Below are 267,518 nucleotides of genomic sequence, written 5' to 3' on the forward strand. Positions count from 1 at the left end.
CCACTACCAGCCTGATGTATCCTAGGAAATAGGAAGCCACGAGAAGGTGGCTTCCCAAGGTGTTTATAGACCTGTGGTCTCCTCGCATGCAAGCAATGACCCGTTGCCCAAGCCCTCAGCATAATTAGCTTTTCTGCTTCAAGGCTGAGATTATGATAATGATAACTTAGAAAATCAGGGGAAATGTATAAAGTGGCTCTAGACTCTACCCTCTTCCAAATTGTGTCTTCCCAAACTATGTATAGGTTTGTAATTAATGTCATGTAATATGTGATATGTGTCTATTGAACCATGAAGAGCAGGCATTTGCAAGATAATTTATTTAAAGATTTATTTATTTATTTGAAAGAGTTACAGAGAGAGCAAGCGAGAGGTCTCCCATCCGGTGGTTCACTCCCCAGCTGGCCGCAACAGCCGGAGCTGCACCGATCCAAAGCCAGGAGCCAGGAGCCTCCTCTGGGTCTCCCACTTGAGTGCAGCGGCCCAAGGACTTGGGCCATCTTCCACTGCTTTCCCAGGCCATCGCAGAGAGCTGCACTGGAAGTGGAGCAGCCGGGACTTGTACCAGCACCCATATGGGATGCCGGCACTTCAGGCCAGGGCATTAACCCACTACGCCACCGTTTCTTAAGTATCTCAGGTATGCTCCCAACTAAAGGTGTTTGGCCCTACAATTCTTGCTACCTAAAATGTTCAGCATTTTACTATAGGTAACTTTCTTTCATTTACTATTCCAGAGTTACCCAAAGAACCCTGGAGGTAAAACAGTACCTCCTAGGCTCTGTGGCTCAGTGGATTAAGCTGCCACTTGAAATGCCTGCATCGCATATTGGAGTGTCAGTTCACTTCTAGCTCCTCCGCTTCCAGTCCAGCTTCCTGTTAATGCACCTGGGGAGGCAGCAGATAATGGCCCAAGTCATCCACTTGGAGACCTGGATGGATTTCCTGGCTCCTGACATTGGCCTGACTCAGGCCAGGTGTTGCAGCCATTTAGGGAATGAATCAGCAGATGGAAAAGTTCCCTCGTTACTGTGCTTTTCAAATAAATACTTAAGTCTTTAAAAAGAAACAGCACTCCATCAGATGTTGCACTTCTTTACAGCACATATCTTCAGAGCCAAGCATTTAATGTATCTTATTTCATCTCCAGATTTCTGCCAGAAATATTTGGTTTAAATCACCTATAACAAATTCTAAGATTCTCATGAACACTAAAATTTCTTATATTAAGAGATATTAACTGCAGCCGGCGCTGTGGCGTAATGGGTAAAGCCACCGTCTGCATTGCTGGCATCCCATATGGGCACCGGTTCAAGTCCTGGCTGCTCCAATTCCAATCCAGCTCTCTGCTATGGCCTAGGAAAGCAGTGGAAGATGGCCCAAGTCCTGGGGCCCCTGCATCCACATGGGAGACCTAGAAGAAGCTCCTGGCTCCTGGCTTCGGATCAACGCAGCTCCAGTCATTGCGGCCAATTGGGGAGTGAACCATCGGATGGAAGACCTCTCCTTTCCCTCTCTCTCTCTCTGCCTCTCCTCTCTGTGTAACTGTGACTTTCAAATAAATAAATAAATCTTTAAAAAGAGAGAGATTAGCTGTGACAGGCATTGTAGCATAGCTAATAAAGCCACTGTCTGCAGTGCTGGCATTCCATATGGGCGCCGATTCAAGTCCCGGCTGCTCCACTTCCGATCCAGCTCTCTGCTATGGCCTGGGAAAACAGTGGAAGATGGCCCAAGTCTTTGGGCCTCTGCATCCGCGTGGGGGACCTAGAGGAAGCTCCTGGCTCCTGCCTTCAGATTGCCTTAGCTCCGGCCGTTGCAGCCAAGTGGGGAGTGAACCAGCAGATAGAAGACCTCTGTCTCTCTTTCTGCTTCTCCTCTCTGTATATAACTGACTTTCAAATAAATAAATCTTAAAAATATTAGCTGCATTAAACTTTACAACCAAGTTATTAAATATTTAAGTCGAAGCAATACTACAGGGGCTGGCGCTGTGGCATTCTTGGGCCCCTACACGCACATGGGAGACAGAAGAAGCTCCTGGCTTTGGATTGTCTCAGCTCCGGCCCTTGGAGTCATTTGGGGAGTGAACCAGCAGATGGAGGATCTCTCTGCCTCTAACTCTGCCTTTAAATATTTTTTAAATGTAATACTACATAAATTGACCACCATTATACTATTCTACACGTTTCTACTTATTCCCTATCTTGATATATTGAAAGTTTCAGAGAATTCTAGGTGGTAGACAGCAATCTCATTCTAAACTAACCAGTATGTTCATATAGGAATCTGGCCTACCAGAACTACTAGCTTTCTATGCTATCCAAAGATTTAAAAAAAAAAAAAAAAAAAAAAAAAAAAAAAAAAAAAAACTCAATTCTGAGTCCTTTATCAAATCAGTACCTTAAAGAATTCACTTTTCTCTCCAAAACCACAGCTTTTCCTGCACCTATGTAGCCGATTTTTTTGTATATTGTCGTTTGTGAGATTCTTCTGTATGTCCTTACTAGTCTGAAGCAATCTTAGTAACACTTGGTTTAACTGCTTAAAGATTTATTAAAAAATATTTCTTAATCCAGCCAGATAGTTTACACTTGGGTAATAAATTAGGCCCAAAATTTCAGTGGCTTTATGTAGGAAGTGTGTATTTCTTCATAGGACATTAAGTGGGCAAGCAGATCTGTACCACAGAGTCACACAAGGCCCTAAAAATGGAGTTTCTACCTTCCTACAGTCTCTGGCTTAGCCACATAGCTGTTCAGCTTATGGTAGTTCAAACTACCTATGTGGAAGAGAATAATGGGTAGATCACTTACATAGATAGTGTCCAATAAGTGTGTTTGTCATATAGAATAAGGCATGCCCTAACAGCCATTTAATTATTATACTATATTTAACGTTTCTTTTAAGTTAATACATAAAGCTCGCTAAGAATCTGCTTTGAGAAGAAAATTCTGGGAGTTTTCTATTTCAAATATTGTGAAAAGTTTTGTTTTGTTTAAATCTGAGACAACAGTGTGGGCATTTGACCCAACAGTTAAATACCACTTGGGGAATACTAAATAATGTATATAATAGAGGCAATGTCTTTAGTGTTTGAATAAGATACATAATGGGGCCAGTGCTGTGGCATAATAGACCCATATGGATGCTGGTTTGTATCCCAGCTGTTCCTCCTGCAATCTAGCTCTTTGCTATGGCTTGTGAAGCCCTTGGCTCCTAGCTTTGGATCAGCTCAATTTCAGCCGTTGTGGCCATTTGGGGAGTGAACCAACAAACGGAAGACCTTTCTCTGTCTCTGTCTATAACTATACCTCTCAAATCTTTAAAAAAAATAAGTAAAATAGTGAAAACATGTCAACATAGTACTTAAGATTTTTTAAATGTTGATCAATAGATTTGAAAGGATTTTATATAGTGACCTAAGTTACTCATCTCTAAGTCTTTCTTCCCTATGTGATGGATTACTTATTAACCATATATTCTTCCCATTCTGATAGTTAAGTCCCCTCGCAATGGACTTCGTGCTATTCCCATGAGGCAATCATGATCCTATGACTTGGTTTTGACCAGCAGAATGTGGTGGTGACGTTGCGGGTGTTCTGGAACAGAAGGTTCACCCACCATCACAGCTTCTGCCGCCCCTCTCTTGGAATGCTGTTCTGCGACTGTCAAGTAACGAGGCCAACTGAACTATAAGGAGTTTGGGAGGATGAAAGAATAAGTACAGGAGAACGGAGGGCCCCAGTTGTCCAAAATGTTAGGCCGTCTTGGACCTTCCATCCCAACCAATACTCCAGCCAAATGCAGCCATTGCTTGAGCCTAGGTGAAAGCAGAAAAGCCCAACCAGCCCGAAAAATTATGAAAAATATAGACTGTTACAATTTTATGACACTTAGTATTAATTTATTATACTGAAACAGTTAGCTGAGAATTTCTTACAATTGCATAGTTGATGATCAGTAAACAAAAAATTTTTCTACTTTAATGTATCTCATAGTTATCTTTTTAAACAAAGATGGTATCAGTAATAACTCTGCCTTCTTCAGAAGATTACTACAGCTTAGGCATATTGCTCCTTAGTCCTCAGGCAGCTTCAGTCACTCCATTATCCTCGGACATGGTATAGGCAGGGATCTAATGTTGGGCATTTCCTATAAGAAAGAAAATAAAGGATAGATGAGTGAATTTTGTGTAATAATTGGGTTATCTGGTTGAAGCTTCTCATTAGGATAGAATTAAGGGTAAAAGTGATCTGTAGCTTTCAATTTTGTATGCGAATATTTTTCGCATCCAAGAACAAATACTATATATCAAAATTAAGGAAACCATTCTAAGTTCTTATAGGAAATCATTTTATCTCAAATTCTGCTTTTAAATGTAATCTCTACAACAAATCCATTTCCCTTCAGCAATTCTATGCCCCAAAAAGTCTTAACCCTCCAACAAATTTTCATAACTTTCCTTTCACTGCTCACTCAATGGGAAAATCTCATGAACCAGAAACCTATTTTCCTGCAGGTATTGTATTTTAAGGAAGAGAACTTTTCTCTAAGGAAATGTCAATTTCACATCTGCTTTGACTGCTTAGTAATCTTTGGCCTTGTGTTAACACTAAAGTAGTTCATTACTATGAATATCTCCATGAATATTGAAGATGACAACTAGTTCATATCATTGATACTAGTTTTGTCTATTATATGATGCCTGAGAAACCCCTAATAGCAAGCTCCACCCTGTGTCAGATGAGACGATACTATGAAGCCCAATTCACCAGTAAAGACAGAATTGCACAAACTTTCCATCCATGCATTGGGTGCAGCTAAGTGCATGCGGTATCAACATGTGCTTATGAAATTTCCTTTTCTAAAAGAAAAAACTTATTTCTGGTTTTCTACCACAGAACATACATGAATAGTATTAAAAACTGAATGTCTAAGTACCTCAACTTCAATCTTGACAGATACAGAAGAAAAATCCTTAAGCATTGGAGTATGAAGGACGCACATTTAAGCATTTCACATTCTCTTCATAATATTCTTGGTAAGTTGGAGAAGCCAACCATTGGGACTGCCTAAAAGGGAAATAAAACATAAAATGAACAAGAACTAAAACATGTATTGAAACATCTATTTGGGTCCTAGTGTTACTGTGCTGGAGGATACATATTATTGCCATTCTCTGTTTTAACACTAGACTTCTTCCAGTTTTTAAGTGAGGGGCCTCTATACCTTATTGCTAATCAGACACCAAAATGGGATTATAGATTCTCAGTATAGTATTTCAATATGAAAACTTTTATGAAAAAATGGCCCAACAACACTTTCCCAGACACAGGATGTATGTTATAAGGTGATTAAGTGGTACCTCATTTATGAAAGCTTGATATAAAGTTAGATCTATAGGGGCTGGCACTATGGTTTAAGCCTCTGCCTCCATATGGGAGCTGGTTCATGTCCTGGCTACTTCTCCTTGGATCCATCTCTCTGCTTATGGCTCGGAAAAGCAGTGGAAGATGGCCCAAGTGCTTGGGCTCCTGCACCCACGTGGGAGACCCGGAAGAAGCTCCTGGGTTTGCATTGGCCAGCTGTTGCTGCCATTTGGGGAGTGAACCAGTGGATGGAAAATCTTTATCTCTCCTTCTCTGTCTGTAAATTTGCCTCTCAAAAGAACCTTTTTAAAACATTAAATATGTAACAGTTAACAAAAGTACTAAGTATTCCAAGTGTTTCATCTTATGATCCTGAAATCATATGAAACAACTGTGTTCAGGAACTAGGATTCATTTTTTTTTTTGACAGGCAGAGTTAGTGAAAGAGACAGAGACAAAAGGTCTTCTCTTAAAAAGTTTTTCCTCCTTCTGTTGGCATAGTTGTGAACCTTAAAGTGCCCTTTGTAGTCTTTGCTATTGATAGCAAGATAGAGAAAATATGGAATATGTAGTTAATAGAACTGTGCTTGGACATGACATCAACAACATATTCAATGGATCAATGAGACATGGATAATAATCTTCCCACTTATCTAAGGATAGTAATTATCTCCTAGTATTTGCAGAGATACGTGTGCATACTCCTACACAACACAGGAAGTAAAAATCAAGACATCTAATCCAAGTGAGGGCTTGGCATGCAAGAAGAGACTCATTCACCCTTTCAAAGCTCTATTTGTAAAATGGATAGTTGAGATTCAATGGAAATATATGATGGCGTATTTTAAAACAGAAGTAAGGGTCCAGCACTATGGCACAGAGAGTTAAAGCCAAGCCTGCAGCGCCGGCATCCCATATGGCTGCCAGTTCAAGTCTCAGCTGCTCCACTTCTATGCAGCTTCCTGATAATGCACCTGGAAAGCAGTGGAAGATGCCCCAAGTGCTTGGGTCCCTAACACCCACATTGGGAGACCTATAAGAAGCTCCTGGCTCCAGCCTGCCAGCCCCAGCTGTTGCAGCCATTTGAGGAATGAACCAGCAGATGGAAGATGTCTCACTCTCCCTCTCCCTGTAACTTTGCCTTTAAAATAAATCTTAAAAAAAAAAAAAAATAGAAACCAGAGTCATTAAAGAGAGTCCCAGGATGACATTTGCAAGTAATCTCTGCACAATACCTTGGGTCAATAAATACAGTTCCAGGTGGTTGTGGCAAGGATTTGTCTTGATCAACAGTACATGAGATAGGTGCGAATCCTCTCATTGATGATGTTCTTGAGATAAATGTTAGTGAAGTCTTAAAAACGACTTTCCTTTTATAAACCTGCAGGTGCAAATTTTAAGTAACTATCAATTCCATGATACTCAAATTTTTACAGAAACCAGGAAATAATCCAAAGTCCATTAAAGGACTAAATTCTTCTCATTTTCACCTGAATTATCTATACACATGTAGAAAATGTTTTTAAAATGGATAATCTATTAAACGTGGGCACACCGCATAACACAGGAGCCCCTAGTAAGTTTTACTTGAATCTGAATTCATTGCTTATAAGATACAACATAATTCATCAAGGGCCATTATTGAAAAAGCAGTTAAACCATTTCTTTTACAATTTGTGTTATCTATGTTTAAATTCTGTGTTTTCCTTAAATATCTTACTATTACTGTCTTCCTAAAAGCCATGGTTTTCTTCATGGAAATAGGGCAATGCTAGACTCAAAGTATTATATTATGAAACAGCAAAATATTCATGACCATAGTGGTATATAAGTCAGTATAAATATTATGCAGACTGAAAGGACTTAAAGGTAGTTAATGGTCAAACGATTTTATAATCACATTCAATGAAATACTTTATTTTCCATTGAGTCCCAGAATTCCTTTGGCTAGTTGATGAATATATAAACTATAATGTATTTTTTAAATTGTGCTTTCTTCATGGGAGGCATACTCGTTCTGAAATGTAGGGGAAAGCAGCTTAGTAAGAAACTCTCCATAATATTACTTGAAGACAGGCTCAGTTTAATTTTTGTATATAGCATCTATGTATGTTCTCTCTTATTGCATAACTAAAAGGAAAATCCTTGAACTTCTAAAAACCTATACTTCTGCTCACATTTTATTCAGTATAAAAGCAAAACATTACATTTCAGTTCAGAGGGGAAAACTACTTTAACTCCTGATGTTTTCACGTGGAAAAAGATAATGGGGGAGAGTAGGATTTAAAAAAATGTTGACACCTTAATTGGGCTTAAAAGTTTGACAAGTCCGGGTATATACCTGGAGAATCCTATGTGTGGATCACATATGAATCTTGTCAGCTGTAATGCTTCACTCCAAACCCTAAGGAGTTTCACAAAAACTTAAAGAAAAGGTGAACTGAATAAAAGAGGCTATACTTTTTAGAAGGCCATGTATTGTCCCTTCTTCCTTCCCTTGTATAAAATACACTTGCCTTCTACAATTTTAAGAATCAAGTTGAATTTTAAAATACTTAATGAACTTTTTCTCTATAATAATATCCTCTTCAGAACTGTCAACATATTTAGAGAAATCTGTGTTCTGTTTAACTTTGCATCCTCGGGAGTGAGTTTCAGCAAACTATAGCCCACAGGTCAAATCTTAGCCCATTGCCTGTTTTGGTAAACACGGCTTATGGGAACACATAGTGATAACCATTTGTTTATTAACAGCATGCATCTGTTTTTATGTAACTACTCAGCTCTGTCCTTGTAGCAAAGTCCAAAATGTACACTACGAAGTCCTTTCTAGAAAAACTTTGGCAGCCTCCTGCCCTACAGTCCAATCTGTTTAAGTGTAATTCAATGACTGACACACAAGGAACTGTTCTATCATACATTGATCCTCATGTTCCCAAATAATAATATAATCAGATGAATCTTGCAACAGTGACCATCTTTGAAGAAGCCAATTCCTGGGCCTACTAAATTATGCCCATATCACTCAATCAAGTATAACAGTAGTTGCTCTTACCTGTGATTGGATGCCACAGTCACTAGTAGGATACCAAAATACATACACATCTTGGAACACGGTGCTTACAGGGCAACCATGTCCCAGAAACACCTCATCAGAAAGCAAATACCAATCACCAAATGTCGGTGCTTTAAGGTTGACTTGTAACCAAGTGAGATTACAATATATTTCAAGGGCTGAAAGATCCAAAAAGAATATGTCAATACAAATGTGCCCTGGAAACAACTCGGAATCTTACAAGGTAACTATAAATCACCTTCCTACCCTAGAGAGAAAACAAATGTATCTTATGCTTCAAAGAAATTTTAGAGAAAACCAAAATCAAGTTAACTAGATCAGGGGACCAAGGTCTGAGCAAATGGAAATTGAGAAAAAAGGGCACCACCAAGGGAGAGGCTCTAGGCCAAATTACTCACAAAAGTCCTGCATATAAACTAAAACTCATGTATCTTCTCTGGTTTGTGGTGATAGAGTACAAAAAAAAAAAAAAGAAAAAAAGAAAAGAAAAACACAGTGTATGAGTGAAATTGATGCCCTGAGATTTGGTTATAGTTTATAGCTCCTGTCTATACTCCTGAGGAACAGTGGTTTTTCTACTTACTGAATTCTTTATTTAATGGAGGATTATGCTTGTGATTATAAATTGTAAGTATGCTATCAAAAAATAAAAATAGGGGCCAACACTGTGGCACAGAAATTTAAGCTAATACCTGCAGCACTGGCATCCCATATGGGCACCAGTTGGAGTCCTGCTGCTCTACTTCCAAGCAAATTCCCTGCTAATGCACCTGGGAAAGCAGTGGAGGATGACCCAAGCCATTTGGCCCCTTCACCCACATGGGAGACCCAGAAGAAGCTCCTAGTTCCTGTCTCCTGGCTTTGGCCTGGCTCAGCCCTGGATTGTTGTGGCCATATGGGGAGTGGGCCAGCAAATAGACCTCTAACACTGTCTTTCAAATAAATGGATCGATCAATCAAAAAAAAAGGAAGGAAGAAAAAAGGAAGGAAGGAAGGAGGAGGAAAGGTGGGAGGGTGAAGTATCATTATGTTCTTAAAACTACATAAGAAATACATGACATCTGTTCCCTTTACATAAACAAACCAAAAATCCACTAAAAGTCATGGCAGCAGTCAGAGATGATGTATTTAGAACTGCTATTCTAAACCAGACCATCACCTACATTGTGGCACAGTGGGTTAAGCCACTGCCTGTGACACTGACACCCCATGAGTCCTGGTTCAAGTCCCAGCTGCTCTGCTTCCAATTCAAGTGCCTGCTAATGTGCCTAAGAAAGCAGCCAAAGATGGCCCAAGTGCTTGGGCTCCTGCTGCCTGGGAGGGAAGACCCAGATGGAGTCCCTGACTCCTGGCTTCGGCCTGGACAAGCCCAGCCATTTTATCTGTTTGGAAAGTGAACCAGCAGAGGGAGACCTCTCTTTCTCTCCCTCTCTCCCTCTGCCCTGCTCTCTGCAACTCTGCCTTTCAAATAAACCCTAAACAAAATCCAGACCATCAAGATGCTGACATAGTCCCTAAGCAGAAGGGAGTTTCCTAACTATCAGTTCTTAATAGGATGGAATTGGGGAACACATTACTGGGAATTTAAAGTAATTGAAATCCCTACACCTGAGATATCAGTCAATCGTAATTGCTGTGCCATGTTAACATTTTTACCATAGACACATCTGTCTCCATAAGACTAAACTAGCCACTAAACTAAGACTCATTTCAGTCAGTGGCCAGTTTTTTTCAATTAATACTTTAAATATTTTTCTTAGATGTGGTTTTAAATAACAATGTCTTCTAGAACTGGCTTTATATTTTAAACCTTTGCTATTGTTTACTTTTTTTACATTACTGTTTCTGATAATGAGGCACAAAGAACTTGTATTCACTGAGTTTCTAGAAAATTACTCCAGGTCTATTTCTGGTCCATTGCCTTAACCACTTAGCCACAACTACCGGGCTCCAGGTCTATTTCTATAATTAAGACTGTGACCTGAGGCCGGCGCTGTGGCATAGCAGGTAAAGCCGCTGCCTGCAGTGCCAGCATCCCATATGGACACCAGTTCAAGTCCCGGCTGCTCCACTTCCAATCCAGCTCTCTGCTAGGGCCTGGGAAAGCAGTAGAAGATGGCCCAAGTTCTTGGGCCCCTGCACTCACATGTGAGACCAGGAAGAAACTTCTGGCTCCAGATCGGCGCGGCTCCAGCCATTGCGGCCAATTGGGGAATAAACCAGCAGATAGAAGGCCTCTCTTACTCCCTCTGTGTAACTCTGACTTTCAAAAAAAAAAAAAGAAAGAAAGAAAGAAAGAAAACTGACTTCTTACCTAAGGATTTTTATAGTAAAATTATTATATGCTTTCAACAATTCTTAACCTTAGAGGTTTGAGGACTCTGGTCTTTAAACCATATTTGCATTATACTTTAACTGTAGGTGATACAACTGAGCCATTCAACTCTTAATTCCAAAATACCTCCAACCTCATCTTGATCAAAAATCATACCAACTGAATTCTTAAACAATGATAAAACATAGTAGTAACAACAAAGTCTTAGTCCTCAAAAAAAAAATCAAATCTTAAGTAACTGCCATTGAGGTTCTTCTGGAAATAACTAGTAACACCAAAGTCTAATTGCGCTGCTCCAAATTTAGTCACACCGATTTACTACAGATTGTCTTAGGACAATTGTTTGAAGAGTTCAAACCCACTGCCAAAACCCACTTTGCAGATAAATCTAAACAAGGTCAGAAATAAGACCACAAATCTCACTGCACCCCTCAAGACTTATTTAGATACCAGTCAACTTCCTAAAAGGTGTATGTAGAACCAGTATCATCTGACAATTACTCATTTCCAGTTCACCTGCTCACTGTCAAGTTCAATGTGTCATTTTCTGGTCTTCTATAGGGAGATGATGATGAAAAAGTAAGCTTCAATCAGTAAGCAACATAGGAAAACTGATGTAGGAAGATGTCATGGACAAGAATTAAGTGAGCCATGAGAGAGTTCATGAAGGCTATTCTGACATGAGGACTCAAGTGTGGAAGAGGCACATAGCAGAAGAGAAAAGACAGGTTTGGGGCCAGAGGAAAATATCTATGAGAGGTTGTTTCAGAAAAAGTAACATCAACTTGAAATAACTGATAAAAGTAATTAAGACAGTAATACTTATTTAGCATTGAGTCTAGTTAGAATCAGAAAATCCTTAGTTATTGCTAGTTAGTATCCAACAAAAACAATGAAAATCAGAAAATTAAGTGAGAATACAGTTCATTCAACACTCGAGTTGAACAAACACATCAATGTGCATGAGTATCTGCAAAAGTTATGAGAAAATTTTCAAATTTCTGTTTTATACCTTTTGGTGCCCCATACCCCAAAAAAGTCACAGCAGCAAGTAAAGCCAACTTGAAGAGAGTCTTCATGATACCAGTTCCAAGGCAACTGCCTCTCTGGTTGCAGAAAATAAAATGGAGGTGGGCGGCCAGCACGTGACCATAGGGCACACAGCGCACTCAGGTGTTGCACATATACACCACCTGAGGCCTTACCATATAGTCAACCCATTTCCTAAACTCAGATCCTTCACAGATCACACAGGTTCTAAATTCAAGAGAGAAGGTAAACATTAAATTTGTGTTCAGAGGTCAGTTTCTTCTTCAAATGTCTGATAATAACAGGGAGGAAAGTAATTTTGTTAATTTAAGGATTTCCACCATTGTGAGGGTAATTTGTGTGGCACAAGGAGACTCCATCTAACTTAAGGCTATGCCTGAATCTCCCTCTACAACTACCCAGCTGATTGTCAATCCATCTTATTCTGCCCACCTGTTCTCTAGTTTCCATCTGCACTTTCCCTTTTAAATACCCCATTTCTATTCTTCCCTTTACAACCATTCTCCTAGGGGAAGTTGTTTATACTCATTCTTCCAGGCTCCTTTTTTCTCATCCTCTCTTAAACCTTATCCAACAGGCTTTCACCCTCACCTCTCCACTGAAACTGGTTTTGTCAAAATCATCAGTACCCTCTGCATTGCTAAAGGTCAATTACGTTCACATACTACGGTCTCAGCAATGACTGATGTGGTGACAGCTCCTCCTACACGGCTTCCAGGGCCCCTGGCTTATCCTTGTTTTACAGTCTACCCTTTCTTTGGCTCATTTGAAGTTTCCCCCTCCTCTCAGCTACCTCTTAACACTGGAAATCACAAAACTCAAACCATGGGCTTTTTCCTCACATATTTGCTTTGAACTCATCCAGTCTTCTTGGTTTTAGATACTACTTTTCTATTTTAAAAACTGACAGAGATGAGGGGAGGGGCCTAAAGAAGGAAAGTGAGAGGGAGTGGGGCTGAGGGAAGATCTCATCCCAGAGCAGCATTCCCCAGATGCTTGCAATAGCAGGGGCTGAAGCCAGGAGCCAAGATCTCACCCTGGGTCTCCCACGTGGGTGGAAGGAATCCAGCTACCAGAGCCATCACCTGCCGCCCCCCAGGGAACACATTAACAGTAAATTTGAATCAGGAGTGGAGCTGGGACTCAAACCCAAGTGCTTCCATATGCGATAAAAGCATCCAAGTAGCATCTTATCCACTGTGCCAGAGTCACCTCTTCAATATTTTTGTGGATACATTCAGATTTTTATATCCACCTTCAATCTTCTTTCCCTTTTAATTCCAGGCCCATATATTCAACTACCCACTTGCTATCTCTTCTTATAGACCCAAAGAGCATCTTATAGGTGATATTTTCAAAATAGAGTTCCTGAACCAGCATGTTCCACATTCTTATCTGATTTAGTGGAATCTCCTCTCTTCCAGTAAATCACAAATCATGAACTTCCCTGGATTCCTCTTTCTTATGTTTCATATCTGCCTTGAAGTCCTTCTCAGATGGGGGGGAGGGATTTGGATTGGAGAGGTTGGGGGATTTGACCTCTTCTTATCAATTCCACTGCTGCATATAACCCAAGATTATCAATCTCAACATTATTGCCATTTGGGGCCAGATAACACTTTGTAGCCAGTGTCTGTCTTATACACTATAGAAACATCCTTAGCCCATAAACACTGGATGTTAGTAGCACACTGACACTCCACTGTGATAAGAGTACGCCCATGGGGCCGGCGCTGTGGCTCACTTGGTTAATCCTCCACCTTGCAGCGCCGGCATCCCATATGGGTACCGGGTTCTAGTCCCGGTTGCTCCTCTTCCAGTCCAGCTCTCTGCTGTGGCCTGGGAAGGCAGTGGAGGATGGTTCAAGTGCTTGGGCTCCTTCACCCACATGGGAGACCAGGAAGAAGCACCTGGCTCCTGGCTTCAGATCAGTGCAGCGCCGGCCGTGATGGCCATTTGGGGAGTGAACCAACGGAAGGAAGACCTTTCTCTCTGTCTCTCTCTCTCACTGTCTATAACTCTACCTGTCAAATGAAAAAAAAAAAAAAAAAAAAAAGAGTGTGCATAGATATGTCCCCTAGAGGTCAAAGTGGCCCCTGGTGAGGCCCATTAGCCCAATAGTCATCCTACCTTACTCCTCGAGCCCTGTTGATGTCTAATCTCCATTCATCAGCCAGGGTAATCCTGGTAAAAATTTAAGTCAGATCATGCCACCTCTTCATTTGAAACTTCCAGTGGCTCCACCCTATTTCAACTAAAAAACAAGCTTATTAGTCAGCTTTAGGAAACGGATGATTGACCTTACTCCTCTTACATTGTATTAGGGTTTATGTTAAACTTCATTTATTGTGACTTTCCCTCTCCAATTACACTGACCTTCTTGCTCTGTGAACATATTGGACATGCTCTCTCCTCTGGGACTTTATATCAGCTATTTAAAATCTTTTTCAATTTTATTTTAAGTGACAAATAATAACTAACTATATATATGTATATATATGCACACATATATAGGAGTACAATGTGATATTTAATGTATGTTTACAATGTGGAACTTTTAAAGCAGGCTGAATAATAAATTCATCACCTTACAAAAAAAACACTGTTTTAATAATGAAAACATTTAAAATCTATTAGCAATTTTCAAATAGTGCACTGTTTACTACAGACATCGATCTGTAAAATAAATCCCTAAGCAGATCCTGCCTATCTAACTGAAACTTTGTACCCTTAGAGCAACATCTCCCTTACACTGGTAGTCTCCATTCTACTGTACACTTCTATGAATTATGCTTTTAGATCCCACATACAAGTGAGATCATAGGACATTTGTCTGTGCCTGGCATATTTCATTTAACAAAATGTCCTCCGGAGTCTTAAATGACCTCCCCTCCAGGATCTACTTTGCTCTTTCTCCTGCTTTCTTCTTTTCTCCATCATTGTCTTCCAGTGAGGCCCCACCTGATGCTGTATTTGGAAGCCCAGTCTTCATCCATGTATTCCAGTCTCCCTTCTCCACTTCATTTTCCCTCAGGAGCATGCAACCTTTCTGAGAATCTATATTATAGACTTTTTGTTTTGTTTATACTTTGTCTTCTCCTCCTAAGATGTAAACTCCCTAAGTGCATGTTTATGGAATAAATGGATGAAGATGCACTATTACCAGGACCAACCATGACCAAGGGCTTGAATTAGCAACTAATTAGAGTTAGTCGTTTTAGCCTTAGAAACTTCTTTATAATGAGCCCTGAAGCTTAAAATGAAACATGTTATCCTTTCAATAATTAGAAACAACCATGTTCTAGAACAAACTTTAGTCATAAGTAAAATTCTATGTAGTTAAAAACAGGGCGAGCACCTTTTCTTAAAAGGGCATATAAAAAGGCAGTCTGCCATTTTATTTAAAATTGCATTTTATTTCCAATGGATGAGAGTTGAGATGTCATTAAGTTCATTGCAGTTTCTCACATTTCTATAAAATAGCACATAAATCCTCAGTCTGAACTCCAAATCGCCTCTCAATAGACAAGTGACCAATCCAGTTTCTTCTCTGGTGATAATCAACAGACAATATTGTTTAGACACTTACTGAAACGGAAGGAAGACAGTTAAGGAAACACAGGACCTCATACAGACATTATTTAGCTACTTTTAAGAGCCCATCATTTGTAAGCAGTGCATATATGTGGGAATAAATAGGGAGTTAGAAGGATTTGACAGACAAGATTCTAGAGACATATCTTTAAATGTATAATGATACAAGTACAATGCATTCATAAGTGAATAAGCATCCTTTTGATGATTTAAACTATGAAGTACATCCCACATGTTCTAGGATTGTCCTAATTACTCTTTCTAAAACATAACTCCATCCCCTCATTAATAGCTAAATATAACCTATTATGAGTTTTTATAGTGTATTTTCTTTTTTTTTTTCATTCAACACTTTTATTTTTTTTTTATCTTTTATTTAATGAATATAAATTTCCAAAGTACGACTCATGTGTTACAATGGCTTCCCCCCCCCATACCGTCCCTCCCACCCACAACCCTCCCCTTTCCCACTCCCTCTCCCCTTCCATTCACATCAAGATTCATTTTCGATTATCTTAATATACAGAAGATCAGCTTAGTATACCTTAAGTAAGTATTTCAACAGTTTGCTCCCACACCGAAACATAAAGTGAAAAATAATAGATGATTTTTTTTTAAATGATGATGAAATCAGATCAGACCTATTGTCATGTTTAATCCCAGTGAGAGTCAAGTTGGGAATTGATAATTTCTTTCTTTTTTTTTTTTTTTTTACAGAAGATCAGTTTAGTGTACATTAAGTAAAGATTTCAGTCGTTTGCACCCCCATAGAAACACAAAGTGAAATATACTGTTTGAGTACTCGTTATAGCATTAAGCCTCAGTGTACAGCACGTTAAGGACAGAGATCCTACATGAGGAGTAAGTGCACAGTGACTCCTGTTGTTGATTATAGTGTATTTTCATACAGGACTCAAGAATGAAGCATCCTTATAAATATTTAGTCCTTCTTGGAAAAAGTTGCAACCAAGATTGATGACACTTCTGAGTTCACTTCTCCAGAGATTACCAACATATCTATCTCAATATTAACACTCATTTTATGACTCAGAACTTTGTTGGTATCCAAATAATAGATATCTCATCTTCACCTTGATCACAGATACCATGCTCAAGATAAATGACTTTGATTTATATGAAGTCCTTACCAGTTAGTGATAGATTAACAAATCCTCCACGATCAATAACACCTTTGAGAAACACAACAGTGGAGGTGGGCATTTGGCCTGCCAATTAAGATACCCCTGTCCTGTATCAGAGTACCTGAGTTCAATACCCAGCTCTGCATCCTGACTCTAGCTCTAGTTCCTCACTCAAAGTTTCATATGATAATGTCTATCTCACTAAGTTGCCATGTTGAACAAACACACAAAAGTAAAATACTTCAAGTCATGCAGGCATATCTATGTGACTAGTAAATGTTAACTGCTAAAATAATGATCTGTGAGAAGAACACTATATAAGGAAGCTCTTAGAAGACAATGACTAGACAGAAAAAAAATGTTTGGTTCAAAATTTTAATCAGAAAAACATGAGGGGAAAATTGTGCAAATAAAGTCTTGCTAAGTATATAAGAGTCTTGCTAAGCCATGATCAGAGTTGTTATTGAAGATTGATTTTCTTAGTCTTTTTCCAAGGAGTCAATTAATCAGGTACAATAGAGATTGAATCTTAACCCCAGGTCCTATTCTAGTATATTCCATACATCTCCCACAACTTCAACCTTGCATGGTATGCTGATCCTGACTCTCTGATGAACTCATGTGTCTTTCAACCCATATTTTTTATTACTTTCAGGAATCTCAGATGGAGGCCCAAATTTAAAACTAAAATAAACTAGCTTGTTAGACGAATCTTCCAGGTTTTAATTGACGCTGAAAAGTGAATCATAACTTAGGAGAGTAGTTCAGTGAATTAAACCAATGCTTGGGACACATCCCACATCAGAATGCTGGTTCAAGTCCCAGGTACTCCACTTCTAACACAGCTCCTTGCAATGATGGTCCAGTATTTGAGTTCCTTCCACACATGTGGGAGACCCAGATGGAGTTTCTGGCTTGACTACAGCCTGCTGCTCTCTCTCGCTGGCTCTCTCACTCACTCTCTTTATCTCTCTCTCTCTTCATTCCATTTCTTAGTTTTCTCAGTATTTTCATTTTTCAGGGGACAATTATAATAACTTTTGAAGAAAACAGGACAAAGAATCAGAAGATTTATGTTCTCAGGGATGGCATTGTAATATGGAGAGCTAATTGGCTCCTGCAACATATTAGAGTGCCGGTTCAAATCCCAACTGCTCCTCCTCCATCCTCCTCCAGTCTAGCTCCCTGCTGATGCACCTGGGAAAGCAGTGGAGGATGGCTCAAGTACTTGGGCCCCTGCCACACTGGAGAGAGATCTGGGCTCCTGACTTCAGCCTGGACCAGCTCTGCTCTTGCAGCCATTTGGGGAGTGAATCAGTGCATGAAGGCTCTCTGTGTCTCTCCTCTAGAAATAAATGAGTAAATTTTTAAGAGAGACAGAGACAGATAGAAAGAGATAGAGAGAGATTTATGTTCTCATTAGGGTTTGGTGCGCCCTCCCCGCAACACATGCAAGCACCACCTGGCAATCCTTGTTACGCCATTTAACATTTCAGGTCTGGGTCTGTAATCTGGAAAGTGGAGATGAAGGGCAGCACTCAAACAGGTGTGCTCTCGTGCAGATAACACACAACAGAGGCTTTTCAGACCGGATGGTGGAGTTTCTTGAGATATACTTGATTCAAGTTATAAGCAGAGTAATTTCCTGGAGAGCCTAAGGGGACAAAAAAAAGCTCTTCAGCAGATGTTTCTCTCAAGTATATAAGGAAATTTCGAGGCATTTGAGTAGGAATTTATAGAACTTAAGCTGTCAAAAATGGGCACACTCCCAGCTGAACTATAAAGAACATCATTTCATGGGAAATTAGTTTAAAACCTGGCATAGTGCTTGCACTTAAAAGGCAAACAATCTTGTTAGTTGAAAGAGAAGTGGACCTTTGTGAAGCACCGTTGGAACTAGAATTTTACTTTTTCACAGAGAGCATGGGCTCTGAGATCAGTTTATCCTAGTTGGCATCTTGGAGCTGCTTCTACTCATCGTAAATCCTTGGGAAATTTTGTTTGAACAATTAAATCTGTTTCAATATTTCTACTGTTAAAAAACAAAAAGTTCTCCTCCTTAGGAACAATACTGATAAAGTCCTCAGGTTATAGTAATGTTGAACAGGTAGAATAGCTGTTTTCAGGGAGGAATGAAGGGTGTCAGTTAATAATAAGATCTTTTGGGGGTATACTGGGTTAAGCTGCTACCTGGAGTGTCCAGCATCCCAGGAGTGCTGGTTTGAGTCCCTGCTAATGAGCCTGGGAAGGCAGCAGAGAATAGCCCAAGTCCCTGGGCCTCTGCACCCATGTGGGAGACCCTAAAGAGCTCCTGGCCCCTGGCTTTGGGCTGGCCCAGTCCCAGCCATTGCAGCCATTTGGTGAGTGAATGAGCAAATAGAAGATTTCTCTTTCACTCTGTCTCACCCTCTCTAACTCTGCCTTTCAAATAAGATTTTTTTTAAAAAAAGGGATCATTTGTTTAAAAATATAAGATCTTGTCTATAAACATTTAGCACATAGTTTTCAATACAGGAGAAGACAGATGGACTCATTCATTTGATAATTTAAAACATAAAGTTTCTGTTTCCTTCCAATATATCATACTCCCCTTTTAGATAACTTAAAAATACAAGGATAATTAAATGAATTCACACACTATCACTACCCACAGATGCTTCAGTCAGTACATAGATAGCCCCCCTTGGTTTTTGTGCCTCCAGTCTGTATCAAGGTTGCTGGTGCTTCCTTCACCATTATAATGGTGGGCCTATAACGTGCTTCTCAAAGCCCCAAAGGGCTTGCTGCCCCAGTTGCCTTCCTCGGTTCCTCCAAGAACTGTCACACCTTGCCAGAGCTACTCACTCAAGCCACATCCCTTTCCCTGGTGGCCTGCTTCCAAACATCTATCCTGCAGGAATGTAAAGCTCTCCGCAGGAACCTGCATTGTGGGTCACCTTCTCCCTTTGCAATCTTCTTTCTCCCAAGGGCACTTCTTGATAAATATTTGCAAGCTCTACCCAGTCTCAAATTTTGCTTTTTGTGTCTGCAACATCCACTTGGAAAACAGACTATTAGGCATCTCACTTAAGAGGAGCTGCCTCTCAAACATAATGGATTTATGAAGGATAATGGAAAGCTGAACCCTGATAAGGCTTCCTTCCTATATCTCACACTCCAAAGATCCCCAAGTTCCTACCATTACCCATAGTAGTCAGTTATTTTCAGGCCACTCCACTCCTTATATTTAACACACTTCAAGTACAAGGAAAGTTCAAGAACTTTATGGAAATGGAATTTAAAAATAAGTTAATTTTGGGGGCTGGCGCTGTGGCACAGCAGGTTAACGCCCTGGCCTGAAGCACCGGCATCCCATATGGGCGCCAGTTCTAGTCCCGGCTGCTCCTCTTCCAATCCAGCTCTCTGCTATGGCCTGGGATAGCAATAGAAAATGGTCCAAGTCCTTGGGCCCCTGCACCCGCATGGGAGACCTGGAAGAAGCTCCTGGCTCCTGGCTTCGGATTGGCGCAGCTCCGGCCATTGCGGCTATCTGGGGAGTGAACCAGCGGATGGAAGACCTCTCTCTCTCTCTTTCTCTCTCTCTCTCTCTGCCTCTCCTCTTTCTGTGTAACTCTGACTTTCAAATAAAATAATAAATCTTTAAAAAAATAAAAAATAAGTTAATTTTGGCACCAAAAAATTTAAAAATTCACATACGATGTTTCTCATACTATGTGTACTTTTTTATGTCCAAATTTTTCCAACAACTTTTAGAAGACCCCTAGTAGTTGAGTTCCAAGAACATAAAACATGAAATGAAAAGCGTCAAAAGAAGGGAAGATGGAAAAAAGAAAAAGCTCTCAAGTTAGAACATAGTCTCACATTGGTGCTAGTATTCAAGAGGAAAAATATGACATCCCAAGTCATATACACTAAAAGAGACACACACACCCAATATATCCTTAGCTATCATTAGCTGTCATTAAGATTCAACTGGACCAAAACTGTAAAGAATCCAAAAGCCACATCTTTCAGCATTCATTACATGACTTCTATTCTCCAAGGCGTGTGTTATATTCCTGACCAGTCCCCAGCACACATACACATCAAGGAAAGGAGAAAGAGCCCTCCTAACCCCAGAGAAATCTTCCTTTATCTCGATTAGAAACTAAATTCTACTCAGGAAACAGGGAGTTTGGAGCAGTGGATGACTTTGTATGCCAAAGTAGCAGGATACACACTCAGGAGAGCGTAATTAGAGACCATTTTGGATAGCACACACATGTTGTAAATATATTATCAGCTCATTTTCTAGACTTTATTGCCTTTTATTCAGTTATCAAACAATGAAAGCAAACATAAAGTAAAATGTGCTATTTGAATGTTTCTATTAAATCCTCAGCCTAGAAAAGCCCCCCCCGCCCCCACAACTGCACAAAACTTTTAATAATGTCTATTGAAATATAGGAGACAGGTCTTTGGGAAGTGATTCAAAGATCAATAGAGGTCTCTACTTCATTTGTTTTAAGGTCTGTAACATCAAATACAGAGCAAGGTTTATGCACCAAGGTTTACTCTGTTAAAACTCTCTATCATCCTAAATCTATCTCCATAGCTGAACACTAAATAAATAACTAAGAATTTAACTGCCCTGTTTGCTCAGACAGCAAAGCCCTGAGAACCTGGGGAGTTAAAGACTGATTTCACCTACTTTCACCGTATTCTGCCAACCAACCTCTAAATAGTGGATTTCAAACTTAGCAGACATAAGAATCACCTGGGGAGTTCATTGAACCAGGTAGCTGAGTCTCACCCAGTTTTCTGATTTAGCAAGACTGGGGTGGAGCCTGAGAATTTATGTTTCTAACAAATTCCAAAGTGATCATTCAGGGACCACACTTTGAGAATCACTGTTCTAAAGGGTTTTGCCTTCAAAGCATACACTGTGTTGCATTTTAAATAATATACTAGATTGTTTTCCAGGTAGGTCATTAAGTACCTCTCTCAGTAGACTCACCAGGGAATTTCACCATATCCATCCATTATAGTTGATGTATTGTGATAGAGTGATAGCGTATTCTTAGGCTTGTACAAATCCCAGTGTGGAAAAAGCAACACTACCAGAGAAATTAACCAATATTATCATAGTCATCAATTTGGACAAAACTTAAGTTTCTCATAGATAGAAATTTTGAAAATTTTCACATTAAACAGACAACCCAGGAGATACCAATGCTCATCCAGGAACACCCATCAGTTCTAGTTTCACCACAACGTCTCCCTGAGGACAAATAAAACTTGGTAAGAAAAGAAAAAAAGAGGGAGATCAAATGGTTATGATCACATGAAGAAATTACCTGAAAGAATGGGTCTTTGTCAAGGCTGATTTCGAAAATGTGGGAGTCAAGGTTAGGCCTTCAAGGTTGAGACTTTCAAACAAGTTCTATAGCTACTGGTGCAGCTCCTACTAGCACTCCCAATAATTAGTTAATTAATATCACAAACTGACAGAGCAAAAGTTCCAACGTTGAATGACAAAGTACATCATCAGGTCAGAGCTCTGTAGTATCCCTAAATCAACTCATATCTTCTCAAAAATTGACCCAAAAATGACATCCATTCAAGCACTCTCTCTAAAAAAGAGGATTCATGGGCACTTGAGAATACTTTATTGTGCTCACTTTATATGACACTACGATTTCCCACACCCAAATGATCAAGAAAAAAATCAGGAGCTAGTAACACATTAATGGTTTTCCCTTGGTCTTTGAGTTGGGTTCATTGAGAACATCTGAGTGAGGCTTCTGGTATAAAAACGTTGCAGGTTTCCCAGCTCCTCTCCTCTCAACTTCCTGTTGCCTGGAAAGGCCTCAGCCCAAGACCTGGCATAATGAAACTCCTTATGGTGTTAGGAGAACTACTGCTGCTACTTGTTTCCTTGATGTGGACGTGTTCTGGGCAACAGCCAGGTATTAGGGTGAACTAATGCTGTCTTTGAGGGGTAGTTTTTTAATGACCATGAGTCATAGGGCTTTGGTTGCTAAAACTTTATTGTCTCATCCTAAAAGTTAAGTATTTAATAATTCTTGTTCATGTTTATTTTACTGTTGATCCAGTGAATATTATGGAGTGTTCCCCTCATGTTGTTGTTATTTTCTCTGAAGTTCTCATTACTCTTTCCCACATCTTCCCACTTGAGAGATACTGAAATTGCCCACTAAGTTGTGCCTGGACCCTCTGTTCTTCCACCCAACTCTGTCTTCTCATCACTGATATTTCATCTGTTCTTTCACCTCTTCACACTCAAGTTAGGCAAGCACATGTTCTTAGCTGGCCTTCCTTATCAATTTGCCTCTCTTCCTTTCAAGACCATCATGCATAACTATTTTTTGTCAGATACAGCTCTACCCAGACCACTTCTTAAACACTCCAGTGGTTCCCAGAAGCCACCTGGATGAAGTATAAACTCGTCCTCAGCATTCTATAATGATTCAGGATATTCTGAGACCCCATGTGTCTGTCCCTCAAAGTCTGCTTGTTTCTCCAAGGGTGTTGCATGGTTTCTCTACTGCAGAAGAGAATCGGGTGGGAACCCTCTACAATACCTTAAGCCCTTGAAGAAGCATGGATACTTGGTAACTTCAAGGGAGATAGATGTTAATTTTAAAATCTTGCAGATATATAACTGTTCTAACTGCTTAGAAGGAAAAATAAGATGGATTATAAAGGCATGCAATAAGTAAAATTAATGTCATTCTTCAGGGACAGGAGTGAATTCCTGGGGAAGTGGTATTTGAAGTAGATCTTGGGAGTAATATTTCCCTTAGCTAGGTGAAGATTTGAGTATTGTGGAGCAGAAAACACTGCTTCTGGTCTTCAGCCATAATGAAAAAAAAATGTTAAAAAGAAGTCTTTGTTTCAGAAATGATCATCTATGTCCAGATGCTGAAATATGGGCAAGATGAGTAGAATACAAAGAGGCTGATTAAAAAGTCATTTGAGGGCCGATGCCGGGGCTCACTAGGCTAATCCTCCACCTGCGGCACCAGCACCCTGGGTTCTAGTCCCAGTCGGCCCTCTTCCAGGCCAGCTCTCTGCTATGGCCCGGGAGTGCAGTGGAGGATGGCCCAAGTCCTTGGGCCCTGCACCCACATGGGAGAACAGGAGAAGCACCTGGTTCCTGGCTTCGGATCAGCGCGATGCGCCGGCCGCAGTGGCCATTGGAGGGTGAACCAACGGCAAAAAGCAAGACCTTTCTCTCTCTCTCTCTCTCTCTCTCACTCTCACTCTCTCACTATCCACTCTGCCTGTCAAAAAAGAAAAGTGATTTGAGAAGACTAAAGGGATAGGCAGGGCAATGGAGGATTTTGAAATAGTGGGGGATATTATACAAGAGGAATTTTGACCCTGCACATGGCATTCTCTAGAAACCTTTCTAATTCCCCCTGCACATTGCAATGAGCTATCATATTATGCTTATTATAGGGGGTTTACTGGCAGTTACTAGAAATGCAGTTGTGTGAAAGCTGGGAATGGAGTGAGACAGATAGAGAAGAAAATCAAAGGGGAGGGGCTGGTGCCCTGGCTCACTTGGCTAATCCTCTGCCTGCGGCGCAGGCATCCCATATGGGCATTGGGTTCTAGTCCCGGTTGCTCCTCTTCCAGGCCAGCTCTCTGCTGTGGCCCAGGAGGGCAGTGGAGGATGGCCCAAGTGCTTGGGTCCTGCACCCGCATGTGAGACCAGGAAGGAGCACCTGGCTCCTGGCTTCGGATCGGTGTAGCGCACCGGCTGTAGCAGCCATTTGAGGAGTGAACCAATGGAAGGAAGACCTTTCTCTCTGTCTCTCTCACTGTCTAACTCTGTCAAATAAAAAAAAAATCAAAGGGGACACAGTTATGTTGACACCCTCACCATGAATAGCCCAGGTCTCTACCCCATCCCATCAGGCCCTGACTTCAGGTTCTCTATCCCAAGTATCAGAGCCTGGCTTTCTGTCTGATACAGGTGCCTAACTGGAGAAAGTTGTGAATCACATGTTAAGAACATTTGTCTTTTTCCTACTCACAATGGGAACCCTAATCAGTAGAATAGTGTGCTGAGTGTCCATTGAATTGGGGTTGACTAAAGGTCTCAACCACCCTATTTTGACCATTTCCAAGCTTTGCCCAATGCCCTTCCAAAAACCACTTCACATAGATGAGGAATTATGGAAGACATAATTCTAAACAGACAATGCCTTGTGGACAACTTATCCAAGGTGGGTCCCTGACTCAACTGCCAGCATGATCCCTAACTAGACTGCAAATATGGCTACCTGAAGCCTTGAGCCCCTGAGCCCCTGTTTCCCTCATCTATGGAAGGTGGAAATTACTTACTCAATTTCACAAGGATATTGGAAAAAAGCTCACACTTGGTAATAGAAATGTAAAATTTCAAAAACTGAGAGTTACTTTGTAAATATAAATTTCTTTCAAGTTTAAGATGGTGGCATTGAAAAAACTGTGGGTTTTTTTTTTCATAGTAGGATATAGCTGGTGGCAAAAGAGGCCTATGAGACTGTTAGAGTTTATTGTCAAGTGTCCCTGAAGCTTTAGAATGGACATACAGAGTCACTTTATATTATTTGTATGGGGGGTGGGTGTGTACGTTCACCATAAATATTGAATCTTGCCCTGCTGAACTCAGGAAGCTTTATTTGGGCTGTTTCTGTTACTATCTATAGCAACAACACTAGAGCCTGACAAAGATCTTATTCCTTTTCTACAAGTAAGGTCCCTGTTATACTTCTGTTTCTGTCCTACTGGAATCATTTAGCATTGATGAGCATTGTCAGAATTCTCAATCTCCAGTTCCTAAGTTCTTTTTATTTATTTTCTTTGAAAAGCACAGAATTAGACAAAGAACTTCCACTGGCAGTTCCCTCCCTAAATGCCTGTAACAGCTGGGGCTGGGCCAGGCTGAAGCCAGTCTGAAACTCAGTCTGGGTGTTCCAAGTGGGTGGCAGGGACCCAACTATTTGGGCCACCATCTGCTGCTTCCCCAGGGTGGGTATTAGGAGGAAGCAGGAATCGGGCACAGAGCTGGGACTCAAACACAGGCACTCCAAAGTGGGATGCAGACATCCCAATCAGCATCTTACCTACCGTGTCTAACCCCCCCTCAATCTCCACTTGACATTTCTTTCCTTGTCTATTTGTCTGCCACATGTGTGATCTGCTGGCAGTAAAAATATATTGGTATACAACCTCTACATGTGAAACTTGTGAATTGTAGTTGGGGAGGAAATACTATAAATAAGGAAACAACTGATTCCAGATTATGATGAGGGTTCTATAGAAATAAATATGGTTATGTGAGATGGAAAAGAAAAGCCACATGAGTAAGATACTCAGTGTAAGGTTTTCTTCTGAGAAAGTGGCATTGAGTCAGAATGTGAAAGAAGAGTGAAAGGAAAAATCCAGAGGAAAAGCAGACTGGCTGAGTTACATGATACTGTAATAAAAGCTATTTCCTTTTGTTTATTTGATAATTGGTGAATAACAGTGATGTTTAAATATATATGTTATCTGTACATTTTATTTAGGAATAATAAGGGAGGCATTAAAATTGCAGCATTGGCTTAAGATATACTGGGCTAGGGATTAGCAAATCAAGGAGGGTTAGGTGGAAAGATTCACAGACTAGGGCAATACAGTTTTACAGGCCATTGGGGTTTCACATTTTATGCTAATTGTAACAGAAAGCAATTAGAAATCTGCAACCAAGTTTGCAGCTTATCTAGGAGAGTGAACCTGGAGGTAGGGAGCGCCTTCACAAGGCTCTTGCACCAGGGCATTGATCATGGTAAAGGGAATAGACGTGAGACAGATTTTGAAGGTAAAAGTAAGAAGACTTGGTGATAGACTGAATGTGGATATGAAGGGAAATAAGAAGTAGGGAATGAGTTCTAGAGGCTTTTTGGTTGGACATGGGATACTATGTGGTGCTATTGAAGGTAGCTAAATGCTAAATGATTCCAGTAGGACAGAAACAGAAGTATAACAGGGACCTTACTTGTAGAGGTTGTATACCAATATATTTTTACTGCCAGCAGATCACACATATGGCAGGCAAATAGACAAGGAAAGAAATGTCAAATGGAGATTGAGGGGTGGGGTTAGACATAGTAGATAAGATGCTGATTGGGATGTCTGCAATGTGGTGCTATTGACTGAAAATGTAGAGAAAATAAGTAGGAAGTGGAGTAAAAATCAGGAGTTCCATATTGATCATGTGTATGGTGAGAGGACTATTTTAAGTATCCTCTTGGGTATCCAATAGGCAATAGGAGAGATGGCCCCAAAACTCAGGAGAGAAGTCTAGGCCAGGTATAAATTGAATATTTTGATCTCCTTGAGGGAATCTGATGTAGTCCAAAAGCAAATGATCCAGATATGACTTCCAGTCCCACCTCTTCCTAGTGCTGTGAACCTGGAAGAGTCACTCCATGCTGTCCTGTGTGTATGTATACCAGCCACTGTGTGTCATACAGCCACTGGTAAAACATCAAAGCATGGGGTCTACCTTCAAAGGGCTCAAAGTTTTTCAAGGACACCAGTACTAGGGAGCTGAGTGCCTGGTATGAGTGCCCCGCTAAAGACGTGGACCTCTGTTCCTCTACCAGAGATGGCCACAGTGGCTCTTTCTCAGACAAACATTTTTCAGAAAAACAGGAATGCATGGAAGTTGATGCTGCTCATTTGGGAGGTATCAATGAGAAAAGGAGGGACAAGAAGGGAATTACATTGTGAAGGGAATCATTTTTACACAAATCTCTTCAGTTTCATTTGTTTTAACTAATGATGGTCATCCTTCATGTGACCCAAGCCTGTTCAAATTTCTCCGAGCTCTTCACTGAAACAGAATTACTGATTTTTTTCTCCTCTTTTAACAGTGTTGTTGGAATGCAGTCATTTTTATTTCCGTGCTACAGTTAAAAGAGCACTATTTTATGAGAATGAATTGGTAGGTCCTGATGAATTATTTTTAGGAACTGGCTGTCCAGCAACTCAAGTGCGACCATATGAATTAAAGTTTGATTATCCCCTTAATCTCTGTGGAATTGTAAAGCAGGTAAGAGAAGCAACCATTTCGCCTAGTGCCATCTGAAAACTTTTTGGAAGTGCTGCTCTGTTTGTTCTTTATGTAATGTATAGCTGGTATTGCCAATCAGTGCCATATATAGCTTAGGAGAAACATGAAGAAACTTCTCTATTTTCTTTTTTTTTTTTTTAACAGGCAGAGTGGACAGTGAGAGACAGAGAGCAAGGTCTTCCCTTTCCATTGGTTCACCTCCCAAATGGCAGCTATGGCTGGCGTGCTGCGCCGATCCGAAGCCAGGAGCCAGGTGCTTCCTCCTGGTCTCCCATGCGGGTGCAGGGCCCAAGTGCTTGGGCCATCCCCCACTGTACTCCCAGGCTACAGCAGAGAGCTGGACTGGAAGAGGAGCAACCGGGACAGAATCCGGCACCCCAACCGGGACTAGAACCTGGTATGCCGGCGCCACAGGCAGAGGATTAGCCTAGTGAGCCAAGGGGCCGGCCAAAACTTCTCTATTTTCATTCATTAACCTGAAACCTATGTATAGCATACTGAGAGCAAAAAAACTCAAAGACCTTCCTTTCAAAAGCTTACAGTCTATTAGGGTATAGAACCCATTACATGTACGGCATGATACAGCATCCATTTTCTAACCCTCATAATCCTAGGAGATTGATACCATCACCATTTATTTAGCTTAAGAAATTGAGGACTAAAGACAAGCAATGTAATCAAACTTATAAAGCTGAGTGTATATCAGAACCAAGGTCAGAAATCAGGCTTGCTGATGCCAATTTTGATAAGCTGCTTTAGTTTTCTTCTATGATTCTGGCATAAGCAGAATAGAATGTGTAACAATGGCTAAAAAATTACCAGAAGAACAGAGGAAAGAATGATCTAGGAAGTTCTTATAGTAGGAATTGAATTTACTTGTTCTTTAACAGACAACGTTATTGAAAACATAGTGCAGCATTTCAACATTAAAGTAAGGAAAGCTTGAGAGGTATAGAAGGTTTCTATAACACCTTAGTAAGCACAATAGAACCAACTCATCTTAAGTTGCACTACTTTAAACATAGAACTAAATATGTTCTATCATTAACTTGGCCTTGAAATCACAAACAAGGGGTTCCTTGCATATGTTGCTGTGAAGTTATTTCAATGAGTTCTCTTCACTGACCCGTAAGTATCATGGTATCCGAGTACAAGTTTATGTTTATCCAACACAGAGCTCCATTACATGAGCCCTGTGTCCACCGTAGCAGGATGCTTGTGACTCAGGTACATTCAACTACACTTACCATGAAGAAAATGTAAGGCATTTTGAGATACTTTCAGAAGTTACAAGCACCTATCGTTCCTAGAGACCTAGGCAAAAGCCAAACCCATATTATCACATAAGGATGATACTGCCACCCAGAGGACACTTGGCAATGTTTGAAGACAGTTTTGAGTTGTCATAACTGAAGACGGCTGGAATGATGAGTAGAAGCCAGAGATGCTGCCAAGCAACCTTCAAAGCGCAGGAGAGCTACCCACAACACATTATTGGAGTTAAAATGCCAATAATGTCAAGGTTGATAAATTCTGGTTTAAATAATCACACTCTCCATCTCTTCTGCTTCAACAATCTAAGGAGCCTTCCACTAAGGAGCTTATTTTTACAACATTTTTTTAAAATTTTATTTAAGGGGGGCCAGCACAGTGGTGCAGTAGGTTAATCCTCCACCTGTGGCACTTGCATCCCATATGGGGGCCAGTTCGAGTCCCGGCTGCTTCTCTTCCAATCCAGCTCTCTGCTGTGGCCTGGGAAAGCAGTAGAAGATGGCCCAAGTCCTTGGGCACCTGCACTCACATGGGAGACCAGGAAGAAGCACCTGGCTCCTGGCTTCAGATCAGTTTAGCTCCAGGCATCTGGGGAGTGAACCAATGGAAGGAAGACCTTTCTCTCTCTTTCCCTCTCACTGTCTGTTACTCTACCTCTCAAATAAAATCTTAAAAAAAATGTTTAAGGTATACAGATTTCATGTGTACAGATTTAGGAACATAGTGATGCTTCCAACCCTACCATCCCACCCATGCTCCCATCCTTTCTCCTCCTTCCTGAGCTATTCCACCCTTAATCCTTACAATGATCTACTTTCAGTTTATACTCATAAGATTAGCCCTATACTAAGTAAAGAATTGAGCAAATAGAAGTAGAAGAAGAAACTGTTCAGGGCTGCATACAACTGAAATAGCATAAATTCTGTCAATCCAGATGATGGCATTTCAAATTTTTTAAAATTGCCTCTCCTCCATCTTACCTCTTGATTAGAATAGCTGAGTGAGATAAATCATTTAGCTATTAGGAAGCACATAATTCAGCCATCTTACAGGATACTGTGCAGCTAATAAGTATACAATAAGTATAGCTTATTACAATAAGTAATGACATGGGAACCTTTCTGTTAATGTGGAAATAGAGAAGATAACCCCACATAAAATATAGAATGATCTCAGTAGCAGGAAGAATGGAGGGCAAAGGTAGGCATACATGCAAATAGTTAGACGTTTTATACAGGATATGATCATAGAAATTGTTGCTTCTTTGTTGCCCAACAAATGTATTTCAAATGTTCCCTATGGAGAGTATACAAGGAGATTTCAAAATGACCCTGGAAAATAGAACTAAAAGATAAGTTAGTTTGGTATAAAAATTTGAAATCTATGCATAGCTTTTTTATAATATGCATAAAGAGGACCCATTATGTTTTATAACCAGAAAACTCTCCTGGTTAGCATAATTACCTCACTTTTAATTAGCTATCTTCCATTTTGTCTAATACTTTCAGATATTTGGAAATCAGAAGTAAAGAGAATATATCACAATTTTGAGATATAAAGTATTTTAAGTTCTATGATAATTATCTACTCCTTTAAGTGTTCTTGTAGAATAACTTTTCTCCTAACTAGCCATGAAAATTTTTCTCTTCTAGAATTTTAATTTGAGAAGACTAATGGAAAGTCTCAGGGTCAACTGACCCACCCTCCCATGTTGCCAATTCTATTCAAAAATCATAGGAATGTATTTTTGTTTTCTGCTTAAGCTAAATGCTTCTGCTTTGCAAGAGAGAATTTAACCATCTTAATTAGGATAAATATTTAGATGTTTAGAGACCCTGAATTAGACAAGTTTTATAAAATATATTGTGACAAATGAATATGCATTTCTTTTCCCACCAGGTTTTCTTTGATAGAGTTGTCATCCATTCCTGGCTTACCTATACACCAAGGAATCGATCATTTTCTGCTGAACTCCATTTGCAGTGTATGGTTCCCAGGTCAGTTTAAAATATCTATTGATTCCTCCCACAAATATCAATGGCTTTTTGCCAAAATGTATCACAGCTTATTACTGAAAATCATGACAGTTTTTATATAACTTCTCAGGTATATATCTGTCCATCTTATCCATTTTTACAACCAATCCACCATTCAGAGGCCAAAATTCAGACCAAATGAGTTACACAAAATTACAAAGCCAAGAGTAGACCTTGCCTCTTTATTCTAGACCCTTGATTCTTTCTGTCTACTACATGGATCATGAAGACACACCATCAAATATAATTCATTATGCAAACAGTCGACCACATAATCTGCAGTGGTTTCTTAAGTATGCAAATTGACTGTGACTCCTGTACAATTCAGGAGGCTCTGAGTTGTGCAGAAGAGTTAGAAATCATATAAGAGGACTATGTTGTGATGTAGCAAATTAAGCCTCCACCAGTGATGCCAGCATCCCATATGGATGCGTTTAAGACTTGACTGCTCCACTTCCAATCCAGCTTCCTGTTAATGCAGGGAAAAGCAGCAGAAGATAACCCAAGCACTTGAGCTCTGCACCCATGTGGGAGACCCAGAAGTCCTGGGATCCTAGCTTGAAGGCCATTCTGGCCTTCGGAGAGTGAACTAGCAGGTGGAAGATCCTCTCTCCCTCCCCCCCTCCTCTCCCCCCCTTCTCTCCCCCCCTCCTCTCCCCCCCTGCTCTCCCCCCCTCCTCTCCCCCCCTGCTCTCCCCCCCTCCTCTCCCCCCTCCTCTCCCCCCTCCTCTCCCTCCCTCCTCTCCCCCCCTCCTCTCCCCCCTTCCTCTCCCCCTCCCCCTCTCCCCCTCCTCCTTTCCCCTTCCCCCTTTCCCCCCTTCCCCCCTCTCCTCCTCTCCCCCTCTCTCCCTCCCCCTCTCTCTCCCCTCTCCCCCCTCTCCCCCCCTCTCCTCCTCTCTCTATAACTCTTTCAACTAATTTTTTAAAAAATAAGAAATCAAATAAGTAGCAATGCATTTCCCCTCAGGAATTTGAAATTGCTTAAGCAATACATCATGTAGAAGATATAGTTTATTTATAACAAAGTCAGTTGGAAAATGAGGCTTTAGATCCACAACTAAGTGGTCTCCTGCAAGTTTACCCTAAAGTGAATCTGGTAATTAAAAAAAAAAAAAACTATCCAATAACCTGACCTCTTGTCCCACCCGTGAGCCAGAACTGACCCTTGAGAGACAATTCACCATGAGATAATGTTTTCCTGTTCCCTGGAACAGAAGAGATAAGCCAGGAAAAGATAACATCTTTCCTTCCATAATTTTCTCTGGGAGAGGGGATGGAAACCAAATATTTCTTCTCTGGAAACAAAAAAAAATTAAAATGAAAAAAAGTATCCAACATCCCATTAAACAAAATGAAAAAGAAAATTTTATCCTTTAAGCAGTAGATACTCAATTTCTCTTAAGCAAGCTGGATTAAACAGAAATTTTGCTAAGCACAGATTCTGCTAGAGAGCAGTTTTTGGTAAAAAAAAAAAAGTGTTGCATGTCACTTGCTAATAGCAAAAACTTCATTTACAGAACTATATGCCAACCACAAATTTCCAAGAACTTCTGGCATCTTAATCCTCACGACTGATCATTTACATGGGTCACTAATTCTGTCTCTGCTAAATGACTGAGAAACTTGGACATAGATATATTAAATGATTTGGTATTTTCATAGAACTAGAAAGCCCCAGATCTAATTACAGGAAAAATGACTCAAAACCATTGTTTTACATCACAATGCTCTGTCTTTATGGCTGGTTAGTAGGCTCTTGTCGCTCATCTTCCAACCTGTCTGAAGCCTGACTGTAATGTAATCACTAAAATAAAAGTAATAGAATTTCATTAGCTCCTGATAACCTATTAATTAACATCAAGAGGTTCTAGGAATATCTTGCCTTAGACCAACTGCTAGTTTCAGGCAAAAGTTACTATAAAACACTGACTGTCTTCTTGAAATAGTTTTTCCCAATTTAATAGAACAATTTCTTTGTCCATAATTTGTTATCAATGGAAGTTGTAGTGAGGATCTGAGGGTATTAACCAAGAATAATATGACAATATAATGAGTTGTAGCTGTTAAAATAAGACCTAATACCTTATGCTGAAATTCAATCCCAGAAACAACTCTTAACCTTTTATATTTTAATTCCTTTTTTTCTTTCTTTTGAAAGCACCTACGTTGTACGTGATAACAATGTAATGAGTATGCCTGATGAAAACTGGTTCTTGATACAGAACAGATACTGTGCAATGTGTCGCTCTGCCCACTTCAGAGATAACTGGGTAAGGTTACCTACAAGAGCCAAATTGTCGTGTTTGCAATCAAGTGTTTTATGACTAAAAAAAGGCACTGGAGACAAGTAAAAACAGGTAAGGTATAAACTCCCTACTGAAGTCTAAAAAGACATACAATTTGGTGGTAGAGGTATCCAAGCAGGGGTATATGAGATTTTCTCCCTTGAACTTTGCATCACACCATATTCAGTATTAACATGAGGAAGGCCCTATACTCAACAGTCCTATACTCTCCTCATCCTAAATGTTTATCCTTTGTCAGTAAAGATTTTATTTTATAAAATTCAGAACTGAGCACTTGAATACAAAATGATGACACAATGGAAGCAGGGGTTGATAGATTCAGGCACTCTCAATTATTTTTTTCTTACCTTTTACAAGGAGACCAAAATATCATTTTTTTAAGATTTATTTATTTATTTATTTGAAAGTCAGAGTTACACACAGAGAGAAGGAGAGCCAGTGAGAGAAAGAGAGGTCTTCCATCTGCTGGTTCACTCCCCAATTGGCCACAACAGCCAGAGCTGCGCCAAACCAAACCAGGAGATTCTTCCAGGTCTCTCACAAGGGTGCAGGGGCCCAAGGACTTGGACCATCTTCTACTGCTTTCCCAGGCCATAGCAGAGAGCTGGATAGGAAGTGGAGCAGCCAGGACTCAAACCAGCAACCATATGGGATGCCAGCACTACAGGTGGTGGTGGCTTTACCTGCTATGCCACAGCGCCGGCCCCCAAAATGTCTTAAGTTGGAAAGGGACCTCTGAAGGAAACATAAGTTAAATTACTTGGGTTCTATCACTGAATCCAGTTTAAACAAATTTTAAAGAGATTTTATACTTTCCTAAATTTTTTTTATGATCCTCAAGAGGTAAGATCTGTTGCCCCCACTTTTAAAATCTGGAGTATTTGTGATATAGTGCATATCTGCAAGTTTTTAAAAAGATCATAATCTGGGGCCGGCACTGTGGCACAGCGAGTTATGCCCCGGCCTGAAGCGCTGGCATCTGATATGGATGCTCTACTTCCTATCCAGCTTTCTGCTGTGGCCTGGGAAGGCAGTAGAAGATGGTCCAAGTCCTTGGGCCCCTGCACCCTTGTGAGAGACCTGAAAGAAGCTCCTGGCTCCTGGCTTCAGATCGGCATAGCTCCAGTCTTTGCAACCCATTGGGGAGTAAACCAGCAGATGGAAGACCTCTCTCTCTGCCTCTCCTCTCTAACTCTGACTTTCAAATAAATCTTTTGAAGAAAATAAAGATCATAATCTAGAGTTTGTATATTTCAGCTGGCTCCATTCCCATTGTTACAAGCTCAAAGACAGTCTGTCTCTTTTGAGCATTTTAAATTAAACTTGGGTCTTGTATCTACTAATTATCTGTTGCTTATGAAGGTTTTTTTCCCCACAGTCAACACCTTTTTATAGGCCACGCAACCACTCGCTCCAGAGACCTTTTAATCCACCTTCTCATCATCACAATTTTAGAAGCTTGTGCCCTTGGACACTCCCCAGCAACATTAAGTACCCACCTTCCTGATATGATGTGGCATTTTATTTTCATATATTTGCATGTTTTAAACTTATTTTAATCTCTTGTAATCCTTTTTATGATAACTTTGAGATGATATCAATGTTTTTAATATTTTATGGATCCACAAATCTATGAATAAAATGACATTTTATAGTATATCTGTTTTTATTACATTTCTAATTAAGCTAAGCTACATCAAGCTAGTTTCTAAGATGCTGGGCTGAGTTTCCAGGGACGTAGAGACTGCAAATAAATTTAATACCAATATTGTTTTCAATATCTATTGAATATTTAATAGTTGAAAACTAATCCTAGTCATATGTAATATGGCCAGTAAGCTCACATAGAAGATAGTCAATAGAAATTGAAACCCATAAGAAGCAGAGAGCACAGATGGGAGAATGAACAAAATGTCTATTGACATTCTTCTTACCAAATTATTCTACAAGTTTAAATGATTTGGCCTGAGCTCGGTTGACATGCTACTCCATCAATCATCTGGGCACCTTCTCCTGAGCAATGTCAGTAACCCCTCCCTTCATGAGTCTTAAAGATTCTGTGTTAACTGAGCTTGTTGAACACAGCACAACAAAAGTTGAGATCATGTCTGCATATAATGCATCAAGGTCATCATCTTAAATTCGAAGGGCTGCCACTGTGGTGTAGTAGGTTAAGCCTCTGCCTACAGCACTGTCACCCTATGTAGAGGCTGGTTCTTATCCTGTTTGCTCCACTTCTGATCCAGCTAATGGCCTGGGAAGGTAGTATAAGATGGCCCAAGTGCTTGGGCCCCTGCACCCATGTGGGAGACCCAAAAGAAGCTCCAGGCTCCTGGCTTCAGAACAGCAGAAATCACTGTTGCAGCCATCTGGGGAGTGAGCCAGCAGATGGAAGACCTCTGTCTCTGTCTCTCCCTCTCCCTGTAACTCAGCCTCTCAAATAAATAAATACATCTTTGAAAAAAAATCTGGAAACCATGGTACCACAGGGGGAATCTCAATTCTATCCTCTTTACTTTCTTTAAATATATATATATATATTTATTCAAAAGGAGGAGTCACAGAGAGCGGGGGGGGGGGGGTCTTCCATCTGATGGTTCACTCCCCAGATGGCCGCAACGGCCAGAGCTGTGCCAATTCTAAGTCAGGAGCTTCTTCCGGGTCCCCCATGCAAGTGCAGGGGCCCAAGGACTTGGGACATTCTCTTTGATAATGGTTCAAGCACGGTCACTTTCTTCTGTACAATAAGATTTCTAAGTACAGGACAGAGTTTTCCAAGTTCCAAACTGGCCATTGAGCTTGTCTTGATCCTAACTGGGTTCTCATTTACCTAAAGTTTAATTCACCTTTGCCCGTATAATTACTACATATTTTCTGCTCAGATACTAGAAAGATATTTTCTATTTGGATATCCAATTAGCCTGAATTCAAGCAAAGAAAACCTACTTTCTGAAGCCAAAGTTGTTCCCAAACCTCGTTCTTTCCATAAGGATCAGTTTTGTTTCTAGGTGAGCAAGTAGACACTTTTATCTCAGTCTTCCTAAGCCAAGTCCAAGACGTTCCAATCCTTAGTAGGGGCAGGTATTGAGAAATTGTCTGTTGGCATCTGGCATCTTATTTCTTGTGACCACCTTTTTTCCTTGCAGAGAAATAAAGCTAAGTACAATTCAAAAATGTTTTTTTCTGCTTTTCCTTCCTATGACCCATCATTCTGATTGCTTCTTCCAAACTATGTGTAAGGAATGGCAACCACAATGGCAGGCTTAGCTACTCTCCTGGGCTCTGAAACACAAGTTCCTGGTTTAAAGAGACCTCCTAGGGCCAGCACCATGGTGCACTAGGTTAATCCTCCGCCTGTAGCGCTGGCATCCTATATGGGCGCTGGGTTCTAGTCCCTTTTGCTCCTCTTCCAGTCCAGCTCTCTGCTGTGGCCTGGGAAGGCAGTGGAGGATGGCCCAAGTGCTTGGGTCCCCGCACCCACATGGGAGACCAGGAAGAGGCACCTGGCTCCTGACTTCAGATTGGCATAGCTCCGGCCATTGTGGCCATTTGGGGAGTGAACCAATGGAAGGAAGACCTTTCTCTCTCTGTCTCTTTCACTGTCTGTAACTCTGTCACATAAATAAAAAGAGAACTCCTTTGCAAAGCCCAAATTTATATTCCCAGTGACAGAGTTCTTGATATTTGACCCACTAATTTGAAAACTACCCTTCAAGGGATCTGTGTGGTATAACAGGTTAAGCCACTCCCTACAATGCCAGATTTCCATATGGACACCAGTTCAAATTCCAGCTGCTCCACTTCTGATCCAGCTCTCTGCTAATGCACCTCGGAAAAGCAGTGGATGATGGCTCAAGTCTTTGGGCCCCTGCACCCATGTGGGAAACTTGGATGAAATTCTTGGATCCTGGCCTCAGCCTGGCCCAGTCCTGCAGCCATTTGGGGAGTGAACCAGTGGATGGAAGAACTCTCACTCTCGCTCTGCCTTTCAAATAAAAAGTTTAGAAGTCCCTTTCCAGATGTATTTTCCCATTTCAAATAATACTTACCTGCCATCTGCCCACCATTACTACTTTTTCTTACAATGGTCATACAATGTTTATGGTTTTACCAGTGTTTTGATAAATGAGAGCTGTCAGGAAGCAATGCAAACTCCTTCAAAGCAGCAGAGGTTGTGAACCCAAGTTAAAATTCTAAAATAAATTTCCCCATACCAAAAAAAAAAAAAGCATAGATGGATAGGTGATGATGGGTAGGTACTACGTAGATACACAGACCTAGGTACAAAAACACAGATTTCTTTTTGGATTTGTAAATTTTTAAAAAGATTTGAAAGGCAAATTTACAGAGGAAGAGAGAGATTATCCATCTACTGGTTCAATCCCCAAATGTCCATAATGGCCAGAGCTGGGCCAGGCCAGAGCCAGAAGCCAGGAGCTTCATATGGGTCTCCCACAGGGGTGCAGGGGGCATCTTCCTCTACTCTCCCAGGCATATTAGCAGGGAGCTAGATCAGAAGCAGAGCAGCTATGACCCAACTGATGCCCATATGGGATGCCAGCCTTTCTGGCAGTAGCTTAATCCATTACATTTGTACATCTGAAGAGGTCCAGGCCATTACACAGCAGGAATATGCCATACCATCAGTTGGCATCAATCCAAGTAGTTTTTATTTTCCTGTACAAAATTTTACTTGAAATACCAACATAAGTGATTTAGCACTGCCGCAGTACCATTCATCCAGTTTACTATTGTATATTTAGAGATTACTAAAAACAAAATACTGTTTTATGCCTAAAAATACACTAATGAAAAACCCTCCCTTTCTTCATCTTACATTGTAAAGAATGAGAAAAGCAATAATAAGACAGATAAGTAAATGTATAGTAATGTTTAATGTTAGAGAGAAAATAAAGGAGATATAGAAATACTGATATGTGTGGAAGTGTAGATAATATAACAAGGAAATCACTCAAAGAGTAGATGATTTTAGTTTTTATGGAAAACTTATTTAATAAATATAAATTTCAAAAGTACAAATTTTGGGTTATAGCAGTTCTTCCCCCTATACCCGCCTCCCACCTGCAACCATCCCATCTCCTACTCCTTCTCCCATCCCATTCTTCATTAAGATTCATTTCTAATATCTTTATATACAGAAGATCAACTCTATACTAAGATTTCAACAGTTTGCACCCACACAGACACAAAGTATAAAGTACTGTTTGAAGACTAGTTTTACCGTTAATTTGCATAGCACAACACATTAAGGACAGAGATCCTACAAGGGGAGCAAGTGCACAGTGACTCCTGTTGTTGATTCAACAATTGGCACTCTTATTTATGTCTTAAGTAATCACCCGAGGCTCTTGTCATGAGCTGCCAAGGCTATGGAAGCCTCTTGAGTTCACCAACTCTGACCTTATTTAGACAAAGCCATAATCAAAGTGGAAGTTCTCTCCTCTCTTCAGAGAAAGGTACCTCCTTCTTTGATGGCCCCTAAATAGACAATTTTGAATAAAGTAATAGAGGAAGTTAATAGCCATGTGGACATCCAACATTAGTGTATGTACTGCTGAAGAATACACAACCTATGGATACCCAGAACAGTGAGGGTAGGGTCCCTTAGATAGAATGAGGTATCTAGAAACTTATCATTTAAAGTAAAATTAAAAACTCATACACACAAGTGGCTATGGGGAGTTTCTCAGGGTAAGATGATAGGGCAGGTGCATCTGCTAATAAGGCAGACTCTCAGTCTTGTGCAGCTGGTTCTGGTTGGCTGTCAGTTGCAGGCTTGATGTTTCTGGCTGGTACCCAAATGGGCTGTTCCGCATTCTCTGGAAAGACACAAGCATATCCTCAACCCTTGGTTAGCAGAAGCCTTTTTACAGGCGTTGGAATCCAGGGCCTGAATTCTGCGTCCGATCCTATATTAACGGCAAATATCATTAAATAAAAGTTAAAAAAAGAAATGCCAAAAAAAAAAACGGCAAATATATGGGTGGGATGGGGTCTAGCGGCTGCCCTGAGAGCCTGGGGTGCCTGGGGACTGCCATAAATGTGGGGATCCTCACTGGGTGCGGATGGGATGACCTCGCATGGGTTATTGCCTTGAGGTCGTCTAAGTTCATCCCACGGATAATTCTTAGGATGACATTTAGCATAAAGAACCCCATTAAGGGGTTAACTTCTGCTTGTTTCCTTGGTTTGGATGTGCGTTAGAAAAAAGAACAAGTTATAAGCAAAGAAAGGCTAATGGTAGTTTGAAGGGATATTCTTTAATGATTGTGAGTCATAGGCTTATTGCTTAGGTTTGATTATCCCTAAGAATGTGTGATTCCAGTGAGCCCTAGTGTGTGACCAGAACTCAGTTCTCACACAAGTAGATTCTGACAGGTGAGAGAACAACCAAGACCTGATTGCAGTTTTATACCTCCTTTACTCGCAGCGTCACAAAAACCACTGGCTGCGATGACAGGCCACAGGAGATAACTGCCGTTGTGTCTGTAGCAGCAGTGAGACACACACAGACATCTGCACACTCACATCTGCATACCCACATATCTGCATCCACCAGCATCTGCCTAACCTTGCCCACCTCCACACAGTTACGTATGTGGGCTTACAGGCAAAAGTGGCCCATTGCCAAGCTATTACATACAGAGTTGTAGGCAGCTAGCCAAGCAAGTGGGCCTGTTGGTTACCATGTTATGGAAGCACAGAAGAGGCATGGAAACTTGATAAACACCACCTTCCCAACACCTACATATTCTCCTTGGGTCCAGTTAATATCGCTGCATAACCAATGAGCTCATATCGTTATCTTCTCTCTCAAAAATGCAGGTTAAAGTTTATAAAATTCAGTCTCGTTTTGTTTTCCGTTTCTTCCCTGATGTCATCCTTGCTCCATCTGCTCCTCCACATGATCTTCTCCAGCCACTAATGATCTCATCCATTCTTTCACACTAAAATACACCACCACACACAATCAAGTCTTTTTCCTTATTTAATTGCCTCTCCTCCTCTCCAGGACCATGAAATGGTTTGAATAACCTGTCTCCAATACCTTATGGAGACTGCAGAGGTTCCAAAGACAAGATATTTGACCTCAGAGAGGATATCAATGCTATTGATATAATCAGGCAGCAAGATGAACTTTGTTACATGAAAGAAATGTAGTAGGAACTGTGTGTGCATATAGAAGAATTAGCATCATTTAAGAAAAACAAGACTACTCAGCTGTTAAAAAAAGAAAAAGAAGAAAAAAAATTCTCTTTTGCAACAAAATGGATGCAAATAAAAACCATTATACTCAGTGAAATAAGCCAGTCCCAAAAAGGCAGATAACATATGTTTTCCCTGATCCTAGTTGCTCGCTCCAGATCCCAGCTTCCTGCTAATACAGACTGTGATGTGGTGGTAATGACTCAATGGTTGGATTTTCTGCCACTAGTGTGGGAGACCAAGAATGAGTTCCTGCCTCTGGCCCAGCCTCAGCCATTGCAGGCATTTGAGCACTGAACCAGTGGATAAGAGCACTTTCTGTCTGTATCTTCCCTCCACCCCCTTCTTTCTGTCTCTCAAATAGATAATTTATATAGAAATCCCATTGACATGACTGAAGTTTAGAAAGTTTAGAAATAGCAATTTTAGATGATGTTGAAATTTCTAATGCAGACTAAATGAAGAGACAGAGAATAGAGGTGAAGGGACCAGCATTTACCCTACCATGCTCCATCCTGTTCTCTCTGGTGGGGGAAAAAAACTGTACAAGAAGCTGTGTGAGTGCAGGCATTGGCTCACTTAGTAAATCATTAGGTCGGTAGTGAGATGGAAAAGAATATCAGAAATCCTCTCTAAGGCTGGGACACCTCAATGGTAGATTCTCACCCTACCCTCCACACCCTGTGTAGTCTTACTCTCTAGGACAATATCCAACAGTAGAGACCTGATTTGTTTCTGAGGTAGGAGGAGGCTAATTTCCTGAGTCTTGCATTAAGGAAAACAGGAGAGTGAAAGGGGAGATGGTGAACCATGGGGACCTATCTCAGCTGAGTTTATTTGACGTCTCCATTTTTAATGCCAATAAGTCTACTTTCAAATCTTGCCTGGAATCTTCCATCCCACTGTCATTTCACACGGAAACTGTGAAAATGAGAAGGAAATCTAAAAGGAATAAATCTTGTGAACAAGACGGCTGCTATCGTAGCCTTAATATTCTCTCTCTCTCTCTCTCTCTCTCTCTCTCTCTCCTTACTCCATAATATGAAAAATAGGAAGTCTGCATCACTACATATCAAACACATTATAAAAATCAAACCACAATAAGTAGAAATGGAATGTTTAAAGGAGCGAATGGGTATGTAAGATCCTTGCAAATGTAAGCCACTCAAATGGAAAAAATGATTCTGCAGTAGTAGGAGAAATTCTGTACCACAAGTTTAAATGTGCTCTCAAAGGCTTTTGCTGATGTTCTACTTGCTGAGTACAAGTAATTTAAGGACACTCCGACATCCATTATTTACCCAGATCTCAAGTTCTGCAAACGCTCTCCCTCATAAAGAGACTACTTTTATCTGATTTTTTCTGTTATTGTTTCCCTAATACACTTCAAGAATAAGTAAAACAGTCTCTAAACTCCCCCTTTCAGGACTAGACCCTTGGACAAGATTCTCCCTGCTCTCTTCCCGAATGCAAAGTGCACATTTTCCTGGTTCCTAGTCCCTTCCCTTTTGACTTTTCCCAGTCCGGATCATGACAGAACTGTGAGCTGTTTACCTACCACATGCCTAGCAGTGAACAGAATACAGTGGTGAACAGTCTCTACCTTCACAGACCCTGCATTCCATTGGCAGGCAGAATTATTAAATACACAGTTCCTGAGTATGTTATCTGTTTAACCTAAGTGATTTAACAAAGAGAAAGGAATGATATGGAAAAGATATCAATTTTGGATAGGGTGCTCAATAACGCCATTCTGATCAGGTAGCATAAGCTGGAGCATAATAAAAGGGAGTCTTCAGTGAAAATATCATATGAAAAATAATAATACACTGCACATGGACCAAAATATGATTCCTTTGTTAGATGAGCTCTGAATTTTTTAAATTATCGCTTACTATTGCTAGCTGACAAAATAAAGGAATTCTGCTTTAGTGCCAAATATTTCCTAACATTACATTAGCCTTATGAGGAGTCCTTTGATAAATGTTACCCCTTGGTGATTCATGGAAGCTAGTAAAAAGGGATCATCCAGGTCTCAGCTGTTCTCAGAGCAAGGAATGTAATCTTCCTTGAAGCTGCTCACTTCAGTACCACCACCTCCACCTGGAAATAGAAAGTATGAGTACTCCTACTCATAAATGGAGACGTTAAGAGAAAAGAACAACCAGCAAGAACTCCTGTGTGGATTCAGAGTCATCAGGATCGAAGCCGGGTCTCTGCCTCCCAATCACCAGCAATGATTGTCAATGAACGCTCACCTGAAAATGATGCACTCACAAATATGTCCCGAGGCCCACTGATTACAGTTTCCATGGAAATGTTCAAATGATACATTTTAATCTACTTTACTGCTCTTAAGTACCTCTGATAACAAAATGTTACATTTTAGAAAACTTTGCTTTGTAATGAGTAACAGCTCCCTCCAAGCTATTCAAAGTAATAGGTTATTATAGACAGCTGATGGGTTCTAGCAACAACACAAGGAATTTGTTCTCACAACTTCCTGTTCCCTGAATGTATGTTGCCTTGAGCTCTGGCCTGATGAAGCGTTTCCTGATGTTCAGAAGGCTGCCTCTCTTTTTTTCTCTGATTTGGACTTGCTGTGGAGAACAGCCAGGTATTTACAAAGTAAAAGGAGAGATGGTAGTTAATTGGTGATCAATAATGAGGGTTCTTCAGCTTTGTAAATCTGAATGATTAATCTGTTGCTAAATTGCTAATAGCTAAAGATCTATGCTAAATGCTCTGCTTTGGGCAGTTGAAGTTGGAATACCTTCTGTCTTCATCTGGCTTCACAACTAGTAGCTTCCTCTGCCCTCCTCTATGCCCCTTCCTCCATAGGATAGCTTATCATGTTATAAGGAGAATGGGGTTTATTGTTGGCCAGCTTTAAGCTTTCCTGATCTTCCATGATATCACAGTATTATCTGGCTTTCTCTTTTCTCTCTATAGTGTATGTACGGTGCAACCCTTCTTTGTTCTTGGCTAGAATTAAATCAACTGCATTTAATAATAGTCTACCAGTGACCCCTGATGAAGCATTCCTGGGAGATGGTTGTCCTGTGACCTTGCTCCATCAAGGATTTTATGAGTTTCGATACCACCCCAGTGACTGTAACATCAGGATGGAGGTAATGAGACATTTTCCTAGTTGAATTTTCTTCTCCCTTCAGGCTTATAAAGTGGATGCCATAATTTGGGTGTGGTTTGTATTCTAGTAATAAGATAAACTTATTTTGCCGATTGTCACATCCAAGCCATGGACAGTCAGCAGTAAGAATGAACAAGTTGACAAGTGAAAGATTTTCCCTGTAAATCAATTGTACCCCCCTCTTGAGAATGCAAAACTGAATAAAGTGGGGAACTTGTCCTTTTAGAGAAAAATAGGCTGTATTTTTCTTCTATCAGGGGTCAGGAAACTACTATCCATGGGCATAATGTGGCCTGGCACCCATATTTACAGCTTATAAACTAAGAGTAGTTTTTGTATGTTTAAATGACTGAAAAAATAGCAAAAGAAGAATAATATTCTGTGATAGGTAAAAAAGTATATGAAATTTGTTTTCCAGTATCAATAGAGTAAAGCTATACTGGAACACAGATATGCTTATTCATGCATTTATTTGCTTTTTGTCTGCAGTTTCTTTCCTTTGAATAGCTGGGATAGAGACAACACAGTGACCGCAGAGCCAAAAGTATTTACTATCTGGTCCATTATAGAAGAAGTTTACCCATCCCTGTTCTGTAACATAGACGCCAACCAGGAGGTTTCATGTTTTTAGTCTTTGGAAGCAATAAGTCCTTCCTGGCCACTGGGAAATTAAGCAACAGCTTGAGTGCTTGTCAGACCTGAGACTTTCAGATGACTAATGCTGACTGCCTGACCCACTTTCTGATATTTCCTTTCCACTGGAAATCCTGGTGTCTCTTCCTGGTTTGGGGCTCAGGACGGGTATAATGAGGGCATCAACCCAAGAAGAGGATATTTCAAAAGCCTCATAGGTAACTTTGATGCATTCTTTCACACAAAGCCAGTCTCATTGCACCCAAACTCCTGTGAGAAGCCCTGAGAGAATAATTTCTTTTAACTTTTTCTCCATTGGAAATCCAAGAAATAGACTTTGACTTCTTTTAAAGTGGATTTGAACCAAAAAAAAAATTAGGACATTGATAAAGACTAACATGGTCAGACAAGCTAGTAGGGGAGTTTTGACATTAAATGAGTATTGAGAAAAAAGAGAATGTATGCAAATATTCGCTGTGGCAGTCCTTGGATGCTGATATTAACAAAAGCATTAAACTCTTCTATAGAACATTTTTCACATTTCCTAAAAGGAGCATCTTACAACTTAAACATGTAAATCTGCTTAAAGTATTCTTAATATTTTTTTTTTTTTTTTGACAGGCAGAGTGGACAGTGAGAGAGAGAGACAGAGAGAGAAAGGTCTTCCTTTTGCCGCTGGTTCACCCTCCAATGGCCGCCGCTGCAGCCGGCGCACCGCGCTGATCCTGGCAGGAGCCAGGAGCCAGGTGCTTTTCCTGGTCTCCCATGGGGTGCAGGGCCCAAGCACCTGGGCCATCCTCCACTGCACTCCCTGGCCATAGCAGAGAGCTGGCCTGGAAGAGGGGCAACCGGGACAGAATCCGGCGCCCCAACCGGGACTAGAACCCGGTGTGCCGGCGCCGCAAGGTGGAGGATTAGCCTATTGAGCCACGGCGCCGGCGAAAGTATTCTTAATAATTGGGCAAATCTCCTATTCTTCAAACCTTCAGAGGCCATGCTTGGTGTCTCAAGCTTTCATAGAATCCAGGGAAATTTTTCTCAAAAGAAACCATAAACCACTTTTGATAACAATAAATCATAGCTTGAAGATAATACTATTTAAACTCAAGTGGCAAGTACTCTTTCCTCCCATGAACCATACCCTATATCAGGTGTTAATTCTTCTTCCCACTTGGAAAATGGCTCTCTCATCCCATCGGAAAATAATTTCATAAGTGCCTGCAATTTCTTAAGAGATGTTTATTGAACCACTAATTCCTAACAAAATCTTTAAGTCAACTTAAATATTCCCTTTGTCTCTTCGGGTTCTCCAAGGGGGCTGGCTCCTTTTTATGTCTGAAATCATCTTTATATCACTATTCTCAGAACTTGAAGCTTCGATTCCTGTGTTCTGTGCTGTCCGCTGGTGAGTTTAGCAAGTCAGACTGGTGTCCTGTCCTCTGAGTCCTCCTTCACATCAGGGAAGAGGAAAGCACAGAAGCTACAAGGCTGTTGCTCATGGGGCTGACCAAGTGCTCACGAGAATCCACTTTTTTACTTTTTTTTTTTTTTTTTGACAGGCAGAGTGGACGGTGAGAAAGAGAGACAGAGAGAAAGGTCTTCCTTTTCCCATTGGTTCACCCTCTGATGGCCGCTGCAGCCAGAGCACTGTGGCCAGCGTACCACGCTGATCCGAAGCCAGGAGCCAGGTGCTTCTCCAGGTCTCCCATGCGGGTGCAGGGACCAAAGACTTGGGCCATCCTCCACTGCACTCCCGGGCCACAGCAGAGAGCTGGAATCCACTTTCTTGATGCTGTTTTATTCTGTATTCTTGGCCTCTTATTATTAGTGTGGCCTTGAGTAAGTTACTTAATAATTCTGTGCCTCAGTTTCTTCATCTTTAAAGTATAAATAATAATACCTATTTCTCAAATCTTTCATGAGGATTAAATGAGGTAATGCATGTAAAAACAGTATAACAAGTGTTGCGCTAAAAAAAATACATGCAGGACATAGTGCCATTAAATCAACAATTCTCCTTATCATGGTATAAAACTGTGTGTAAGACTATAATGACTAATATCACTACATATCTGACAGCACTTAGACTGAAAAATCAGCCTGTTCTAGTTACAATTAATGCTCATATTACAAATTTGATTTCTCATTTCTTAGCCCAGACCAAGCAGGACTATTAGAAGCATGGATTAAATCAACAAAGGAATGAGAGTAGACAGCTTTATTATTGTGAAGGTGTATGCTAGGGATAGAAAAAAAGATTACAAGAATACTTATTTTAACTAGTTAACTGTTAAGTGTTTTAACAGTCACCATGATCCATGGATTCCTATTGGCTTATTTAGACACTATCCATTACAAATGGTCTAAGGTGATCAAACTTAAGTCAATGACTTTTGCTAGTAGCAAAACTGGTGGTATATTTAGGAGGGCTTTAATTTATATAAAGCTTACTAGTTTCAATGAATAAGATTATGGGTCATTTCTCCAAAACAAGAAGAGGATGGCAACACTCCATAGTACTTCTCCCACAATCAGTGGTACAGTATGCTGGTGCAAAAGCAGACAAATCAAGGATTAGAGACTTGGCTTGAGGTCCTGAATCTCAAACTTCATAACCAGTTAATCTTAATTTCATTTCTATCCTTCTTAAAAAATCTTTTTCCCCCTGTTTTGTAGCTACCCAGCTCCTTTGAAAATCAAAGGATATAATGCAAAGAAAGAGTGTGGTCCTCTAAAAAGATCAGGAACTGCAAATTTATACATTGGAAATACAATCAACTGCAAGCATGAGGTGAATATATTTAAAGTACATAGACTAGGCCGGCACTGCGGATCACTTGGCTAATCCTCTGCCTGCGGCACTGGCACCCCAGGTTCTAGTCCCAGTTGGAGTGCTGGATTCTGTCCCAGTTGCTCCTCTTCCAGTCCAGCTCTCTGCTGTGGCCCAGAAAAGCAGTGGAGGATGGCCCAAGTCCTTGGGCCCTGTACCTGTATGGGAGACCAGAAGGAAGCACCTGGCTCCTGGCTTCGGATATGCATAGCTCCGGCTGTAGTGGCCATTTCGGGGGGGGGGGGGGGTGAACCAATGGAAGGAAGACCTTTCTCTCTGTCACTCTCTCTCACTGTCTAACTCTATCTGTCAAAAAAAAAAAAAAGCAGAAATATTTATAACCCTAGAAACATATAGTTCCTCCGTTTAGTCTCATTTTCTTTTCTTTTTTAGGACATGACCTCAGACATAACTGCTCTTCTTTCTGTTTTCTGTTCCACTCCTCATAACTTAAGAACACTAAGCGCTCTGGGGCAAAAATGTAGACAACTGTACTATAGCAGTTCCTGATCCTTCTTCTCCTTGCAGAATAACTGACTGCTTAAAAAACACACAGCTAATCTGAGAAATCAGAAGAAGATGCAGTTCACTGGAGCGGTGACTGTAGACGATAGCTTATCACAAGCAGGCATTTTGCCTAAAAACCCCATTTTTCTTATATTTTTAAATGTTTTAAATGATTTGGCTTTTAATGGAGTGGCCCTTTGCTATTTTAAGATTCCTTATTAAGAAGGGTTTGCTTTTGTTTAAAACTTCATAAGAAATTATAATAAAATAGATTTTCTTCTCATGGGTTATCTATTCTTTGTTAATGTGCTATTGTTACAGTCAGTGTTTGTGCCCTCCCTCAAAAAATATTTATTTGTTGAAACCAAATCCCCAGGGGCCAGTGTTGTGATGTGGTAGGTTAAGCTGCCATTTGTGACACTAGCACCTCATAACAGACTGCTGGTTTTGGTCCTGGCTACTCCACTTCCAATCCAAGATCCTCTTAACGCACACGGGAGGGTAGCAGATGATGGCCCAAGTACGTGGGCCACTGACAGCCGTTTGGGAGACCAGGATGGACTTCCTGGCTCCTGGGTTTGGTCTGCCCCAGACCTGGTGTTTTGGTCATCTGAGAAGTGAACCAGCAGGCGCACAATCTCTCTTGTTGCTCTCCATTCTAGATAAACCAATAAATCTTTAAAAAAAGAAAAGGAAAGGAAACCAAATTCCCAATGTGATAGCATTAAGAGAGAGAGCGCCTTTAGGAGATGAGTTCATGTAATTGGAACCTTCGTGAATGGGATTAGTGACCTTGTAATAGAGGCCCAAGAAGCCTGTTTGACCTTTCTACCATGTGATGACATAGCAAGAAGGTACTATTTATAAAGAGAGCAAGCCCTGACCAGACACAAAATCTTCCAATGCTTTGATCTTGAGGTTTCCAGAGTTCAGAATTATAAGCAATAAATTTCTGTTGTTCTCAAATTGCCTAATTTATGTTATTTTTCTCATAGCAACCCCAAAAGATTAAGACAACCGTATGCTGGTAGTTTGTCATATGTGAAACCTGTTACATGCAAGTGTACGTTTTCATAAGTCATTCAATGCCTGCAGTTAAAGGTTAGTTCTGGTTGGGCTGGATGGTATAACCTAGAAATCCCACTAATCTATTCAGAACTGGTTAAAGTGAACAACTGCTAGCCACAAATGGAGCACTGTGAGTGAAGTTTCCTATCCTTGCCTATGCAATTCAGGGCCAAAGAAAGAACAAAACTGAAGAGACTTTGTACTGGGGATTAGACCTCAACAGATAGATGGTGAGGTGATATAATTCAGCCTGTAACACATAGCTACTATCCCTCTGGGAAAGACTAACGGTGTCCTTCAGTGTTTCCTGGTGGCAATAATAGGCGGGGGTAAAAAAAAAAAAAGCAGAAACACCTTATTAAGACCAAGGTATCCATCTACCACTTAACAGTTATTTGCCTGTAGGGGTAGCAAAGCTTCTCCACTCTGTCTATACCGGATGCCATTCCCAAGGGAGGAGGAGTTTACTATCATGTTGCTTATTCTTAAGACACTCAATGGGCCATGTTTATAAGTCAGTGTGGCTGCTGCACTTCGGAGAACTTGAACTTCTGTATTTACCATAGTTATTGTACACCCTGCTTTTAGGAAATAAAGGAGGTTTAAGCAAAGTTTGCCCCTCAAGGAAAATGCCCTTGACCCAGTTTCATTCTTTTTTTTTTTTTTTTTTTTTTGACAAGCAGAGTGGACAGTGAGAGAGAGAGAGACAGAGAGAAAGGTCTTCCTTTTCCGTTGGTTCACCCCCCAAATGGCCGCTATAACTGGCGCACTGCCAGGTGCTTCCTCCTGGTCTCCCAGGTGGTTGCAGGGCCCAAGGACTTGGGCCATCCTCCACTGCCTTCCCGGGCCACAGCAGAGAGCTGGACTGGAAGAGGAGCAACTGGGACAGAATCTGGTGCCCCAACCGGGATTAGAACCCGGGGTGCTGGCACTGCAGGCGGAGGATTAGCCTAGTGAACTGTGGCGCCAGTCCCCAGTTTCATTCTTTGTGGCTTTATTAGGACCTCTTTTTCATCCTGGAATTTTGTTTAGCTGTTTCTCTATAGAGATATACCTATACCTATGATTATGGAGGGTAGAAGACCCTGGATTGGAATTTCAAATTACAGTCTTATTTGTCAAGACAGCTTCTATCAACAGAACTGTATGAAAGATACTTACTTTTATAAATAGTACAGTTTTATCTCCTTCAGTTTCTCCTACATACAGGATTCTTTTTTCCCATTCCAATAGCAAAGAAGGGATACTGATAAACCTAAAAGGAGGTATTTCCAGTTCTCTAACATAACATCATCAAATAATATCAAAATATCTCTTAACAGTATTTTAACAATATTAAAATATTCTCTTACACTATATTAGTTCATTTTCTTTTGCTATAATAACACAAAGCCACAGACTGGGAAATTTATTAAAAAGAAGTTTATTTTAGCTCATGGCCCTGTTCCAGGGTCAAGGAACCACAGCTGGTGATGGCATTCTTGCCAAGTCATGAAGCAATGTGTGAGAGACCTAGGCAGGCAGCACAGACAAATCCAAAGGGCAGAGCTCTAATCACCTCAAAGAGGTCCCAGCAGGGCCCCTCCTTAATACCTCAGAATGTGGATTAATTTCTACCTAAATTTCAGAGTGAACAAACCACAATCTAACCCTATTTCCTCATTGTAAAATATGCAGAATGTTACTTAGCCCCTGTGTTGTTTGGAGGATTGAAAGGGTAGAGTCCTGATTCACTAAAGCAAGTTCACCTCATTGCTTTGTCTCCAACCACTGAAACTTCCTCTTCTGATATCGAGATCGGCTGATCCTCAAATCATCCAGTAAAAGAGAACCTCTACAACTCATGAAGACTGAAAGACAATTTAACAGGCATCTTCAAATGTCCAGAGAAGACAGATGCTCTAAGGGACTCTCAAATAGCACAAGTCCCATTTATCAGCCTTATTTTCTTTAAGATTGTTTATTTGAAAGGCAGAGAAAGAGAGAGAGAGAGAGAGAAGTCTTCCATCCACTGTTCACTCTCCAATTGGCTGCAGTGGCTGGAGCTGTGCCGATGCAGAGCCAGGAGACAGGAGCTTCTTCTGGATCTCCCATGTGGGTGCAGGGGCACAAGGACTTGGCCATCTTCTACTGCTTTCCAGGCCATAGCAGACAGCTGGATCGGAAGTGGAGCATCCGGGACATGAACTGGTGCCCATATGGGATGCCAGCACTGCAGGCAGCGGCTTTATCCAGTATGCCACAGCACCAGCCCCTATCAGCCTTATTTAAGCATAAAATGTGAAGCTTTACAAGGTTGAGCTAATATGTCATTCTCTAATGAATTTCAAAATGCATGGTTTTTTTTAAGATTTATTTATTTATTTGAAAGACATGGCTACAGAGAGAGGGAGAGATTTTCTATCTGCTGGTTCACTCTCCAGGTGGCCACATGGCTAGGGCTGGGCAGGCTGAAACCAGAATCCAGGAGTTTCATCCATGTCTCCCACATGCATGGCAGGGTCCCAAACACCTGAGCCACCTTCCAAGGCCATTAGCTGGGAGCTGTATCAGAAGTGGAGCAGCTGGGACACAAACCAGTGCCCATATGGGATACCAATATCACAGATGGCAGCTTAACATGTTACACCACAATTCTGGCCCTTACTTAGCACTTTTTAAGAAAATGGGACTAATTATGTCATATTCTATATTCTACTTTAGAAAATAACCTTTTATTTTTAAGGATTTATGTATTTATTTTTAAAGGCAGAGTGGCAAGGAGAAAAAGAAGACAGAGGGACAGATACAGAAAGAGGGAAAGAGATCTTCCATATACTATTTCACTCCCCAAGTGCCTACAACACTCAGGGCTGGACCAGGCTTAGCCAGGAATTAGGAGTTTCATATAAGTCTCCCATGTGGGTAGTAGGAACTCAAGTACTTGGGCTATCATTTGCAAGACTTAATCCCCATCCCTGTAACTTACTTTTAAGTGCAATAACCAGAGACCTTCTCATAATCCCTTTTTAGTTGGCACTCTATTTTTAACTTTATGTGAAATAAAGTTTATGAATATAGCTCTATCATTATTGACTATAATTCAAAAAAGTTGGATGAAATGTCCAAGCTCTGGGGCTTTCCAATGTTAGGAGTCGGAAGATGAAGAGGAATCAGCAGAGAGCTACAGAGAAGCCCACAAGGTTGTAGTGGAGGAAGTCAGGAGAGTACAGTATGGCCTTGGAGTCAACATGGAGTACAAGGAGTGAAAATAGTCAAGTGCTGATGAAGACAAAGTAAGGTGAAGGCTGAAAAGCAAACATCAGACCTAGCAATGTAGACGGTAATACATGACCAACAAAAAGCAATTTTGGTGTAAGGTGGGAGTAAAATTCTAATTGGAGTTAGTTTGAGAGAGAATGGTAAAAAAAGGAATTTAAGAGTATTTGGCAACATTCTGGAGTAGCATAACTGATGGGAGGAAGGGAAATATTTTGACAGCTACAGAGAGAAGTGGGCGTAAGAACTGCAGATGACAAAGAACAAGAGGAAGTTAAAAATATTGATGTAACTTTGAAGCTTAGTGCTAATTACATGGGAGCTCAAAATACAAAAGCAGAAAAAAAGCCTATAATAAAAAACTAAAATGTAAGACTTCTTCATTTCAAAGTTACTGAAGGATTACATGCATTACATGAACCAGCAAAGACTGTAGTCAAGCCAGTTTCCAACTTAGAACTGACATGACCCTATAGCATTGGCAAGGCAGAACCCCTTGGAGTGTATTTACCAATATTTGGAGTCATAGGCTACCAACCTCAACCTCTGTCTTTAGTTCCTGCTTCTTTGTGTTATGGAAACTGAAGCGATCATCTTTTGGAACCCAAATAAGAACACTGTCTCTTAATCCCTCTCCCCAGTCTACTTCTACCTCTCCATGCAGATCTCTCTGGTATTGGCGAACATTTAGTTTAGATGGTGAAATAGAAATTTTCCATGCTCAAAAAACTTTTATCCAAAATATAGTCAAATAGAAGTAACAAGTTGTTGTGTTCCTACAGCACAATGGAGTGACTATAGTTCATATTAGTGTATTTTATTCTTATACTGTACCCCATAAAAGTGTACAAATATTACATGTTAATTAAAATTTTCATAAGTAACATAATTTTTTAAAACTTTTATGGGTTGGGCATTGTGGAACAGCAGGTTAAGCCACCACTCAGAATGCCCACATCCCATATTGGAGTGCCTGGTTTAAGTCCTAGCTATTTCACATTTCCCATCCAGTTCCCTGTTGATATACCTGGGAGGCATAGGGTGATGGTTCAAGTACTTGGGTTCCTGCCTTTTTTGTGGAGGCTCACATGGAGTTCCTGGTTCCTAGCTTCCATATGACCCAGCTCTGGATCAGTTCTGGATATTGTAGACATTAGCGGAGTGAACCAGCAAATGAAAGATCTCTCTTTCTCTCTCCCCCTCCCCCTCTCCTTCACCCTCCCTTTTCCTTCTCCTCTCCTCCCTCTTTCCCTCTCTCTCTCTCCCTTTCCTTCTCCTTCTCTCTCTGTCTGCCTTTCAAATAAAAACTTAAACCTTTAAAAAGATAACTTTTATCAGAAGACACTACACTGGATAGATTTTAATCACTCTGTCTGGTTCTTTTAAAGTCATACTTTTGTGACTTCTTTGCTGGGATTTCTCTTGCACTCAATTCCCATTGCTAAAGAAACATTAAACCCTTCTAGAACCTCAGCCCAAACAATATGAAACCTAAAGTCATTCTTAAAAGTGATCTTGTACATGTGAAAGTTAGAAATAACATTACCTGCACCATATATTGCAGCTGTTGCACTAGAGGTGTTGTCTTTGCTAAAGGACGTACCAAAGTCTCAAGGGCATAATATGTGGCTGATGAACTGGTTCTGGCAAATAGAAACTGGATTCACATGGAACGGGCAACAATATACATGAATAGTATTGCCCAAGAGTTTTTGCTAACACTCTTACTTCTTCTCATATTATACTCCAAAGAGACCTAGGCTACATGAATGCCTCAGAAAGTATCGCAGTGGCACACTCTACTGATGATATTGCTTACTGAACTGGATAGCAAGTAGCAGGTGAATAGGGTGAATTGGTAAGACACTTGAGTTCCGAAGAGCAAAGATAAACACTATGAATTTTTAGAGTCAACCTCATTGAAATTTTTGTGTTCAGTGATCTGGGATATTCTCACAAAGACCAAATAGTTCTATTACAGCATGAAGAGAGAAGCACAGTCCATAGTAGGTCTCTTCCCATTTTGGCGACAACAAATTCCCAGTTAGAAACACTTCTTGACATATTTACTGGGTAACAAAAACTTGCCAACTGATCCTGATGAATGGTCCATACAATTAATCAGACCCCATAGTATAGGAAAAAGTCACCTCCTAGATTTTATGGAAAGCCCCCAATATGTGTACAATAATGTAGCTCCCTAGAATTCCTCAAGAAGGTCATGCCATCTGAAGCAGAGCCTTACACACCTTTAATAAAACTGCTTTTGTGTGCCATTTGTCCTGATAGAAATAAGACATCTGACCATGAAATACCAAGTGACCATATGACCAGACCTGCACATCATGGGCTGGATTCTCTCAGATCCACAAATCATAATGGTACATATGTATCTTTTTTAAAACGAAAGTGGCATGGTCATGATTGGGCACCAAAAAAGGTCTTAAAGCACAGGCAGGAGGCTCAGGCATAAAAATTCATCAGTGTATCAGCAGCTCTCCTTCAGCTCACACTGCTGACCATCTTGGGGTCCCTTATCATCAGATGATGAATAAAAATGCTTAGCTTGGTTCACAAATGAGCTGGTACATATATGAGCCAAAATTATACTATGCTGCAGGAGTTCCAGGGTCTGATTTCTGCCTGGCCCATACCTGCCTGTTTCAAACATTTGGGGAGTAAGCAAGCAGATGGTCAGTTTTCAGATATTTGTGGCATAAATGGACCTCCACCTGCTTTAATTGCTATCTTAGTGTTCACCACCTCTCTCATTGGTTGCCTTGAAAGACAGTGGAGAAGGGGAAGCTTTCCCTTTGGGCATCTTGCTGTGGAAGAATGAATCTGAAATTTAGATAGAATGGACTGCTGGACAGAGCCAGATAGCTTAGCCACTTGTCCAGGAGCATGGAAAAATGATTTTTAAGATTTTTAAGATACATATTCCTAGAGTAAAGACATATGGAAGTAAAAGAATACAGGAATGAACCTACAGGAGTTGTACTAGGAGTAAAGATCTTTGCCTTACATGTTAACACCTGCCAGAGAGCATTCACCATGGAAGAAATACTTTAAAAATAGATATATAAAATGCTTTGTCCAGTGGAATCAGCCAGCTTCTGTCAGTAGTGATTCTATTGTTAGCACAAGAGAATCTCAACAGAGTAGTTAAGGTATTGTGGCACTGTGGGGTGAGCCACCACCTGAGACAGTAGCATTTCATTTGGGTGCTGATTCATGTCCCAGTTACTCCACTTCCAACCCAGCTCCCTGCTAATGTGCCTGGGAAAGCAGTGGAAGATGGCCCAAGTACTTGGACTCCTGCCATCCACATGGGAAACCCAGATGAAGCTCCTGGCTCCTGGCTTCAGCCCAGCCCAGCCCTAGCCAGCTGTTGCAGCCATTGGAGAGTGAACCAGAGGAAGATTCTCTCTCTCTCTCTCTCTCTCCCATCCTCCCTCCCTCTTCCTCTCTTTCTCTATAACTCTGTCTTTTTTTTAGTGAAATGTAACTTTTATTGAGATTGATGATAACCTATTTGCTACAATATTTGCTTTTAATAATTTAATTTTTCAAACACTGCAGAGTGAGCCATAAATATTTCATTATGAAGCTTCTAACAATTTATGTAATTTTGGTTTATACTGGTTCTTGCTGTCTATAACTCTGTCTTTCAAACAAAATTTTTAAAAATCTAAAAAAATAAAAGAGAGGGGCCAGAGCTGTGGTGTAGCAGGTAAGGATGCCACCTGCAGTGCCGGCATCCTATATGGGCACTGGTTTGAGACCTGGCTACTCCACTTCTGATCCAGTTCTCTGCTATGGCCTGGGAAAGCAGTGGTAGATGGCCCAAGTCCTTGGGCCCCTGCATCTACGTGGGAGACCTGGAGGAAGCTCCTGGCTCCTGACTTTGGATTGGTGCAGGTCTGGCCATTGTGGCCATCAGGGGAGGAAACCAGTGGATGGAAGACCTCTCTCTCTCTCTCTCTCTCTCTCTCTCTGCCTCTGCCTCTGCCTCTCTGTAACTCTACCTTTACATAAATAAATAAAACTTTAACAAAAATAAAAATTAAAAAATAAATAAAAGAGTGGAGACTATAGCTGGCCCTCCCTACTTGTGGGTTCTACATTTGGAGATTTTGCTAAAAATATTCAGAAAAAAAATTCTGCCTACACTGAATATATAAAGACTTCTTTTTCTTGTCATTACTCCCTAAACAATGAAACATCACCATTATTTACATAACATTTTGTCTTAGTCCACTTTCTTTGCTATAATAAAATACCTAGGGTTGGGCACATTATAAAGAAACTTGGTTTGCTTAGCTCACAGTTTTGGGGGCTCCAGGTCTAAGATGAGGTAACCCTACATGCCGGACCTCTGGTGAGGGCCACTTGGCAGATAGCATCACAATGGTGGGAGCACATGAGGAAGAGATCACAGAAAGATCAGGGGCTGTGGGGAGCAACTGGGACTAGACTGTTACTCGAATTAAGACTTATTTTATGCATCTGCTCTCCCACAATATGGCGCTGGGAGAGGAGGAAACAGCTTCTACACAGCTGCCTCCAGTTCAACCAATAAACTGTAGGACCTGCTCCTGATTGGAGGAGAGCAGCGTACTCGGCGTGTGGGTAGCAGAGTTGGGATTGGTAGAAGAGGACTATAAAGGAGGAGAGAGACAACATGCACCGGGAACATCCGAATAACATCTGAGCAGCCCCCGAGAGAGCCGGCCGGTGGTGTGCCACTCCCCCGCGGAAGTGGGGAAAGTGGCAGGGGGAACCGCCCTTCCACGGAGGTGGAAGGGACGGTAGCCAACCTGGGAAGAACCAGCAGCAAACCCGGGGAGGGCCGAGCAGACAAAAGAACAACGCAGGGTCCTGTGTCGTTCCTCCACAAAGAGGGGGAGCGACATAATGGTGCCGTGACTCGGATATGAAGCCTAGGCAGGGTCTAGTGTCGTTCTTCCATGAAGAGGGGGAGCGACATAATGGTGCCGTGACTCGGATAGGAAACCTAGGCAGGGTTCAGTGTTGCTCCTCCACGAAGAGGGGGAGCAACAAGGGGCTAGACTTGCTCTTCTTCAAACAACTTTCTTTTGCAAGAACAAACTCATCCCATGAGATAGGTAGTAGTTACTTCCAATAACCTCTATGACCTAATTAGTTCCCACTGGGCTCCACCTCTTAAAGGTACTATCACTCCTCAATATCACCGTACCAAGGCTAAGCCTCCAACATATGAACTTTGGGAGACACACTCAAACCATGTCCAAAACATATCACATTTTCATTGTATTAATTATAAATAATTAAAGATGACCTAAAATATATGAGAAGATATGCATAAATTATACACAAATACTATGGACTTGAGCATCTGCAGAGTATGGTATCTGCAGGGAGTCCTGGAACCAATGCCTTGAGGATACCAGGGATGACTCTATAGGTTTAAACAGCATGGGTTTCTACTTACCAAGGCAAATCTAGCTACCACTGCTATCAAATGTTCAATCTGAAAAACAACTCTGAGTCCCTGAGACTACGTATCATTGGTGACAATTTGCCCACACATTTGTCTACCAGATAAGGATTTTCCTGCAGGGCCCTCAACAATACCACTACCCACAGACAGAATATTTAATCTACCATCATCCTGGGATCCCGCTTAACATCCTACAAACTAATGGACTCATTTTATCATGAAAGGTTCAAGTATGGGTACACGATCAAGAGATCAACTGGTCATATGAGTATTTTAAATGACATATTGCAAGCCACGCTATCCAGAAGCTGCCAGCATGATGGAAAAATGCAACACTGTGGAAGACACCACTGAAGTGCCAGCACAAAGACAATGTCCTCTTGCAACAATAAATAAAATATAAAAGGATTCCACCACTAAAAATAAAAAGACATTACAAATGGAAGAGAAGGGGAGGCCGGCACCGAGGCTCAATAGGCTAATCCTCCACCTGCGGCACCGGCACAGCGGGTTCTAGTCCCAGTCAGGGTGCTGGATTCTGTCCCGGCTGCCCCTCTTCCAGGCCAGCTCTGCTGTGGCCCGGGAGTGCAGTGGAGGATGGCCCAAGTGCTTGGGCCCTGCAACCCATGGGAGACCAAGAGAAGCACCTGGCTCCTGGCTTCGGATCAGCGTGGTGCACTGGCCGCAGCGCGCCAGCCATGGTGGCCATTGGAGGGTGAACCAACGGCAAAGGAGGACCTTTCTCTCTGTCTCTCTCTCTCACTGTGCACTCTGCCTGTTAAAAAAAGAAAGAAAGAAAGAAAACAAATGGAAGAGAAGGGGAAATGACAATGAAGACATTGAAGGCTAAAACCATTAATCCAATTTTTACAATGATTAGACTAGCATTTCTCAAAAGAAGGCATACAAATGGCCAAGAAGTCTACAAAAATATTTAACTAATTATTGGGGAAATGTATTTCAGAGTAACAGTGAGATAAAGGTAAAATAGTATAATAGGTATAATCAAAAAGCAGAACAACAAAAACTTCTGTCTACAATGGGAAAAAAGAAAACTCCCATACATTGATGGTGGAATGTAAATTACTGCTCACTATGGGAAACAGTATGGAGGGTCCTCAAGAAACAAAAAATAGATCTACCATGTGATCCAGCTATCCCCCTGCTGGGTGTATACCCAAAGGCAGTAAAATCAGTATGTCAAAAAGATACCAGAACTCCCATGTTTATTGCAGCACTATACACAATAGCCAAGATATGTAATCAACCAATGTGCCCAATAATGGTCAAATAAAGAAAATATATGTATATGTATGTATATGTGCATGTGTGTGTCTCTGTGTGTGTGTATCCGTGTATCCTCATCAACTAAGGGATAAAGTTTCTACAACCATAGCATGAGCATTCAGACATCATATAGGCCTGAGATTCATCATCTATAGCAAAACTAGCACGCCTGATGATCCAGTTCACTGTTGTTCCAATATGACTGGAAGGCATATAAACACCTCTACTACAGAAGTTTTAGGCATTATACAGATTTTAGACAAGTTGAGATGCTATTGACCTAGAACTGACCTAGAGCCCAAGACACAATATCCATCTTTAATAGCAGCTGCTTTTTTCATGTATTCTGCCATAGCACATACAGAACTGCCATGCTCCCAACCACCTCCAATACCAGCCTCCTACACTGGGATAATGGATTATGGTAGAGACCCTGCTCTCTAGAGAACTGAATATGACCAGTGGAGGATCCAGGCCTCAAGATATAATCCTGCTGCATTATTATAATTTCTTGCTAGATAGAAGTGGACAACAAAAGCAGGATGATCTTAGACTTTTTCTAAAAGTTTAGTTACTAGAACACATGAAAGTAAATATTGATCTTTCTTGTTTCAGCTTTTCTTAGTAGATGTTAGCCAGGAAAACTATATGCTGGACGAGCATTTCAACTCTCTCTCTCTTATTTATCTATCTGAGAAGTCTACCCAGTCATGCCTAAAGAAAATAACTGCCCATATGATATCTTGTCATGAGTGAATCACAGTTTGCTAATTTAAGAGACACCCACAGACACTTGGATGGTTACATTGCCAGTCTTCTGATCTTTTTGTTATCATTCTTCTAGTGATTAAACAGGAATTTATAGCAGAACAAAAAGAATTCAAAGTTTGAGTGTCAACTTTTTTTGCATTCATTTCTTCTGAAAAACAGGCTTTTGTAAGTTTCAAAGGATAATGTCTGTAGAGATATTGTATAAAGCTGAAGAGTTCCATGATCTATGCTGCTGTTCAACACCTATCCAAACAAGGTGTCATAAGCTGCCTTCCCTGCAGATGGCACTGTTTAATGAGTTTAGAAGGAGCCATGTGTGCCCTTTACAGGAGGAAAAAAAAAAAAGTCCAAGGTGAACTTTTATTCACTTTTTCAACAAATATTCGAGCATCTGCTCCTGTTTTTCATTAAATCTAAGATGCCATCTGATTTCAGTATGTCATTATTTTTATACCAGGATTAAAGACATGTTAACCTTTTTAAGATTAAAGAAGCTGCTGATTCATCTGGCACAGAACCACTTAGTCTTTGAATAATTTTATAAAAATTGAAGAAAGCTCTAATGGACAGTTTTTAATCGCAACTTGTGCTGCACATATCTTGCACCACCTCACATACATCACTGCTCATGGCTTTGGCACATATTGTTCCCTCTGCCTGGAACTCACCTCCCGTCTACCCCCTGAACTTCAACCAGTTCAGTTTCTATTCATAATACTTGGTATCACTCTCCAAGGAGAACATTCCCTCTAGAATGGATCAAGCCTCCTTGTTGAAGTGTCTACAGCTCCAAGTACTTCAGTCCTCATCAGATTGTGTGTGTGTGTGTGTGTGTGAAAGAGAGAGAGAATCTCCCCCACTAAACTGAACTTTAACAAGACAGGTACTGTGCACTTCTGAATTCCAGACATTCAGCATGGTATCCAACAGGTCATAGTACTCAAAATATTTATGAGTAAGTGAGAGAATGAAGAATATAGGAATAAATCAATGAATCCTCCAGTTAGCTTAGGGCAGCCTGCAAGAAGATAAGTCTACAGGGTCAAAGGAAGATGTGAGAACATTTGGATGAAACCTGAGTCCTCTCATAAGCCACAGTTTCTTCAGGCACCTCCAGAGCTCTCCAGATCACAGAACCTTGGAGGAGCAGCCACAGCTTTAGTGTCAAAAGGGGGGTGTTTTGGGCCAGTGCCGTGGCTCAGTAGGTTGATCCTCCGCCTGCGGCGCCAGCATTCCATATGGGCACCCGTTCTAGTCCTGGCTGATCCTCTTCCAATTCAGCTCTCTTCTGTGCCCTGGAAAAGCTGTAGAAGATGGCCCAAGTCCTTGGGTCCCTGCACCCACATTGGAGACCGGGAAGAAGCTCCTGGCTCCTGGCTCCAGATCAGCGTAGCTCTGGCCATTGCAACAGTTTGGGGAGTGAACCAATGGATGGAAGATCTTTCTTTCTGTCTCTCCCTCTCACTGTCTGTAACTCTACCTCTCAAATAAATAAATAAAATATTTTTTTAAAAAGGGGGGGGGGTGTTTTAAAGCAGAAGTCTCATCAGAGAATTCTAATGGGAAACCAGACAAGGAAATTCGTTGAAAGGTAGCTCAAAGGAATTCAGGAATGTGTTAAAAAAAAAAAAAAAAAATGAGGCATGAAACAGTCATAAACCTGAAAATGCACTATTTCCTAAGACATTTTTAAAATGAGTTAGCTGGTCGGGTTGAGATCCATTGGCCTTTGATAAGAGCAGGAACTAGTCTTGTTGTAACCACCAGATTTAATTATTCATCAAACCACCAACAACCCAAGACTTCTTGCCTATCTGACAATAGCTCAGAACTGATAAGAATCAAGGAAACAGGAGAAGCAGCCCTCTTCCCCACACAGAAACCTTCTGCCAAAGCTCATGGCAAAGACTGGACAAGAAAGAGCAGGGGGTCGGCACCGTGGCTCACTTGGTTAATCCTCTGCCTGCGGCACCAGCATCCCATACAGGTGCCGAGTTCTAGTCCCGGTTGCTCCTCTTCCAGTCCAGCTCTCTTCTGTGGCCCGGAGTGCAGTGGAGGATGGCCCAAGTGCTTGGGCCCCTGCACCCGCATGGGAGACCAGGAGGAAGCACCTGGCTCCTGGCTTCGGATCAGTGTAGCTCTGGCCGTGGCGGCCATTTGGGGGTGAACCAATGGAAGCAAGACCTTTCTCTCTGTCTCTCTCTCTCTCTCTCTCTCTCACTGTCTAACTCTATCTGTCAGATAAATTTTAAAAATTAAAAAAAAAAAAAAAGAAAGAGCAGGAGTTGAAGGTTCGGGAAGCCTTACTGATGTGAGGCCAGTGGCTGTGTTCATGTACAAGCGACTTCACGTTGCAACACACCTAAAGAAAACGTGCACCACAACCACTGAACCTCTGGAAAACATCTTTATGACAACTCTGGAACCACAAAGTCCACGTGTCCCATACAATCAAAGAGCTGTTTTCGGTTTCCATGGACCCAAGTCTTCTTGGGGACCTTTAAAGTTCTGGAGGATAGCATTTACAGGTCACCACACATGAAAAGGTCACACCTACCAAAACGAGAAAGCATGTGAGTAAACCGCACAATTTAGATAAATTCCTGCAGATTGGACAACTGGGTGGGGGGGGGATCTTTTTTTTTTTTCTCTTCAGAACTTTAATGCTTTTCAAAAATGAAGTTTCTTGGCTTTGGGACACTGACTGGGCCACCGCTGTCGGCCTTTATCAGCCCTTGTTCCTGTTCCAGAGTTGATGAACCTTTAACAGAAGATATAAACAATAAGAAATAGTTTTGTATGAAAGTAAATTCAGGGGCTGGCATGGTGGTATAGTGGATACAACCACCACCTGCAGTGCCAGGATCTGGTATGCTTCCAATTCTACCTTCCTGATAATGCACAACCTGAAAAGCACAGGTGATGGTTCAAGAAATTGGGTCCCAGGGCTGGCGCTGTGTTGCGCCGGGTTAAAGCCCTTGCCTGAAGCACCAGCATCCCCTATGGGCCCCGGTTCTAGTCCCGGCTGCTCCTCTTCCAATCCAGCTTTCTGCTGTGGCCTGGGATAGCAGTAGAAGATGAAGACGGCCTAAGTCCTTTGGCTCCTGCACCCATGTGCAAGACCTGGAAAAGGCACCTGGCTCCTGGCTTTGAATTGGTGCAGTTCTGGCCATTGCGGCCATCTGATGAGTGAACCAGTGGATGGAAAACCTCTCTCTCTGTCTTTACCTCTCTCTGTAACTCTGTCTTTCAAATAAATAAAATAAATCTTAAAAAAAAAAAAAAGAAAAGAAATTGGGTCCCTGCCACCTCTAGGAGAGACAGTTCCTGGACCCAGGCTTCAGCTCTGACCCTGCCCAGAGTGTTGCAGGCATGTGGGGAATGAAGAAATAGAAGGAACTTCCCTGTCTCTCAAATAAACAAACATTTTAAAAGAAATAAATAAGTATGATCTACTTGTACTTATGCCTCCATAATCAGAAAAAATAATTGCTAACTTTATATCTGATAAGGAGTTTATATTCAGGGCCAGCACTGTGGCACAGTGGGGTAAAGCCCTGACCTGCAGCACCAGCGTCCCCTTTGGGTGCTGGTTTGAGTCCTAGCTGCTCCACTTCTGATCTAGCTCCCTGCTAATGTGTCTGGGAAATCAACAGAAGATGGCCCACGTCCTTGGACCCCTGTACCCACATGAAAGACCCAGAGGAAGCTCCTGGCTCCTGGCATCGGATCAGCTCAGCTCCACCATTGCGCCCATTTGGGGAATGAACAAGCAGATGGAAGACCTATCTCTCTCTCTGTCTCTACCTCTCCCTGTAACTCTGTATTTTAAATAAATAAAATAAATCTTAAAAAAAAGAAAAGACAAATAGCCTGAAACTGGAACCCTCAAACATTGCGTGAAAAATTTCAAAATCACTTTAAGAATCTCTGGCAATTCTTCAAAAATGTAATATTGAGTTAACATGTGATCCAGAAATTTTACTTCTCAGTATGTATCCAAATACAATTAAAAGTACATGTTTACACAAAAACATGTACACAAATGTTTGTAGCAGCACTATACATATGCAAAAACTGCAAATAACCAAAATGTAGTATATTTATAGGATGAAATGCTATCTGGCCATAAAAACTTGGCCGTTGCAGCCAAGTGGGGAGTGAACCATCGGACAGAAGATACCTCTCTCTCTTTCACTCTGCCTCTCCTCTCTCTGTGTAACTCTGACTTTCAAATAAATAAATAAATAAATCTTAAAAAAAAGAAATAAAGCCATTACAAAAGGCCCCATATTGTATGAAACAATTTATATGAAACATCCAGAAAATGCAGATTTATAGAAAGAGAGATTAGTGTTTGCCAAGGACTAGGAGGAAAGGACATTGTGGAGAGATTGCTAGTGGGTTCAGAGTGGCTTTCTTTGGTAATTAAAAGACCCTGGAATTAGTGGCAATGGTTGTGCAACTTTGTAAATATCCTAGAAATCACTGTGTTGTACCCTTAACAATGTTTAGATGAACTACACTTCTCTATTCCATGGCTGTTAGATAATGGAGTGCTACAGGCTTGCCTTTTGTTTCAATACTAGCTAGTGAAATTCTAGATCCTCCCCTTTAAATGGAAAGTCTTCATAATAAATTTAAAAACTAATAAGGAAATAAAGCTACAAGGGAGATATTCATTGTATGACAAAAATCATTCAACAAATCTGATTTGATAAGGTGTAGAAGCAAAATACTGATAAGAATATCAATGTTGCTTTTTGTGTGTTGTGGAAAATTGAGAATTTTTTAAACTCAAACAAACTATTCCATATACAACATGTCCTTGGAAGCATAATTTCCCAGGGATCTTGTAAGCCTTTATACTGTAATGTAAATTTAATATGTTATCTCAAAAACTAAAGAAAAGGAGAAGGAAGGAGGGTAGGAAGGTAGCAGGGAGAAGGTGAAGGATGGGAGGGAGAGAAGGGAGGAGGGTGGGAGTAACTTGTCTTGGAAGTCAGAGTAACTTGTCTTGGAAGATATCTCCTGAACCTCTTGGGAGGTCTTAGAGTCTAGTCTTGCTCTGCCAGTAAGCCTTGAATGACTTCTCCAGACATCTAGGTGCTTGGGTAACGCCTCAATTTTCACCTTCAGTAAGTCAAGCAAATAACCAGAATTACATAACTCTTACTTATCAGCAGGGAGAGAGGTAAAACAAAAGAAATATAGATGATCTCAAAGTGGATCTGCTCGATTAAATAAAGAAATGTTGCATAGAGGACTGTATTTTACATAACACTTGGACCACCTTAACTCCAACTCCAGGTGCCTAAATCACCAATTCCCTCTCAATCCTACACTTGATCTTAGCCAAAAGGTGGAGAAGCGATCCCTCTCAATCCTGATGGAAGCCACCTCCATCATTTATTCCTACATAAACAGCGATTATTTAGCTAATAAAATTATCTACCAATATGTATTATTCATTTATCATTTGGCTTAAGGATCTGAGGTTCCTTTCAGCAAATATTTGGCAACTCCTTAGGTAGTAGGCATTTTGCATGGTGCAGAGAGGGACACAATAGTGAACAAGGACTTTTTCATACATTTGTCTTTGAGGAACTCAGTCTTGCGGTGAAATAAATATTAAGCAAACAGTTAAGAAATGATTCTGCAAATAATTGCAATTCCCCTATGTACTACAAAGGAAAGTATAGATCATTAAAAAAGTGGCAAACACAGGCCAGTGCTGTGATGTAGTAGGCTCCAGCCATTGTAGTAGGCTCTGGCGTTGCAGCCATCTAGAGAGTGAACCAGTGAGTGGAAGATATCTCATATCTCTCTATCTCTCATATATACATATATATACACACACATATATATACACATATGTGTATAAACATATACATATATACATGTATATATACATATATACATCTATATATACACACATATATACACACACACACATATATATATACACACATATATATATATAAAACTCTGCCTTTCAAATAAATAAATAAATCTTCTTTTAAAAAAAAGTCATGAACAATGTGTTTCAAACTGTGCTCCTTAAGAATTTTTTTTCAAAAGTGATGTGCTTACTAACCAAATTTGGAGGATGCTATTTGATGAATTAGGTAGACAATGGCTAGGAGAAGTATAATTGAATGCTAAGACAAAACTTTGGAAGTTATTTCAATAGTGCAGGAAATTATAATGTTTCATAAAGAGAGTAGTGGCAGTTAAAGCACAGAGAAACAGAATGTTTCCACAAAGTAGAATATGTGAAATTGGTTATTGCTTACATAACAACCAGACTTTAGGCAGATATAACTGAGTTGGTGGTTATTAGTGAAATAATAATAATAGCTATCGGCCGGCGCCGCGGCTCACTAGGCTAATCCTCTGCCTAGCGGCGCCGGCACACCAGGTTCTAGTCCCGGTCGGGGCGCCGGATTCTGTCCCGGTTGCCCCTCTTCCAGGCCAGCTCTATGCTGTGGGCCGGGAGTGCAGTGGAGGATGGCCCAAGTGGTTGGGCCCTGCACCCCATGGGAGACCAGGAAAAACACCTGGCTCCTGGCTCCTGCCATCGGATCAGCGTGGTGCGCCGGCCGCAGCGCGCCGGCCTCGGCGGCCACTGGAGGGTGAACCAACGGCAATAAGGAAGACCTTTCTCTCTGTCTCTCTCTCTCACTGTCCACTCTGCCTGTCAAAAAAAATAATAATAATAGCTATCAATTATATACTGCTCAGAAGTAAGCTTATGAAGAGCTCTGGCAGCTCTGCCAGCCAAGAGTTGGGTCACTGGAAACAAAACTGTCCTGGAGTCAGAGGACTCCAGGTCCGAGCCATAGGCCTTGTTCGCTCTAAGCTGAAAAACCCTTCACTAACCAGTGCTGTTGAGGGGATGGCCAAACAGGATCAGCAACATCGCAGGCAGAATTGTAACTTAACCAAAAATATTTTCCTTTTAGAGATTCCACCTACCTTCTTTTCAAGCCAGCTCTCCTCCCACATCATCTGGGTAATGGAAGTCAACAGTATGCCTTCCCTAACGAGGTTCACACCTCCCTTATAATGTACCCCAGTGAAGAGATAGATAGGTATGGGCCTCAAAACTGGCAAGGCCTTAAAGCCCACCTGATTATTGTCAGGCCCCTTCTGTCAGTTCTATTGACCTCTCAATGGGAAAACTTGGTGGTGGTTTAGACAGCACCTTTCTTAGGTCCTTCCTGTCCTTCATTTTAGAATCTGTGAGTTTAAACTGCTTATTAGATTTGTTTTCTCCAGACCTGAAACAGTGAAATTCTAGGTTTCTGCAAACTGGCACTGCCATCCCCTCAAGAAACGAGAGGTCACCTCCAGCTGGAACCCTGTCGTGACTCCCATTCTCAATGATGCCCTTTTTCAGCGTGAAGCAGCCAGAGGCATCATCGCCCAGTTCCCCTAACAGAAGTTAGGGTCCATTCTTGTTGAAGGGGAAATGTGAGGAATCAAATGGGTTAATAGACAGTCTGGAAATTGAGGGTGGAAAATGTTCCTCCATAAAAATTTCTCTTTTGTAAGATCAAAAGTGTCAGTCCTCCTTCCTTAGGAATCTCCAAATTTACCATGACACTAGCAAGAGAGTGGTGATCCCATCCTCCTGGGCTCACAGTCCATTGTGAAAACAAGTTACCTATCCCACTTCTGGATGGATTTTTGTTTTATCATGAGCAAGCCAGATAGGATAAAGGATTGTAAATCAGATCTTTAGATGGGTTTTGTCCCCACCTTATAACTGAATGTCAATCAAAATTGTTCTTAAAAACTCTATTGGACCACTTTGGATTTTTTCCTCTCTTGGAAGCCCCCTTCCACGCCACTCTGGCTGGAGGTCTTTGACTCTAATAAATCTTGCTTTTAAATCTCAAAAAAAGTCATGTATTCTTTATTTGCACCAACTACTATTTTAAGCACCCTCTGTATATCAACTCACTGAATCCCTATGAAAGCCTAGTAGATAAGAACAATTATTTTAACTGATAAAAATATAGATTCCAGGAAACTGAAATTTGGAGAAGTTAAGTAGCTTACCTAAGGTCACATAGTTATTACAATGACAAAGACATAAGCACTGACAACAAAAGAAGTCTTCAATAGAAACTAAAGATTTGGTTTTGGATATGCCAATTTTGAAACTGCTATGAGATATCCAGGTAGAGGTGCAGAAAAGAAATTTGGCCATAGGTTAGCACTCAGAGTGGTACCTAAAGTAGAAGTAAAATTTTGGAAATATTCATATATTTGAAAGCATGAACATAGAAGAGAAAATTTAGAGAGAATAGATAGCATGAGAAATAATATCTAAGTCAATATCCCTGTTTCCTAAATATTTTCCAAACTTATATACGTGTGTGTGTCTGTGTTTACAGAATTTAAACAAAGAATCACATGACATCAAACAATTAAATTCACATTCTACAGTTTAAAAATGCAATCACTGAGTTTGAGTTCATTTGACCTCTGAAGCATAGGGAGAAGAAAGGATGAATGAGACAGAACAGAGTATAGGAGACAGATGATCTCCCAGTGTTTAAATACAAACAATGGAAGTCCCAGAAATAAGGAGAGAGTGTGAAGTAGAAGAAATAATCCAAGAGATAATGTGGAGAATTTCCCCAAACTGATGAACCAACCTACTGATAAAAACAAAACAAACCAAAACAAAAAAAACAACCTCATTGAACTTAAAAAAGAAAAGAGGGAGGAAAATATTCCAGAGGCACTATTATGAGCTGAATAATCCCCACACTGTAAATTCAGATGTTGAAGCCTCCAGTACCCCAACATATGACTATATTGGGAGACAATCTTTTTTTATTTTTGAGATATAGTCTTTAAAGAAGTAATTAAGGGGCTGGCGCTGCAGTGTAATAGGCTAAGCCCCCACTTGTGGTGCCAGCACCCCATATGGGTGTCCATTTATGTCCTGCCTACTCCTCTTCCAACTCAGCTTCCTGCTTATGGCCTGAGAAAGCAGTAGAAGATGGCCAAGTGCTTGGTCCCCTGCACCCTTATGGGAGACCCAGAGGAAGCTCCTGGCTCCTCCTGGCTTCAGATTGGCTCAGCTCTGGCAGCTGTGGCCATCTGGGGATAAACTAGCAGATGGAAGACCTTTTTGTCTATAACTCTCTCTCTCTCTCAAATAAATAAATAAAAGAAGTAATGAGATTATTAATTTGGGCCCTAATACCAAAAGATTATTGTCTGTATAAAAAGAGAAAATTGTTACACAAACATACATAAAGGAAAATCCATCAGAAGACAAGAAAGAAGATAGCCATCTGCAAGCCAAGACCTCAGAAGAAACCAACCTTGTCAATACCTTTGTATGTTGCTTCTAGCTTCCAGACATTGTGAGGAAAACAAAATCTGTTATTTCAGGCACTCTGTCTGTGGTGCTTTGTTATGGCAGCCCTATGAAACTAATACACAATGAGAACAAGGCAAAGGTCAGGAGAGGACCTTCCCTTTGCATAACAGAAGGCAGAATAGAGCATATGGACATAGATTTCCATATAGCAGCAGTGAGATCTTATAAAAATATCTTTTCTCATTTGTTTCAGTCCTCTCAGAAAAATAGACAACAAGGGCATCAAATAAGAGAGACGATGAGATAGCAGGCATTATCTGAGAAGAGAGTACATGGTACAATACCACTATATAGGTTAATAGGACTGGAGGAAACAAGAGTGCTGTGAAAGCATGGGTTAGAAAAAGAAAGCAAAGAAGTATGTGACCATGAAGAGAATGCTTTGTCTAAGAGATCAGATGCTTAACGGAAAGGCTGGACTAAAACCCACAAAGAGGAAAAGAAAGATCCCAGTGCACTGAAGGGCACAGAAGTCCCCAACACTCTTCCTGCTTATTCTTCCAATACAACACACAGCTGGGTCTACTTACAACATCCTGGTTGGCACCAACTTTCTCAACTTTTTCATTAAAGCCAAACTGGACTTAGAACAATCAATGATGTATTCCAGGTGCATCCCTTGTAATTGTGAAATGGCAGAAATTGAGAAACTGGGGCAGAAATATTGAGTGGCACTAGGAATGCCAGGAATCCAAGATTTGAATGATTACCATAAACATACAAAGAACCTATGCAGATGATAGCTTAGTACAGAGTGACTCAGTACAAGTCTTAAATCATGGTCACAGTTGATAACCACCTTAAAGAAGAATCCCAAGATCCCTAGGATTCCTATCATGTACATTTCTAACCATAGATGCAACATTGAGCAGATGCCAGGTGTTTATGGAGCTCCTTCGTTGTAATTCTTCCAAGACAAAGTCTCCCTGCCTTCTTCCAATAAACTTTATCTGTTGCCAATTCATTAAACATGCTATAATACGGGTTATTACTCTCTTCACACATTTACTCTATTTTGAATTCTGTATGATTAAGTACACTCACTTTTGATGTTTATTTGAAAATTATATATTGTCTTAAATAAGAAACAGCCACTCCAATCGTTGTTTACATTTAAAAAAAAAAAAGATAATAGGGGCTAGTGCTGTGGCAAAGTGGTTAAAGCTACTCCCTGCAGTGTTGGTGTCCCATATGGGTATACCAACTTGAGTCCAGCTGCTCCACTTCCAATCCAGCTACCTGTTGATGTGCCTGGGAAAGCAATGGAAGATGGCCCAAGACCTTGGGCCCCTACACCCATGTGGGAGACCCAGAAGTTCCAGGCTGCTGGCTTTGGAACTGACCGATGTGGCCATTTGAGGAGTAAGCCAGTGGATGGAAGATCTCTCTCTCTCTCTCTTTCTCTCTCTCTCTCTCTTTCTCTCTCCCCCTCTCTCTTTGCCTCTGCATCTCTGTAAATATGTTTTTCAAATAAATAAATCAATATTTTTTAAAAAGATAATAGGAAAGTTAATTGTGTTGGGAATATTTTAATTATCAGTCACCAATTCAGGTCCAATAGAGCTTAGTAAATATTAATTGAGGAGAGTAAGCCAAATTAACACAATTGTTTATTTTTGTTTAGCTTATATCTTAGTCTGTTTGGGCTTCTGTAACAAAATACCATAAATTACTTTGTGTGTCTGTGTGGGTGCAGTCTGTTGAAATCTTTCCTTAGTATATACTAAGTTGATCTTCTGTATATAAAGATAATTTAAAATGAATCTTATTGAAGAATGGGATGAGAGAGGGAGTAGGAGATGGGATGATTTGGGGGTTGGAGGGTGGTTATGGGGGAAAAAACTACTATAATCCAAAAGTTGTACTTAATTTATATTTAGTAAATAAAAGTTTTCTAAAAAATACCATAAATTAGATAGCTTTTAAATAATAAACACTTATTGCTCACAGTTCTGGAGGCAGGGAAGTCCAAGACCAAGGTGAGAGCAGATTTGGATCTGGTGAGGATCTGCTTCCTTATAGGTGAGGCTTTCTCACTGTGACTTCACATGGTAGAAGGAGCAAAGGGTTTCACTAGAGCCATTTTCGTAAGGGCACTAAATCCATTCATGAGGGCTCCACTTCCATGACCCAATCAGCTCCCAAAGGCCTCACTTCCTAATACCGTAGGGAACAAAGTTTCTGCAACAGCATTCTCAGTTTAGGACACACTCTTCCTGAACAGAGGCTGTGGCCACAGGAACTGATTAGAGATAATAAATGACCTATTAATCAAGAAGAGCACTGAGTTCTCATGGGAATGTTGGCTCCCATGAGGACATGCAGCTACTTTCCCAGACTTACTTATCCAGTAAACCAAGTCACAAGGTGCCCATCAGTGTCTTGAAATCATGTTCTGAAGGTGATCATGCAACGTTACAAGTAATGTTAGAGCACACACATGTGCTGTACATGGCTGATGCAATCCCTGTCAATAAAAGAGGTGCTCTGGGTTGGCTCTATGCATCCCAGCAGCATTCTTCAGAGGAAGAGTTCTCATGTCCTGACTCTCCATTCGCTTGCAATAAACACCCCCAACAAATACCATCACAGTTGGGATTAGGATATCAACATGTGAATTTGAGGGTAAGAGGGGAACACAAACATTAAGACTATAGCAGCCTCAATTAATTATGTAGGTTCAGAGAGAATAGACGAGTTTTATTTAACCAGAGTTAGTCCAAAAAAGTATTTGAAAGAAAATAGAGACCAAGGAATTCAGAGTATATGTGAAGTATCAATATAATGACAAATCCTGGAAAGTCATCTAAATATAGGCAAAGTGAGGACATGAGTGGGATAAAAGTCAGTACAAAAGAGGTAATATCATTGACTGTATAGTTGCTGGGGGTTAAATTAGATTGATTAATTTTGATATGTATGAGACAGGCGCTGTGACGTAGTGGGTAAAGCCACCACCTGCAGTGCTGGCATCCCCTATGAGCACCGGTTCACGTCCTGGCTGCTCTACTTCCATTCCAGCTCTCTGCTATGGCCTGGGAAATCAGTAGGAGATAGCCCAAGTCCTTAGGTGCCTGAACCCATGCAGGAGACCCAGAGGAAGCTCCTGGCTCCTGGCTTCAGCCTGGCCCAGCCTTGGCTGTTGTGGCCAGTTGGGGAGTGAACCAACAGGTAGAAGGCCTCTCTCTCTGCCTCTCCTTCTTTCTCTGTGTAATTCTGATTTTCGAATAAATAAAAAAATCTTTTAAAAAAATTTTGATATGTATGAGATTATTCCTACAAAAAAACTACTTAAAGACTAGAAAAGTGGTTTCAAACTGAGTTTGGGGCAATTTTATTCACAGGGAACTTGTGGGACCACCTAGAGTTTTTTTATTGTTGTAACTATTAGAAGGGTAGTGGACAACGACATTGCTAAACAGCATATAATGCCTAAGACACCTGCCCCGCCCCCATTCACACACACACACACACACACACATCCTAAAATCTGCCACAACAAGGAGTTGTCTGGTTCAAAATATTAGTAGTGTCACTTTTAAGAAACCTAGACTGGGGCCCACTGTGCCGGCTCTGTGGTATAGCAGGTGAAACTGCAGCCTGCAGTGCTGGTGTCGTTTAGAGGCTCCGATTTAAACCCCAGCTGCTTTGCTTCTGATCCAGCTCCCTGCTGTTGTGCCTGGGAAGGCAGAAGAGGATGGCCCAAACCCTTGGGCCCCTGCACCAATGACAAGGGGGACCCAGATAGGGCTCCTGGCTCCTGGCTTCAGCCTGGCCAACCATTGTGGCCATTTGGAGTGAATCAGCAGATGGAAGATTCTCTTTTTGCCTCTTCCTCTGCCTCTCCTTCTCTGTGACTCTTTGAAATAAATAAATACATCTTTAAGAAAGAAAAAAGGAAGGAAGGAAGGAAGGAAGGAAGGAAAGAAGGAAGGAAGGAAGGAAGGAAGCCTTTACCTAGAACCTTCACTGAATTTATCTTAATATCCCCTGGCTTCTATTATGATATTCTATGTTGAATATGTATTTCCTAAATGCCTTCTATGGACTGGATACGGTGCATGTAAGGAAGCTGTATTATGGTTTTCCAGAGAAACAGAATCAGAAACAGTGTGGGAGAGACCAAGAGAGACATATAGAGAGAGAGTTGCAGAGGAACACGTAGTTTTATTATGAGTAATTGATTCATCCAATTATGCAGGCTGTGAAGTCCCAGTCAGCTGTCTGCAAACCAGAAACATAGGTCAGTGGTGTGACTCAGTCTAAGTCTGAGGGCCTGAGAACCAGAGCAGCTGACGGTATAAATCCCAACCCAAGGGCTCAGGAATGAGATGCCCCACAGCTCAAGCAAGCTGGCAGGAAGCAAAAAGACGTGAATTCCTCAATCCTCTACCTTTTGTTCTGTTCAAACCCCCAGTAGATTGGTTGGCACTGAATTTACCTATTCAAATGTTAATCTCATCTGGGCACTTTATGGCCAGTCAAGCTGTCACCAGAAAGTAGCCATCACAGAGGAACAGTGCCTCACTAACCCATGCTCAAGTCCTCAACTAGGCTGCCAGGATTCTCTAGCAGTTCTTGGAAGAAACATGATAGCAACAACTCACATGCAGCATATTCTGGCAGGGCAGAAATCCACACTTGATGTATCTCTCTCTGGTTTTCCTCCTGGTCTAAGAAACTTTCAGGGCATCTAAGGAGAAAGAATCTCCCAAGTGCCAGGCTTCCCAACTGTGCCTGCTCCTTTTTCAGACTTAAAACTTCCCCCTCCATGTATATGTTGTATGCCTTTGTCCCATCAAATCTAATCTCTCATTAGACATAAATCAGACATAACCAAACTGGGATGAAAAAGAAGAAAACACCACCAAAAGCAGTCATTCAACTAATTTATGTCTATTGAACAGAAAGCAAATAATTAATATGAACTCTGAAGGTTTAGAACAGGAAACAAAGAAAATGGGTTTCCTCATTCTGCCTGATACCTTTCAAGTCTTCTTCCTGATTCATCATATTACTTGAACAAATATACTTGACCACACCTCCTGATATTGCTCAATATTTACTTGAGTGAAAGAAGTTGCAGCAACCTGAAAGAGAAGCTCTCATTACCCACTTCCCATCATCCAAGTAAAACTCTCAACACTGTTGGAACTGCAAAGCCCTCAACACTCCAGGGCACTGTTGGAGAGATGAGACAATACCACCAGCTACCCTTAGTGGGGTTCCTATTGTTTTCTCTCATTCCAAGCCAACTTTGCAAGACGTGTGGTAAGTACACTTTGAACTAAAGTTACTTTAGTGTGAAAGTCCCTTGAAGGTTTCTGACAGGAGACTCTGAGAAAAAAAAAATCTGATTTCAGCCCTCTGTGTGGTTGGACTGCATGAGTGATTGAAACAAGTCAGTAAATTGTGAGGAAGATCCCACAGTGCATATTGATTTGAGAGTGGTTGTAGATTCTCTGTTAACCTGCATAACTGTTCTTCCTCTGATCATACCCTCTCTACACAGCAGCTTCCCTACCAATTATCTCTCCATTTATTCAGCTCCAACTTCAGGAAACTCATAACCCTAGAAACTTTTTAAGATAATGCAATCTTTTTTCCAAAATTCAACCCATGGTTCTTGGGTTAGCCTCTTGTAACCATATGGTGGTGGTGGTGGGGTGATAATAATCCCTTCCAAATAATGAAGACTGCTCTCTTGTCATTAAGTTTAGAAGTTCCAAGCTACATATTTCCCTACCTTCAACTCTTCCCCATGGGCTGTGGCTAAAAGTCCCATCGTCTCTGCTCTCCTCTGAGTGCTGGCTCCAGAGATTGTGTGATCTGATTAAAGAATACTAAAGTAAGAGAAAGAAAATCTAGGATTGTGTCCAGTCCTGAGTAGCTGAAAGCCCAATGTTCCTGCATCCTTTATCCCCAGCCAGGAATGGACGATATGGAGGGGAGGATTTTGAAACAATTGATCTCCTGAAGTCTACTGTAGCTTTCAGCTGCATGGTTTCTCTTTCATGAGTCTATACCCTGGAACTGAGTTTCAAACCAGTTCAGCGAAGATAATATGGTGCCTTCTGTGGATACATCTTCCTGGCACTCTGTAACCAAGAAGAGATCAAACCTACAAAAAGCAGACTTGCATTTTTAAAAAAGCTTAAAGCACAGACTCTGCCAACCCAAACATTCTTCCTGGGTTGTCATTTCCCATTAGATCCTAAGAATAGGAGATCTCTATGGGGTCTTGGAAGTTCATTTAATAGTACAAAATAATTGATGGACCAGGAACTACAAAGTCTGCTTCGGTGCTGGAAAATCTGCTGAACTGGATGCTTCCACAACATCTCAGAGAAACAACTCACAATTGTCCTATTGTGCTGTACCAAACCACGACCTTTCTATGATCACTGCTCTTGATTTCCTTGACTCTTCCTTTTAACGTGAAGAAGGGTGGCAAGGGAAACCTTTCTTGGAATCTCTTAGTGACAGAAAGTTCATCTGGAAGCTATACTGTGTATAGCATTTTACAGTTAAGTGATGTATTGTCCAGTACCTGTGAGGTAGGTACTATTATCTATATTTTTAATGAGGAAACTGAGGGCCAGAAAGTTACATAATTTTTCCATGATTATAAGGTAAAGACAGTGAGTCCAGCCAAGGTCTGGCTTAGTCAGAGCTCATGTTTTTCTCATTCTCCCAATAACCCATCAATCCATGAATCATCTGGAGATGGGTAGGATTTGGGTGATTTCTCAAGATTATGATCAAAGTACATGGAAAATTTATCATATTTTATATAGTTGCTGACTCTTTTTATTCTCCTCTATTTCTTTGAAGGCTCTGAATTCTCTTTTTACTTCCACCATGTAATGTGATCTGGCTACATCCTCTGTTCTAGGATTTTAGAATGTTACAGGTTAAAGCTTGGTAGTTGGGGCTGGCACTGTGGCGTAGCAGGTAAAGCTGCTGCCTCCAGTGCTGGCATCCCATATGGGCACTGGTTCAAGTACCGGCTGCTCCACTTCTGATCCAGCTGTCTGCTATGGCCTGGGAAAGCAGTAGAAGATGGCCCAGGTCCTTGGGCCCCTGCACCCGCGTCAGAGACTCAGAAGAGACTCCTGGCTCCTGGTTTTGGATCAGTGCAGCTCCAGCCATTGAGGCCAACTGGAGAGTGAACCTCTCCTTCTCTCTTTCTGTAATCTGACTTTCAAATAAATAAATGAATCTTAAAAAAAAAAAAAAAACTAAGGAGTTTCCAAGGCGGGGGGGTGGGGAATATTGCTAAAAATGATCTTGATGCTTGACTAATTGGACAATCAGATAATGCAGTTGAAGTGTTAATCACTACTGTAACATAGAATTTTGCCTGTATTTCCTCTGTATTGACCCAATTGATTTAGAAGAAGATGGATAAGGTAAGAATTGAATCCAGGAAGTAGAAAGGTCTATGAGAGAATCAGAAGATGTGTGTTCTTGCTCTAAATAAGACCCAAACACTGATGTTTCTTGAAGGCTATGATCTCTAGGTTTCACATACAAAATTACAGAATAACACTAGATACACCAGGCAACACTGATATTCTGACAGTACATGATGGAAAGGCTGTACCAATGTTCAGGTATTGAAATGTTTCCACGCTGGTTGTTAAAGGAGGAGTGGATGGCATAAAGGGGACTCCAGACTCACATTTTTATTATTCCACCAGTGCAGCTGGTGGCTGCTGTATTGGTTTAGGTCTGTGCTGTAGTGGTTACTAAATATTTTAATGTAACCCTTGATCCATCCATCTTTGTATTTTCTGAGTGTGTGTTTCTTATTTCCTCCCTTTTGCCACAGAGGTAACTGAAGAAAATGATGTCCATCTAAACTCTCTGTTGAGCACAATGACCACTTCAAAATATACAAGTGGAACCCAATCTGCCAATGTTCTGTTGTCCCTCAGACTTGTTGGGATGCAGAACCAAACCCTAAAACAACAGCTGTCCCAACAAGTCAGATCCAGTGTGGAGATGAGAGGTGAGTGCCTGGGTTCTCTGGGAGGTTTAGCAAAACCTATGTTATAAATGATGGCCTCCTAACTCTAACAATTGTGTGTCCAGAGTAGCCCTACTATAACTTAGCTGTGTGAAATTTAACTTGACAGAAAGGTGTCTTGAAATACCAGTACCTGCCACTTGTTCCAGAGCTGGATCTTGTGTCTTTTAGTCCTGTAATACATTTTACTTCAAAGGGACACAAGAAAAAGCAAAAGAAAATGTAGGCTCTTAACCATTAATACTGTTACATAATCTTGCTGTGCTCACAAACACATAAGGGTACAAACCGCAACTAAGAAACCTTAATCATATAACAATAATACTGTACTCAGTATGAGTCAAGTTGACTTTGAGCCAGTCAGGTCAATACTGAGCCCTAATTTTCTAATAGGTACAAGGGGACAATGAGGCCACCTTTACCTGTCTCATAATACCATTGTAAGACTTATGAGGATGCCAGCACTGTGGCATGGTGGGATAAGCCTCCACCTGCAGCACTGGCATCCCATATGAGCACTTGTTCAAGTTCCGGCTGCTCCTCTTCTGATCCAGCTTTCTACTATTGCCTGGGAAAGCAGTGGAAGAGAGCCCAAGTCCTTGGGCCCCTACACCCAATGGGAGACCCAGAAAATGCTCCTGGCTCCTAGCTTCAAATTGGCTTAACTCCAGCTATTGCGGCCATTTTGGGGGGTGTACCAACAGTTGGAAGACCTAATTTTTTTTTTACTTTTATTTAATGAATATAAATTTCCAAAGTACAGCTTATGGATTACAATGGCTCCCCGCCCCCCATAACTTCCCTCCCACCCAGAACCCTTCCCATTCCTGCTCCCTCTCCCCTTCCATTCACATCAAGATTCATTTTTAATTCTCTTTATATACAGAAGATCAGTTTAGTATATATTAAGTAAAGATTTCAACAGTTTGCACCCACATAGAAACACAAAGTGAAAAATACTGTTTGAGTACTAGTTATATATTCTCTGTCTCTTCCTCACTCTGTCTGTAACTCTGTGTCTCACATAAAATAAATTTTTTTAAAAATCTGTAAGACTTATGAGAAGTTGAGAATTTTGATAAACTATAAGGCAGAATATAAAAATCAAATATTACTGTCCTAGCAAACTGGCATCACAGAGCGAAAATCCCAAGGTTTGTTATTTATCTGTTTTTCTTCTTTTTTTGTTTTTATAAGGATTTGTTATTGCTAAAAGATCTTATAATTTCATGAGAAAGACTAAAATTTGGCTTACATTTATATCATACTACCATAATAAGCCCTAATTTGGGGATTAAAAAAAAGAGAACAAAATATTACTGTAGAGTGGCACAGAGGAATGAAATGATAAGCAATACGAGTCACAAGGAAGATGGGAAGTCATAAGCATGTACCTTGTTAAATATTTTTATTTTCAGAGTCAAATTTAAGCTCAGGACAGCTTGCCATGATAATACTTGCTTTGGGAGCATGCCATACCCCTGATGAAACCTTTATATATGATCATCACCTCATCAGTCATCTACAAAATAAATTCCAAGCAGAAATTGAAAATATGGGTAAGCATAAAATGATCAGACCCATGATAGCCTTGACCTCTCCTCTATTGTTTAAGAACTGTATGAAGTTTCCCTCCACTCCTTCCTTATATTTATCCTGTTCACCTCACCATATCTTTGTGGGTCACTTTTTCTTCTTTCCTCTTTTAATGTGCTTCCTGAACTCTATTTTTAAATATGTTCAACTGGGCATTGATTCGACATCAAGCACTATGTATGATGGCAGATTCATACAGACACATAAGACACAGATCTCTAATCCTCCAGGAACTTGGCTTTTAGAAAAAAGAAAATGCACACTGTATTCTTTATTATGCCTGTGTCATGAGTACTGAAGCGTCCAATGCTAGTGAAATAGCCAGAGAGGGCCAAAGTACTTTAACACTGGGAAATATGTGTCGACCATGTTAGCTGTTAGTGAGGTATATTATTTTGTATTCCAACTCCCACTCAATATTTATCTTATTGATTAATTTTTAATTTTGAAAGTTTTTATTAGTACTTAATGCATATGCATTTTTATGGGCTGGAGTTCAAGTTTTCAGCACATGTTTGTAGCATAAACTGATCAAATCAAGGAATTAGCTCTTCTATCTCCTTTTCTTTGTGTTGGGGTCTAGTAGTTCCCTCTCTTCCAGTTCTTTATATGGTATATAATACCTTATTGTGAATTATAGCCATCCCACTGTGCTGTGCAACACTACTATGTAGTACTTCTCTCTAACTGTGTTTTGGTACCTGTCATGTAATCTCCCTCCATCCAACCCATCCCACCCTCCCCAGCCTCTAGCCATCACTATTCTAAGACCAACTTTTATTTAACTTCTACATATTAGAAAAAACACATAATATTCGTCTTTCTGTATCTGGCTTATTTTTCTTATGTTCCTCCAATCCCACATCCTTTGAGATTGCCTCTAATCATGATTCCGCTTAGTTTCCACCAATGCCTTACTATTGAAAGTGCAAGAGACTTGAGCATGGGAAACCTACATTCTAGTCCTAGCCTTGTAACTCCCCAAGTATCTGTATAGCATTTTAATAACTTTAATTCTGGATCTCCTCAATAATAAAAGGAAAAAAATTCAGTTGAATTTGGTAACCCTTAAGAGTTTTTAAATTTCTCAGGTTTGTGGGGCCAGTGCTGTGGCACAGCAGGTTGATCTTCCACCTGCGGCGCCAGCATCTCATATGGGCATGGGTTCTAGTCCCAGCTGCTCCTCTTCTGATCCAGCTCTCTGCTGTGGCCTGGGAAAGCAGTAGAATATGGCCCAAGCGCTTGGGCCCCTGCACCTGTGCAGGAGACCAGAAAGCCCCTGACTCCTGGCTTCAGATTGGCTCAGCTTTGTCCTTTGCAGCCAATTGGGGAGTGAGCCAGAGGATGGAAGACCTTTCTCTCTCTCCCTCTCATTGTCTGTAACTCTACCTCTCAGATAAATAAATAAAATCTTTTAAAAATTTTTCTTAGGTTTACTAATCCAGTAGACGATTTCCCCCCTTTTATTGTCTGCATCTTCTGTAAAAATAAAGAAAGGAGGATAAAGTACATTGGAATACATTGAAAATGTATTATCCCAGTATGAGCTCCATGAATAAGGCATTTCTTTTCTTCTCTCTGCCAGGAGCACATGATGGCAATCCACTGACTAATTACTACCAGGTCAGCCTGGATGTTTTGGTCTTGTGTCTATTTAATGGGAACTACTCAGTCACCAAAGTTGCTGACCTTTTCTCTCCTGAAAATAAAAACTATTATCTTCGTGGCCAGTTCTCAGTAGGTAAGTCATTAGCCACATTCCCTTGAAATAAGGGGCACTGGGACATGTAGGTCTTGCCCTTTGAGTTTTTCTGTCTTCTTTACCCTAAATCCTCTCAAAAAATAATGCTTTGTTTTTGGAAATAATGGATAATGGTTGGCATTTAATCCTATTTCTAGATGTCTGGTGTAAAAGAAAGACTTGGTTCCTACCTCAGTTCTTCTTTGAGTCATATAACTAATGCTCACTCTTGAATTTAATTTTGTCATCCATAAAATGAGGTTGGAGCATGAGAATATTTGTACAAAATGCTTTAGGAAGTACAATGTTAGAGAAATAAAATACAATTGAATTCATTTATCTTATCATTGCCTCTTTCTCTAATTTATTGAAACAACTTAGATACCTGGGTTGACTTGAACAGCATAACCTTCTAGGAACAAGGTTCATTCAATATTTTGACAATAAAGTGTGCATTCATAATGGAGAAGGCTCTGCTAGACAGCTAGTATTGACACTCACCCCCTATGGAGCCTGATACTTACTCTCATATTTCTTTAAGAACTTCAAAGCAAATTGCCATTCAGTATTTCTGGAAAGTAAAGAGAATGTGCTATCTCTATCCTACTTTCCCAATAAGAGAGGGAAGGCATCATACTAAAAGACACCCAAAAATAAAAGTTCTTATCCTTTCTTCTTCCAATGCCTTCCCTCATCTTCCACCTTAAAGGGATTTATTGAAGAATAATTCTGTTAAAATTTTTTTTCTAATCTGTCTACTTGATTGATTGGGAAAATACAAAGACAATGTCTTGGGTTTTCTCAGTCCCTTTGTCAGTGTGGCTGAAAGAGTGGAGCAAGATGGCCAAGATGGGGGCAACCAAGATATAAAAGCGGAATCCTGTCCAAAGGATTGCACCTGCAAATCTATATGTGTTTTATGGCCAAGATACAAAGTATTAAGAATGGCAACACAACATAAAGTATCTAGAATATTGGCTAGCACTGGAAAAAATTATTGCTATATCTTTAAAAACATTTCTCTTCTTTCATCAATTAGTTTGATTAACTATCCCAAGTTTTACAGATCTGTCACTCTTTTAGTACTGAAAGGTAAACATCTCAGTATAGGACAAACTAAGACAGTTGGTTGCCTTATCACCAATATTTTGTTTCTTGAAAGACACTGGAGCGATGGCAGTCTTGGCTCTGACCTGTATGAAGAGGAGTCTAATAAACGGAAATATCAAAGCAGGTGAAGAGGACTTAAAGGAGATCAATAATCACATAGCATCACTGGTAAAAAAAATTCTATCTCAGAAGAAAGAAAATGGTCTCATTGGAAACATATTTAGTACAGGAGAAGCTATGCAGGTAAGTCAGAAGCTAGAATAGGAGACAGAGAAGGGAGTTCTGGAGGAAAGAAGTATCATTATCCTTTCTTATTGATTTCCTAAGATCATATTATCTATTCTGCAGTTCCTATACTAACTTTGATTTTATTTATATGATTTCCCACCCCTACTCTTTTCAACTTCAACTTCAACTCCCCAGAACAAATAGTTCAATGAAGGTTTTCCTAACTGCAATTTCTTTAAAGAATTTTAGAATATACTACAACCTATCTTGTTCTTCTGTCATGTGCAATTTCACAATCATATACCAATGTTTTGTGCTTTCATTTTACCTCCCAAACTAAATTATCTCAATATAAGTAATAAGTGACAATGATAGTAACAAGAGCTAATATCTATTGAATACTATTAACTCGTTAATGACCACAGCAACTCAGTGAGTAACTATTACCTCCATTGTTTAGCATAAGTCATAAAGTTTAAGTCACTTACCTCTTATTACAAAACCAGAAAATGGTGAAAAAAGACAAAACTCACACTCAGTACCTATAGTGTAATATATTTATTTTGAATTCTTCTACATTATCCCTGCCTTAATTATTGATTTTCTCAACTTGAAGGGGTAGATACAAGGAGATAGCAAGGAAAGTTCATATCAAAAAATTTTCACACAGCCGGCGCCGTGGCTCAATAGGCTAATCCTCCACCTTGCGGCGCCGGCACACCGGGTTCTAGTCCCGGTCGGGGCGCCGGATTCTGTCCCGGTTGCCCCTCTTCCAGGCCAGCTCTCTGCTATGGCCAGGGAGTGCAGTGGAGGATGGCCCAGGTGCTTGGGCCCTGCACCCCATGGGAGACCAGGAAAAGCACCTGGATCCTGGCTCCTGCCATCGGATCAGCGCGGTGCGCCGGCTGCAGCGGCGGCCATTGGAGGGTGAACCAACGGCAAAGGAAGACCTTTCTCTCTGTCTCTCTCTCTCACTGTCCACTCTGCCTGTCAAAAAAAAAAAAAAAAAAAAAATTTCACTAAGGGGCCGGCTTTGCGGCATAGGGGTAAAGCCACAGCCTGTGCTGCCAGCATCGTATGTGGGTGCCAGTTTGAGTTTCAGCTGCTCCACTTATGATTCAGCTCCCTGCTAATAGCCTGGGAAAGGGAGCAGAAGATGACCCAAGTGCTTGGGCCCCTGCCCCCTACCTGGAAGGCCCAGACGAAGTTTCTTGCTACTGGCTCCTGGCTTTTGCCTGGCTCTTCCCTGGCTGTTGTGGCCATCTGGAAAGTGAACCAGGGGATGGTGGATTCTCTGTCTCTCTGTGTCTCTCCCTCTTCTTGGTAGCTCTGACTTTCAAATAAATAAATCGTTAAAAAACATTTTTTTTCAGTAAGTCAAGCTGCCTTGGAATGAGAGGATTCTCAAGGGAGAAAGGGCAGAGAGGCAAAAACCCAAGGCATGAAAGACCATTAGGCATTTTAGAAAGACCAAGGTGTTCAGCATGACGAGTACAGGGCCCTGGGGAAATAGCACATACTAAAGCTGGTGCTGTAAGCAAGAGTCCAGGGTTGGCTTTATTGCTGGTGTTGTCTGTCCTGCTAAGTGCCTTCTCATTTTGGCTATATTTTGAATCCCCTGAAAGAACTAACACTAACAACTAGACCCCACATTAGACAGTTAATACAGAAATTTAGTATGGAACTAGACTTTGGTCTTGTTTAAAATCACTGCATGTAATGCTAATGCATAGTAGAGTCAGGAGCTACTTGCTTACAAGATGGTTTTTAAGAGAAGATATAATTTAATTGGAATTCAACCACTTTTACTTTGATCTTAATATCCCACAACTGCTTGTTGATTACTTGATTGGCTTTGAGAGTGTCCCAAAAGAAAGATGATGAGGAGTATAGTTTCCATGTAGTAGAACAACATCTGCAAGTCCAGGCCTCCTAACTTTTAATAATAATTCACTGTTCTACTCCTTCAGATGAACTTACATTTTGCTGCTTGGATAGTTTCTATTCAACAAACTACCAGACTTTCTATTGTCAATCAAAGTTTGTCATATACCTCACCCTGAATTCCGTGTTCTTCCCTCTGAATACAAATCTCCCCTTCTCATTTCACCTACCAAAAGGCCATCATGACACCAAAGCCTACTGTGAGTGCCCCCCTGTCCAGTGAAGTCTATCCTCACCCTCATAGACATCTATGAGCTCGTTTCCTCTTTTGAAAGGCCATGCAACTGGGTGCTTCTCTTAGAACATTCACCTTAAGACCCCTTTCACATTAGTGTGCCTACTACAAATATTTATTGAGTGCTTTCTACATGCAGCAAGAATTTTTCTAGTGTTGGGATGCAGGAGTGAATTACAGCAAAGAAAGTCTGTTTTCACTGAAGCTGTTGTAGCTTGCGTTAAGCAATTCTTCACCTCCCCCGCTCAAACAAGTTTGCAAGCTCATTGTTGGCATGAAAGATGTCTTATTTATCTAATATGCCTCCTAAGAAGTCAGTGTCTAATAAATACCCACTAAATTAGTTGTATGTAGGTTTCCCCCTTATTTGAAGTGTCTCTCATTCTCTCTCCATCTCTCTCTCTCTCTCTCTCTCTCTCTCTCACTAGGCACTTTTTGTCTCATCAAACTATTATAAAGAAAGTGAATGGAATTGCCAACAAACTCTGGACACAGTACTTACAGAAATTTCTCAGGGAGCATTCAATATTCCAATTGCTGCAGCCCAGATCTTACCTGCCCTGATGGGAAAGACGTACTTGGATGTTAGCAAAGACTCCTCTTGTGTCAGTGGTTCAGGTACAACCACTAACGAATGTGAATATCTCACCTTTCAGAATAACAGTCAAACCATGTGAAATGTGGGGGTTCTCAGGAACCAAAAATGACCAGAGAAGTCCCTAAAGCTGCTAAATAGAATTCAGTTCCCACGACTTCATCAGGGACAACAGCCACCTAAGGACTTGTTCCTAATGGATTGATAGAAATCGTTATTTGTTGTTTCCAATGCTGATATGCAAGGTAGACTTGGTTAAATGACATCTATCTCCAAAGGGATGTTTTCCAGTTTTTTGATATAAGAAAGATCTGAAAATCACTCCTATCCTAAACAAAGTATAGAGAATCTGTATTGTGTCTCTGACTTTTCATTATCCACATTGAGTGATCCCTTAGGGAAATAAGACATTTGTTTGGAAGAAATATGGCAGTGTTCTAAAAAAATCATAGCATGAATTTATTCAAATAAATTTTTTGCAACAAAACAGAAATAAAGGAGACATTTCCTTCTACCTCTGTTCAGTCACTTACAGATTTAGAGGTTTTGAACGTATTATTTAACCTCAAAACTTCAGTTTTCTGATGTAAAAATTGGGAATATTAAGAATATTGAACATAGGTTTTTATAAGAATTGAATGAGAAAATTCATATAAATTAATTAATATGGCATCTAGCACTTAATGTATTTCTAGTAAATGCTAAGGAATAAGAGGAGAGGAGCGAAGACAAAAAATATTAGATTCTATACCAAAAGGAAAAAAATCAGGATCCTTGTGAGAAATGGAAATTAGGGGTGAACATTGTGGTATAGTGAGTAAATCTACTACCTACAAAGCCAGCATCCCATATTGGTGCTGGTTTGAGTCCCAGTTGTTCCTCTTCTGATCTTGCTCTCTGCTAATGAGCTTAGGAAAGTAGTCGAAAATGGTTCAAGTCCTTAGGCCCCTGCCAACCATGTGGGAGACCCGTAAGAAGCTCCTTGCTTCAGCCTGGTCTGGCCCTGGCTGTTGCAGCCATTTGGGGAATGAACCAGCAGATGGAGTATCTCTTTTTGCGTGTAACTCTACCCTTCAAATTAATAAATAAAATCTTTAAAGAATAAAAAAGAAAAGAAATGGGAGTTAGGGCAGCTGAATTACTTAAGTGCCTGGAAGTTAAGTCTACTGCCAGCATTCACAAGCCAATAAGTTTCTGGTTTTAGTTTCTGCTTTAGTTATATTCTAGATCTGCCCCTTGATTTCCCTGGAGCAAATCCACCTCTGCATTAAGAAAGTAGTCCTTGGATAAGGATGGGAGAGATGACCACATCCTAACATGATTTTAATTATCCTGAATCTTGCTGACTGCTTTTCTGTCTCTACCAGGTACCTTCAATATTTCCAGTCATGTGCCTAAATCTGTGACAACTCCTAACCCACCCTCAAATATATCGGTCAATTACTCTGTAGTAATCACCAAAACATATTCCACCACCGTCACTGTGCCAAGTGGTTCTGTCTTCCTAGATGTGATGGAGGAAGCTCAGAAAATAAATGAGACTGTATTTGGGTATGTCTGTCCATAACCTAAGGTCAACGTGTTCACTGTGATTTCAAAAGACTGAGTAAGGATACATCTAGACCTGAATAAAAAATGCATGTAAATCTCTTCTGATCAGTACTTTTGCTCTCCACATACATCTCACAGTAGGTGTTAAGGTGAAATATTTCAACTTCCAGGTATCCTGAGTGTTAAATTAATGTTCATTTAATGAATAAATGAATTCCAGATTCATTATCTCTCTTTTTTCAGAAAAACTTCAATAAATAAAATCTCTTGCTTCAGACATTTGGGGTCTAAAACAGTGGTTCTTAACTTTTTGAACCACTGATTCCTTTGAAAATTAGATGAATGCAATAAACGTTCACTCCAGAAAATGAATATAAAAAGTTTGACATTTACATTAGGAATTTTACAAGTGCCTATGAAATCAAATATTAAAATTAAGATATCGACTCTGCCTCTGAAAAGCATGATTTTTTTGTTTCCTTAAATCTAGTTTACAATTATTTATTGTGTCCAACAATATGATGTAGGATTCTATAGAAAAATCTGAATAATTTTACACATATATATATATAATTTATTATAAAAGCTTTCAAAGGTGACAGAAAGGTAGAGAACTATGTGTTAGGAATGAGAAATAAACATTGGCAATATAGCTTTTTATTTGTTCATTAGAGTTTTAAATCATTTTTAAAGAAAAATTTAAAAAATAAATTAAAATTGTAATATTTATGGGATATCCCCTGATGTTTTAATACATATATCAAACCAATGTCTCTTCTTACTCCTATCCAGATATAATTCAGTACCTATTAAGTAACCTTTTTCCATTCTTCCCTCCGTTTCTCCCAGCCCAGATTCTGGTAACCACCACTAAACCTTTTTAACTTCAAAGAGATCGTCCTTTTTTAAGACTTCACTTTCTAATAAACACATCATGAAATATCAAATTATTCTCTCTTGTTACTCTTTCCTAAGAGAAAATCCACTAACTTATGATGCCTCCAGGACCCAAAGTTAACACTCCTCTTCTGACTCAGTATCTTCAACAGTTACTTTCTTGGGTGAAAAGCTGAAGCTATTAACTGCAAGTGTCCACTATGACAGGAAAGGATTCAGGCAGAAACCATGGGCATGGAGTGCAGAAAGCCTGCATCAGAAACATCTAGAATTAATAAAACATGCATATTCCTGGTCCCTAGCCCAAACTTGAGAATCAAAGTATATAAGGCAAGGTCAAGGAAATCTGTATTCCTGTAGTATCACCAAGTGGGTTTGAGGCATAGTAAAGTTTGAGAGATGCCTGTGTAGGATTTCTCCTGAAAATCTAAGCTCTGTGACTTGTTCTCCATCCCTTACAGTTTCACAGTGGAGAAGAGCTCATGGGGCCCCTACATCACCTCTGTTCAGGGCCTAAAGGCCAACAATAATGAGAGAACCTTTTGGGAAATTCTGAGTGGAGGCAAACCACTGAGCCAAGGTAAGGGAGCGATATGCCCAAAAGACCCAGAGTGAAAAAGCCCAAAGTGTTCTCATGTGAGGATGTGAGCGTTTGTGGGAAATGAGTGGACGTATTGGAAGAGGTGGTGTGGTATTCATTATTCGATGATTCCGTGATCAAATCATTTGACTCAATTCTCTTTCTTCTCCTTTGCAGGAGTTGGTAATTATGTTGTCCACGATGGAGAAAGCTTAGAAATTCACTGGAGCAAATACTAACAAGTCCAAACTTGTTCAGCTGGACGGACTTAATGCAATGGGATTCCATGCAGAAAAATTGTCTTAATGCTTTCCTTTTCATTTTTTCCATTCCCATGAGGAGATTCACTAACCTTCCCTTCTTTTTATGCATATTCAATAAAAGATTAATATGATAACCAGACCAAAAGTACGTTTGAATCACTTTTAAAGGATCTTATAGTTCACAATAACCTTTATGTATTTTATGAGCAAATATAAGAAATATTTCCAAGGATGCAAAAACAAGGTAATGTCAAAGGAAGTGTCAGCTTGTTTACCCTCAGTTGGTCAGTACACATTGGGTACATGTATTGTAACATCACCATGTGCTCTATAAGTAGGTACAATTATTGTTCATTTTAAACTGTTTTAAGTTGTTAGAGGGGCGATCACCTTAGAAAGGAATGAAGTGAAAAGAGATTACACTACATTGCCTAATAAGCTAATTTCTACTCAAAGTGTCCACACCATTTGGATACCATGGGGTAACTTGGGAAAATGGACATTTAGCTCTAGATATAATTTTGCAGCAGTGACTAAGGATATCAACAGAAATTTTGTAGGAAAACTAAGCTCTCTGAGGTTCAGGTGCAAAGAAGAGACTCAATGGCTATACAGACTTCACACAGATAGTGTAGGATAGAGGGGGAAATGTTGCTTAGAAGGAGAAGTGTGAAGCTCACACATTAAAATACTAGTCCACAGTTTAAGGAATACCATTCCCTCCTTGAGCTGTCTCCCTTGGGTCCCACTTGTTCTTATCCCACATTTATTTTTCTTTTACTTCCCCATAAAATCACTCTGATATTCACATCATCAAAATATGCATGCAAAAAATCACCATCATTATTGATTTCTGCAGAATTCACATTGTAGATTGTTGAATCATGTCTAGGCAGCATAAGTTGGAATCCACTCCATACACTGGTAAGTCCCTGTGCTATAAGCAGATACAGTCAGGAACAGAAGTATTTTTAAGATGCCAAAGAGCTAAATACGCCTCACTTAAAGTATATAGTAACCCATTTAAAGTAGCCCCCGCTCCAAAAAAAAAAAAAAAAAAAAAAAAAAAAAAAAAAAAAAAACCACAATCAGGAGGAATTGTTTTAGCAATACTGAATACTCAATACTCCATGTGCTTTCTTCATGATAAACTTAACTTTCTCCCCTCTGCTTGTAACCACACTTCATAGTCAGAAATTGATTCTTCTTTCTAATGCTGCTTCTTTCTAATGCTTCTAATGTACTTCTTTCTAATGCTGATCCTTGATTCTCAAGTTCAGCTCATCCCAGGCTCTCATTAATTGGATGTGACAGATACCCTCACTTCTAGCCAGTGATGGGCTGTACCCTCTGAGGTCTTTGTCTCATCTTCAAAACTAAATTAGAGATATAGAAAAGCATGTAATCTTTCTGGACCACCGGGGTCCTGCTAGCACAGGGAAAAGTTGGCAGATCTTTCTGTAAAAGATACAATTTGTGTGAAATTGAAGATATTGACTTGAGGTAATAAATACATAAAATATTAAAACTGTTTTTTACTGTCCCTTGTGAGTCACGTGACCACTCATCATCCAATCAGGACACTGTTAAGAATGATGTGAGAGGCTAGTGCTGTGGTGTAGTGGGTAAAGCCGCCACCTGCAGTGCCGGTGACTCACATGGACCCCGGTTGGAGTCCCAGCTGCTCCACTTCTGATCCCACTCTCTGCTATGGCCTGGGAAAGCAGTAGAAGATGGCCCAGGTCCTTGGGCCCCTGCACCCACATGGGAGACCTGGAAGAAGCTCCTGGCTCCTGGCTTCGGATCTGCGCAGCTCTGGCCTTTGCAGCCAACTGGGGAGTGAACCAGCGGATGAAGACCTCTCTCTCTCTCTCTCCCTCTCCTTCTCTCTCTATGTAACTCTGACTTTCAAGTAAATAAATAAAACTTAAAAAATAATGTGAGCACTGTTGATAATTACGTGAACAATGGGTTGCTTTCATGCAGCTGACGACGTGGAATGATTAAATCAAGCTAGCTCACATACTCTTCACTCATTTATATTTTTGATAAATTTTTTTGCAGACACATAAAATTTTTTCATTTTTGTAGGATACCTGTGATTCTTTGGTACATTAATACATTAATACATTTGGTACATTAATAATGTGAAATAAAAGTAAACATTTATATCTCCTCAAGCATGTATCATTTCTTTGTGGTGAATACATCCAAAATCTCTTCTTCTAGGTTTTTTGGAAAAATATACAGTATATTATCATTATCTATAGTCATCTTACTATTCAATAGTGCACCAGACTTTCTCACTTCTATCTAACTATAACTCAGTACCCACTAAATAACCTTTCCTTATTCTTCCCTCTCCCCTACGCTCCCTAGCCTCTGATTACAACTATTATACTCTAAGCTTCTATGAGATCACCTTTTTTCAAGACCATGAGTGAAATCACACAGGACTTGTCTGTCTGTGCTGGGCTTATTTCATTTATCATAATATCCTTGAATTCCATCAATGTTAGTGAAAATGACAAGATTTCAGCATTTTTATGGCTGAATAGGATTTCACTGTGTGCTTTATTCATCAGTGGATGGACACTTAAGCTGTCTCTATTCTTGGCTATTGTGAATGGGGTTGCAACAAACACAGGAGTGCAGATGTCTCTTCAACAGACTGATTGCAACTTGCTTGGATACATACGCCCAGGAGTGGGGATATTGGATCATATGGTATTTATAATTTTACTTTTTTTTTTTTTTGACAGGCAGAGTGGACTGTGAGAAAGAGAGACAGAGAGGAAGGTCTTCCTTTTCCATTGGTTCACCCCCTCAATGGCCGCTGCGGCCAGCGCACTGCGCTGATCCGAAGCCAGGAGCCAGGTGCTTCTCCTGGTCTCCACACAGGTGCAGGGCCCAAGGACTTGGGCCATCCTCCACTCCACCCTCGGGCCACAGCAGAGAGCTGGCCTGGAAGAAGAGCAACCGGGACAGAATCCAGCACCCCAGCTGGGACTAGAACCCGGTATGCCAGTGCCACAGGCGGAGGATTAGCCTAGTGAGCCACGGCACCCGCCTGTAATTTTACTTTTTGAAGAATTTCTTATTTTTTGTGATGAGATATTAGAAATTTACTCTCTTAGCAATTTTGAAATTCACATTTTTATTAACAGTCACCCCACTATGCAAATTATGTCACAAAGTCATTCTTCCTAACAAACTGTGTATACTTTGACCAAATCTCCCTATCCCCCTCACCAACACCACATTGTACCCCATAAATATATACATTTATTATCTGTAAATTAAAATAACAATAATTTTAAAAAACATTTAAAACTTATACAATCCTTGGAAAACTAGTGCATATGACTGGTTTTAGCTGAAACGGAAACTAGGGAGGTTGTTGTGGTGCAGCAGATTAAGCAGCCACCTGGGGCACCCATCTTCACTAGTGGAGTGCCTCCACTTAGAATTCAGCTTCCTGCTGGTGAGCACTCCGGGAGGCAACAGGTGATGGCTCAAGTACTTGGGTCTCTGCCATCTACAAAGAAGACTCAGATGGATTTCCTGGCTACCAGCTGTTGTGGGCATTTGTGAAATTAACTAGCAAATGAAAGATCTCTCTCTCTCTCTCTCTCTCTCTCTCTCTCTCCCTCCTGCCCTCCCCCCTCTCCTCCCATTCTCTCTCCCTTACTCCCGCCTTTTCAAATCAATAAAATGAATAAATATTTATTTATTTTTGAAAATATGGAACCCAATGATAAATAATTAACACAAATAAATCCAAACAACAGAAATAACTGACCCTGCAAATGATCAATGATATTGAGTCTCAAAATAACATGGTTAGATAGGTTTCTTGGAGAGCTATGACACTCTCAATGATTTTAGCTCACTTTTGATAACATTGATTAAACACTAGTAAAGCACTAAATTTGTATTAGATCTATTTTCTCAAGTGTATCTGAGATATTATTCGAACTGGCATATGGACATGGAATAAAATAACATTAAATCACAACATTAAAAAATAATTTCCTATGCAGTTATTATTTAATTTATCAATGTCAGTCTATTAATTATTAACAAATGTATCTCTCTAGCATGGCCTTTGATAATAGGGGAAGCTGTGCACACGTGAGGACAATGCATGTATGGAAAATCTCTGTACCCTACTCCCAATTTTGCTGTGAAGGTAAAACTGCTCTGTGGAGTAACAGGCAAAGCCACTGCCTGCAGTGCTGGCATCCCATATGGATACCTGTTCAAGTCAACTGCTCGACTTCTGATCCAGCTCTCTGCTATGGCCTGGGAAATCAGTAGTAAATGCCCAAGTTCTTGGGTCCCTGCACCTGTGTGGAAGACTCAGAAGAAGCTCCTGGATCTTGGCTTTGGATCTGCACAGCTCCGGCCATTGCAGCCAATTGGGGAGTGAACCAGCGGATGGAAGACCTCTCTCTCTCTGCCTCTCTGTGTAACTCTGACTTTCAAATAAATAAATAAATCTTTTTTTTAAAGTGACATGAGTTATCTGTACCCCTTGTTTATCAGCTCAATTCACAATAAATAAGATGGAATCAACCCAGGTGTCCATAAACTGATGACTGGATAAAGAAATTGTGATATATACTCCATCCATGGAATACTACTAAGAGCTGTAAAAAAAAAAAAAAAAAAAAAAAAAAGGAATGAAATCCTGTCTTTTGCAATAAAATTATACTTAGTGAAATAAGCTAGTCCCAAAAAGGCAAATACCATGTTTTCCTGATCTGTGGTAACTAATAGATTACCAAAAAATGTAATGTATAGCAGTGAAATTGACATTTTTTGAGATTTGATGATTGTTTACAAACCTGTCTCTACTGTTGAATAACAGTGGTTTTTTTTTCTTATTACTATTTTTTGAACTCTTTACTTACTTAGGGTTAACCTTGTGAGTATAAAGTAAACTGAAAGTAGGTCATTGTAAAAATTAAGAGAGGGATTAAAAGAAGAAGCAGGAGGAAAGGTAGGGTGGGAAGTATCACTATGTTCCAAAATTTATATTTATGAAATACATGAAATTTGTTTCCCTTAAAAATTTTTAAATAAATAAATTTTAAAGTGATTTTGTTTGATGTTCTCATTTAAATCTTCTAATTGGCTTCAACAACCACTCTAATTTTGCATGTTTTTTAATGCCTTCTAGCACTTCTAACCTACATTTTTTTCCCCTAACCTCCATTTTTAACTGAAACAACTCAGTTTCTTCCAGGCAGAAGTCTCTTGCTAGAACACAGCACCACTGCAGGCTGACACAAACACCTTTTATATGAGAGATGTTGTGAAGATCAATGATATAACACTCCCTTAGCAACCCACCAACACTGGCTCGTGAAAACCTACTTCCGGTCACACCTTCTGAAAAGCTGCTAAGGCTTGAAACTAATACAGAACCTAGACTGAGTCCAAGGGGGAAAACTTCCATCTGCTATCACAGCAAAAATAATCACCATAAATAAACTCTATAGAGTTGTCCAGAGAGCATCAGGACAGTTTGAAATAAGAAAATAGGCACAGGACCACTGGGAACGGACGGAGCGGCGGGGCGGAGCGGTGTTTGCAATGGCTGCTACTGTGAACTTGGAACTTGACCCTATTTTTTTGAAAGCACTAGGTTTCTTACATTCAAAGAGTAAAGATTCTGCTGAGAAACTGAAAGCACTACTTGATGAGTCCTTGGCCCGGGGTGTTGATGCGAGTTACTGTCCATCTCAAAAGGATGTGGAGCCACCCAAAATTTCAAGCACAAAAGCTATTTCTATTAAGCAAGAGCCCAAAACATCATCCATCTTCCTTCAGGCAATAATAATGGCAAGGTCCTCACAACTGAAAAGGTAAAGAAGGAAGCTGAAAAGAGACCTGCTGATAAAATAAAATCAGATGTTACTGAAGGAGCTGATATTCCAAAGAAACCTAGACTAGAGAAATCCGAGACGCGGTCCTCTCCCATTACTGTCCAAACCAGCAAGGATTTAGCTATAGCTGACCTTTCCAGTTTTGAAGAGACCAGTGCTGATGATTTTGCTATGGAGATGGGACTGGCCTGTGTTGTTTGTAGGCAGATGACAGTAGCATCTGGTAATCAATTAGTCGAATGTCAAGAATGCCATAATCTGTACCACCAAGACTGCCATAAACCCCAGGTAACAGACAAGGAAGTGAATGACCCTCGCCTGGTGTGGTATTGTGCCCGATGTACCAGACAGATGAAAAGAATGGCTCAAAAAACTCAGAAACCACCACAGAAACCAGCTCCTACAGTTGTTTCTGTAGCTCCAGCTGTCAAAGATCCATTGGTTAAGAAACCAGAAACTAAACTCAAGCAAGAGACAACTTTCCAAGCATTCAAGAGAACAGAAGTCAAGACATCCACGGTTATTTCAGGACATTCTTCTAGTACCAGTGTTTCCTCTTCGGTAACTAGTGGCCTAACGGGGTGGGCAGTGTTTGCAGCCAAAACATCTTCTACTGGTCCCTCAACAGCAAAATTGAGTTCTACAACACAAAACAACAGTGGAAAACCTGCTGCCTCATCAGCCAGCCAGAAGCCTGTGGGTTTGACTGGTCTGGCAACATCTTCCAAAGGTGGAATAGGTTCTAAAATAGGTTCCAATAATAGTTCAACACCCACTGTACCACTGAAACCACCTCCACCTCTGACCTTAGGCAAAACTGGCCTTAGTCGCTCGGTTAGTTGTGATAATGTCAGCAAAGTAGGTCTTCCCAGTCCAAGTAGTTTAGTTCCAGGAAGCAGCAACCAACTAAGTGGGAATGGAAATAGTGGGACATCAGGCCCTGGTGGAAGTACCACTAGTAAAAGTACTTCAGAATCTAGTAGCCCTTCCTCAGCATCCCTTAAAGGTCCAACTTCACAAGAATCACAGCTCAATGCTATGAAGAGATTACAGATGGTTAAGAAGAAAGCCGCCCAAAAGAAACTCAAGAAATAGGGTGTCCAAACAGTTGTGATGTTATAGTACCCAAAAGGTAAAAACTTATTACTAGAACATATATTGTTAAATGTACTGTAATTTAATAAAAATATTCATAATCAAAAAAAAAAAGAAAATAGGCACAGGATAAGTCAATGAATAGTTAATCAAAAATTACCAAAATGCATTACTTAAGAGAAGCATAGACAGTGTGGGTTTTGTTCTGGAGGTTACGTGCTAACTGCAACAACTGTGTCACAATCAGTCTTGCAGCAATTCTGGCTGTACGTGATTTCTTAAAGGAAGTGCATGTGAAGGAGGTGGCCCACAAAGGGTGTGCAACCATCTCTGGATCGTCATGAGTCGGCGCTGGAACCCAAGATCAGTACCTGCCGAGTTCCTAATCCATATTAGATTCTTTCTGTTGCTGTAACAGGTTATCACAATTTAGTAAACATGAATGTATTATATGACAACTCTGGAGATCAGAAGTCCAAAATTGGTCTCACTGGGCTAAAACCAAGGAGTATAAAGGGCTGTGTTCTCTTTGGGTTCCAGGGGAGAGTCCACTTCCTAACCTTTCCAGCTTCTGGAGGCTGCCTACAATCCGTGACTCGTGGCCCCTTTCCATGCTCAGACCCAGCAACTGTGTCAGCCTGACCTCTGCTTGCATCCTCACATCTGCTTTTCTGACTGGCTCCTGCCTCCCGTTTCCACTTATAAGGACCCTTGTGATTATACTGGTCCCCCTCAGGTACTCCAAGCTAACATTTCCTTCTTTAGTTCAGCTCATTAGCAGCCTCAATTCTATGTGTGACTTCAATTCCCCTTTGCTATATAACCGAACTAACATGTGACAGATGCAAGCAATTAGGAATTAGACACCTGGTAGGGGAGTCAAAGTGGTATTGCTCCGCCTACTACTTCATGTACCATCCAAGGCCCTCTGCTGCATAGACTTGAACTATCTTTCTGGTCTTCTCTCCTACCATAACCATTTATTGGATATATATTGCTGCATACCAGATTACCCCATAAATTAGCCCAAAATAAAACATTTATTATCCCATAGTCCCTGTGGATCAAGATCCAGGGGTGGATTTGCTAAGTCCCCTGGCTCCAGGTCTATAAGGAGGCTGCCATCAAGACATCAGCTGGGGCTGCCTTTATCTCAAAATTCAGCTGTGGAAGGAGTTGCTTTCCACCTTGCTCGTATGGTTGTTGTCAGGATCACTCTTTTCCCTGGCTGTATGTTGGCTGAAGGGTACCCTCAGTTCTTTACCATAAGGATTTCTCCAGTAGGCAGCTCACACTTGGCAGCCAATTTCATCAAACCAAGGAGCAAGAATCATTAGAGGAGAAAAGCAAGCAAGAAGGGAGTCAGTCTTACTTCATCCCACCACTGTTTTTTATGGGAGCATGTTGTTCCAAGTGGCATATTTTTTAAAAGGTTTATTTATTTATTTAAAAGGAAGACTGATAGGGGATTCCAATTCAATCCCATCAAAGTGGCATGTACCAATGCCATCTCACTAGTCCCAGTGATCAATTTCTGTTCACAATTGATCATAATGAAAGGACTAAGAGTCAAAGGGAGCACATAAACAAGTCTAGTACCTGCTAATACTAACCAATAGAATAAATAAAGGGGAGAGCGATCCAACATGGGAAGCAAGATACACAGCAGACCCATAGAATGGCAGATGTCCTAAATAGCACTCTGGCCTCAGAATCAGCCCTTAAGGCATGCGGATCCGGCTGAAAAGCCCATGAGAGTATTTCAGGCATGGAAAGCCAAGACACTCTGGCAAAAAAAAAAAAAAAAAAATTTAAAAAAAAGGACCTAAATGAAAGATCTCTGTGAGTGAGATCCCAGTGGAAAGAACAGGTCTTTGAAGAAGGAGGTACCTTTCTCTGAAGGGAGGAGAGAACTTCCACGTTGACTATGACCTTGTCTAAATAAGATAAGAGTCGGAGAACTCAAAAGGCGACCATAGCATTGGAAACTCATGACTGGAGCATAGGGAGATTACTGATGGCATAAACAGGAGTGTCAGTTTGTAAAGTCAATAACAGGAGTCACTGTGCACTTACTCCTCATGTAGGATCTCTGTCCTTAATGTGCTGTACATTGAGATTTAATGCTATAACGAGTACTCAAACAGTATTTTTCACTTTGTGTTTATATGTGGGTGCAAGCTGTTGAAATCTTTACTTAATGTATACTAAACTGATCTTCTGCATATATAGAAAATTGAAAATGAATCTTGATATGAATGGAAGGGGAGAGAGAGCAGGAAAGGGGAGGGTTGCGGGTGGGAGGGAAGTCATGGGGGAGGGAAGCCAATGTAATCCATAAACTGTACTTTGGAAATCTATATTCATTAAATAAAAGTTAAAAAAAAGAATAGGGATAAATGGGTTAGTTAAGAAAGAAAAAAGGTTTTTGTGTGAACAAGAAATAAAAGACAAAAATTGATCTAAAAAAAAGGAAGACTGATAGAGATAGAGAAGGAGACAGGGAGAGAGTGTGTGTGTTGTGTATGTGTGTGGAGAGAGAGAGAGAGAAAATCAGAAAATCTTCTATCCACTGGCTTACTCCCCAAATGGTCACCACAGCTCCAGATCAGGACCACACTGAAGCCAGGAGTCAGGAACTCTATCCTGGTCTCCCACTCGGGTGGCAGAGGCCCAAGTACTTGGACCATCTTCTCTGCCTTCCCAGGAGCATTAGCAGGGAACTGGATGAGAAGCTATGTAGCCACTGATAGGGGATGCCAGCATTAGAAGCAGCAGCTTAACCCCACTGTGCCACAATGCCAGCCCCCTATACCACTTTTGTTGCATCCCACTCATTAGAAGTGAGGTTGCTTTAGAGACAGGGACTGTACAGGGTGCAAACACCAGGAGGTGGGGCCACCAAGAAAGAAAAGAATACCTTCTAATCCATGTCTCATACTTGCCTATTAATGCAGTCATTCAAAAAAAAAAAAAAAACAATAACCAACCACACACCTGGTATGACAGAAGATGATGGGCTGTTACAGGTAAGGGTCAGGATGGGTGTCAGTGGTGGGCAGACTCCCTTATATCATATGGTCCAGAAAGGTCTGTCTATGCACTTACCTCAGAGCAGTGATATGAAGGAAGTGAGGAGCCACCATGAGGATATATGGAAAAAGACTGCCCTGGATCTCTTGACATAGAATGCAAAGGCTACTGACACACTCAAGGAACACCAAGCAGTCCTGTGTGGCTGGAGCAGAGTAAGCAAGGGAAACACAGGTTGGAGGTGGGGTCAGAAAAGCCAAATCTTATAAAGCCTTGTAGGTCATTAAAAGGACTTTGACTTTCATTCCAAAATGGAAGCCATGGAAGGATTTCTTCCTAAAAAAGAACTGAAAATGCAGAAAAATAATCAGCCCTCTCTTCATAATTTCAGATATTATTTCTAGTTCTCTGCTGTAGTGAGATGTATTTGGCTTTAGGGGATAGCTACGTTGTTGAAAAAAACGTACTTAATATAAGTTGATGCCACATTTTCCAGTTACCTTAAAGATTATATTATTTAAAAGTACTGGGAGTTGGAAACTGCTTTTACCCCTAGATAAGGAAAGAAAAGTCAAAAACAATTTTGGGGCCATGGGATCCATTTCTTACCTAACGCCAAACAATTTCAAAAAGTGTAGGCTAGAACCCAGGTCCATGTCAGCTTAATCGATTGCATGAATTCCAACTTCACCTGGAAGATCCCCACCTGAGACTTTAAAAGGGTGTATTGTAAAGTAGGTGTATTGCACCATGAAATGAGCTGACACCTATGAATTGCCCAAACCTCAATGAAGTGGTTGCTAATAAAAAGCCAACAGATTTTCCTGGCCAGCTATCCTAAAAGAAGTCTTGTTTATATTTGCACATTAGCCAGACTTCCTGATGGAATGACCTAGGATTTTGGCAAAGGACAATTTCTTGTCACCTCCTTCACTGCATATCCAGCCTTATGTTTTTCACATGACTGTGCTGCCTAAGAGTCACCTTTAGACACACTGGAGTGTCTATAGTAGGTAATCTTAGATAAGCAAATGGAACTAGGTATATAAGAAAAGGAGAGGTGAAGGTAGGTAGAAGTGGCTGGGTCAGGAACCAACCATTTTACAAAGAGAAGCGCATATAAGAGAAAGTAGAGAAAGACTCTACTTGCAAATACTGGTATTTGACAGGAGTGCTGGTACAGGACGGAAAGAGTAAGATGGCCTGGTTCGCCCTCCACCTCCTGAACCTTCTCTGGGCTTTGGCTGGGACCAGTACTCAGACCCAAAGTTCATGCTGTGAGTATGGCATTTTCTCTGGGGAAGTCAGGGAAGCAGTCACCCTAGGGAGAGGCAGAGACCTCAGATACTGAGCTCTGCTGCTGAGAAAGTGGTTGAAAATCATGATCATAGCTGGAGATCCAATAAAGGTAAGTCAGGTGTATGTGTTTTTCATCTTTCCTGACTTGATGGCACAAGCTCTTTGAAAGGCAAGTCTATTCATTTTTAATTGAGAGGTTGAAGTTCTTTTGTGTGATTAATGATTGATGATTCAAAGATAAATAATGGCAACGTTGACCAAGTCCTAGTGGGAAATGTTGATACCTGCTGAGAATAGGTCATATCCAAAATATTTAATATTCTTCATGGAACAGTTGGGAAAAAGGGGATGCAAAGAAATCACTGATTCCTAGGAGGTTCTAGAAATCATGTGAAATGTGCATGAGCCATAGTCCTTGAAGTTATTCCATAAAAAACATATTTTCTATCTTAAAGATATGGATGGAGAAGTTGTAGGGACTAATAATTGTCTTCCAAAGAAAAATCTCAATGTTTTTTCCATCTCTCTCAAGTCACTTAGAATACCAACGTTAACTGAGTCATTTCCTAAAAGAAACAAAAGACATAGGAATCATGTTTCTAAGGGCAAAGAATAAGGGTTAGGGGTTTTCTCTTCCCAGCGGTTCCCGCATCAGAGCAGTCATTGGTTAATGGCATCCAAGTGCTCATGGAGGATTCGGTGACCTCATCAGCCCTCCCAAACCCCAGCATCCTTATTGCCATGAACCTGGCTGGAGCCTATGGCTTGGAGGCACAGAAGCTCCTGACTTATGAGCTCATGGCCAGTGACCCTGCAGGTAAGATCTCCACGCCCCTCTCATGCTCCCTGAATTTTGGATTAGTCCCATGAATACTTCTCCCTACCTGCTAAATACCTAGAAAGAAGTGTGTGTGAGGTCAGAGCACTCATGGAAGAGGGCAGAAAAGCACAAAGAGCTCTAGATCAGATGTTTAAAGATCCGGCTTCCAGGCTGGCTCTGCCTTTTATTAACTCTGGGACTTTGCACAGATCACTAATCCTGCTTAACCTCTCCCCAACTCTAATAACAATATCAATGATAATAATAGTAAAATCTCTGTTTGCTACCTCCCAGGAATTACCTTGAGGCTCAAGTTAGATAAAAGCTTTAAATTATTTTGTAACTCTGAATTGTCCTATGGAAATTTTCTCTGTAGCTTTTCTAACCAGATACCAGGGATTCTTGATGGAGTTCTCAAGTCACACAGAAACCAATTAATTAAATTAATTGAGGAGATTAAATATATCATCAAGTATTTTTTCCATATTCTTTCTTTATAAAGACAAAGCCTATCTACTCACTTTATTAAAAAGTCAACATGGTCTGGGTCAGCCCTGGTTGCTGGTGGTCTCTTCCCTGAGAATATCTTTGTGTAACTGTTTTGTTCTCTCCTCTGCAGACCTAACCACTGGGCAGCTTGCCCTCACCGTTATGGCCCTCACCTCCTCCTGCCGAGACCCTGGGAATAAAGTATCCATTCTGCAAAGTCAGATGCAGAAGTGGGCACCTTCAAGTGAGACATCATTGGGAGAGATGGCAGAGGGAGGCACGGTTCCTTTCTGGGCATTTAAAATCCAAGGAAGTTAGAGGTGGTAAAAATGGAAAGTTAGGGAAGAGACACTCTGATCCCTCTAATAATCCCACAAGTGAGAGATTAACTTCCAATCCAAAACGAAGTACCATTACCTCCAGGAACACGGCCTTGTCAGTCCATCACCTGTCTGATGAAATCATCATTCATTTTATTCTATTCAAATGTCAGATGGCATTCCCATTCTAGGAACCATTGAAGCTATCCTTTGCCCATACTGTGTCTTTCTTTGGGGGCAGGTTTTCTAGCAATTCTTATTTAAAAGTTTTGACTTTTCATTCTGCACAAATGTCTCCATAATAGTGATTGTTCACCTAATAATGACTCTCTGTCCCCTTCTGAGGTCCCAACGCTGACGCATCAGCCTTCTACAGCCCCAGTCTGGCCATCTTGGCCCTGTGCCAGAAGAACTCAGAGGCAACCTTACCAATAGCTGTACGTTTTGCCAAGACCCTGCTGGCCAGTTCTTCTCCCTTCAGTGTGGGTGAGTAGATCACCACTGTTTAAAACTGTCCTGAACTGGGAACATTCGAGGTGAGGCACAGTGCACAGAATGGTGGAGCTGGAGAGGGGAGTGGGAGAGGAGAGCTTTCCATAGGGAAAGAACCAAGGATGATGGAAAAGTGTGTAGATGGAAGATACTTAACAAAGCTTGTTGGATATGTGAATTAGGCATAAACAAATAAAGGGAAAATAGTGAGACACAGAAACCAAGGTAATACTTCATATATTCTAACAGTTGCAGAACCTCCACTGGGAACAATAAACATGTCACCCAAGTCAGAAGTCAATCCTAAGTTAAATTTTGAGGTCTTGCCTCTGTCCAACTCTGTTCCCTCTCTCTAATGAATACTGATGCTTCCACACTCTATTCTTCTCAATGATTATCATTGTTACATCTAAATATTCTCTTTCAATTAAACAGCTGCTACCTGAACCTTTAAACCCATGATTTCCTCATTCAAAGCAAAGCTGGGGCCATCTCATTCCTTTGTTCTGAAAACACGGTTGCTTACTAATGGCCTTCTTTTGGCCACCCTTTTGTATTAATTATCCCATCTCTCTGGGAGCCACTGTCATATTGCATGGTCCCTTTTGCCCTCTGTCATTCTCTAAATGTTACCTCGGGTTTTCACCTCCTTCCACATGCCTCATTAGTGACTTCTCATGTTTCTGTTTCTATCGGACAAGCAGGTACACGTTTGCTCTAGTAGCCCGTAGGTGGGTCAAACAACGGACAGATGTCCCTTTGCTATCTGGGACCTCACACGTTGCTGAGGTATCTCTGCCAGTTTTAGAGAGTTTGGACGTCTTTGCTCTGGGATTCAGTAACACAGTCACCCTCAGTGACATTATGCAACTCTCAGAGAATAGTGTGGAGAGCAAAGATCAGTGAAATAAAAGATGCGACCTGGCGAGCTTTTCATTTGGTCTGGTCTTTTCATCCCAGAACTGTTCCTTCAGTCTGCAAGTTTCTCACTCACAAATGATGAAAAAGTCCCTGTGCTGAGTGCTATGGGAGGATGCAAAGTTCACACCATCCAAGCATTCACTGAGCACAATTAACAACAACACATGAGGACATTTCAAAAAGTTCATTGAAAACTGAATTAAAAGATACATGTATTTTAGTGGGAAAAAAACTTTTGAAATCCACGCATAGTATTTTCACAATACACAATGTTTATGAACTTTTTGTAGACTCCTTGAATATCAGAGAGTGTCAAAATTGAAAACAGGTATAAACAACAAAAGCTAAAGGAGAGAGACTCTATCTGTTGGGCTGGGATGACCAAGAAGGCTTCATTGAGAGAACATGAAGACTGGCCTTCAAAACCTGGTGACATTTTGAAAGATAGACATTGGGACAAGAGAAGTAGGATTCAACATACTGCCAGTCTATACAAACACAAATCATGAGCCATTGAATTACACAGATCTGGGTTCAGGTCTGGTGTTTCTACTTGCTGGTTGTGTGACCTAGGAAACTTGTACATGAAAATAATTACAGATCCTAATTCACAGATTTCTCAGAGGATTACATGAGATCATGTAACTAGAAGTAGCGCACAACTAATGAGAGATGTTTATATTGTCGTGGTGGTGATCCTACCCCCGCTGTGATTCACAGACACAGGAGCAGTGGCGACCTTGGCTCTGACCTGTATGTACAACAAGATCCCTGTGGGGTCAGAAGAAAGTTACAGAGACCTGTTTGGTCAGGTACTAAAGAATATTGTAGAGAATATCAGCGCAAGGATCAAAGACAATGGCATCATAGGAGATATCTACAGTACTGGCCTTGCTATGCAGGTAAACACACCCTGGATACTTTTGACTGGGTCCATGCCAATAAGATAAAATTGTAGGATCAAGAAATCAGGCCTCTGCTAACATCTCTGGGTAAATCCTACTGGTGTACCTTGAGGTATATTTTTTGTAGTGACTGCATTAGTTTATCCATTGGTACAACGCAGGCTAAGTGTTATTTGCTCCTTACCTCATAGGTAAAATGTGATAACAAATCTATATGAATCTGTCTACCTTCTTTGGAGAATGAAGCAAACTAAATAAATCCAAGAACTTTATTGGTTTCTTAGTGAAAATAATCAGTTTATTAGTAATAGTTACAGACTATTGAAAGTTTGATGTATAAATAATAAAGATTATAAGGTAGGTCCTTTAAATATATTAAATTTTTTTAAAAAACTTTATTTATCTGAGAGGTAGAGTTATGGACAATGAAAGGGAGAGACAGAGAGAAAGGTCTTCCATCTGCTGGTTCACTCCCCAAATGGCTGTAACGGCTGGAGCTAGGTCAATCCAAAGCCAGGAGCTAGGAGCTTCTTGGTCTCCTACATGGGTGTAGGGGCCCAGGCACTTGGACCATCTTCCACTACTTTCCCAGGCCATAGCAAAGAGCTGGATTGAAAGTGGAGCAGCCAGGACTAGAACCAGTGCATCTATAGGATGCCAGCACCACAGGCAGAGGCTTAGCCCACTACACCACAGCTCTGATCCAAAATATTAAATTTTATTTTTTTTCTTTTTTTTTTATCTTTTATTTAATGAATATAAATTTCCAAAGTACGACTCATGGGTTACAATGGCTTCCCCCCCATACCGTCCCTCCCACCCACAACCCTCCCCTTTCCCACTCCCTCTCCCCTTCCATTCACATCAAGATTCATTTTTGATTATCTTAATATACAGAAGATCAGCTTAGTATACCTTAAGTAAGTATTTCAACAGTTTGCTCCCACACAGAAACATAAAGTGAAAAATAATAGATGATTTTTTTTAAATGATGATGAAATCAGATCAGACCTATTGTCATGTTTAACCCCAGTGCGAGTCAAGTTGGGAATTGATAATTTCTTTTTTTTTTTTTTTTTTTACAGAAGATCAGTTTAGTGTACATTAAGTAAAGATTTCAATCGTTTGCACCCCCATAGAAACACAAAGTGAAATATACTGTTTGAGTACTCGTTATAGCATTAAGCCTCAGTGTACAGCACATTAAGGACAGAGATCCTACATGAGGAGTAAGTGCACAGTGACTCCTGTTGTTGACTTTACAAATTGACACTCCTGTTTATGGCATCAGTAATCTCCCTATGCACCAGTTATGAGTTTCCAAGGCTATGGAAGCCCATTGAGTTCTCCGACTCTTATCTTGTTTAGACACGGTCATAGTCAAAGTGGAGGTTCTCTCCTCCCTTCAGAGAAAGGCACCTCCCTCTTTGAAGACCTGTTCTTTCCACTGGGATCTCACTCACAGAGATCTTTTTGCCAGAGTGTCTTGGCTTTCCATGCCTGAAATACTCTCATGGGCTTTTCAGCCAGATCCGAGTGCCTTTAGGGCTGATTCTGAGGCCAGAGTGCTCAAAATATTAAATTTTAACAATCAATCTTTTGGCCGGCGCAGCAGCTCAATAGCTAATCCTCCGCCTGCGGCGCCGGCACCCCAGGTTCTAGTCCTGGTCAGGGCGCCAGATTATCTGCTGTGTCCCAGGAGGGCAGTGGAGGATGGCCCATGTCCTTGGGTCCTGCACTGGCATGGGAGACCAGGAGAAGCACCTGGCTCCTGGCTTCGGATCAGCACGGTGCACTGGCTGTAGCGTGCCAGCCACGGCAGCCATTGGAGGGTGAACCAACAGCAAAAGGAAGACCTTTCTCTCTGTCTCTCTCTCTCACTGTCCACTCTGCGTGTCAAAAAAAAAAAATTGGCTCAAAAGATTAATTCTTTTTTTATTTATTTATTTATTTATTTATTTATTTTTTGACAGGCAGAGTGGATAGTGAGAGAGACAGAGAGAAAGGTCTTCCTTTCCTGTTGGTTCCCACCCCAATGTGAACCACGCACCACGCTGATCCGAAGGCAGGAGCCAGGTGCTTATCCTGGTCTCCCATGGGGTGCAGGGCCCAAGCACTTGGGCCATCCTCCACTGCACTTCCTGGCCACAGCACAGAGCTGGACTGGAAGAGGAGCAACCGGGACAGAATCCGGCACCCTGACCGGGACTAGAACCCGGTGTGCCAGCGCCGCAGGTGGAGGATTAGCCTAGTGAGCTGCGGCACCGGCCAATTGTTTTTTTTCTAAGTCCTTTATCTTAATCTCAAAAAGGCAGATTTTTGTTCAAAATGATTAGCAAAAATCATCTAAATTTGACTAAACTTTTCTAAAAGCCCCTGGTAGATGATAGAGCCACATCTGCCTAGAACCAAGTCCATACTCAGTCCTATGCTTCCCTAGTGTAACACTGAAGTTTGAATTCTGTAAGATGCTTCTTATAGCTCCAAGTCCAACTCCCTCTCCTTCTCCCTCTCTCCCTCCCTGCTCCTACTCAATCTCTTGCATAAAAAGTCCCCACTCCAACATACCATGCTTAAAAGTGATTAAATAAAAAAGATAGCTTGTATGTCGTGGTCAATGACATTTTGTCATAGAACAAAAGCCTAGTTTTGATCCACGTCTGGATCTAAAGAGTATTTTCAAGGGCCTACAAAGATTTGTAGAAGATAAAGAAAGTCTGTAACGGATTATAAGATCATTTGAGGAGTTACGTGTGTGTGTGTGTGTGTGTACCTCACATAAAATAACCTTGCTTCAACTTAGTGCCCCACAGAGAAACATTTACTTTAACTAAATTGACTTGTGGATTCTATTTGGAATTTTATCACCTGCTATGTACACTCTGATAAGCTGTACCTGGGAATGAAAGCTTTTCCTATCAAGGGCAAGACCTCATCCATATCTAAATGCCATAGCCCAGAGGGATTTCTTCGATTACTCAGGCAACCTGAAAACTGGAGTCACCAGGTCTCTAATATGTAAACTTTTCCATCTAAAATGTCCTTGCCTTGTCTCAGATCTGCCACCATCTCCAACAAATATTGAATTTCTCTAGATTTCATCTCCCCCATAATAACAAGGCTGCTGTTAGGTTAAATGAAATGTAGTCTGCAAAAAAAAAAAAAAAAAAAAAAAAAAATTTTCACAGTTCCAGCATTGTTCGTGTTTTCTCCCAGCAGAACAGTAGTGCTTCTAACCCTTCTTTGCAGGCTTTGCTCAACCTCTTCCAGGAGGCCAGTGCCCTTCCAGTGGCCTGGGAGATGCATATCGCTTGCTAACAGCATTCACAAGGCATTTCCTCTGTCACAGAACTTCCCCTCTTTCTTCCATCAGTGTTCTCAGGTACAAACTTACCTGGAAAATAGATCTAACACATGCCTTAATGGAGAGTTATTAATGACTTCTGACAGCGTAATGTGTTACTCTTCTCAAGATTGTTGGCAAGCTAAATTGTTGCCCTAATAGTGTTCCCCAAATCTGATTGTAACACAGCTATTTGTTCTGTGACTACTATGTGACAGACACCATGCTAAGTGATGACATCACATTAAAGAAGATAGATGTAGTTTAAACCTTTGGTAGCTTAAGTTTTAGATTCTAAGTGATCAAAAAGATTAGTGATCAAGTCTATTCCTTACAGGAACCACTCCATATATGCTTAGTTCCTTACTCTCACTCTCTCACCCTCTCTCTCTCTCTTTCACCCTATCTCTCCCAGGCTCTCTCTGTCACACCTGAGAAACCGAGAAAGGAGTGGAACTGCGAGATGACCATGAACACAATATTTGATGAGATTAAGCAGGGGAAATTCCAGAACCCCATGTCCATTGCGCAAATCCTCCCTTCTCTAAGAGGCAAGACGTACCTAGATGTGCCCCACGTGACTTGTAGCCCTGGTAAGAGCTCTTTTAACACCTGACTCTCAATTCTTACGTCACACATAGAAACTTAGGCCAGTAATGATGTGTCCATTGCTCCCCTGTGGATGAAGCCCCACCTGACTTTCAGTTCCCAAGAGTGTGTGCTACTGCATAAACACCTGCCCCCCAAAATTCAGACCCGTGTTTACTTCCTTCAGCATGCATTCACTGAGCACCTGGTATGTACAAAACATTTTGTAGGAGGGAAAATTCCATAATTCCATATAAAATAACTTCATTCATTCACTTGAAAATGTACTACCAAGCATTATGTATATCTTACGATGTCTGCTCTTCCAAAGTCATGAGACAGCTATGTAGACAAAAACTAGAATATTTGGAAGACTAGAATAAGTATTAAATAGAAATTGAATCCATATACAATGAAAATGCAAAAAAGAAGTAATGATTGATCCTTGATTTTGTTTAGGAGGCTTAGGAGGAGAACAGAGTTGATGTTTCAGTCAAGCTTTAAAAGTCCCAAATATGAAAGCTTGGTGCTAACAGCACACTGAAGGAATGGGGTGAAAACCTGCAATGCTGCTTTTTAAGTTGAAATATTCTTTATTCAATTACAAATATGATGCTGAGATACTTAAAATTCAAATACTGAAGTAATATGGATTTAAAAAGTAGAAATCTTTTGCAGAAATTTATCACCCCAGAACTAATCTGTGTTTGATATGGATTCCTCTAATTCTCCTTTTTATTCAAATATTAATATAAAGTATTGTTCCATTTAAATTGCATGCACTTCATTTTTTAATTTTTTTAGATTTTTTTCATTTATTTGAAAGATAGAGTTACACAGAAAGAGAGGGAGAGACAGAGAGAGACCTTCCATCCACTGGTTCACCCCCCACGTGGCTGCAACAGTCAGGGCCAGGCCTTGCCAAAGCCAGGAGCTGGGAGCTTCATCCAAGTCTCCCAAGTGCTTGGGTAATTTTCCTCTGCTTTCCTAAGTGCATTAGCAGGAGCTGGATCAGAAGTGGAGCAGCCAGGAATTGAACTGGCGCCTATATGTAATGCGTTCCAGGCGGCAGTTTAACCCATTATGCGACAATGCCAGCGTGCATGTATTTCCTAGGACAACAAGAGATCAGATATTCTTTGTCTGTCTCAAATGCAGAATTCATAGAGAACAAAGTCAAGCAAGTTGATCCCAGTTGTACCAAATACTGCTACGTTTACCTGACTCCTAAGACTCCTACTTCCCAATGATTTTCCAAGTTTAACAAATTGTCCATGGAGTCCTTGCCAGGATTCTACACTTGCTATCCAAGCACTTTGTTAAACTCTGTGACATGTATTACTTTTTAAAAATATTTTCTTGAATGAGTTGCTAGTGACAGAGATTTTGTACCTATAAAACAAATGCCAGAATCTTTGACAAATTTGGCCTCTTTGCTCTTCACAGGAGTTGAGACACAGCCAACTCTACCCAGCCAACTTACCCCTGCCCCCACTTCAGCATCCAACATCACTGTCACATACACAATAAACAACCAGCTGAGGGGGGTGGATCTGCTCTTCAATGTGACCATCAATGTCAGTGTGAAAAATGGATCAGTGCTACTCGTGGTCTTAGAAGAAGCAGAGCGCAAAAATCCTATGTTCAAGTAAGTGGCATTTGCCATTCTCCCCAGGCCTAACCCGAACCCAAATTCCTATTCTCTCTCTCTCTCTCTCTCTCTCTCTCTCTCTCTCTCTCTCGTTTTCTATTTCCTTCTGATAATTTATGGATTTTTAAATCTGATAACCCCATGAGGAGTTTGCAATGGAGTAATTAAGCAAGGATCTCATGAAAAATGAAATCCTACAGGTCAATACATCACAGAAATTTAAAAACAAGAATGCAGAGGAGAGAGAATCCATTGTGCATTAGAAAAGTCAAAGAAGGCTCTGTGGAATTGCAACAAGTAGAATAAATAATTTCTACTTAGGAAAATATGGGAAAGGGTCATTCTAGAGAGAAAGATTGTCTACAGCAAAACATTTTCAGTAGGGGGTAACTGAGTAGGCCCAGCTTGGCTAGAGAGAATAAGGACTGAACTGAATGATGTCTGAAATGATAGCTTGCGTGAAATTGTAAACAGCCTTAAATACAAGGTCAAGGAAATTAGTCTTCATATTTCAGAGAAGCATTGCAAATTTTTAAGAAAATCCGTGTTGTGAATGTTCCTTGGGTTACAAGAGTAGGAGACAAGGGGGAGAGTGAGGCCATGACTTAATAATGAAGCTGTGATGTGACAGAGACTTCATCTAGCATAAAGGACTCACCCAAGCAAGACTCTCTGGGGCTCTGTAGATGATTAAATGTGAAGGTCAAGAGAAAGGATCTACAAAATTATTGACAAAAATGTCAAGAAAGAAGAATATCTGCTTAGAATTGCTTAATTTGGGGTGTTCAAAATAGAAAATTCAGAAGGATTTTGAAGGTATATAGAGGGAGTCCTAGAAAAAAGAAACCAATGGGGCTGGCACCGTGGCTCACTTGGTTAATCCTCCACCTGCAGCACCGGCATCCCATATGGGCGCCAGGTTCTAGTCCTGGCTGCTCCTTTTCCAGCCCAGCTCTCTGATGTGGCCCAGAAGGGCAGTGGAGGATGGCCCAGGTGCTTGTGCCCTGCACCCACATGGGAGACCAGGAAGAAGCACCTGGCTCCTGGCTTTGGATTGGTGCAGCTCCAGCCATAGCAGCCATTGAGGGGGTGAACCAATGGAAAGATCTTCCTCTCTGTCTCTCCCTCTCACTGTCTATAACCCTACCTGTCAAATAAGAAATAAAAAATAAAGAAAAAAAAAAAAGAAGCCAGCGCAGGCAAAAAAAAAAAAAAAATTGGATAGTTATCTGATAGAATTGATGATTGTGCAGTAGGTAGCAAATATGTGCACCCAACAAACTGTGAGACCCATTTACTTTTAATCCCATTTATAATAACAAGGGTACTTGAAAATGTCCATGGAAATTGAATTGAAAGATCAGTTTATTTCGGAGCAAAAACATGTTGAACTCCATGCATACAAGGGGTCTTCACATTGTGAGGAATATGGACAAAGGTCAAGCAGTCAACAATTGAGTGAGACTGCATGGGGATCTAGCCACAGGGCTATATTAAGCACATGATATCTATTGCCCACTGCATGGCTCCTCACTGCACTGGCTTCTACAGACAGGTCAGGATAAAAGTTTCATGAGGAATATTTAATTTACAAACCCCTTGAATATACTTTCCTTCACTGAGATTTGCTTTTATTTTGCCTGATTTTTTCTTTTTCTGTTTGTAAATACAATAAATACAGATAGTAAAAATGTTGAGAGAAAAAGCATAAAGAAGACAACAAATTGGCTACATCCATCCAAAAAATGTATCCAATATTACTATCATTCATGATTCTGTAGGTGATTTTTCACATGCATATTACAAACAGTGTGATCCATCATTTACCTGGGGCAGATATTTTATGTAAAATTTGTATTCCACATTTTTAGTTAACATTTTTGCATAAGTATTTTCTCATGTTACTAAAACTGATTGAAAAATATAATTCTTTTCACAACCTTCAATTTTAGGCATTCATTCCATCATTCACTGAATTATTCACACTTTTTGGGGCATTTACATTTTTAAACATTTTCTTATTTAAAGATTTTTTTGAAAATCCACTCATTTTTATTTCATTTCAAGTGGGATAATTTCATATTAACTACTGCATTTCTCTTTTGGGCATGATTTTATCTGGTCTTTATGCAATTAGAATGCCTTTGTTACTTCTTATCTTCATATTGCCTGATCTCAAATGAGGTCTTAATCGTATATCATTTTATCCTTAGATTTGAAACCACCATGACATCTTGGGGCCCTATCGTCTCTTCTATCAACAATATTGCTGAAAATGCTAATCACAAGACATACTGGGAGTTCCTCAGTGGCAGTACACCCTTGAATCAAGGTGAGGAAAGAAAAGGAATGGGCATGTCTTCCATAATTTGAAGGCTACACTCCTTAATTACTTATTTTTTTCATACAATCAAAAAATAATTGTGAGATCACATGTGTATATACAATGATTATTTGTTATATTTATACGTACATATGCATATATTATTGTATACATACATTCAATAGAGATAGATGATAGATAGATAGACAGACAGTTCTTTAGTTATTAGTGACTCTCTTTACAGAGAAGAAAATTAAGTCTTAGAGACATTGAAGGCATTCCCACAAGACATGCCTCTAGCATTTGATAGAGTGAACAATCAAGCTCACATTTCCAAACTCTAGGATGAATGTGCTTTTTCCCATAGCTACATTCAAAACTTCATTCTTTGCCCTTTTTTTCTGTCATGGCTTTCTTAAAATCTCCAAACAAACGAATGTCTGTGCATGCATGTTTCTGTGGAGAAAGTGGGAAGAATAAGTCAGACGTTAGCAAAAATTTAGCATTCGTTCAATGTTTTTCACAAACACTAAAATATCCTCCAACTGGGAGTCCGCTGGTATATGGTTTTGACTAAAGATGATGTCACCTAGTGAATCTGTTGTTAATCGTCTTCAGACAGAGAGATGTAAAGCCAAATGAACTCACAGCATTGCCAAAGAGGCTTAATTACCCCATATTATAATGGCAGTGCTTTTTTTCTTAAAGTCTATCATATATTTAACAAAATCTGGCTGATCAGAATGTGTGGCGTTGCAACAAAGCCTGCAATAAAGACTGGGGTCACATAGGCCTTTTTTTTAATTTTTTTTTTACTTTCAAGTTAATTTTTTTAAAATATATTTAATTTATTTGAAAGTCAGAGTTACACAGAAAGAGGAGAGGCAGAGAGAGAAGTCTTCCATCTGATGGTTCATTCCCCAATTGACTGCAACGGCTGGAACTGCACCGATCTGAAGCCAGGAGCCAGGAGCTTCTTCCTGGTCTCCCACATGGAGGCAGGGGCTGAAGGGCTTGGCCATCTTCTACTGTTTTCCCAGGCCATAGCGGAGAGCTGGGTGGGAAGTGGAGCAGCCAGGTCTCCTTAACCCGCTGCCTCACAGCGCTGGGCCCCCCACACAGGCCTTGAATAGAAGTTCCTCTATTACTAATTTACATGGCTTCACTAAGCAAGTTACAGAGCTTTCATGAGACGCAGTTTCTACAACAATAAAATGGTAGTAGCATTAACCTTTTCTTGGGTATTTTGAGGATTCACAATGATGTGTTTAAAATGATTAGAAAGGGGGCCGGCGCTGTGGCTCAATAGGCCAGTCCTGACCACCTGTGGCGCCAGCACCCCAGGCTCTAGTCCCGGTCGGGGCGCAGGATTGTGTCCCGGTTGCTCCTCTTCCAGTCCAGCTCTCTGCTGTGGCCTGGCAGTGCAGTGGAGGATGGCCCAAGTGCTTGGGCCCTGCACCCACATGGGAGACCAGGAGAAGCACCTGGCTGCTAGCTTCGGATCAGCGTGGTGCGCCGGCCGCAGCGGCCATTGTGGGGTGAACCAACGGAAAAGGAAGACCTTTCTCTCTGTCTCTCTCTCACTGTCCACTCTGCCTGTCAAATAAATAAATAAATATAATTAATTAATTAATTAAATGATTACAAAGGGGCAGACATCTTACACAGTGGTGAAGATGTCACTTAAGATGCTGGGGCAGACATCTTACACAGTGGTGAAGATGTCATTTAAGATGCCCACATCCCATACTGGAGTGCCTGGGATCCAGTCCCGACTCTGTTCCTAATTCCAGTTTCCTGTTAACGCACACTCTGGAAAGCAGCACGTGATAGCCCAAGTACTTGGGTATCTGCCACCCATGTGGGATACCCGGATTGAGTACCAGGCTCCAGGCATCAGCCTGATGCAGTCCAGGCTTTGAGGACATTTGGGGAGTGAACCAGCAGATGGAAGATTTTTCTGTGTCTGTCTCTTTCCTTCTCTCTGTTTCTCTGCCTTTCAAATAAAATGAAAATAAATAATAAACAAAATTTAAAACAAAATTAAATAAATAAATAACTACAGGGCTTTTTGCATGGTCTGTAATCAAAAATGTTAATCATCATCATTATCATTCCTTCTACCACCTTCATCTCGAGAAATTGCCCTGGGAACTTATAGCAGGCTTATTCGCATGTCTCCTAGTTACTATTCTTTTCTAGGAGAAACGATGGTAAAGAAATACTCTCTGAGAACCAAAAAAGTTTGGGCCTGGAATTGCCATTCTTTTTGTTGCCTGACCACCTGAAAGATAACAGATATTGTCATTGTCTATCTTTCCAGTCCCAAAAGACAAGAATTCGCAGTCTGTTACTCTTGTTTATTTCATACAAAATTGTCAAAAATGAATATGAGATTCTCCCTAGAATATTTTAATCTTGGCCTAAATAACCTGTTTTAATAATAGCCACCATTTATTCCACAATTATTGCATGTCAGGTACTGTATTTGGCACCCAGCAATTATTGTTTCTAATCCTAAAAATAGCTCTTTGGAGTAAACATTAACAAAATTTTCCATGAAGAAAAGAAGCTCCCAGTTTTAAACCACTTACTGGGGACTGGTGCTGTGGTACAATGGGTTAAGCCACCACCCGCAACTCCAGCATCCCATATCAGAACACTGGTCCGGTTCAAGTCCCAGGTGTTCCGCTGCCAAGCCAGCTCCCTGCTACTGTGGCTAGGAAAGCAGCAGAAGGGACCCAAGTACTTGGACCCCTGCACCCTCATGAGAGACTTGGATGAAGCTCTGGCTGCTGACTTCAGCCTGGCGCCAGCCTGGCCCAACCCCAGCTGTTGTCGCAATCTAGGAACTTAACCAGCAGATGGGAAAATCTCTGTGTGTCTGTCTCTTCCTCTCCATCTCTCCGTCACTCTGCGTTTCAAATAAATACAATAAACTTAAAAAAAAAAAAAAAACACAGAAGAAAAACAGCTTATGGTGAGTTGGAGACTGGAATCACAAACTCTGTTGTTTCTGCCGTAATAATCAGCTGTCCAGTTCTCTCCAGGGTGATTTTACCTCGGTTTATGGCCTGATCCTTTGGGGTGGTTCCATGTACCATGGTGACCTCTTGCTGTTCTCTGCTTCTTTCCAGGGGTTGCTTACTATGTACCCTTCAACAAGGAGCACATCACAGCCAACTTCACACAGTACTAAGCAAGAGGTGGATTCAACTTCTACTGAGCATCTACAAACTTGGGTGGAATAGGTTTTGCTTCATTTCAAATCAATAAAAAAAAATAGATATCTGTAGTGCTATCATGTTCCTGGTAAAAACAGAAAGCTGCTATGTAAAACAAATAATTCAGAGCTCTCTGGAGTCTCAAAATCTATGACCTATGAAAATAAAATGCCCAGTTTCTCAGCACAAAGCTGTCATTTGTTACTTACACCTGCAGAGAGAGAACCCAGTTGGTATGTTGGGGTGACATAAAAAGATTTCCAAAAAAAGATCATTTTGATCTTCTTGATTAACTAAACAATACACTCCTTATTTCTATAAACTAAATTATATTTTTGGTTTTTACCAAGTACTCCTTTTTAAATCACCTAATGTAAACATATATGCATATGTCTGTACATATATATACATGAAATGACCAAAATCTTTTCTTACGAAATTCCCAGATGGTTCAGACTGAGAAAGTGACATAATATCATAACACTCTCCTTTTTTCCCTCAATGTTTGTACTAGTTAAAATCAAGTTGAGAGGCCAACATTGTGGCATAGTAGGTTAAACCTCTACCTACGGAGCCGGCATCTTATATGGGTGCTGGTTCATGTCCCGGCTGCTCCTCTTCCAGTCCAGCTCCCTGCTAATGTGCCTGGGAAAGCAGTGGAAGATGATGCAAGTGCTTGGGACCCTACATCTGCATTGGAGACCCAAAAGAAGCTCCTGACTCCTGGCTTTGAATCGGCCAGTTTCAGCTGTCGAGGCCATCTGGGGCATGAACCAGAGGATGGGATCCTCTGTCTCTCCCTTTTTGTCTGTAACTCAATTCTCAAATAACTAAATAAAATCTTTTAAAAATCAAATTTAAAACATATTTTATATACTGTATATATCAAAAATATCAACATAATCTATATTCAATATAAAATTGTATATATTTATATATGAGACAAATATAGATTTTTGAAAAATTTAAACTTTCAAAGAAATGTTTTTCAATTTTTAAGAAAATTTTAAATAGTTTTTACAAATTTTTTAAGTGCATACTTATTTATTTGAAACACAGAGTTACAGAGAAGGAGAGAGAGAGAATCTTCCATCCACTGCTTAACTCCCCAAATGATTGCAATAACCAGGGCTGGACCAGGTGAAGCCAGGAGCCACGAGCTTCTTCCAAGTCTCTTATGTGGGTGCAGGGGCCCAAACACTTGGGCCATCCTCTGCTGCTTTTCCAGGCACACTAGCAGCGAGCTGGGTAGGAAGTGGAGCAGCCAGGACTTGAATCAGAATCCATATGGAATGCTAGCATCGCAGGTGGCAACTTCACCGACTATGCCACAATGTCAGCCCCTACAAATGTTTCTAATTTAAATTTTCATAACTTTTTGCCATTAGTGGGAGTCAACACTGGTGCAAACTTTCTAGAGGATAATATGAAAAATATGCATCAAAAGCCTTTTAACCCAAAATATCTCAATTATGAAATTTATATAAAGGAAAGAATGGTCAGAGGACACATAGATACACAAGAATCAAAACGTCAGCTGTGCCTATCAGAGAACAGAGCGTAGGTGAACAGCCACAGTATACTTCCTAACGCTGAGTCCCAGAATTACACCAGCCTCCCATCCTAGTACCTCGGAGCAAGTGCCTGCTCTCTGATAACTCTGACTGCCGGAAGGAAAAGCTTTGAGCCACACAGGCCCCAGTTCTCATCCCAAACACACCTGTTAGGTGAGTCACTATGTCCCAGAAAAGGGGCAAGAATGCCACTGTAACGGAAGGAAACCTAGGAGTGAAGAATAAAATACTCTCTCCTAACATATAATGTTTATGGCATGGAAAAGGTAGAAACAACATATTTATCCAACAATAGGGCAATGGAAAAACAAACTCACGCATCCAGGTGATGGGATAGTTAAAAGTGCCTAAACTTCATGTGGAAGATAAAAACTTGTAGATGTGAAGACATGTTCATGGGAACAGCCAAGTGAATGAAGCAGCCTACACAGCATTGTAATAGCACCTATTCTAGAGTGTTTTAGAGGCTGTGTCTAGCACAGCACCTGGCATAAAATATACATTGAATTAATGAATTCCATTCATAAAAGACTATATCCAGTTGGAAAACACAATCTACAGATACAGTGTGAGAAAAAAAGATTTTGGGTAGGGATCGGTGTCGTGGTGCAGCAGGTTAAGCTACAGCCGATGTGGATATCCCATATGAACACCCGTTTGAATCCTAGCTGCTCCACTTCCAATCCAGCTCCTGTTAATGTGCCTGGGAAAGCTATGGAATATGGTCCAAGTGCTTGGGTCCCTGCATGTGGGAAACCCAGATGAAGTTCCTGGCTCCTGGCTTCAGGCTGTATCAGCCCTGGCCATTGCAATCATTTAAGGAGTGAACAAGTAGATGGAAGATCTCTCGATCTCTCTCCCTCTCTCTCTCTCTCTCAACTCTGCTTTTCAGATAAATAAAAACTAAATCTTTAAAAAATATTTTGGGTAGTTATTCTGTATTTGCTGAGTAACCCGAACAGGCAATTCCCCAGTTAACTCAAACTCATCCATAAATGAGGAGTTTGGCAGAGAGCCATCTCTAAAATTCTCTTCAATCTGGAAGCATCTTAAGAATTATATTCTTTGAGATTTGTTCATTTCTGTACTGACTGTGATAGAGAAGAATGAATTAAGGTGCAACTGTTCCCACCGATCATAACCAAATGCCTATGTTCCTTGCTACATGATACTCAACACTCAGGCAGGCATTTGGTTCGGATTGTAGTGGCTAGCACTTTTGTGACCTCTAGTGGCCACAGATGGTAAAGCCTAAACTTTCTTTAGGAGAGTAGTCAATTACACATAACTTGCAGAAATACAGGAGAGAAGGGAGGAAAATTGCTATCAAACACTTTTTTCTCCATTTAAGAATTGTTTGAAATTGTACTTGGCCTTGGAAGCTACATGACTGGCCCATAAGAAGACAACACATGATTGTAGACAACACAGAACTGGAATTAAGTGGATGAGATACTTCCAGTCCCTTTCAACTATTTTTTAAAATATTTATTTCTATTTATTTGAGAGTTACATAGAGAGGTGGAGACAGACAGAGAGAAAGGTCTTCCAACTGCTGGTTCACTCCCCAAATGGCAGCAAAGAAGAGCCGACCTGAAGCCAGGAACCAGGAGTTTCTTCCAAGTCTCCCACTTGGAGGCAGGGGCCCAGGGACTAGAGCTATCCTCTGCTGCTTTCCCAGGTGTATTAGTAGGGATCTGGATGGGAAGTGGAGCAGCTGGGGCTTTAATCCACTACGCCACAGCACCAGTCCCTCAACAAATTCTTTAAAATAGCAAAGACCTCAACTCTCACTCAGAAGTACGAATGGCTCTGAGATTAAAACAAAAGATAAAGAGAATTGTATCCAAGAAAATAAGAGAATATGAACTTAACAAAATAGTTCTAAATTTTATCTTAAAGAACAAATATACAAACCATAGCCAGGCTGGGGCCATTGTTGGAGCAATGGGTTAAGCCACTGCTCAGGATGCCTGCATCCCATATCAGAGTGCCAGCTGAATCCCAGCTCCTCCTCATCTGATTCAGCTTCCTGCTCGTGTATCCCGTGTATCCCGAGAGGCAGCAGATAACCATTCAAGTACTTGGGAATATGGGAGACCTGAATGACACAGCTCCTGGCTCATGGCTCCTGGATCAGCTTGGCCCAGCCCTGACTATTACAGCCATTAGGGGAATTGAGGAATGAATCAGAAGATGGAAGATATCTCTCTCTCTCTCTGTCTCTCTCTCTCTCTGTCTCTCTCTCTCTCTCAGAAGAGGAATATGAATATTTTAAAATTACTTAGCATTTTGTTTGAAAAGTGGAGTGCAAAAATGATGAAGTTGACCAAATGGTTGTAAAAATGTGTAATAAAGTGACAAAAATTAAAAATTGGGAGCACTGGTATTAGAAAATAAGAATGGAATAAAATATCACAGGGAATCAAAAAGGTTGTGATAATTTTGTACATCATAAAGTCACATACTAAATCAGACATTTTTAGATTTATTTATTTATTTGAAAGACAGAATTATGTTAGATTTCTACCTCTGACCCTAATAAGCTTATTATAAGTCAAAATTGTTACACAATGTATCCATGTGTAGAAACTTCACATTATATACCCAATAAGTGTGTGTAATTACTATGTGTCAGTAAAAATACTAAAACACAAAAACTCTTTAATTTACTGGCATATTTTACTGCAGAAAATTTATAAATGAACATACTTCAATAAAAAACTAATACACTGGGGCCGTTGCTGTGGCACAGTAGGTTAAAGCCAGCATCCCATATGGGCGCTGGTTCTAGTCCCTGCTGCTCCTCTTCTGATCCAGCTCTCTGCTATGGCCTGGGAAAGCAGTAGAAGATGGCTCAAGTCCTTGGGCCCCTGCACCCACATGGGAGACCCAGAAGAAGCTCCTGGCTCCTGGCTCCTGGCTCCTGGCTCCTGGCTCCTGGCTCCTGGCTCCTGGCTTCGGATCGGCACAGTTCCAGCCGTTGCAACCATCTTGGGAGTGAACCAGCGGATGGAAGACCTCTCTCTCTGTCTCGACCTCTCTCTGTAACTCTTTCAAATAAATCTTTTAAAAAAAAACTAATACAGTGTAGATTGAAAAGACTGTTTGAAATACAAATAACCAGAGGCCTGTGTTGTGCTGCTGCAACGCTGACATCCCACATTAGAGCTCTGGTTTGAGGCCTAGCTTTTCCACTTCTGATGTAGCTTCCTGCTAATGTGCCAATGAAGGCAACAGAAGATGACCCACATACTTGAGCCCCTGCCACACATGTGGGAGACCAGGATGGAGTTACAGGATCCTGGCTTCAGCCTGGCTCCACCCTGACTGTTGCAAACATTTGGGAAGTGAAACAGCAGATGGAAGATGTCTTTTTCTCTCTCTTTGTCATTCTACCTTTCAAATAAGTAAAATAAATCTTTAAATAGAAAGAGATACACTTATAACCAAGAGTTATAGATTAATATGCTTATGAGTGCATCTCTAGTACTGAAGATCAATGGTCTATCTCACACATACTTGATAGGTATTTTATTTATGCTCTCAAAGTGTATGCTTCCTTTCTTTAGTTATTCCATATCTTCAATAACCATCCTATTGATTTTTAATAAATTGATTTATTTACAAAAAAGAGTTAATATGCTTAATACATGGCAAGCAGTTTTGGATGGATAAGAAATAATTGATTAGTACATTGAAAATACACAGACAAAATATACAAGCAAGCAAATCACACATCTAGAAAACAGGTAGACAAAAATATCTAAAATCATAGAGATGAGAAAAAGTTCAATGTTACTCATCACTAAAGAAATGCAAACTAACCATAATTTGTATGTAAGGGCTTTTATGCATTTTCTCATTACTCTTGATTTTAAAAAATTACGAAGTTGTGTTATCACTTCTAGTGACCAAAAGCATTCTGATTTCAGTACCTAAAATGTCCAGTGCTAAGAATTAGTCACAACTCTGAGTTCCATTTAAAAGTTTTAAAGCTACTCATCTCCTGTAGCTTAGTCCCCCTCCAGGTAGAAAAAGAGTAGTGAAAACAAAACCGGGAGAGACACAAGATGTGCCTCTGTTTACTCACTTTCGTTTTTACCAATCGATTAGGATCTTCCCTGCCCCTGGTCTCTCACCACTCCTGAACCTCCCTGGGATAGCACCTGTTGAGGATAGAACTGGGTCTCACCGATGATTCATGTTTCAGTCCTAACCCCTGCTCTCCCAGAATCAGACCCTATTTGGAATTAGGGTCTCTATAAAGGTAATCAGGTTCAAATGAAGTCATTACTGTCGGCCCTAATCAAATATGACTGGGGTCTTTTTAGAAAGGGGGACTTTTCACCCACAGAAATAGATAGGCATAGAGGGCAGAGAATGAAAAAAGACAAAGGGAGAAGATGGCCATCTACAAGCCGAAGAGTGAGCCCTCAAGCAGATCCTCCAGCCCAACCCTCAGAAGGAACCAAGCTTGCAGAAGGAACGGGCTTGCAGGTTTGTGCCCTCCAGGATGGTGAGGCAATAAACTTTTGTGGTTTAAGCTGCAAGTTTGTAGTACTTTGTGGTGGAGGTTCTAGCAAACTAACACAGCACTCAAGAGTAGTTTCCTTAAACCTGGGTATAAGTTCAAATAGAGTCTTTCTCGGGACTGACGCTGCAGTGTAGCAGGTAAAACCACCACTTGCAGTGCCAGCATCCCATATGGACCCAGTTAGAGTCCCCGCTGCTCCTCTTCCTATCCAGCTCTCTGCTATGGCCTGGGAAAACAGTAGAGGATGGCCCAAGTACTTGAGCCACCTGCACCCATGTGGGAGACCCAGGAAAAAGCTCCTGGCTTCAGATCAGCTCAGTTCCCGCCATTGTAGCCATCTGAGGAGTGAACCAGCGGATGAAAGATCTCTTTCTCTCTTTCTCTACCTCTGCCTCTCTGTAGCTCTGCCTTTCAAATCAATCAATAAATCATATATATATATATAGTTGTCTCTTATGAATTTTTTTTTACTTTTTTTATTTATTTTTGACAGGCAGAGTGGACAGTGAGAGAGAGAGACAGAGAGAAAGGTCTTCCTTTTCTGTTGGTCCACCCCCCAGTGGCCGTTGCGGCCGGCGCACTGCAGCCGGCGCACAGCGCTGATCTGAAGCCAGGAGCCAGATGTTTCTCCTGGTCTCTCATGTGGGTGCAGGGCCCAAGCACTTGGGCCATCCTCCACTGCCCTCCTGGGCCACAGCAGAGAACCGGACTGGAAGAGGAGCAACCGGGACAGAATCCGGTGCCCCAACCGGGACTAGAACCCGGGGTGCCGGCGCCTCAGGCGGAGGATTAGCCTATTGAGCCACAGCGCTGGCCCCTCTTATGAATGTTTTATGAATTCTCCAGAGAACATGCACAGATACACACATCCTAAGTGTTGTGGATCTCTCACCTGCCATTCCCTTGATCCAAGTAAATTAATGTCTCCTCATGGTAGGCTAATGTTATGTGATCCTTCCCTTGCCCCTGGACATCCATCACTGTACCTACTCCAGCCTTTTTCTCCTTGCTGCTCGATGAAGCTCTGTTGGACAGGATACAAGAAAGCTCTAAATCAGGATGCAGCAGCCCTGGGGTCCACATCTAGTCAACAGGACATGCATAGTTTTGATCCACCATCACTGAAAATGGAGCTACTTCCCAATCACAGCCCCTAGTAGAGCATCACCACCAGCATCTACTAGTAGTCAAACAGAACTTTCTCACTACTACCTGTGCCTTCAAACCATAGCTCTCCGAATGGTCTTGAAAAGCCTCTTGATGGACTTGATGGAACACCTCCATCCTTCACCACTGGCATGGGTGAGAATTTGAAACTCACAGTACATCAAAAATTTTGTTGGAGAAAACTTTATTGCAATTTCCAGTCTCCACTTCCTTTCTTGACTTTTTCAGTGCTGGTTTTTAAAATTGTATTTATTCATTTGAAAGGCAGGCAGTGAGACTGAGAGATTTCTCATCTGTTGATTCACTCCCCAAGTGAAACCAGGAGCTGGGAACTCAATCCAGGTCTTCTGCACAGGTGGCAAGGATCCAAGTACTTGAGTCGTTGCCTGTTGCCTCCAAGTTTGCACATCGCCAAGAAGCTGGAATTGGGAGCTGAGCTGGAGCTTGAACCCAGGCACTTCGATAGAAGATGTGGGCATCCCAAAGGGCTTCTTGACTGCTGCACCAGACATCTACCCCTCCAGTGCTGTTTACAGGATGTACGTGAACGAGAAGTTCAGACTAGCAAAGTCATTCCTACCACCTCCTGCAGAAGCTCTGCAGAGAAGCCCAGAGTCTCACTTTGGAATGTAAAGATTGTCATAAATCTTGGATTCTCAGACATAACTGAACCAGAAGCAATCCCACTTAATGTCCTGTTATAAACATTGGGTATTGCTTTTTTTGAGTTTCATATAGGCAAAGCTCTAAAAAAATTATAAATATCCTTCCTTAGCAAGACTGTTGATTAAAAAACATTCTGATACATTGCTGATGGATGTCAATTTTGTACAATTGTATGAAACCAGAAGATTTAAAATGAACATCCAGTAATTTCTCATTTGGGAATTGCCCAAAAGAAATACTGAAACAGCACCGAATTGATATACAAGTATATTTGCATAAGAATGTTCATTGTGGCATAGTCTATCATAAAGGATTTGTAAGCAATTTAGGGGAGCAACAATAGAGAACTATGCATTATGGTGAACTCATTCCTAGGAATATCATGGATAGAGTCTGCCCATGCCAAGACAAAATCAAGAACACTAACTAGCATTGTTCCCTCTTCTTGATCAAACAATTAAGGAGTGGATCCCTTCTTTCAGCCTGATGACTTCATAGATGAGAACAGCTGGAAAAAACTCTCTTGTAAAACTTGAGTGACTCTTCAGATTGAGATTGAATCCAATATACTTTCAAAGCTCTGGGATATGCACAGACATGTTAGTTTTTCTCAAGGCTGGAAGGTAGATACTAAACATGTCTGTTGGATAAATGAACACTTGCATGAAAATTCCAGTTCTGTGCAACGATCTTAATATTTTTGGCATTTCCACCATTATCATCTATAAAGTAGGCCTCTAATAATCTATATGAAAATGTTTGTAAATAGGATTCTGTCCTGGTTGCCCCTCTTCCAGGCCAGCTCTCTGCTGTGGCCCAGGAGTGCAGTGGAGGATGGCCCAAGTGCTTGGGCCCTGCACCCGCATGGGAGACCAGGAGAAGCACCTGGCTCCTGGCTTCGGATCAGCGTGGTGCGCCGGCCGCAGCACGCCGTCCGCAGCGGCCATTGGGGGTGAACCAACAGAAAAGGAAGACCTTTCTCTCTGTCTCTCTCTCTCACTGTCCACTCTTCCTGTCAAAAAAAAAGAGAAAATATTGGTTCTTATGGTACCTTGATATTTTAGAAATGCTCTAAAAACCACTTGGAAACAAAATCGATGAAGAAGCTAATATTAAAAGTCTCATAGGGAATTCTATGAGCTTTCCAGGATGAGGACATTCCATGATGATTTATCACAATTTGACATTCTGATTAGAATCCTATAAACAAAAAATGTATTTATTTAAATAAGATAGTGTGCAAATCTATGTGTATGTGTGTGTGTGTGTGTGGAGAGAGAGAGAGAGAGAGAGAGAGAGATTTACATCAAGAACCAGACCTGGGACTAGGCAATTGGGTTTCTCTTATTTCTTGATTTTAAAATAAGAAATGAAATAAAATTATTAAAAACTGAAGATCCTAATAAGTGTTATGCAGGTGAGAAACATGTAAACTCCAGTGGATAAAGGCCTGAATAATGCAGAAATAATGTCCCATTGAAAAGTTTTTTTTCAAAATGCTCACAGAATGCTGACTCTCAATCTTTGTTAAGCTTTGGAACTAGATATGGGGTGAGTTAGAAATAGAAATGCCTCACTCTCATCTCCAAACATTCTGATTTAAGAGATAAAATTTTACGGTTTTTTTTTTTTTTTTTTGAACAAGAGCTTCAGGAGAGTCTAAGGCAGGTGCTGTCAAAATCTTTGGAGATTTCAGCAAATCCATTCCAGTAAAAATTAGAATATCAAGGTCCTGGCCCTATTTGGCATCACTCTAGCTGTGTGACTAGTGATTTTAATGTTTGAAGCTCAAATACCATAGAAATAACAGAAAATAAATGAAAAAAATAAGTGTAACTATCACTTGTAAGAAATAAAAAAAGATGGGTGGGCATTTGGTTGTGCAGTTAAGTTACTGCTTGGGATACTCACATCCCACGTTGGATGGTCTGCTTAGAGTCCCAGCTCTGCTTCAGAGTCCAGCTGTCCACTAATGGACACCCTAAGAGGCAGTAGGTGATTGCTCAAGTAGTTGGGTCCCTGTTATTCCATGAGAGACCCAGATAGAATTCTGGGCTCCTGATTCTGGCGTGGCCCAGGCTGTTGGGAGTATTTGACATTTATTTAGCTATTTTGAAAAATACATTATTATTGATTATAGTCAATAGTCAGTAGATCTCTTGTCTATCTGAAATCATGTACCCTTTGATAACTCCCCATTCCTTTCCCCCACCACCCCTACTCCTACCACTACCCTGCCTCTGGCAACCATCTCCTACTCTCTGCTTTTATGAGTACAATTTTCTTACATTATGCAGGCTTACTTCACTTAACTTATGTCCTCGAGATTCATCCATGTTGCCTCAAATGACAAGATTCCCCTGTCTCTTTAAAGCTTAGTAGTTGGGGCTGGTACTGGGGCATAGTGGGCTAAACCTCAGTATGACATCCCTTATGGGTGCTGGTTCATATCCTGGCTCCTCTTCCTCCTCTTCCAATCTGACTCTCTGCTATGGCCTAGGAAAGCAGTGGAGGGTGGCCCAGGGAAAGCTCCTGGCTCCTGGCTTCTGGCTTCATATCGGCTCAGCTCTGGCAGTTATAGCCATTTGGGGAGTGAACCAGTGGATGGAAGACCTTTCTCTCTGTTTCTTCCTCTCTCTGTAACTCTCTCTCTCTCTCAAACAAATAATAGAAAGCTTTAAAAATAAACTTAATAGTATTAAATTTTTAAATAAAGCTTAATAATATTCCATTTTGTGTATACAAAGGAGAATCAAAAAGTTTATGAAAAATGTTTACTCCCCAAATGCCCACAACAGACAGGTCTGGGTCAGGCTGAAGCCAGAAGCCAGGAACTCTGTCCAGGTCTCCAACATGGGTGGTAGGAACCAATATACTTGAGCCATCTTTTGCTGCCTCCCAGGATGCACACTAGCAGGAAGTGGATCAGAAGCAGTGTAGATTGAACTCAAACCAAGCACTTCTATATGGGATGTAGGAATCTCAAGAAGTGACTTAAGCACTGCACCAAACCCCTGCCCCTCCTTGTGGTGTTAATTTACATTTCCCTAATGATTGGCAGTGCTGAGCATTTTTTTCATGTACCTTTTGACTACTTATGTCTTCTTTTGGGAAATGTTTAGTTGGTTCCTTTGCCTACTTTTTAACTGGGCTATTTATTTTCTTGCTATTGAGTTGTTTGAGTCTTTATATATTTTGACTATTAATACTTTATCAGATGTTATGATTTGCAAATATTTTCCCTTATCCTGTGGATTGTCTATTCACTTTGTTAACTGTTTCCTTTGCTATGCAGGAGCTCTTTCTTCTTTAGGATTTATTTTATATATTTGAAAGGCAGAGTTACAGAGTGAGAGGGAGAGATACTGAGAGATCTTCCACTTGCTGGTTCACTCTCAGATGGCTACAACTGCCTGTGCTTGGGCCACTGCCACCCACGTGGGAGACTCAGATGGAATTCTAGACTTATGGCTTCAACCTGGCCCAGACTTGGCTGTTATGGTCATTTGGGAAATGAACCAGCAGATGGAACATCTTTTCCTCTGTTTCTCCATCTCTCTGTGTCATTCTGCCTTTCAAATAAGTAAATCTTTTTAAAGAAATAAAAATAAACAATGAAGTGGAAACTTTAGGGCACCAAAAGACTCAGAAACCGAAGACTGATTTTGTTACCACTCTGTTTTTCACCCAAAACATTTCTAGATGCCTGAGCACATTTAGAGGATAATATAGGAGGTGCCTGGAATCTTAGACTAGCTGTGGAGGAAGGCCAGGGGTGTGGAGATTTATCATTTGGCCTTTTAAGAACTCCTCTTAGGGCACAAACGATTGGCTATAATAAAGTCCAGTCATCCTTTTGAAGAAGATTCAGTGTGCAAATTAAACAGCGCATACAATTGTGATCAGAGTTCTCCAGGCAGCTTTGTAAGCATTACAGGTTTCATTTGTTGCCGTTTGTGAAGTTAATCGTGGGGGAAATTCATACAGAGATTTGGTATAATTTAACTACAACAGACATTAGCCTCAATTTGCTAATCCCATTTGAGTTCCAGAAGCTTGGGGGGATCACAATTATAAGAAGCTTGAGGCTCATAAAAATGGCTTTTTCAATATTCTACCAGAATAATTATACATCATTTCAGCTTAATAGCAACTTACGCTATTGTCCATTCACTGGAGTATGAGCGTATGTGCCCAAATTCTGACTGTACTGTTTTGCTATTCTGTGACACTGAGAAAGTCAATCCTCTGACCCTCAGGATGGAATCTGCAAAAGATAACCTACAATGACTTAACGTTCAAGAGGGATTTGTTCAGAGGGCTACAATGGGGTATTCAAGGTCTGATATACGGCAAGTGCTCAGTGAACGTTCACAAGTCAGAGACATTTTGCAAATCTGAGAGGCCCCCAGAAAAGGACTATAATGCATTTGCCCGGAACGTCAAATATCAGCTTGCGCTAACGGCGGGACGGAGGAAACTCCCCGCCCTGCTTCCCTGCTTTGGGGAAAGGTATTGGATAGGGCTGACAACCTCCAGGAGCTCCCGTGCTTTGTTGACTAGCAGACATCAGCCCCGGAACCCAAACTGCGAGCCTCGGATGTTTTCCGCTTCCGTCGGAATTCTCTGCGGAGTGGACCGGTGTGAACCCAACTTCCGGCCCGGCGCAGCTGTGTCCTGATCCGACTGCAGCGTGGTGGTCGAGCACAGCCAAGTAGCGGGGTGGCGGCCGGTCGCGTGTGACCATGTGGAGGCTGCTGGCCCGCGCCAGTGCGCCGCTCCTGCGGGTGCCCTTGTCAGGTCAGAAGTCCCTGCTGACCCCGAAAGAAGGCGGGTCCCGTGTCCTCCCCCACTCTCCCCTGCTGTCTCCCATGCTCTGCATGTACTTGGTGAAGCGCTGGTTGGGGGCTCCGCTTTCCCGCCGCCGCCTCCACCCTGGGGGTTTGCGCAGCAGGGGCACAGCCGAGTCTGGGAACCGGTCCCCAGAGACCCCATCCGGCTTCTTTGAGCCCGTGTAATGGAACTCGCGCCCCATGCCTCCGTACACCCCCGTCGGGAGTTAAGTACCTTTGGCCAACGTTGTACATTTATTGTATCATTTTAGATTCTTGGGCAGCCCCACCTGCCAGTGCTGGCCTGAAGACGCTGCTTCCGGTGCCATCGTTAGGAGGTGAGCGCTTGTCCGTCGTTTCCTGTGAGTCAGTCTTTGACGGGAGGGAACCCAGGAGAGAGAGGTCTGGTGTTTCCTGTGCTCCCTCACTGAGTAGGTGAGGCATTTGTATTGCCAAGCGTGTGCCAGGCACCAGAGATGAGCTGAAGGATGAAAGCCCCAAATGCTCCTGTACTTAAGCAGCAAATGTCTAACGCGCTAGCTCCTCTGCACCCTCCTCCGGCGTGGGCCACTCAGCCAGGGCCAACTGGCCTCAACTGTGGTTCCATATATGCAGTCACTTAATACTATCACATGACAAGCACCAGTTTGTTAAACGTAAACACTGAGGTAAGACACAGTCCTGTAAATCAACTTTTTGTTTTTCCCAGTGTACTAGGAATTTCAAAAAAAAATAAAATCACAGGGGCCTGGACATATGAGGGTCTTACCTTCTACAAATAATTATTAAACCACTGTGTTCTCTCGAAATACTGACTTGGAGCAAGAGAAAACATTGCTGAATTGCTCTGTAGTTGCACATATGGTGGGAGGGAGTGGCAGTTTCTCTAACTCTGAATAGTAATAACGTGCCAGTGCCCTTAAGTCTGTGTGATACAAGCCTCCATGCTTGATGACTACAGAAAAAGATTAGATGAATTATAAGGGGTTTTTTCCCCAAATTTGAGTAAGATGATGGCTGTCACATGTCTGGCCTACTGTTGTGTTCACCTGGCCACAGCCAGCACACGGTTGTACACTGTAGGAACTGCAGCTCTGCTTATGCGTTTTAAAGAGTCATGCTTCCCGGCTTAGCTGTTTTAACTAGCTGGCCTAGACCAAATTAAAAAGTTTCACTAGGCCTCAAGTTCCTCTTCTATCAAATTGAGATTAAAAACACTACCTAATGTTGTTCTTTACCTGGGTGATAGGGGTGTGTGTGTGTGTGTTCATGTATTAACATACCTGGTAATTCTCTTAGCTGTGTATTTTTTAATTTGGCCCTTTTATGTGTGTGAAATTTTGAAAAGTTAAGTTTAAAAAAGGAAACTCTAAAAGCATCCACAAGAAGGTAATGATATACCTTTGAAATTACTGTTCAGTGGTAACCTTTAGATTCTGACGTAATTGTTTTAAATCTGACTAGGAAAAATAGAGGATCCTGTAAGATACGTAGCTTTACTTAATCTTGGTTGTGTGTGCTTTCAGATGTTTCCATTCCTGAAAAGCCCAAACTAAGATTTGTTGAAAGGGTACCACTTGTGCCAAAAGTCAGAAGAGAACCTAAAAACTTGAATGACATACGCGGACCTTCCACTGAAGCTACTGAATTCACAGAAGGCAATTTTGCAATCTTGGTGAGTGAGTTCCGCATCAACCAACTATAGGAGGGAAGTTAGTAACATCTCACGTACTCTTTACTCTCTAATCTCTTCCACCACAGATTTTACGAGAACTGCCACCAGTTGCTCTTGAATATGTGTAGAGGCTACTGGGTACCAAGAACACATCTGAGTTATAATTTTTTTAATATAAAATGAGAATAATGTAAAGGTGGGAGAAAGAAATGGCTCCCTAATTTGCCCCATAACCAGACCGTAAGATCTTTTCAAGCCTCTGGTAAAAATAGAACTGTGACGTAGGATGCGGGAGAGGTGTTTCTTTCCTTGCTGAGTAGTTCTTACTTATGTCAGTACCTACAACATGGGCGTGCACCAGGATTTATTTTTCATCTGGCAGCCAGAGAACCTGAGTGTCCACTCTCCCCCTTCCTCACTCCACTCCAGACACACTGGCTTCCACCTGAACTCGCCCCTTGCAGGGTTAGGTCCTTCACATGAGCCATTCCTCTGACTGCAGCACTCCTGTCTTCCTTCAGCTATTTTCATTCTGGCCTCAACTTTAAATGTCACCTCCTGGAGTGGGCCTTGTGGTTAAGCTACTGCTTAGGATGCCCACACCCTATATAAGAGTGCTGATTTGAGTTCTAGCTACTCTACCTCTGATCCAGCTTCCTGCTAATGCATCTGGGAGGCAGCTGTTGATGGCCCAAGCACTTGGGAACCAGCCACCCACATGGGAGACCTGGATGGAGTTCCTGGATCCTGGCTTCAACTTGCCCTAGCCCTGGCAGTTGTAGCCTTCTGGGGAATGAACCTGCAGATGGAAGAGACTGATGTCTGTCTCTCTCTCCCTCTCTCCCTGTGTATGATTCACTTTGCCTTTTCTCCTTTACTATACTATACCCAAGATTTGGATTCCATGGCACTTAGTGCATATTTTAACTTTCGTTTCTATCACTGAATCCATGCTTATAAAAGAAGACATAATAATGGAGGCTATCAGATATCTAAGTCCCCTTGTGTTTCTAATTCTGCCATTCGTTTTTAGGCACTGGGTGGAGGTTACCTCCACTGGGGACATTTTGAAATGATGCGCCTGACAATCAACCGCTCTATGGACCCCAAGAACATGTTTGCCATCTGGCGGGTACCAGCCCCTTTCAAGCCCATCACCCGCAAGGGTATTGGGCAGCGCATGGGGGGTGGCAAAGGTGCCATTGATCACTATGTGACCCCTGTGAAGGCTGGCCGCCTTGTGGTAGAGATGGGTGGACGATGTGAATTCAAAGAAGTAGAAGGTTTCCTGAACCAGGTTGCACACAAGTTGCCCTTCCCGGCGAAGGCAGTGAGCCGTGAGACCCTAGAGAAGATGCGGAAAGACCAAGAGGAAAGAGAACAAAACAATCAAAACCCTTGGACCTTTGAACGCATAGCCACTGCCAACATGCTGGGGATACGCAAATACCTGAGCCCTTATGACTTAACCCAGAAAGGACGCTACTGGGGCAAGTTCTATCTGCCTGATCGTGTGTAATAAGAGCAAGAATAAATGTACATAGGCTACTGAGAGAAAGAAGCTATATTTTTATTCCCCTCGGCCTTCCCTTAAAGTCTTTGGGTAGCTCTTCTGTCATAACTAAGTAGTGGCATGTAAACAGATGATTTCTGAAAAACTTAAAGTACTTTATATTAAATAAAGTTTGAGCATCACCTCAATTCTCACTGGAATCTCTTAATCCCTTAAGAGATTAAGATACAGGTCTGGCTGACTGGTTCCATCTCCGCTCCCTCTTTGCCTTTAACAAGATTAATCTTTTTCACAGCTAGCCAGCAGTGGTCTTCTCTCCCCTATTCAAACTAAAGAGCTCTTAGGTCTCCTGAATTGTAAGAGGAGTGTCATCAGGACTCCAGCAAATGCTTGCATCCCACAGCTCTGATGCAATGCTTAGCATCTGTGCTGCCTTTTATGTGTACATGCTTCAGGAAGAGCTGGGTTCTTTGACATTTTCCTAGTTACAAATATAAAGCTTTTTGGAGTAACAAAAAAATGACAGTACATCAGTGAACTGATTGAACAGGTATTTATTGATGCCAAGGTACCCATCTTCTCTCAGGCTTGGAAAGAGGGATATTGACAATATGACAAGGATCACACCTTTTAGCAAGGGGAACTGATAACAAAAGTTGAAACTGTGTGGTGCTTGTTAGGTCTGAAATTCTCCACGAGGGAAAGTGTTTGGCTCTATCTTTGTGCCCCTGCAAGATCTAGAACAGTGCCATGCAACACACAGTTGCTTACTTCTGGATAAATGGGGATGCCCTGTGATTCAAACCCCCATGGTTCCAGCTCCCTGTGTTGAACAAGATTAATCTTTTTCAGATGCAGCCAGCAGCAGTCTTCTGTACCCTATTCAAACTAAAGGAAACACAAACTGACAGAAATATTAAACCAGTTTCTTTTCAAAGTAGGTAGGAAATGGCACACTGAGGAAATAAGTAATTATCTAATCCTACTTAAAAAAGAGATCTCCAGCAAAGAAAATAAGAATTTAATTTACTTTGAAAAACATTTATCTAAAAATTTGGGTGGTCCTCAAGAATTCTATATTATAATTTTTAATGTATTTTTAGTGACCCTCATTTAATTACTAAATAATTTATGTTCAAAGTTGTATTCACAGAGCTGGTTTAAAGCTGAATACAGTTGAACCTTGAATTGGGACAGTGTTTGGAACAGTTTCTTGCACATACATCACTGGCCAACAGTTTCAAATCAGGTGAGAAGTGAAGTAAGTGATGGCTGCATTTCACCTTTCTCACGTGACATCTGCACCTCTCCTTTGTTGTGGTTCACAGTGTGTGATGGCTGTTGGGAGTTCAATCATGGTGTAGTATAAACCAGTTTCTTCTGAGTGGTGTCTGTATTTAGTTACTGAATGCAGTTCTGGGGCTGGCCCTCTCTACAGGATGAGCAGCTGTTAATAGAACCCCTCTATCACCACACATAGAAAAAACCATCTTACATTGTACGCTGTGGAAAAGGGGGAGCCTGTTGTAGCACGTTTGCATGAATGGCTCAGCCCGTTGCCAGGCAGCTTCACACAGCCTCTGGCAGTAGCAAACTGTATGCACACTGATGCCTTAAAGGACTTGTCCGTGAGTGAAACCAGAGCTTACTTACAGGTAATTAAATCAGACATTTGAGCACCTCTGAGTGGCAGGCACTGTGCTAAGCAGTGGGCAATACAGGTGCAGTGCCCATCCTTAGATTACCTTTGCATTTAAGACTACTGTTGGGTCTGGGAGAGGGAAGCGTGTGGACTGGTCAAAGAACCTCAAGAGCAGAAATAAGAAACACCCCAATCTTCTCAAACAACTCAGAGCAGTTCAAATAAGAACCTATTGAACATGGTGTGCTACAGTAGCTTCCTCTTCTCTGCCAGATGGTGATGCAGGCTGTAAATTCCTTTTACAAACAAGTACCCATTATGCTTTGCTCTCTACCCTGCAGTCCCTTTATCTGCCTAAGAGCTGTATGTTGCTATGCTCCCTGTTCCTTCAACCCTTCCCCCCACCCAATTCCAGTTTTCATGTTCTCCTTTTGCACAACTTTTAATAAGTAGTTGAATGGTGCCCTGTGTCACAAGAAGTCTCGTAATGGAAGGAGGAGTAGTGGGTGAGGAGTCTGCGGTGGAGAAGTCATGGCACCACCAAGGTGGAGGGATTAGAAATGGCCAGCCAAGGGTCCAGCTGTGAGGGCTGAAGGAGATAAGAATGGAGGAAGAAAATCATAGATTATATAACACAATGTTCATGGTCAGGATCACCAAGTTTCTCTCCCACCAGGCGTAAGGGACTACGCACAAGGCTGCATTAACTTGTCCTAACCTTGGGAGGGAAGAAATTTTCTGAATTTAGGTTTATGTGTGGCCCTCTTCCAGAGCTCAGGTACATCTAATACAAAAACTGACTCCTTTCACCATTCCCAACACCAAGGCTCAAATTTTGCCACAGGAATCAACATCCTTAATTTATGCGAAGCACTCTGTGGGTCAGACTTCTGCCTTCCGTCTCCTTTACTCCTCCCCCCACATCCCACTACCTGCTACCAACTCATTCTTCACTCATTTTTCTATGAGATGTACACCTTTTTTTTAGTTTTCTAAGGTCCTGATCTGTGTCAATCCTACCACCTGGTGACAAAAAAATGCATGCTCCCAGACACAAGAGTTCAAGGAACGGCAGGCCTGACCCTCCCTCCAGATGGCTCACCTTGTTCAGGCAAATATGCCCCCAATGGTAGAAGCTAAGATGATCGCAAGGATAATACAGCAGATCATGATCATGATCTTCTTCTGCTCATCCAGACAAGGAAAGAAAAAGCACGTGAGAACCATTCCTGTGTAAGCACTGAGTTCTGGGAAGGGAGCCAAGTTCACCGGGATATGGACTAGGGTATGAAGGGAAAGGGAGTACCAGGAGGAGGGAGGTGATGGATCTGGCTTCTTGAACCCAGAATGTTAACAGGAAAGTTATTCCTGGTGAAACATCCAAGCTTCGATCAATAGGACTCTCAGAGGATGTTTAGTGTAAGGTGGTTCTGCCTTTCCGATGATATAGGAGAGATCTCCCCCATTTCCCCTAAAGCCAGATGCTCTCAGTAAAGAACGCAATTCTTCTGGAGGCAGCACTTTAAATCTGAAACTCAGGTACAGTTACATCACATGCTTTGGGAGTTAAATCTTTTACAAAAATCTGATCTTTTGAACCAGTGTGATTGAATAAAAAGATTTTAGCCCCATTCCAAAACCTGGACAAAAATCTACCACATGGTGGCACCAAGTCACCTTGTCTTGCAGGAAGGTAGAGCCAGACTATTTCACAATCAATACAAAGTCATTTATTTTTAAGTTAGCAATAAAATAATCATTTACATTTTTAAAAATTATAAACCAAAAAAAAAAAAGCCTTCACATGCTGTATCCCAGTCTGTGAGCCCGAGGCCTCACTCTCACTCTCAGTGGTCAGTAAAGGCCTGTGCGTAAAGTTTGTTCCCCTGTTGCTGGAGTCAGTCCACTAGTTGACATCATAACCACGGGCAAGGGGCAATCCGTTGGTTCTGTCTGATTGCTAGGTGATGACTCGGAGTGAGTAGCCTTTGCGAAGCAAGCTAATGAGCAGCCCCTGGATTAGGGTGCTGCTCACCCTACCCTGGAAAGCTTTAATGTCAAAGCTGAAATATAGCCGGTACCCCAAATCAGGGAGACTGGCCAAGACCAGCAGGGAATCTGAGGCACCTGCCACTGAGTTAACACAGACACTGGAAGATATCCTAGTGTTGCTTCCTGCATAATAAAAATTAGGGGACACAAGCGGTCTAGTTCATTAACCCAACAGGAAGATCTACTCTGTAGTCGCTGGTCTCTCCCAGCTGACTCAGTCCTGGAGACACAATATCCCATAGGTCATGTGATAACATCAAATTGCTGTGGGATATTCTTGGGATGAGCCTATCATAGGCAGCAGATAGGGAAGATGTCAAAACACTACACTTCTCTGCTATGCAGAAAAACTGAGTAGGGATCAACTAGATAGATCTTCACTCCAAAAATCTCATTTGATCATTTGATCCTCCCATTCCTCAACTAGAAAACAAGTTTCTTGGTGACATGGGAAGATCATATTCCTACAGTGATTCATTTGCAAGTAGGCAAGTGTCTGCAATTTTTAGCCTAACTTTTTCTTTTTGAGGTCATATCTTTCACTTCTAGTTTCTTACTTCCTGAGACACACACACATACATGTACATACATCTCACACACACAGTTATAAATATATATATCTGGAACACATGTGTGACCAAATACTCAAACTGTCTCTAATATTTCTGGAGTCTGAGACTCTAGCACCTTGTCCCTGGCCCAGTTTGACATCCCTGGTTATTTCTGACCTCAAAGCAATGGCTTCACAAAGCATCACTGTCTAATAGCAAAGTTTCCAAGCCTCAGACATGGAAACAGATATGCAGTACTCTCAGCCTTTGCAAATGACGGCCTCAGATGACCGCATCATCCTGGCCCCTCCTTAGTAAACATGAGAGAATACGACACAGATAAAGAGTCAAGCTGGCCCCAAGCTGAACATATGGAATTAAGAATTTCAAACAAGTCAGCCTCTCAGACCAAAATGGCATCTGCCAGTCTGTGTGTTTTTAGAACATGGGGACAACAAACTGAGCATTGGCATCAGGTAGAAGACTCAGATCCAAGCCTTATTGTTGCCAAACTAAGAATCCCTCTGCTTTGTTGAAGATACTCTCCTAAAAAGTACATTGAAGTTGCTAGGAGAATACCCCATGAGGTAGAACATACAGCTCCTTTGGGAGGGTCTCACGTGGGCTCTCCAAGGTGCAAGGCATAATTTGGCACACCCCAGGAGGAAAAAGAAGCCCACTGGTTCATATGGTCCAGGAGAATGGTACATCAGAGCTGGTGGGGCAGCAGGTGGTTCTGAGAACTCAGGGTTGCTTCGGGTAGGTTAGATTCCTCCAGGGTAGACTGTTTGCTGAGTCAGGTCCAAGGATGGTTTACAAGGAAACAAAGGAACAGGTCCCACGCACTCTCAGGAAGGCCATTCAAACTCCGTTCCCATCTGCAGACAAGGGTGGCCACGCCAGGCTGGAATGAAATCAGGTTCTAAGAGAGGCGGGGAAAGGAGCTGCTGACGGGTGTACAGGATGATGATGAAGGGCAACAGGAGGAATCAGCCTCAAGCCCAGGAGGTGGAGAGGAAAGATCAGAAATAGCTGCAAATAGAGAACAATGGAAAAGGCAGTACAACCTGAAAAATCCAACAAACCCAAGACAGGAGCTGTAACTAAATATTCCACTGCACAAAGAACAAAAAGCCCTATTATGAAGTTAAAAAAAAAAAGAAAGAAAAATCTCTAGACCGTTTATAAGCCTTCCCACAGGCTGTCAGGCTGTCACACTCGCCTGCGAGGACTTTCAGGGAGGCACAATCACTGGTCGGAAGTGCCTGTCTTCTGCGGCTTCAGAAGCTTTCTGGTACTCGAGTCTCTTCCATGAGCGCCCAGAACTCCTCCTTTTAGAAGGCAGAAGGACACGAAAGAATACTGCAGCCGCCCCAACTTAGAAGGCATATAGGCTTGGCAAATTTCTTAACCTCAGAGATTCAGAGAGCTTCCTAGTCTGTAAACTGAAGATAATGATTAAGGAATTTTAGCTTCCAGATGTGAGAGAGAATGTGTGGTTTTTGTCTTTGTGCCTAGTTTATTTTACTTAACATAATGTCTTCCAGTTCCATGTATCGAAGTGTCACACTGTGACCCATCAGTATGTACAATTATTAATAATTTTTTAGGGGCCAGTGTTGTGGTATAGCAGGTAAAATCGCCTCCTGCAGCACTGGCATCCCATATGGGCGCTGGTTCAAGTCCCAGCTGCTCCACTTCCAATCCGGCTCCCTGCTAATGCTCTCAGGAAGGCAGCAGAAGATGGCCCAAGTCTGTGGGCCCCTGCACCCACAAAGGAGACCAGAGGAAGCTCCTGGCTCCTGGCTTTGAACCAGACCATCTCTGGCCGTTGTGGCCATTTGATGAGTGAACTAGCAGATGGAAGATTTCAAGATCTCTCAATCAATCTTTCTCTCCCTCCTTCCCTCTCTTTCTCTCTTTCAAATAAATTTTAAAAAATTAAATTTTAAAAATAAATTTTAAAAAACAATAATTTTTTAAGTGGGGATAATAATACTATCCTAAAACTGTAGCTACACACAACTGAGGAGCGTAAACACTGGCTGCCTGCCTTCCTCCTGTTCAGAGACCGCTCTCTCCCTAAGGTGGAGAACAGATGGAAACAGAGAAAGAGGGTTGTCTGGGCCTAGGTGACAAACAGTCTTGACTTTATTAGGGATATGTAATATATCATGATGAGCATCTTAGTCACTCAGGAATCATTAATTTACACCCTGAATTCTTGAAACTAGGAATGGTAAAGGACACCATGAATTTCCAAGATGTCTTTCACCCGAGAGTATGGAAAGATAACTTACTATACCTTTTTAAAATGTTAATATCCTGTGTCAGAACAAGACTGAAATTTTACAAACAAAAATCCAAATGCCAGAAAAAAAAAAGGGAACTAATTAACTGCCTAAAAGGGTCACCTCATTGCTGCTTATCTCTCAAGATTAAGCTGAATGCTTAATGCTAAAATATCCTGATTTTCAGACCCTCTGTCATGTGGAAGGAAGAAGAAACACTAAATCAAATTAAATGAAGGGTCAGCTCTGGATATCCACATGGTAGTATAAATCAGATCTTTAAAATATGTGTATCTTTTACCTCAGTAATCCAACTTCTAGTTTCTCTTATAATGACAAGAAAATTAACATGGAAAAATATGTAAGGTTAGACACAGAGCAAAATAAAAACAGAAACCTTCAACAATAGGGAACTATTAAAAACTTGGGAGTATATCCACAGTCTCATGTTGAAAATTAGTTTTACATGGGGCCAGCATTGTGGCACAACAGGTTAAGCCACCAACTGTGACACTGGCATCCCATATCGGAGCACAGGTTCGAGTTCTGGATGCTTCACTTCCAATCCAGCTCCCTGCTAATATGCACGGGAAGAGCAGTTGTCTATACTCTTTAGGAACAGTGGTTTTTGTACTTATTACTTGTTTAATTCATTATTTAATAGAGGGTTAACCTTGTGATTATAAAATAAACTGAAAGTCACTGTAAAAATTAAAATAAAAAAATGAAGGAGGGGGAGGGGAGGGTGGAGAGTACCATTATGCCTTTAAATCTGTATATATGAAATTTGTTCATCCTATCAAATAAAAAATTTTTTAAAAAGAAAGAAAAGCAGTAAAAGATGGCCCAAGTACTTAGACACCTGCCACTCATGTGGCAGACTTGGATGGAGTTCCTGGCTTTGGCCTGGTCCAGATGTGACCATTGCGGCCATCTGAGGAGTGAACCAGCAGTTGGTAGCTCACTCACTCTCTCCATCCCCACCCTTAGAACTGCCTTTCAAATAAATAAACAACCTTTAAAAAAGTGAAAATTACTTTTACAAAGAGTTTAATGACATAGGCTGATGTTTATGATTTTATACCTGGATACAAAAATCACAAATATAGTTTGTACCATGTAAAACTATGAGTATATAACATGTCACAGGGTTATCAGCAATAATAGGAAAAGTTAATTTTCAGGGGCTGGTGCTGTGGTGTAGCAGGTAAAACCGCCGCCTGCAGTGCCAGCATCCAACATGGACACTGGTTCTTGTCATGGCTGCTCCACTTCCGCTCCAGCTCTCTGCTATTGCCTGGGAAAGCAGTAGAAGATGGCCCAAGTCCTTGGGCCCCTGCACCCAGGTGGGAGACCCGGAAGAAGCTCCTGGCTCCTGGCTTTGGATCAGCGCAGCTCTGGCCGTTGCAGCCAGTTGGGGAGTGCACCAGAGGATGGAAGACCTATCTCTCTATCTCTCTATCTCTCTCTCTCTCTGCCTCTCCTTCTCTTTCTGTGTAATTCTGACTTTCAAATAAATAAATAAATCTTTTAAAATAGTTAATTTTCATTCTTGCTGTATATTACAGGTTTTTTAATAATACATGCTTATTACAATAAAAGTATTTTCAAAAATTACAAAAGTCACTCTTGTACTAACTGCTGTTGAACTTGATTCAGCAGACCTATCCTTTTTTTTTTTTTTTTTTTTTTTTACAGGCAGAGTAGATAGTGAGAGAGAGAGAGACAGAGAGAAAGGTCTTCCTTTTTGCCGTTGGTTCAGCCTCCAATGGCCGCCACGGCCGGCACGCTGTGGCCAGTGCACCGCGCTGATCCGAAGCCAGGAGCCAGGTGCTTCTCCTGGTCTCCCATTGGGGTGCAAGGCCCAAGCACTTGGGCCATCCTCCACTGCACTCCCTGGCCACAGCAGAGAGCCTGCCTGGAAGAGGGGCAACCGGGACAGAATCCGGTGCCCCGACTGGGACTAGAACCTCGTGTGCCGGCCCCGCTAGGTGGAGGATTAGCCTAGTGAGCCGCGGCACCGGCCATAGACCTATCCTTTTTTTTAAAAAAAAATTTATGGCCGGTGCCGTGGCTCAATAAGCTAATCCTCCACCTAGCGGCGCTGGCACACTGGGTTCTAGTCCCGGTTGGGGCGCTGGATTCTGTCCCGGTTGCCCCTCTTCCAGGCCAGCTCTCTGCTGTGGCCCGGGAGTGCAGTGGAGGATGGCCCAAGTGCTTGGGCCCTGCACCCCATGGGAGACCAGGATAAGTACCTGGCTGCTGCCATTGGATCAGCGCGGTGCGTTGGCCGCGGCAGCCATTGGAGGGTGAACCAACGGCAAAGGAAGACCTTTCTCTCCTGTCTCTCTCTCTCTCACTGTCCACTCTGCCTGTCAAAAAAAAAAAAATTTTTTTTAAAGATAATCAATAGCCTAAATTTTAAAGCCACTATTCTCTAAGATCATCTACACTTTGTAGACAATGATAAATGGCTACCTTGTTTGACAAACAGAAGGTAATATGTAGTAAAAACCCTCCTAGGTCTACTGTCAGCTGTGTGCACTTGTCCCTGTTACTTCTCTTTAACACTGAATTTCTTTATCCATAAAGTGCATAATACTACTACTTATCACATAAGGCTGCTGTAAGCATTCAATAGCATGTATATAATGTGTTTAATACATTGTTTGGCACAACTCAGCACTCAGAATGTTCCCTATTATATCATTCAGGATCCAGCCAGCCATAAACAAAACTATACTCCCAAATCCCTATTCAAAGCTTCATTTACATTGAAAAGGATACAGAAAGCAAAGCTCAACACCCATGACAGCCAGTAAGAATTCAAAAGACAGACCACATCAAAACATAGATTGTACCTAATTATCTACCCATACTTCCTGCGTAAGTGGACTTAAAATGGGTGCTCAGGTATGCTAGGAGAGGTGGTGAAATACAGGACATGACAGGATAGATTTAAAGAATAGGGAGAAACAGCAGAGGCAGTACTGCAGCCAGAGTCAAGACAGAATTTTGGGGCTTAGCACTGTGGAAGAGCAGGTTAAGATGCCATCTGCAACACTGGCATCCCTTTTTGGGTGCCAGTTCATGCTGGATGCTCCAATTCCAATTCAGCTCCCTGTTAATGCTCCTGGGAAAGCGATGGAAGATGCCCCAAGTCTTTGAGCCCCTGTTACCCACAAGGGAGATTCCAATGGAGCTCCAGGGTCCCAGCTTCAGCCTGAGTGAGCCGCAGCCATTGCAGCCATTTAGGGAATGAACCAGCAGATGAAAGATTCTCTCTCTCTCTGCTTTTCAATTAAATCTTTCAAAAAAATAAAAAGAACAGCCTGTTAAAGAGATGAAAGAATCTACAAGATACTGAAAATTTTGAAAAAGTTTAGCATGTCCAAAGACAATCATAAGTGGAAAGAAACAGAATTTGAAATATGAGGCTAATTTCCTCAAAAAGGCAATCCACAGTCCCCGAGAGAATCATTCATTTACTTACATTTCACTGCAGCAGCCTTTTGGGGCACTCTTATTTCAGTGCAACAGAAAGTCCAATAATCAATGCTAAAATGCCCAGCAACACAACTACTATCACAATGATAATTATCAATTTCTGGAGAGAAGAACAAGACAAACAAAACCATATCATTAGTTTTCAAAAACAACGCATCCAAAAATCACCTCTCTCAACTCTACTAGAAAGCATCTTTTAGATCCAAATAAGCCTAACATCTCTCCATAAAGACATTCTTATAGGACATTTTACGTTTCTTAAGTGACTTCCTGGCTAGCAATGCCAGCAGATACAAATATGGAGCTTCCACACACTGTAATTTGCATATACCACCGATACAGTAAGAGCCACTATTATGGCACCTCTAAGCAGCAACTAGCCAATATAAAGGGACTGACTTTCCCTTTTCAAAAGGAAAAGTTAAAAACATTTTTTATATAGTCCTAATTTCCAGCTTCTGTCCATCTGTCTCCTTAAGTATATTTCTGTCTTTCAGATCCTGTATACTGAATGAATATCAGAAAGTTATGATCCAGCCTAAATTCCTAATATACAACAACTTTCCAGCTCCCTAAATCCCTGCATAAGCCATAAGTAAAGTTGGAAAAGAAACAAAGAACTGAAGAACAAAAACAGCAGAGCCCAAGAGAAACGATCAAAGAAGAGCCATTTAAAAAGCAGAAGCCTCCAGAGCTGGATACCCAGAGACCACTGGCAAAGAAGCTTAAAGTCCTCCAGCAACAGGGGCACCAAGAAGGGTGAGCAAATGCAACAGTGTGACAGAAAGAGCATGACTGGGATCTGATTTACAATCTCAGCCCCTCTACTTACTGGAAGCCTTGACCTCAGTTATTTAACCTCTGACCCTCAACTGTTCCATCTATAAGACAGAAAAAAATAGGTGCTCCATAAATATGAGCTAATGTTTACATAGCAATTAGCACAGTGCTGGGTTACAAGGTGGAGAAAAAGAGAGGTGGGGGGAGGGCTTGGGCTACTGCAGTGAAAAACAATGACATAAAGGTGTTTGATGAAGAGTCTAGTGTAATATCTGAAAGCTCCATTAGCTACATCCTGAAGATGAGTAGCAACACTTGGGCCATGCAACCATCCTACAGAACTGCCTTTCAAGTAAGTATGGGTTCTCGGGCGAAGTGCACATGAGCCAGATCCATGCAAGGCACACCTAGGAAGGAAGAGTAGGCAGCTAGTCTCTAGGAAAGACTAGGTAGAGGGTTGGAGAAGGCTAGGACAGAGAGAGAGGATATGGGCTCAAGGACACAGGTAGGAATGACCACAGAGAGGAGAAACAAGACCAGGCTGAGAGGAAAGGGCTCACCCTCCGGGCTTCACTCTGATACTTGACAGCCTTTTTGGTATCTGCCACGGCCCGCTCCACAAAGCCCACTGATTGGTCCATGTTGTTCTCAATACGGTCAATCATGGCTCCCTTTCCCCGGATGCGAGAAGCAGCAGTGGGAACAGAGATAGCGAAAGGGAAGAGAAACAGCAAGAGACGGCAAACCAAATGGACTCTCTTCTCTGGAAGCAGCAGGTGTATCTCACCTTCCGGGCCTGACTCTGGTATTTCACAGCTTTTTTAGTCTCATCTCGTGCCTTCTCCACATGGTCCACTGTGTGCATGACATTGAGCTCTATGTTATCTAACATCTCACCCTGCAAAGAACATTAGTCACATTCAATAAACCCACCCAGAATACAGTCCTACCTCATGTGGGGAAGGGTACTCTTATAATCTTCAGTGCTAACAGGAGCATTGCAAAAACCATGAGGCACAGCCTCCTGCAGGAACATTTCAAATTTCCCATGTGATTATCTGTGGCTTCCTAGTCCTTGGAGGTGGTCATTCATCCAAGAAACATTTACTGAATTACTTCTCTGTGACCAGTACCGTGCAGGGCACCAGGCACATACTATAGATGCTTGGTAAGTACACACACACACACACACACACAGGGAACCCCTCCCACTTTTTTTTTTTTTTTTTTTAACTTAAGCACATGGAGAGGAGCTCAAATAAGAATATCTCATGTTCTTAGGATATAATCGGCATGCTGGCCTCTTCTGGTCACCAGGAACTAAATCAACTATGCAGGCTGAACTGAGTTGGTTTACTACTGAAAACTAATACCTGGCATGCAGTAGGTGCTCTATAAATACATGAGGTTGGGAACTACTTCCTCTAAGAGATATTCCCAGGCTCCTTAAGTGGTAGTCACTGGGTTCACCCAAACTCCTGGGTTTTATCTGCCCCTCCAGACAGTGGTCTCAGAATAAGATGCCCACCCACTCCCAGCTGTTACTTCCTGACAGGGAAGTTTGGTCCCTCCACTTAATTCCTGAGCATCTTAGGACAGAAACTGCTCCCACCTACCCACACCTTCCCAACCCAACCCCATGGCTTTGTGGCAGTCTGTAAAGAGAGCAAGGCACTTACCATCACTTGAATCTCAATACCAGTTCCTCGGCAAGGCAGTGTGGGGGGAAAAAGAAGAGTGGGGACCAAGGGACTTTAGGAGTGGGTTCAAAGGCCTTAAGGGGGATGGGGGAAGGCACTCAGGCTCTGTACTGATTACAAACCAGTAGAGCAATATGTGGATTTCAACTAGGTTTTTACAACCTGTTTGCTAAGGAGAGTCCTCAATCCCATGCAGAAGGCACAGTGCTGAAGTTAATAGTGATCGTGGCACAGCACTATGACCCTGTGACCTAATCACTGGAAGCCATCTGACTGTGTGAAACTAACCCCATACACAGGCGATTAGAATTCCATCCCTGAGCAAGCATGCCTGGGACACAGCAAGCTGTCGAACTATGCACCAGGAGTGTTTCAAATATTTCTGTCAATATTTTATTAGTCCTCCACTTATGTTGTTGACTGTTCTTGTTCCTTAGCAAAAAGTGCCAAAATTCTTAGAGAAACACATATAAGTGAAAAATATAAAAACAGAAAACAGATAAAACCTGTTAGGTGGGGCCGGTGCTGTGGCATAGCAGGCTAAGACTCTGCCTGTGGTACTGGCAACCCATATGGGCACCAGTTCCTGTCCCAGATGCTCCTCTTCTGATCCAGTTCTCTGCTATGGCCTGAAAAAGCAGTAGAAGATACCCAACTGCGTGGACCCCTGCATCCACATGGGAGACCTGGAAAAAGCTGTTGGCTCCTGCCTTCGGATCGACCCAGCTCCAGTGGTTGCAGCCACTTGGGGAGTGAACCAGTGGATGGAAGACCTTTCTGTCTGTCCTTCTCTCTTTCTGTAACTCTACCTCTCAAATAAAAAAAATAAAAAATATATATATATATATTTTTGACAGGCAGAGTGGACAGTGAGAGAGAGAGACAGAGAGAAAGGTCTTCCTTTGCCATTGGTTCACCCTCCAATGGTCGCCGCGGCCGGCACGCTGTGGCCGGCGCACCGCGCTGATCCAAAGGCAGGAGCCAGGTGCTTCTCCTGGTCTCCCATGGGGTGCAGGGCCCAAGCACTTGGGCCATCCTCCACTGCACTCCCTGGCCACAGCAGAGAGCTGGCCTGGAAGAGGGGCAACCAGGACAGAATCCGGCGCCCCGACCAGAACTAGAACCCGGTGTGCCAGCGCCGCAGGCAGAGGATTAGCCTATTGAGCTGCGGCGCCAGCCAAAAAAGTAAAAAATATTTTTAAAAAACCTGTTAGGTGTTACCAGTGAACTGGAGAAAAGATCACAGATTCTCAGTGCCATCAGTGTAACAGGTCATATCAAGAGACTGCTTTAAGGCATCTTTATTAAGAACCCGTATCTCAAAGTTTAAAAAAAAGGATCCCAAGTCTGGGGCAACTAGGTACTTGGCAGAGCACATTAAACCCTGTACTGCCTAGACATGACTGAGGCCAAAGCAACAGGCAAGAAAGACAAGGCTGAGAGCCCCTGCAGGCCAGCATTTGATAAGAATTCCCCCGTCTCCCTGGAATACTGGAATTCTGTTACCCCACTGCACAAATCCCCAGTGAGTCTCCTCTCACACCTCAGCCAGCTTCCAGCATGCCCTTCCTCGCTGTTCTCCCGGGAGCCTGTACTCTCCTCTCTGCCCTCCCAACTCTGGGCCTCGCTGCGGTTACCTGATTCTCCACCAGCATGGCGATGTCCATAAACATGTCGTGAAGCTCCTTGATGCTGCTCTCCAGCCTCACGATGTCCTTGTGCCGACCCTCGATCTCACTGAGTGCTTGTTTGGAAATCTGGGAGTCGATGATCTACAAGAGGCCACACCCAGGCCATCAGTCACCCCCACAACACACACTCCAGATGAGCCTCTCACCTCCCCTGGCTGCCTGCAGCTGCCACTCACCCTTAACCTGCTAGACTGCGCGAAGCTCCACAGAGGCGGCTCGCGTCACAAGAAGGGTGTGCCATCCCCATACCCAAGGCACTCACCCCAGAGGTGAAGATGGCTGGGTTGCCACTCTCTAACATCTCCTCCAGTTCCTCATCTGTTGTCTTTTTGCCAGCTTTATAACAAAAGATCAAATATAAGATCAAAGCACTGAACACCATTTGTAAAGTTCCCTGAAGACTAGGAATGTGAGGACTTCCCTATAAAGACCATGGCCTCTACAACCCTCCCCCAATAGTATCCCAATGCACTTTGCTTCTGATTTGTCCCTTAACCTATCCACCCTTGACATTATCAGCAATTAACTTCCTAAAGCACATATCTGATCACATGATGTTCCACCAGCTTAGAACATTTACAGCTCCGTTCACTACAGCACAGTGTCCAAGGCCCTCATGACCGAGCTGGTGCAAGGGGAAGCCCTCCTTCAATCCATCTTAATCATTCATCGCCACACCTTCTTCCCAGACCCTGGACAGTGTGTAATTCTAAGCATACTTGCTTTTTCTTGATTACATCTTTATTCATACACTCCCTCCCACTTGGAGCATGTTCCACCCCACAGAGCCCTGCTTTCCACATTACTGAAGGGCATGGCTTTTGTCATTTCTTTATTCCTCAAAGCAACCAGCACCATACCATGTACTCCATAACTGTGCTTTGCTGTCAAATAGACAGGAAAAAGGAGGTATTGAAAGAAAACAATCATTTCGAAAAATTACTCATTGGGGCCAGCGCTGTGGCGTAGGGGGTAAAACCACCGCCTGCAGTGCCAGCATCCCATATGGGCGCCAGTTCGAGACCCGGCTGCTCCACTTCCATGGCAGAGCTACAACCTCTGTGCTGGGCCTGGATGAAAAACAAGGACACAGAAGCTCCCAGGAGAGCTGCTGCCTGGTCTCCCGAGGTCTCACAAGTGGAGATGGGAAACCATGCAGCAGGAAAAGGTGGAGGAGCACAGACCAAACTTCAAATACATACTGATTTCAAGCTGCCGCTGGATTCTCCCTTTGCTGCGTTCACGGAAGTCCACCTGAGCTTCGTTGTATTTGGTCATCACCTCCACAAACTTCCGGGAGAGGACAGAGTGCTGCAGGAGTAACGTTACGATAGAGTAAGCCCCCAGGAGGTGGGGGAGGGGAGGAGTCTATGACTATTGGAGAGCTCCCCCCAACACACACACAGCAGCATGGACCTGGAATCAAAAGACCAGGACTAAGAGCCAGCTCTTTGTTTCCTAGTTCTGTGCCGTTGCGAGAGTCTACTGCCTTCTCCAAAGCAGGGTTTCAGCACCACAGGGTAATGGTGTGACCAAAGGAGACAATCTCTAGAATGCTCAAAGCCCTTCAGCCTCTTGTCTTGCCATCCAAAGCTGCCACTCTTCCTTCCCATATGGAACACTTACAAAGATCCTTGCGTTCTTACCCTAACTGATCTCAACTTTTCTTGCTTATAAGTGGATGCATCAGCTCAACAGCTCTGGATGCCTAAGCACAAACCTTCATAATTTTTATATGCTTTGCCCATGTTTCAGCACTGAGCCCTACTAGTTTCTTCTCTGCAAAATCAAGCAGATTTTTATGCTTTTTTAAAAATTTAGTACTGCCATGGATTCAGATCAAAATCACGGCCAAAAACAAACAAAAAAAAATACCCTAACTGGGGCTGGTGTTGTGGCATAGCAGGTAAGGCCACCACCTGCAGTGCCAGCATCCCAGCACCAGTTTGAGTCCTGGCTGCTCCACTGCTGATCCAGCTCTCTGCTATGGCCTGGGAAGGCAGTAGAGAATGGCCCAAGTCCTTGGGCCCCTGCACCCACATGGGAGACCCAAAAGAAGCTCCTGGCTCCTGGCTTCGGATCGGCACAGCTCCAGCCATTGCAGTCAACTGGTGAGTGAGCCAGCAGATGGAAGACCTTTCTCCCTCTCTCTCTACCTCTCCGCCTTTCTACCTCTGCAACTCTGTCTTTCAAATACATAAATAAATCTTTAAAAAATAAAATGGAAAAAAAAAAAAAAAACCCTAACTACTAGCCTCTCACTTCTTCCACACAATACTGGACTAGATGATTGTCAGACCTAGAGAGACCTTACCTGAGATTTCCTAATCCGAAGGTCTGCAGATGACCGGACCTCATCTTCTTCAATGTGCCTCTCCATGCCTGGAAAGGAAAGGAAAGTTTTTCCAGCAACACATCTGCTCTTCCTTCCAAGAAACACTCTTTTCAATGTAAATCTCCTGGGTCACTCTCACATAGCAGGTGTAAAAATTGGCAGAAGTCGTCTCAAAAAGTCAGTTCAAATGTAAGCCCCAGCAGTTGGAGTCTGCACCCTTTACTATTACCAGGTCTCACCATAATAGTTAACAGTATAGATCTTGGTCACCATTAGGGTCGGGCTCATATATGCTGCCACTTACTAGCTGCATGGCTATAAGAAAACCACATAACCTCTCTTAATGTTCCTGTCCCCTCACCTGAGAAACAGAAAAAACGGCAGCATCTCCCTCCAGATCTGATGTGAACATTAAATGAGTTGAACATGGAGTGCTTAATAATGGCAGGCACACTATCATTGTTATTATTAGAAGCTGCAACGGCACCCCCACCCCAATGAAAACAGTTTTGGGGGGCTGGCATTGTGGCTTAGCAGGTAAAGCTGCTGCCTGCATTGCCAGCATCCCATATGGGAGCCAGTTTGAGACCCAGAAGCTCTACTTCCAATCTAGCTCTCTGCCATGGCCTGAGAAAGCAGTAGAAGATTCTTGGGGCCCTGCACCTGCATGGGAGACCTGGAAGAAGCTTCTGGCTCCTGGCTTCAGATCAGCCCAGTTCCGGCCATTGTGGCCATTTGGGGAGTGAACCAGTGGATGGGAGTCCTCTCTCTCTCTCTCTCTCTCCCTCCCCCCCCCCCCCCCCGCCTTTCAAATAAATAAATAAATCTTTTAAAAAATAGTTTGGGAGAATAAATGGTAAGTTGTGTTCCAACAGTATACATTAACAAATATATTGGGCAAGAATGAAGACTGTAACCATGGAGTGGAACTATGTAAACTTTTGGGCCCCTGGGAAAAGTGAATTCATGAACTATGCTCTAATGTGGTGGGAGTGGCAATGGGAGGACAATACCTTTAGAAACACTACTGTTCCAACTTATGTAGGCACTGGGAAGTGCAGACAGTAAAGAAAGTTGAGGGACTAAACTAGAGGACCAGGATGCACAACTACTCAGTAGCTGAGAGCACATTTTTATTCTCATTGACTAACTTCAATTCTGGACTCTTAACTACAGTCAAGATTCAAGAAGCAGTAAATTTCTGGGGCTACAATAGGTCACCGCAGGGATAAAGCCCAACCCATAAGCAAAGATGGACAAGTGGTGTCCTTCCCACCAAGATGAGTTTCAGTTCAGCAGAGCTGGACTCTGGGGAGCGGAGACAGATGGTGTTAGGGGCTGGCCGGTTCCTCTTTCCCCTTGCTTACTCTTCAGCTTGTTCCGGACGTTGTTGGCTCTTTTCTTGATCTCAGTTGTGAGCTGCTCTAGGTCATCCTTGGTTTCTAGGTACAAAGGCAGGCAGAATCAGTTAGAAAGGAAAGGACTAACCGCTTTGTGAGGTACATTGATCAACAGAGGCTGTGGGGCAGTTTGATGGGCACTTGTTACCCACAGCAGAACTGATCCCAGTATGCTCCCCACGATTTGTCATTAGAATCACAGAGAGCTTATTTTTAAAAGGCATTTCCTAGGCACTCTGTCCAAGACCTGCAGAATAAAAACACACCAGGTAGGGGGACGAGAATCTTCCTTCTTAACAAACTTTCCCAAGAAATTCTCCAGCACACAAAAACCTGAGAATCTTGCTTTTACAGAAAATAATTTGGCTTACCATGAAGACTATCTCAGAAGGTGTGAGACAGCTTTATGAGACTTCTAGGGAAGAGATTTCACCAAGTCTCATCAACTTAGAATGAACCAAATATTTACGATATATCTAATTCATGCCCCGAACTGCTCTTTTTTTTTTTTAATTTTTTTTTTTTTTTTGACAGGCAGAGTGGACAGTGAGAGAGAGAGAGAGAGAGAGAGACACAGAGAAAAAGTCTTCCTTTGCCGTTGGTTCACCCTCCAATGGCCACCACGGCCAGCGCGCTGTGGCCGGCGCATCACGCTGATCCGATGGCAGGAGCCAGGTACTTCTCCTGGTCTCCCATGGGGTGCAGGGCCCAAGGACTTGGGCCATCCTCCACTGCACTCCCTGGCCACAGCAGAGAGCTGGCTGGAAGAGGGGCAACCGGGACAGAATCTGGTGCCCCGACCGGGACTAGAACCCGGTGTGCTGGCGCTGCAAGGTGGAGGATTAGCCTAGTGAGCCGCGGCGCCGGCCCCCGAACTGCTCTTTGATGGTAACAACTAAGAGCACTGATTTAGAAACCATCTTTCAGGGGTAGGCAATTGGCATAGTGGTGAAGACACTGCTTAGGAGGCCCACAATCCTTAACTGAGTGCCTAGGTTTGACCACCAGCTCCACTCCCAATTCCAGATTCCTGCCACTGCATTCAGAGGCAACAGATTATGGCTTAAGTGGTTGGGTCCCAAATTCTCAGAGGGGAGATCCAGGGTTCCCAGCTACTGACTTCAGCCTGGCCCTCCCCTAGCCATCACAGGCATTTGGGGAGGAAATGAGCAGATGGAAGACATCTCTCTCTCTGCCTCCCTGCTTTTCAAATAAATGTATTTTAAAAATCCTTAAGCACCTACTACAAGCTTGGAACATATCCAGAAGATACAAAACCTGCCTACAAGGTGCTCAGAGTCCAGTAGAGCACAATGGAGAAATAAGTCAGCAATCCTAGTATGTGCTGTGGAGTAGAGTGTGATTTCTGGTCAAGGTGTGCACAAGGTAGTAGGAAGGGCTCTTTAGCATGGCTTCCACGGGCTGGGAAAACTTCTAAAGGTGGAGAGAGTAGGGCTGGCCTCAGTGGAGGACAGAGAGTTGACTACGTGGAGAAGGAGACTCAGAGTGGGAATGTCAACGAGAAGGAATAATACATAAAAGGTAAGAGGGAAAAGGAAGCATTTGGGAAACAGTCAGAGCTTAGTCTGACTAAAATGCAAGAATCATGAGGGGGAAGTGGCAGAAGAAAAGGGTGGGGAGGAAGCCACGGACATGACCAGGACAGTTTGGATATGCTCTGCTAGAACAGTTCAACTTTAATATTCAGGTTCTAGAGAGCCACTTAGAAAAGGGAAAGTGTGAATTCAAATTAAGGAACCAAAAATATAACCCTAAACCCTACTGTAAAAACACTTAAAAACTAGGAGGAGAGAGATGTTGTCCTCAACGGTGGTAACAAACAGGAGTTCAGGGATGGGAAGGATTCTTGTGAACGTGAACCATGCTGGAATACCTCATGAGGAAAAAATACACTTGACCTGGCAGGACTGAGAAAGGGAGTTGGGAATGTATCTCAAGCAGGAGAAATAGTGCAAGCCGAGGTGCAGAGGTGAGACAGAGCACGGGCATGTGAGAAGCAGCGAGATCATTGCTAGTCACATGAGGGACTAGCTGAGACAAGAGGAAGACCTGCCTCTTAGTGTGGCCATGAAAAGAGCTGACTGCAGCTGGATCCTGGAAGCCCAGAGAAGCTAAAGGAAACAGAAGGGTGATGTGTACATTGGTGCAGTGTGATGTGTACATTCCCCAGCTGTTCACAGAAAGAGAGGAGGGAAACAAGCCTGGCTCTACCCCAACACAAAGGGCCACTTCTAGGTGACTGGGCGTTGAGTACACACTCACTTGGCTCTGGAATTGGTGCAGAAAGAATGATACTGTAGAGTTTCTTGGCCTCCTCCACGTGCTCTGAGATCTTGTCAATGTTGAGCCGAGTTTCTTCAATCTATAACCAGAAGAAGAATGAGCTTCATCACCAGAGGAAGAACATGTCCACGGCAGAGAACACTTAGCAGAGCTCCCTGCTGAAAGCCAACCACCTTCTGGCTTGAGGAAGCAGAGGAATCCTGAAAGGCTCCAGCTGCCCACTGCGTGCCTGCTCCATAATCAGAAAAACTAATCCCAACAGAGCAGAGGTACTGCTTCCTCAGAGGAACACCCCGCCCACCTTGGATGGCAGGATTCAGGCCAGAGCCAAGAAGAGCCAGGAAAACCCAGGAAGACTAGCCAGAGGGAGGGCCAGAAAACCTCATCAGGCTTTTCCCACAGCCACAAAAAGTGACACCAGAAGAGAGTGAGGCTAGAGAGAGGAGGAACAAGAAAGGAGGGAAAGAAGGTGAGAATAAACCTAAAGAGTGGAAAACAAAGAAGAGAGAGAGAAACAAAGACGACAGAGATGGAGAGATCAAGCAGTGACCATCTGAAGAGCCAGCCCCAGCCTCCCCTGGACATACACCTGGGTGGAAGGGCTCTCACTAGGTGATTCCCACAGGTATTAGGAGGCAGAGGTCTGAGTCATGGTGCATATCTACACATTCCTAAGATTCCTGACTGTACAAGGTGGGTATCATAAAATACTTCCAGAAGCCCTTTCTGTCCATACAGGCAACACCACAAGACATTGCTCCATGAGTATCGTAAAGCTTTTTTTTTTTTTTTGACAGAGTGGACAGAGAGAGAGACAGAGAGAAGAGAAAGGTCTTCCTTTTGTCGTTGGTTCACCCTCCAATGGCTGCTGCGGCTGGCACACCGCGCTGATCCGATGGCAGGAGCCAGGTGCTTCTCCTGGTCTCCCATGGGGTATAGGGCCCAAGCACTTGGGCCATCCTCCTCTGCACTCCCTGGCCACAGCAGAGAGCTGGACTGGAAGAGGGGCAACCAGGACAGAATCCAGCGCCCCAACTGGGACTAGAACCCGGCGTGCTGCCGCAGCAAGGCGGAGGATTAGCCTAGTGAGCCACGGTGCCGGCTCCATGAGTATCAAAAGCAACCTTAGCTCCCCCTTCAAAGGCACCATGGCTCCTTCTGCAGTGGAAGCAAACATACAGGGAGCAGCAAAGCAAAGAGAGACCTCAGACCAGCAGCAGACCCTCAGTGCCCAAACCAGGTCATGTCAGCACTGCCACAATTAACCAACAGAAGTCTTGCAAAACACCTCACAGTGGGATCTTATCTGAAATGCAACAGAAATACAACTCCATGTACATGTTTCCTTCAAGGGGATGATTCATCACTTCTTAAAAAGCGGATTGTAGTTCTCCAAGTTGCACAGAAAATAGGAGAAATAAAACTTGAGCTCTCGGAGGAAGGGAATCTCATTTTTTTTTTTTTTTTTTTTGACAGGCAGAGTGGACATTGAGACACAGAGAGAAAGGTCTTCCTTTGCCGTTGGTTCACCCCCAAATGGCCGCTACAGCCAGCGTACCGCACTGATCCAAAGCCAGGAGCCAGGTACTTATCCTGGTCTCCCATGGGGTGCAGGGCCCAAGCACTTGGGCCATCCTCCACTGCACTCCTGGGCCACAGCAGAGAGCTGGCCTGGAAGAGGGGCAACCGGGATAGAATCCAGCGCCCTGACCGGGACTAGAACCCGGTGTGCCGGCGCCGCAAGGCGGAGGATTAGCCTAGTGAGTCGTGGCGCCGGCCTCATTATGTTCTTAGACCTATACATCATATTCAATGTTATTAAAATAAAAAAAAAAAAAACACCTTGAGCTCCCTAACCCTCAAATCTGTACTTCTGTCACGGGGATAAGGGATGTTCCCCTCTACATATACACTGGCTTAGATGTGCCACAGTTTGAGAGTACAATCACTTATTTAAAGATGGAGAATACAACTGGGAATACTGTTTCCATTAGAGCTAAAATTTTTTTCTTTAATTCTCCATGCTGTTTCTCTTTCAGCAGAATCCCAAGTCTACCCAACTATAAAAAGGGCCTGTGTCAGCGCTGTGGCACAGCGGGTTAAAGCCCTGGCCTCGAGCGCCTGCATCCCATATGGGCACCTGTTCTAGTCCCGGCTGCTCCTCTTCTGATCCCGCTCTCTGCTATATCCTGGGATAGCAGCAGAAGACGGCCCAAGTCCTTGGGCCTCTGCACTCACGTGGGAGACCCAGAAGAAGCTCCTGGTTCCTGACTTCAGATCAGCGCAGCTCCAGCCATTGTGGCCGTTTGGGGAGTGAACCAGCAGATGGAAGACTTTTCTCTCTGTCTCTATCTTTCTCTGTAACTCTTTCAAATAAATAAAATAGTCAATCTTAAAAGGGGGGGGGCCTGTGTCACCACCTGTGAACACTTGACAGTGTCTACTGCAGTCACCTCGGAATCTGGCCCTTGAGCAACCCAGAAATTACCACCTCCCCTCTCTTCCCCTTTCTCTGTCACATCAACTTGCAACAAGGGGATATCATTGCATCATGCCATGTTTCCACTTCCATCATATGTCCTGCCAAAGCAACTGTATGGTTTATAGGATTAAGAAAAAAGCCTTTTAAGAATAAAATGCACTAACCATTTAAAAAGTTTAATCAGGGTGGGCATTTGGCGTAGCAGTTAAGATACCAGTTAGGATACCTGTGTCCCATATTGGAGTGCCTGAGTTTATATCTAAATCCTGCTAACACAGATCCTGGGAGGCAGCAGGTGATGGCTCACAGGACTGGGTTCATACTACCAGCATGGGAGACCTAGGTTGAGTTCTTGGTTCCTGGCTTCAGTCCCAACTATGGCCGTTACAGGCATGTGAAGAGAGAACCAGCAGATGGGAGCCTGTTCATACTCACTAGCTCTGTGTGTGGGTGTGATGTGGGTGTCTGTGTCTGTCTATCTGTCTCTCAATAAACTTAGAAAAATCTTCTGGAAAAGTGATGAAATGAAGTGCATGCTGACCCAAAGTTTAGTCAATGGTAGAAAAACATGAGATAGGCCATTTCTAGGATGAAAGTGCAGCACCTGACCCTCAGTGCTGCCCCAGGCATTCTGGGACTGCAGAGTAGATGCTCCTCTGGTTTTTGCTTTGTTTTTTTAAGATTTATTTATTTTTATTTCAAAGACAGAGTTGCAGGGGCGGGGGGTGGGGAGAGAAAGGTCCTCCATCCATTGGCCCACTTCCTAGACGGCCGCAAGGGCTGTGCTGATCCGGAGCCAGGAGCTTCTTCCGGGTCTCCCACGTGGGTGCAGGGGCCCAAGAACCCGGACCACCCCCCCACTGCCCTCCTAGGCCACAGCAGAGAGCCAGAATGGAGGCGAAACAGCCGGGACCCAAACCAGCACCCACACAGGACGCCAGCACTGCAGGCGGCAGCCCCAACCGCTAAGCTACAGCACTGGCCCCGCATCTGGTATTAAGAAAAGCTGGGTGCTGGATGTTTACGACTTCAGGATGAGCAACTGCCTTTTTCTTTTTGAACTTCATGTCTTCTATTTTTCTTGGAAGTGTTGGTTTTCCTCAAAGGTTACTTTCTGAGTATCTCATGGAGGCAGCTACATGTGATTTCCTTGTGTGCATTTGCCAGACGAGCAAAAATTCACGTGGGGTGAAGGTGCAAGGAATCTAGAAGAAAACTGGCAAAGGCCAACCTCAAAGTCAAGCTATTTGTATGAGTCTGTGGTTAAGCACACTGACATTACCCTATACTAGCATATGTTTAAGAACTGATGTTGATTCAACATATATCTCTACCAGAAACGAGGCTAGGCCCCTCACAGAACTTTTGAGAGGTTCCCATCATTTTTTCCTTTTTACACATGAGAACACTAAGGCTCAAAAACTAGAGGAACTTAATCCAGTCCATACTGCAGAGAGGGGCAAAGCTTGAGGTCTGAACCCAGGCAGCTGCCTCCTGAGTCAGGTAAACATGGAAGAACCACCTACTCTGTCTTCTCTCCAAAGTTCACATGTGTGCAGCCTACACCAGGTTCACATTCAACATAGTGTTTCATAAGCGTGCTTCAGTCCTATTTCACAGAGATCATGAACCTCATTTCATTTTCCTCTAACCATGTCTCCCAGTAGAGGGCTTTTTTACACAATAAGCACCCAAGAAATACTGCTAAGAGAACCAATACAAACTCACTTTTTAACAAAGCACTAGTCTAAATCTGCAACAGATACATCTCCATTACTAAATGTTGCTTTTTAAAATGCAATTTTCAATAATGTGCCAATAATATAGGAATCAAGAAAATAAGGACTTAAGAAGGTACATTAGGATCAAGCAGGGTTCAGGTTTTGGCTCCACTCCTTAGTAGTTTTATGGTCTTGAAAAAGCCACTTATCATTCCTAACCGCCAATTTTCACATCCGTGAAATGAGGATTATCACCATTTCCACTTCATAGGTGTTGTGAAGATTAAAGCAGATCATACACATCAAATGCTTGACACAAACATGTGCTCAATAAATATGTGATGATGACAATCTTGAATACAACTGCCAGCAGTGGGACAGGCACTCAGCCTCGTGGTTAAGATTCCTGTCCCGTATCAGAGAACCTGGATTCCATGTCCAGCGACAGCTCCTGACTCCAGCTTCCTGCTAATGTGGCCCTTGTGAGGCATCAGTGATGGCTCAAGTGACAACAAGAGTTGACCACATGGGAAACCTGGATTGTGTTCCCAGGTCCCAGCTAAAGCCTGACTCAGTCCCATTCATTGTGGACACTGGAGGAGTAAACCATACCAGGAATAAACTCACTCTCATACTTGCTTGCTCACTCTCTCTCTTCCCACTGCTCAATTTAAAAAAATAAAAAAAAAAAACAGCAATTACTATATATTTATTACATGCTAGGCATTATGCTGTGCCTTTACAAGGATATCTCATTTAATCCTTATAGCGGTGCTAATGTTAACAACACACTCTGATGTCACTGGCAGCCACCCAAGGAAATCTAAGAACAGCAAGTCAACTACTCCTTATGCTGAGTTTTGCCATTTATAGTTATATTATACTAACCACCATCATCTAACTTTAAGGAGGTAGTTAAAGCCATTTCCCTCTGGATCTAACAGCCAGCAGAATTTAATTAGATGATGGAAAGCACAGAAAGTACTATTTTGGAAAACTGACAGGTTGTCATAAGGTAAGATGTGAGGCTAAGCAAAAAGCTTTGTTCAATCTCCCTAAGAATTAGTTTCAGCCTCCCTTAAACTCCCATGTGCCTGTGCCTCAAGCTGGTTATTAATTCCAGTGTTTACTGAAAACTTATTACATGCCATCCTTCCTGTTTTTAATTTTTATTTATTATTTATTTGAAAGGCAGAGAGACGAACACAGAGACAAGAGACTTCCACCAGTGAGACACACAAACAGCTCCTACCTGCTGGTTCATTCCTTAAATGACCACAACGCCCAGGGCTAGACTAGGCCAAAGCCAGGAGCCAGGAACCCAATACAGGTATTTCATGTGAGTGGCAGGGACCCAACCACTTCAGTCACTACTGCTGCCTCCCAGAGGGCACAACGGCAGGAAACTGGAATCAGTGGCTGCTGGAGCTGGGCTTGGAATGCGGGCACTCTAACGCAGAACATGGGTGTCTTAACTGCTAGCTTACATTCCTACCCCATGTGTCACCCTTCTAAGGTACAAAACTAATGTGGTCCTAAGAGTCAAATAAATTATTCCTCTTTTTCAAAATTCATATACCTTTACTTCCCCTCCCCCCAAAAATGGCATAATCTAAACCAGACCCTATACTAGAGCTTCTCGGTCCAGACCTTTTTGACTTGTGCGCTTCCTTGCTTTAGAAAACAATGGTAAGATCGGAGGGAAGGAGGAGGCATTTCAGTCAACCAAGCAAAAACTCCTAAGGGCTTTCGTCAAGACTAGGGTTTCAACTCTCCTTTTATAAATGAAAGCAAAATGGCCGGCGCCACAACTCACTAGGCTAATCCTCCACCTTGCGGCGCCGGCACACCGGGTTCTAGTCCCGGTCGGGGCGCCGGATTCTGTCCCGGTTGCCCCTCTTCCAGGCTAGCTCTCTGCTGTGGCCCGGGAGTGCAGTGGAGGATGGCCCAAGGACCCCATGGGAGACCAGGAGAAGCACCTGGCTCCTGCCATCAGATCAGCGCAGTGCGCTGGCCGCGGCGGCCATTGGAGGGTGAACCAACGGCAAAGGAAGACCTTTCTCTCTGTCTCTCTCTCCCACTGTCCACTCTGCCTGTCAAAAAAATAAATAAATAAAAATAAAAATAAATAAATGAAAGCAAAATAATGATCTAGTTATGCTACCCAGAAAAAACAAATATTCTCAGAAAATGATCTCAAATCAATGTATTTGGGCTCCTCATCACACAAAATTTAGTCTAGAAGACAAAAAAAAAAAAAACTATCCAGTTATATTAGTCTAAGTAACAAATAGAAGAAATTGTCTACAAATAGGAATGGGGGGCTGTGGAGTCAGAGGATGGTAAAGCACTCAAAATTAGCAACACAGAGTAGGCATTTGGTCTAGTGATTAAGATGCCAGTTAAGACACCTGCAGCCCGTATCAGAGTGCTTGTGTTCAAGTCCTGTCTCTGGCTCCTAACTTCAGCTTCCTGCTAATGCAAACCCTGGAGGAGGCAGGTGACGGCTCAATACTTGGGTCTCTGCCATCCACACAGGAGACCTGGATTTAGTTCCTGGCTCTTGGCTTCAGCCTGGCCCAGCCGTGGCTGTTATGGGCATTTTGGGAGTGAACTAGCAGATGGAAGATCTCCCTGTGTCTGCCTATATATGTCTGTCTCCCTCCCTCTCAAATAATAATAATAATAATAAAATAAATTAGCAACAGTAGGTTGGAAGGACAAAGAAAGAAGATAGGGTAGCCAGGGCCCACTGTGAGAGTCAGCCCATGCTGGAGTTGACCAGCAGAATTCCATGGGACCAAGGAGGCAGGGTCTACGGAGTAAAAGCTGAGGCCATAGAACAGACAAGTCTGAGGAACAGACGCAGAGGAGGATAACCAAGGCTCTTCCATTGCCTGAGTCACGTGCCAGTACCTCTTTGTCTTAGTCTGTTTTAGGCTCCTATAATAAAAACACCATGAACTGACTAGGTGACTTAAAAATAAGCATGTATTTCAACAGCTCTAGATGCCAGGAAGTCCAATATCTACAATGGGCTCCAACACATAAATTTAGGGGAGGATACAAACATGCAGTTCACAGCACTCCCCTTGGTCAAACACAGAATCCAGTCAGCAAGGGAACCCAGGAAAGGTTACCTGTAATACAGGGTAGAACACAGGCAGGGCAAGAAGTGGCCCTAACAGCAAACAGGAAAATGACTGGCAAGCGCTTCCTGCCTTCGCAATTGAAAGAACCCAGAAATTCACAATATACCAGTTTGCCTAGCAGGTCCCTGCACTGAAATATCCTGCTTAAAAAGTTTTAAAAAGTCTTTACTGCCAGATTTGGCTTAATGCCTACATTTCCAAATGACACTTACTTTGAGGTTCTTAATCCTAACCAAAAGGAAGCTACCTGGCAAGTCCCTATGCTTTAAGACTTCTACCTTTCAGTTCCTCTGACCAGGCACTGTTCTACCTCCACCATATCTACAACCCCACCCACTCCACCCAGGCCCCACAGAACTTCGCTCACAATCCTTCCACTCTCACTTCTCCCGGTCCTGGGGCCGCGTGTTGGCATCCATGATTCTATCAAGTACATGAGACCACTCATTAGACAACTGTCCAATGAATAAATGAAAACAAGTAACTTTAGGAGACAAGTATGCTTCATTCGCCACTGCAAAATGGTCTCAGATTGTTTTTAAGTGTGCCTGTTATGAACTGAATATTTTTGTCCCCTAAAATTTTGCGTGTGTGATACGAGGCCATTGGGCAGTAGACTGAGTTGCACATAAAACATTGCATCCCCAGCACCTTACACACTGTCTGAAAGACAGTAAGCACTCACATATTTAGATGAATAGATGTCCTATCAAATTAAACCCCTAAAGTTTCTGCCTCCAAAGACAGTACACTCTGAAACACTGTTCTGTCAGCTGAGCAAACACATCAAGGGAAAGACAGACAATTGCAAATTAGACAAAAGTCTGTGGTTTATCATTTACCAGGTTCTGGAGTGATCAGCCAAGATGGCCTGAAAACCCAAGGGCCAGTTCTTTAACAGCTGAGAAACTGGAGAAGACATTCAAGTTTTACAATGCAAATTACATCTGAAACCATCCCGGCCCTGTGACTTCATCTGTAGCTTGCAAATGCCCTGTGACCAAGCTGTGATTCACATTATCAGCTCTCAGCAAACAACCAATGGTGACCTACTGGAACCAGTCCAAAAAGCAAGTTTCATAAGAGTCCTTAGTGATATTCTGCAAGATGTGCTAAGCATGGTTCCCGGTCACACAGACAAGGAAACCTCTCCTTTCTCCAATACTGAAATGTACCTCATGCCAATTTCAAGGATGTTTACAGACCACACTCTATTAAAAATAAAAGTTTCTGGTCTACTTACACACAAGAACATTGGAAGACAGAATGGTGATATGAACTAAAATCTATTGCATCTAGATGTACCATATGTCAGGCACTGTGTTAGATGCATCCATATAATTTCTCATTATATACTCATAATAACTGGAAGGTGATAGTACCATTCCTATTTGAGAGGAAATGTGTTTGGGATTTAAACAGCTTTTTCCAAGTTATACCACTGATAATGGACAGGGCTGAGATTTAGGTCAGGGTCTGTGAGACAGCGCCTGAGGATTTCTTCCCATGATCTTTCCCTCTGTCTCTGTCCTCTCCCCCCATGTCTATCTCTCTATTCTGTCAGTTGAGAAATGAGGAAAGCAGCATTGCCTAACCCCATGCTAAATACTTTGTTAGCTCTCCTTAATTCCCAAGAAATTTTTGAGGTATTTTTCTTCCCATTACATCAATAAATCCACTGAGAACTGAAGTTAAGGATGCAACCAAAATTCCACATTTTGTAGAAGATAAAAAGTTTACTTTCAAAGACCATACTCTTTCTACATTACTTAGCTGTCCCCAATTCTATCCTAAATATAAAAGGATTTTTTTGTGTTGGGGGTTCTACCCAAATGACAGAAAACCATTTAACAGAGATAAACCAATAGAAGCAAAGCAGCTGGAAGGTCTTGTTCAGTCTGCAAAGGAACTCTTCAAAAACAGCAACCACCCATCCCATGCTATGTTGTCTAGAAAACGCTTTCCAGATGCATGAGCCCATGTGATCGTCACAAGAGCCTTGAAAGGTAAGTACTAACATCGCTGATTTCCAGAACAAGAACTTAAAGTTCAAATAGGATAATTAACTTATAATCACACTATTGTGAAATTCTTAAGGCTGGACCCAAAATATTGGTGGCCCAACTGCACCATCTTCCCCTCTCGCAAGGAATATTTCTTCTCAGGGACCTTCTTAATTGGAGACCACAGTTACTGGAAAAGATCCCTTATCTTAGGGAAGATGTTCAATGCATGTGGGTCTCCAGGGCAAGATTGCAGGGACAAGCTCTAATGACTTCAAACATCTCCATTAAGTCCACCCCCACCAGTGAACAGAAGAATATTTTCCTTCCACAATGCACACCAGGAATAAAACTGGAATCACAAAACCCAAGTATTCTTTGCTCTCACTATGACTCCTCAACCAGGAGGAGGAGGGTGGGGCACTGTGGAACATGCACAGCCAATCTCCCAGTCAGGTCTTCATCTGTTCTTCAAACCCTTTGTTGCTCTAATGGATAAAAAGGTATGAACCCTCATGCTCCTCTCCGCTCCATTTAGAGGAGCTGCAGGGCTACTTCTCCCTTCTCCACATCTGCAAATGCAGGATGGAAGTACTCATGATCTCCCTGTAAAAAGATTACGATGCCTCTTGTATTCCTACAAGGGAAATAAACCACAGTATGGTGCCAAGAACCTCAGTGATAACATGCTTTTGGGGTTTTTTTTTTTTTTTTTAAATCATTCATTGAACAAATACATACCTAATGCCACACTGAATGTTTTATAAGCATTATCCCATTTAATCTTTATAATAATCCCACGGGGAATTATATTATCGATCCCAATTTACAGATTAGGAAACCATGACTCACCATTTTACGGAACATTCACAAAATCAACAGCTGGTCAGAAGTGGAGCTGAGATTTATACCCAAGCTCCCCTGGCTCCAAAGCCTGTATTTCTGTCCAGGATAAACTCCTGATTCCACAAGCTTCCCACCACTTCCTATCTACTGCAGCACCAGCCCAACAAAGACCTCTGAGATTCAGGATTATGTGAGAATCTCCAAGCAGCTCATTTTTGCCCTGTTGAACTGGTAGTTTCTCAGTTCCTCAGTTACCACCAGAGTAAGTGAAAGGGACTATAAAAATTTTGGATTCAACAAATTTGATCTAACTGGTAACAGGCTTTTAAGATACAATGCTTTTTCACATGACCATATGGGGGATGCTATATTTAAATTATGGACTTGAGGCAAGAAAGGATGTCATTAAAATGCTGTTATATAACATAAGAATGAATCCAAAGGCATCTCTCCAGTTACAATTTACCCTCTGCTGACTTTCTTAATAAGATTAAAATCCAGATCCTCCCAAAGAAGTACTGAAAAGACAATCTCCTGGTAACATCTTCATGTAGGCATCCCACCCAGCAGAAGACTGCTGACCTCCTGCCGCTGCCCACGAAAGATGGGGGATTTTGTATGGTTACTATGGAAGCTGTGTTTTCTTATGGATGTTCAGAGTAAAATACAGGAAGGTCGCCTACCTCTGAGAAGAACTCATCCATGAAAGCTGTGTTGTCAATAGCGATCTCAACCTCATCAGTGTCATCATCTTGTGTCAGCTGCTTCTGCAAGACACGAAAAAGAGAAGAGGGGGGAATCAAAAAGCACAATGAATAGTCAACATTACTGAGGCTCACTAAGTACTGGAAGCTGGGCCCGGCGCTGTGGTGCAGTGGGTTAACACCCTGGCCTGCAGTGCCAGCATTCCATATGGGCACCGGTTCAAGACCCGGCTGCTCCGCTTCTGATCCAGCTCTAAGCTATGGCCTGGGAAAGCATCAGAAGATGGCCCAAGTCCTTGGGCCCCTGCACCCACATGAGAGACCAGGAAGAAGCTCCTGGCTTTGGATCAGCGCAGCTCTAGATGTTGTGGCCAAACGGGGAGTGAACCATCAGAAAGACCCCTCCCTCTCTCCCTCTCTCTCTCTCTCTGCCTCTCCTCTGTGTAACTCTGACTTTCAAATAAATAAATAAATCTTTAAAAAAAAAGTACTGGAAGCTTTATTAAGCGTTTTGTACATGAATTCCTTGAAAACTCATAATATCTCTATGACTTACCAAACTGGGGGGGGGGGGGGGCAGGTTACATTGCCTGAAATTAAATCCTTGCTCTATCACTTAATGATTTTTTTTTGCTGTGAGTAAAAGCAGATAAAGGGAGGGAGGTGCAAGTGACCAATCAATATTGCTGCCTCTAGTTTAAATGTCAATACAAGTAAGAGTACTACCCACTTCATAGGGTTGTTGAAGCAATTAACAAGATCATGAATATAAAATACTTTTGCACAGTATTTGGCACACTGAAGTACTCAATAAATGCTATTTACTGGTGGTGGCAGTCATGGTGGTAGTGGTAGTATTTCTGTAGGAGGTGGCTTCAAAAAATTCATGGAAAATAGAACTAAAACATAAATTTACTTTGGTGTAAATTATTTGAAATCCATACAAAGGAAAAGATGGAAAATACATATTATGGCAAAAAAAACTATACATGGATCCCAAAACATTTTTATAACAAGATAAACTTATTATCTTTCAATTCTAAGTAACCCCCTGGTCCCCACACTCACACAGTTGAGGTTAAATAACTCGTCCAAAATCACACAGCTAAAACTTGGGACAGGCAAACTCTATCCTGTCTATGAATCTGGGACCATTCTCAATTCTGTTCAAACAGGTCCAAGACACAATTCCTCTAAAGCACGAGCTTTAAATACTCTCAGCAGGAGTACAGACTTTCCTGTCTCCAGAACCACCTATTACAAAGGAAATCGCGCTGTGCTGCTCCCTGTCAGAGTTCATGTTTATAAGGAAAAGGAAGTTCTCTCCCATCGCCCAGCAACCTCTGGGGACCCAAGCCTTCTCATTCAACTTCCTCTGGAAGATCTTCAAAACGGCCTTCCAAAAGGGAGGCATTCCACTCCCTGCCCAGCTCAGGCGGCTCAGCTGTTTCTTCTTGAGTGCTCTCCCCAGACTGCTGCTGTACCACACACTGCCAATCTCTAAGCACACAGCGGGCACTGCTTGCTGAGGGAGGAAGGTGGGGGAACTTCCCAGTACTTGTTTCTTCAGTGGCCTGTGAGGCCCCAGACGTCCACAGGCAATGGAAATCACCAGGGGCCTCTGTTCTTCCCTTGCCACCATTCCCTGAATCTGCAGAAGGAGTTCTTACTGGGAATTCCCATCGATATCTGGAGCTCTCCAACCATCTGGGAGGTGTCTTGATTGCCTCTCCTGGTGTTTCATTCTCTGGATGGTTTAGAGCATGCCAAAATTTACAGCCACAATCAAGGGAGTCAAATTTGAGGTCCCTGCTACAGCCTGCATGATCATGTCCCTAAAACTAAGAACTGATCATGTCCTTTTACCACCTAAAATCATTCAAAGACCACTCAACTTCTAGGATTAAAAGTTTAATGTCTAACTCAGTTTACTGGCCCTTTAAGACCCATGCTCAGCCACATCTCTCCCACTACGATGCACCCCCTAGACCTAGCACTTGGAACTCCTTGCATTTCCTGGACACACCATTGTTTCATTATCACTGATGTCACATAAGGCCTTCTTCCTGAAAGGCACTTGTCCAACTGGCAAGTTTTTACCTAGCCTTTAACACTTGGCTCAGCCAACGCTCATGGAATGACACACGCCTAACACATGCCTTCCCCCATGCAAATATAAAACCTCCCTAAACTCCCAGTGCACTTAATTTGTACAAACTTTCCATAGCAACTATCACAGCCTTCTACTATTTATCCCTTAAATACCTATTTTCCCCCACAGGCTATAGACTCTGGGGTTCAGAGTTGACTCATGTATACATTAGAGTAAATTTGCGTGTGTGTTGGTGTTCCCAGAATACCTTCCTTTGCAGAGTTGTTCATCATGCTCCCCATCTATTCCTGGAGAGGCTATAAATCCAGCTCCCTGAGAAATCTTACGAAAGGAGTCTAAACCAAGTGGAGCTGAGTCAACCAACGGTAGCATCCAAAAAATGTTCACGAAACTCCCAGGACCGCCTTCGTACTTATCCTTCCTGAGGCCCCCATGGCTATGGAGAGGTTCTACAGATCTTCTCAAGTTTCCTTTCAATGAGCTTAACAGTATCCTAATAACATATTATTCTGCCAAAATAAGCTTTTGTCACTTGCAATTAAGCCTGAGCACTGCTTTTTGTCATTAATTTATTATACCTGACTGAATAACTCTTATCTGAAATGCTTGAAACTAGAAGTGCCTCAGAATTTGGATTTTTGGGGAATATTTGCATAATCTTGGCAATGAAACCCAGCTCGAAACACAAAATTCATTCATTTAATATACTTATACACACAGCAAAGGTAATTTTAGATAATATTTTTGGTGTATTTTTGACTGACTCATCACACAAGGTCAACTGTAGAATTTTTCATTTATGTATCATATTGGCAGCATTCAAAAAAATTTCAGATTTGGGGTACATTTCAAATTTTGGATTTTCTTGGCCAGCACCATGGCTTACTAGGCTAATCCTCTGCCTGCAGCGCCAGCACACTGGGTTCTAGTCCCGGTTGGGGCACCGGATTCTGTCCCAGTTGCTCCTCTTCCAGTCCAGCTCTCTGCTATGGCCCGGGAAAGCAGTGGAGGATGGCCCAAGTGCTTGGGCCCTGCACCCGCATGGGAGACCAGGAGAAGCACCTGGCTCCTGGCTTCAGATCGGCACAGCGCCGGCCATAGCAGCCTTTTGGGGGGTGAACCAATGGAAGGAAGACCTTTCTCTCTGTCTCTCTCCCTCACTGTCTAACTTTACCTATCAAAAAAAAAAAAAAAAAGCTTAAAAAAATTTTGGATTTTCAGACTAGGAATACTCAACCTATACTTAGTAATATACACACATTCACACACAATTAATTCAGGCCTCAACCACACATGCTGACTGGGAAGAGGGATAGACTAAGAGAAGTTTCCAGAGGCTGGGAACAATGGTGTCCTGGAGCACAGAGGGCTAGCTCTCCGTGGTGATACAAGCAGTTGAAAACCCTGGAATTTTCACAAGGAATCTCACATCCAAGATGGCCACCTCTTGGCTTTGTGCAGGCTGCAGATGGGCAGCCTTGTCCACTGACAGAAAATGCATAAACTGAGGACAGAGAAGCCACTGGTAAGCACGACACAGGTCTAAAATCTGCTATTACCAAATACTGGCTGAGAGCTCTCAGTCAGATCATAATCTGAGTCTGCTACATGTGGGTGTTAACACCACACACCTTATGAGGACTGGAAGAAATCACATATGGAAAGCTTCTAGCACAAGAGAAAGTACACACAAATGCCTAATAAATGTCAGTTTCCCTATCACCTAGCTTAAAGGTGTGGGTTTAAAGAACAGAACCTGGCACTAGCATTGTGGCACAGAGGCTAATGCCCATGCTGACATCCATATAGGCGCCAATTCATATCCCCAGCTGTTCCACTTCCGGTCCAGCTCTCTGCTAATGGCTTGGGGACAGCAGAAAATGACCCAAGTACTTGGGCCCCTGCCACCCACATGGAAGGCCAGGAAGAAGCTCCTGGCTCCTGGCTTCGGCTTGGACCAGCCCTGGTCACTACATCATTTGAGGAGTGAACCAGCAGTTGGAAGATTCTCTCTCTCTCTCTCTCCCTCCCCCCTCCCACACTTTCACATAAATATATATATTAAAAAGAAAAGAAAAATAACAGAATCCTGTATGAGAAGGAGAAGGGAGGGAGGGGTGAGAAAAGCAGAAGGGAGGGGGGTGGGGACAGAAAAGGGGAGGAGTGGGAGAAGCAGGGCAAACTTCACAACTTCCTCCACAGGAAATTCTCACACTAAAGGCAAAGTAAGCAGGACTGGTTCCACAGCATCATGACGACCAGGTTCTGTATCTGCCTCCATCACATGCTTGTCAGTGCGCATTAAACAGATGGCCCAACATCTCCAAGCCCTGATAGCCTCATCTGGACCCTGCTTCAGAGGCAAGCTCTGTACCACTGCAATCGCCCACAACCTACTTGATGATCTCTCTGTTCCAATCCCATCACTCCTCCCATTTCCCAGCATACACTGGCTCCCTATCACCTACTGTGCGAAGTCAAAGTCCTCAGCCTGTCTTTCAAGACCCTCTGCCAGTTGGTCATATGTACCCTTATCTGCTCATATTTTCTACTGCTCTCTGCAGGCACTGACTCTCAACTTCACTTCCTCACTATCTTCTGCAGCCATCACATTTATTCTTGCCCCTGGATTTCTATTAGCACTGTGCACCCTTATTCCGTAGCACCACCTACATACATGGTTGTCCCTTGGCATCTGGGGGAGGGAGGGGGTTCCAGAACACTCTGTGGACACTGAAACACTTGGATGTGCAACTCCCTTATGGAAAATGGCACAGTATTTTCATAACTTACACACATCCTCCTGCATACTTTAATTTTTTTAAAGATTTTATTTATTCATTTGAGAGGTACAGTTACAGACAGAGAGGAAAAGACAGAGAGAAACGTATTCCATCTGCTGGTTCATTCCCCAGATGGTTGTTACAGCTGGAGCTGGACTGATCCAAAGCCAGAAACCAGGAGCTTCTTCCCAGTTCCCCATGTGGGTGCAGGGGCCCAACCACTTGGGCCATCTTCTAATGCTTTCTCAGGCCATAGTAGAGAGATGGATTGGAAGACAAGCAGCCAGGACACAAACTGGCACACATATGGGATGCCAGCACCACAGGCAGAGGCTTAGCCTACTATACCACAACACCAGCTCCCCACCTGCATACTTTAAATCATCTCTAGTTACAATACTTAACACAATGTAAATGCCCTGTAAAAAATTGTTCTGCTGTATTGTTTCAGGACTGATGACAAGAAAAAAGAAGTCTCCACACATTCAGTACGAAGCAAAAGTTTTTCCCAATATTTTCAATCTGCAGTTGTTTGAATCTGTGGATGCAGAGCCCACAGATACTACAGAGGTCCAACAGTAACTAGAATGCCTTCCATCTTCCTCTGCTTTCTGGACTCAACCTTCATGGCCTAGCTCTGGTCCCACTTCCCCCCACTTCACTTTTATCTAATTATTTTGAGTTGCAATCACAAATTTCCAAGCTCAACTGTAAGCCACTTGAAGTCAGGAATAGTGTCTCCTAAGTCTTAGTCGCTCTGGAGCACCCTGGGACAGGGCTGAGCAAATGAAAAGTAGGCAGGAGTCAACTGGCTGAACTCGCTCACAAAGTGACTGCATGCCAACATTCACTCCCAGGCTGTACAGCAACAGACAGGAACCCTGCAAAAATCTACTCCCCGCCTTGCCTCCTTCCATATATTATACACATTACAGTGTTATATTATATATTATACACACACACAAGAGGTCTTCAAAAAGTTAATGGAAGGGGCCAGCATTGTGGCACAGCGGGTTAACTTGCCATTTGCAATGCCAGCATCCCATATTGGGTTGAATCCTGGCTGCTCTGCTTCTAATCCAGCTCTCTGCTAATACACCTGTGAAAGCGGCAGAGGATGACCCAAGTGCTTGGATTCCTGCCTCCCACTTAGGAGACCAGGACGGAGTTCAAGCTTCGGCCTGGCCCAGACCCAACCACTGTGGCCATCTGGGGAGTAAACCAGTGGATGGAAGATCTCTCTCTGTATCTCTGGCTTTCAAACAAATATTAAAAAAAAAAAAAAAAAAAAGTTAATGGGAACTAATAGCGTACCTAAAACACAAAGTATTGGAGTGAAATAGACATTTTAAGATTCAAGAATTATTTACAGCCCTTGTCTCTTCCATGGAGGAACAGTGTTGTTTTTTTTTTTTTTTCCTCTTCATACTATTTGTTGAACTCTTATTTAGTGTAAGGTTATATGATCATCAAATAAATTGAGAATAGATCTTTGTAAAAATTAAGAATGGGGCTGTGAGAGGAGGAGCCAGGGCTGGGGCATGGGCAGGAGGGAGGGTAGGGGGAGAAGTATCACTATGTTCCTAAAGCTGTATATGTGAAATACATGAAACTTGTATAACTTAAATAACATTTTTTTAAAAAAGTTAATGTGAAATAGTACTATGAAAAAAATCACATGGATTTAAAAATGTTTTTGTACTAAGTTTAATTCCATTTTTCCACATTTGTATATCTTCACACACCCACATAGAAGTAAAACGTGTGTGTTTATATATGTATTTGTATATACATAGAGAGATGGGTGGGGAGAATGGCAGGGTGGTTGCAAGGATTAAAAAACATTTGTAAATATCCTTTTGCAATGAATAGCACATAGTAAAAACTCAATAAAGTAACCATATCTAGCCAAGTCAACTTCTCTATAGCCTTATCTGGATCTAATTCAACATAAAGAGAAAAGGGCAAGGAAAAAAATAGGACTTTTAAAGTTGAACCAACTTTAATGAGTTCACCATCATATCCCCACACCTATAATGGGGAAACCAAGGCTCAAGAGTTAACTCAAATAATGAGTCACTGTCACAGACAGGGACAGAAACAAGCTTCTCGATTTTCATCTTTCCATGCAGTTCTTACCACTGTGGCACACCCCTCCCAAAATATGAAATAATAACAACAAAGTCAAGTCCACATCAGGAAATTCAAGGGAGGCCATCACAGACGTTATCTGGAGTTGGGTAAAAACGGACTGACCACCAGGCTGCCCTACGCAGTGGTCTCCGGCTGACCCCGGGGCAAGGGCTCCTCCCCTGCTCACCCAGGCGTACTCCTACAGAACAAAGGACGGCAGGGTCCCCAAGGGGAAGGAGAGCACAGGATGCCCTTATCTTCAGCCCACATTACTGTGTGCGGCCAGGAAGAGAGCTCCAGCATCTTTATCAGAGAATCAAGGCATGTGGCAACAGGAACGTTCCAGTGGCTGCAGTATCAGCCACAGTCAGACAAGCGCGAGCCCAGCCACCCACTGCCTTCCCTCCCCAGCCTCCTGATGCCTCTCAAGCCAGGAGACAGGAGATACCAGCGAGTGAAGCAGGCAACACTGACTTACAACCTGAGATCTCTCTGCCCCCAGACCCCACCCTCCAAACATGCCCTGAAACTGAGAGGACACCAGGGCCAGGACTTCCTCTCCCGAGGGAGCAGAAGTTCAGGGTCCTGCACTCAACCTCCAATGACCTCACCTGCAATTCCTCCCGCTCAGGGCTCACTGCCTGTTTCTCAAATATATTCTCTACTGTTCCAAGACTTTTGGGCCCTCTTTGTTAGCTCATCTAATGAATAAAAACATTTGTTTCTGAGAGAGCTCCTGCTAGGTGCTAGGTGACCACAGTCCTGTAGCTGCTCTATGAACACCATGCCAAAGCACCCCATCTACATATTCTCGTGGAGAACCTGCAAGTCAGGGAAGTTGGTACTCCAGGTGTCCTTGCTGCTGAAGAGCAGAGCAGGGCTCAGGCATAGCTCATCTGTCCTAAGCCCTTCTTACTGCTCTGCACCCTGCTCAAAGCAGCATGTGACAGACAGCAGCCAGGGGCCCAGGAGAGCAGCAGCCCAGTCATGCAGAAAGCACTCTTGGCAGGACACTTGTCTTGTTAAGCCACGCTTTTCTCACTAAGTAAGGAGCTCATCTTTCCAGTGTGGCTTTGAGGAAGCCCAGGACACCTCCAAGGCGCCTGAAAAGCATACATGGCAGGTCAACCATAAGGGAAGCCCACAGCTGGGGCTTCCGGGCCTTTCCCTCTCTCCAATCTGCATGACTTCACATTTACCTGGCTTTACACACTGGGACTGAATATAGCATGCTATTGTTTAAAAAAAAAAAAAAGTCTTGTCCAAAAAAAGAGGAAAGCAAGCTGGAAAACCAGCCAAGTAGGTAATGCGTGCCTTCTAAGAAAGGGGACACAAAGAAGGAAGTCCCTTTAGCCTAAGTTAAAGGCCAGCTGCAACAGAAATGTCAATCATCAGCATTTCCTTAAGGATTTTTACAAATCAGAACAGTGAGACAGGAACAGAGAAAGAAAAGGAAGTCATCTCAAATAAGGAGCACACTGTTCACCAGCTCTCTCTCTCCCTGCCTCACCTGCCAGACCCCAGGGAGATGGGAAGGTCTCAGGACAAGACAGGAGGCCCAGGAGCTTCCAGGAAAGAGCTTCTGGGTGAAGCAAAGGAGAAAGGACGTCGGTCCCTAAGGTTCCGCAGCAAGGTATTAAAGGATTGTGGCCTGGCTGAGGTGCAGCCAGGTGAGGACAAAGTGCTCTCAAGGCACAGTCTACTCTTTGTAAACCCAGATCATGCTCCAATAAATTTAATTCAAAGAGATACTCACATCTCACTTTTCTTTTTTAAGATTTACTTATTTATTTGAAAGGCAGAGTTAGAGAGAGAAACTTCCCTCTGCTGGTTCACTCTCCAAATGACCGCAACAGCCAGGGCTGGGCCAGACCAAAACCAGGAGCTTCTACCGGGTCTCCCACATGGGTGGCAGGGGCCCAAGGACTTGGACCATCCTCCACCGCTTTCCCAGGCACATTAGCAGGGAGCTGGATCAGAAGTGGAGCAGCCGGGACTTGAAGTGGTGCCCTTATGGGATGCCAGCTCTGCAGGCTGCAGCTTTAACCTGCTGAGCCACAGCGCAACCCTGACACATGTGGCTTTTCTGGTCCCTGCTTTGCTTCTCTCCCACCTTCCTCCTTCTAGGATGAGTGTGGATTCCCAAAGAGGAACACCACCACTAACAAGGATTCCAAACAGGCACAGACACACTCTCATGCACAGGCTGCCCAACATCTGGTTTTTCCAGTCCCTCTGAAAGAGCCAGAAATCCTGCCCAAGTGTGTCAGCTCTCAATAAACTCTCACCAGGCGCTCGGTGCTCTCCGTTCCCCATTTAGGCAGTCAGATGACCCTTCTCAGCCAGTTCTCCCTATTATGCGTCGTTTCCTCTTCCAGTGAAACTCTCCCTGAGGGTTCCCCTTCTTGCTGAATTATACCTTCCCCTTGTTGGATGAATCAGAGGAGCCCGTTGGACAAAGATACCCTATGTGAGTCCCTCATGCTTTTACTTTCGCAATGATCAGACTGAAGCCAGAATTCACCCCATTTGAAAGATGAAGGCCGGCGCCGTGGCTCAATAGGCTAATCCTCCACCTTGCGGCGCCGGCACACCGGGTTCTAGTCCCGGTCGGGGCGCCGGATTCTGTCCCGGTTGCCCCTCTTCCAGGCCAGCTCTCTGCTGTGGCCAGGGAGTGCAGTGGAGGATGGCCCAGGTGCTTGGGCCCTGCACCCCATGGGAGACCAGGAAAAGCACCTGGCTCCTGGCTCCTGCCATCGGATCAGCGCGGTGCGCCGGCTGCAGCGGCGGCCATTGGAGGGTGAACCAACGGCAAAGGAAGACCTTTCTATCTGTCTCTCTCTCTCACTGTCCACTCTGCCTGTCAAAAATAAAAAAAAAATAAAAAAATAAAAAAATAAAAAAATAAAAAAAAAAAAGAAAGATGAAGTCACTGAGAAATACACTCGTTATCAGACTGGCCCGTGGCCCACAGTCAGTGGACCACTGGATAAGAGCCAAAGACCCCAAGGACCACACTCCACGCATTCTGCCGAACAATAACAAGAGAAGGCAACGATGTATGTCTGCATTTTGTCACAGGCACTCTCGTGGTTTCAAGTATGTTATTAAATTCTCACAGCACACCCTGAGGGATAAGTATTACTGTCCCCACTTACAGATGCGGTAACTGCTTAATTAGGCTTAATTCACCCAACATGATTCAGCTAACAATTGGCAACTTTAGGACTCAAAGCAGGTCTGTGGAAGCCCAAGGCCCCTGCTCCTACCCTCTCCGTGCTACCTGAAGGCATTCTTCCCACCATGCCCCATACCACACCCTTGCTTCTTTCAGGGGATGCTGCAACACCCATAACTCAATTGGGTGAATCAATACCCATGAATGACAAGGATATAAGAGCATATAACCCTATGAATATGCACATACATGGAGAGAGATACTTCCTACTGCCTGAGTTGCAGACCTGGCTCGACCACAGTAGCTGTGCAATCTTTACAGGTTATAAACCTCTCTGTGCCACAGTTTCCTTGTTTGAAAGATGACCAGAATAATCTGATCCTAGAACTATTGGGTGGATTAAATCAGTTACTGCACGTGAAATATTTAGAGCAATGCTGAGCACATATTAAATGCTCACAACTACAGCATCTGTCTTATTGGGTCTTATTTGGGTCTTATTTCTTCTGACTACAGTTTCTGCTGGAGATGCAATGATAATGCCAGTTCTTAGAAGATGACAACAGGTGTCTCAGGGACAGAGAATTTCATGCCATTACTAGAACTTCCCTCTGACTTTCCTTCTCCATGCATTTTGAGAAAGAGGGCTCCCTCTGCATTCTGCTCCAGTGACATCCTCACAAATTGCTACTGACCACTCTTCTCACCATTCGTTTCTACATAGTTTGCCATTTCTGCTTTGATTTTAAGCCAAGAATTCTTTATAAAAGTGTTTTAAAATTTCCAAAGTGGGTAAGTCTGGGGACAACTATTATTGGATTGTTCGTTCCTCATTACGTCATTGTCAAAGGACATGGCCCTGACATATTTTATGGAATATCACTTTTTGTTTCTTAATAAAGGATCAATATTTCCTACAACCATCTATATGTGTCTCAAAAGCATAGGCATACTGTTTGCTGCAAACATTACTGAATTCCTTTCCCATGTGCCATGCTAATTCCTGCCTGCCTGCACTGCTTGGGGCCTGAGCCAGGTCCAGGGTAGAGGCCATGAAGTCTCAAGAAGAGAAACAGAAACAACAAAAACAAACAAATAAAAAGCCCTCTGGGAAGACGTTATCCATACAGATGAAGACTCTGTTCTTAGGAATGTCAATTCATCCAAAGCCACCCAGCTAATAAGGAACAAAGCCAAGACTAGAACCTGCCTAACGCAATCCAATGTTCAGGGCTACATTAACTTAGAGAGGGATGCTGGGGTTTCACAACCAGCCACCACACCATAATATTCTCCGCCTCACCACAAGATCCCATGCAGAGTCATGGATTCATTTCCCATTCATTCACTCAACAGTTTTTATGGAACATTTAACATCTGCCAAGTAATAGTACAGATGCTGGAGAGACAGACAAACAGCTCCTGGCTCCCCAGGACCACCCTGTCTCAGACCCACAGACAGATCATTACAACACCATGTGATGAGCGATAACAGGAATTATACACCTGGAGAAGCCAGGCTGCCCAACCTCGCCTAAATACAAGGTAGAGTCTAGGGAAGATGGAAGTCTGTTATAGAAGGTCTGCAGAGGTGACTTTTTGGGGAACTTTCAAAGACCAAGTGGATTTACCCAGAGGAAATATAGAGGAAGGCCATTTGGGTGAGAAAAGCTGTATTTTTCCCCTGCTTCATCTCTTATCCCAGGAGATTTTGTTCAAAGAGATTCAAAGAATGCCACCTTCTTCCTCCTGCAGAGTACAGGTCCCCTTTAGGTCCTCCTTCCTCTACCCTGAGCTTCTCTCTCTGTATCTCCCTCTTCCCTCCCATCCTGGCTCCTCAACACCACACCACTCAGTTCTCAAGGTCACAAAGAGGAAGCAGGAAGAAACTAACAATGTCTCACTCCCTCACCAGCCCTCACCTGCCCTCACCTCCACTCCTCCTTACAGCCTCGGTCCCACAACCCTCCTCCCCACTATGGTCCTTCCAGAATACGTAAACCACAGTGGTAACAGGTGAAACTCACTGAATACCTGGCAAGTGCTGAGGATTCATCTAAGACATGTGCCTTATTTATGCACCATGGCACGTAACCCCTGCAACAATCTTCCGCAGACACTCCTGAGCCTACAGCTGAGAAAACTCATGCATAAAAATGCTAAGTAACCTGCCCAAGGTGGTGAAGACAGGAAAGCCGGAGCTAAGAGCAAAGCCTGCACAAGTGGCTATGGAGCCTTTGTTCTCACCCACCATGGAATGAGACCTCTTAACACACCCACCCCAACTCCAGCTGTGGCACGCAGCACCAGCCACAGGAAGGGCAGTTCTAAAGCACTATAAAACAGACGGCACACCGACGAGGTCATGAAAAACAAGGAAAGACTGAGAGACAGTCATAGGCGGGAGAAAACAAAAGAGACAGGACAAATAAATGGATACGGTGTCCTGGATCGGATCCTAAAGCAGGAAAAAAAACAGTAGCGACATGCAAATAAAGTCTGCAGTTTAGTGAACAGTAATGCACCAATATCAGTTTCATAGTTGTGATAAGTGCACACTGTAATGTAAGCTGTTAACAATAGGGGAACCGGATGAGGGGTAGACAGGAACTTTATACTATCTTTGTAGCTTTTCTGTAAATCTAAAAGTAGTCTAAAATAAATGTTTGTTTGAAGAAAGAAAAAAAAAAAAACTGACAGCTGCCCTAACCCAGACAGTTGAACATAACCAGACAGCATATGCTCCACTAATCCCTTTAGGAGGGGGTTGAACTTCAGTCACTTTCCGCACAGAGTGGGGGACGTTGCCATGGAAATGGCCCCATGCCAGACAGCAGGCTGACCTTGGGGCAAGGGGAGGCAGTGCAGGAGGGCCACATATAAAAGTGGCTGGAGATAAGGCTCCTCAGGGAATACAGAAGCTTCAGGTAAATTCATTTATAGAAGAGCCCCATTCATCCACTGAGTGGCTTGGTTTACAGCTTTTGGGCATCAGGATGGTAGTGACACTACAGGAGAGAACGAGGCATGCATGGTGTGTGCTTTCTCCCAGGGTGGGCAGCTTCTGAAACCCTCACATCAATTTTGGCTGTTTTTATGTGCCAACAAAAATAAAGTATGTGTGAGAGTCCCCAGGAAAGGCCTGGTCAATGCCATCAGCCTGGGTCACCTCCCTGCAGCAACGTGACACTGTAACTGAGCCTGTAGGAGTGAGTAGGATGATGCGGGGGGCGAGGGGGAGTAGCCAGATACCCTCTACCATGTCTTGGGCTGCAGGGGGTTGGGTGTAGCTGGGAATGGGAATTCATGTGTCCCTGGGCATGGACCAGTGACCTCTGGCTTCATTAGCAAACTTAGGGATTCCCTGAGTTCCTGTCCCACTTCAGGCAGGTCAAGTTTCACCAACCCACAGGGAATGGAGCCAAGAACAGTAAGTCACAGTAATGAATATGGGGTATTCAAGGATGTGTAAGGGCCAAGTTGTTAACTGGCCAACAGATAATGCTTAATACAGGTCTACCTTTGGATCAGGCACTGTGGCACAGCAGATTAAAGTCACAGTCTGTAGCACTGGCATCCCATATGGGTGTTGGTTCAGGTCCTGGCTGTTTCACTTCTGATCTAGCTCCCTGCTAATGCGCCTGGGAAGGCAGAGAAGGATGGCCTAAGTCCTTGGGCCCCTGCACCCATGTGGGAGACCCAGAAGAAGCTCCTGGCTCCATTCTGGCCCAGCCCGTCCAGTTGTTGTGGCCATTTGGGGAGTGAACCAGTGGACAGAAGATCTCGGTCTCTCCTTCTTTCAGTAAATCTGCCTTTCAAATAAATAAATCTTTAAAAACAAAAATACAGGTCTACAATGCAGCATGCTGGCAGTGGGCCCCAAAGGAATATCATATTTGCCAATGCATCAAGGAATATACAGTGTAGTTGGGGAGATGACCAAATCAAGTGCAGGGTGGTAAGATGAGGTAAGACAGACATGTAACTCTTGATCCCACCAGAGATTCTCAATCCCCTTCCCTGTAAAATGTGAATAAAATATAACAGCACCTTGCTGGGAGGATTAGAGACCAAGTATATGAGGCAACTAACACAAGTCTGGTTCAATAGTAAGAAACTGCTCAACAATGTTATTGTAGTTGATATGGTGACAATAACATTGTATTAGAATCACTGAACTTCAACACAATAGGACAGAAGACAAAGAGTCCAACTTAAAATGAAAGAATGGAAGGTGGCTTCAAATCCACTCCAGGGTAACAAACAACCCCACTGACTTCACAGAAGAAATGTAGTTGATTGCAAAGCAACCTACAGCCAACACAGGCTGCAGGAATGAAGGCAGAATATGCTAGCTGCAATGAGGGAGTAATTACCTATAAAGAATGAGCACAGGAAGAGGGGTAGGAATTTTGACAAGACAGGGAGAAAGCACTCAAAGAGGGGACAACATGAACAAGCTTCTCTCACTTAGCTCCTGCCTGTCCCCCAGCCACCCCACACCCACAGGAATAAAAATAAAATTAATCCCCTTCTCTCATCCAAGCGTTTCTCTCTGGCCTCTGGCTGATGGGTCTCTAATCCCCACTCAATCCCCATTACTCTCATCTCAGCTCTGCTTCCCGTCTGCTCACAGCAAAACATCTCTCCCACAGAATGAATCCTTCTAGGCACAGAGAGTGGGGAAGGAAGGAATTCTGAGCTTAAAGGAGTCTTACTAAAGAAGGCTGGGATCTAATAAAGGGGCAAGTTGTTATGTGAAGATTTAGTTATGATCCAAAGCACCTGGCACACGGTAGAGGCTCAATCAGTGTTTTTTGAATGATTTAAGCTTTAAAGGGGGGAAGCACAGCTACCTATTTCTGATGGGATTATAGTACAGTGCCATCTGAGGGACTCCCATCCCACAGAGATCCCAGAACTTCCGCAGGGTAGGAGGTCAAGGACAGGTCTTTAGGAAGCAACATGACACAAAATAGAACAGAGAGAGGAAAAAGCTGCCCCTTGGAGCTTGCTGGTTGGTTTTGTTAGTGTGCTATTTTAACTGGCCTTGGAGGGACCACTATCTCCAAGTCAGTTCTCGTCTACTGTAGATCAGTCTTCAGGGGATCAAAGTCCTTGACCTCTATTCCACACATCACTGTCACCTACCTTTGATTTTTTTAATTGCTGTTCTCATGAAACAAATTTGTTCCCCTTCTAGGACTATTTATTCTCTAACACTAGGATCTTGCTTGCCTTTCTTAAGAAATTCTACATGCATCCAAAGAAACTCAATTAAAATGAGACCTGAGTTCAGGTACTACTTGTTCTAGGAATCCCCCACTCCCTGCCCATCTCCCAGAGGGTGTTCCTGTGGTCATTGAGATCACAGAGATGGTATCACCATGTTCATTTCTTGTATGTCTCCCTGATTGTGAACTTCCTGACAGCCAGGAAGATGGGTTAATCACCACACCCCAGCACCTACAGCAGGAACTGACACCCAGTAGGTTCTCGGTAAATGTTTGCAGAATGCAAAGAAAGCCAGAGAAAAAAAAGACCCCGGTCCAGAAGTCATCCAGACTCAGCAGAGTCAAAGTTCAGCTGCTGAGACATCTGTAAGAACCACCTTCTGAGATGGGCTGCAAGGAGGCGCCGCACATTCCCGGGCAAATCTTTCCTATGTCACTGAGGAACAGGAGAGCACCCTGAACGTGGCAGGGGAGGGTGAAGGGAACAGTCCAGGGAGAAGGTGAGTCAGGTCTTGGGATCAGAAAGGTATGCCTCTCAGTGAGAACACTGCTCGAAGCAGTTTGGAGAACTCTCATTGTCTGTGGTGGGTGAGTCTCACGGACTGCCTTGTTTCATCCTCACAAGGACGCTATGGGAAAAGGATGATGACCCAATTCACAGGTGCAACTCTGAGGCCTCAGTCTTCATGGACTGCAAAGCCTTAGGACAGGCTCACAAATAAAGCATCTCACAGAACCAGACAGACTCAAGACTGAAGGAGGCCCTAAATCAGCCAGCTCACCTTCCCTCCCTCAGAGAGGTGCCTCAATTCCTAGAGCCTTCAACACCTCAGCAAGCTGTCTGCCAGCCTCCCTCCCGTGCTGGAGGGCTCACTGCCTCCCCAACCACACTAACCCATCCCTGGGCAGCTCCAACAACCAGAAGTGCTTCCTTACAGACTCCCAATTGCCACCGTCATCCCCACATCTTCTAACATCTACACAGGGCAAAGCCAATCTCACCCACAAGACGGCCCTCCAGCTATCCATCATCACCTCCCCTCCCCCAGGGTTTAAAAAGACCTCTAGAGAAACAGACAGCACAGGCTGTTCCGCCAGAACTGTTTACTGCAGGTTAACAAACACGCTCAATCGGCTGATAACAGGAATCAGCGAGAGAGCATGGCACATCTTGTTGCAGGGATGGGATTTTCAGCGAGGGAAGGGGTACGGGAGGTAGAATCAACACCAAAAACCCACCTAACTCTTAAAGGTCTTCATAGAAACCAGTAACAATGTCAGAAAGGGGTTCTGAGATCAACCTAACCCCTGGTTTTGCAAAAGAGGAGGGCATAAAGGAACACAGCTACTAAGTGGCAATACCACAATTAGAAAGAAGCCTTTGAACTCGCAACCCTGTCCTCCTTACCCTGCACCCCCACGCTTCTCCAAAACGCTACAGTAACCACTCTGTGATTCCAGAACAATGCACCCATAATAACAGCACCGTCTATAGTCTTCACTTTCCCCGCGTCCCCAAGAGGTAAAGAGAGGAAGCGTATCATTAGCTTTGTTTTACAGACGGTAGCCATGAGAGAAAGGACTTGCTTGGGTGCCTCGGCGGGTTGAATTTATTCTTGGAATCGAAGGCTCAGTTAAGGCACTGTTGCTCTTTGTTGACAATGGGTTATTGAAAGGGGCTCTGGAGTATCCTCCGTTGGAAACACATTTCCTAACTAAAGGAAGAAAGCAGCCTCTGTCTGCGGTTCAGTTTTTTTGTGCTTGCTGGGTGTGCTCACACAGGAAGATCTTCGAAATCATGCTCTTCTTTTTTTTTTCCTGCCTCCCCCAGCGGTGTAACAGAAGGGAAAGGACACGGAGGAGAGGTCAGGAGCTTGCCTTCCTCTGAGGGCTGTGCCCTGACCAGTTTGTGATGGGACAACCGTCCTACCCAGGGCAAGCTCCAGGATCTCTGTCTATAAAACAGGGGCAATAAATTCTGCCCTTTGGGTCACCAGTATGATGCCAGGCTCCAGTGACAAAGAGCAAGTGTGGGGCAAGAGGGTTCCCTCCCACGATAAGCAACTGTCCCTTTGCTTCTTTCATATCCTGAGCTCCTTTGCCACTCTGCAGCCCTACAACCCAGAGCAGGTGGAAGAGCCACAAAAGAATCACCTAAGAATCACAGCCTCATCCCAATGGTCCCCAACAAGAATTTCCAAAGAGCATTTAGCTATTAGCATAAAATTTGCCATTTACTTAGTTTTACATGCTGTGCACCAAAGGATTCTTTTACATGCTTTCCTACTTTTAAGTTCTCACAACTACCATGTTACAGACGACAAAACAGAGTTGGAGTGTAAGGGAGAGCCAGTAAGCTGGTTCTGGTGTCTGAGTCCATGGTTCTACATGCGGCGGGTGGGGAAAGAGGGCTAACTTGCTACACTTCTGACAAGCTCCCGAGTAGAAAGACCACATCGTGAGTGGCAAGGGCCAGATTCTACCTTCTGTTACGGTACAGCCTGTGTTACCAGGATCGCTGAGGCTTAGCACTGGGTCTGCCTCATGGAAGGCACTCAATAACTATTTACTGTCTCTGTCAATAAATATCTGGCTCAAAAACCCGGGCTTTTTACACTTGTCTATATCATGTCTCATTATGTCACGTCATCCTTGGAACAAACCTCTCAAGCGGGTATAATCATTCTCACTTGACAGATAACCAGACACAGGCCCCACAAAGTAAGTAGCTTAAGGTGTTCCCGCTTCTGTGCCACAGGGCTGGAGGCGGCCCACCTTCCTGTCCTTTTGCCCTGACCACTCCCATCTCAAGGCAAGGCTGGGACTTGATAACAGACCACCGAATGGCCCCACCTCGTGACCAGCTCACAGCTGGAGAGGTCACCTGGGAACTCAGCTGCTCCTGGGGGAGAGGGGGGCGCTGGACCCCACGCAGTCCAGAAGGGAAACAGGAAGAGGGGTGGAGGAGGCCGATTCTGGACTGAGCGCCCGGCAGCAGCAGGCAGCAGGTGGTTAGGTGACCCCTTGAGCACCCGTAAGCCCCGCTGGGCATAAGGGCGCACGCACACCCCTGAACCCGGGTTCTGCTTGGGAGGTGGGGGGAGGAGATGGGAGCGCTGGAGGCGGTCAGGGAAGTCACGGCCCGGCGGTGAATCATGGGCACATGACCCCGCAGGGAGGGGAGGGTGCGGCACCCTCGCGGGATGCCGCGGGGCTTAAAGGACAACCCTTGCGCGCAGCCTCGATTTGGGCAGAAAAGGAGAAGCCCCTGTCCCCGGCATTGCACCTCCCGGCGGCTCCCGGCAGTCCCGCCCCGCCCGCCGGGGCCCCGGGAGCGGCTGGACTCACGGCCTTCAGCTGCTCCAGCCGGTCCTTCATCCTGCCGCCTGGGTGCCCGCGGCTGGGAGCGCGTCCCAGGTGAGCGCGCCCCAGGTGAGCGCCCGGAAGTGGCGGCCGGCCGGGCCCGGGCGAGGGAGCTAGGAGCGCAGGCGGAGGCGGGCGGCGGCCGCTCGCGAGCAGGTGCGTCCCACACCACTGAGGCTCCGCCGCACCGCCCCTCCAGCCCCCGCGGCGGCCGCGCGCTCCAAATCCGCCTCCCGGGCGGGCGCCGGCGCGCAGCGCTCATCCGCAGCCGGCCCGCCCCTTACCTGGGCCGCGCCCCGCGCTCCTCCTTAAAGGGCCCGCGTCTGACCGCGCTCGCTCCACCTCCCCGAACTCCAGGGCACCCGAAGGGTCGGAGGAGTAGAGGAACTGGCGCTGGCAGATCCCTCCGTCTGCTCGAGGACGAGCGGAGACGTCGTTTCGGCCTCAGGCCACCTTTCCTACTGGGATTCGCCGTCGGTGCCCTTGGCAGACTCACGGCCAGGCGGGGAGACAGTTCTCCCCCACACCCCGAAACAAACGCATCAGGTGTGCGTGGGGAAGGGGGAGGAATAAGGTCGCTCCGGGAGACCGGATCTGCGCACGCAAGGCCGAACCTAAAGGGGGTCGTGCTGGCAGTGGGAGGGGGCGGGCCGGAATGAGGACTTTGATGTTTTTGGCCATCGGGACCCTGGAGGGAAGGAGGGAGGGAGGAGGAAGGGAGGGAGGTAGAGAGAGAGAGAGATAGAGAGATAGAGAGAGATAGAGAGAGAGAGGCCTGTCCTTGTCGAGGTGTTTTGTGCAACTTTGGGAAAACGCACTTTCTCAGGAGGTAGCACCTGCTTGGGAGTTTGCTGTGAAACCTACGTGAGAGGAGTGATTGACTCGTAACCCACGGAACGGGGTTTAAGGTAAAAAGTGTTTGCCTTGGAAAGCCGAATCCTTCATTCCCTCTGTGGTGTGCAGATCCCAGCGGGGTGGAGCGCAGTAACGGGCCGAGAGAGACTTCTCCGGAGAATTTGCTCTTCACAGCCTCCGGTTGACCGGCTGTGAGTAGTTTTGCGGTTCGCACAGGACTTTGCCTTCTTCTGCGGCCCTGCCGCGTGCTGACTTCGGCTGCCATAAGGATACGGTCGGCAGAGCCGAGGCCTGGCTTCTGGACCTGGCCCTGCTTTTCTGCATGCTAATCCCCTCTGACGTCCTGCGCGCCGGGCTGAGTGGCGCGTCTGTAGCAGCGCCCCCTGCAGGTCATAAATGGAAAAACTGAGTTCATCGGAAATACTATTGGATCTGTTCACCTCCACAATCTTTGATGGTGAGGATAGGTACTTGCCCGCCCTGAGGGAAACAGGGCTGAGAACATCTCTTTACCTTTGAAGGTCTAAAAGGACCATAGCAATCAGGAGTCTTTTCAATTCTAGGAACCAACAAGTGACGGTTCATACTCTGAACACATGTCAAAAATTCGCTATTTTCAAAGGTTAAAATCATGATTCTCATACAAATATAAAGTGAATGTGAATCAGAGGTCTTATTTAATTCCTCAATTAATGAAGAAACTGGTAGGAAGCTAAAGCTATCCAGAGAAGAATCCAAACAGCAGGAGAGGGTGCTACAGGTAACAGAAATGCTGAATACTGGAAAGAATATGCTAAGAAATGCAAAACTCTTGTGGTGGGAGAGCAATTGCACTTCCATGGGACAAAATTCATTCACACCTCTCTAGACAAGAATCATTTGCATCAATATTAATTTTCTACAACTTACAGTTTTGGAAAACAACAACAAAATCATAAAAAAGGCATAGACCACCCTAAAACCAGATAACCCACATGCTAGAGTGGGGAACGTCTGGGCCATATAAGGCCTGTGAGATTATGTAGTCTGGCCCTGCCAAAGCAACAAGAGGTAGGACTCGAAATTTGATAAATCTGTAACGGGCTAATTGTTAAGTTGATAGTTTTGTATGGGCCACCAGTGCTGTTATAAATATCCAAATAGCCCTTGGTGGAAAATAGGTTCCCACCGGGCCGACGCTGTGGCCCAGTGGGTTAAAGCCCTGGCCTGATGCTCCAGCATCCCATATGGGCACCAGTTCTAGTCCAGGATGCTCCTCTTTCAATCCAGCTCTGTGTTACAGCCTGGGAAAGCAGTAGAGGATGGCCCAGGTCCTTGGGCCCCTGCACCCACTTGGGAGACCTAGAAGAAGCTCCTGGCTCCTGGCCTCAGATTGGGGCAGCTCCGGCCGTTGCGGCCAATTGGAGAGTGAACCAGCAGATGGAAGACCTCTCTCTCTCACTCTCTCTCTCTCTTTCAAATAAATAAAATAATTTTTAAATAAAAATAGGTTCCCCACCCCGTACCCTCCAGGAGTGAGTTAAGTGCTCCTTGAATGTGCTTCTGTGATACCCTAGACTTCTCCTTCATACCTTACCACGTCACATAATCACATGACCATGTCTGGTTCCTGTACCTTCTGTAAGCTCTGTGGGGGCAGTAGCTTTGCCACTCCTCACCAAAGCATAGGGCCAAAAACTACTAGGCTCTCAGCACATGCTTACTAACTTTATTAATGCATTTTCTGGTATTATGGCTCAATGCATCTTTATTCTGATTAAAACCCATCAATGGCTTCTCTTCACAAACGGAATCCAGACCCTTCTTAGAATAACATTCAAAGGGGCCATCAAAGAAGGGTGTACCTTTCTCTAAAGGGAGAAGAGAACTTCCACTTCAATTATGGCCCTGTCTAAATAATGTCAGAGTTGTGGACTCAAGAGGCTTTCATAGCCTTGGCAGCACATTACAAGAGCCTCAGATGATCACTAACGTCATAAATAAAAGTGTCAATTGTTAAATCAATAACAGGAGTCACTGTACACTTGCTCCCCATGTAGGACCTCCATCCTTAATGAGTTGTACTACGAGAATTAATAGTAAAACTTGTCTTCAAACAGTACTTTAAATTTTCTGTGTCTATGTGGGTGCAAACTCTTGAAATCTTTACTTAGTATAGAGTTGACATTCTGTATAGAAAGATAATTAAAAATGAATCTTAATGAAGAATGGGATAGGAGAGAGAGTAGGAGGTGGGACGGTTTGGGGGTGGGAGGGTTTGGGGGAAGAACCACTATAATCCAAAAGTTTTACCTATGAAATTTATATTTATTAAATAAAAGCTTTCTATAAAAAATAACATTCAAGGCCTTGCCCAATTTTGCCCCCCTCTCACCTACCATCACTACCTGATTCACAAAGCTCCTCCACCAACCTCATGAAACCACCCCTTCCCCAAACCTCACTCACCCTTTTGTGATCTCTCACCTCTGTCCACCTGGTTGGTGCTTTCTCCACGTCGTGTCTGGGAAATTTCTACACCTCCTTCAAGATTCATATTCATATTCACTCAGGTGGTCTCCAGTTAATTTCTCTGCACCTCCTCCAATAGTACTTGGTCATATCTCTTTCTAAAGCACATCCTATGTTTTGTGCCTAGTTGTTTACACAACTTTCGCCCTGGCTTGAGAGTAACCTCTGGAGCCATCAGCATGCAGAGCCACTACTGTGAAGAGGCTGGTAGGGACAATGGCAGCTCTCAGTGGGGAAGCTGCTTATATAGAAGTCTGTTGTGATTCTTGAGACACAGAAGATGTGATGTTTCCTATAGCTCCCTTGTAGAAATGTCAAGAGTAACAGGCTAATCATAATGGAGCAGATGCAATGCAATTGAATAAGTATGGATTTAAATGTTTTGTACTAAAAAAGCCATCTAGCGACCTGGCAGGTTATGCTGTCATTTGCAATGCCATCATTCCATATTTGAGCTCCACTTCAAGCCCCAGCCTCTCCACTTCCATTGCACCTTCTTGCTAATGCACCTGGGAAGGCAGAGGAGGCTGGCCCATGTGCTTGGGCCACTGCCATCCATGTAGAAGATGGAGTTCCTGGGATGTTGTGGCTATTTGGCGAGTTAACCAGTGGATGTAAGATCGATCTCTCCCTCCCTCCCTCTCTCTCTCCCTCTCCCCCCCCCCAACCTTTTCTGCTTTTCAAATAAATAAATCTTTTTTCAAAAAAAGCTATCTAGGGGCTGGTGCTATGGTGCAGTGGGTTAAAACCCTGGCCTGAAGCACCAGCATCCCATATGGGTGCCAATTCTAGTCCCGGCTGCTTCTCTTCCGATTCAGCTCTCTGCTATGGCCTGGGAAAGTAGTAGAAGATGGCCCAAGTCCTTGAGCCCCTGCACCCATGTGGGAGACCCAAAAGAAGCTCCTGGCTCCTGGCTTCAGATCAGCTCAGCTCTGGCTGATGTGGCCACCTGGGGAGTGAACCAGCAGATGGAAGACCTCTCTCTCTGTCTCTACCTCTCTCTGTAACTCTATCTTTCAAATAAATAAAATAACTATTTTTTAAAAAAAACTATCTAGTATTTCTCCATTTGCATGTTTGGATAATTATGCTGAATTATTTATTGTACTTTTATATTTTTCTTGAGCTTTGTTTTGCATTGCCATCTCATAATAACAGGGAGAGAGTTCCACATTACATATTATTGAGTAGATATTATTAGATGCTAAATATTATATTATTAGATAAGATATTATTGTCCCTATCTTATTATAAATTAAGTAGAGAGGAGAAATAAGGAGATTTGCCCAAGCTCACATGGAAAGGTATTAGTTGCATCTCCATGTTGTGGAACCAAAAAGCCTAGGTCAAATCTCAGTTGTATCATTATTTATTGTGTGGTCTTGGGCAGTTCATTTAATTTATTTAATCTGCCAATCTGCCTATGCCTCAGTTTAAGTAGAGATAATGATACCCATCTCATGGACTGTTGTGAAGACAAATGAGATAACCTTTGAAGATCATTAATTCTCTTCTGCTATCACCTGAAAAAAAGAACCCCTGCTATGATTTGGATAAAATTTTGCCCCCAAACTCAGGCAGGATGTTAAACTCCAAAGTCATAAGTTAGTAGTATTAACTGGAAACCTAATCCAATTATGGTGTTTAGGAGGTGGAACCTAAATATCACCTCCTAGGGATGGGAGGTCCCTAGGTAACTCGGGCATGCCCTTGGAAACTAGTTCTTAGCAGGGTTCTTGTAAAAGACTGAGTTTGGGGGCAGGCATGGTAGTATAGCATGTTAAGCCATCACCTGCAACACCGGCATATGTGCACCAGTTTGTGCACCAGCTGCTCCACTTCCAATTCAATTGCCTGCTGTTGTGCCTGGGAAAGCAGCAGATGATGGCACAAGTGCTTGGGCCCCTAACACCCTGGCTTTTTGGCCACCAAGCTGTTGCAACCATCTGGGGGAGTGAATCAATGGATGGAAGATATCCCTCTCTCTGTCTTTCCCTCTCTCTGTGTAACTCTACCTTTCAAGTAAATAAATAAATCTTAAAAAAAAAAAGATTGAGTTCAGGCCCAGCCTCTCTCTCTCTGCTTTATGGCTCACCATGTGATCCTTTCTTTGAATGTACATACCCAGCTACCTGCCATGGACCCCTCACCAGAACCAGAGTTTACATCATGCCACTTTGAATGTCCAAAACTATGAGCTAAGTAAATCTTTACTCAGCTACTTTCAATGTAGTAACAAAACAGCTGACTATTGAATTGATCTCAATTTTAATCATTACATAGTGTCATTCTTTGTCTCTTTTAACTGTTTTTGTGTTAAAGTCTATTTTGTCTGATATTAGGATGGCTACACCTGATCACTTTTGCTTTCTGTTAGCATGGAATATCCTTTCCCATCATTTCACTTTCAGTCTGCATATATCTTTGTTGGTGAGGTGTGTTTCTTGCAGGCAACAAATAGATAGGTCTGGTTTTTTAATACATTAAGCCAGTCTGTATATATTTTTTTGAAGATTTGTTTTGTTTATTTGAAAAGCAAGTTAGAATGGCCAGCACTATTGTGTAGGGGGTTAAGCCTCTGCCGATGGTGCCAGAATTCCATATGGGCACCAGTTCAAGTCCCAGCTACTCCTCTTCTGATCCAGTTCCCTACTGGTGGCCCAGGAGGGCAACCTAGGATGGTGCTTGGGCCTCTTCAACCACTCTCTGTGTCTCTGCCTTTCAAATAAATAAATAAGTAAATCTTTTAAAAAAGAAAGAAAGAAATTTTTAAAAAAAGAAAATTACAAAGAGAGAGGAGGAGAGACAGAGAGAGAAATCTTCCATCCACTGGTTCACTCCCTAGATGGCCACAACAGCCAGTGCTGGACTGATATGAAACCAGGAGATACAAGCTTCATTTGGATCTCCCACATCGGTGCAGGGGCCCAAGCACTTGGGCTATCCTCCACTTCCCTCCCAGGCACATTACCAGGAGCTGGATCAGAAGTGGAGGAGCCAGGAATCAAACTGTTGCCCATGTGGGATGCCAGCACCACAGGCAGCAGCTTTACCCACTATGCCACAGTGCCAAGCCCTGTCTGTATTTTTTTTAACTGGAGAATTTAAACCACTTGCATTCAAGGTTATTTATTGATAAGTCATGACTTGGTACTGCCCTTTTTCCATAAATATTCCTATTGTTTGTTTTGGATTTCATTTGTAGATTTATTAGGAGATTTTCTTCCTTCACATTCTTTCACGATGCTGACTATCTTTCTCTGTTTGTAGGTGTAGCACAGCCGTAAGTATCATTTGTTTGGCTGAATGAGTGGTGATAAATTCTTTCAATTTCTATCTTTGGGGGAAGGTCTTTATTTCACCTTTATTTGTAAATGAGAGCTTCAATATCTCTGTCTCCCAACAGAATTTCTCATCTATGTTTTCTGTGGATTTCTTTAACTCATGTATTTGCTTCTCTTTTGAGTAATCTTATGATCACTCTTTTTTCCCAAAGAAACCTTTCATTTAAGGAATACAAATTTCATAAGCACAACTTTAGGAATATAGTGATTCTTCCCACCATACCCACCTCCCACAAAGACTCCTATACCTACTCTTCCTCCCTCTCCTGTTCCCAGTCCCATTCTCCATTAAGATTCATTTTCAATAAACTTTATACACAGAAGACCAACTTATACTAAGTAAAAATTTCAATAATTTGCATACTCATACACACAAAAAAAAAACTGTTTGAGAACAAGTTTTACAGTTAACTTTCATAATAAAACTCATTGAGGACAGAGGTCCTGCATGAGAAGTTAGTGCACAGTGACTCCTGTTGTTAATTTAACAACACTTTTATGTATGATGTCAGTGATCACCCATGGGCTGCCTATGCTATGGAAGCCTTTTGAATCCACAAACTCTGTCAGTATTTAGGCAAGGATATAAGTAAAGTGGAAGTTCTCTTCTCCCTTTTGAGAAGAGTACATCCTTCTTTGATGGCCACTTCTTTCCAGTGGGGTCTCACTCACAGAGATCTTTCATGTAGAGCATTTTTTGCCACAGTGCCTTGACTTTCCGTGCCTAAAACGCTCTCATGGGCTTTTCAGCCAGACCAGGATGACTTAAGGGATAATTCTGAGGTCAGAGTGTTAATTAAAGTGATTGTCATTCTGAGTCTGCTGTGTGGACTGCTTCCCATGTTGGAACATTCTCTCCTTTTTAGTTCTATCTATTATATTACCAGACACTTGATCCTATTTATATGATCACTCTATAACTTAATCCTATCTATATGTTCATGTTAACACTTAATATGATCACTTTAACACTTAGGATGGCATTTTTACCACGCAGCTTAATAGGATTTGTGGTTCTATGGCAAATTTTTAAACTATACTCTTAGAAGTAAGTCTGTAGGAACTGTATGCAGAACTGTACAGCTGTACAGTAACAAACTTCCTCCTCCCTCTCTTATTCCCACTCTTATTTTTTTTACTGAGATCTGTTTTCAATTGACTTTATATGCATATGATTAACTCTATGTTAAGAGTTCAACACACATGAAGAAAAAATGAAAAAAAAAAAAAAGAAACTGTTCCTCGACACTCAGGAAGATAAGGGAAGTTCAAGTCATTGCTTCTTGAAGTGTCAATTTCACTTCTACAGATTTCCTTTTAAAGATGGTGCTTCCATGGCCGGCACTGTGGTATAGTAGGTAAAGACACTGCCTACAGTGTCAGCATCTCATATGGGTGCCAGTTCAAGTCCCAGCTGTTCCACTTTCAATCCAACTCTGCTATGGCCTGGAAAAGCAGTGGAAGATGGCTCAAATGAGTGGGACCCTACACCCACATGGGAGACCTTGAAGAAGCTCCTGGCTCCTGACTTCAGATCAGTACAGCTCTGGCCATTGCAGCCAACTGGGGAGTGAACCAGCAGATGGAAGACTTCTCTCTCTCTGCCTCTCCTTCTCTCCCTGTGTAACTCCAACTTTCAAACAAATAAATAAATCTTAAAAAAAGGAAAGGTGGCACTTCTTCCCTGCTAGTCACTCTTGCTGGAGAGGACAGGAAGAAAGCAATGTTCTCTCCCTTCACTTGGTTAGGTGGGCACTCTGCCCCATGCTAGAGCTCCAGGCCAGACTCGAAGTCAGTTGAGTCCACAAGATTCTCCCTCAAGCAACATCAACAGTGACACAGGCAGCTGCAGGTTCCTCTCACCTCACCCCAAGAAGACGGCATCTCCAGCAGGAGTCACTGGTGGTGTGCAACTCACTATTGTGTTATGTACTGTCCCCACTGCTCCAGTGTCTCTCTTCTTTTTTTTTTTTTTTAAGATTGACTTATTTATTTGAAAGTCAGAGTTACACAAAGAGAGGAGAGCCAGAGAGAGAGAGGTCTTCCATGCTCTGGTTCACTCCTCAGTTGACCGCAATGGCCAGTTGCACAGATCTGAAGCCAGGAGCCAGGAGCTTCTTCCATGTCTCCCACATATGTATAGGAGTCCAAGGACTTGGGCAATCCTATACTGCTTTCCCAGGCCACAGAAGAGAGCTGGATTGGAAGTGGAGCAGCCGGGACTCGAACCAGCACCTATATGTGGGATGCGGCACTGCAGGTGGCAGCTTTACCTGCAATGCCACAGCGTCGGCCCCCTCTCTTCTTTCTTTAGAATTTCCACTGCAAAATTATCCCCGACTGTCAGCTGGGAAAGCAGTTCCTACCCTTTTCTTCTCTTATCTTCCCATGGTCAAAATCAGCATGTCCTTCCCCTTTTCAGCCATCATGGATCTCTTGGTTTCAGTTCTTAAATCCCACAAGACTGCTTCTAACTTATCTTCCCCTTTCCCATTCCACCAACCACAAATGAGTGCATAGAACAAAATAGAGTCCAATAAATCCTTGTGTACTGTCATGTTGAGTGTAGTTGAATGAATCAATCACTAAACAATCAATGGATAGAATGAATGTCCCACACTCTATAAAAAGCTTAGCAAACCATATGAGTCCGATAATGTTGCCTTGAGATAAATGATTACCATATGAATGATTACCATCCTACTCAGAACCACATTAATGAGTCCTTTCCCATCCTCACTGTGGCCAGTCTATGTTTGTCTTAACTGAATGAATTTTGCTTGGGGCGGCCTTTGGCACAACAGCTAACACATTACTTGGAATGCCCCCTCTCATATCAGAGTTTCTGGTTCAAGTCCTGGCTCAACTTTTAATTCAACTTCCTGCTAACAGGCATCCTGGGAGGAAGAAGGTGGTGGGTGAGGTACCTGGGTCCTCCCGCTCACATGAGAGAACTGAGTCCAAAATGTCTGCTCCACCTGCCCAGCCATGACTGTTGTGGGCATTTGGAGAGTGAACTAGGCAAGAAGATATCTTTTGCTCTCGCGCGCTCGCTCTCTCTCTCTCTCTCCCTTTTCATACAAAAAGAAAGCATTTTAAAATGCTTGCCAAAAATGATTACCTTTGCTTTCACTCAACCCACATTTGCACCAATATTCTACCTCTTCTCTACAGGAAAACTGAATTGGCAATGAAAAATTTTCCTGTTACACATATATGCATAGGGACAGAGAAAAGAAACATATGTGATATGTGTACCAGCATTTGAGGAGGAGGAGGAGAACGAGAAGGGAGCCATAAGGAGAGGAATAATAAAAAGGGAGGATGAATGAATGAATGTGAGGTCAGTATCTTAGAGGCAAACTGGTGGGGAGTCACAGACTGATGCAGAAACTGTTACCTCTGGTATAAAGATAAGGAAAGAGAACCTAGCAAAGCTTTTTATTTGTAAAGATTTTATTTATTTATTTATTTATTTGAGAGGTAGAATTACAGACAGAGAGGGGAGGAGACAGAACAGTCTTCCATCTGCTGGTTCACTCCCCAAATATCTACAATGGCCTGAGCTGGACCAATCTGAAGCCAGGAGCCAAGAGCTTCTTCTGGGTCTCCCATGTGGATTGCAGGGGCCCAAGCACTTGGTCCATCTTCCACTGCTTTCCCAGATCATAGCAGAGAGCTAAATCAGAAGAGAAGCAGCCAGGACATGAACTGGAGCCCATATGAAATGCAAGCATCAAAGGTAGAGGCTTAGCCTACTACACCACAGCGCCAGCCCCTTACCAAAACTTTAAGCTCCAGTACTTTCCCTAGCATCTTTCCCTGGAAGTGAAATTAGGGTGAAAGGTAAATAATACAGAAAGACAGTAAAAAATAAGAATGTGAATAGGAGAGGGAGGAAGAAGAGGGGTGGGAGTGTGGGTGGGATGGCAGGTACGGTGGGAAGAATCACTATGTTCCTAAAGTTGTACTTATGAAATGCATGAAGTTTGTATTCCTTAAATATAAGTTTCTGGAGGAAAAGAAATAAAAAGAAAGACACAAGCCCAGCATTTACACAATGTAACCTTGAGAAAGCAGTTAGGATGATCCTACTTTGATTTGTATCTCATTCCTGGCTTTGCCCCTGCCCAGATGGGCAATGTTTTGGCCTACTGAGGGCCTGAAAACTACACATAGAGATAAATTCAAAGTAGAACACACACATTGCATATAATGTTGAGGAATATTAATAACTACATTCATTGCCAAATCCCATTTTAAAATTCTGAAGTATTTTCACTTGCTGTATATTTTGATCCTCATAATGACTTCAGAATTTAGATACAGTATATATTTTTATCCTCATTATGGACATGAAAAATATGAGACTGAGAAAAGGACAATGACTTTTCAAAACTAATACAATCCATCACAATAGTTAAATTAATATTTCATCGTAACTAGTAGAGAGGATTTCAAATGCTTGCAACAAAGAAATGATAAATGTCGCCAGTAACAAACTACCAACTACCGTGAACTGATCATTAAACACTGTATACATGTATCGAAATGTCAGATTCTACCTCATAATTATGAATAATTACTGTCAATGAAAAATGAAAATTTTTTAAATGAAAAGAATAAAAATAATACTAAGTATGTTCTCAGACTACAATGGAAGGAATTTAGCAAACAGAGACAACAAAAAACATGACCAAACTCTTAAGGATATGAAAATTAACCAACGTGGCCAGCGCCGCAGCTCACTAGACTAATCCTCCGCCTTGCGGCGCCAGCACACAGGGTTCTAGTCCCAGTTGGTGTGCCGGATTCTGTCCCGGTTGCCCCTCTTCCAGGCCAGCTCTCTGCTGTGGCCAGGGAGTGCAGTGGAGGATGGCCCAAGTGCTTGGGCCCTGCACCCCATGGGAGACCAGGAGAAGTACCTGGCTCCTGCCATCGGCTCAGCGTGGTGCGCCGACCGCAGCGCAGTGCGCCGACCGCAGCACGCCGGCCGTGGCGGCCATTGAAGGGTGAACCAATGGCAAAGGAAGACCTTTCTCTCTGTGTCTCTCTCTCACTGTCCACTCTGCCTGTCGAAAGAAAGAAAGAAAGAAAGAAAGAAAGAAAGAAAGAAAGAAAGAAAGAAAGAAAGAAAGAAAGAAAGAGAAAATTAACCAACATACTGCTGAATCACCAATGGACCAAAGAAGAAACCATAAAGAAAATTGGAAAATATTTTGGCATGAACTAAAAGAAAATACACATCAAAAAATTATGACACTGTGTCGCTCCCCTGTTTGCGGAGGAACGACACCAGACCCTGAGCTGTTCTTTTTGCCCAGCTCTTCCAGGGTTAGCTGCCGGCCCCCCGACCTCCACGGAGGGGCAGCACCCCTGCTGCTTTCCCTGCTTCCACGGAGGAGTGGCACACTGCCGGCCGGCTCTCTCGAGGGCTCCTCAGATGTTCCTCAGATGTTCCTGGTGCATGTTGTCTCTCTCCTCCTTTATAGTCCTCTTCCACCAATCCATGCTCTGCTGCCCACACGCTGAGCACGCTGCTCTCCTCCAATCAGGAGCAGGATCAGCTCCTGCAGCTTATCAGTCAAACTGGTGAGGCAGCTGCATAGAAGTTGTTTACTCCTCCCCAGCACCATATTGTGGGAGAGCAGATGCATAGAATTAGTCCTAGTTCCAGTAATTTAGTCTAGTCTCAGTTGCTCCCCACAACACTGTGGCCAGTGCTATGGCACAGAGAGTTAAAACCCCAGCCTAGGGGCCAGCACTGTGGCACAGCAGGTTAATGCCCTGGCCTGAAGCGCCAGCATCCCATATGGGTGCCAGTTCTAGTCCCGGCTGCTCCACTTCCAATCCAGCTCTCTGCTGTGGCCTGGGAAAGCAGTAAAAGAAGGCCCAACTCCTTGGGCCCCTGCACCCACGTGGGAGACCCGGAAGAAGTTCCTGGCTCTTGGTTTCGGATCGGCACAGCTACAGCCATTGCGGCCATCTGGGGAGTGAACCATTGGACAGCAGACCTCTGTCTCTCTCTCTCTCTGCCTCTCCTCTCTCTGTGTAACTCTTTCAAATAAATAAATAAATCTTTATTTTTTTAATAAATAAATCTTACCAAAAAAAAAAAAAAAAAAAACCAGCCTGCAGTGCTGACATCCCATAGGCACTGGTTAAATCCTGGCTGCTTCTCTTCTGATCAAGCTCTCTGCTATGGCCTGAAAAAGTAGTAGAAGATGGCCCAAGTCCTTGGGATCCTGCACCCACATGGGGTCCCAGAAGAAGCTTCTGGCTCCTGGCTTCAGATCAGTTTAGCTATGGCCATTGCAATCATTTTGGGTGTGAACCAGCAGAATGGAAGTCCTCTCTCTCTCTTTCTCTCTCTGGTTTTACCTCTTTGTGTAACTCTGTCTCTCTTCAAAACAAAATTATATGATTTTGTGTGACACAAATCTCAGATGGAGGTTTATAACACTGAAGGCTTATATAGAAAATTCAAATCAAAAGCCTAATATGTGTTGAAAGCATTTAAAGGCAAATCAACCACGTATACAACATGGGGTAAAGATTATCAGCAAACTGCAGATGCTGAAGAACTAAATTAATAATACAAATAATATCGCAAATTTATGACACTCTGCCTGGAGTTAAAACCAATGTAGCTTGAATTGTACATGAATATAATGTCTTCGTTCAGTTTTTATCTGCATCCCTATTATTGTAACGATGTATATAATTATATATTGCATTGCTATTAAAATAAACTAATACAACCAAGAAGGCTAATAGTATAAAATCAATAACCTGATAGCCCACACCTTAACTTGGAAACAGCCTGCCCATGTGTCTCTGCCCAGCAGTGTAGTAGATGAGCGTCCACAAAATTACTGAGTTTAGAGCAGCAAGAACTTCATCGTTGCTCTCTTCAAAGCATCCTTAAGCTCTCTGTTCCTCACACTGTAGACCAAAGGGTTCAGCAATGGGGTAATGAATGTGTAGACCACAGACACTACCTGGCCCCTCTCAGGAGAGTAGCTGGAACTGGGGCACAAGTAGATGAGGCTTCCACATCCATACTGGAGAATGACCACAGTCAGGTGGGAGGAGCAAGTGGAGAAGGCCTTGCGCCTCCCCTCTGCAGAGCGGATCTTCAGGATGGCAGCCACGATGAAGACGTAGGACAGAGTGATGAGCAAGAAGGGGATGGTGAGGACGATGACGCTGACCACAAACAGAGTGGCCTCATGGACCCGCGTGTCCGCACAGGCCAGTCTCATGACAGGGAGGACATCACAGTAGAACAGGCTGATTTCCTTGCTGCTGCAGAAGGGGAGCTGGAAGATGAGCACAGTCAGCTGCATGGCCAAGACGAACCCCAGCAACAGAGACCCCAGAGCCAGCCGGACACACAGCCTCCAGCTCATGATGAGGCTATAATGCAAAGGGTGACAGATGGCCACAAACCGGTCATAGGCCATGACAGCCAGCAGAATGCAGTCAGCGCTGCCCAGGAAGATGAAGAAGAACATCTGGGCTCCACAGCCAGGCAGGGAGACCAGGGTGCTCTCTGCAGCCAGGATGCTGGCCAGAGTCAGGGGGGCAATGGTGGAAGAATAGAAGGTCTCCAGCGCCGCCAGGTTTGCCAGGAAGAAATACATGGGAGTGTGGAGACAACGACTGACCCAGATGGTGAGGAAAATGGACACGTTGCCACTGATGCTGACCAGGTACATAGCCAGGAAGGCCACAAAAATCAACAGCTGTACCTCAGGAAGTTTGGAGAAGGGGCGGAAGTGGAAGTGGATGGGTCCAGTGTGGTTGGTGTCCTCCGTGTGTTCCATGCATGAGGCCTGCTGATGGCACAGGTGCTGCCCCTGAGGGTAGACAAACAGCAGGAAGAGAGGCTGCTGCTGCTGCACGGTTATCAACTCCTGGCCTCACCCTTCCTTCATCTCCTTAGTATCTTTACCTCCAGTCTGAATTCAGCAACTCATTTCCACAACTACGTTTCTGTTCTGTCACCCAGAACATCATCATGAAAACATTTTTATTGTGTTTAAATATACAAAACACACTATCTTTGATTTTAACATTTCACTCAATGGCATTAACTACATTCTCAATGTGGTGGAACTGTTATCATCTCTACATTTCTTACTTTCATCAACAAAACTTTAGGAACCATGATATAACAATTCCCCATTATGCATTCCTCCCACCTCCTAACCACCTCTATTACACTTTGTTATTACCAATTTGCCTATCCTAGGTACCTCATATAAATGGAATCATACCTGTCCTTCTGTTACTGTCTTATTTCACTGAACATAATATTTTTGAAGGTTTGTCCATGTTGTAAAATACATCAAAATTGCATTAATTTTATCACTGAACAATCATCATATGTATGCATATATATATATAAAGATGCTGCATTTTGTTTATATTCATCTTTTCATGAACGATGAATTGTTTTCACTAATTGGCATTGTGACTAACAGAGCATGAACACTGGTGTACAAACACATCTATGAGTCAGCACTGTAATCTTCTACCAAAGTATGCCATGTCCAAATCACAAACCCCTCTACTTCCTTATCTCTTGCAGCAGGAACCAAGTGGAATTATCAAACTCAGGAGAGTCCTCAGGTCTCTGCGTCTGCTCCTCCATCTAGTCCTCACCAAGACAAGCACAGATTTCCCTGGTCCCTCAAATCTTGTCTTCTGGTACCTTTTCCTTCATTAACAGTAAATGACCCAGATTCAAATGTCACAGAAAAAGAAAGTAATAGGTGCTACTTAAAAGCCACTTAGCGGCCAGTGTCGCAGCGCCGGCACACCAGGTTCTAGTCCTGGTTGGGATGCTGAATTCTTTCCCGGTTGCTCCTCTTCCTGTCCAGCTCTCTGCTGTGGCCCAGGAGTGCAGAGGAGGATGGCCCAAGCCTGCACCTGCATGGGAGACCAGGAGAAGCACCTGGCTCCTGGCTTCGGATCAGCGCGGTGTGCAGGCCACAGCGGCCATTGGGGGGTGAACCAACAGAAAAAGGAAGACCTTTCTCTCTGTCTCTCTCTCTCACTGTCCACTCTTCCTATCAAAAAAAAAAAAAAAAGCCACTTAGCACTATTCTCTGGACACATACCATTCTCTCTCTACCTGTGTATCCAAATCACATTCCCATATGCCGCTGTAGACGAGTCTGTTCTGCTGTGCAGTTAATGGTCTCAGCTCCTCATGTTTCGTCTGGAATCTTGCTCCATAACTTATTTCCTCATTCTCCAGCTTCTATTCCCTCTCCCCCAAATACAGCAACTTAAGCTCTCTTGGTAAAAAGGAGCTCCCTTCAATCTTCTGTCATCTTCTAACATCTCCTGTGAGAGCCACTTTCTATTCTTTCCTCAGCACACTCAATCAGGTGCCCATCATATCCCTTTACTCCCTGAGACCTCTCTAATGAAAGTCATCAATGGCTTCCAACCTGCTGAATGCAATAAATAATTCTAACACAATTTACGTTCCCTTTGAAGCTCTTGGCTATTCCCTTTGTTTGCAATTCCTCACCCATGGTCTCTGCGATATTATTCTATCCATGCTTTCCTCCTAGCACTCTGGAAAGTCTATTCCTGCCACATGTATAGACTGCTCTTCCTCCTGGTGAGTCATAAGGAGAAGGGTTGATAGTTATCCTTCAGATGCCCCCTAGATCCACCCCCTAGTTTGTTCTGCCCCGTGAGCAACTCATTGCTAAAGACAGCACCAGAAAGGCTTTTTGACCTGGTAGCTTCTGGTTGGGCTTAGCAAAACAGAGGCAGAGGGAGAAGAATGAAAAGCACCAGAAAGAAAGGAAGTATATTTTTATCCTACACACACACCACTTCCTCCTCCCTCTATTGCCATGGTTCTAGGCCCACAACTCTGGTTGAGCAGCCCAGCTCCCAGGGTTCCAGGTTTTGCTGGACTCCAGTCACACTGTTTCTGCATCTTCCCACATTAGGCACAAGTATGAAAAGAGCTTAACACAATTGCTAGTCCTTGAGTTCCATGCCATCCCTTGTACATCCCTAAATTCTACCCTCACCTTTGTAAATGATCCCAACAATACCTGCCTGTTCACAGGGAATAACATGCAGGTGATTTAATGAGTGATTTTTGAAAGCATAAGGCAAAAAAAAAATCTAGTTCATTTTAGTATAATTTCTTCATGAAATTTTCTTTCCATTGCCTATAATCAGTAGGAATGAATTTAAAGACTATATAGTAAACAAAAAAAATATCCCAGATATATGCACACACACACAAACATCACCACCCATATCTCCTGACACTTGGCCTTGCTCCAATGAGTAAGCTCTTGTCTTGGTCAGTTTGGGATGCTGTTTAAAAATTCCATAGCCTGGGGGACTTAAACAAGGCACATTTATTGCTCACAGTTCTGGAGGCAGGGACACACAAGTTCAGGTTGCTGCAGATTTGGCTCTTGTCCAAAACTGCCAATTGTTGCCTCCTCATTATATCCTCACAAGGAAAAGAGAGGAAGTTATGGTGTCTTTTTCTCTTCTTCTGATGGAAAAATTCACCCTCAGGAGCTTACCCAAACCAAATTACCTCTCATTGGCCAAATGCCATTACTTTGGGGAATTACAGCTGCAACATGTAAATTGAGGTTGGGTGGAAGAATACACATTTAGCCCACAACACTCACAGACCACAACAGCAGTGAGAAAGCACTTTGCACTTTGCATTCTAAGTTAAAACCAAACTAGCAGAGTCATCAAAAAATATATTTTTGCTCACTTTTGCCATGCTAATGTCTCAAAATATGTCATGACCTTTCTCAATACAAGGACTGTGTTGTTTTCCATCATACAGAGTAACACAAACTTAGTATTCCTGCTTATCTACAGTTTTTTCTCAAATATGTGCTGTGTTTTTGTGTCCAGCATATCTGACTCCCCGCCCACAGCGCTAGTAAACTTTTTCTTCCCTTTTCTGGCTACTGCTTCCTCCTTTATCATCCAGTAGTGCAGAGGTGTTTGGCATAGCCGTGTACAGGTAAGAGGATTAGAATATGGTGGCATCATGGCAGGCAACTTTCCTTTGAGACATTTCTAAGAGTATATCGTTCCTTGGCTTTTCAATTCCTCTTCTAGGAGCAACATCAGGAGCACACACATCCCACCTCTCCATCTAGCTGAGTAGGAAGATGCCCAGAATACCCTCTACCCCAAATATTTGTTTCTATGAATCTACAGGGAAAAGCCAGGCACTAAAAGAGAACCACTGTCTCCAACATAGACCTCATCGCGCTTGTAGTGATGTGTTTGCTTCTATGTTCATTTGCTTCTGCTACCACCTCTATGGACTCTAAATTCCATGAAGGAAGGGACTAAATTCTGACCCTCATTAATGCCCAGGACTGAGAACAATGCCTGGTACAAGGTAATTACCCACTGATGAGAACACCAAAGATTCGTTAAGGGAGATTTACAGAACGAGTGACTCATATTCAATACCTTCAAGGTGGAAAAGATAATCTTCATTTTTTTTTTTTTTGACAGGCAGAGTGGACAGAGAGAGAGAGAGACAGACAGAGAAAGGTCTTCCTTTACCATTGGTTCACCCTCTAATGGCCACTACGGCCAGTGCACCGCGCTGATCTGAAGCCAGGAGCCAGGTGCTTCTCCTAGTCTCCCATGCGGGTGTAGGGCCCAAGCACTTGGGCCATCCTCCACTGCACTCCTGGGCCACAGCAGCGAGCTGGACTAGAAGAGGGGCAATCGGGAAAGAATCCAGTGCCCTGACCGGGACTAGAACCCGGTGAACCCGCGCCGCTAGGTGGAGGATTAGCCTATTGAGCCACGGTGCCGGCCGATAATCTTCATTTTCATAGTCTGATACTATTTGGGCATTTCTGACTGCTCTATACAATCCCTTGCTTTATTAAGGTTCAAATAATAAACTCCAGGTATCTTCTATCCCAGGAAATAGTTACCCTGAGGAATGTCGGAATCTCATTAATGGGTTTCTTTTACCCCACAGTCCTACATCCAAAGATTTGGTGAACAAACACAAAACATGCCCATCCTTTTCCATAAGGCTTTTATTCTTTTCCTCCTCTTTTTCCTCTCTCGCAGGGTGCAATTAAAAAGGCTGTTCATTCATTCACTAATTTGACAAGCACTTATTGAGCATCTACTATCAATGAGGCATATGTTTAAATATGTTTAAACTGGGGACTAAGTATAGTAGCCTGTTTTCTGGGTCTCCCAACACAATATGTGATATTCCCACAATGGAGTGTGGACAACTCTTTCTCACTATGCTTAGGCCACCTAGGAAACTGGTCACACTTCTAAGGACAGACTTAGCCTTCCTTAAACATCCTCAGTATTGGAATGTCTGTTTTGAGGACTAGCATTTTATCAGTGTCATTGGCATGAACATTAGCTCCCAGAGGTTAAACTAATAGTCCAATTCATTTGGAACTCCATACAAGGAAGCCCCCTCAAAGGTCAAGAAATTCCAAGATCAGAAGCATTCATTGGTCCATTCCCTAGCTTTAGTATCTCACAGCAGCTTCATCAGCCTGATCTTCCCTTTACTGTCCTTGTCTTCTGCCTACAGAGGCTGTCAGCCACATCCTTACCTGAGGCTGAGTGAAGCCCAAGGTGAAATTCTCTTCTGAATGTCTTGGGAAACATGGATCACAAGCTCCAAGAAACTACTTTTCACTGAAGCAAGTATACATTTAGGAACCATTAATCCTTCTCTGCCTTCTCTTCACAGGGGAAGAATGTGGGACTTTGGAACAAGCAGGTCAGAATCCTGGTTTTTTTATCCACTCTCACTCTTCCTCATCTCACTCCTGGGGAATCCCCCATCTTCTTTGATTCAATAAAACCCCAAGAGACCAACTTGGCTACAATTTGACCATCCCCAGTGGGTCAATGTTGACACACAATCAGGAATTGTTTGGGGACACATTACTCTAAGCTAGTTTAATTGCTACTACACTTAGCTATATTTCAATACTGCTTAACTTTTTGTTCTTCACGTTTAACAAAATAGACACTTTATCAAATGAGAGGTTAATTTTGTGTAGTACCTAGACAAATTTTCAAGATCTTTCAAATCTCAGCAAGTATCCCCATTAAATGAAGTGGTATTTTGTCAGACTTGCCTTCCCCTACACTCCTCTAAAGAGGGAAAAGCACTCCACGCTCCATGCCCCATGGTGGCTTTGTGCCCACTGCAACTACAGCATTATCATTCTGCTTTGTTTGTTATGATCTTCTTGCTCCACCCCTACTAAACCAGGTCCTCAATGGAAATAACTAATTCTACTACACATTGCATAGCATCTCCTGATGTGCTGCTAAGCTCATAGCAATTGTCACATAGTCATTGATTGTAGCTATCTATATGCATTGATTGTATTATTGAAAATTTCTTTATTAATTAACCATATGTTATTAAAGACCCTACAACATTATTTATAAAAAAATGGTTCTTACAACTGCTGATATTGATCCTTTTTTAAAGAATATTATAAAATGTAGAGGATAACTTTTTCCAAAGTTTAGCTAATCATGAAAACTTTCATGATATATGTTTTATCTCTTTTTTTGATATAATTTACTAACATTTTTCTGGTATTGAATGCAACCCACTCATTTTTTGTTACCTAACAATTTGTATTGCGCTAGTTACACAAGGACACTTCAGGTTCATGAGGAAAACTGAATTAAAAGTAAATTTACTTTGGTGCAAAAAAATGAAATCATGCATAATTTCTTAATAAATGCATTTTCTATGAGCTTTTGAAATGCTGTCATATATATATGATATATATATCATCATTCGACTTTAAACAATTACAAAAAACATTAAAATGTTCATTAATTTATCACCTAAAAATTTCACTTTGAATATGAGTAGCTCCCAAACTTTGAAACTGTTATTGAAAAGAACATTTTCAGGGATTGCATAAGAGTGTATGATAGGGAGAGAGACAGAAATGGAGAGAATTTTTCAAGAATTTGTCAAAGCAATCTTGAAAGAAAACCATAACGCAATGCCTGAATAAACAATGTCTAGCCAGTTGAGAGTCTAATTCCGTATATGCTATCTGGAACATATTTCAGGAAAGTATCAGTAACTGGTCAAGTATCCATGCAAGAAAGACCAACTTAAATCATTTAGAGCAAAAACTGCAAGTTGCTGTCCCACCTGCTACAAAAAGACCTTGGGTGAGTTTTCAGATGGATTGTGTTTAGTCATTTTGCTACATGCCCAGTGCTTCAGAGTATAACACAGCATAGCAGCTTGTACACTTGGGTTGGAATAAAATTTATCTGGACTCTTCATCCTTTCCATTAGAGCCAGAGCAATAATTGTCTCTAGGTGACACCAAAGGCACTATTCACAGTATTTTAAGAATTCTTGTTGCAAAACTACTTTTAACCTTGTTCTTGGTTCTTCATTAAATTCTATATTTCTCACCCCCTCCCATTTCCATTCTCTTTCTCTCTCTCTCTCTCTCTCTCGCTCGCTCACACACACACACACACACATCATTCATTCCATCTTTCTACTTGCTGTATTTAATGTGCCTTTTACCCTATAGGTGCAACGTAAATATGTTTTCAAGAGCTGTAGGGAGAAAAAATCTACTGACTCCTTACAAGCGGCACCAGCCCATGGTCATCTTCTAGTCCTTCAACTAGAATTTGACTCCAGGGAGTTTGGAAGACAATACAGTATCCAAGGAGGCCACAAAGATATTTCAGTATCAATGCATTTTTTTTCAGGATGCTCTCTCAAAATTCCACAGTGGTTCGCTGAATACTTCTCACCAACCCTACCCTTTCAACCTGGTTTTCCCAATTGCAACCACAAGCCACAGTAGGCATAGTAGGTAAGTGTGCTGTGTCTTTATGGCAGAGCCAGCAAATCTGATTAACAGAGGCCTTGACTGAAACCTACTTCTCCCCTTTCCAGAAAGCATAGAGATGCTCCAGCCAAGGTTACGTGTTTCAAAGGTCTTTGTTTTCCTTACAGAGAGCTAAGATCAAGCATGGTGATAGGTGAATTTCACTGTCAAAAATTCGTTCAATTACTGAACTGTTTCTATTCTTATTTCAAGCTTTTTAGTTTCTGGGTCATAAATCCTAAAAGGATTTATGTTCATTGATTGAGTAAAAGTTTCAACTTTTTATATGTTTATATCTACAGCCTGATTTATATTACAAAAGACTTATTTCATTCAGATCTATAAGACTATTTTACCTACAGATGGTTGCAAACATAAGATGGTACAACTCACAATTTTATGAATTTATTATAATGATGTAAAAGCAGTAAGAATTCAGTAAAAACCATACTTTGAATTTTTTTATCTAAGTACTCCTTATGACTCTTATTTTCTTTTTCTTTTTTAATTCTTTAGAAATCTTTTATTTAATGAGTATAAATTGCATGAGTACATATTTAGGAATGCAGTGATTCTGCCCACCATACCTGCCCTCCCACCCCTACTCCCTCTCCCCTTCCTCCTCCCTCTCCCATTCCCAGTCCCATTCTCCATTAAGATTCATTTCTAAGCCAAGACACTCTGGCAAAAGATCTCTGCGAGTGAGATCCCAGTGGAAAGAACAGGCCATCAAAGAAGGAGGTACCTTTCTCTGAAGGGAGGAGAGAACCTCCACTTTGACTATGAGCTTGTCTAAACAAGATAAGAATCGGAGAACTCAGAGGGCTTCCATAGCCTTGGAAACTCATGACTGGAGCATAGGGAGATTACTGATGCCATAGACAGGAGTGTCAATTGGTAAAGTCAACAACAGGAGTCACTGTGCACTTACTCCTCATGTAGGATCTCTGTCCTTAATGTGCTGTACATTGAGATTTAATGCTATAACGAGTACTCAAACAATATATTTCACTTTGTGTTTCTATGGGGGTGCAAACTGTTGAAATCCTTACTTAATGCATACTAAACTGATCCTCTGTAAAAAAAAAAAAAAAAAAAAAAAAGAAATTATCAATTCCCAACTTGACTCTCACTGGGATTAAACATGACAATAGGTCTGATCTGATTTCATCATCATTTAAAAAATCATCTATTATTTTTCACTTTATGTTTCTGTGTGGGAGCAAACTGTTGAAATCCATACTTAATGTATACTAAGCTGATCTTCTGTATATTAAGATAATCGAAAATGAATCTTGATGTGAATGGAAGGGGAGGGGGAGTGGGAAAGGGGAGGGTTGTGGGTGGGAGGGACGGTATGGGGGGAAAGCCATTGTAATCCATAAGTCGTACTTTGGAAATTTATATTCATTAAATAAAAGTTTTAAAAAAAAATAAAATAAAAAAAAAAAAAAAAGATTCATTTCTAATTAACTTTACACATAGAAGACCAACTCTATACCAGGTAAAGATTTCAACCATTTGCACACATGCACACACTAAATATAAAAAAACTGTTTGAGAACAAGCTTTACAGTTAAATCTCATAGTATACTCATTTAGGACAGAGGTCCTGCAAGGGGAGTAAGTTCACAGTGACTCCTGCTATTAATTTAACAATTAACACTCTTATGTATGACATCAGTGATCACCCAAGACTCTTGCCATGAGTTGCCTGGGCTATGGAAGCCTTTTGAGACCACAGTCTCCATCAGCATTTGGACAAGGCCACAAGCAAAGTGGAAGTTCTCTCCTCCCTTAGGAGAACAGTACATCATTCTTTGATGGCCCCTTCTTTCCACTGGAGTCTCATTCACAGAGATCCTTCATGTAGAAAATTTTTTTTGCCACAGTGTTTTGGCTTTCCATGCCAGAAATGCTCTCATGGGCTTTTCAGTCAGACCAGAATGACTTTAGGGCTAATTCTAAGGTAAGAGTCCTATTTAAAGCGATTATCATTCTATAAGTCTGCTGTGTGAACTGCTTCCCATGTAGGAACATTCTCTCCTTTTTATTCCCATCTATTCTTATTACTAGACACTAGATTTTATTTATATAATCACTTTAACACTTAGTTCTATCTATATGATCACTTTAATACTTAATTTGGTCACTTTAACACCTGAGATGGCATTTTTACCACTCAGCTTAATGGGATTTGGGATCCCATAGGAAGTTTTTAAACTACACACTTAGAAGTAAGTCTGTAAGCATATGTGCAGAACTATAGAGCTTTACAGTTACAAATTTCCTCCTCCCACTCTTATTTTCACTCTTGTTTTTTGCAAGATATATTTTTCAATTGACTTTAACACATATAAATAATTCTATTTTAGGTAAAGAGCTCAACCAATGGTATTAGGAGAGAAGAGGAGGGGAGGGGAGGGGAGGGGAGGGAGGGGAGGGGAGAGGAGAGGAGAGGAGAAAAATAGAACTGTTCCTTAGCAGTCATGAAAAGGGCTGTTCAAGTGTTCAAAGTGTCAGTTTCACTTTTCCAGGTTTCCTTTTAGGTACTCTGGTAGTTCTTGAAGATCAGGGAGAACATACAGTATTTGTCCCTTTGGGACTGGCTTATTTCACTAACTATGATGTTTTCTAGAATCATTCACTTTGTTGCAAATTACTGGATTTCATTTGTATAAAATATTGTGTAGTATTCCATGGAGGACATATCCCATAATTTCTTTATCCAGTCTTCAGTTGTTGGACATTCAGATTGATTCCATGTTTTAGCTATTGTGAATTGAGCTGCAATAAACATGGGGGTGCAGATACTTCTTTTATTTGCTGATTTCATTTCCTTGAGTAAATTCCAAGAAGTGGGATGACTGGGTCATATGGTAGAACTATATTTGGATTTCTGAGGTATCTCCAAACTCTCTTCCATAGTGGTTTTACCAGTTTACATTCCCACCAAGAGTGGATTAGAGTACCTTTTTCCCCACATCCTCACCATCATTTGTTGTTTGTTGATTTCTTTATGAAAGTCATTCTAACTGGGGTGAGGTGAAACCTCATTGTGGTTTTGATTTGCATTTTCCCGACAGCTAACGATCCTGAGCATTTTTTCGTATGATAGTTGGCCATTTGGATTTCCTCTTTTGAAAAATGTCTGTTTAAGTCCTTGGCCCATCTCTTAAGTGGGTTGTTTGTTTTGTTGTTGTGGAGTTTCTTGATCTCTTTGTATATTCTGGCTATTAATCCTTTATCCATTGCATAGCTTGCAAATAATTTCTCCCATTCTGTCGGCTGCCTCTTCACTTTCCTGACTGTTCCTTTTGCAGAACAGAAGCTTCTCAATTTGATGTAATCCCATTTGTTAATTTTGGTTTCGATTGCCTGTGCCTCTGGGGTCTTTTCAAAGAAGTCTTTGCCTATGCCAATGTCTTGCAGGGTTTCCCCAATGTTCTCTAATAATTTGATGGTACCAGGTCATAGGTTTAGGTCTTTAATCCATTTTCAGTGGATTTTTATGTGAGGTGAAAGATAGGGATCTTGCTTCATACTTCTGCATGTGGAAATCCAGTTTTTACAGCACCACTTGTTGAAGAGGCTGTCCTTGCTCCAGGGATAGATTGTAGCTCCTTGGTCAAATATTAGTTGGTTAGGTGTTTGGATTGGTTTCTGGCATTTCTATTCTATTCCATTGGTCTATCCATCTGTTTTTGTATCAGTACCAGGCTGTTTTGATTATAATTGCCCTGTAGTATGTCTTGAAATATGGTATTGTGATACCTCAAGCTTTTTTATGTGGTATAAGATTGCTCTAGCTATTCAAGGTCTCCTGTGTTTCCTAATTAATTTCAGCATCATTTTTTCTAGATCTGAGAAGAATGACTGATATTTTAATTGGTATTGCATTGAATCTGTAAATTGCTCTCAGAAGGATGGATATTTTAATAATATTGATTCTTTCAATCCATGAACATGGAAGTTTTTTCCTTTTTTTGTGTGTCTTCTTTTATTTATTTCTTTAGTATTTTATAATTCTCATTGTAGAGAGCTTTGACTTCCTTGGTTAAGCTTATCCCTAGGTATCTGATTTTTTTTTTTTTTTTGTAGCTATTGTGAATGGGATTGACCTTAGAAGTTCATTTTCAGCCTTGGTTTTTCTCTGTATACAAATTTTTTTTTGTATTGATTTTATCTCCTGCTACTTTGCCAAACTCTTCTATGAGTTTCAATAGTCTCTTGGTGGAGTCTTTTGGATCCCCTGTATATAAGATCATATTATCTGCAAATAAGGATAGTTTGACTTCCTCCTTCCCAATTTGAATCACTTTGATTTCTTTTCCTTGTCTAATGGCTCTGGCTAGGACTCCAGGACTATATTGAATAGAAATGGAGAGAGTGGACATCCTTGTTGGGTTCCAGATCTCAATGTGAATGTTTCTAACTTTTCCCCATTCAATAGGACGCTGGATGTGAGTTTCATACTTTGAATTTTGAATTCTGATCATTTCGCACACAGGAAAGTATGCGATACAATACTCTCTCACAATACTGGGTGGTGACAGCAAGCCACAACACCCAGTCAGCCTGGTGTTCACCAAGGCAAACAACCTATACTCCTCAGATACTGAGTTGATAAGCTATAATATTCTGCAAGCTATGCATACCAAATTCATTTTTGATTAATGATATTTTTACTGTATGAAGACTTTATTCATATATAACCCCACTATAAGGCAAAGAGCATTTATGGTACCACTTCCCTGAAGCTATCTATTGATCATTTACAAAACTATTTCCCTAAAAGTGTTTCCAGAAGATTGTCTCCACTGGGTTAAATTACAGATGTAAAGAATGAAAGAGTTCACATGGTCATATGTTTCGGAAAGCCATGGCCCTACAAATATGGCTGCACTCTAGAACTTCCCAGATCTTATGAGTCTTCAAGAGGAAAGTGGAATTGTCAATTTGCCTCCCCTTTATCCATGAAATGTTTTTCAGGTCATCTAGGGAAGGAAGGATTTGATAGTAAGCCAGCTCTTCAAGAAATGTTGATCTATACTGTTCCAGAAGACGAAATGATACAATTTCTTCTGGTAGCTCCCTTTCAGAAGCATTGAAGAATTCTGAGGTCTTTGTGCTCTAGAACTTAGCACTCTTGTCATCTTAGCTAGCAGCCAACTCAACAAAATAAACAAATTTTAGGAGAAGCAAAAAAATTGATTTTTGTTTCCAGGGAGCAATGGAATCAAAAGTAAATGCAGGGGGCCGGCGCTGCGGCGAAGTGGGTAAAGCTGCCGCCTGCAGTGCCATCATCCCATAAGGGCGCTGGTTCTAGTTCTAGCTGTTCCACGTCTAATCCAGCTCTCTGGTATGGCCTGGGAAAGCAGTAAAAGATGGCCCAAGTCCTTGGGCCTCTGCACTCACATGGGAGACCCGGAAGAAGACCTTGGCTCCTGGCTTTGGATCAGCACAGCTCCAGCCGTTGCAGCCAACTAGGGAGTGAACAAGCAGATGGAAGACCTCTCTGTCTCTGTCTCTGTCTCTCTCTCTCCCTCTCCTCTCTCTGTGTAACTCTGACTTTAAAATAATAAATAAATAAACAAATCTCTGGAAAAAGAAAAAGATGGCCAAGTCCTTGGGGCCCTGCACTTGCTTGGGAGACCTGGAAGAAACTCCTTGCGCCTGGCTTCAGATCCATTCAGCTCCAGCTGTTGCAGCCAAATGGGGAGTGAACCAGCAGATGGAAGACATCTCTCTCTCTCTCTTTCTCTCCTTCTCCCTCTGTGTAACTCTTTCAAGTAAATAAATATTTTTTTTAAAATGTAGATGCAGATCATTTGAGACCAGATGCTGCCATTAACAAAATGCTTATCTGTCTAAACCTCACCTGTTGACCCTTCCAGCAGGCCCCACAAGGAGGCAGGTCTTAGAGAAAAAGAGAGAAGTTGTGGCTTCACAGACAAAACTTGGACACATAGGAACAACAGGAGAGAAAGAGATCTTGCAACAATTTCTGACACTTCGGTATCTCATTTCCCCTAACTTCTAGATTTGTATATAGTTCAAGCAGTAGGAACAGCTGTTTGACTGGCAATATCCAGAAATATTCAATGTGTCCGAGAAGGAAGAATCTTTCAACTGCTTTTTTTACAGCATCCTTGAGCTCTTCCTCACGCTACAAATCAAGGAGTTCATCTGACAGATGAACCGGCACCCAAATGGGATGCCAGCACCGCAGACGGTGGCTTTACCCGCTAAGCCACAGCACAGCTAAGCTAAGCCCCTAAACATCTAATTTTCAAAGGACTGGTGTCTGACAGATAATGAATTAGTAGAATAGTAAAGTAGAACTTATGACAGGAAGCAAGTGTCTAGGAAAGAACCAAAGATGTTCCTTTCAAAGTATATGTCTTTCAAAAGAAGACAAAATTGTAGTTTCTTATATGAATTCTGGTCATAGGTTTTGCCTTAAGGGAATGTGATAGGATTTCAAAAAGTATACAATTTTTAAAATTTTCCAAATCAGAAAATAAATTCCCAAGGAGAAGATTCATTGTTCTTGTGGCATTCCAGTTCCCTCCTCAAAAATGCTCCTTCTGCTTCTCCATGCACACTTTAAGACCAGGGGACCTCTCACAGCACAGCTCAAACACCCTCCCTTCCCCCACCACAGTTGTTTTGCTTCCTTTCACTTGACCTCCTCTGATGTCTCCTAGTATTGTATCAGTTGGTTCCAGGTGTAATGTAGGTTTAATTCTCTTTCCTTTTGATTTTTTCTATTTGAGAGACAAAGAGACACAGCCAAAGAGAGAGAGCAAATTCATAGGTAGGTTCACTTCTCAAACACCCATGGAGGAAAGGACTGGGCCAGGTCAAAGCCAGGAGTCAGGAACTCAACTCAGGTATCCCAAAGAGGTGGCAGGAAGACACGTACTTGAGTCACCAGGAAGTATATTCAGGAGCTGAAGCTCAGCATTGAACCAGGTACCCGGACAGTGGATGTAGGAATATTAACCAACACCTTTTCTTTTTTTATTTATTTATTCGAAAGTCAGAGTGTGAGGAGCAACTCGGACTAGACTAAGTTACTGGAATTAAGACTTATTCTATGCATCTGCTCTCCCACAATATGGCGCTGGGAGAGGAGAAAACAGCTTCTACACAGCTGCCTCCAGTTCAACCAATAAACTGTAGGACCTGCTCCTGATTGGAGGAGAGCAGCGTACTCTGCGTGTGGGTAGCAGAGTTGGGATTGGTGGAAGAAGACTATAAAGGAGGAGAGAGACAACATGCACCAGGAACATCTAAGGGGAACATCTATCTGAAGGAACACCTGTGCAGCCCCCGAGAGAGCCGGCTGGTGGTGTGCCGCTCCCCCGCGGAAGTGGGGAATGTGGCAGGGGGAACCGCCCTTCAACGGAGGTGGAAGGGACGGTAGCCAACCCGGAAGAACCAGCAGCAAACCCGGGGAGGGCCGAGCAGACGAAAGAACAACGCAGGGTCCTGTGTCGTTCCTCCACGAAGACGGGGAGCGACATCATAGAGTTGCACAGAGAGAAGAGAGGCAGAGAGAGAGAGAGAGAGAGAGAGAGAGAGAGGTCTTCCATCCGATGGTTCACTCCCCAATTAGCCACAATGACCAGAGCTACGCCGATCCAAAGCCAGGAGCCAGGAACTTCTTCCAGGTCTCCCACGTGGCTGCAGGGGCCCAAGCACTTGGGCCATCTTCTACTGCTTTCCCAGGCCATAGCAGAGAGCTGGATCGCAAGAGGAGCAGCCAGGACTAGAACCAGTGCCCACATGGGATGCTGGCACTTCAGGCCAGGGCATTAACCTGCTGCACCACAGTGCTGGCCCCTTAACCAACATCTTAACCAGTAGGCAAAACACCTGCTCTGATCTGATTTCTTAAATCACACTCGACATTTTCTCCAGGTGGGATCTGCTTCTTACTTACATCTATACTTTCTGAAGTACTGACCACAAGTGAGCTCATAAGACATATTGAGATTCAATAAATACTTGTTTATTGTATTGTTGAATGTTGTTAATGAATAAATCACTACATGGTCAATGAGTAGTTCAATTAACTTCCTCTATCCTACAAAAACATGGTAAACCATCTATGAGCCTATGCCATTGCCCTGAGACAAATGACAACCATGAATATGTTTATTATTCTACTCAGACTTCTCATGCCATGTTAATGACACTCTCTCTTCTCACTGTCTAGTTGGTATTTATCTTCACAAAAGTAGCTTTGTTTTAGCTGAATCCAGATTTATACCAACATTCTCCCCTCCTACCTAGAGAACCTCAGTGAACAAAACAATTGTTCTATATTATGCATACTTAGGCAAAGACAGAACCATAGACTATGAGGTATGCATAAGAGGGAGAGGACCCAAGGAGAGGATTCCCTGTTTTTGGTGTGCATTCTGTTCCTTCCTTCAGAAATGCTCATGTTACTTCTCCTTGTATGCCCAAAGACCTGGAGATGGATCATAGCACAGAATGAGGAGAAAAAAATAAGCAAGAGTGTTTAGGGAGGGTAATGAACAAGGACAGGGACAGCATTTTAGAGGCATAGTGGTATAGTCAGAGCCTGATACGCAAGACAGACTAGATGCAGTGTAAAGATAGAAAAATAGAAGCTATCAAAACTTTTAAACTCTAGAACTTTCCAAAACACTTTGTTCCAGAAGAGAAATTAAGATAAAAGATTAAAAAATAGATCAAAGATGAAAAATACAAAATGGCACAAACTCAACAGTTATACAATGGGGATCATGAGATAGTGGCTGAGATGACACCAATTCAACTTGCTCTTACTCCTGTTTTTCCCTGCTTGGAAGTGTAATATTTGGGTCTACTGACAACCTAAAAATACATCTGGAGATAAATCTAAGACAGGTCACAGACTTTAAATGGATGATGAAGAATGAAATGACATTCACTGCTATATTTACCATTAAAAGTTGCAAAGAGTTTTCACCTAACATATGTTTTAATCCTCATAACTACCCCCAGAATTTAGATACTGCAAGGATTTTAATCCCTGTCCTGTAAATGAAGATCTGAATCTGAAAAAAAAAATGATTTTTTGAAAATTATGTAAGCAGGAAAAATAACAATATAAAACCAGTGATGTTTAGCTCTTCCCTCTTTATCTTCCCAATAGCCTACTCATTTCATTCTACCCAGAGGTGTTGTAGAGGAACACTCAGAGGAGCTCAGGGAGGTTACAGTAGCAAGAACCTCATCATTACTCTCTTCAAAGCATCCTTAAGCTCTCTGTTCCTCATGCTGTAGATCAAAGGGTTCAGCAATGGGGTAATGAATGTGTAGACCACAGACACTACCTGGCCCCTCTCAGGAGAGTAGCTGGAACTGGGGCACAAGTAGATGAGGCTTGTACATCCATACTGGAGAAGGACCACAGTCAGGTGGGAGGAGCAAGTGGAGAAGGCCTTGCGCCTCCCCTCTGCAGAGCGGATCTTCAGGATGGCAGCCACGATGAAGACGTAGGACAGAGTGATGAGCAAGAAGGGGACGGTGAGGACGATGACGCTGACCACAAACAGAGTGGCCTCATGGACCCGCGTGTCCGCACAGGCCAGTCTCATGACAGGGAGGACATCACAGTAGAACAGGCTGATTTCCTTGCTGCTGCAGAAGGGGAGCTGGAAGATGAGCACAGTCAGCTGCATGGCCAAGACGAACCCCAGCAACAGAGACCCCAGAGCCAGCCGGACACACAGCCTCCAGCTCATGATGAGGCTATAATGCAAAGGGTGACAGATGGCCACAAACCGGTCATAGGCCATGACAGCCAGCAGAATGCAGTCAGCGCTGCCCAGGAAGATGAAGAAGAACATCTGGGCTCCACAGCCAGGCAGGGAGACCAGGGTGCTCTCTGCAGCCAGGATGCTGGCCAGAGTCAGGGGGGCAATGGTGGAAGAATAGAAGGTCTCCAGCGCCGCCAGGTTTGCCAGGAAGAAATACATGGGAGTGTGGAGACAACGACTGACCCAGATGGTGAGGAAAATGGACACATTGCCACTGATGCTGACCAGGTACATAGCCAGGAAGGCCACAAAAATCAACAGCTGTACCTCAGGAAGTTTGGAGAAGGGGCGGAAGTGGAAGTGGATGGGTCCAGTGTGGTTGGTGTCCTCCGTGTGTTCCATGCATGAGGCCTGCTGATGGCACAGGTGCTGCCCCTGAGGGTAGACAAACAGCAGGAAGAGAGGCTGCTGCTGCTGCTGCAAGGTTATCCAACTCCTGGCCTCACCCTTCCTTCATCTCCTTAGTATCTTTACCTCCAGTCTGAATTCAGCAACTCACATCTACTATAGCTTTTCTGTCCAAATTACCCACGAAGAGTTTACTACTGAAATCTTTTTTATTGTGACAAAATACACATAAACATGCATCATATTTATCATTTTAACCATCCATGAGTATATACTTCAGTAACATTAAATATATTCACAATGTTGTGCAGTCACCACCCCTTACTGGCACACTTTTTTATCATTCTCAACAAAAAAATTCTGTACAGATTATGTAACTCCTAATTATCCGTTCTTCCTACCTCCAAGAGATCTCTCTTTCACTCCATATCTATGAATTTGTTCATTTTAAGTACTTCATATAAAGGGAATCATACAATATTTGTGCTTCTGTGTTTGGTTTATTTCATAAAACATGCTGGTTTGAAGGTCCATTCATGTCCATAGCATTTGTCAATATCACAAGCTTTTTTTTTTTGGCTGGGTAATATATGAATGTCACACTTTGCATAAACATTCATGTACTCACGTAACTTTGAATGGTTTCTACCTTCCTACTATTGTGAATAATTAGATAGTGGGTGTACAAACATAACTTCAAGTCAGCAGCAAAATTTTATACCACGATAGAGCATTCCCAGACGACAAACCCCTCTGCTTCCTTGATCATTTGCCTGGTTGTCCAGGTTCTAATCTCTGGTTTGATTGACAAATGGTATGATATTGAGAAACTTCTTGAACCTTTTTGCTTCGACCTTCGTCTGTAACTAATAATAAACAACTCTTAAGGTGGTTATGATAAAGATAATAATAGGAAACAACTCTTAAGGTGGTTGAGATCAAATGTGTCCAGCCCTTGGAAACTGATCTATAAATGTTAGCAATAATTATTAGTATACTCTTTTTCCCCTTCTTCAAGACTGCACTGATACCTCCAGCTCCAGCAAATAAGCTTCCTTTAAGCTTTCTTCATGTCCTGTAAAACTATACCTGTGGTCATTCTCTTCCATTAATGTTTCTCCAATGGTCACCACTCTTGATTAGTTGAATTTCTGAAATCTGTTACCTTCTATAATGTCCACTGTTTCTATCCTGGGCTAAACATGACTAAAAATCACCAAATTCTGTTGACTCTTGCCACAGTCCTCTTAGTCAGCTTCCTTTTCTGGTCCACCAAAACTATTGCATGTTTCCCTGGACTCCTCAAATCTTCTCTTCTGCTACATCCTCACTCAGTGATGTCCTAGCTTCAATATCACAGAGAAAGTGACAAGCTACCTGGAGACAACTCATTATTCCCACTAGCTATGGACCTATAATACATTCTCTGACTACCCATATATCAACAAAACAGTCCCATATGCCTCTGCGGAAATATATCTTCCTTCTGCTATGCACAGCCAATGTTCCCAGTGGTCTCAGCCCTTCCTGCTTCCTCTGGGATCTAACTCCACAACTTATTCCCTCATTTGCCAGCATCTGCCTATGCTCCCACAGCAGCTTTATCTCTCATGGTAAACAAGTAGCTGCCCTCAATCTTATGTCATCATCTAATATCTCCCTATCTATGTATTTCCCAATAGAGCTATTTCCTATTCTTTCATTAGCATAGTCAATCAGGTTCACATCATATCCATTTACTACCTGAGCCTATTTTGACCCATTAACTCCCAAATTTCCAATTCTGCAAATATGTCAATGATGTAATGTTAATTTCAAAGTTACCATGAGTGGTATATTCATTGCTCAGTTTAAGTCTTTTTGTTTTTTTTCAGTTTAAGTCTTAATAGGTGTCCTATGTATTTAGGATGATGAGCATAATGGATTTTAATGAATGTCACCAATGACTTCCAAATTGCTGAATCAGATAGATATTTTAACTTGATATTGATTGAATTTGAGACTGTTGGTTTCCTCCCTTTCCTTAAAATTCCTCACCTGTGATGTCAGTCATACTATTCCATCCAAGCTTTCTTCCTAACTCTCTGGATACTCCATTCCCAGCATTTATAGAGTGTGCTTCCTCTTAGTGATTTGCCAAAGGAAAGTTTCACTGGTTATTCTCTGATTACATCCCAGATTCACTCTGCCCTACTCTACTCCACAGGACACTGGTCTCTAAGGACAGCATCAGCTAGGCTCTCTCATCCTGTGGCTTCTGAGTGGGTTTGACCAATGGAAAATACAGTCAGGAGGATAATGAGAAGCATAAAGAGACAAAAGGCATCTGTTCCCCTCCCACACACACCACACCATACCCTCTTGTCTCTGCCACAATTTTATCACTACAGTTCTGGGTAAGCAACCCATCTTCCACTGTTTTATTGGATTCCAGGAACAGCATTCCTTCATCTTGCCACTTCAGGACTAAGGATTGAACAACTTCCCACCATTGCTATCTTTTGAGTGCTGCATCGTCCCTTATAGGTACCCTTAATTTTGTACTTACTCCTGTAATTATCCCGACTTTAAACACCAGCCCACAGATACTAACACACAAATTTCATCAATGATCATTTGCATGACTAAAGGGGAAAAATCTCTCCTAGCTCTTCCTCCAAGTTTCTTCCCACTGCCAATGATTAGTCTGAATGATTTTCAGGACAAGTTTATAGTGTATCCAAAACAATGTATTCCAGGTACACACAAATACAAACCAAACACATATACACACATACATACATGTGAACACACACCTGTAGAAGCAAAAACCTACAACTGATCTTACTCCCATGAGAAAGCACTTGTATTAATTTGGAATACTACATCAAAATACCATAGTCTGGGTGGCTTGAACTTCAGACATTTATTGCTCACATTTGCTCACATTTCTCAGGCAGGAAAGTCCAAATACAAAGTCCTGCAGATCTGGTTCTTAATGAGAATTCTCATTCTGGTTTGCAGGTCACTACATTGTCTCATGGCAGAAAAAGGAAGCTGGGGTATTTTTTTCTCTTCTTGTAGGAGCACCAACTCCTTCATAGGACCATCGCCTTCATGAACTCATAGAGACCTAATTACCTGCCAAAGGTCCCACCTCTTTACACTATCACATTGGAGAATTAGAGCCACAACATACAAATTTGGGACAAGTACTGAGATTTGGGGTGACAGCAACATTCAGTTGTAACAGCATTTCACATACTACAGTAGGGAAAAAAACACTTTCACCCTAAGTTACAATAAATCTAACAAGGTCACTTCCCCCCCAAAAAATATGTTTTGGCTTATTTTTGCTTTACTGATGTCCAAAAATGTGTCATGACCTTTGCCAACATGATAACCTTGTTTGAACATTGTTGTTTTCCAGCACACAATGCAAACTTAGCGTCTCTGCTCATTTAGTTTTTTCCTTAAATACTTGCTGGCAAGTGTCTGGTAAGACTGATTCCTGACAAAATTGCAGGTAAAAGTTTTCTTCCCCTTTCTGAATGCTCTACCTCTGTGTTATCATATGATAGTTGCAGAGGTGTTGCCAGAGCCATATGTGAGTAGAAGAGTTAGAATACAGATGGGCCCACCTCACACAAATTCCGTCTGCATGCTTCTGAGAGTATGTTGTTCCTGAAGATTTAAATTCCTTCTCTGGGGGTGCAGCACCAGGAGCACACACTTCCCACCTCTCTTTCTAGGAGGGTGAATGAGGTTGCCCTGCACACACTTGCCCCCAGATTTGTCTCTATGAATCACACACTACAGGGAAAAATCAGCCACTAGACAGGGAACAACTGTCTCCAACAGGGACCCCCATCACTCTTACAGTGATGTGTATACTTTTGTGTTCACTTGTTTATGGCTGTCCCCTCCACAGATTTTGAACCCCACGAGGGAAGGAACTGATTGCGTTCTGACCCTCACTAATGCCCAGGACTGAGAACAGTGCCTAGTACTATGTAATTACACACTGATGTGAATACTGAAGATTTAGTGAGGGAGATTTATAGATCAATGTCTCCTACTCAGTATTTTAAAATAGAAAAGATACTCTTCAGTGTAGTACTCAGATACTATGGGTACATATCCTTTTTGAAGAAAATGATCAACAATTTTGTAGAAGAATTTTTAAATGTTATATGCATCAAATGTGCTCTGACACTCAAAAAAAGATCCTAAGGAAACAGTTTGGAATATGGAGTCAAATGCATAAAGATATATGCAGTATGATTTAGTTTTCAAAAAGGAAATACAGCAAATACTTCATAAAAGGTGCCATTCTAGTCTCTTTTGGAATATTCATTTGAGGGCTGGTGCTGTGGCACAGCATGTTAATGCCCTGGCCTAAAGTGCCGGCATCCCATATGGGTGCCAGTTTGAGACCTGGCTGCTCCACTTTCGATCCAGCTCTCTGCTATGGCCTGGGAAAGCAGTAGAAGATGGCCCAAGTGCTTGGGACCCTGCACCCACGTGGGAGACCCGGAAGGCTCCTGGCTTCATATCAGCACAGATCCAGCCATTGTGGCCAATTGGGGAGTGAACCATCAGATGGAGAACCTCTCTCACTCTCTGCCTCTCCTCTCTCTCTGTGTAATTCTGACTTTCAAATAAATAAATAAATCTTTTTTAAAAAAGGAAAATTCATTTGATCATCTATTAGATTTTCATTAAAATTGTCATAATTAAGAGGTATAATTAAGAAGTACAATGAGGTGTTTATAATATATGTGTTTTTTTAATTTATTTTTTAAGAAATACAAATTTCAAAAGTACAACTTTAGGAATATAGTTATATAATATACAAGGTTTGATGAAAGCAATTCTATCTTCAAACTGAAAAAGAAACTATAAACATATAATTTGGATTTTGAGAAAAACAGAATATTGCCATTTTTGTGCTTTTCTCTTTTTTTGAATTTTCTGTAAAGAATATGTATTTACTTAGAATAGAGTTGGTCTTCTGTATATAATTAAAAATGAATCTTAATAAAGAATGGGATGGAAGAGGGAATAGGAGGTGGGACAGGAGTGGGAGAGGGAGGGCAGGTATGGGAGGAAGAACCACTATAATCCAAAAGTTATACCAATGAAATTTATATTTATTAAATAAAATATTTATAAAAAGGATGTGTCTTTACCTTTTAGTTATAAAATGATATTGATTTTTTAAATTCCCATTTGAGAAGAAAGAAAACTGAAGTGACAAACACTGTAATTATCAGAGCCAGGACTAACATACAGATACTGCAAAACAAAACCTGTGTAACTGATGATGATGTAGTGCAAGACTGGGCTAGCTCTGTTTGCCTATGCCTGTTCATTTTCAGACATAGCATGCTCTTGATTATTGCCAGGCTTGTTGCTGTATATTTGCCCTTCCTTCCATCCTTCCCTCCTTTCCCACTTTTTCTTTATCCTTACCTCTTCTTAAAACCAACCATTTAGGTTTGGCTCACCATTCCAGTCCATTGAGACCTTGTGGAGAATTCCAATTTTTTACTCTAACAAATAACTGATAACTCTCCACTATCAGCTGCAAATTTGATGAACACATTTCCTTTCAACATCACATCAAATTTTCTTTAAACATCAATCAGTTTTCAAGTAGGTTTCAGAATAATGAAAGACTCTCTATGTGACACCTATCTGGAATGCTTAAATAGTAAAATGAGTAGCAGGTGTTCTGGTACAGTATGTGAAGCTGCCACTTGGGATGCCCACACCACATGTCAGAGAGTGTGGTTCAAGCTTCATCTATTCTGTGCTTCCAATCAGCTTCCTGCTAATATGCTGAGAGGCAGTACATGATGGTCCAAGTACTTGGGTTCCTGTCACCAATGTGGGAGACCCAGATGAATTTCTTGGCTCCTGACTTCCACCTGGCCTAGCCTCAGCTATTGCAGGCATTTAGGGAGTAAACCAGTGGATGGAAGATTCCTCTCTCTCTCTCTCTCTCTCCCCCCTCTCCCTGTCCCTCTCCATCTCTCTCTCTCTCTCCCTCTCCCTCTTCTCTCTCTCTCTCTCTCTCTCTCTCTCTCTTTATCACTCCACCTTTCAAATAAATAAATATTTTTAAAATAAAAATATTTTTAAATGACATGAATTTCATTGTTAGTTATAAGCATATTGGTTACATTGGCAGTTATAAGCATATTGGTTACTCAAGGGTTGTTTGCCTGAGTTCTCAACACTTTCTACCACCCTCACCAAGACACATTCTCTTTTAGGTGAGAATACATGCCGCCGGCGCCGCGGCTCACTAGGCTAATCCTCCGCCTAGCGGCGCCGGCACACCAGGTTCTAGTCCTGGTTGGGGCGCCGGATTCTGTCCCGGTTGCCCCTCTTCCAGGCCAGCTCTCTGCTGTGGCCAGGGAGTGCAGTGGAGGATGGCCCAAGTGCTTGGGTCCTGCACCCCATGGGAGACCAGGAAAAGCACCTGGATCCTGGCTCCTGCCATCGGATCAGCGCGGTGCGCCAGCCGCAGTGCGCCGGCCGCGGCGGCCATTGGAGGGTGAACCAACGGCAAAGGAAGACCTTTCTCTCTCTCTCTCTCTCTCTCACTGTCCACTCTGCCTGTCAAAAAAAAAAAAAAAAAAAAGAATACATGCCATCCCACTTGACCATGACCACAACATGGTTGATGTTTCCATTTCTGCTAGAAAGCCCATAATTAAGTCTTAGATTCAATTGCTTAGCTTTGAATGTCATTCATCTCTATTGAACTATTATTATCTCTATTGAACTATTATTCTATTGCTTTTTACTTCATTGTAGCTAGAGATTTATTGTATTTATTCCCATATATTTTAGGACTATTCAAATCATAATAGATATGTTATCCAAATAAAAAATTATTATTTTGTGTCATCATTCAAGACACTAATGAGTGAATGAGAAATATCCCCACTCTCAATTTCTGGGTTTTCTCCTGTCCTCAGGTCTTCTCAAAAGGATAAAAGTGACAATATGTTAGATTTCACTGTATTCCCTTCTATTGTCTTCTTCATTGCTCTTTGGCTGCTACTAAATTCCTTGGTAGTTAATAGAAACTTCCAGGTTTCTTTTTATCTTGGAAATATATACCTGCAGGAATGCTGCATGCCATACTTCTTCTGCATCCTAACACGTGGTAAACATCCACATAGGGGCTTGTATTGTAGTGAAGGGGGTAAAGCCACTGTCTGTAATGCCGGTATCACTTACGGGTACTGGTTTGTGTCCAGATGCTCCACTTCTGATCCAGCTCCCTGCTAATGGTCTGGGAAAGCAGCAGAGGATGACCCACATGCTTGGAACCTACTCTCCACATGGGAGACCTGGAAAAAGCTCCTGGCTCCTAGCTTTAGCCTGGCCCAGCCCTGGCAGTTGTAACCATCTGGAGAGTGAATTGGTGAATGGAAGGCCTCTCTCTGTGTCTCTCCCTCTCTCTCTGTAACTCCAACGTTCAAATATATAATAAATAAATCTTTAAAAAAAATACATCCACATGTGAATGGGATGGGAGAAGGAGCGGGGGATGGGAGGGTTGCGGGTAGGAAGGAGATTATGGGGGGGAAGTCACTGTAATCCAAAAGCTGTACTTTGGAAATTTATGTTTATTAAATAAAAGTTAAAAAGAAATACATCCACAGAGAGTGCTTTTTCTTTTCAAAAAGATCTTTGCTACATTTCTCCTTTACCTTTCCTCCCTTACAGGGTGCTGACAGAGCTGTTTGTGAATGAGCTCATTTGACAAGTATTTATTGAGCTTCAAATATCAGCTAGAATGAAGGTGCATAATTTGGATACTGGGTAGATTATACTATAATTTCTGAATCTCCCAACAAAGTATGTAACCCTCTTACAAGGGAGAGTGAGCAACTGTTTCTCACCACTCTTGGGCCACCTAGGAAACTGGTCATATTTCTAGGGACAGACTTAGCCTTCCTCACTCATCCTCAGTAGTGGAACATCACCTTTGAAGACTAATTTGTTATCAGTATCACTGGTGTGAATGTTAGCTCCCAGAGCTTAAACTAATAGTCCAAATCAATTGTAACTCCACACCAGCAACCCCCTCACAGGGTCAAGAAATCCCAAGGTCAGCAGCATTCACTGGTCCATGGTCTGGATCCCACAGCAGTGTCATCAGCCTGATCTTCCCTTTACTGTCCTTGCTCACAGCCTTACCTGAGGTTGAGTGACGCCCAAAGTAAAATTCTCTTCTGAATATCTTGGGAAACATTGAGCAGAAGCTTTAAGAAAGCAACTTTCATTTAGAAACCATTAATCCTTCTCTGCTACTTCTCTAAAGAGGAAGAACATGGGACTTTGAAATTCACGAATCAGAATGGTGGATTCTCTCTCAACTCCCACTCCTTCGCATCTCATTTTTGGAGAATCCTCTACCTCCTTTGGTTCAATAAAACCCCAAGAGCCCAACTTGGCTTCAACTTGACCATCCCCTGTGGGTCAACGTTGGCACACAAACAGGAATTGTTTGGGGACACAATACTCTAAGCTAGTTTAATTGCTACTCCACTTAGCTGTATTTTAATCATTGCTTAACTTTTTTATCTTCAAGTTTAGGAAGACAGACAATTTTAACTTATCCAAGAAGAGATTTGTGTACCTAGATACATTCTCATAATCCTTCTTATTTTAGCCAAGTAACATCTGTAAAATAATGCCATATTCTGATGCACTCACCTTCTCCCACACTCCTTAAAATCATTCCATGCTCAATGCCCTGCGGTGGCTTTGTATCCGTGCCAATTACAGCAGTTATCTCTATTGTGTCTTGTTGCTCAAGCCCAACTGAAACAGGTCAGCAACGAAAGTAGCTAAATTTACTATGCATTGCATAGCATCTTCTGGTGTGCTGTCAAGCACGCAGCAGATAGCTAATAGTAATTGACTGCAGAATGTGAACCATTGTGAACTCCTTTATTCACTAATCAAATACTAAGACCTTATCACATTCCTTACAAAGGAAATTGCTGGTACTAATGCCAATAGCCACTGTGGAAGACAGTATGGAGATACCTCAGAAATCTGAATATAGACCTACCATATGACCCAGCCATCCCACTCCAGGGAATTTACCCAAGGGAAATGAAATCAGCATATGAAAGACTTATCTGTATCCCCATGTTTATTTTAGCTAAATTCACAATAGCTAAGACATGGAATCATCCCTAATGTCTGTCAACTGAAGACTGGATAAAGAAATTATGGGATATGTACACCATGGAATACTACACAGTGGTAAAAAAAATGAAATCCAGACATTTGCAACAAAATGGATGAAACTGGAAAATATCATACTTAGTGAAAGAAGCCAGTCCCAAAAGGACAAATACCAGATGTTCTCCCTAACTAATACAGCACCTAGAAGGTAACCTATAGCAGTGAAATTCACACTTAGAGATGCAATGACTTTGTTTTGTTTTGATTTGATTTAAAAAGCAAGATTTATTATGGTCAAAAAACTCCAGACAGAGCAACATGGAGTAGGGCTTCCAAGAAAGGAAAAAACCCAAACAGGCTGGTGGCAGTAAGGTTTTTAAGTGCAACTCTGGGGATGACACTGTCAGTCAAAAGCTGGGACAAACCTAACAAAAGACCTGATTTACAATCCTTTATCCTGTCTGGCTTCCTCTTGATAAAAACAAAAAACCTTCCAGAAGGGTGGGATAGGTAACTTGTTTTCACTATAAACGTGAGCTCAGGAGGATGAAATCACCTCTTATTCTCATGGTAAATTTGGAAATTCCTAAAGAAGGAGGGTGGATATTTTGTTCTTGCTAAAGTAACCTTCTGGGGGGAAGCAAGCATTCTACACCCCAAATTCCACTGGTATCCCCTTGACCACCTATTAACCTATCTGACTCTTCACCCCCTCCCCAAGAAGAATGGGTCCTAACAAATGTTAGGGGGACTGGGCAGTGATTGCTCTGGCTGCTTCATACTGAAAAGGGCATCATTGGGAAAGCAGTCCAGACAGGGCTCCAGTAATAGGTGGCTTCTCAAGTCACCAATTAAGCAAAACTATTATAAAGGAGATGCTGTACTTTTTAAACAGATTTTTAAGACTATTTCAAAATATTTACTAACATAAATGCATTGCAAATACCTCATTGCTTTAATGGAGGATCAGATGCCGGTTCTGTGTCAAAAAAGAATAGACTAATAGAAGACAACATTTTCTAAATAAGATAACACATCAAATTTCAATCTTAGTTACTTGCAAGCAGTGTTGAACTATTTTCATAGACAATTTATGAAAACATGTTGGCAAACCCAAATAATTTTTCGATAGAATATAAGGTGCTAAGAGTGCCAAAGTTTACCTTTAGACACATTTATCTCATTTGCTTTACCCAATTTACATTTATCAATCATACATAGATGACTGAAGATGCTGATATCATACCTCTATCTGAATTAAGGTCAAAGTTACATTTATATCAAATTCTACTTCGTTTTATAAAAGCCTATCTATAAATCAGTGACATTAAACTAGAAATTGCAAAATCAACCTAAGGGTGGGGGGGGCGCATAACAAGCATGGATTACCCATTGCTATTTCATCAGAAACCTGCTAAACCAAGTTGCAAAACAAGTTTGGCAAGTTACAAAGCAATATTTTTTTAAAGGCAGTGATCTTCCTAGACTTAAAAGAGAGAAATTCCCTTAAACCCAATGTCCAGTTACAGCTGAACCAAATTCTCATGCTTGAGATTGTTATTTACCCAAGACATACTTTTATATTCTAATTGAATTTGAGTCTACTTTTCTTTTTATCCAAAGAACACCTTAGGCCAATAATGCCCTAGTCAACAGTGAGTTACTTGGGACTGCCTCTGAAACAAAAATTTCAGGCAGCTGCCTGACAGGTCCCAGGGGTGACTGTGGGCTAGGGGCCGATGTGTCAGGGACAAGAAGTCCACTGGAAACTGTTCACCATTATGTTAGGTTTAATGGGGGAGGGCATCCATAGCAGATGGGCACTCCTCCAGAGATTCCTAAGGAGGATAATTTGATAGGAGGCAGAATAAAGGGTAATGACCTATAAGGAGTCTCCTGAAAGACTCCATGAAGAGGCAGGGTAGAGAGAGAAAAACTGGAGGTCCTGCAAAGAGACAAGAACCTTATACTCCAAAACCAAAAGCCAATACTGGAAGTGATGCAATAACTTCTTGGAACAGTCTTTGTCTCAATTGTTGAGGAATAGTTTTTTTTCATACTATTTGTTAAACTCTTTACTTAATGTAGGGCTAATTTCATGTATATAAAGTTAATTGAAAATAGATCTTAGAAAAAATAAGAATGGGAATAGGAGAGGGAGGAGGAAGAAGGGTGGGAGTGTGGGTGGGAAGGTGGGTATGGTGGGAAGAATCACTATGTTCTGAAGTTGTATTTATGAAATGCATGAAGTTTGTATTCCTTAAATAAAAGGTTTGTGAAGGTGGGGAACAAATGCAGATATTGATCCTAGTCAAGGATATTATACAATATATAAAAATTTTTGCAACTTAAAAATTGCTGAGGATAAATTTTAAATATCATCACCACAAAAATGTGTATTGAATAATATATATGTTAATTAACTTTATTTAGCCATTGTATAATGTATACATATATGAAAAACCATGCGCACTATAAATACAATTTTAATGTCAATTAAAAATTAAAAATAAATATTAATTTTCATAATCATCAATCATCAATGAGTCACCATCACTAAGCATGTTGTACCTGTATTATTTAATTAGCTCTTAGAGCACCTAAAACGAAATTTTTAGAAGTGAAATTGACATTTCTTTTTTTCTTTTGACAGGCAGAGTGGACAGTGAGAGAGACAGAAAGAAAGGTCTTCCTTTTACCGTTGGTTTACCCTCCAGTGGCCACCGCGGCCGGTGCACTGTGGCTGGCGCACTGTGCTGATCCGAAGCCAAAAGCCAGGTGCTTCTCCTGGTCTCCCATGTGGGTGCAGGGCCCAAGGACTTGGGCCATCCTTCACTGAACTCCCGGGCCATAGCAGAGATCTGGACAGGAGAGGAGCGACTGGGACAGAACCCAGCGCCCCGACAGGGACTAGAACACGGGGTGCTGGTGCCTCAGGCAGAGGCTTAGCCTATTGAGCTGCGGTGCTGGCCAAAATTGACATTTCAAGAAGGGATGATCTGAGCTGCCCTTCTCTTGACTGTTGAGAAACAGTTTTATTTTGTTTTGCTTTGCTTTTTCAGTTTTTTTCGTCATACTATTTGTTGAACTCTTTAACACAGAGTTAATAATATGTGTATAAAGTCAACTGAAAATAGATCTCAGTAAAAAATAAGAGTGGAGATAGGAGAGGGAGGAGGAAGTTTGTAAAGCTCTGTAGCTCTGCATACATTCCAATGGATTTACTTCTAAGGGTACAGTTTAAAAACCTGTCATGGGATTCCAAATCCAATTAAGCTTGGTGGTAAAAATGCCATCTTAATTGTTCATATTAAGTGTTCATATTAAGAGTTAAAGTGAAGATATAGATAAAATTAAGTGTTAAAGTGATCATATAGCTGGCGCCATGGCTCACTAGGCTAATCCTCCACCTTACGGCGCTGGTACACTGGGTTCTAGTCTCAGTTGGGGCGCCGGATTCTGCCCCGGTTTCCCCTCTTCCAGGCCAGCTCTCTGCTGTGGCCAGGGAGTGCAGTGGAGGATGGCCCAAGTGTTTGGGCCCTGCACCCCATGGGAGACCAGGATAAGTACCTGGCTCCTGCCATCGGATCAGCGTGGTGCACCAGCCACAACACGCTGGCTGCAGCGGCCATTGGAGGGTGAACCAACAGCAAAGGAAGACCTTTCTCTCTGTCTCTCTCTCTCACTGTCCACTCTGCCTGTCAAAAAAAAAAAAAAAAAGTGATCATATAAATAGGATCAAGTACCTGGTAATAATAATAGAGTAAAAAAGGAGAAAATGTTCCAACATGGGAAGCAGTCCACACAGCAGACTCATAGAATGACAAACATCCAAACCAGCACTCTAACCTCAGAATCAGCCCATAAGGCTTCCTTATCTGGCTGAAAAGCCCATAAGATTGCCATGCATTTCAGGCATGGAAAGCAAAGACACTGTGGCAAAAACTATGCTACATGAAGGATCGCTGTGAGTGAGACCCCAGTGGAAAGAAGCAGCCATCAAAGAAGGATGTACTTTTCTCTAAAGGGAAGAGAGAACTTCCACTTTGCTTAGGGCCTTGTCCAAATACTGATGGAGTTTGTGGATTCAAAAGGCTTCCATAGCCTAGGCAGCTCATGTCAAGAGCCTCAAGTGGTCACTGACATCAAATGTAAGAGCATTAACTGTTAAATTAACAACGGGAGTCACTGTGTACTAACTCCCCATGCAGGATCTCTGTCCTCAATTTTTCAGAAGAGTAAAGCACTATTCAAAGAATAAAATTGATTTTTCCAGGTTTACACAGCTGGTTTGTGACTGATCTGGGATTTTAAATCAGGACTTCTGAATTTATATTTCATCTTGCTTCATCAGTTTGGGTAACAGGCAAGGAAAGACCGTAGGTGTCGGTGGGGTTCTGCCTAAAGCTGACTTAAAGGCAGAATGACATTGTTAATTAAAACATGGAATGTTTTTCTTAAATGACTATATTCTATAAACTAGTTACCCAGGAGGCCTATTTCCTTCACATAGGTAATGCTGTTAGGAGTCACTCCAGCAGGCTCAATGAGTAAATAAAATCAAATTAGAATATAATAACATTTTGTGCTGTTCATATCTAATTCAGCATCCATCCAGCCCTGCAGAAGATGCTTAAGAATGTGCTGCACACAGAAACACAGAAATATGGTCATCACTATAGAAGAAGGTAAAGGAAGGGAAGCTCTCAGTAAAAGTACAAAGAAATCCAAAGTAAACAATAGGAATATTTATGGGAAAATGACAGGGCAAAGTCATTGCTTATCAATAGTCACCTCGTTAAGTGGCCTTAACTCTCCAGTTAAAACACACAAAATAGATGAATGGATTTAAAAAAAAAATCTATTTATTGCCTACAAGAAATACATGTCACCAACAAACATGCATGCAGACTGAAAGTGAAAGGATGGAAAAAGATATTCCATGCTAACAGAAACCAAAAAAGAGCTGGTGTAGCCATCCTAATATCAGATAAAATACAGTTTAACACAAAAACTTTTAAAAGAGAAAAAGGACATTTTGTAATGATTAAGAAATCAATTCAACAGGAATATGTAACTATTATAAATGTATATGCACCTAATTACAGGGCACCTGGCTATTTAAAAGAAATGCTAAGACATCTAAAGGGAAACATAGACTCAAATACAATAGTAATGGGGGATTTCAATACCCCCCTTTCAGCAATGAACAGATCAACCAGACAGAAAATCAGCAAGGAAACAACAGAGTTAATCAACATTATAGACCAAATGTTACCGGTGAATGGCAGGGTTCTTGTCTTCAGGCAAGAAAGAATTCAGGTGTGAGACGGAGAGTACTGTAAAGTAAAAATAGCAAGGTTTATTAGGGAAGGGACATCCATAAGAACGGAGGGGCACCTCTCCAGACAGAACCTAAAAGAGAGTGCCCAGTCACTCAGACTGGGAGAGAGCAAGGTTACATGGTTGAGTGGAGAGTACACCTGAGCAGGCCAGGCGGGCGGCTCAGCAGTGAGGCAGAGGGCTGAGCGCACAGTCCGGTTGAGGCTGGGGATTTTTAAGGGGATGGGTCTTGCCTCCCCACCTCTGCTCCTCTTGGAACAAAGGACATTTTGGATGTAAATATGAAAAATTCCTTTCTGAGTTTTCCCCTGAAGTTATCAGAAAGGGGAAAGCCTAGCTGGCATCGCCCCACCTTAGAGGAGCCTTAGAGGAAGGATGATTATCGGGTAGAAGGGCAGGCCAGGATGCATATTTGAAATGCAGATACTGGGCTGCACCTGGAAGATTATCAGGCAGAAGGGGCAGGGACCCCCACCTGGCAGGTTATCAGGTAGGAAGGGCAGGGCAGGGTGCAAATACTGGGCTGCCCCTGAAAAGTTATTGAGATGACTTTGAGATGCATATGCTGGACATAAATGTCTCCTTAGGCCTTTGTCACACACACTAAGCTTGTATCTGACTTCTTACCTAACACAAATGGACCTAACATATATCTACAGAACTTTTCATCCTACAGTTGCAGAATACACATTCTTCTCACCAGTGTGTGGCACCTTCTCTAGGATTGACACACACGAGGCCATAAAGCAAGTATCAGCAAATTCAAAAATTGAAATACCATGCATCTTCTCAGACCACAGTGCAATGAAGCTGGAAATCAGCAACTCAGGAATCTCTATAACATATGCAAACACGTGGAGATTGAACAATATTTTCCTGAATGAACAGTGTGGTCATAGAAGAAATCAAAAAATTTCTGGAAACAAATGAAGATGACAACACAACATATCAAAACTTATGGGATACAGCAAAAGCACTGTTAAGAGGAAAGTTTATAACAATTGGTGCCTGCATCAATAAATTGGAAAGGAACCAAATAAATGAGTTATCAATGCATCTCAAGGATCCAGAAAAACAAGAACAAACCAAACCCAAAACTATTAAGAGAAAAGAAATGATCAAAATTAGAGAAGAAATCAAGAAAATGAAATCTAAAAAACAATACAAAAGATCAGCAAAATGGAGAGCTGTTATTTTTTAAATAAACAAAATTGGCGCACCATTGGCCCAACTTACCAAAAAAAAAAGAAAGGAGAGAGAAGACACAAATCAATAAAATTAGAGATGAAAAAGTGAATGTAATAACAGATACCACAGAAATAAAAGGAATCATCAGAAATTACTACAAAGAACTGTATGACAACAAGCTGGGAAACCTAGCAGAAATGGATAGATTCCAGGACACATACAAACTACCTAAATTGAGCCATGAAGACCTAGAAAACCTAAACAGACTCATTACCAAGACAGAAATTGAATCAGTAATAAAGACCCTCCCAACAAAGAAAAGCCCAAAACCAGGTGGCTTCACTTCTGAAGTCTACCAGACATTTAAAAAAGAACTAACTCCAATTCTTCTCAAGTTATTCAAAACAATTGAAAGGGAGGGAATCATCCCAAAATCTATTTGAAGCCAGCATCACCTTAATTCCTAAACTCAAAAAAGACACAACAGAGAAAGAGAACTATATACCAATTTCCCTGATGAACAAAGGCACAACAGAGAAAGAGAACGATAGACCAATTTCCCTGATGAACATAGCTGCAAAAATCCTCAACAAAATTCTGGCCAATTGAATCCAACAACAATCAGTAAGATCATTCACTCAGACCATGTGGGATTTATCCCTGGTATGCAAATATGGTTCAACATTCACAAATCAATCAATGTGATACATCACATTAACAAATTGAAGAACAAAAAACAGAAGATTACCTCAACAAATGCAGAGAAAGCATTTGATAAAATAGAATACACTTTCATGATGAAAAGTCTAAGCAAATTGGGTATAGAGGGAACATTCCTCAACACAATCAAAGCAATTTATGACAAACACACAGCCAGCATCCTACTGAATGGGGAAAAGTTGGAAGCATTCCCACTGAGATCTGGAACCTGACAAAGATGTCCACTCTCACTGTTGCTATTCAATACAGTCCTGGAAGTTTTGGCCAGTGCCATTAGGCAAACAAACAAACAAAAAATCAAAAAGAGATTCAAACTGGGAAAGAGGAAGTCAAAATACCCCTATTTGCAGAAGACATAATTCTATATATAGGAGATCCAAAACACTCCACTATGAAACTACATAGAACTCATAGAAGAGTTTAGTAAAGTAGCAGGATATAAAATCAATACACAGAAATCAACAGCCTTTGTATACACAGACAATGCCATGGATGAGAAAGAACTTCTTTTTTTAGTATGCTTTTATTTAATAAATATAAATTTCATAGGTACAGCTTTTGGAATATAGTGGTTCTTCCCCCCCATACCCGCCCTTCCACCCCAACGCATCCCACCTCCTACTCCCTCTCCCATCCCATTCTTCATTAAGATTCATTTTTAATTATCCTTATATACAGATCATACTGGTACAAAAGCAAATGGATAGACCAATGGAACAGAACAGAAATGCCAGAAATCAATCCAAGCATCTACAATCAACTTATATTTGATCAAGGAGCTAAAACCAATCCCTTGAGTAAAGACAGTCTCTTCAACAAGTGATGCTGAAAAAACTGGATTTTCCCTTCGCGGAAGTATGAAGCAGGACCCCTACCTTACACCTTACACAAAAATCCACTCTGTCGCTCCCCCTCTTTGTGGAGGAACGACACTAAACCCTGCGTTGTTCTTTTGCCTGCTCGGCCCTTCCTGGGTTTGCTGCTGGTCCTTCCCGGGTTGGCTGCCAACCCCTCCACCTCCGTGGAAGGGCGGCTCCCCCTGCCACTTTCCCCACTTCCGTGGAGAAGCGGCACACGGCCGGCCGGCTCTCTCGGGGGCTGCTCAGGTGTTCCTTCAGGTGTTCCCTGTGCATGTTGTCTCTCTCCTCTTTTATAGTCCTCTTCCACCAATCCCAACTCTGCTACCCACACACTGAGCATGCTGCTCTCCTCCAATCAGGAGCAGGATCAGCTCCTGCAGCTTGTCAAACTGATGAGGCAGCTGCGTAGAGGTTGTTTGGTCTCTTTCTCTCAGCGCCATATTGTGGGAGAACAGATGCATAGAATAAGTCTTAATTCCAGTAACTTAGTCTAGTCCGAGTTGCTCCCCACACACTCAAAATGGATTAAATACCTAAACCTACAATGTGATACCATCAAATTATTCGAGAACATTTCGGAAACCCTGCAAGAGACTGGCACAGGCAAAGAGTTCTTGGAAAAGACCCCAGAGCCATAGGCAATCAAAGCCAAAAGTAACAAATGAGATTACTTCAAATTGAGAAGCTTCTGTACTGCAAAAGATACATTCAGGAAAATGAAGAGGCAACCAACAAAATGGGAGAAATTATTTGCAAACAATGCAACTGATAAATGATCAGAATATATAAAGTCATTGAGAAACTCCACAACAACAAAACAAACAAACCAGTGAAGAAATGGCAAAGGACTTAAACAGAAATTTTTCAAAAGAGAAAATCCAAATGACCCACAGACACAAGAAAAAATGTTCAAGATCACTAGCCATCAGGGAAATGCAAATCAAAACCACATTGAGGTTCCATCTCACCCCAGTTAGAATGGCTTTCATACAGAAATCAACAAAAAACAAATGCTGGAGAGGATGTAGGGAAAAAGGTACCCTAATCTACTGTTGGTGGGAATGCAAACTGGTAAAACCACTGCGGAAGTCAGATTGGAAAAACCTCAGAAATCTGAATATAGACCTACCATATGACCCAGCCATCCCACTCCTGGGAATTTACCCAAGGGAAATGAAATCAGCAAATAAAAGAGTTACCTGCACCCACAGGTTTATTGTGGTATAATTCACAATAGCTAAGACATGGAACCTACCTAATTGCCCAATTGAAGAATGGATATCCAATCTTTATCCAATTGAAGATTGGATAAAGAAATCATGGGATATGTACTCTATGGAATACTACACCACAGTAAAAAGAAAGGAAGGAAGGAAGGAAGGAAGGAAGGAAGGAAGGAAGGAAGGAAGGAAGGGAAGGAAGGAAGGAAGGAATCTGGTCATTTGCAACAAAATGTATGAATCTGGAAAACATACTTAGTGAAATAAGCCATTGCTAAAGGGACAACTATAACTATAACCCTGATAACTAACAGAGCACCTTAAAGGAAATCTGTAGAGGTGAAACTGACACTTTGAGAAGCAATGACTTGAACAGCCCTTGTCTTGACTGTTGAGGAACAGGCTGTGTTTTTTTTTTGTTTGTTTGTTTTTGTTTGTTTTTAATGGAGAATGGGACTCAGAATGGGAGAGAGAGGAGGTAGGGTGGGAATGTAGGTGGAAGGGTGGGTATGGTGGGAAGAATCATTATATTCCTAAAGTTGTACTTATGAAATTTGTGTTCATTAAATAAAAGGTTTCTTTGTGAAAAACATCAACCTCCATACTATTTTCCATAACAGTTGTACTAATTTACATTCTTATCAACAGTATGCAAAGTTTCCTTTTTCCTATATCTTCACCAACAGTTTTGTTACCTTTTGTCATTTTGATAATAGCCACTCTAACAGAAGTGAGATGATATTTCATTATAATTTTGGTTTTCATTTTGCTGATGATTACTGGTGTTGAGAATATTCTCAAATATCTATTAGCCATATGTGTGTCTTTATGTAAGAAATGTCTGTTAAAATCTATTGCCAATTTTTAAATTGAAATTTTTTTTGCTATTGAGTTGAGTTCCTTCTATATTTTGGTTATTACCCTCTGTGATGGATAGTTTGCAAATATTTTCTCCTAATCTGCAGGGTATCTCTATACTCTCTTGATTGTTTCCTTTGCCTTAAAGAAACTTTTTACTTTTATGTAATTTCATTTGTCTGATTTTGTTATTGTTCTGTACCTTTGAGGTCATAGAAATTGACCTGAACAATGTCCTGGAGATTGTTCCCTATGTTCTCTTCTAGTAGTTTCACACTTTTCGGTCTTAAATTTAAGTCTTTAATCGATTATTTTATAATCAATTTTAAGGCTTTTTTTTTTATGAGGAGAGATAGCAGTCTAATTTCATTCCTCTGCAGGTGGATATTCAGCTTTTCCCAACACTTTCCACGTACTTGTGTCTTCTATTTCTTTCATCAATTTTTTAATTTTCAATGTAGAGATCTTTTACCCCCTTGCTTTACTCCTAAGTATTTTAATTTTTTATAGCTAGTATAAATGTGTTTGTTTCCTTGTTTTATTTTTCAGAGATCATAATTTATATAAATGCTATTATTTTTAGGCCAGTGCTGTGGTGCAGTGGGTTAACACCCTGGCCTGAAGCGCCAGCATCCCATATGGACATCGGTTCAAGATCCAGCTGCTCTACTTCAAATCCAGCTCTCTGCTATGGTCTGGGAAAGCAGTAGAAGATGGCCGAAGTCCTTGGGCCCCTGCACCTGAGTGGGAGAACCAGAAGAAGTTCCTGGCTCCTGGCTTCAGATTGTTGCAGCTCCGGCCATTGCAGCCAATTCGGGAGTGAAACAGTGGATGGAAGGCCCTTCTCTCTCTGCCTCTCCTCTCTCTGTGTGATTCTGACTTTCAAATAAATAAATAAATCTTAAAAAAAGATATTATTTTTAATATGTTGAATTTGTACCTTGTAAATTTATTAAACTCATTTCTTAGTTCTAGGAGTTTTTTAGTGAAGCCTTGAGTTTTCTATAAATAAGCTCATGTTGTCTGCAAACAGAAACAATTTAAGTTTTTCCTTTGCTGTTTGAATGACATTTTTTTTTTCTCTTGCTTAATGGTTCTGGCTAGGTATTCTAGTACCATGCTGATTATAAATGGCAAAAGTCGGCATTTTTAGGAAAAGCTTTCAACTCTTCCTCATTCCATATGATGTTAATGCTTTCATTGTACAATGTTCATCTTCTGTTTTTACGGTTTATAATTTAAAACCTGTTTTATCTGACAAGTTACTTCTGCCATATTTTGCTTCTCAGTTGCATAAAATGTTTCTTTTCCATCCTTTCACTTTCAGTCAATGTGTTTCCACATGGGTGAAGTGAGTCTCTTGTACGCTGCAAAGAGCCAGGTCTTTTTTTTTTTTTTTTTAAATCTATTCATCTACTCTAAGTCTTTTGAAGTAGTAAAATTACCTTGAAAACCTCATTAATAATCTTGAGGGCATTTTGATACTAGGGATCCCAGGTGAAAACCACTAGGTGACCTCAAAAATTCCTATTAACTCTGTGCTTTGGTGAATGAAATTGAAGGGGGAGGAGCACAGCAGCATCAACTCTAAATAATTTCTCATTTCTCCAAAGAACACTGGAAGAGAAATCACTTATCCAGATATGTCACATGAAGTTGAATGAAGAACTAGGATTCATCAATTTCAACAAACATTTGTTGAGAGTCTACTGTCAGGATTTGGATGGACCAACACATGACACCAAAGTATATGATGGATTAAAAATTCTGCTTTAGGGTTCAGCGCTGTGGCGCAGCGGGATAAAGCCCTGGCCTGAAGTGCTGGCATCCCATATGGGCGCCGGTTCTAGTCCCAGCTTCTCCTATTCCAATCCAGTTATTTGCTGTGGCCTGGAAAAGCAGTGGAAGATGGCCCAAGTCCTTGGACCCTGCACCCACTTGGGAGACCTGGAAGAAGCTCCTGGCTCCTGGCTTCAGATCAGCACAGCTCCAGCCTTTGTGGCCATCTGGGGAGTGAACCAGCAGAAGGAAGGCCTCTCTGTCTCTACGTCTCTCTGTAACTCTATCTTTCAAATAAATAAAATAAATATTTTTAAAAATTCTACTTTAGATATATTAAATTGAAGATTCTCACTAGTGTCTCAAATGCAGGTTTCAGGTAGACAAATGTATACACAAATTTGGAGCTCAGGGAAAAATGAGGCTAGAGATACACATTTGAAAGTTATCAGTATATTGTTTGTATTTAAAGCCAAACAACTAAACTGAATCACCTATTTATTTATTTATTAACTTTTATTTAATGAATATAAATTTCCAAAGTACAGCTTATGGATTACAATGGCTTTCTCCCCCCATATCTTCCCTCCCACCCACAACCCTCCCCTTTTTCCGCTCCCTCTCCCCTTCCATTCACATCAAGATTCATTTTCAATTCTCTTTATATACAGAAGATCAGTTTAGTATATATTAAGTAAAGATTTCAACAGTTTGCTCCCACACAGAAACATAAAGTGAAAAATATTGTTTGAGTACTAGTTATAACATTAAATCTCAATGTACAGCACACTAAGGACAGAGATCCTAGATGAGGAGTAAGTGCACAGTGACTCCTGTTGTTGACTTAACAAATTGACACTCTTGTTTATGGCATCAGTAATCACCCTAGGCTCTTGTCATGAGTTGCCAAGGCTACGGAAGCCTTTTGAGTTCACTGACTCTGATCATATTTAGACAAGGTCATAGTCAAAGTGGAAGTTCTCTCCTCCCTTCAGAGAAAGGTACCTCCTTCTTTGATGACCTGTTCTTTCCACTGGGATCTCACTCGTGGAGATCTTTCATTTAGGTCATTTTTTTTTTTTCTGACAGAGTGTCTTAGATTTCCATGCCTGAAATACTCTAATGGGCTTTTCAACTGGATCTGAATGCCTTGAGGGCTGATTCTGAGGCCAGAGTGCTGTTTAGGACATCTGCCATTCTATGAGTCTGCTGTGTATCTTGCTTCCCATGTTGGATCGTTCTCTCCCTTTTTTATTCTATCAGTTAGTATTTTCAGACACTAGTCTTGTTTATGTGATCCCTTTGATTCTTAGTCCCATCATTATGATCAATTGTGAACAGAAATTGATCACTGGGACTAGTGAGATGGCATTGGTACATGCCACCTTGATGGGATTGAATTGGAATCCCCAGGTATGTTTCTAACTCTACCGTTTTGGGCAAGTCAGCTTGAGCATGTCCCAAATTGTACATCTCTTCCCTCTCTTCTGAATCACCTGTTTTAAAAAAAAAGTGAATAAGGGGGCCGGTGCCATGGCTCACTTGGCTAATCCTCCACCTGCTGCACCGGCATTCCATATGGCGCCAGGTTCTAGTCCCAGTTGCTCCTCTTCCAGTCCAGCTCTCTGCTGTGGCCCAGGAAGGCAGTGGAGGATGGCCCAAGTGCTTGGGCCCTGCACCTGCATGGGAGACCAGGAGGAAGCACCTGGCTCCTGGCTTCCGATCAGCACAGAATGCCGGCTGTAGGGGCCATTTTGGGGGTGAACCAACTGAAGGAAGACCTTTCTCTCTTTCTCTCTCTCTCTCTCACTGTCTAATTCTGCCTGTAAAAAAATTTTTAAAAAAAGTGAATAAAATACAGTACCCAGTGCCAAGACACAACCTAAGTAAAAGTCAGGGAAATAAAAGCCAGCAAAGCTAACAAAGAAGAGTATCAGAGAGATAGAAGTAAAATTAGCAGGAAATAAGTTCCCAGAAGCAAAAAGAGTAGGAGATGCTGTGGAATATTTTTTAAAAATGTAATGCTGTATGTAGAAATTTTGCTGTTTAAAATCATTTCTAGATAAGTCGAATAAAAACTGATCTCATCATTGAACTTGAACAAGTCACTGAAAATCCCTAGAGAAGATCTACCAGTGGAATAATCCTGATGCAATTTTAACTTTTAGGTGCACTCTATTTCACCTTGTTGAGTTTTGCTTCCCAAGCAGACCTCAGGCATCTCAGGGGACCAATGACTCACTAGTCAGGTTAATTTTAAAAGTCATTATGTGGTGGTAATTTCGAGTCTGACAACCAGAGCAACTTCAAAGGTAAGTTCCAAGTTACAGAGATGAAACCAACCCCAATGTCACCTTGTACAAAAATGAAAGGCAGGACGGAACATACCCACCGTCCAAGAGTTGACCTGACATGTATCAGGTCTGATTTAAGAAATGTTCTAAAACAGTGCCCTGAATCAGTGAGATGTGGGATATAGACGTGGTCCCCATGCCAGCCTGAGGAACTCTTCAGGACAGAAAAACTTTGATACCAGCTCCTGCATCCTCAATATCTATCAAAGGATTCAAGAAAATCTCCAATAGTTCACATGGGTCAAGAAAAAGGTATGAATCTCCTCCAAGAACACAGATTTTAGATTAGAAATGAAATCTCTTTTCTGTAAGATGAACAGGGTTTGGGGGAGAGGTTAGCCAGGAACAGAAGCAAAGTATGCTGATTTTCACAGAAAGTCAAAGTGCAGTTCCTACTCAGAACCAGTGCTTCTACTATATGGCTTAAGGGGAACTGAAGACTACATACTGTGAAATCCATGCTCTTAAAACTGATGAGAGGCAGAGAGAATGGTGTGTTCAAAATGGCCGAGGGATCACACTCTAAATCACATAAAATTAGCTCAACACTGAACAGTTCTGAAATACAGAAATGAGTATTCTCAATGGGTCATACACCTTAAAAAAATCCATCACCCCAAATTTCAAATTTATGGAGGCTGAAAAATTAGACAAAATCTATTTCTATTATAAAAGGAATGACTGAGAAGCCTCTTCACATGGGAATCTGCTTTATTTATTAAAAAAAATAATGGTAATCACATGCAGTTTTTTAAAAGGCATAACTGTAAAATAAAAAAAAGAGGGAGAAAGAAATACGCCTATGCTCCCCTAGATCATTGTCCTTTCATGACCGCATTAAACTGTGACTGGTATTATTTTTATTACCACATCTCATTCTATTCTGAGCTTTCTAATTATTGAAAACCTCTCTCCTTTTCTTTTTTTTTATTTTTATTTATTTATTTATTTTTGACAGGCAGAGTGGACAGTGAGAGAGAGAAACAGAGAGAAAGGTCTTCCTTTGCCGGTGGTTCACCCTCCAATGGCTGCCGCGGCTGGTGCGCTGCGGCTGGCGCATTGCACTGATCCGATGGCAGGAGCCAGGTACTTATCCTGGTCTCCCATGGGGTGCAGGGCCCAAGCACTTGGGCCATCCTCCACTGCACTCCCTGGCCACAGCAGAGAGCTGGCCTGGAAGAGGGGCAACCGGGACAGAATCCGGCGCCCCAACCGGGACTAGAACCCGGTGTGCCGGCACCGCAAGGCAGAGGATTAGCCTAGTGATACGCGGCGCCAGCCTGAAAACCTCTCTCCTTTTCCACACTTCTTCCTCTTTCCCCAGAAACCAAAGCTATGTCTTATAATAGAGAAGGATCTTAATAATGTGTGTAAAGGAGATTTATTTAAATAAATACTGTTGATTAAATGAGGGAGGAGAAAAGAAAGAGATTACAAATTAGGGTATTGGGCACTGCCTTTGTAACAATCTGAGGAATGCTGTGCACATTTTTTTTTAAAGAATTATTTTTATTTATTTGAAAGACAGAGTTACAGAGAGAGGTAGAGCCAGAGAGAGAGAGAGGTCTTCCATCTGCTATTTCACTCCCCAAAAGACCACAATGGCCAGAGCTGAGCTGATCTGAAGCCAGGAGCCAGGAGCTTCTTCTGGGTCTCCCACATGGGTGCAGGGGCCCAAGGACTTGGGCCATCTTCCACTGCTTTCCCAGGCCATAGCAGAGAGCTGGATCGGAAGAGGAGCAGCCAGAACTCAAACCAGCACCCATATGGAATGCTGGCACTGCAGGCTGGGGCTTTAACACTCTGTGCCACAGAGCCGGCTCTGGCACATCTTTTTACAGTGACATTGTTTGTTAATATTGGACTATTAGAATTAAATTATTTTATCTCTTTTTGGCACCTATCATTCAGCCTTGTACATAGTGAGGTATAGTTTATCTTATTGATAGATATATACTTGATTCCAGACTGACCTGGGAATTAAATCCTAGTCTTTCATTTACTAGCTGGACAAGGTAGTTACTCTTAAGCCTCAGTTTATCTAAAAAAACTATGAATGATGAGGCGGTCAGTTGCCTAGGACTAAAGAGCCACTTCAAGTGAAATGATACCTGTAAAATGGTCAGCACAATGTGCACATCTTAGTGAGTACTCAGTAAATATCCATTCCTATTGCAGTCGGCGAACAACTTTGTTGAATGTCTGAATGTTTCATATGATATACTCACAGTTCACAAGGGCTGGCATTGTGGTGCAGCAAGTTAAGTTGCCACTTGCAATGACAGCATCTCATATGGGAGTGCCGGTTCAAATGCTGGCTGCTCCGTTTCTGATTCAACTCTCCATTAATGCACCTGGGAAAATCTTAGAAGATGATCCAAGTACTTGGGCCACTGTCACTCATGTGGTAGATTCAGATGGAGTTCCAGGACCCTGACTTTGGCCTGGCCTAGCCCTAGCCTTTTTGGCCATCTGGGGAATGAACCAGCAGATGGAAGATACTACCTTTCAAATAAAATAAATAAATCTTTAGAAAACTAAATGAATTTAAAAAATTAAAATAAAGGTATCACATTGAACAGTGTAAATTTTGATTAGGCAAAAGAAAAGAGATATTGTTTCTACTTGGAATAACAGAAGTATATGAAGCAGGAAAGAAGATCTGGGTAAGAGATTAATGAGTAGACTGTGTGGTACCCAACACAGGTAGGATTAGACTAAAAGAGTCAAATCCAAGAAAGTTTGGAATAACTGGCTGAGGAATATGAAGGTTGACATTAAAGCAACAACAAGGCACTGAAAATTTCTGAGCACAAAGATAACGTGAAAATAGACAGAAGGATGATTATAATGCGAAGAGAAGGGAAATGGGAGAGGAGGTACCAATTATAACAAGAATCCAAATGCAGGATCACAAAGAATAAAACTAATTGGGACAGTGGGAAAGGATTAAAGCAACAGATATGAGAACTTTTGGAAGGTGAATTATCAACATTTAGAATAATTAGATAAAGCAGATGAACCAGAATAAATCAACAGAGGTCTCTAGTTTTTGAGATATATAAAAATGCAGTTTATGATATAATACACAATGCATCAGTTGCACAATTGTATTTAAACCATGATGTTGGCCCAAACAAATGTCTTAAAATGTTTTATTTCAACTTTTGTGTAATGAATTAATATCCTATTTTATCATTTTGTAAATTTGAACCTTATAATTCCTTTTATCTTTAATTCTTTCAGGAAATGCTTCTTGGAAAACTTTCCATATCAAATACTGTGCTAAGCACTGGGTTTAAAACAAAGATCATCAAAATCTGTACTACTGAGTATTTTTGGCACTTAGAGACTAGAAGATGAAGGATGATGATGTGGCAAACATAAATTATAACATCTGATGTTTTAAAATGAAAGTATGCACATCATTTCTGAGGTACCTTAGAAAGTGCTCTCACATTGCATAGAGGATTTGGGACAACATCACAGTAAAGAGATGCGGTGTCATCTTTCCTTTTAGTAGGTCCAGTATACAACCCATGGAAGGAATAAACAAAACTACAAAGATACAGTTCTTCTTTCGTCCATTTTCTCTTGACCCTGAGATCCAACTGGTGATTTTTGTGGCCTTCCTGGTGATGTACCTAACCAGCCTCAGTGGAAATGCCACAATTGCAGTCCTTGTCCAGATCAACAACTCCCTTCACACCCCCATGTACTTTTTCCTGGCTAACTTGGCAGTTCTGGAAATATTCTATACATCTTCCATTGCCCCCCTGGCCCTGGCAAACCTTCTTTCAATGGGCAAAACTCCTGTTTCCATCACTGGATGTGGCACCCAAATGTTTTTCTTTGTCTTCTTGGGTGGGGCTGACTGTGTTCTGCTTGCAGTCATGGCTTATGACCGGTTTATAGCCATTTGTTACCCTCTAAGATACACCCTCATCATGCGCTGGTCCTTGTGTGTGGAGCTGGCTGTGGGATCCCTGGTGCTGGGTTTCCTGCTGTCACTGCCCCTAACCATTTTAATCTTCGGTCTCCCATTCTGCCACAACAATGAGATCTATCACTTTTACTGCGACATGCCTGCAGTCATGCACCTGGCTTGTGCCGACACGCACATTCATGAGACTGCCCTCTACGTCATAAGCTTCATTGTCCTGAGTGTCCCCCTCATGCTGATCTCCATCTCCTACATCTTCATTGTGATAGCCATTTTACGGATACAGTCGAAAGAAGGGCGTCACCGAGCCTTCTCCACCTGCTCCTCTCATATTTTGGTGGTCCTTTTGCAGTATGGCTGCACCAGCTTCATTTATTTGTCCCCTAGTTCCAGTTACTCGCCTGAGATGGGACGAATGGTCTCTGTAGTCTACACTTTTATAACCCCCATTTTAAACCCCTTGATCTACAGTATGAGGAACAAAGAACTGAAAGATGCTCTTAAGAAGGCACTGAAAAAGTTCTAGATACGATGACCATATGACCTATTTAAATCAAGACACTTCAGAAAGTGATATGGAATGTTATTTATGAGTATGCAGGGATGACATACATAACTAGGAATGTCCTCAGCAAATTGGACAGGTGGTCCATTATTCTGGGAGTTCAGAGGAAACAAATGTGACTTCTGAAAATAACACTATTACATAGGGCAATCTCATGCCCTGAGCATGGATGAAAAAAGGAGAATCATTATACACTGAACAGCTATTATATACTCATAAACTGGTAAGCGTTCTCTCACTTAACCCATAGGAAATATCATTATCTTCATTTTCAGAAAATTAAACTAAATGTCCAAGATCAGGAAACAAGCATTTAGAAATCTAAGAACTGGGCTCTTTTCACAAATGCTGCTCTCCTGTTTCTGAGCTTGCACTACCAATAGGAGTTTGTATAACCTTGGGCAAGTCTCTCCATATCTGTAGATTCTAATTTTCTTATTTCTGAAGTGGTGCTGCTGAACTAAAAGATTCCAGAGGTTCTTTCCTACGTCATAACATAATGTTTTAGATATTGACCAAACAGGTCTTAAGTGGCCAAAAAGCACATATATAAATAAAAGAGATTTTGCAGTAAGAAACAGGAAATAGAACATTTTTCATATTTGTTTTTTTACCAAAATGAAAACTCATGACAATGTCCATAACTTAAAGAGCATCTCTATAATGGAAAGGATAATAATAATATAGAATATGTTATTTTATCTAATAAGTGAAAAACATACAAAAGAAATAAATTGGGCATTGTTGAATCTTATGTTCCCCAAGAATCTCTTTTTCATCATCTCAGGCAGTTATGTAGACTTTGCTTGAGCTCCCAAGGAGATATCATGAACTCATAAAGGGCCCTATTCCTTACTAACAACTCCAGCTGCTGAAGTGCTGCATCTTATTTTGAACTATAGTCTATTTACAAACAACTTTCTCCCACTGGTCCTGTTTCCAACATCCAGAGCTCTCCTCTAAATGACAGTTCTTCAAATGTGCTAGGACAGACTTTGCATCTTCTGTTAAGTCTCCAATTTCTCACTCCTCTTCCAGGAGGTTATATTTTAAGCCTCTCATCATAGCAGTCACCTTCCAAAAACTAGTTTTCTCTAGTTCCATGTCTTTCTAAAAAATTTCACCAAAAACAGCTATAACACACAAGAGATATTTTGTTCTAAAGAACTGATACTTTTGAAGACTTGTGAACTTTTAATTTAAATTTAATTTGACTTTAATTTTAATTAATTCATTTGATCATTTTAAATTCATAATATTGATATCAAATAAAACTTCCATCTAACTTTCATATAACTTTCAATTCTGCTGGACCATAATTTATTTTAATAGCATAAATTAAGTACTTCCCACTTAACATTGATATATTGTATTTTATTGGTTTTGGCCAAGTAATACAAACTATGAACATCATCTTTGGGGTTTATTTTATTCATCATAGCTTAGTATCAAGGTCAAAATTATAATCATATGTCATTTCCTTTGTCCAAATCATTAACAAAATATAAAGTAGGACAGGATGAAGTCAGAGTCTCTAATAGTCTTCTTTGAAAATTATTCAGTTAGATCCAAACCTACTCAGTTAATATCAACTGTGGTAGACCACTGCAGTTATGGCCTCACTGATTTCCGCCTACTCACAGCCATTCCCTCCCATGATTCTAGAGACAGCTACATGACTTGCTCTGTCCAATGGGACATTAACAGATGTTTTATAAGTACGACCTTACACTTAGGATTGGGGTACATCTTTGATATTCTATAATGTCAACAGAGCCAGGGCTAAGATGACATCCTAACAGAGCAGAGAGAAGACACAGGTTGAGACACCTGACCAATCAGCCCCAGTGTTGACTTTAACCACATTAGTAATTCCAGAAAAGACCAGCAGAGCACAGCCCAAAGTGTTGACCCATAGAATCAGAAGCAACTAAATGACTGCTATTTTAAGCCATTACTTTTTTAATGGCTTATTTTGTAACAATATATTATAGATAACATGATATAAATTATATTATTTTGTAACTCTAGCTATGCAATCTATAATTAACCAGTGCTCCAAGAAAAGCACCTGAGGAAACATAAAATCCTCTCATATAATCAAAATACACTACAGCACTTTCATAAATCTAACCACCTAAAGCCTTTTTTTTAAAGTTAGGTGCATTTTGCATGATGTATCTTAAGTCACTTCATCTAGGCTCTTAGTAATAACCAGTCTTCTCATAATACTTACTTACTTAATATGATCCATTCAATCAACCAATTCCAGAATCCTATGAGAAATTAGCATTGAGATAGCCATTTTATTGGTTTGACTCATTAGTAGTTACGTATATAATTTGTATTTATAACTTTATCTGGATGGGAAAAGAAGCATTTCAATAGTTGCTCATGCTTTGGGAATGAAGAGTATAGCATTCGTCTTTGAATACACATGACAATGGATAGCACTTACTAGACTCAGCTCATTTGCTTTCTTTTTTTTTTAAGATTTATTTATTTATTTAAGAGGTAGCATTACAGAGAGACAGAAGGAGAAACAGAGAGAGAAAGGGAGAAAGAGAGAGAGAGAACAATCTTCCATCCTCGGGTTTACTCTCCAAATGGCTGCAATGACCAGGGCTGGGCCAGGCCAAAGCCAAGAGCCAGGAGCTTCCTCTGGTTATCCTACATAGATGCAGGGACCTAAGCACTGTGGCCAGCTTCTGCTGCCCTCCCAGGTACAACATCAGGGAGCTGGTTCAGAAGCGGAGCAGCCAGGACTTAAACCGGCACCCATATGGGATGCCAGAGCTGCAGGCTGTGGCTTTAACTGCTGAGCCACAGTGTTGGAACCCGGCTCATTAGCTTTCAAGAAATAAATTACATCTTAGGAGAGTGTTTAAGTCTTGTCTCTCATAAAATTTGCATACTCCTTATACATTACACAAAAATCCATTCAAGATAGATCACAGACCTAAATCTACAACCCAATACCATCAAATTACTAGAGAACATTGGGGAAACTCTGTAAGACATTGGCCTAGGCAAAGACTTCTTGGATAAGACCCCAGAAGCACAGGCAATCAAAGCCAAAGTTGACAAATGAGTTTACATCAAGCTGAGAAGCTCTGCATTGCAAAAGAAATACTCAGCAAAGAGGCAACAGACAGAATGGCAGAAAAATATCTGCAATCTATGCAACTGATAAAGAATTAATATCCAGAACTTATAAAGAGTTCGAAAAATTCAACAACAGCAAAACAAACAATCCAGTTAAGAAATGGGCAAAGGGCTTGACATTTTTCAAGAGAGGAAATTCAAATGGCCAACAGACACTTGGAAAAAAATGCTCAGAATCAGTAGCCACTGGGAAATGCGAATCAAAACCACAATAAGGTTTCTTCTCACCTCAGTTAGCATGGCTCTCATACAGAAATCAACAAGCAACAAATGCTGATGAGGATGTGGGAGAAAAGGCACCCTAATCCACTGTTAGTGGGAATGTAAGCTGGTGGAGCCATTGTGGAACACAATATGGAGATTCCTCAGAAATCTGAATATAGACCTGCCATATGATCCAGCCATCCCACACCTGGGAATTTACCCAAACCAAAAGAAATCAGCATATGAAACAGTTATCAGTACTGCCATGTTTACTGAAGTACAATTCACAACAGCTAAGATATGAAATCAACCCAGATATCCATCAACTGTTGACTGGTTAAAAAAATGATGGTATATATATACAATGGAGTCTACACAATTGTTGACTGGATAAAGAAATTATGGTGTATATATACACTACAGAGTACTTCTCAGCTGTAAAAAAAAAAAAATGAAATCCTGTCATTTTCATCAAGATGTATGCAACTGGAAACCATCATGCTTTGTGAATTAAGCCAGCCCTAAAAAGATACCATATGTTTTCCCTGATCTAACAGAGTACCTAAAATGTAATGTACTGGAGTGAAATAGACATTTTGAGATTCAATAATTGTTTAAGCCCTTGTCTCTTCTGTTGAGAAACAATGGGTTTTTTTCTTCATATTATTTCTTGAACTCTTTTACTTAGTGTAGGGTTAACTTTGCAATCATCAAGTAAACTGATCTTTGTAAAAATTAACAGTGGGAATGGGAGAAGAAAGAAGGGTTGAAGTTGGGGGGAAGTATCACTATGTTCCTATATCTGCATATAACTTAAAATTAAAAAAAAAAATCTTGTGTGCTCCTGATATAAAATGAATGTGTTTTGTACTCTTTTCCATCTTTTGTATTCTTCATTGCTGGTCACTTTGATTGTATTTGTGGAACTGAACAAAGCTTTCTTTGGAAATAATTCTTTTTGTTTTTTAGATTTTTAAAATGTTACTAATAGAGGTACATTTTCCTTTAAATTATTTTTGAAACATTTATTTCTAATACTAAATTTTTTTATGGTTTTTCAATCATTCAATTCTATGAACACATAAGCCTTAAGCAGACCCTCAAATAAAGATAAATTTGTAAAGCTGGACCATTTTTTTAAGTTTTTTACAGATTAATAAATAGTTCTCTTGATGATCACAAATATTTAAGTCTGCTTGGTAATATTCAGAAACATCACAGTAATGGTAATTTTCCCATTTAGTTTGCAGTCTTCAATAATGACTAGAAGTTACTTGCATGGGCTGGCGCCTCAGCTCACTTGGCTAATCCTCCACCTGCAGCGCTGCACCCCGGGTTCTAGTCCCGGTTGGGGCACCGGATTCTGTCCCTGTTGCTCCTCTTCCAGTCCAGCTCTCTGCTGTGGCCCAGGAAGGCAGTGGAGGATGGCCCAAGTGCTTGGGCCCTGCACCCGCATGGGAGACCAGGAGGAAGCACCTGGCTCCTGGCTTTGAATCAGCACAGCGCGCCAGCTGTAGCAGCCATTTGGGGGTTGAACCAACGGAAAAGGAAGACCTTTCTTTCTGTCTCTCTCTCACTGTCTAACTCTGCCTGTCCAAAAAAAAAAAAAAAAAAAAAAAAAAAAAAAAAAAAAGAAAAAGAAAAAAGAAAAAAAGAAGAAGAAGAAGAAGTTACTTGCATAAACTCGCATAAAATTGCAAGTGAGCCACGGGCGTTGGCCCTCTTTTTCTCTTTTTTTTTTTTTAAAAAAAAAAAAAGATTATTTATTTGAAAGGTAGAGTTACAGAGTGAGGGAGAAACAGAGTGGGAGAGATCTTCCATCTGCTAGTTTACCCAGATGGCCACAACAACCAGGACTGGGCCAGGCTGAAGCCAGGAGCCTGGAACTCCATCTGAGTCTCTCACATGGGCGCAGGAACCCAAGGACTTGGGCCATCTTCTGCTGCTTCCTCAGGTGCATTACCTGGGAAATGGATCAGAAGTGAAGCAGGTAGGACTTGAACCAGCACCCATATGGGAACTTGGCATCAGTAGGCAGTGGTATAACCTGCTGCACCACAATACCAGCCTCAGGAAAGATTTCTAAAACTTCAGTCATAGAAAATTATGAGAGGTGGGGCCAGCACTGTGGCTCACTTTGCTAATCTTCCGCCTGCGGCACCAGCATCCCATATAGGCACCAAGTTCTAGTCCCAGTTGCTTCCCTTCCAGTCCAGCTCTATGCTGTGGCCTGGGAGGGCAGTGGAGGATGGCCCAGGTGGTTGGGTTCCTGTACCCGTATGGGAGACCAGGAAGGGGCACCTGGCTCCTGGCTTCGGATCGACGCAGCACGTTGGCCGTAGCGGCTATTTGGGGAGACCTTTCTCTCTCTCTCTCTCTCACTGTCTATAACTCTAGCTGTCAAATAAAAAAAAAAAAAAGAAAGAAAATTATGAGAGGGAGTAGGTGGACAGGCACACTCTGCAGTTATACCCAGAAAAAAAATCCCAAATAAATTCCCATTTTCATCTTTTATAGCATTACATTATTCAAAAGGAGAAAAAATGAAGGAGAAATTGTATTACTCAGGGAAGGGATGGAATAATCCAAAAGAGGTATGTTGGAAGGTACTGAAAAGATAAAATTAGGTGGAAAGATAGAAACAGGATTTACAGTTGAAAGAAGATACTTATGGACTACCTGGGATGTGGCTTGACATGGTTTGACTGAGTGTCCTCTCCAAAATGCACAAACATAATCCCCATTGAGGTGGTATTAAAGATGGAGTCTTTTTTGGAATTGGCTAAGTAATGAGGGCTCTTCTGGAATACAGGAAAGCCTATAAAGGGGCTGGAGGAAAATATCTTAGATTCATTTTGCCCTTCCACCCCTTCTGCCATGTGAGGACATGGTGTTGAATGTGCTATCCTAGTCACTTTACCGACTTCATTCATTAAAACGAGTAGAAAGAGACTTTATTTCCAGATGACAATTGTCTTCCAATGTAAAAAGTAATGAAATTTCAAATGTGTATGGTCATTTTCATACACAGAGCTTTGCAAAGATTATCATTTTTATCCACTTATCAGCAGTCCCATGAAACTGGAATTTTAACACAGATTTGACATAGACTGGGAAATGGAACATCAAGGCAGCTTTAAGAGATTTTCCCAAGGTTAGCCATCTAGTGAGGGGAGAAAGTAGAAACTCAACTTTATTGTTATGATAAAGTCCATGGTACAATGAAGGTAGCATCTGCATTCCCAAAATGATCTGTTCATGTATATTACATGGTTCTAAATATGAAATTTTGGAGCCTAACTTGCCATCTACTTTGTGAAAACTCAGATTCCATATTTTAATTGTTCCATTTCTTCTCAGGTCATGAATATCAACTCAGGCAGACAGTAAACAAATCAACCTAATGACTGTTAATAAATGCTGGCATTATGCCTTCTGTGAAAAAATTACTTATTTGTTCCAATGTTTTAATCAGTGGCTTTGCTATTGTTTGGCACTGATCACCTCTTGCCAAGTGACCAAATGACACCCAAGAACAAGAGAATTTCCCACAGCCTATCTAGAACACGCCATGATGGTCATCAGCTTTCAGGTTTGAATCAAGAATTTGGTCTCAGGCCGGCGCCGCAGCTCACTAGGCTAATCCTCCGCCTAGCGGCGCCGGCACACCGGGTTCTAGTCCCGGTCGGGGCGCCGGATTCTGTCCCGGTTGCCCCTCTTCCAGGCCAGCTCTCTGCTGTGGCCAGGGAGTGCAGTGGAGGATGGCCCAAGTGCTTGGGCCCTGCACCCCATGGGAGACCAGGAAAAGCACCTGGCTCCTGGCTCCTGCCATCGGAACAGCGCGGTGCGCCGGCCGCAGCGCGCCGGCCGCGGCGGCCATTGGAGGGTGAACCTACGGCAAAGGAAGACCTTTCTCTCTGTCTCTCTCTCTCACTGTCCACTCTGCCTGTCAAAAAAAAAAAAAAAAAAAAAAAAAAAAAAAAAAGAATTTGGTCTCAGAAATAATATTTTCCACTGCATAGTAAGTATTCATTTATGCATTGTTTTCACCTGTACTGGATCCTCAAAACCAGAATCTTCCTAGTTTGATACTATAATTGTCTTCATGTAGCAACTGAAAAGTACAGCTCCATTCTGTGAGGTTGCGTGATTTGCTAAGGTCCTCTGCTGACAAGCCTATTGCTCTTTCCACTTGTTTAGGCCTCCTTTTCAGTAAATCAATAATCAAGAAAAACTGTATATCCAGACTAGTAATCTGACTCTCCCTGATATTTGATTTTATGCTCAACTTTAAAAATTATTATCTCCATTATAAAAGTAATCCATAATTACTATAAAGTCTTTAAATAGATAAAAGTTTTTAAAAATCATCTTCATTCACACTACCAAATAACTGTTATAACACTTTGTTAACCTACCAATTGATGCCCTCATATAGTATGTTTTTAACATAATCATAATTACAAGTATCCTTGTGGGGCCGGCATTGTGGCATAATGTGTAAAGACACTGCCTGCAACACTGGCATTTCATAGGGGTGCCAGTTCATGTCCCGGTTGATACAGCTCTTCTGCTTGGGAAAAGCAGCAGAAGATGGCCTACGTGCTTGGGTGTCTGCCACCCACATAGGATACCCAGAAGAGGCTTCTGGCTCCTCACTCCTGGCTGAGGCCTAGCCCAGCCCTGGCCATTGTGGCCATCTGAAAAGTGAACCAGCATATGGAAGATCTCTCTCTGTCTCTCCTTTTCTCTATAGCTCTGACTTTCAAATACATAAATAACTCTTTTTTTAAAAAAAAAATTATACAGTATCCTATTTCACTTGAATTTATGTTCATTTCCTATGTTATTAAAAACTTACTGTTGGGGCCAGTGCTATGGCATAGTGGGTAAAACCACCATCTGCAGTGCCAGCATCCCATTTGGACACCGGTTTGAGTCCCAGCTGCTCCACTTCCAATCCAGCTCTCTGCTATGGCCTGGGAAAGCAGTAGGAGATGCAAGTCTTTGGGCCCCTCTACCCATGTGGGAGACCTGAAGGAAGCTCCTGGCTCCTGGCTTTGGATCAGCACAGTATTGGCCATTACAGCTAATTGGGAAGTGAACCAGTGGATGGAAGATCTCTCTCTCTCTGCTTCTCCTCTCTCTTTAACTCTTTAAAATAAATAAAGAAATCTTTTTTAAAAAAAAACTTACTGTTGAAAAGATTTTTAATAATTGGTTAACATCCTATCATGGGGAGCCAACACTGTGGTATAGTGGGTAAAGCCACCGCATGCAGCACCAGCATCCCATATGGGCACCAGTTCAATTCCTGGCTGCTCTCTTCTGATCTGGCTCCCTATTAATGTGTCTAGGAAGGCGGCAGAAATGGCCCAAGTACTTGGGCCCCTGTACCCACATGGAAGATCTGAAAGAAGCTCCTGGCTCCTGACATTGGCCTGGCTCAGGCCTGGTTGTTGCAGTCATTTAGGAGGTGAACAAATGGGATGGAAGATCTCTCTCTCTCTCTCACTTCTCTCTCTCTCTCTCTTTCCGCCTCTCTTTCTCTCTGTAACTCTGCATTTCAAATAAATAAATAAATATTTTAAAAAGATTCTACCATGTGCTTAAGAAATTATTGTGGTTACGATTTTTTTAAAATCACATGTGCATAGCTTTCCCTATAATCAACATCCCTCCCCAGAGTGCTTCATTTGTTAATAATCGATGAGTCTACATTGATACATTACAGGAGAATTACAAAGAAAATGATTTTTAGTGCCATGATTTAATGTTATTTGATTCTGTATCAGTATGCCAACTAGAGTAATCTCTCATACTACATTTGAGAAGTTGGTCTAATACAAATTGGGTGCTTTACTGGAGTTGAATGGGTATTATTGAAAGTGAGAGGGACAGTCATGGGTCTCCAAGAGGACCATTCCAGCCTTGTTATATTGAGGATCAATCTCATTGATCAATTTCAGGTCAATACTTGCCATCATTTGGACATGTTTGTGATTTGTGTTTATGTTTGTTCATTGAGCTTGCTCATTATTCTTTATCCAGTGTCACAGGCAGTGACCTAACCCACTACGCCACAATGCCAGACCACAGACTCAGTTTCCAATGCTTTTTTGTCTTCTTGAAAGTTAACGTTGTGGCCAGCACTTTGGTGTAGTGGGCTAAGCCTCTGCCTGCAACACTGGCATCCCAACTGGGTGCCAATTCGTGTCCCAGCTGCTTCTCTCTTTCTCTTTTTTTTTAAGATTTATTTTATTTTACTTGAAAGACAAAGTTACAGAGAGAGGTAGAGATGGAGAGAGAGGTCTCCCATCTGCTGGTTCACTCCCCAAAAGACCACAATGGCTAGAGCTGCACTGATCTGAAGCCAAGAGCCAGGAACTTCTCCAGGTCTCCCACATGGGTACAGGGATCCAAGGACTTGGGCCATCTTCCACTGCTATCCCAGGCCATAGCAGAGAGCTGGATTGGAAGAGGAGCAGCCGGGACTAGAAACAACGCCCATTTTGGATGCTGGCACTTCAGGCCAAGGCTTTAACCCACTGCACCACAGCGCCGGCCCCAGCAGTTGCTTCTCTTCCAATCAAGATTTCTGCTCACGACCTAGCATAGAAGTTGAAAACATTAAGTAAATTGGATATAGAAAGAACGTTCCGGCTGGCACTGTGGCTCAATAGGCTAATCCTCCGCCTGCGGCGCCAGCACACTGGGTTCTAGTCCCAGTTGCTCCTCTTCCAGTCCAGCTCTCTGCTATGGCCCAGGAGTGCAGTGGAGGGTGACCCAAGTGCTTGGACCCTGCACCCCATGGGAGACCAGGAGAAGCACCTGGCTCCTGGCTTCGGATCAGCACGATGCACCGGCCGCAGCACACTGGTCACAGCCATTGTGGGGTGAACCAAAGGAAAAAGGAGATCTTTATCTCTGTCTCTCTCTCTCACTGTCCACTCTGCCTGTCAAATAAATAAATAAAAGAAAGAATGTTCCTCAACACAATCAAGGCAATTTATGACAAACCCAAGGCCAGTATCCTATTGATTGGGAAAAAGTTGGAAGCATTCCCACTAAGATCCAGAACCAGACAAGGATGCCCACTCTCACCATTGCTATTCAATATTATACTCAAAGTTTTAGCCAGAGCCATTAGACAAGAAAAAGAAATCAAAGGGCTACAAATTGGAAATGAGGAAATCAAACTATCTCTATTTGCAGATGACATGATTCTATTTATATAGGTGATCCAAACAACTCCACTGAGAGACTGTTAGAACTTATAAAAGAGTTTGGTAAAGTGGCAAGATATAAAATTAACAAACAAAAAAATCAATAACCTTTGTATACACAGACAATGCCACAGCTGAGAAAAAACTTCTAAGATCAAGCCCATTCACAATAGCTACCAAAAAAATTAAATACCTTGAAATAAATTTAACTGAGAATGTCAAATATCTCTCAATTAAAGTTACAAAACATTAAAGAAAGAAAGGGAAGACAAAAAAAAAGAAACATCTCCCATATTCATGAATTGGAATAATCAATATCATTAAAATGTCCATAACACCAAAAGCAATTTACAGATTCAATGCGATCCCAATCAAAATACCAACCACATTCTTCTCAGATCAACAAAAAATGATGTTAAAATTCATTTGGAAACACAAGAGACCCTGAATACCTAAGCAATCTTACACAACAAAAACAAATCCAGAGGCATTATGATACCAGATTTCAAGATCTACAACAGGGCAGTTATCATCAAAACAGCCTGGTACTGGCACAAAAACAAATGTGTAGACTAATGGAACAGAATAGAAACTCCAGAAATCAATCCATGCATTTACAACCAACTTATCTTTGACAAAGGAGCTGAAATCAATCCCTGGAGCAAAGTCAGTCTCTTCCACAAATGATCCTGAGAAAACTGGATCTCTGCATGCAGAAGTATGAAACAAGACCCCTACTTTATACCTTACACAAAAATCCATTCCAAGTGGATCAAAGACCTAAATCTACAACCCAATACCATTAAATTACTAGAAAACATTGGGGAAACCATCCAAGACATTGATATAGGCAAAACTCTTGAAAAAGACCCCAGAAGCACAGGCAATCAAAGCCAAAATTGACAAATGGGATTACATCAAGCTGATGAGCTATTACTGCAAAAGAAACACTCAGCAAAATGAAGAGGCAATAGACAGAATGAGAAAAAATATTTGCAATCTATACAACTGATAAAGAATTAATACCCAGAACCTATAAAGAGCTCAAGAAATTCAACAACAACAAAACAAATAATCCAGTTAAGAAATGGGCAAAAGACTTGAACAGGCATTTTTCAAGAGAGGAATTTTAAATGGCCAACAGACACTCAAAAACTGTTCAGAATCACTAGCCATCAGGGAAATGCAAATCAAAAGCACAATGCAGTTTCATCTCATCCCAGTTAGCATGGCTCTCATGTAGATATCAGCAAGCAACAAATGCTGATGAGGAGGTGGGGTAAAAGGTATCCTAATCCGTTCTTGGTGGGAATGTAAACTGGTGCAGCCACTGTGAAAGACAGAACCTTAGAAATCTGAATATAGACCTACAATATGACCTAGCAATTCCACTCCTGGGGATTTACCCAAAAGAAATGAAATTAGCATATGAAAGAGTTATCTGTTCCCCCATATTCATTGCAACTCAATTCACAGTAGTTAAGATATGGAATCAACCCAAATGTCCACCAACTGATGTCTGGATAAAGAAATTATGGTATATAAACACTATGGAGTACAACTCAGCTATTAAAAAAATAAAATCCTGTCTGTTACAATAAAATGTAAGAAACTTGAAACCATTATATTTAGTGAAATAAGCCAGTCCCCAAAAGACAGAGACCATATGTTTTGCTAGATCCAGGGTAACTAATATAATACCTAAAATGTAATGTATTGGAGTGAAATGGAACTTTTGAGATTTGCTGATTCTTTACAACCCTTGCTTCTACTGTTGAAGAACAGTGTTTTTTTCTTCACACTCTTTGTTGAACACTTTACTTAGTGAAGGGTTAATCTTATGAGTATCAAGTATAGTGAAAATAGATTTTTATAAAAATTAAGAGTGGGAATAGGAGAGGGAAGAGGAAGAAGGGTTGAAACATGGATGGGAGGGAGGGTCGGGTAGGAAGTACCACTATGTTCCTAAATCTGTGTATATGAAATACATGAAACTTGCACACCTTAAATAAAATTTTAAAATGTCATAATATCAAATAAAAACTTTCAGAGACACATATAAATTACATGTATTTATGGGGTATTGTGGGGAGCAACTCGGACTAGACCAAGTTACTGGAATTAAGACTTATTCTATGCATCTGCTCTCCCACAATATGGCGCTGGGAGAGGAGTAAACAACTTCTACACAGCTGCCTCCAGTTCGACCAATAACCTGCAGGAGCTGATCCTGCTCCTGATTGGAGGAAAGCAGCGTGCTCGGCATGTGGGTAGCAGAGTTGGGATTGGAGGAAGAGGACTATAAAGGAGGAGAGAGACAACATGCACCAGGAACATCTAAGGGGAACATCCGAATAACATCTGAGCAGCCCCCGAGAGAGCCGGCCGGCAGTGTGCCACTGCCCCGCGGAAGTGGGGAAAGTGGCATGGGAAGCCGCCCTTCCACGGAGGTGGAAGGATCGGCAGCCAACCCAGGAAGGACCAGCATCAAACCCGGGAAGGGCCGAGCAGACGGAAGAACAACGCAGGGTCCTGTGTCGTTCCTCCGCGAATGGGGGAGTGACAGGGTATCTACCATATGATGTTTCTTTCTTTTTCTTTTTTTTTTTTTTTTTTTTTTTTTTTTGGCAGGCAGAGTGGACAGTGAGAGAGAGAGACAGAGAGAAAGGTCTTCCTTTGCCATTGGTTCACCCTCCAATGGCCGCCGCGGCTGGTGCGCTGCGCCTGGCGCACCGCGCTGATCCGATGGCAGGAGCCAGGAGCCAGGTGCTTTTCCTGGTCTCCCATGGGGTGCAGTGCCCAAGCACTTGGGCCATCCTCCACTGCACTCCCTGGCCACAGCAGAGAGCTGGCCTGGAAGAGGGGCAACCGGGACAGAATCCGGCGCCCCAACCAGGACTAGAACCCGGTGTGCCGGCGCCGCTAGGTGGAGGATTAGCCTAGTGAGCCGTGGCGCCGGCCCCATATGATGTTTCAATACATGTATATAACATAATATTCAGTCAGGTTAAAAATATATATTATATATAAATATATCCTCAAACATTTATACATCTTTATTGTGAAAACATTCAAAATTCTATCTTTTAGCTTTTTCCAGAGAAATATACAATATGAAAGCCGGCGCAGTGGCTCACTAGGCTAAACCTCTGCCTTGCGGCGCTGGCACACAGGGTTCTAGTCCCAGTCGGGGCACTGGATTATGTCCTGGTTGCCCCTCTTCCAGCCCCTGCTGTGGCCAGGGAGTGCAGTGGAGGATGGCCCAAGTGCTTGGGCCCTGCACCCGGATGGGAGACCAGGAGAAGCACCCGGCTCCTGGCTTTGGATCAATGTGGTGCACCAGCCACAGCGCACCGGCTGCAGCGGCCATTGGGGGGTGAACCAACGGCAAAGGAAGACCTTTCTGTCTGTCTCTCACTGTCCACTCTGCCTGTCAAAAAAAAAAAAAAAAAAAAAAGAAAGAAAGAAAGAAAGAAAGAAAAATGTAAAATGTAAAAGAAAGAAAAAAATCCTTCCATATGAAACAACATGGTTGAAGCCAGCCATGGAAAGAGAAATCCTGCATAGCACCACTTATATGAAATACTCAAATAGTCAAATTCATAGAAACAAAGAACAGAATCATGGTTACCAGGACAGGAGCAACAGAGAAATGGGGAGCTGCTAATCAACAGATATAAACTTTCATTAATGCGGGATGAATAAGCTCCAGAGATTTGCTGTACAACATTTAGCCTATCGTTAATGATATTGTGTTTTATATCTAGAGATCCGTTAAGAAGGTAAATATCATGGCTTTTAAAAAAATAAATACCCAAAATAAAGTTATTTTCATACACAAAGCAAGAAAATATCTCTGAACCATTAATTCCAGTGTTTACAAATTGGCACCTTTTTTTAGCTGTATGTAGAAATCTGTTTACAGTTGTTACTTGTGTTCTCCTTATTAGAATTAACTCAATAGAAATTCAACTTCGCTTTTTAGTCTGATGATTATGCCTCAAGTTCACACATTGTCATTTGAGAATTATTAGATCATGCCCACACATATGTCCCTCAAGGTCATAACTTCATTTAATAAGGCTCAGAATAATGAATCTACAAGGTGGATAATTATTGAGCTGAAGCCTTGGTCTCCTGACAAATTCCTTGCTCCAATATCAATACTCAGAACTCCAGTTTCAATTTCTGGTTCCCTTCCAAGTTTTCAAACCAATTGTTTCTATTGTTTCCTGGTTTTTAATACCAATGGCCACTAAATATTCCCTTTACCAGTTTCATTCACTAAGATGAGTCGAAAAAGGCAATGCTCTTTGAACAACCAAGTAATAACCAATCAAATGTGCACAGTAATTTTCATATATAAAGCTCTTCAATGAGGACCACTTTTATCCTTTAACAGCATCCCTATGAAGCTGTCATTTTAATCCACATTTGATAAAGTTTGGGAAATGATGAAGGGATTTGTTCAAAGTTATCCAGTTAATGAGAGGAGGAAGTAGTGTGGGGAGCAATCCGGACTAGACTAAGTTACTCGAATTAAGACTTATTCTATGCATCTGCTCTCCCACAATGTGGCGTTGGGAGAGAAGTAAACAGCTTCCGCACAGCTGCCTCCAGTTCAACTGATAAACTGTAGGACTTGCTCCTGATTGGAGAGCAGCGTACTCGGCGTGTGGGCAGCCGAGTTAGGATTGGCGGAGGAGGACTATAAAGGAGGAGAGAGACGGCATGCACCAGGAACATCTATGGGGAACATCTAAGGGAACCCGTGCAGCCCCCGAGAAGAGCCGGCCGGCGGTGTGCCGCTCCCCTGCGGAAGTGGGGAATGTGGCCAGGGGGAACTGCCCTTCCACGGAGGTGGAAGGGATAGTAGCCAACCCGGGAAGAACCAGCAGCAAACCCGGGGAGGGCCGAGCAGACGAAAGAACAGCGCAGGGTTCAGTGTTGCTCCTCCACGAAGAGGGGGAGCGACAAGTAGAACTTCAACTCCTATTATGATAAAGTCCAGGTCACACTGAAAGCAATAACATACAAGTTCCCAAAATAATTTGTATCTATTATATGGTTCTAAATATGAAATTCCATGATCTACTTTGCCACCTGCTTATGAAAACTCAAATCCCGCATTTTAATTGGTCCATTTTCTCTCAGTAGACTTAAACAAAGAACATAGTTATCAACCCATGGAGACAGTAAGCAAATCAACCTGACAGTAAATGCTGGCATTATGCCTTCTATCGAAAATAAATTATTTTTTCCAAAGTTTTATATCAGTCATTTGCCATTTACTGCTTGTCATAGATAGAGGACCTTTCAAGATAATGATCTGATTTCCTTATTTTTGGAAAAAGAAAGAAAAAGTAAGGAGGACTCTTATAAAGTCACAAGACCAGGGCTGGCATTGTGGCACAGCATGTAAACCTGTTGCTGCAACTGTGGCATCTCATATAGGGTTCTTGTCCCAGCTGCTCCACTTGGACTCTAATTCCCTGCTACTGGCCTGGGGAAAGCAGTGGAAGATGGAAGATGGCTCAAGTACTTGAGCCTCTGTCACCCATGTGGGAGATCCAGAAGAAACTCCTGGCTCCTGTCTTTGGCTTCCCTGGCTTCAGCCTGGACCAACCACTGCTGTTGTGCTCATTTGGGGAGTGAACCAGAAGATGGAAGATTTCTCTCTCTCTCTCTCTCTCTCTCTCTCTCTCTCTCTTTCCCTCTCTTTCTGTTACTCTGACTTCCACATAAATAAATCGATCTTGGGCCTGTGCCACAGCTCACTAGGCTAATCCTCCGCCTATGGCGCCAGCACCCCGGGTTCTAGTCCCAATCAGGGCGCCAGTTCTGTCCTGGTTGCTCCTCTTCCAGTCCAGCTCTCTGCTGTGGCCCGGGAAGGCAGTGGAGGATGGCACGGCCCAAGTGCTTGGGCCCTGCACCCGCATGGGAGACCAGGAGGAAGCACCTGGCTTCTGGCTTCAGATTGGCGCAGTTCGCCGGTCGTAGCAGCCATTTGGGGGGTGAACTAACGGAAGGAAGACCCTTCTCTCTCTCTCTCTCTCTCTAACTCTTCCTGTCAAATAAATAAATAAATAAATAAAAATAAATTGATCTTAGAAAAAATAGTCACAAGACTATTTAGTTGCAACCGAAGACCTAGAACCCAAGCCAAGCCATCAGAAGTGAATAGAGCAATATACTCAACATCAAAGGACCTTATGCACAGCCCTCAAATTATCAGAACCTAAGAGTAATTCTCGGTTGCCAAATGAGGACAGTATAATACCAAATGACAATCACCTTGGCACTGAGAATCAAGTACATGTGAAAACATCTGATAAATAAAAATTTGTTGTACAGTTGTAATGCATTATTTCTGGGGCCAAATTCCTAGCTAGATGTTGAAAGTTGATAATGATAATGGCATGGTATAGATAGAAGACTATGAGAAATACCAGAGCTCTTGCTAAATGAACAGTGGCTCCTGGATTGGCATAGCTCTGGCCATTGAGGCCATTTGGTGAATGAACCAGCAGACAGAAGACCTTTCTCTCTCTCTGCCTCTGCCTCTCTGTAACTCTGCCTTTCAAATAAAATAAATAAATCTTTAAAAAAGAAGAGGAGCAAAGCTGACTCCTGAATCTCTTTTGCTTCCTCCTCGCCATATGACTGCTTTCTCTTCTCATACGTTCCACCATGATGGAATCTACCACACTGTGATTCAGCCAAAGGCCTTCATCAGAGCCAACAGAAGACAGCACTATCCACTTGAACCTCCAGAATTCTGAGCTAAATAAACTGATTTTCTTTAGACATTACTCAGCCTCAGGTACTTCATCATGGTAAAGCAAAAGACTCATACAGTCAAAAACTATTACAACTGATATTGCAGAAATACAAATGATCACAAGAAACTACTATGAACAGTTATATGCCAACAAACTGGACGATATAAAATAAATGGATAAATTCTTAGAAACATACATCCTACCAAGACTAAATCACAAGAAAACAGAAACACTTATGTAGAGGCTGGTGTTGTGGTGTAACCAGTAAAGCTTCTGTCCGTGACTGGCATCCCATATGAATGCTGCTTAGTGTCTCAGCTGCTGCACTTCCCATCCAGCAATTAAAAATGAAATCTGGTCATTTGCAACAAAATGGATGAAAATGCAAAGCATCATACCTAATGAAATAAGCCAATCCCAAAGGGACAAACACCATATGTTCTCCCTGACCTGTGATAACTAATAGAGCACCTAAAAGGCAATCTGTAGAAGTGAATTTGACATTTTGAGAAGCAACGACTTGAACAGCCCTTGTCTTTACTATAGAGGAACAAATTTTTTTCATACCATTTGTTGAACTCTTTACTTAACATAGAGATAATCATATGTATATAAAGTTAATTGAAAATGTTTTTAGTAAAAAGAGTAGGAATGAGAGGGAGGAGGAAGGGGGCTGAGAGAGTGGGTGGGAGGGCTGCACGTGGGAAGAATCACCATGTTCCTAAAGTTGTAATTGTGAAATGTATGAAGTTTGTAACATTAAAACAGTATAGTTCTACATACATTCCTATGGATTTATTTCTAAGGGTACAGTTTAAAAACTTGCCATGGGACCCCAAGTCCCCTTAAGCTGGGTGGTAAAAATAGCATTTTAAGTGTTAAAGTGAGCATATGGATAGGATTGAGTTTTTAAAGTGATCATAAAAATAGGATTAAGTGTTTGGTAATAATAATAGATAGAATTAAAAAAGAGCAAACGCTCCGACATGGGAAGCATTCCATACAGCAGACTCATAGAATGACAATTGCTTGAAGTAGCACTCTGACTTCAGAATCAGCCCTTACAGCATTCTGATCTGGCTGAAAAGCCCACGAGAGCATTTCAGGCATGGAAAGCCAAGACACTGTGGCAAAAAGTGTCCTACATGAAGGACCTCTGTGTGTGAGACCCCAGTGGAAAGAAGTGGCCATCAAAGAAGGATGTACTTTTCTCTGAAGGGAGGAGAGAACTTCTAATTTGCTTATGGCCTTGTCTAATACTAAAGGAGTTCGTGGATTCAAAAGGCTTCCATAGCCTAGTCAGCTCATGTCAAGAGCGTTGGGTGATCACTGACATCATACATAAGAATGTTAATTGTTAAATTAACAACAGGAGTTGCTGTGCACTAACTTCCCATACAGGACCTTTGCCCTCAAAGAGTTGTATTATGAGAGTTAATAGTAAAACTTGCTCTCAAAGATTTACTTCACTTTAGTTATTAATGTCTCATAAGCTATAGTTATGTCGAAGTGTTTGCAAAAGGTATGTATCATTCTTGGGTTATTCTTCAAAGTAAATTAAATTTCTCCAAAAAATGCTTAAAAAATTAAACCTCAGAAAGTTTACTTTTATTGAAAAAATGTAATATCCCATATATCAGATAATTTGATGCCAATAAATATTATCAGTCATAGAATCAGGATTATTATGACTTCACAATTGATGGCCAGTAGATTATTGTTAGGTAATGTGTAAGTTCAGATGTCCAGAATTATCAGTTCAGATGGTTCTTGAAAAACAAAATAAAATCAAGGTCCAGAGATCAATTCCCACATGGCACAAATTAATTTTGCTTTTATTCATGGCAAGAGACTTCATTTTAAAAATTATGTATTAATTTCAAAGAGTTACACAGAGAAAGGAAGACAGAGAGAGATCATCTACCTGCTGGTTCACTTCCCAGATGGCCTCATTGGCCATGGCTAAGCCAGGCCAAAATCAGGAGTCAAGAGCTTCTTCCAGATCTCCCACTTGGGCCATCTTCCACTCCTTTCTGAGGCACATTAGCAGGGAACTGGATTGGAAGTGAAACAGCTGAGTCTTGAACCAACGCCTATATGAGATGCTGGTGTGGAAGGCAGTGCCTTTACTGCTACGTACAATGCCAGCCCCAACACTTCATTTTCTTTTTTCTCAGAAATCTTTTATTTAAGGTATACACACTTCATGCATTTCATAAATACAACTTTAGTAACATAGTGATTCTTCCCACTGTACCCATCTTCCCACCCTTCTTCCTCCCCCCCATTCCCATTCTTATTTTTTACTAAGTGCTATTTTTTTTTTAAGAATTACTTATTTATTTATTTGAAAGGCAGATTTACAGAGAGGCAGAAACAGAGCGAGAAAGAGAGAGCGAGAGAGAGAGAGAGGTCTTTCATCCACTGGTTCATTCCCCAAATGGCTGCAATGACCAGAGCTGCGCCAATCTGAAGACAGGATCCAGGAGCTTTTTCCAGGTCTCCCACATGGGTGTAGGGGCTCAAGGACTTGGGCCATCTTCTGCTGCCTTCCCAGGCCATAGCAGAGAGCTGGATGGGAAGTGGAACCAGGAATTGAACCAGCACCCATATGGGATGCTTGCACCACAGGCGGCAGTTTTACCCACTATGCCACAGCAATGGCCACATTCTATTCTCAATTAGCTTAGTACACATAAGATTAACTCTATACTAACTTGAGCCAAATCTCCTGTATATGTGAGCTGATAACACAAGAACAGTGGATCTTTCAACTGAATCTAGTTTGGTAAAGTAGCAGGATATAAAGTCAATATACAAAAATCAACAGCCTTTGATACACAGACAATGCTACAACTGCAAAAGAACTTCTAAGCTGAATCCCATTCTCAACAGCTACCAAAAAAAATCAAATACTTTGGAATAAATTTAACCAAGGATGTCAAAGATCTCTACGATGAGAATTACAAAACATTAAAGAAAGAAATAGAAAAATATACCAAAAAATGGAAAAATCATCCATGTTCATGGATTGGAAGAATCAACATGATCAAAATGTCCATTCTTCTGAAAGCAATTTACATATTCAATTAGATACCAATCAAAATACCAAAAACATTCTTCTCAGATCTAGAAAAAATGATGCTGAAATTCATCTGGAGGCACAGGAGATCTCAAATAGCTAAAGCATCTTCCACAACAAAAACAAACCTGGAGGCATCACAATAACAGATTTTAAGACATGCTACAAGGCAGTTAGAATCAAAATAGCCTGGTACTGGTACAAAAATAGATGGATAAACAAATTTAACAGAATAGAAACACAAGAAATTGATCCAAGCATTTACACCAACTTATATTTGACCAAGGAGCTAAAACCATCCCTGGAGCAAGGACAGTCTCTTCAACAAATGATGCTGGGAAAATTGGATTTGCACATGCCGAAGTATGAAGCAAGACCCCACCTTACATCTTACACAAAAATCCACTCAACATGGATTATAGACCTAAATCTACCAACTGACACCATCAAATTAATTGAGAACCTTGGGGAAACTCTTAAAGGCATTGGCACATGCAAAGAATTCCTGGAAAAGACCCCAGAGGCACAGGTAGTCAAAGCCAAAATGAACAATTGGGATTACATCAAATTGAGAAGCTTCTGTATGGCAAAAGAAACATTCAGGAAAGTGAAGAGGCAACCAACAGAATGGGAGAAATTACTTGGATACTATGCAACTGATAAAGGATTAATAACCAGAATCTATAAAGAGATCAAGAATCTCCACAACAACAAAACAAACAATCCAGTTAAGAAATGGGCAAAGGACTTAAACAGACATTTTTCAAAAGAGGAAATCCAAATGGCCAACAGACACAAGAAAAAATGTTCAGGATCACTAGCCATCAGGGAAATGCAACTCAAAACCACAAGAAGATTTCACCTCACCCCAGTTAGAATGACTTTCATACAGAAATCAACAAACAACGAATGCTGGAGAGGATGTGGGGGGAAAAGTACCCTAACCTACTGTTGGTGGGAATGTAAACTGATAAAAGCCACTATGGAAGACAGTATGCAGATACCTCAGAAATATGAATATAGACCTACCATGTGACCCAGCAATCCCACTCCTGAGAATTTACCAAAAAGGAATGAAATTAGCATATGAAAGAGTTATCTGTACCCCCATGTTTATTGCAGCTAAATTCACAATAGCTAAGACATAGTCAACCAAAATGCCCATCAACTGAAGACAGGATAAAGAAATTATGGGATATATATACACCATGGAATACTACACAGCAGTTAAAAATGAAATCTGGCCATTTGCAACAAAATGGATAAAAATGCGAAGCATCATACCTAGTGAAATAAGCTAATCCGAAAGGGACAAATACCTTATGTTCTCCCTGATCTGTGAGAACTAATAGCGCACCTAAAATGAAAGCTGTGGAAGTGAAATTAACACTTTGAGAAACAATGACTTGAACAGCCCTCATCTTGACTGTCAAAGTTTTTTTTTTTTTTCTTTTCTTCATACTATGTCGCTCCCCAACTCGCGGAGGAACGACACCGGACCCTGCGCTGTTCTCTTTGCCCGGCCCTTCCCGGGTTTGCTGCCGCTCCCCCACTCGCAGAGGAACGACGCCGTCCCGGGTTTGCTGCCGGCCCCCTGCTTCCGCGGAGGAGCGGCACACCGCTGGCCGGCTCTCTCAGGGGTTGCTCAGATGTTCCTGGTGCATGTTGTCTCTCTCCTCCTTTGTAGTCCTCTTCCACCAATTCCAACTCTGCTGCCCACACGCCGAGCACACTGCTCTCCTCCAATCAGGCGCAGGATCAGCTCCTGCAGCTTGTTAGTTGAATTGGTGAGGCAGCTGTGTAGAATTTGTTTATTCTCTCTCAGCACCATATGATGGGAGATCAGATGCATAGAATTAGTCTTAGCAGTTCCAGTAATTTAGTCTAGTCTCGGTTGCTCCCCACAATACTATATGTTGAACTCTTTACAAAAATGGAGTTAATAATCTGTATATAAAGTCAATTGCAAATAGATCACAGTAAAAAATGAGAGGGAATAAGAAGGAGGAAGTTTGTAACTGTAAAGCTGTAAAATGCCATTGTAATTGTTAAAGTGATCATATTAAGTGTTAAAATGAACATATAGATAGGATTAAGTGTTAAAGTGTCATAAATAGCATCAAGTGCCTGGTAATAATAGACAGAATTAAAAAGGAGGGAATGTCCAACATGAGAAGCAATCCACACAGCAGACTCATAGAATCTGACAGTCGCTTTAAGTAACACAGGCATTCTGGTCTGGCTGAAAAGCCCATGAAAGCAATTAAGGCATGGAAAGCCAAATACTGTGGCAGAAAATATCCTACAAGAAGGATCTCTGTGAGTGAGACTCCACTAGAAAGAAGGGGCCATGAAAGAAGGATTTACTTTTCTCTGAAGGGAGGAGAGAACTTCTACTTTGTTTATGGCCTTGTCTAAATACTGATGGAGTTTGTGGCCACAAAAGGCTTCTATATTGATGTCATAAATAAGAGTGTTAATTATTAAATGAACAACAGAAGTCACTGTGCACTTACCCCCCATGTAGGCCCTCTGTTAATGAGTTGTACTATGAGAATTAACTGCAAAACTTGTTCTCAAACTGTACTTTATATGTGGTATGTGTGTGTATGGGTGCAAACTGTTGAAATATTTACTTAGCATTCGTTAATCTCCTAACTATAAGAATACCCATCTCTTTCATTGGTTGTGGCACACAGATGTTCTTTGTCTTTCAAGGCAATACTGACAGCATCTTCTTGGGAATCATGGCTTATGATCAGTTTGTAGCAATCAGATTCCTCATCATGAGATGGCAGTTCTGCGCTCAACTGGTATGGGTCCTGGTCCTTGGTTTCATTCTATCCTTACTTCTGATTATCCTTCTGATTTTCCATCTGCCATTTTGTGGCTACAGTAGAATCACTCACCTCTATTTTGAAGTATTCCCTTTCTTGTGGTTGGCATGTGTAGATACTTGAATGCAAGGAGCCATGATCTTCATCATCAGTCTCATTATTCTTCCCATACACTCTTCCCTGATCTCCATCTCACACATCTGTATTGCATCTGCCATTTGAGGATTCACTCAGCAGAGGGACAGCACAGAGCCTTCTATACCCACTCTTCTCTTCTGACTGTGGTTTTAGTCCAATATGGCTGTTGTGTTCTTATCTGTCTACATCCCAGCTCCAGCCACAACTCAGAAATGGGTTGTGTGGTATCTTTTATACCTTTGTCACCTGTCTTAAACCCCTTGATCTACAGCATGAGAAACAGGAAGCTGAAAGATGCACTAAACAGGGTAGTGAGAGGACATTTACTGAACTAGGAAATGTGGGGATTTCTGTGCTCATGATAATGACAGAAAAGCATTCTTTAGAAAATTATAAACTCAGGGATTTGATGCTGAACCATTGAAAACTGAATTTCCTACTTCCTCATACCCAAGTTCCTCTTTCTAGCTCTAAACTGCAATGTAAGCAACTGAAAGTAGAAATTTTATTTTAAATTAAAATAATTATGTTTAAAATAAAATTATTTTTAAAAATATTTAATTATCATTTGTGACTAAACTCATGATGGGAATTTTTGAATTTTTTATTCACTAATCTATCCTCCCTAAAACAGTGTCTCACTAAGGCGGACACTCAATATAGTCATTAATGAATCCATTCCAATGAGGTCTAAAAACTTTGTTATCTTTCCATGAAACTAAATACAGCTTGCAGATATTAGACATTCACCAAATATTCACAGAATAACAAACATAGCTCCTGTAAGATACTGATGTTGTTCGTTTTCACTCATAAAGTCTTCTTTTTCTTTCTTACAGAAACTGGGTCTTGGAAAATGTTTATTGTGAGAAAGATTACAGTAGAGAAGTTATAGAGCCATAATACCTAAATACCTGTTAAATACTGTAATTTTTCAAAATGTAATTGATGATGCTTCAAAATCATGGATCTTCATTCCACTGTATTCTCATTCAGGGTAGAAAAATCTCAACAAGGGATGATTAATGGTGATTTAGCATAACTGTTAGAACTTCCTTCCTCCATTCTTGCGAATGTATCATTATAGCTTTAAATTTATAACATATTTGTATTTACAGAGCACATGTCCTTTTTAGAAAAATTGTATAAAAGTATACAGAAACCAAACTGTTAAAAATTATCTCTAACCCCACCAATTAAAACAAACCTCAGATAATATTTGGGTAGTTTATACATTGCTCATTGTGGGCAGCCACAGGTAGGCTCCCTTTGTTTATACTTAAATATATGGATGGAGACAGACAATTAGACTAAGGAGATTCCTGGAAGAGGCAGGAAGAACCTTATCTCACTGCTAAACCTCTCACAAGAGATGATATAGATAATCAGTCACACCTGAAACCTGCATTTATCACCTAAGTGTTTTATTGTACCCTTGTAATCAATAATTAAGAACCTTATCACCTTATCGAGAACTCTTTGTAATCTTAAAAGCCTTTTTGATATGTAAATCTTTTGTGCTCCTTCTTGTAAACAACTGGTCATGTTTAAATACTACTGGATTTGTTGAATAAATGAGCCTTGATCAGGACTTGTCTTGGCTCCATTTTTTGCGTCCTTGTCCCTGCATTCCCACTCTCTGCTTCAGGAAACCCGGTTCTTTGTGCTGCAGGCCGACACAGCGCATATTACATTATGCAGAGTCTTCACTCCCTGCTTCATTCTCTGACTTGTAGCATGGTCTTCTGCCAAGCTAAAGCAGCCTTTAGAACATGATTTTGTCACACCACATCCATTTCTCTTTATTGATACTTACCAATTTTCCAATGGTATGGGGAAGTATCACTGTGATAAATATACTTATATGTAATTCACTATAATTTTCTTAGGGTTAAAATAGTTTAAACTTCTACATAAACATTGCCAAATGGCATTTCAGACAATTAATTTATACTCCCACAAACTATTTAAAAAACTTAAACCTTATAATAGCATGTCCAACAACATAGGCTGGCTACTTTCTTTTTCCTCCTTTCCTCCCATCTTTGTTCTTTCTTTCCTTTTTCATTCTTTATCCTGCTATCTTCTTTTCTTCTTTGTCAATTTGATGGTTTCTACCTGGCAATGGTTTGTGTTTGCATTTATTAAATTAATCTTTTCACACACTGTATAGCCATTTGTAATTTTCTATGGATTATCCTAAAACAGCTAAAGAATTTTAAGGTTGATTCTTAAGTCTTTGTAATTATGTCAGCACTTTAATCTGTGGGGCCAGCACTATGATACAGCAAGTTAAGCTGCTGCCTACAATGTCGGCATCCTATATGGGTACTGGTTCCAGTGTCAGCTGCTCCACTGTCGATCTGACTCTGCTAATGTGCCTGGAAAAGCAGTAGAGGATGGCCCAAGTGCTTGGGCCCCTGTCACCCATGTAGGAGACCCAGATGAAGCACCTGGTTTCTCGCTTCAGTTTTGCCCAGCCCAAGCCATTATGGCCACTGTGGGGCGAACCAGTGGATAGAATATCTCTTTCTCTGTTTCTCTTCCCTCTGTAACTTTGCCTTTCAAATTAATTTAAAAAAATTTTTGAAACTTTATTAATGACTTTACTTATATGTTATTATTGTGGAAATCAATATTCAACTTTTTGCTTTGTAATTTTTCCATTTTATAATGTAAGCTCTGAAATTTCATCCTGTCATGCAAATATTCACTTTTTTTTAAAAAAAGGATTTATTTATTTGAAAGGCAGAGTGACAGAGACAGAGGGGAGGAGAGAGAGAGGTCTTCCATCCACTGGTTCACTCCCCAAATGCCTACAACAGCCAAGGCTAGGCCTGGTTAAAGGCAAGAATCATGAAATGCATCATCCTGGTCTTCCATGGGGTGGCAGAGCACTTGGACCATCATCTGCTATCTTCCAGTCACATTAGCAGGAAGGTAGACCAGAAGCAGAGGTAGGACTCAGTGCCAGTCACCTGAATATGAGACGTAGACATCTCAAGTGGTAGCTTAACCCCCTATGCCACTATGGCCTACCCCATTCTTGCTGCTGTATAAGTTAAAATTTTACAAAATCTATTTATCATTCTGGAATTTCTTCTGTTACATACTATGATATAAAGCTCTTTAAATCTTCTGCCAAAAGAAGTAACCAACTGCTGTAGCACAAATTTGTTTCAAATCTTGTTTCGTCTACTGAATTGAGGGGTTATCTGTATCACATCTGAACACACATTTATACTAAGGTCTATTGCTTAGCTGCTTACTCTGTCCATACATCAATCTGTATATTCCTACATCAATACCACATTATCTTTATCACTGGTATTTTATAATCATTTATGTCATAATATTAGAATTTACTTATCCTTCCAGAAAATTGCATGGTTTAAATGTCTGCAGTTTGCTTTCAAGTAGGCTATAGTAGTTTTAAAATAAGTCCACAGATTCTTTCATATCCCTCCCTTCATATGGTGGAGCCTAATTCTTGTCCCTGTGAATATGAGCTGCATTTAAAAAATTTATTTCTAGCAAATAGAATGGGAAGGAAGTAGCCACGATTTTTGAAGCTAGATCACAGAAGACATTGTGATTTTAACCTTTCTTCAGATAACTATGGGAAGTTACCATGTCTGAGCACAATCAAGAAACCCAATGGAGATGTCCATGTGAAAAGAAACTGAGGTCTCAGAAAAACTGATACCTCTTGCTAATGGCTATGCAAGTGAATTCTCTTGGGCACAGATCCTCCAAGCTTTCAGATGACTGGAGCTCCAGCAAATATTGTGAATGCAACCTCCTGAAACACCCTTATCCAGCTAAGCTGTTTCTAGATCATGACCCTCAAAGCCGTGAGATATGAACATTTAGCTACCATTTTCCTGGGAGTGAATGACATAAGCATAGAAACCACAGGGCCGGTGCTGTGGCACAGCAGGTTAAAAGCCCTGGCCTAAAGCGCTGGCATCCCATATGGGTGTCAGTTCTAGTCCTGGCTGCTCCTCTTCTGATCCAGATCTCTGTTATGGCCTTGGGAAGCAGTAGAAGATGGCCCAAGTCCTTGGGCCTCTACACCCACATGGGAGACCTATAATAAGCTCCTGGTTCCTGACTTCGGATCAGCTCAGCTCTGGCTGTCTTGGCCATCTGAGGAGTGAACCAGTGGATGGAAGGCCTCTCTCTGTCTCTACCTCTCTCTGTAACTCTGTCTTTCAA

At 41.9% G+C, this 267,518-nt stretch overlaps 8 protein-coding genes, 1 long non-coding RNA gene, 2 other non-coding genes and 2 pseudogenes across 18 annotated transcripts; 8 read left to right on the forward strand and 5 right to left on the reverse strand.

The window, feature by feature from the left end:
- Window positions 1-3,938: 3,938 nt before the first annotated feature.
- LOC103351628 (uncharacterized) lies at window positions 3,939-8,653 on the reverse strand. Its single transcript, XR_001795452.3, has 4 exons — window positions 8,428-8,653; window positions 6,608-6,753; window positions 4,945-5,075; window positions 3,939-4,155 (listed from the first exon to the last, which is right to left on the reverse strand). It is a non-coding gene; the product is annotated as an uncharacterized protein (transcript).
- A 13,740-nt stretch (window positions 8,654-22,393) lies between these two features.
- Window positions 22,394-33,325, forward strand: LOC103352028 (oocyte-secreted protein 3). Its single transcript, XM_070061698.1, has 4 exons — window positions 22,394-22,517; window positions 27,483-27,661; window positions 30,854-30,951; window positions 33,149-33,325. Exons 1-4 carry the CDS (start codon window positions 22,439-22,441, stop codon window positions 33,312-33,314), a joined length of 522 nt encoding a protein of 173 aa, XP_069917799.1. The 5' UTR covers window positions 22,394-22,438; the 3' UTR covers window positions 33,315-33,325.
- Window positions 33,326-39,000: 5,675 nt separating this feature from the next.
- Window positions 39,001-100,877, reverse strand: LOC127492998 (uncharacterized). The gene is made up of 3 exons (XR_007922876.2): window positions 100,739-100,877; window positions 97,789-97,918; window positions 39,001-39,136 (listed from the first exon to the last, which is right to left on the reverse strand). It is a non-coding gene; the product is annotated as an uncharacterized lncRNA (long non-coding RNA).
- On the forward strand, window positions 69,252-69,824 carry LOC100350884 (rRNA-processing protein FCF1 homolog pseudogene; annotated as a pseudogene).
- TCN1 (transcobalamin 1) lies at window positions 74,001-87,830 on the forward strand. Of its 2 annotated transcripts, XM_002709185.5 has the most exons (9): window positions 74,002-74,190; window positions 76,754-76,933; window positions 78,370-78,510; window positions 80,133-80,288; window positions 81,451-81,641; window positions 84,234-84,423; window positions 85,768-85,951; window positions 87,310-87,428; window positions 87,606-87,830. In XM_002709185.5, the coding sequence occupies exons 1-9, from the start codon at window positions 74,112-74,114 to the stop codon at window positions 87,665-87,667; spliced, it is 1,302 nt and encodes a 433-aa protein (XP_002709231.2). In that variant the 5' UTR covers window positions 74,002-74,111; the 3' UTR covers window positions 87,668-87,830. The 2 variants fall into 2 exon arrangements, with proteins under 2 accessions (XP_069920267.1, XP_002709231.2); XM_070064166.1 differs by lacking the exons at window positions 81,451-81,641; window positions 84,234-84,423 and having other exon boundaries at window positions 74,001-74,190.
- Window positions 93,253-94,799, forward strand: LOC100356430 (integrator complex subunit 12 pseudogene; annotated as a pseudogene).
- CBLIF (cobalamin binding intrinsic factor) lies at window positions 98,912-114,265 on the forward strand. Its single transcript, XM_002709184.4, has 9 exons — window positions 98,912-98,990; window positions 99,653-99,829; window positions 100,452-100,565; window positions 100,987-101,127; window positions 102,775-102,956; window positions 106,718-106,895; window positions 108,337-108,538; window positions 110,755-110,873; window positions 114,002-114,265. The coding sequence occupies exons 1-9, from the start codon at window positions 98,912-98,914 to the stop codon at window positions 114,061-114,063; spliced, it is 1,254 nt and encodes a 417-aa protein (XP_002709230.1). The 3' UTR covers window positions 114,064-114,265.
- Window positions 114,266-126,495: 12,230 nt separating this feature from the next.
- On the forward strand, window positions 126,496-130,240 carry MRPL16 (mitochondrial ribosomal protein L16). Its single transcript, XM_002709183.5, has 4 exons — window positions 126,496-126,832; window positions 127,137-127,202; window positions 128,391-128,539; window positions 129,573-130,240. The coding sequence occupies exons 1-4, from the start codon at window positions 126,778-126,780 to the stop codon at window positions 130,056-130,058; spliced, it is 756 nt and encodes a 251-aa protein (XP_002709229.1). The 5' UTR covers window positions 126,496-126,777; the 3' UTR covers window positions 130,059-130,240.
- A 346-nt stretch (window positions 130,241-130,586) lies between these two features.
- Window positions 130,587-180,247, reverse strand: STX3 (syntaxin 3). 7 transcript variants are annotated; one of them, XM_051854389.2, is made up of 11 exons: window positions 180,003-180,240; window positions 161,193-161,276; window positions 150,285-150,384; window positions 147,969-148,043; window positions 146,581-146,648; window positions 145,469-145,577; window positions 144,529-144,602; window positions 144,213-144,347; window positions 141,436-141,546; window positions 132,797-132,879; window positions 130,587-132,283 (listed from the first exon to the last, which is right to left on the reverse strand). In XM_051854389.2, the coding sequence occupies exons 1-10, from the start codon at window positions 180,030-180,032 to the stop codon at window positions 132,802-132,804; spliced, it is 864 nt and encodes a 287-aa protein (XP_051710349.2). In that variant the 5' UTR covers window positions 180,033-180,240; the 3' UTR covers window positions 130,587-132,283; window positions 132,797-132,801. The 7 variants fall into 7 exon arrangements, with proteins under 7 accessions (XP_051710349.2, XP_051710352.1, XP_051710354.1 ...); XM_051854392.2 differs by lacking the exons at window positions 130,587-132,283; window positions 132,797-132,879; window positions 141,436-141,546 and adding exons at window positions 133,402-135,201; window positions 140,082-140,195; window positions 141,663-141,773; XM_051854394.2 differs by lacking the exons at window positions 130,587-132,283; window positions 132,797-132,879; window positions 141,436-141,546 and adding exons at window positions 133,402-135,329; window positions 140,082-140,195; window positions 141,663-141,773.
- A 180-nt stretch (window positions 180,248-180,427) lies between these two features.
- Window positions 180,428-182,763, forward strand: LOC127492991 (uncharacterized). Its single transcript, XR_011384486.1, has 2 exons — window positions 180,428-180,563; window positions 180,844-182,763. It is a non-coding gene; the product is annotated as an uncharacterized protein (transcript).
- A 10,645-nt stretch (window positions 182,764-193,408) lies between these two features.
- Window positions 193,409-194,831, reverse strand: LOC100350145 (olfactory receptor 10V1-like). The gene has a single exon (XM_002709006.4). The coding sequence runs from the start codon at window positions 194,554-194,556 to the stop codon at window positions 193,609-193,611; it is 948 nt and encodes a 315-aa protein (XP_002709052.2). The 5' UTR covers window positions 194,557-194,831; the 3' UTR covers window positions 193,409-193,608.
- A 15,976-nt stretch (window positions 194,832-210,807) lies between these two features.
- On the reverse strand, window positions 210,808-212,120 carry LOC100349897 (olfactory receptor 10V1-like). Its single transcript, XM_002709005.4, has one exon. The coding sequence runs from the start codon at window positions 211,827-211,829 to the stop codon at window positions 210,882-210,884; it is 948 nt and encodes a 315-aa protein (XP_002709051.3). The 5' UTR covers window positions 211,830-212,120; the 3' UTR covers window positions 210,808-210,881.
- A 24,750-nt stretch (window positions 212,121-236,870) lies between these two features.
- On the forward strand, window positions 236,871-247,194 carry LOC100355681 (olfactory receptor 10V1). The gene has a single exon (XM_070064231.1). It carries the CDS (start codon window positions 238,898-238,900, stop codon window positions 239,825-239,827), a length of 930 nt encoding a protein of 309 aa, XP_069920332.1. The 5' UTR covers window positions 236,871-238,897; the 3' UTR covers window positions 239,828-247,194.
- Window positions 247,195-267,518: the final 20,324 nt, after the last annotated feature.

The sequence above is a fragment of the Oryctolagus cuniculus genome, chromosome 1, assembly GCF_964237555.1.
Source record: "Oryctolagus cuniculus chromosome 1, mOryCun1.1, whole genome shotgun sequence".
NCBI lineage: Eukaryota > Metazoa > Chordata > Mammalia > Lagomorpha > Leporidae > Oryctolagus > Oryctolagus cuniculus.

What these genes read in the sequence shown, in the direction of transcription:
- LOC103352028 (XM_070061698.1), top strand. Translation starts at nt 22,439, where the DNA reads ATGAAACTCCTTATGGTGTTAGGAGAACTACTGCTGCTACTTGTTTCC. An exon ending in TCTGTGGAATTGTAAAGCAG is followed by an intron (nt 27,662 to 30,853) that starts GTAAGAGAAGCA and finishes TTTTCCCACCAG; the next exon opens with GTTTTCTTTGATAGAGTTGT. An exon ending in TTGCAGTGTATGGTTCCCAG is followed by an intron (nt 30,952 to 33,148) that starts GTCAGTTTAAAA and finishes TTCTTTTGAAAG; the next exon opens with CACCTACGTTGTACGTGATA.
- TCN1 (XM_002709185.5), top strand. Translation starts at nt 74,112, where the DNA reads ATGAGACAATACCACCAGCTACCCTTAGTGGGGTTCCTATTGTTTTCT. An exon ending in CCAACTTTGCAAGACGTGTG is followed by an intron (nt 74,191 to 76,753) that starts GTAAGTACACTT and finishes CTTTTGCCACAG; the next exon opens with AGGTAACTGAAGAAAATGAT. An exon ending in GTACAGGAGAAGCTATGCAG is followed by an intron (nt 81,642 to 84,233) that starts GTAAGTCAGAAG and finishes CTCTCTCACTAG; the next exon opens with GCACTTTTTGTCTCATCAAA.
- CBLIF (XM_002709184.4), top strand. Translation starts at nt 98,912, where the DNA reads ATGGCCTGGTTCGCCCTCCACCTCCTGAACCTTCTCTGGGCTTTGGCT. An exon ending in TTCTTCTCCCTTCAGTGTGG is followed by an intron (nt 101,128 to 102,774) that starts GTGAGTAGATCA and finishes TGTGATTCACAG; the next exon opens with ACACAGGAGCAGTGGCGACC. An exon ending in GTACTGGCCTTGCTATGCAG is followed by an intron (nt 102,957 to 106,717) that starts GTAAACACACCC and finishes TATCTCTCCCAG; the next exon opens with GCTCTCTCTGTCACACCTGA.
- MRPL16 (XM_002709183.5), top strand. Translation starts at nt 126,778, where the DNA reads ATGTGGAGGCTGCTGGCCCGCGCCAGTGCGCCGCTCCTGCGGGTGCCC. An exon ending in TCCGGTGCCATCGTTAGGAG is followed by an intron (nt 127,203 to 128,390) that starts GTGAGCGCTTGT and finishes GTGTGCTTTCAG; the next exon opens with ATGTTTCCATTCCTGAAAAG. An exon ending in AAGGCAATTTTGCAATCTTG is followed by an intron (nt 128,540 to 129,572) that starts GTGAGTGAGTTC and finishes ATTCGTTTTTAG; the next exon opens with GCACTGGGTGGAGGTTACCT.
- STX3 (XM_070064186.1), bottom strand. Translation starts at nt 180,032, where the DNA reads ATGAAGGACCGGCTGGAGCAGCTGAAGGCC. An exon ending in TGGATGAGTTCTTCTCAGAG is followed by an intron (nt 150,385 to 161,192) that starts GTAGGCGACCTT and finishes TTCTGGTTATAG; the next exon opens with ATTGAAGAAACTCGGCTCAA. An exon ending in CCAGCGGCAGCTTGAAATCA is followed by an intron (nt 144,603 to 145,468) that starts GTATGTATTTGA and finishes TTTGTTATAAAG; the next exon opens with CTGGCAAAAAGACAACAGAT.
- LOC100350145 (XM_002709006.4), bottom strand. Translation starts at nt 194,556, where the DNA reads ATGGAACACACGGAGGACACCAACCACACTGGACCCATCCACTTCCAC.
- LOC100349897 (XM_002709005.4), bottom strand. Translation starts at nt 211,829, where the DNA reads ATGGAACACACGGAGGACACCAACCACACTGGACCCATCCACTTCCAC.
- LOC100355681 (XM_070064231.1), top strand. Translation starts at nt 238,898, where the DNA reads ATGGAAGGAATAAACAAAACTACAAAGATACAGTTCTTCTTTCGTCCA.